The sequence below is a fragment of the Hypanus sabinus genome, chromosome 8 (assembly GCF_030144855.1).
Source record: "Hypanus sabinus isolate sHypSab1 chromosome 8, sHypSab1.hap1, whole genome shotgun sequence".
NCBI classification, from domain to species: domain Eukaryota; kingdom Metazoa; phylum Chordata; class Chondrichthyes; order Myliobatiformes; family Dasyatidae; genus Hypanus; species Hypanus sabinus.
In genome coordinates this window covers 107,412,405-107,689,801 of record NC_082713.1, presented here as the reverse complement: position 1 = coordinate 107,689,801, position 277,397 = coordinate 107,412,405, and the positions used below count along the sequence as shown (strand labels likewise).

The following is a 277,397-nucleotide window of genomic DNA, read 5'->3' as shown; positions in this document are numbered from 1 at the left end:
CTTCCCCTCCCTTCCCCACTCCTCCATTTCCCTCTCCACTCACCCTCCCCTATACCTCCTCTAAACCTCCCCTCCAAACCCCTTCCCCTTTCTCCCTCCCCTCCTCCCCTTCCCCCTCCCCTCCTCTCCTTCCCCCTCCCCTCCTCTCCTTCCCCCTCCCCTCCTCTCCTTCCCCCTCCCCTCCTCTCCTTCCCCCTCCCCTCCTCTCCTTCCCCCTCCCCTCTCCCTCCCCCTCTCCCCTCCCCCTCTACTCTCCCCACCCCAACCCCTTCCCCTCCCCTCGTCCCCTAACCTACTCCCCTCCTCCCCTCATCTCTACCCCAGGTGTCTGTATAAAGCCCTGATTTCTACTGCTGTGCTATGAGTTATTTTTATTTCAGCGGTTCTCTGCACAAACAGAAAACTTTTTCTGTTGGTAAGAGTGTTTTGGTTTCAGTTGAAGAGAAAGTCATGTTGTCCAAGTTTGGAATGTTGCGTCGGCCAATCGGATTGGTCTTGTTGTAACTTTCTGCCCAGTGGGATGCAATGGAAGATTCAAAGGAGGAAGTGCCGATGCTCCTGTGTTAGGCAGTTTGTTTGAAATGGTCTTTGAGGGATGTTCAAACTGTGGCTGGTGTCCTTAATGCGGAACATGAGTTCAGTGTGTGAGTAATCAAAGCAAAGCACCCCAACTGCTTCAGAAATAAGCTCCAATGTTTAGGTGTACATTTGAAGTGGTTCACTGTAATGGGCCCTTTTTCTTTTCATTTAAAATATTGGTAAATATATTTGTAATTTTATGCCAGTGTACGATCTGTTATTTTTCTGGTAACTTTGCATGGAGCAGTATTTAAACAATTCTCACCACAATCAATGTTCCTAAATCGGAACATTCCAACTTTCCTGTTTGTTTGAAATCATTCTGACCCTCGACATGTGTTGTTTTCTCACCATTGAGTCACGTGTCTGTTAACAAAGGTAGCTAACAAGCCCTGGTGAAAGGGTTACACCGATTTTTCTTATTTCTGGTTCAGTTTAAAAATATCAAGGAATAAGCATCTTGCTGCTTCTGAAATAAAGGTTAATTGGAGGTTACAGCTCCTGAGCAACTGTTTTCTGTTCTGTTTCATGTACAATTCAAATGATGCAGAACCATGGAGAGAGATGTGGGACCTGAAGGTGAAGACAGATCTGCATGTCAATCTTTGTATTTCCCCTGAAAAATTCTCATTGCAATTCTGGTCATGATGAGAAACCTCAAGACTCAGTGCCTGAGGAAGTTAGATATCACCATAAGAGTAATAGATACTGATGGCAGAGGTGAGAATGGAAAATATCGCAGATGGGTGGGGTCTTTTATTACGCTGGCTGCTTCACTGAGTCAGAAGTCCAGACAGAGTCCACAGAGTGGAGGCTGGTTTCTGTTCTGTACTTAACTGTGTTCACAACTCTACTGTTTCTTGCAGTCCATAAGACATAGTAGCAGAATTAGGTCATTCAGCCCATCGAGTCTGTTCTGCCATTGCATTATGGCTGATCCCAGATCCCATTCAACCCCATACACCTGCCCTCTCACCATACCCTTTCATGCCCCGACTAATCAGGAAGCTATCAACTTCTGCTTGGGTTTTGGCCTACTTGGGGAAAGGCTGTTTTAGATTAGTTGTTGTGTAATAACCCAGATTTTATTAGTCAGCTTAGCGTAAAGGAACCCTTAGGAGGCAGTGACACAATATGATTGAATTCATACTGCAGTTTGAGAGGGAGAAGCACGAGTCACATGTATCATGGTGACACTTACAGGTTGCCCGCAGCACGCCTTGTGTGTGCTGGTTGTTAACATCAACAATGTGTTTCACTGTGATCAATACATGTGGAAACTCACGAAAGCAGAGTGATCGCCAGGCATCCTCAACCCTGAAGTGTGACATACGCTTTTAAATTTAAGTCTGCAGTCCAGAAAAAAAAAGTAAACAACTTTTGTGCTCCTTTTCAAATACTTTGTGATCACTAAGGTTAGCTGAAGATGACAGCGTTCTGAACCAAGTACTTTCTGTTCTTTTTCCTGCACAGTACAGATATGTTTATTCTTTTTTAAAAAAAGTAACACTACATACATAGAGAGGGTGTGGGGCCTGTATGCCAGTCCTCTGTAACTTCCCTGAAGAAGTGCCAAAGAGTCATTGTAATACTGGTCAGGAGTGAACTTGGCCTTTTCCTCTTGGAGTGACGGAGGATGAGAGGTGACCTGATAGAGGTTATAAGATGATGAGGGGCATTGATCATGCGGATAGCCAGAGGTTTCTTCCCCAGGGCTGAAGTGGCTAATACAAGGGAGCATAGTTTTAAGGTGCTTGGAAATAGGTACCTAAATGACATCAGGGGTAACTTTTTTTCTCACAGAGTGGTGGGTGCGTGGAATGCACTGCTGACGGCGGTGGTAGAGGTGGATACAACAGGGTCTTTTAAGAGCCTCTTAGATTGGTACATGGAGCTTTGAAAAATAGTGGGCTATGCACTAGGGAAAGTCTAGGCAGTTTCTAGAGTAGGTTACATGGTCAGCATTGTGGGTTGAAGGGCTTGTAATGTGCCATAGATTTCAATGTTCTATGGCTCAGTGCCTTACTGGGGTAGTTAGGTATCACCTTAAGAACAGTAGATACTGGGTGGGAACTTTAATTATGCAAGTTGCTTTATTTCAGCTGTAATTACCAGTTGAAGATGGGGAAGGAGACTGGCAGATATGGTTCAGTGTCAAGCCTTGACAAAAAATCCAGCAAAAATCCAGGACACGCCTCGTTTAAAGTAAACTTGAAGTCAGACCTGCATTTCAGACTCCTGCGTCTAATGTCTTTGAAGTTACAAAATTTAACATTGGTGCAAAGGTATTTTTAAAAGGAATTTGAGATGGCTACTGTTCAAACACAGCAAGTCATTCAATCTAAAACAAAAAACAGTGAGAAATGGTGAGTAAAATACACATTCCAGTATGTGGAGATGATTGAAAAGACAGAAAACAGAAGAATTCACTGGTTCATAGAGAGTAAGGAAAGATTCATGGGGTCATAAGGAATGAGGACTATAATAATCATTTAAAAAATCAGAAGTAGCTGGCTACGTCAGAAAGATTGAGTTTGATTACAGAAGAAGCAATTGGCTCATGTACACTGAACTATTGGAACAGTATTTTGAAGCTAATGAAATAGCCAATGAGAAGCGAGTGCTAATTTTGTTAACCACATTGTGTTTAAAGGCATACAGTTTGCTTCAACGTTTGGCTGCTCCAACTAAACCATCAGAAAAGTATTATTGTAAAAGTAATGCAGGAACATTTGGAACCAAAGCCATTGTTGATTGCAGGACACTTTGAGTTTCATAACTGGAATTAAAAGGAAGGGGTGTCCATTTCATTGTGAGTGGCTGAATTGAAGAGATTGTCTGAGCATTGACATTTCGATAATGGGCTTAATGATCCATGAAGAAATTGTTTAGTTTGTGGAATATTAAAAGAAAACATTCAAAAATGGCTCCTAACTGAAGCACAACTTACATTTAAAAGAGCAATTGAAATTGCTGTTTCAATGGAAACAGCAGTCATACACAATTGAGTTGCAGTCTGGAATGAAAGTGAACATGAATAAAATTGTATCATCTACAGAGAAACCAGCCTTGCCAAAGAAATTGTGTTACTGTTGTGACATTTCTGATTTTTATAAATGATTATTATCACCCAGTACTCAATATGTATTTTACTTGTTGTTCCTCACTTTTTAAAATGTCAAACATACACCAAAGAAATGCAGATTTAAAGGTGAAATTTGCAGAAAATTCAACAATGCAGATCAAACACAAGGAACATGTAGAGAAGACAAAATAAACAGAGGGAAGATAAAATGCTAAAAGTCAAGTTGCAATTTTAAAAGGAGCACGCTAATCTGCATGTGGTTGAAGAAAAACACGAGATTGTGTAGCCTTGAGATTTACAGTGTGAAAATTAGTAATAGACAAGCAATATAGCTATGCCAGAAGTGAACAGCAAATTAATTAGAATGGAATAAGACACTGGTTCAGCTGTTATAGTCATTCCACAAAACGAGTTTGAATGGCATTCCAAAGATACTGAACTGAAGCCTGCAGATATCCAACTAAGAACTTACACTGGAGAAAAGATAACTCCTGTGGGAACAACATCCATAACTGTGAAATACAACAACCAACAAGCCACATTGTGTTTGTATGTGGTAAAGCAAGGAGAACCAGCATTGTGGGGGTGTGATTGGCTGAGACAACTACAACTTGATTGGAGATCCATACAAGGCACATCCCCTGCATAAAAGATTGCCTATCAGAGGGCAAACAGGTGTTGATGCCAACCTCTGTGCCTCTGGTTAGAAAGCATATTGGACCAAGGAACGACCATGCTGCTCAGAAGAAGTGTGAAAGTGATGAAAGGAATAGCCCAACTACAACAGTTTTGTAGGTAACATATCTGAGAAAGTTTATGATATGTTAATCAGGCAGTTATTTGTGAAATATAGTTTGATTTTAAGCTGGAAGAGAGTTCAAGAACTTCACAAAGGTTGCAAGCATTTGGCTTTTGTGAATATAAAGAACCAGAATTTAATCCAGTGCTCTAAGGTTATTACATGAACTTCAAGTGTGAGACAAAAAGTTGCTTGTAAAAGTAGATGCAAAGACCAAAGCCCAGCTGGATGAATGGAAGGCCAAAAAGAGAAGAGTCAATGGTGATACAAAAACAGGATCATCAAATGAAGTTTTGGATGTGGAAATTGAGAGGAGAGATCAGATCGTAAAGGGAGCATGAGAAGTATTAATCAGAGAATACTCTGGTGAACTGAAAGCATCTTCCCAAAATCAAAATGCACAAACCAGAAGCAAGGAGACCGTAGCTGTCAGAACCATTTCATGCTGTCTCTAGATTCAACTCTTACAACCATGACTGAGGAGGCCCCAGAACCTGGGATCGTTTTCACAGCCACAAGTCAAGCAGAGTGATCCCCCTTGTCAGGAAAGATGGAATCACAAAAGGGTAAGAAATCCTACATGGTGATTAATTCTTGAGGACTGATTAGGATATTTTATCATTTACTATGCTGTGGATATTGTAGTTACATTATATAGTATACTGTGTATATAATCAAGATGGTACAAATGATACATGTGCGCCTCACTTAAAGTTAGACCCGTGTTTCGGACTCCTGTGTATTCCTTTGAATTAGTTTAATGTTTTGAAATTACAAAACTTAACAACAATAACTCGGTCATTGTGCCAGTGCTATAAGGAGACAAGGGTCAGTGTCGAGGAAAACAATTGTAACACAAAGGCCTCCCATTCAGTCCAAATGCTGTGAAATCATCATAAACAGAAGGGGTTCTGCAGATGCTGGAAATTCAGAGTAACACACACAAAATGCTGCAGGAACTCAGCATTTATGGAGAGGAGTAAAAGTTGATGTTTCAGTCTGAGACCCTTCATCAGGACTTCCTCCTTCTCCCCACTTCATCCTCCCCCCCCACAAGCCTCCTGCTGTCCCCTCCCCTCCTCTCTTATCAGATTCCTTCTTCAGCCATTTACCTTTTCCATCCACCCTCTCCCACCTTCTCACGCTCTCCACCCACCACCTTCCCCATCATCTGGTCCCACCTATCACCTGCCAGCTTGTACTCCACCCCTTCCTCTCACCTTCTTCCCTCTTCCTTTCCAGTCCTGACGAAGGGTCTCGGCCCAAAACATCGACAGCGCTTCTCCCTATAGTTGCTGCCTGGCCTGCTGCTTTCCTCCAGCATTTTGTATGTGTCGCCCTCTTGTGGCTGGTCTTCCAACTAGAACACGTTAGGATGGTAGTTTACTTTCCCTAAGGGACTGATGGTCAGTGAACTAAAAGCTATTTTTGTGTCAAAATGTTTAAGATTTTGCTTTTCATCCACCCTGTTTCATTGCCTGTGACTTGAGCAAGTTGATCTTAAGGCCGATCACAAACTCTGTGCCCATTTCCCACGTCCATGTCCAAACATTACAACATTTGTTCCATAAACAAATAGACCAAAATACCATTGGCCATTTGTATTATAAAAACAGACTTTTGATGTTGTTATAAGGAGAGTGACAGATTCAAGCTGATCTCAGCAGAAATGCACCTCAGCAGAAATGGATCCTTGACAACTTTGCAGATTTCCTCATGTTTGCAGGGCCTCATATAGTGTTTTATAGATGTGCCAGAGAAAGCATCACAGCTTGGTACAAACACGAGGAAATCTGCAGATGCTGGAAATTCAAACAACACACACAAAATGCTGGTGGAACGCAGCAGGCCAGGCAGCATCTATAGGGAGAAGCACTGTCGACGTTTTGGGCCGAGACCCTTCGTCAGGACTAACTGAAAAATAGTAAGAGATTTGAAAGTACTGGGGGGAGGGGGAAATGCGAAATGATAGGAGAAGACAGGAGGGGAGGGATGAAGCTAAGAGCTGGAAAGGTGATTGGCGAAAGTGATACAGAGCTGGAGAAGGGAAAGGATCATGGGGCGGGAGGCCTCGGGAGAAAGAAAGTGGGGGGGAGAGCACCAGAGGGAGATGGAGAACAGGCAGAGTGATGGACAGCTTGGTACAATAACTGCTCGACCCCAGGCCACATGAATCTGCTGAGAGATGTGGATGCAGCTCAGCACATCGCAGAAACCTTTCTCCCCTCCGTGGATTCTGTCTATACCTCTCACTGCTTCAGTAATGCAGTCAACATAATTGAAGACTCCAGCCATGCTGCACATCCTCTCTTCTTCCCATTCTCATCAGGCAGAAGATACAAAAGCCTAAAAGCACACACCACAGTCAAAATCTTCTGTTTGTATGCCATCCAGTCCAGATCGTTCCAAACATGAAATCATTGAGTGAAAAGGAAAACAGCATGGAGAATGAAATGTCACGCACACAGGTAAACAAACAAAGTGTAAAGGCCACAATGAAGTAGATCTAGAGTTCATCTAACGTATGAGAGGTCCGTTCAGGAACTTGACAACGGTGGGATAGAAATTGTCCTTGAGCCTGGTGGAATGTGCTCCCAGGCTTTTGCACCTTCAGCCCAATGAGAGAGGGTAGAAGAGAGAATGTCTGGGGTGTGTGGGGTCCTTGATTCTGCTGGCTGCTTTACCAAGTCAAAGGGAAGTGAAGACAGAGTGAAAGGAGGGGAGGCTGATTTTAAAATAAACTTTTCAGTGAATCACTGAAGTTTATAGGAGGTGCAGGAACTGAGATTCTGGAGTGTGAGTGGAGGCGGAAACTAAAGCCTTGGTGAGAGGAATCAGAAGCTGGTTTGTTTTCACTGAAATATGTCATCCATGACCTAGGTCAATACATTGATGTTGTGTGGAGGCTTGTATACTTCAACGATTCCATCAGGTGATGCCAACTCTGGGCCGGGCAAGGATTGATCCAACCCAGCTCCCAGACAGACTCATGCCTGTCACACTTCATCATGAATCATTGCCATATGAAACAACAACTGATTTATATATCATGAAATTTGTTGTTTTGTGGTATCAGTTCAGTGCAATACTTATAAAGTTCAAAGTATATTTATGATCAAAGTACATATATTTCACCATTTTCAGTCCTAAAATTCATTTTCTTGTAGGCAATCACAATAAATACAAGAAACACAATAGAATCAGTGAAAGGCCACATCAAGTAAAGTCCAGTGAAGTTGGTCTGAGTACTGACAAATCAGATGTGAGAAGATGGAGTTCACTCAGGTTTTCAGATTGAGTATATAAGGCATCGACTCACAGCAGTTTGGTGTTTTTGAGCAGCAGCCAATCAGCAATTGGGATTGATTTGCAAGAACAAGTTAAAATAAGGTGGGGGCAAGCAGAGCGGCCATTGTTGGAGTGGGCAGTGTTAGAGTGGGGATTTTGAGAGACAAAAAGCTGTACATAGATTTTTTTCCCCCCAGAGTTTATTGTTTTTCCTTCTTTATATTTGCTTGGTTAGAACAATAAGGATGCCAGGCAGTGTAGTGGTATGCTTCCCTTGCAGGATGTGGGAAGACAGGGAGACTTCCAGTGTCCCTGACGATTACACCTGTGAGAAGTGCATAGAGCTGCAGCTTCTGACATTCCACGTTAAGGAGTTGGAGCTGGAACTGGATGAACTCCAGATCATTTGGAGGGGGTGTAGATAGGACATATAGAGACATAGTTACACCTAGGTGCAACCCCCAGGTTCAGTGGGTGCATAAATCTAGGGGAAGGTAGTCGCCGCCCCTGCCAAACTGATGAAATCTCTTTTGTGTGGATTCTGTGTGATGTGTTCCCCTGTTGCAACTCAGTACCATGAAAGATCAGACAGTACATCGTATGCAAATAAACAATTGAGCTTTATTATTCTTAAGTTGATGATAGAGTTAGTACAGAAAACAAAAAGAGCCCATGTTAATTAAACAGTCTATTGTGCACATTGGAGCTCACAGTTTTCCGTCCTTGAATTCCCCATTGATTTCCTCCAAGCGTCATCGATTCCCAGACCCTCACTCCAAGTCCACTCCACCCTGCGGTCTACCAGCTCGCTCCTCTCACTTCTCTCTTCATCTCTTGCTGACAAAAGACCACGAATACCTTCTCTCAGACACACAAGAAAGAAACAACATGCCTCTCATTGGATGGCTCAGATTCCAAAGTGCCCATTATCTCCAGTCACTGCTGCTAAGAGAAACCATTACATTAGCAGTGAAACCTTACAGAGCATTACACAGGGCACTAGGTGACAGTCAGCAAGGGGAAAGGGGATAAACAGCTTGTGCAGTGAATCCCTGCGGTCATCTTCCACAACAATACTTTGGATAATGTTGGGGAGGGATGACCTATCAGAGGAAAGTCACTGCGGTCAAGTCTCTGGCACTTAGTTTGTCTCGGTAACTCAGAAGGCAAGGTGGGAGAAAAGGTGAGCTGTGGATATTGGGGATTCGTTATTTAGGGAAACAGAAAGGAGGTTCTGTGGATGAGAACAAGATTCCTGTCTCCAGGTGCCAGGATCTGGGCCAGCTCAAGTCAAGTCCTCAGCATTCTTAAGTGAGAGGTTGAACAGCTAAGTGAGAGGTTGAACAGCTAGAGGTCATGGTCCATGTATAGTAGGTACCAATGACACAGGTAGGAAGAGTGACGAGGATCTTCAAAGTGAATTCAGGGAGTTAGTTGCTAAGTTAAAAGGCAGGACCTCCTAGGTGACGATCTCAGGATTGCTACCCATGCCACGTGCCAGTGGCACCAGAACTAAGAAAGTTACATGGTTAAGGTGTTGGTGTAGGAGGGAGGGAGGGCATCAGAATTTTGGATCACTGGGCTGTCTTCCAGGGAAGGTGGGATCTGTACAGAAGTGACGGTTTGCACTTGAACTGGAGAGGAGACTAATGTCAGAGCAGAAAGGTTTGCTAGAGCTGCATGTTGGGGGGGTGGGGGGGCATAGTTTAAAGTTGGAGGGTGATGGGAACCAGAGAGCCAGAACAAAGAGTGGAGTGGTCATGGAGACAGATGTTAAGACACAGACAAAGTCAGAAATCAAAAGGAAGAGCATGGTGCGACTGATGTTCTAAAATGCATATATATGAATGCAAGAAATATTGTAGGAAAGGCTGATGAGCTCAGGACATGAATCAACACATGGAATTACAATATTATAGCCATTAGTGAGACTTGGTTGCAGGAGGGGCAGTTCAATATTCTGGGGTTCCTTTGTTTTAGAAGTGACAGGGCGGGAGGAATTAAAGGAAGAGGGGCGGCATTCGTAGTCGGGGAAATGTCATGGCAGTGCTCAGACAGGACAGACTGAAACACTATCTGGAGAGGTGTTATAAATAGACCAAGGTATAAGAAAGGTATGATCATGTTAACAGGGCTATATTATAGCCCATCCAACAGTCTGAAAGACTTAGAGGAACAAGTTTGTAGAGAGATCACAGACTGATGCAAGAAACATAAAGCTGTTACACTAGGTTATTTTAGATTTTCACATATTGACAAGCATCCCATATTGTAAAAGGACTAGATGGGATAGAGTTTATCAAATTAATTCAGGAAAGTTTCCTTCATCAGTACTTATAAGTCCCAATGAGAGAATGTGCAATACTTGATCTCATTTTAGGGAATGAGACAGGGCAGGTGACAGAAGTTTGTGTTGGGAAACACTTTGTATCATCAAAATGCCATTGGTTTCAAAGTAAATATGCAAAAAGATAGGTCTGGTCTGCGGGCTGAGATTCTATATTGGATAAAGGTCAATTTCGATACCATCAGAGAAGCTCTGTCAAGTGTAGATTGGGACAGGCTGTTTTCTGGCAAAGGTATACTTGGTAAGAATACATCTTCAAAGGTGAAATTTTGAAAGTACAAAGCTTGTATGTGCCTGTCAGAATAATTAAAGATAACAGTTTGGGGAACCTTGGTTTACAAGAGATATTGAGAAAAAAGATATTGAGCAGATCTAGGCAGGTAAGAACAAATGAAGTACTTGTGGAGTATAAGAAATGCAGGGGAACACTTAAGAAAGAAATCAATAAAAAAGAAGGAATGAAATTGCCCTAGCAGACAAGGTTCTAGGATTACAAGGGACAAAATAAGTGCTCTGGAAGATCAGAATGGTAATCCATGCATGGAGCCAAAAAATATGGGGGAAATCTTAAATGGATCTTTTGCATTATATTTACTCAGGAGATGGAGGCAGTGTCTATAGAAGTGAGGCAAAGCAGCAGTAAGGTCATGGACCTATACAGATTACAGAGGAGGATGTGTTGCTATCTTGACGCAGATTAGGACAGATAAGTTCCCATGGCCTGACAAGACGTTCCCTTGGTCCTGATGGGAGGCAAGAGCAGAAATTGCCGGGGCTCTGGCAGAGATATTTAAAACATCCCTAGCGATAGGTGAGGCACTGGTGGGTTGGAGGATAGTTCATGTTGTTCCGCTGCTTAAGAAAGGCTGTAAAAATAAATCAGGAAATTATAGGCCGGTGAACCTGACATCAGGAATAGTAGAGTTATTGGAAGGTATTCTAAATATTTGGATAGACATGGACTGATTAGGGATAGCCAGCATGGCTTTGTGTATGGTAGGTCATGTCTAACCAAATAGAGTTTTTCGAAGAAGTTACCAGGAAAGTGGATGAAGGCAAGGCAGTGGATGTTGTCAATGTGGACCTTAGCAAGGCACTTGACAAGATCTCACATGAGAGGTTGGTCAAGAAGGTTCAGTCGCTCAGCATTCAAGACGAGGTAGTAAATTGGATTAGACATTGGCTTTGTGAAAGAAGCCAGAGAGTGGTAGTAGATGGTTGCCTCTTTGTCTGGAGGCTGCGACCAGTGGAGTGCCACAGGGATTTGTGCTGGGTCCTTCGTTGTTTGTCATCTATATCAATGATCTGGATGATAATGTGGTTAACTAGATCAGGTGACACCAAGACTGGGGTATAGTGGACAGTGAGGAAGATAATCAGAGCTTGCAATGCTATCTGGACCAGCTGAAAAAATGGGCTGAAAAATGGCAGATGGAATTTAATGCAAACAAGGATGAGGTGTTGCTCTTCAGTTGGACAGCTAGAGGTCATGGGTTAAGGGTGAAAGGTAAAAAGTTTAATGGGAACATGAGGGGAAACTTCTTCACTCAGAGGGTGCTGAGAGTGTGGAACGAGCTGTCAGTGCAAGTGGTGCAAGCAAGCTCGATTTCAACACTTAAGAGAAGTTTGGATAGGTATGGTACATGGATGGTAGAGTATGGAGGCTTGTTGTACAGGAGCCTGAAGACCCACACTCAACATTTTAAAAACAGTTTCTTCCTCTCCACCATCAGATTTCTGAACAGCTCATGAACTCATCAACATTACCTAATTTTTCATCTTTTGCACTTTATATTTTTTAACTGATCGAAATTGCCACAATTACTATCAGTTACAAAACTGTTGCCAATCATTTGTAAAATTCTCAACTGAAAAAGAGTGAGGAGATTTAAGGTAAAATAACACTTTGGGTAAATGATCATAATATGATCAAATTCACCCTGAAATTTGAGAAGAAAAGCTAAAGTCAGATGTATCAGTATTACCGTGGTGTAAAGGGAATTACAGAGAGAGGAGCTGGCCAGAATTGATTGGAAAAGAACACTGGCAGGGATGATGGCAGAACAGTAATAGTGGAAATTTCTGAAAGCAATTCAGAAGGCACAGGATATAAACATCCCAAAGAGGTAGAAGTATTCTGAAAGCAAGATGACACAACCATGGCTAACAATAGAAGTCAAAACCAAAATAAGAACCAAAGAGGGGGCATATAATAGAGCAAAACTTAGTGGGAAGTTATAGCATTGTGAAGCTTTTAAAAACCAATAGAAGACAACTGAAAAAGTCATTAAGGTAAAGATGGAATACAAAAAGTAAGCTAGCCAATCATACTAAAGAGGATTCTAAAAGTTTCTTCAGATATATAAAGTGTAAAAGGGAGGTGAGAGTGGATATCAGACTGCTGTAAAATGATGCTAGAGAGGGAGTAATGGGGGACAAGGAAATGGTGGATGAACTGAATAAGTACTTTGCATCAGTCATCACTGTGGAAGACACTAGCAGTATGGTAGAAGTTCCAGGTATCAGGGGTCATGAAATATGTGGAGTTATCATTACTAGAGAGAAGGTTCTAGGGAAACTGAAAGGTCTGAAAGTAGATAAGTCATCTGGATCAGATGGTGTACACCCCAGGATTCTGAAAGAGGTGGCTGAAGATGTTGTGGAGGCATTAGTAATGATCTTTCAAGAATTACTAGATTCTGGAATGGTTCTGGAAGACTGCAAAATGGCAATTGTCACTTCACTCTTCAAGAAGGGAGAGAGGCAGAAGAAAGCAAACTATATGCCAGTTAGACTGACCTCAGTGGTTGGGAAAATTTTGGAGTTAATTATTAAGGATGAGGTCTCAATGTACTTGGAGGTACATGATAAAACAGGTCATAGTCAATGGTTTCATCAAGGGAAAATTTTGCCTGACAAATCTGTTGGAATTGTTTAAAGAAATAACAAGCAGGATATACAAAGGAGAAATGGTTGATGTTATGTACTTGGATTTTCAGAAGGCTTTTGACAAGGTGCCACACAAGGCTGCTTAACAAGCTATGAGGCCATGGTATTGCAGGAAAGATTCTAGTATGAATAAAGCAGTGGCTGGTTGGCAGGAGGCAAATAGTGGAAATAAAGGGAGTCTTTTCTGGCTGGCTGCCATGACGAGTGGTGTTCCACAGGAGTCTGTGTTGGGACCGATTCATTTTACGTTATATATCAATGATTTGGATGACGGAATTGATGGCTTTGTTGCAATGTTTGTAAATGATATGAAGATAGGTGGAGGGCAGGTAGTTTTGAGGAAGTAAAGAGGCTACAGAAGGACTGAAACAGATGAGGAGAATGGGCAAAGAAATGGCAGATGGAATACAATGATGGAAAGTGAATAGTCATTGACTTTGGCAGAAGAAATAAAAGGGTTGACTATTTACTAAATGGAGAGAAAATATTAAAAAAACGGAGATGCAAAGGGATTTGGGAGACGTTATGCAGAATTCCCAATGAAATCCTGCACAAGAATGGAGATGAGGCGGAATTTCTTTGGCCAGAGAGTGGTGAATCTACAGAATTCTTTGCCACAGGTAGCCGTGGAGGCCAAGTCTTTATGTATATTTAAGGCAGAGGTTGATTCTTGATTGGTCAGGGCATGAAGGGATACAGGGAAAAGGCAGGAAACTGGGGCTGAGAGGAAAAGTGAATCAGCCATGATAAAATAGCAGAGCAGACTCGATGGGTCAAATGGTCTAATTCTGCTCCTATATCGTGCCTATAAAAAGTGTTCAACTCCTTGGTAGTTTGTGTTTTATTGTTTTGCAACACTGAATCACAGTGGATTTAATTTGGCTTTTTTGACACTGATCAACAGAAAAAGAGTCTGATGGAATGGCAGAGCAGACTTGATGGGCCAAAGGGGCTAGTTCTGCTCCTATGCCTTATGGGCAAACTGGAATCAACTTCTGCTTTTCAGTTTCCTTCCCTTGACACTGCCCGTTTCATGATTTTGCCAATTCTTCAGGAACTGCTGGACCTGCCACAAGGTGGAACCAACCTCACAAACACACAACACCAGTGCCTGGGACTCATCACTGCTTCAGAATCAGGTTTATTATTATTGACATACAATACTGTGCAAAATATAGCGCTAGGGAGCCTAAGACGTTTGTACAGTACTGTGGATTGGGTAGATGCAAGTAGACTTTTTCCACTGAGGTTGGGTGAGACCAGAAGATCATGGGTTAAGAGTGAAAGGTGAAATATTTAAGGTGAATCTGAGGGGGATCTTCTTCACACAGAGGATGGTGAGAGTCTGGAATGAGCTGCCAGTGGATATAGGTTTGATTTCAACATTGGAGAGAAATTTGAATAGGTACATGGATGGGAGGAGTATGGAGGGTTATGGTCCAGGTGTAGATCAAAGGAACTAGGCAGATTAATGGTTCATCACAGATTAGATGGGCTGGACTGTACTGTTCCATGACCCTTCCATGAGTCAGGATTGAAAAGGGAGAGGGAGGGAGCAAAATAAAGGTGGGGTGGGGGATGTTATGTTTTGTAACTTCAAAACATTAAACTAATTAAGTTAAAAAATGCAGGTCTAACTTCAAGTTTACTTTAAGCAAGGTGCATACACATCATGTGGTAGCATGATGACATATGCAATTTATGTATAAAATGCATTACGAATTATTCAAACAAAGAATGGCTAATCTATATATATATTTCCAAGATGGCGGTGCGACACAGCTTGCAGTGGCCACTCCAGAGCTGAATATCTGTTATTTGTGAAGTGGGGTGCTGTGCACAATCATAGTCGATTGAAAAAGGACGTGAGAGCACGGAGGAAAATCGGGAAATCTCCAGGAAGACCTTCTTAGTTGCTGCTGCTGCTGTGAGGTCCGGGACTCTGCTGGGAAGAACAGGCCTCCAGTCCTCTGGGTCACGTTGCCGTTGGCCGTTGGCGGGGGCATCTTAATACGCTCGGCAGAGGATGGTGCTGGGAGAAGCTGTGCCGGAGGGGATGGTCATCGGCTCAGAGGTTCGATGGACTCAGAGTCCACTGCAGTCAGGTCGCTTTCGGTGTGCGCTGCGTCTGTGAGGCTGGGTTCGGCAGAGGTGAGTCGGGCGGCGCCATGGAAGTCCATAGCGGGGGTATTCCCTTCTGCTGCTGGCGTGGAATGGCGAGTCCGTCGGGACCCTGGGGACTTGTGGAAACTGTGTGGTGATTTCTTTTGAACTTATAGTCCTTTAACATCTTTGGACCATTTTTACTGTGCCCATGGTCTGTTTTTTATCAATTATGCTATAGTTTGCACTGTTGTAACTATGTGGTTTTGTGCAGGTCTTGTAGCTTTAGTTTTTGGTCTTGTTTGTCTGGTGGATTTGGAGCTCCTTTCTGGGGAATGCGCTAAGACAGTAGCGTGATATTAATACGCAGCAGCCTCTCCAGACTCTGGATTGGGGATTACCAAACGTTATGTGGATTTTCTGGTGTAGTCTGTTTTGTCATATGCTTTTGTGATATCATTCTGGGGGAACGTTGTCTCATTTTTTAAATGCATTGCATTTGTGGTTTCTAAATGACAATGAACTGATTCTGAATACACACACACACACACACACACGCACACACATATAAAGATTACTCAAATATAACTTAAATATCAATTACACAACACCTTACTCTGCTTAGCTATAAATTCCAACTCAATAGAGAATGCATCTCAACTATATACACAGTGTTCTATATAATACAGCTACTATTTACCAACATCCACAGTGTAGTAAATTTTAAATTGTCCCATTCAGGTCAAAACATTTAATGGCTGTGGAGGATTTCATATTCTTGTGGGATAACGTCTTTCCTAACAGGTAAGACCTGTGGCTGTGAAATAATCTCAGGTTCTGAGACCATTCCCATGTGGTTGTAGGAGTTGACTCGGAGACTGCCAGAGATAGTTCTGACAGTGATAGCCAACTTCCTTCTCCAACATTTGACTCTTCTCTCCCCAACTAATCAATGTATCATCACCAGATGATAACAGACGCAATCCCCACTGTGAAGGAGAGTGGCTCACTTCTGTCCTTAATCTTTCTAGGTGCCCACTTTTCATCACCTCTGTAGTCCCTTGCCAGGACTGCTTGTCCAGGAGTAAAACATTGAAGCTCCTTGTTTGAGGAGCCCTCAAATTATCTCAGCTGTTTGTCATGAATATACCTTCTGAGACTGGGGTTGAACAAATCCATGCGCGAGTGCAACGGACAACCCAGGGACAGCAGAGCTGGTGAATTGCTGGTTGTGAGGTGTGTTGCCTTACGATAAGCAAGGAGGAAATTGACGGGCTTCTAGTTCACTGTTGGTGTAGTGTGTTCTGCTGACATCACTCACAGTGCATTCTTTAGAATCTGGATGAACCATTCAGAAAGCCATTTGTAGCTGAATGGTACGGAGCAGATGTAATATGTCTTATTCTTTTTATTTTTGGGAATTACTGAAACTGTACCACAACAAACTGCAGTCCATTGTCACTGACTAAGTGTTCTGGAACACCAGTCTTTCTGAAGACCGCATCAATAGTGTGAGAGGCTGTGGTGGAGGCTATTGGAAACATTTCTGGCCACTTTGTAGCTGCATCCACCACTATTAAGAAATTTGTACATATGAACAGTCCAGCAAAATCCATACGAATCCTCTACTAGAGAAATGCAGGCTATTCCCAAGGATGGAGAGGCACTGCTCTTGGCATTTTCTGGACACGTTGGCATCCCATACTGTGCATGGCAAGAGCTGGATCTGGTGGTCTATCACAGGCTACCAGACAAAGCTTCGAGCCAACAATTTCATTTTAACCATGCCTAGATGTTCCTCCAACACTTTAGCTCTCAGTTTGGATGGTACCACAGCTCTCAATCCCCACATAAGGCAACCTCCATTCAGGACAAGTTCATCTCAGCACTGGTAAAAATGGGGAAACTGGAATTTCTGTTGCACATTCCAGCCATTTTGGGTGACCATGTAGATCTGAGACAGTGTGGGCTCTTTTCTGATTTCCCCTTGGATCATCTCTGCCATAAATAGGCTTTTGTGTTAGGGAAAATACATCAAAGAAGTGTCTTTTTAAGTATGTTTTTCTGGTACTTCCTTTTCCAAGGGTAAGTAGGACAATCCATCAGCATTTCCATAATTAGTCATCCTCCTGAATTCAATCTTATAATTGTGTCCTCCAAGAGACAGAGCCCATCTCTGTATTTGTGCTGCTGATGTTAATGGAACACCCTTCTGTGGGTTGAAAATGGACACTAGAAGTTAATGATCAGTAATGAGGGTAAACTTTCTCCCATACAAGTACTGGTTGAAACATTTGTTTCCCAAACCAGACTCAAGTCCTGCCAATCTGTGCGTAATTCTGCAACAGGAAGGGAACATGATGCAATAAGTATATAACTTTAGTTGCTACCGGGGGCGGGGGGGGGGGGGGGATAGTGGGGCAGCCCACAGCGAATGATCCTCTGGCGCTGAGTCTGGTGCTGTGGCTCAGAAGATCAGAGAGGTGAAGAAGACTGCAGTGTGGATAGGAGATTCCTCAGTCAGAGGAGCAGAGACGAGATTCCGTGAGTGCAATAGAGACATCCAGATGGTATGTTGCCTCCCTGGTGCCAGGATCAGTGATGTCTCAGAACTGGTCTATGGCATTCTCAAGGGTAAGGGGGAGTATGCCAGATGTCTTGGTGCATATTGGTAATGACAGAGTGAGGAGGTCCTGAAGAGAAATTTTAGGAAGTGAGGTAGAAAGCTGAGAAACAGGACCTCCAAGGTAGTAATCTCTGGATTGCTGCCTGTGCCATGTATCAGTAAGGGTAGGAATATGATGATGGGGGCGGGAATACTGCTGCGGCGGCTGGGTTTCAGATTTATGGATCATAGGGATCTTCTCTGGAAAAGGTATGACCTGTACAAGTGGGACGAGTTACACCTGAACCTGAGTGGGTCCAACATCCTTGTGGGTAGGTTGGCTAGAGTTGCTTGGGTGGTTGTAAACTAATTTGGCAGAGGGGAGGGACCAGGGTAATCGTGCTGAAGAATAGGTAGTTAGTTAACAAAAAAAGGCAATGTGTAGTGAGACTCCCAGCAATGGGTAAACTGACGATAGGAATAGAATGAGGTGGAGTTTAAATGTGTGGCTGAGGCATTGGAGCAAGGGGCAGGGATTCAGATTTCTGGATCATTGGGACCTCTTCTGGGGCAAGTGTGATCTGTACAAAAAAGACAGGTTGCACTTGAATCCCAGGGGAACCAATATCCTAGCAGGAAGGTTTGCTAAGGCTACTAGGGAGAGTTTAAATGTCGGGGTCCGGTCCGGAACCCGTGTTCCGAGTCTTGATCCGGTTTGCGGACTCCGGACTCTGGGTCTTGCAGCTGTCTCTCCTGTCACCCTTGAGTCAGTTAGAATCCTCCTGGCTTAAGGAGGCACACCTGTGGCCAATTCAGCTGCAGGTGTTTATAAAGGGCCTTGGGACTGAGACCAGGTGGGTGGTTGTTTGTTCTGTCTCCTGCTCTCTGCCGGCTCCATACTCTGCTCCGTATCCTGTTTACCCTGCCCAGGTTCCGACCTGCTCTGTATTTGTTCTGTCCAGGTTGGTCTGGTCCCGCTGCTCCGCCCGTTTTGCCGTGCTCACGCTGTCTGCCTGCCTCTCCCAAGTTACCTGGGGATCATGGCTGTCGTGCTGGTCACCCTGGACCTAGTCCCCGTTCTACCCCTTTGCCCCCATTGGGAAGGTCAGGCCGGACTGCCACTGCTTGGCGGGGTGTTCTGCCCCCCCCCCCCCCCCCCGCTTCCGATGGGTTGTGCCCCGCACCCGCCTAGGAGTCCGCATCTTGCCTAGGCCTCTGTGTTTCCGCCTGGGAGGCAGCCCTACCTGGGAGGGGGCTCTCCTCCAGCCAAGTCATGTACCTCAAGACCTGCCTTCTGCCCAAACACTGGGATCCTTCTGCCTCATCTGACTCTGGAAACCTACTCTGCCTGCCTGAACTCCGGGATCCTGCTCTGCCTGCCTGAACTCCGGGATCCTGCTCTGCCTGCCTGAACTCCGGGATCCTGCTCTGCCTGCCTGAACTCCGGGATCCTGCTCTGCCTGCCTGAACTCCGGGATCCTGCTCTGCCTGCCTGAACTCCGGGATCCTGCTCTGCCTGCCTGAACTCCGGGATCCTGCTCTGCCTGCCTGAACTCCGGGATCCTGCTCTGCCTGCCTGAACTCCGGGATCCTGCTCTGCCTGCCTGAACTCCGGGATCCTGCTCTGCCTGCCTGAACTCCGGGATCCTGCTCTGCCTGCCTGAACTCCGGGATCCTGCTCTGCCTGCCTGAACTCCGGGATCCTGCTCTGCCTGCCTGAACTCCGGGATCCTGCTCTGCCTGCCTGAACTCCGGGATCCTGCTCTGCCTGCCTGAACTCCGGGATCCTGCTCTGCCTGCCTGAACTCCGGGATCCTGCTCTGCCTGCCTGAACTCCGGGATCCTGCTCTGCCTGCCTGAACTCCGGGATCCTGCTCTGCCTGCCTGAACTCCGGGATCCTGCTCTGCCTGCCTGAACTCCGGGATCCTGCTCTGCCTGCCTGAACTCCGGGATCCTGCTCTGCCTGCCTGAACTCCGGGATCCTGCTCTGCCTGCCTGAACTCCGGGATCCTGCTCTGCCTGCCTGAACTCCGGGATCCTGCTCTGCCTGTCTGAACTCCGGGATCCTGCTCTGCCTGTCTGAACTCCGGGATCCTGCTCTGCTTGCCCAACTAAGACTCTCTGTCTGCCTGAACCCCAGCATTACCCCTTGCATGCCATGGCATCCCCCTCCTGTCCTACCCCTAGTACTTCAGTGCCTGCGTCCTGCACTTGGGTCCACTCCTGACATTAAACTAGAATAGCTGGGGGGCGGGAATCGAACTGAAGTGACAGAGGAAAGGGAGGTTGGCTCACAAATAGAGAAAGCATGGAGACAGTACAAATGGGAGGATAGGCAGGTGATAGAGAAGGGACGCGCTCAGCCTGATGGTTTGAGATGGGTCTATTTTAATGCAAGGAGTGTTGTGAACAAAGCGGATGAGCTTAGAGCGTGAATCAGTACTTCGAACTATGATGTTGTGGCCATTACAGAGACTTGGATGGCTCAGGGGCAGGAATGGCTATTTCAAGTGCCAGGCTTTAGATTTTTCAGAAAAGACAGGGAGGGAATCAAAAGAGGTGGGGTGTGTGGCACTGTTGATCAAAGATAGTGTCATGGCTGCAGAAAAGGAGGAAGTCGTGGAAGGGTTGTCCACAGAGTCTCTGTGGGTGGAAGTTAGGAATAGGAAGGGGTCAATAACTCTATTGGGTGTTTTTTTATAGATCACCCAATAGTAACAGGGACCTCGAGGAGGAGATAGGGAGACAGATTCTAGAAAGGAGTAATAATAACAGGGTTGGTATGGTGGGAGATTTTAATTTCCCAAATATTGATTGGCAGTTCAGTAGAGTGAGGGGTTTAGATGGGGTAGGTGTGTTCAGGAAGGTTTCTTGACACAATATATAGATAAGCCTACAAGAGGAGAGGCTATACTTGATCTGGTATTGGGAAATGAACCTGGTCAGGTGTCAGGCCTCTCAGTGTGAGAGCATCTTGAAGATGGTGATCATAATTCTATCCCCTTTACCATAGCATTGGAGAGGGATAGGAACAAGCAAGTTAGGGAAACGTTTTATTGGAGTAAGTGGAAATATGAGGCTATCAGGCAGGAACTTGGAAGCATAAATTGGAAGCAGATGTTCTCAGGGAAATGTACGGAAGAAATGTGGCAAATGTTCAGGGGATATTTGCGTGGGGTTCTGAGTAGGTATGTTCCAATGAGACAGGGAAAGGATGGTAGAGTACTGTCACGTACATGCAACCCTGTAAAGTATCAGCAGCGATTGAACACACCTGGGGTCTGGTTCTGCAGTTAACCAAACATTATTTTATTAGTGACTACGTCATATAGTAAACTTAAAACCAGATCATCCAAGGGTTGTGGATACATAGGTGTAAAACAAAAATAAAGTTCCCAAATTTATTCAAGCTCAGGTGGCAAGGAAGGTTCAGTTCAGATGCATGGGATTGAAGTGAGAAAGAGATATTTGTAGTCTGAATAAACAGGTGTCGTCGATCCTCCTCGATGTCCTCCAAATCTTCCAAGTCAACCAAACGTTACCAACTTAAGAGCGCCGTCTTCAAGTGATAATCTACCAACCCAGGCAAGGGTCAGACACACCGGTAGACTCCACAGGGTCGCCCTTTACACGCACTAATAGTCACGGATCAATTCCTCTTAATCGATCCTCAGCCCCACCCTTTGTGGGTACTTAAAAGTTCAGTGGCAATTTCCGCCACCAGCCTTCAAAACTAAGTTCCAAAACTAAGTAATGATAAGAATCTAGAAGATTATAAGATTAGCAGGAAGGAGTTTAAGAATGAAATTAGGTGAGCCAGAAAAGTTCTTGAGAAGGCCTTGGTGAACAAGATTAAGGAAAACCCCAAGGCATTCTACAAGTATGTGAAGAGCAAGAGGATAAGACGTAAGAGAATAGGATCAATCAAGTGTGACAGTGGAAAAGTGTGAATGGAACCGGAGGAGATGGCAGAGGTACTTAATGAATACTTTGCTTCAGTACTCACTACGGAAAAGGATCTTGGCGATTGTAGGGATGACTTGCAGTGGACTGAAAAGCTTGAGCATGTAGATATTAAGAAAGAGAATGTGCTGGAGCTTTTGGAAAGCATCAAGTTGGATAAGTTATCGGAACCGGATAGGATATACCCCTGGCTACTGTGGGAAGTGAGGGAGGAGATTGCTGAGCCTCTGGCAATGATCTTTGCATCATCAGTGAGGACAGGAGAGGTTCCGGAGGATTGGAGGGTTGCAGATGTTGTTCCCTTATTCAAGAAAGGGTGTAGAGATAGACTCACTGGCCTTTAATTTCCTGGGCTTACTTCAGTGGTTGTTAAGTGGATGGAGAAGATCCTGAGAGGCAGGATTTATGAACATTTGGAGAAGCATAATATTATTAGGAATAGTCGGCGTGGCTTTGTCAAAGGCATGTCATGCCTTATGAGCCTGATTGAACTTTTTGAGGATGTGGCTAAACACATTGATGAGGGTGGAGCCCTAGATGTAGTGTATATGGATTTCAGCAAGGCATTTGATACTAGTGAAATTTAAGAGATTACTAGACAGGTATATGGAAGAATTTAAGGTGGAGGGTTATATGTGAGGCAGGGTTTAAGGGTTGGCACAACATTGTGGGCTGAAGGGCCTGTACTGTGCTGTATTGTTCTACAAGGTACCCCATGCAAGGCTTATTGAGAAAGTAAGGAGGCATGGGATCCAAGGGGACCTTGCTTTGTGGATCCAGAACTGGCTTGCCCACAGAAGGCAAAGAGTGGTTGTAGATGGGTCATATTCTGCATGGAGGCCAGTGACCAGTGGTGTGCCTCAGGGATCTGTTCTGGGACCCCTACTCTTTGTGATTTTTGTAAGTGACCTGGATGAGGAAGTGGAGGGATGGGTTAGTAAATTTGCTGATGTCACAAAGGTTGGAAGTGTTGTTGGTAGTGTGGAGGGCTGTCAGAGGTTACAGTGGGACATCGATAGGATGCAAGACTGGGCTGAGTCACGGCAGATGGGGTTCCAGATACGTGTGAGGTGGTTCATTTCAGTAGGTCAAATATGATGGCAGAATATAGCATTAACGGTAAGACTCTTGGCAGTGTGGTGGATCAGAGGGATCTTGGGGTCCGAGTCCATGGGACACTCAAAGCTGCTATGCAGGTTGACTTTGTGGTTAAGAAAGCATACGGTACATTGGCCTTCATCAATCATGGGATTGAGTTTAAGAGCCGAGAGGTAATGTTGCAGCTATATGGGAACCTGGTCAGACCCCACTTGGAGTACTGTGCTCAATTCTGGTCGCCTCACTACAGGAAGGACGTGGAAACCATAGAAAGGGTGCAGAGGAGATTTACAAGGATGTTGCCTGGATTGGGGAGCATGCCTTATGAGAATAGGTTAAGTGAACTCGGCCTTTTCTCCTTGGAACGTTGGAGGATGAGAGGTGACCTGATAGAGGTGTACAAGATCATGAGAGGCATTGATCTTGTGGATAGTCAGAGGCTTTTCTCCAGGGTTGATATGGCTAGCATGAGTGGGTATAGTTTTAAGGTGCTAGGAAGTAGGTACAGAAGAGATGTCAGGAGTAAGGTTTTTTTTATGCAGAGAGTGGAGGGTGTGAGCTGGCGGTGGTGGTGTAGGCAGAAATGATAGGGTCTTTTAAGTGACTTCCGGATGGCTACATGCAGCTTAAGAAAATACAGGGCTATGGATAAAGCCTAGATAGTTCTAAAGTAGGGACATGTATGGCACAGCTTTGTTTGCCAAAGGGCCCGTAGGTTTTCTATGTTTCTATGATAGGGCAAAATTGCAGTCAACAGGATGAGATGCAACATAAAACGTGGTCAGAATCAAAAAGGGTGAATACAGGACTGAAGGTGTTATATCTGAATGCATGCAGTATACGGAATGAGGGAGATGAACTTGTAGCACAGTTACAGATTGGCATGCATGTTGTCGGTATCACTGAATCATGGTTGAAGAAAGATTATAGCTAGGAGCTTAATGTCCAAGGATACAAATGGTATCGAAAGGAAAGGCAGGCAGTCACAGGGGTGGTGTTGCTCTGTAGGTAAAAAAGATTAAATTAAATCATTAGAAAGAGGTGAATCATCAGAAAATGTTGGATCATTGTGGATAGAGCTATGGAACTACAGAAGTAAAAAGACCTCGATGGGACCCCAACAGTAGTAAGGATGTGGTCTACAAATTAGAACGGGAGGTAGAAAATGCATGGCAAAAGGGCAATAGTCAATATTCAGGTGGATTGGGAAAATCCAGTTGGTGCTGGATTCCAAGAGAAGGAATTTCTAGAAAGCCTACGAGATGGCTTTTTAGAGCAGCTCATGGTTGAGCATGAGGAGAGCAGCTATTCTGGTGTTGTGTAATGAACTGGTATTGATTAGACAGCTTAAGGTAAAAGAACCCTTAGGGACAAGTGATCATAGTATGATCAATTTCACCCTGAAATTTCAGAAGGAGAAGCTAAAGTCAGAAGTATCAGTATGAAGCCCCTTCACCAGGTTTCTATGGAAACTTGGCTCCTTGCCAGCCACGGCAAACAGCCACAGGACTCTCCAGTGAGAATTCCACCTTTCATAAACAATAGGCGTCTAGGGTCGGTATGACTTGAGGTTCAACCAAACAGGAGCGTCGTGATGTTCCGATTAAAGAAACCTCGATTTGAGTGAATGCTGTGTAAATATTGCCCATACACAATTGTTGGTCAGCAAGAAATAACAGATCGTACATCACATAAAATTATAAAGCAAGTGTATTTACAAATTTCAGCTTTATCAAACAGTTAGTAGGAAAAAGAAAAAGAAAAAATTAAAAAGGCACATTACAGTTAACCCAGTCCAAATGTGCACATAAAAGTTGGAGCATGTCCTTTTCACCCACATGCTGGACCCACAATCCACGTGAGAGCACACACCACATCCCGAATGTTGCTCAAAATCCATCTTGAACAAACGGGTGCTCTCTTAGGAGTTTTGGCCCTCCCTCCTTGGAGCCATTCATCTGCACAAAGCACCTTGTAAAAAGGGGACGCTCCTTCCCAAGGCATCCTCAGCCATCTGCCCTCCTCTCTACTCTGCAGATCCCACTATAAAAACCACAAACTCCATCAGTATCTGTCATAAATCTGTCTCCTCCCAGATCTCTCCAGAACTTTTTCCCAATTCCACCATCCTAATTGGCTGACACAACATTCCTAAATTTAACATCATAGCCCCTTATCTTTAGCTGAAAACTCTAACATGTTATAGCAGGACACATTGCTTCTATAGAAAACTACTAAATGAAATAACATAGAGCATTAGGAGTAAGAATCTTAACCAGGTGTGTTATATACAAGCCTATCTGGAGGTTTCCTGACTCTCTGAGACCTCCTCATCTCACCTTCAGCTTCTCCAGCTTCAACCACTCCTTGTGACCCTCCCTGTCTTCTAGATGGTGTCTCCCCGGTCTATCAATTCTATCTTCCAGCAACTCAGGCCCCCTGCCTCATGACTGTACTTAGCTTCCTTCAGGTTAAAAATGTGGCAGATACTCCTGGAGCGATCAACATCAGACTAATCAGTAGAAAAGACATCTTCATGTTCCATCATATTCTCAGTTATTCTCCTTTTCCATTTCCTCGGGCAACAGTGAGTCACCAAAGTTGCATGGCTTCGATGTCGACTTCCTCGATCCACTGGACCGTTTCTCTTCTATTTCCCAGAAAAACTAGACACTATCATCACAGGAAACAGAGGGGTAGTCAACACCCCATGTTTGAGAGTAACTTCTCTCACTGTTTGTTATCCTGTTTGCGTAGACAACTTCAGATTTCTGCAGTTCAAGGTGTCACCAGCACTCCTGCAGGTAAGCGTGACTTTTCTTCCGGATCATCAGGAGCTTCCACCTGGATGGCCAAGGCATTGGGTATTCTGGCAAATTTGGGGGTTTGTCTCACTCTAGCTACTCCTCCAGGATGTAAGACGTTGGGTTTGAACTGGGTGTACCACACGGTTCCTCATATTTGCTCATCAGCCTGCTTAGGAGGAAGTTGCTTCTTCTCAAAAGCAGCTCTGAACACCAGGTGAATGGACAAGGTTTTCAGAAAGTTCTCTCCATTTTTCTCCTTGCATGCCTTCTCACAACGGAAATAATTGTTCCCACAAGAATCGAAGCTGCACCCTTTCAACTGGATCTGAGCAATCCAATACAGATGTGTCAATAGTCTCAGTTACTCCAACATCTGCTTCGGAAAACTCCAGTTTCAGTGAAAAGTAAGGGGAGTCATCTCCCGAATCTCAAGGCCACAGAGCAGTGTCAATGGTAAATGCGTCAAATACCAGTTGTAAAAGGATCTATTAAGCAAAGCAACTTGAGGACCTGTGTCAAGTATGGCTCCAGCATAAACACCTTCAATCCACATGGAAACATCAGAGCTTGTCCCACTAAACCAGGGGTGGGCAAACTTTTTGACTTGTGGGCCACAAAGGGTTCTAAAATTTGACAGGGGGGCTGGACCAGGAGCAGATGGACGGAGTGTTTTGGTAATACACCTCATAAGAGAAAATAAAATACCATGCGATATGTAGAAAACATGTGCTTTAATTTCAATTGAAAATGAACAAATGCATTACAACAAAATACCTGTCTTTGAAGTCCCATGGTATTTAGCTATTTATTGAAATGACTTTTAAAACACTGAAAATTAAATGAATAGAATACGGCTTTTTTAATAGTAACAGTTATTACTTTAAAGCACTGAAAATTCTGTTATGCCTCAAGATATTATCATCATCACTCTCCTCCTGACTGTCTTTATTTCAAAAACGGTAGGAGATGCAGGTCTACTTGTCCTGCTCCTTCTTATTCAATTGTCCCCTGTGCCAAAACTCAACAACAACCAGCACAAAGACAGAACAGTGACAGTGCGCCAGTATGCGGACCGCGTTATTTGATCTGGAGCGCATTTTTTATTTTGAGAACTTACGTGCACCTGCGCACTACTCATGTCCATCACTTAACAGAAATGACATGTAACATGTAAGGCTTATTGAAAAAAATATTTTCAAATGCATTTTTTACATAACACAACGAGGAAACATTTTTAATTTCAGTGGGAACAGTGTTGTTGGTCTCCCTTTTTAGCCAGCGCATCAAAGTCTGGATTTAGTTTTGTTGTGGCGATTCTCAGGATGGATCTGAGGTGTTGGTCAGTTAACTTGGATCTGTGGCTGGCTTTGTTGATGTTCATGACACTGAACGCCTGTTCACACAAATAGGTAGAGCCGAACAAAGAGTAAAGCGCAAATGTGGAGAAATACGCTGCACCTCAACAAAGGTCAATGTATATAGAGTGCGTCATCTATTGGGAAAACGCCAGAATTGCGGGGAAAAACGTTAACAAGGTTTATTAATATAATTTCATCAAGTTCTGCGGGCCGGATTAAAAAGCTTAACGGGCCGCAGTTTGCCCATGCCTGCACTAAACCTTCAGGAATATTGTTTTGCACTTTAGTATTTCCCTTGATACACTGATAGGAACATATCTGCTCCTTAACGCCAGCCCGTTCTTTTACTGGCTCTCTCCATAGTTCTGCCTCTTTTCTCTGTTTAACTGCTGAGTTACTTTTAGAAGCTTTCCTGTTCCTCAGTCTCACCTGAAATGTCCATCTTCTACACAGTAGTAACAGAAAATACCGGTTGCCTCTCCAGTTGAGAGACACTTTTCAGCAGCATTCCTCTGCATTGTGAGGCCTACAGATAGGCTGGGTTCCCAATGGTCATGTCACGTTCATCTGAAACATTAGCAGACATCCATCGAGTCAGCTTAGCTCAAAGGTTTTCCACTTGACTCCTGAAGAGCTCCATCAGCAACAGAGGCTACACTGAAGACACTACTTGGCTTTTAGAAATGTCGCACTTCTCAATCATGTTTTCCTCCTCTCTGACTTCTCTGAGTAACTCGGCAAAAGATGAAGGAGGTTTCATCTTGCGGGTCGTTCGAAAGAATAGCGTCATGTGACAGCGCACTTCACAACCTGCTCCATCCTCAAGTAATTTCTCTCAGACAGTTGAATGCCCCCTTCGTGACACAAACAGTGCAAGCATTTTCTCTCCTTCCTCCTGGAATGCGTGCCTAAACTTCATCCTACGATCAGTTCCAAAAGCATTTCCAGAGCTTGAGAACATGGCTAATAGATTTTCTGCCTTTGGGAACCTCACTATATCAGCCACTGGGCCCTTTAAACTCTTTACCAGTCTATGTTTTTTTACATATTATCTGAGCACTGCCATTCATCCAATAACGGAGATGTCTATTCAACCCAAGCCTCCTATTGTTCTTCCCCATCGGGTCATGGTTTAACCCCAGGGAACACTCCTAGCCCACAATAATTTTTGCTCTCTGAAGATACACTTCTGCATTTAACAACCAGCGATGTAATGGCCAAAACCAGCTCAGAATTTAAATCAACCACTGAAGAACCTATTACCTTTCACACCGACAACTCTTTTCCCTCAATTCGCAGAAACAAGAACAACATGTTTTAGAAACCTTCGCCCACAGCTACTTGAGCGCCCTTCTCTAAAAATATGGACTGCCCATGCCCCCGCCTCTCCAGTGTCTCCCAGCCTATCAGGCAGTGTGACCTCAGTTACGTCACTGCTAGTCTGGATTAACCCGACATCCTTATCAGCCGATTGGTCAAAACGTCGTTCAATCAGCATTAACTTTATTAAAAATTTTGAGGATCTAGCACTCAAAGCACCCGTTCATGGAAAACACAAGCAATATTTGTGGTTCATTCCTTTGAACCGCATCAACCTTTAATCCCTGCGGCGTCAGTTACAAAGTACCTTCGTCACTTTCTCCGATACGAGTTTACATAGAAACTGCTTCATCAATTCTTAACAGCAATTGCACAACACTCAGCGCATCGCCGGCCGATAGCCTCCACAATGAAGCCCTCTCACCGGGCTCGTGTGGAGACTTGGCTTGCTGCTGACCCCGCTAACAGCCAGAGGATGAGAAGTCCACTTTTTATAAACAGTAGGCGTCTAGGGTTGCTATGATTTGGGGTTCAACCAAACAGGAACGTCGCGATGTTCCGATTAAATAAACCTCGATTTGAGCGAATGCTGTATAAATACTGCCCATACACAATTGGTCGGCAAGAAATAACAAATCATACATAACGAAATTATAAAGAAAGTAAATTTACAAAATTTAGCTTTATCGAACAATTGGTAGGAAAAAGAAAACAGAAAACATTAAAAAGGCTCCATTACAGTTAACCCAGTCCAAATGTGCACATAAAGTTGGAGCTCCTCTTGAAGTTGTCCTTCTCACCCCCACGCTGGACCCACGATCTGCGTTGGAGCACGCACCACATCCCGAACGTAAATCCATCTCGACAAACGGGCCCTCGGGAGTATTGGCCCTTCCTCCTTGCAGCCATTCATCTGCACTAAGCACCTTGTGCAACGGGGATGCTCCTTCCCAAGGCATCCTTAGCCATCTTCCCTCCTCTCTACTCTGCAGATCCCGCCATAAAAACTACAAACTCCACCAGTGTCCGTCATAAATCTCTCTCTGGCCAGCTCTCTCCAGAACCTTTTCCCAATTCCACCATCCTGATTGGCTGACACAATATTCCTAAATTGAGCATCACAGTCCTTTAACTTTACCTGAAACTCAAACATGCTATAGCAGAACACATTGCTTCTATAGAAAGCTACTAAATGAAACACCCTACAACATTAGTAAAATCTTATGCAGGGCATTTACAATTACTACTGTGGAGTAATGACAATTACAGAGGCATGAGAGAAGAGTTGGCCGGAATTGATTGGAAAAGAACACTGGCAAGGAGGATGGCAGAGCTGTAATGGCTGGAATTTCCAGGAGCAATTCTGAAGGCACAAGATATATACATCACAGAGAGGAAACAGTATTCTAAAGGCAAGATAACACAACCATGGCTAACAAGAGAAGTCAAAGTCAGCATGAAAGCCAAAGAGAGGGCATATAGTAGAGCAAAAATTAGAGGATTGTGAAGCTTTTAAGAACCATCAGAAGGCAACTAAAAAGTCATTAAGAAGGTAAAGGTGGAATACAAAAGTAAGCTAGCCAAAAATATTAAAGGAGATACCAAAAGCTTCTTCAGATACGTAAAGTGTAAAAGAGAGGTGAGAGTGGATATCAGACAGCTGGAAAATGATGCCAGAGATGTAGTAATGGGGGATAAAGAAATATCAAATGAACTGAATAAGTATTTTGCATCAGCCTTCTCTATGGAAGACACTAGTGGTGAAATTCCTGGGTGTCAGGGGTCATGAAATGTGCAAAGTTACCATTATTAGTGGAAGATTTTGGGAAACTGGAAAGTCTGAAGGTGGATAAGTAACCTGAACCAGACAGTGTACACCCCAGGGTTCTGAAAGAGGTGGCTGAAGAGATTGTGGAGGCATTAGAAATGATCTTTTACTAGACCCTGGAATGGTCCCAGAAGACTGGAAAATTGCAAGTGTCACTCCACTCTTCAAGAAGGGAGAGAGGCAGAAGAAAGGAAATTATAGGCCAGTTAGTCTGACCTGAGTGTTTGGGAAGATGTTAGAGTCGATTGTTAAGGATGTGGTTTTGGGGTACTTGGATGTACATGATAAAATAGGTTAACGTCAATGGTTTCCTCAAGGGAAAATATTACCTGACAAATCTGTTGGAATTGTTTGAAGAAGTAACAAGCAGGATATACAAAGGAGAAAGGGTTGATGTTGTGTACTTGGATTTTCAGAAGGCCTTTGACAAGGTGCCACACATGAGGCTGCTTAACAAACTACGAGGCCATGGTATTGCAGGAAAGATTCTAAAATGGATAAATCAGTGACTGATTGGCAGGAGGCAAAGACTAAGAATAAAGGGGGCCTTTTCTGGTTGGTTGTCAGTGACTAGTGGTTTTCCACAGGGGTCTGTGTTGAGGCCGATTCTTTTTACGTTATATGTCAATGATTTGGATGATGGCTTTGTTGCAAAGTTTGCAGACAATCCAAAGATAGGTGGAGTAGCAGGCAGTTTTGAGGAATTAGAGAGGCTACAGAAGGACTTAATCATATTTTCATAAAAATTGTGCATAATTTATGTTTTACATTTTCATTTATATTTTATAATTATATTTTCTTGGAAACTGTGGTTATTTGACATGATGCTGTGTACTGGTGACTCAAGTAACTTTTTCATTACACCTGTTCAGACATGTACTTGTACTTGAAAAGGGGAAACTTCACTCAGAGGGTCGTGAGAGTGTGAAATGAGCTGGCAGCACAAGTGGTTTCAATGTTTAAGAGAAGTTTGGATAGGTACATGGATGGTAGGGATAGGGAAGGCTATGGTCCCAGTTCAGGTCGATGGGAATAGGCAGTTGAAATAGTTCAGCATGGACTAAATGGGCCAAAAGGCAGACATAAACTTGTACATGTAACAGTAAACACTTGCTGTTATTTTACGGCTGTTTCTCTAACTATACTCTGTTATGAAGGCTGTTTGCTGAAGATAGATGAATGGTGTTTCACTCAGAATAGAAAGATATTGGGGAAATTAGATGGGAAGGGATCCAATTTACAGCAGGAATATCAGATTGCACACCATCAATTGCGTGGCAGACTGAGAAAGAGAAGCAATTACACACAGTGTCAGAATGCAGTCACCCCAGCCTGAATGGGGACTGAATACAAAAGAGCTGGGCCTATCCAATGGCTGGGCCAGCTACCGACTGGACAGTCCAGAAGAGGAGAGGTCCTTGCAGAAATCAAACAGAGATCACCCAACTCCTCCAGTACATCAATGAAAGGGTCTGAGAGACTAGTTGCCACTCCATGGCGAGCCTGATGGTTACCTTGCTCATGTCCCTGACTAGAGAATAACCACTGATAGCCACTGCTGAATTTTAACTATCAGAGAATGAAAGGGTGAAGATAAAGAATGTGATTAAACTTGCTATCAGCCAGCAGGGAAAGGAGGCAACAGGCATACAAATGACAAAGCTGCATTTTAAAGACAAATTTCTGGAAGAAGCTCTGCTTAGAATCTTGTACGTAGCCATTAGGGATGAAAGCGTAGCTGTAGATGCACATAGGGATATGATAGGTAATTGTGGAAAAGGTCCAAAGTACAAGGCATTTTTGCTGCCCCATTTGATAGATCCTCCTTAAAGTTTCACCTTTCCTGGAACAAATTTATTTTTTTCTAGGAGGGGGCAGGAGGAGGTTCTGTTCGGATGTATTCTGGGGTTATGGAATACAGCAAATATTAATTTGAAGAGCACCCAGTCTTTGTGTTTGAATGTTGATTGCAGATTGAATTTAAAGTGCTGCTCAGAACAAGGATCTTCCTGGAGTTGGAGACTGGGATTGATTGCAAAGCAGGAAATAACTCATTGACCTGAGATGTTTGCATATACATGAATGCAATCCAAAGACAGCAGTGATTAACATTCATTTTGGATGTCTGGAGTGTTGATGTGAAGGTTGAATTGTTTGAAAATTATATGTAATTCAAAGGAAGTATTGTAGATACATTGTAACTGTACAATTGTCCTGTGTTACCTTTGATCTTTAGCATATAAAAATGTGATGTGATGTTGGACCAGAGTGACTCCAAATGCTGTCAGCTTGTGTAAGCCAAGTAAAGACTTTTATACCACCACTTCTGTGTCTCTCTGGCTTTTATTGACAGTCACACATTTGGGCACCATAGTAGTGTAGCAGTTAGCACAATACTGTTACAGCTCAGGCTATAATTCTACTGTCCTCTGTAAGAAAGTCTGTACGTTCTTCCCATGTGTGCACAGGTTTCCTCCAGGTGCTCTGGTTTCCTCTCACAGTCCAAAGACATATCAGTTAGTAGGTTAATTGGTCATTGTAAATTGTTTTGTGATTAGACTGTGGTTAAATTGGGGGGAGGGGTTGCTGTGTGGTGGCTTGTTGAGTTCGAAAAACCTGATCTACGCAGTATCTAAACGAAGTAAATATATAAATGCAAGTCAAATGCTCTCCACGATACTGAAACGGAAAAAGACTATAAGGAAGCAGACTATATGTATGGCTCTGTTAAAGAGAAGCTGTGGAGAAATGTGAGGGAATGATCACAGCAGGGGGCAGTGGCGAGTTGCGATTATTATAGTGTGAGGGGGTGGAAAGGAGGGAGAGAGAGAGGGAGAGGGGGAAAGAGAGATAAAGTTCAAAGTAAGTTTATTATCAAAGCATGTGATAGTCGCCACATACACCCTATTCACTTTCTCACAGTTACTTATAGCAGAATAGAATTAATGAAAAACTGCAAACAAATAAAGTCTGACAACCAAACAATGTACAAAAGATGACAAAGTGCAAATAAATAAATAAACAAAAGGTAGGTAGGAAAATAAACAAATAATACTGAGAACACGAGTTGTCGAGTCCTTGAGAGTGAGTCCATAGGTTGTGCAATCAGTTCAGTGTTGAGGTGAGTGAAGTTATCCACACTGGTTCAGAGCCTCATGGTTGAAGGGTAATAGCTGTTCGTGAACCTGGTGGTGCGGGACACAAGGCTCCTGTACCTCCTCCCCAATGTCAGCAGCGAGAAGAGAGAATGGCCTGGATGGTAAGGGTCTTTGATGACGGATACTGCTTTCTTGTGGTAACTCTCCTTGTAGGTGTGCTCAGTGGTGGGGAGGATTTTTCTGCTAATTAATCAGGAGAACAGCCCAGAAAATCTGAGACTGTTCTATCAAAGCACAGTTTCCCCTTATTTATATACATTTAATTTACTTACAGGATCAAGCAAAACAGAAAGCTTTTGTTTATTCAGTCATTTCCTCATGCCTGTAGTCTGACTGTTAATTTAATCAATGTCTCTGCTATTCTTCTCTTTAATTGGCCCGGCCCTTACTTCTCTTGCCTTTGGTATTAGTTTTAATTGGATTAATTTTATGGTACTTTATCAAATATCCACAATAGTTTTCAGATATAATTAACATAGTTCTTGCAAGCCCCACTTTCTTTCCCCACACAATATGTGCAGCTATTCTCAAGGACAAATATCATTTGCTTCTGTTTTCACTCTGAACCCTTGTGCTTAACTGTTAGTTTTGCCAATCCCAACTTCTCCTAGTTCCCTCCTGTACGATTGTAAGGCATCAAAACAGAATAAGGCCATTTGGCCCATCAGATAACTTTACTCATAACCTATAGACACACTTTCAAGGACTCTAGATTAAGGATTCAAGATTCAACTCATGTCCTTAGTATTATTTATTTTTTATTATTATTTATTTGCATGATTTGTTGTCTTTTGCACACAGGTTGTATGTCTGTCTGTTTGGGTACAGTTTTTCATAAATTCTATTGTATTTCTTTAATTTCCTATAAATGCCTGCAAGAAAATGAATCTCAAGGTAGGATACGGTGACATATATATATAGTTTGATAATAACTTTACTTTGAACTTTGATTCAATCATTTGATTCAGCTATTCAATCATGGCTGATTTATTATTTCCCCCTCAACCTCATTCTCCTGCCTCTTTCCCGTAACCTTTTATAATGAAGAACCTATCAATCTCTGCTTTAAATATACCCAATGACATGGTCTCTGTGGCCTTCTGTGGCAATAAATTCCATAGATTCACCACTCTCTGGCTAAATAAAATTTCTTCTCATCTCAGTTATAAAGAGATATCCTTTTATTCTGAGGCCCTTTGGTATTGACTCTCCCATGACTAGAAACAGCCTCCCTCTGTCCATATTATACAGGCCTGTCAATATTTGGTAGGGACAAACATGTGTCCAGACCACCACCAAGAATATATCAACAAAGGCTGAGCCTAAAGAAGGTGTCATCCATCACTAAGGACCCTCACCATCCAGGACATGCCTTCTTCTCATACTACCATTGCACGTGAAGACACACGTGCAATGATTCAGGAACAGCTTCTTCCCCTCCACCCTCAGATTTCTGAATGGACGATGAATCCATGTGCACTACCTCACTATTTTCTTTTTTTTTGCTCTCCTTTTGCACTACGTATTTAATTTTAGCCCCCGCTCTGCTCACTTTCCACCCATGACAGTGTGGCTGAGTACAAGTCCAACACCATATTCAAGTTTGTTGACAACATCACTGTTGTGGGCTGTTTCAAAGGTGGTGATGAATCAGCATACTGGTACAGGAGGGAGACTGAAAACTTGGCTCAGTGGTGCAATAACAACAACCTCTCACTCAATGTCAGTAAGACCAAGGAACTGATTACAGACTTCAGGAGAGGGAAACCAGAGGTCCATGAGCCAGTCCTCATTGGAGGATCAGAGATGGAGAGAGTCAGTAACTTTAGATATCTGGGTGTCACTATCTCAAGAGGATCTGTCCTGGACCCATCATACAAATATAACTGCAAAGAAAGCACAACATCACCTTTACTTCCTCGGGAGTCTGCGGAGATTCGGCATGTCATTAAAAACCTTGGTAAACTTCTATAGATGTGTGGTGGAAAGTGTGCTGACTAGCTGCATTATGGCCTGGTCTGGGAACAGCAATGCCTTTAAACAGAAAATCCTACAACAGGTAGTCAATTTGGCCCAGTACATCATAGGTAAAACACTCCCAACCATTGAGCACATCTACATGAAACACTGCTGTAGAAAAGCAGCATCCATCATCAAAGATCCACACCACCCAGGCCATGCTCTTTTCTCTCTGCTGCTGTCAGGTAGAAGGCACAGGAGCTTCAAGACTCCACCGCCAGATTTAAGAGAAGTTACTACCCCTCAACCATCAGGCTCTTGGACAGAAAGAGGGTAACTACACTCATTTAAGGACTCTGTTATACAGTTATTTCATGCTCATTATTTATTATCTGCAGTTGTTTACACCTTACAGATCCTTTTTACAGTTACTATTCCATAGGTTTGTTAACATTCCTGCAGAAAAAAGAATCTCAGGATTGTATGTGGTAACATGTATATACTCTGATAATGAATTCTACTTTGATACCTTGAACTTTTTAACTTTAAAAAATATATATATTTCTTATTGTAATTGATAGTTTTTTATTATTGCTCTGTACTGCTGGCACAAAACAACACATTTCATGACATATACCTGTGATATTACCCTGATTCTGATTTTGCCCTTCTGGTGAAGAAACTCCCACAATATTGTTAGGGACGGAGTTCATAGATTTTGACTCAGTGATAATGAAGGTGTGATAATAACTTTTAATTAAGTTGTGACCGGGGAGGTAGAGTGAAAAACAGGGAGGATGTTTTAAAGATTAAAGATAAGCTTTATTTGTTTATTTAATGAAACAGCACAGAATAGGCCCTTCGAGTCAGGGCCTCCAGCAACCTTCAACCCTGAATAATCCTAACCTAACCATGGGACAATTTACAAAGACTAATTAACCTACCCTATATGTCTTTGGACTGTGGGAGAAAAGCGTATCAGCCCGGGAAAAGCCACGCATTCCACGGGGAGATCGTGCAGAGACTCCTTGAGAAATGCACCAAATTGAACTCCAAATACCCCGAGCTGTAAAGTGTTGTGCTAACCGCTATGTGACTGCGGCGTCCGAAAAATTGTCACGTGTACATCAAAACACAGAGTGAAATGCTGCAGAGGGAAGTAGTCTCAGCCAGCTCCAACACAGGCTCAACCCTCCCCACCATCGAAGACATTTTCAAAAGGTGATGCCTCAAGAAGGCAGCATTCATCATGAAGGACCCTCACCACCCAGGACCTGCTCTCTTCTCATTGCTACCATCAGGGAGAAGGTAACAGGAGTCTGAAGGCACACACTGAACATTTTATGAAGAGCTTCTTTCCCTCTGCCATCGGATTTCTGAACAGTCTATAAACTCTTGAACACTACCTCACTATTCCCCTTTTGCATTATTTATTTATTTTGAAACCTATCATAAATGTTTATGTCAAACACGAGGAAATCTGCAGATGCTGGAAATTCAAGCAACACACTCAAAATGCTGGTGGAACGCAGCAGGCCAGGCAGCATCTATAGGGAGAAGCGCTGTCGACGTTTTGTGTGTGTTGCATAAAGGTTTATGTGCTGTGCTGCTGCTGCAAAACAACAAATTTCACATCAAATTTACTTAGAGATACAGCTTGGTAGCAGGCCCGTATGGCCCAACAAGCCCGCACTGTCCAAGTACACCCGTGTAACAAATTACTCTACTAACCAGTATGTTTTTGGAATGGTGACAGGGAGAACATCTGTAATTGTGAACTGCCCTGTGATTGGGCTCGGGTTAAACTGGTGGGTTGCCAGGCAGCGTGGATCAAAAGGCCAGAAGGGCCTTGTCTGTGCTGCATCTCTAAATAAAATTTAAAAAATCAGACGGTAATGGAACGAGTCAGAATGCTCTCAACTGTACAGTTGAAATTTGGAAGAGTCTTTGGTGACATTCCAAATTTCTTCAGACTCCTTATGAAATATAGACACTGGTATGCCTTCTTTGAACTCAGCCAGCTCCTTCACGGGCACAGCCATCCTTGAGGCCATCTGCAGATGTCTCAAGATGTGGCATCCATCATTGAAGTTCCTCACCACCCAGGACATGCCCTCTTCTCATTGCTACCATCAGAGCAGGTACAGGAGCCTGAAGACAGACAAGACTCACACACACACACACGATGTATTCCCTTAGAGTACAGTTAAGCAATCATCAAGAAATGGAAAGAATATGCCACAGCTGTAAATCTGCCTCGAGCAGGTCATCCTCAAAAACTGAGTGACCGTGCAAGAAGCGGACTAGTGAGGGAGGCCACCAAGAGACCTATGACAACTCTGGATGAGTTATAAGTGGCTGAGATGGGAGATGGGAGAGACTGCACATACAACAATGTTGCCCAGATGCTTCACCAATCACAGCTTTATGCGAGAGTGGCAAAGAGAAAGCTACTATTGAAAAAAGCTCGCATGGAATCTCGGCTAGATTTCCAGAAGGCATGTGGAGACTCTGAAGTCAGCTGGAAGAAGGTTTTATGGTCTGATGAAACCAAAAACAAGCTTTTTAGCCATCAGACTAAACACTACATTTGGTGTAAGCCAAACACCGCACATAATCAAAAACACACCATCTCTACTGTGAAGGATGGTGGTGGCTGCATCATGCTGTGGGGATGCTTCATTGCAACAGGCCCTGGAAGGTTTGTGAAGGTAGAGGGTAAAATGAATGCAGAAAATACAGGGAAATCCTGGAGCAAAACCCGATGCAGTCTGCAAGAGAACTGAGACTTCAGAGAAGATTTGTTTTCCAGCAAGACAATGACCTAAGCATAATGCCAAAGCTGCACAGGAATGGCTTAAACACAACAAAGTTAATGTCCTGGTGCAGCCAAGACAGATAATTTGTGGCTGGATGTGAAAAGGTCTGTTCATTCATGATCCCCATGCAATCTGACAGAGCTTGAGCAGTTTTGTAAAAAGAATGGGGAAAAATTGCAGTGTGGACATATCCACACAGACTCAAGGCTGTAATTGCTGCCAAAGGTGCATCTACTAAATACCGACTAGAGGGGGTGAATACTTAGGTAATCAATTATTTTGTGTTTAATAATTGTAGTAAGTTTGACCAATTTGTAGAAATTTGTATTCACTTTGACAGACAGGAATCTCTTCTGTTTATCAGTATCAAAAACACCAAATTAAATCCACCATGATTCAATGTTATAAAATAATAAAACATGAAAAATTACAGGGGGGTGTTATAGGCACTGTACAATCTTGAAACTCATTTTCTTGTAGGCATATGTACTAAATCCTCATGAGAATAACTATAATAGAATCAATGAAAGGCCACACCAATCTGAGCGTTCAATCAGTGTGCAAAAGTCAAACTGTGCTAATACAAAAGGAAGAAATAATAATAAACAAATAAACGACAAATATCGAGAACGAGATGAAATGTCGTTGAGTGAGTCCATAGGTTGTGGGAACAGTTTAGTGATGAGCAAGTGAAATTATCCCCGCTGGTTCAAGGGCTTGATAGCTGGGGTGAAATAACTGTTCCTGAACTTGGTGGTGTGAGTCCTGACGCTCCTGTACCTTCCCTATGGCAGCAATATCCTGTATAGATGCACTCAGTGGCGGGGAAGGCTTTACCCTTGATGGACTGGGCCATATCCACTACTTTTTGTAGGATTTTCCGGTCAAGGGCATTGGTGTTTCCATACCAGTATGTGATGCAGCCAATCGATATACTCTCCACCACACATCTGCAAACCATTTTGCTGAATCTTTACAAATTTCCAAGGAAGTAGAGGCGACGCTGCATTTTCTTCGTAATTGTACTTACGTGCTGGGCCCAGGACAGGTCTTCTTAAATGATAACATCGAGGAATTTAAAGTTACTGACTCTCTACTTGTATTGTTTTACCTTGTTCTACCTCGATGACAGTTATACAAGACATTGGGCCGTGCACCGTGCAATGTTTGGATCGACATGCGGTAATCAGTCATTGACAAAGAACTTCACACGCACCGGGGAGACAACTCGGTCCATCGCCCTGGTGGAGATCGATTAGTCGGCCTCCAGCGATCAAGCCGCTCTTTGCAATCGATAGGTAGAGCCTGGCGTGGGGCAGCGGTGACTGCGTTTCCCAGAATGCAGCAGGACGCCTGAGGATGGCGGACCGTCACCTGGAGGAGTTGGAGAAGGAGGCGGCCTGTGGCCCGCTGCTGCACCCTGAGGTGAGAGAGCATGTGATGCGCCGGCCCTTAGCTCCGTCCGAGAGATCCATGCGTTGGGGGTGAGAGGGAGGTCCTCAACCCCGATGTCTTCCCCGCCCTTCCCGCGCTCTCTCCGTCCCGTTATTGGGCAACCCCAGCTTCCTGGCCTGAGTGAGGCGAAGCGGAGTCTCAACCTCGGCGCCCGGGGAGCGTGTCGCCGATCCGTCAGTCGCTATGGATGGTCTAGGGGTAGCGGGCCCCTCCCCTTGCTATTGAGCCTCTTGTTGGAGTTCCTTTCCCTCCCCCCGTACCTCAATTCTATTCCCTGCAGTCTCGTTAACCTTTTTCTCCCTCCCCTGCAAACCCATTAACCAACCCCCTCCCTCCCTTGCAATCATGTTAACCCCTACCCCTTCCTCCCAAATCCCTCACCTCCCAGTCTTCTCAGTTCCCTCCTCTCTCCTCCAATCCCTTACTTTCTCCGCCTCCAATCTCCTACCCTCCCACCATTCTCTCTCCTCAATCCCTATCTCCATCAACCCCTTCACCTCCCCAATTACCATCCTCTCATTCCCCCACCTTTTACCCCCTCTTTCCCTTGAACCCCTCCCACAATTCTCTCTCCCCAGGCCCCTACCTCCCTTACACTCTCCCTCCCCACAACCACAACCACAAACTTCCCTGGGTGATTTTTTCCTGAGTCTATCCCCATAACTTCCCTCTCTTGCCGTCCTAATCTTCCTTTTGTGCTTCCCATGGAACATTTGGACCTGGATGACCCGTGTTGCTGAGTCTGTACATTATTTTGAGATAGCATTTTACTTTGTGCGCCTCAACAGCTGCCAGGTCCTCTTCACCAGATCTGCAACATAATTTTTAAAATCTTGGTTGTATATTTCACATTGTCCATTCAAAGTTTCAGTTGCTATGAGCCAGTTGCTGACTTTCACTACCAGTTGTGTGTAGAAGTGATTCCTGTCACCTTCTCACTTCTGAACAGTCCCTGCTCTGCATACTTTGTAGACAAAATTGTTCTTGAATGATATTAATTCCTTTACAACATGAGATGACATGTGTTTAACAGTGTTTATAAATTGTACATGCTATTTGCTAATGGGTTAAACTGTTTTGAAGCTGAGAGTCTTATGATGTTTTAAGTCATTCTGGTTTTGACAGAATATCATGAATAGAAATTCCAATGATAGATCGACTATTTATTTCACTTTTTTTTGAAGTATGGAGAATAGAAATTTATGTTCTTTGTGTCTCTTGCTATATTGCAAACTTTACAAAAAGAAAATTTGAAATTAGTGATGAAAATGCTGTTTGGTTGTCCTTTGAAATTTGTGTTAATATTGTAAATTTCAAATGTGCAGAGAATATATTGTGAAAATAGTAGCACAATTCAGTCTGACTAATAAGCTGTTGTGCAATTCCTGTGGGACTGTTCAAACTGTTAATTCTTGGTTTTAGTCAGCTTAATTTTGTATACTTCGTAGATGATGTAGGGTACCAATGATGTAATGCAAAATTAGCATAATTTCCAGTGATAACATTCAGGTGCAAAGAGTTTATTTCTCCCCCTCACCTCCACCTTGGTCTTACATACTGGATGTGGGTGTCATTGAGAGTTTTTAAGCCATCCTTCATTCCAGAAGAGACAGTGCTGTTCAGCCACCATTGAGCACTGCTGTCATTCTGGTGTAAGTACTCCAGTGGTAGAGTCATAGAGCACTACTGCACAGAAGCAAGCCTTTTGGCCCATCTAATCTGTGCTGAACCATTATTCTGCCTATTCCCCATCAGATGAGTTGGGGTGGGTCTTCCCCATGAGCTGTTGGGCATGTTGGTGGTTTATTGAGTGGGCATTCGCCTTATCCATTTAGTAGCAGTGAATCTGAGCTGAATTGACCTTGCAGTAGCCAGGCTGTTGGTAAATAGGATTAGTACAGGTGGGTACATGATGGTCAGAATGGCAAAAAAGGCTGTTTCTGTGCCTGGTGATGCAGTGACTAATGAAGCAACAATTTTACAATTCAAACTTTTCTTCATTTGGGAGATGTTGGAATAGCCTCAAAGCATCTGCAGGGCACTTAAAAGGGATGACACATTGCAGGCAAAATTATTGAGCACTACAACCCAGAAAAATACTCTTCAGTCCTCACCTAATCTGTGCTGAACTATTCTGCCATGTCCCATTGACAGTAATCCCTGAACTATATGCCTCAATACCCTTCCTATCCATGTACATGTGCGAACTTCTTTTATGTATTGAAATCAAACCTACTTTTGCTGGCAGCTCATTCCACACTTGCATTACCTGCTGAGTGAAGAAGTTTCCCCTTGGGTAAATATTTCACCTTTCACTCTTAACCCATGACCTCTAGTTGTAGTCTCACTCAACCTCAGTGGAAAAAATTTGCTTGTAATTAACCCATCTCTCCCCTTCATAATTTTATATACCACTATCATTTTTCTATAAATCCTAACCTATTCAACCTTTCCGGAAAATCTAGGTCTTCAAATCACAGCAACATCCTTGTAAATTTTCCCTGTATTCTTTCAAGCTTATGTACGTCCTTCCAGTAGGTCCTTGACCAGAACTGCACACAATACTCCAAATTAGGTCTCACCAATATGTTGTACAACTTCAAATTTCAAAGTAAATTTATTATCAAAGTACATGTAAGTCATCATATAAAACCTGAGATTCATTTTCGGGCATTCACAGTAGAACAAAGAAATACAATAGAATCAATAAAAAAAAACTGTCATGTTTCAACTTCAACACAACTTCCCAACTCCTGTACTGAATACTCGATTTATGAAAGTCAATATCTGAAAAGTTCTCGTTGTGACCCTGTGACGCCTCTTGTAAGGAATTATGTATTTTATTTCCAGATCCCTCTGTTTTACCACACTCCTCAGTGTCCTACTGATATGTGAACAGTATGAAGTTAGACTGTTTAAGTATTTTCTTTGACTAGTCATGCCGCACAGAAGTGGACTGGTCTTGCTGACTATTGTGTAGTGATCGGTTAAGTACCCTATTTACCAAAACTGTGGATGTGTGTGTTGGACAGGAGTCTAGACAAGGTCAATTTCAGTTCAGAGTAACTTGACATTTACAAGTTCATTGCTTGTGAGTTTTATTCTTATTTTAACAATAGAAACAATGGGATATCTTGGTGAGCCAATTGATCCATATTGTTGTGGGTCTAGAATCACATATGGCCAGACTGGGGAGGAAAATGCTATTTTTATGACCATTGATACTCAGATTCCAAGTTGATTCAAATTTAAATTATCCATAAACACAAGATTCTGCAGAAACTGGAAATCCAGTGAAACACACACAGAATACTGGGGAAACTCAGCAGGTCTTGGCAGCAGCTTTGGAGAGGAATAAGTAGTCGATGCTTTGGACCAAGTCCTGAAAAAGGGTCACGGACTGAAACATCGACTATTTATTCCCCTCCATAGATGCTGCTGAGTTTCCCCAGCATTTTGTGTGTGTTGCTCTGGATTTCTAGCATGTGCAAAACCTCTTGAGTTTAAATTGTCCTGTTGCCAGGGTGGAATTCTGAAATTATATCTCTGCATTGTTCGTCTAAATCTCAGAATGGTGTGGGCACGTGGTTTAGTTGCTCATCGCTGATTAATTCTAGTTAGAAGTTGAAGGGAAATCAGTCAAGGTGATGATTCTGTCACTGTCTGCTGGAATCTTGTTTATCCTAGCATTGAAGTCAAGGTACTTATGGTTATTGGTTTAGAGTTAGTAGTTGATTATTGTAAGGATGAGCTTTCACACACCTGCCACCCATGTGCAGTCAAACAAAAGTCACTGGAAAAGGATTAATGCACTAGCACTCGAGGATGCAGGCTTGCAGTCTGGTTCATTGTCAGCATTCTAGTTTTTAAAGCAGGTAATTTGGCAAATCTTCTCTTGGTTTTTCAGTATATAGTGCAGTACAGATGATTACTTGCAGATAGAAGTATATATTCTGGAGATATATTTCATTCTGATCCGTGAATTTCCTGACTGAGGTGAATGACTGATAGTTTCAGTTCCATGTATGGTGTACATGTCATTTTAAGAAATTGACTCAATCTGTCTCATCATCTTGCACTTTAGTGTCTGCACTGTACTTTTATGCTTTATTCTGCATTGTTATTGTTTTTCTTTATTCTAGCTAAATACACTGTAATGATCTGATCTGTGTGAACAGTAGACTAGACAAGACAAGCTTCTCACTGTATCTTGGTACATGTGACAGTTACAAACCAATACTAGTGATGATTGAGCAAACACAAGGAAATTTGCAGATACTGGAAATTCAAACAATACACACAAAATGCTGGTGGAACACAGCAGGCCAGGCAGCATCTATAGGGAGAAGCACTGTCGATGTTTCGGGCCGAGACCCTTCGTCAGGAATAACTGAAAGGAAAGATAGTAAGAGATTTGAAAGTAGTGGGGGGAGGGGGAAATGTGAAATGATAGGAGAAGACCGGAGGGGGTGGGATGAAGCTAAGAGCTGGAAAGGTGATTGGTGAAAGTGATACAGAGCTGGAGAAGGGAAAGGATCATGGGGCGGGAGGCCTCAGGAGAAAGAAAGGTGGGGGGGGGGAAGCACCAGAGGGAGATGGAGAACAGACAAACAACTAAATATGTCAGGGATGGGGTAAGAAGGGGAGGAGGGGCATTAACGGAAGTTAGAGAAGTCAAACACCTGGTGTCTACATAGTAGAGTGATATGGGAAATGCTGGTGAAGTAGCTTTGGTAAGGTACACTAGTATGAGTAAGTTTGTCAACAGCATACACTGACCTGTAATGTAATGGTGATTGTGGAAAGGAACACTTGGACTGTTATTTAGGATCCCCTGTGCTTTGCCATTGGATCATTTCCTCCAGCTCACAGGACAAAATATGGCAAAAATTGATGACTACTTTGTACCGATTCTACACTGAGAAGCCACGATGCTTAAGAAGGGCAGTCACCTGATATTATCACAGCAATGCAAGAGTTTAAACTCACTTTTCACTCTCTGAATTATGTTGTACTTTGCTGGGAAGGTTTCACGTTTGCCCACAATATCTGAAATTGGAAGTTTAGGGAGCACCTTCGGTTACGTAAATCCATTTTAACGCAACTTCTCCCATGCATTTTCAAGTATTTTTTCTGGTGATAAAATATTTCATGGTATTTGTGGATGACTTGATATGGTATATATTCCATTAGTTTAATTATGAGTATCATTTGGGTAAATATTTGATGCACAGTCTATAGAGCTGTACAATATAGGTACAGTGCTGAAAAAAGTATTCACCCCCCTTGGATGTTTTCATATTTTATTATTTTACAACATTGATTTATGGTGAATTTAATTTGTTTTTTTTAACACTGATCAGAAAAAGATTCTTTTGTGTCAAATTGAAAACAGATCTCTATCAAGTGATCTAAATTACAAATATCAAACACAAGATAATTGATTGCGTAAGTATTCACCCCCTCAACTCAGTATTTATTAGATGCATCTTTGGCAGCAATCACAGCATTGAGTCTGTGTGAATAGTCACTATCAGCTTTGCACATCTGGAGACTGCAAATTTTCCCCATTCTTCTTTACAAAACTGCTCAAGCTCTGTCAGATTGCATGGGGGTCATAAGTGAATAGTCATGTCCAGCCACAAATTCTCAATTGGATTGAGGTCTGGACTCTGACTTGGCCACTCCAGAACATTAAATTTGTTGTTTTTAAGCTATTCCTGTGTAGCTTTGGGTCATTGTCTTGCTGGAAAACAAATCTCCCAAGTTGCAGTTCTCCTGCAGACTACATCAGGTTTTGATCCAGGATTTCCAGGACCTGCTGCAGTGAAACATGGCCACAGCATGATGCAGCCACCACTATGCTTCATGGTAGGGATGGTGTATTTTTGAATAAATGTGGTGTTTGGTTTATGCCAAACATAGTGTTTGGTGTAATGGCCAAAAACTCAATTTTGGTTTCATCAGACCATAGAGCCTTCTTCCACATGCCTTCTGGCAAACTCTAGCTGAGATTTCATGTGAGTTTTTTTTTAAAACAGTGGCTTTCTTTCTGCTGTTCTCCCATAAAGCCGTGATTGATGAATTACCTGGGCAACAGTTGTATGTGCAGTCTTTCACATCTCAGCCACTGAAGCTTGTAACTCCTCCAGAGTTGTTGTAGGTCTCTTGTGGCCTTCCTCACCAGTCCTCTTCTTGCATAGTCAGTCAGTCTTTGAGGACAGCTTGGTCTTGGCAGATTTACAGCTGTGCCATATTTCTATTTCTTCATGATTGACTTAACTATAATCCAAGTGATTGGGAATTTTCTTGTATCTATCTCCTGACTTGTGCTTTTCTATAACCTTTTTGCAGAGTTGCTTGGAGTGTTCTTTTGTCTTCATGGTATAATTTTTGCCAGGATACTGACATGTCAGCAGTTGGACCTTCCAGATACAGGTGTATTGTACTACAATCAATTAAAACACCTTGACTGCACACAGGTCCCCAAAAGTAGATCTCCATTTAACTAATTATATGACTTCTAAAACTAATTGGCTGCACCAGTGATTTGGTGTGTCACATTAAAGGGGGGTGAATACTTAATCAATTAATTTGTGTTTTACATTTGTAATTACTTTAGATATCTTAGAGATCTGTTTTCACTTCGACACGAAAGAGTCTTTTTTGTTGGTCAGTGTCAAAAAAGCCAAATTAAATCCACTGTGATTCAATGTTGTAAAACAATAAAACTTGAAAACTTCCGAGGCGGGGTGAATACTTTTTATAGGCACTGTAGCTATGTAAACAGACATTTCTGACAGCGAAATAGACTTACAAACAGTTCAGAGGAACAAAACCCTTGCATAACCTGGGGACTGTTTGAACCTCCATTCCCTAATCTACATATAAGCATATATGTTGGAGTAGTAGACCAAATCTAAGTAAGTAGTGCAAATGATGAAAAATATTTTGAAGTTAATTTAATGTAAAAAGCAATTTATTGCTGAAATTAGCCAGATCCCTACAGAGAGTTATAAACAAAATAGCTGTGAGTCATTCTGCCTGTGTGTTGTTGCTGTCACGTAGCTTCCTGCAGTTAAATGTTGAATTGCAGATAACCTGGGAGGAAGTCATCTTTGTAAAAATTGTAATAATGTCAAGGAGAAGAGAAGAAATGGGTAGCATGGTATCATAGTGGTTGGTGTAAGGCTATTACAGCACCAGTGACCCAGGTTCAATTCCTGCCACTGTCTCTAAAGAGTTTGTACATTTTCCTCCACGTGCTCTAAATTTCCTTTGCGCATTCCAAAAATGTAGGGGTTAGGATTAGTGAGTTGTGGGTGTGCTGTATGAGCACTGGGAATCTGGCAGTACTTGTGGGCTGCCCCCAGCACATCCTGGGAATGTGTTCGTATTGGCACAATGGATACACTTCACTGCATGTTTCAGTTTAAATGGTGTCACTTCTCCTTAAAAAAAGGAATACATTTAAAGCACTGAATTATTTGATTGTACACTCTATCCAGTATTTATGGTTTAACAACTGGAAAGTGAGCTAATAGATTTTCAAGCAACACACACAAAATGCTGGTGGAATGCAGCAGGTCAGGTGGCATCTATAGGGAGAAGTGCTGTCGACATTTTGGGCTGAGACCCTTTGTCAGGGCTCTGCTGGTTCTCTCTCTGGATTTGTTACATTAAAAAAAATTTTCAAATGGTTACAGAAGAAAAAAAAATCAACCCTCCCCCCCTCCCCTCAACATATCCCTTCAGAAAGAGGAAAAAAAGAGAAAAAAAAAGCAAGAAAGAAAGAATAACTGGATATCGGAAGATCCCCACATGCTCCATGGGGTTCATAATAGCTTTAGTATATATATTTATTTCTTTCCCCAAATAACCAATAATTTTATCTTCAGAGCACCTATATATTTAATCCTATCTTTTGTAAATAAGGGCGCCAAATTTTCAGAAATATTTCATATTTATCTCTTAAATTATAAGTAATTGTTTCAAGTGGAATGCAGCTAAAAGCTATATCTATTTTCATTTTCTTAATGTATGTTAAAATTCTTTTTCTTTTCACTGGTCCATTAAGCCCATTAACATTAAAACTTTAAAAATTAAGTGAATTAGTCATTATTTTTAACAGGGTTACTCCAGTCTATAGTAATACCCAACTTTTCAACTTTCGTAGTACCTTGGGGAATCTTTTTAAAATTCTCCGTGTTGCTATGTGTCTCCCCCCCCCCCCCGATTGTCCAGACAAAGAAAGAAAGATTAAAGAAAAATAGATTATAAAGAAAAAAAACAAAATACCCCCCTATTAATGTTGTAAATAAAAGAAAACACAACATTACCCCCTCCGCTCCGATGTACGGGTCATGGCAATCGCCATGATTACACATGTGAATCCCGTAGCAATCGATACGAAGTTCCCCAGCTCCCCCGTAATATTAAAAAAATATATAAGAGAAGAAAAAATATCACTACTCTCGATTAATATTTCTCAAATTTTTACCTTTCTCCCCCTTTACCATATAATTAAGAATATATTTAAATATTCTTCTGTCCTTAAACATCCATCAACTCCATTCACTGTCCCTGTCTTCATCTTTAATCCGTTTCACTTTTAAATCTTTGGCTGTGGTTACCGAATATTTGGGGGTTCTTGTGCAAATTCTTCCGCATCCCGATAATCAGTAAAAGATCTTTTTTTTTCTGTCATCCAAAAAAATTATCAGGGTTGCCGGGTGGCGCAATATAAATTTATAACCCTTTTCTCATAAAACTTTTTTGCTGGGTTAAATTCCTTCTTTCTCTTCAAATGGTCATAACTTATATCAGGATAGAAAAGAACTGTGTTCCCTGCTATCATCAATGGCCCGTTTCTCTTTCTGGCACGTTGAGCAGCGGCCTTCAGGATCTTTCCTTTATCTTGGTATCTTAAGCATTTTATCAAGATTGATCGTGGGTTTTGATCAACTTGAGGTCTTGATCTTAAGGCTCTGTGAGCCCTTTCAATTTCAATTAACTGGGTTCCTTCTTCCATTTCCAAAATTTCCGGAATCCAATTTTGAAAAAACTTCTATACCTCCCTCTATACCTTCTTTTAAGTCCAACAATCTTAATATTATTTCGTCTGCTAAAATTTTCAAGTACATCCACTTTTTCCAACAACTGTTTTCTTTCTGATGTCCAGGCAGAAATATTATCTTCCATTTTATCCACTCTATCAATGGTGTCTCCCGTTATTTCTTCCAAGTTTTTAATTTTCTTAACCATTTTGTCCTGTCTTTTCATCATTTTATCAAACATAATCTTCATATTTTTAATATCTTTTTTATTGCTTTTAATTCATGCATTATTTGCACCAAAATTTTTTTTTATGTCTCCAATATCACCACCAACCTCTTCCTGTTGCTCTTCTTTGTCTCTTCATCTTCGTCTGATTTATCCAGAGAGTCTGATTCCACCTCGTATTCACTTTCACTTTCAGTTCCGATCATAGCTGGGATTTGTAGTTTGGGTTGCTCGTGTTTGCGCATGTCCCTTCCTTCACGCATGCGCAATTCCTGTTGCTCTTTTTTTTTTGGAAACGGTTGATGTTGCCGCAGTTTCCTGTTCTGTATTGCCGGAAGTAAAATGCACTTGAGCCCGAGGCTCTTTCATGGTGGCCGGCCATGATTCTTTTCCAACTTGTGTTGTCTTCAAAGTAGTAGTTTTCTTCTGCTTCTGTTTAGGAGATGTATCTTAAGACAGTCCTGAGTGGTTTATAAGTAATTTTTAAAAAGTATTTACTAACTTTTCTTCATTTAAACATTATTTTACTGGTTTTTTACGGGAGAGCTGGATTTCCACGTCTCGATCCTACTCAATCACGTGACGTCGCCCCAAAATTTGTTACATTCTTGATTGGAAATAGGGGATCTGCTATGAGTTTGTACTCACTTATTTAAAAAAAAACTTTTGCGTATACGTCTGTTTGTTTAGCTTAAGCCTTAAAACCTAGTGCTAATCATTTCACAAAACTTCCAAATTGGATAAAACAGGGTTCCCCGAGAAAACTGTTTATGAATGCCACCTTTGACAATAAAGTCATGTAGTAACTTGTTGCAAACACATTTATTTCATAGCAACACACACAAAGTGCTGGAGGAACTCAGCAGGTCAGGCAGGATCCATGGACATTAATTAACAGTTGACATTTTGAGCCGAGACTTCTCAACTGACTGAATTTATGCAGTAGTAACATGGCTGCCTCTCTGGGACAAACCAAAAGTGTCTTTGCCGTTTTTATGATTGCAAGATACTGCTGGACATTAAGAATGACAAGAACTGTAGATCTATCCCCATCAGCAAGTTACTTTATTTTGGAGGAGCTGGACTTGGTGCAACCATGTTGCTGCCTGCTACAGAAAGGCATCAGAGTTGGTGTGCAGTCTAACAGCGAGTGAATATTTTTGACGTTTTTCTTCTGATTTGCAAGACCCTGTTGGACATTGGCATTGTAGAATACTGCAAGTCCAATTCATTGGTTTATTAGCGAGGCTGATGGTGGGGTAGCTGAGTGGCCTTGTTTGTTGCTTTGACTAGGCCCACCTGTTGCAGCTGCCCAGAAGAGAAGATGCTGGAGGCAGTGTGCTGCGGCATCCATGCTGGACTGGGGCAGGCCCCTTCCGTCAGTGTTGCCCTCCAGTGTTTGCTCAGTGGAAGACAAGTTTGATTTGGCTGCTTTCATGGGTATTCACGTATGGTTGAATGATCATTGAATTTGAACTTGAAAACATGCACATGGGACAAGTCAGTGTTTCCAGAGCAAAATGTAGGCGATTTATTTTGCTGAAATGTATTTCTCCAGCCCTTCCCTTTTATTGGCATTGATTCCCTCACATTGTTTCTGTTGTTTATTCTTTTTATTACTTTCCTCTGTCGTATTGTCATCTGAGGAAAATAGTAGCTGTGGTTTAGCTCTACTGTTGTCTTGGTTCTTGCGCACTTTGCCCATGTGTCTCAGTTGTGGACTCTGGTAGGACACCTGACCGCAGGAGGTACCATAGTGAAAATGCATCCTGCCTTAGCCTGTTTACACTGATATAATTGCCGTTTGAGTTAACTGAAGCTAAATGAGAGATTGCCTTCCTACACCCACAAATACCATGTTGAAAGCAATTTCATGCAACATTCTAGTTTCTGATTATCAGTGACAATGGGATTAGGTCATGGATTGTCACTTCCATACTGTGAAAATGGACTGGTCTGAAAATGGAGATTGCTGACTTTTGGAAAGTAGGAAGGGAAGATTGGGAAGAGTGGGAGCATTTTGGTGTACCCCCTTCATTATGCAAGCTGAAACCCCCTGGTTTCCTTGGCTGCACAAGTCCAGGAAAAATACCCTCCGGTCCTGCCAAGCTCATAAGACTGAGACGGCTCTACCGCCCCAAACCCTGGTTTGTGTGTATGCTGTGTAATTTGCTACCCTGTTACAAATTAGATTCCCTTCCCTCCCTCTCCCTTCCCCCATTCCACCTTCACTGTCTCCTCTTCCAGCTGCCTATCACCTCTCTCATGATTCTGCCTTCTTCTACTACCCATAGTGCTTTCCCCTTACATTTCTTCTTCACCTCTCCTGCCTATCCCCACCCTGCTTCCCCTCCCCCACCCCTTGATCTTTCCTCTGATTGGTTTTCCACCCTCCCCCCCCCCCCCACCTTCTTTATAGGACCCCTGCCCCCTCCTTCTTCAGTCCTGACGAAGGGTCTCGGCCCCAAATGTTGACTGCTTCTTTCAACAGATGCTGCCCGACCTGCTGAGTTCATTCAGCTTTTTTGTACGTCTTGATTTGACCACAGCATCTGCAGTGTACTTTGTGTCCAGTGATGTCAATTCTGTGGGCAAAAAGTGGAGTACGGCCTGGTTGGTTTAAGTTGACAGAAAGGTAGCAGTAACTGAAATAACCATGTGTTACAGCAATGGTGTGCAGAAGAGCATCTCTGAAAGCTCAGCATGTTGAAATTTGAGGTGGATGGGCTATAGCAGCAGAGTACCATGAACATACATGCACTCAGTGGCCACTTTATTGGGTGCAGAGGTACCTAATTAAATGGCCGCTGGTTGCAAATGCTACCTTGAGATTCATTTTCTATCAGGAATTTACAGGAAAATGAACAACTATCATAGAATTACAAAAAAATACATAAGAACTTGGAAATAACCAAAATACAAAAGAAGATAAATTGTGCAAACAAACAAAAGAAATACTGAGAACAAGAATTTAGGATTCAAGATTCATGATTGTTCAGTGTTATTTCCAGTGCACAGGTGTAAAGAAGAAGAAAATAAATGTTACTCAAAAAATGTTACACAAAAACACCAATAAAATTTTAAAAATTAAAAAAGCAATAAATATAAATATATCGTTTAGGTTATATACATATATGTCCATACGGTGATGTTTGGCACGGGAATGTCTGTACATAAGGTGACTGACAGGAAATGATAAAGTAGTGGTGGTTGGGGATGTGGAGGGGTGGGGAAAGTAACTTTTTTTAAATTTGGTGGTCCTGGCATGGATGTAATATAGCCTCCATCCTGATGTGAGTGGGACGTAGTCCATGAGTAGGTAACATGATGTTATTGGCCCTTTTCTGGCACCTTTCTGTATATATGTCCTTGATGGTGGGTAGACTGGGGCCGGTAATGTATTTGGCAATTTTGAGTACCCACTATAAAGAGTTTCACTATACGGGGCTGACCTTTCACATGACCATTGAGAATTTGTATCTTTGGAATTCTTTATCTAAGATGGCAGTGGATGGGCTTTGAAGGCTGAGAATTTGAGGAAGTGGAAATTGAGCAGGAAAGTGAAACTGAGGCACAAGATCTTTTTGAGGTGCTTCACTCAAGGCACTGCATGGCATGCTCTAAGGATCAGCTGACAGATGGCATGCAAGAGGGAAGAAATGGTCCAAATCTGATCCAGTGAAAAGAGCTAATTTCTGTATACTGATTTCATCAAAGTTTTGACATATATGCATATGGACATAAATTAAAGTAAAATTTATTATCAAAGTATGTATATGTCACTACATAATACCTCGAGATTCATTTACCAGAAAATAAAGAAATGCAATAGAATTTACAAAAATGTTACTAAGACTAACAAAAAAAAAGTGTACATGAAGGGAAATTGTGCAAATAAAACAAAATAATATTGAGAACATGATTTGTAGAAAGTTATTAAAAATCAGTCTATAAGTTGTAGAGTCAGTTCTGTGTTGGGGTTCTGGAGCCTAATGGTTGTAGGGTAATAACTTTTCCCAAACCTGGTGATGTGGGACCTAACACGAGGAAATCTGCAGATGCTGGAAATTCAAACAACACACACAAAATGCTGGTGGAACACATCAGGCCAGGCAACATCTATAGGGAGAAGTGCTGTCGATGTTTTGGGCTGAGAGTCTTCATCAGGACTAACCGAAGGGAAAGATAATAAGAGATTTGAAAGTAGTGGGGAGAGGGGGAAATGCGAAATGATAGGAGAAGACTGGAGGGGGTGGGATGAAGCTAAGAGCTGGAAAGGTGATTGGTGAAAGTGATACAGAGCTGGAGAAGGGAAAGGATCATGTGGGACCTAAACCTTTTGTCACTTGGTATTTTCTGTGTTGTCCTCCCAAGCATGATGAACATCCTTTGGTGACGGAATGTATGGCGACACTTGTGAGCTAACCCCAGCACATTCTTGTGTGTGTTGCTTGTTAGTGCCAACGATGCATTTCACTGTCTGTTTTGATGTACTTGTGATTTATTGGTTCTATCATACCTGCTGCCTGATGGTAGTAGCGAGAAGTGATCATGGCCTGTATGGTCAAAGTTCTTAATTATATAAAAGTGCTACACCGGTAAAGTCAGAGATACAGTGCCATGCAAAAGTTTGGGCAGCCCAGTCAAAATTTCTGTTACTGTGAATAGCTAAGTGAGTAAAAGATGACCTGATTTCCAAAAGGCATAAAGTTAAAGATGATGCATTTCTTTAATATTTTAAGCAAGATTACTTTTTTATTTTCATCTTTTACAGTTTCAAAATAACAAAAAAGGAAAAGGGCCTGAAGCAAAAGCTTGGGCACCCTGCATGGTCGGTACTTAGAAACACCCCCTTTGGCAAGTACAGGCTTCCCCCGCAATCCAAAGGTAGAGCGGTCTTATGAAAGCGTTTGTAAACCGAAATGTTGTAAAGTGAAGAAGCAATTACCATTAGTTTATGTGGGAAAAATTTTTGAGCATTCCCAGACCCAGAAAATAACCTACCAAATAACACATAAAACCTAAAATAACACTAACATATAGTAAAAGCAGGAATGATATGATAAATATACATCCTATATAAAGTAGAAATATTGTATGTATGGTGTAGTTTCACTTATCAAAATCGAGAAGACAGCGAGCCAAAATTGATTTGGAGAAAAAAAATTGGCACGTACACACATGCGCAAACAACTGCCTGCACGAGGTTTCATGGTCATTGTAGTCTTTCTCGGGGTAAACACACGTATAAAGCGAGCGTCTTTTTTTCGTAAAAGCAAAATCCACTTTGGTTAGCGAAAACAGGTACTAATGTAGGTCTTCTGAAACAGCAAACGTTTGAAAAACAGGGGACACTTGTATCACAGTTTGTAAACGCTTTCTGTAGACAGCTAAGAGTCTTTCAATTCTTGTTTGGGGGATTTTTGCCCATTCTTCCTTGCAAAAGGCTTCTAGTTCTGTGAGATTCTTGGGCCGACTTGCATGCACTGCTCTTCTGAGGTCTATCCACAGACTTGAGGACCATGGTAAAACCTTCAGCTTGCGCCTCTTGAGGTAGTCCATGTGGATTTTGAGGTGTGTTTAGGATCATTATCCTGTTGTAGAAGCCATCCTCTTTTTATGTTCAGCTTTTTTACAGAGGGTGTGATGTTTGCTTCCAGAATTTACTAGTATTTAATTAAATTCATTCTTCCCTCTACCAGTGAAATGTTCCCCGTGCCACTGGCTGCAACACAAGCCCAAAACATGATTGATCCACCCCTGTGTTTAACAATTGGAGAGGTGTTCTTTTTATGAAATTCTGCACCCTTTTTTCTCCAAACATACTTTGCTTATTGCCGCCAAGAAGTTTTATTTGAACTTCATCAGTCCACAGGACTTGTTTCCAAAATGCATCAGGCTTGTTTCGATGTTCCTTTGCAAACTTCTGATGCTGAATTTTGTGGTGAGGACGCAGGAAAGGTTTTCTTCTGATGACTCTTCCATGAAGGTCATATTTGTGCAGGTGTCGCCGCACAGTAGAACAGTGCACCACCACTCCAGTGTCTGCTAAATATTCCTGAAGGTCTTATGCAGTCAGACAGGGGATTTGATTTGCCTTTCTAACAATCCTACAATCTCAGAAAGTTTTCTTGGTTTTCCAGACCTCAACTTGACCTCCACCATTCCTGTTAACAGCTATTTCTTAATTCATTACGAATTGAGGAAACAGCTACCTGAAAACGCTTTGCTATCTTCTTATAGCCTTCTCTTGCTTTGTGGGCATCATTTATTTTAATTTTCAGAGTGCTAGGCAGCTGCTTAGAGGAGCCCATGGCTACTGATTGTTGGGACAAAGTTTGAGGAGTCAGGATATTTATAAAACTTTGAAATTTGCATCATCTGGCCTTTCCTAACGATGACTGTGAACAAGCCATAGCCCTAACAAGCTAATTAAGGTCTAAGACCTTGGTAAAAGTTATCTGAGAGCTGAAATCTCTTGGGGTGCCCAAACTTTTGCATGGTGCTCCTTTCCTTTTTTCCCCACTCTAAAATTGTACAAAACAAAAATAATATACTAATCTCGCTTAAAATGTTGATAAGAATGTTTCATCTTTATGACTTTTGGTGATCAGTTCATCTTCTACTCAGTTAACTATTCACGGTAATAGAAATTTTGATTAGGGTGCCCAAACTGTTGCATGCCGCTGTATCTGTGAGACCCAATATTTTAAATTGAAGTATTTAAGTGTATCTCTGTTCCAATTAAGTAGCAAAATATTTCAATAATTTTGTTGAAGACTGGTTCAATCCTTGTCTTGGTAGTAGTGTATTTGAAGCTGAGAGATACCTGAATCCAGTGATGTGACAGCAGTGTTATTGTTTAAAGTTCTCTGGAGTAAAGGAAACTGGAATAAATCACTTATTTTTCCTTACACTTTTGATTGCAATTACAAACTGTTTTGCGTGTCTACCACAGAATGGGGTGCAATGGAGTATTCATCTACTCTGTTGCAAGAATTACTATAGGTATGAGCTTACTGTTTGATCAGGAAGACCTGGCGTGTTGCAGTTATGTTTGGAATTATGAGAACTAAAGTTGAGTTTGAGAGTAAAAAAATGCTTTTCAAAGAAAAACCTATTATATTTCAGAGCTGAACAGAATTAGTAGAATTAGTGAAGATACAATTCAAAGTTCAAAGTAAATTTATTACCAAACTGCATACATGTCACCATTTACAACACTGAGATTTATTTTCTTGTGGGAATACTCATTAATCCAAGATAGACAATAGAATCAATGAAAGACTACACTCAACAGGGTGGGCAAACAACCAATGTGCAAAAACAACAAATTCTGCATATATAAAAGAGATAAATATTGAGAATATAAGTTGAAGAGATCTTGAAAGTGAGTTCGCAGGTGTGGGAACAGTTCAGTGATGGGAAAAATTGAGTGTCTGATTCAAGATCATGATGGTTGAGGGGTAATAACTGTTCCTGAACCTGGTCATGTAGATGGATGCTGCTTTCCTGTGACTGCACACTCTGTAGATGTGGTAGAGAGGGCTTTACCTGTGATGGATTGGGCCATATTCACTGTTTTTTTTGGTAGGATTTTCTATTTAAGGGCATTGGTGTTTCCAAATCAGGCTGCGATACAGCCAGTCGATATACTTTACCCCATACATCTATAAAAGTTTGTCAATGTCCTAGATGTCATGCCAAATCTTTACAAACTTTTAAGGAAGTAGAGGTACTACTGCTGTACTTTCTTCATAATACACATACATGCTGGACCGCTCAGTTAGAGGTTGAAAAGGAAATGAGCTCCTCAGTCTGGGGCCAAGAAGGCTGAAGGATCCACCATACTGGTAACTGATTTTTGGATCCTGATTTATTAGCCCTTACTTTGAAATTTCTCATTTATTTCCATTGCCCTCTGGCCTTGCCTTATTTCTAGGAGCTCCATCAGCTCTACAATTTAGTCTGCACCCTCAATTCTAGAGATCATGATTTAAGGTTGTTTGATGTCATCTCCAGAACGCAATTGTAAAAGAAAACAAAATAATTGTTACTCTGGTATTTCTGGTATTTATTGCTCCAACACTCCCTAAGTGTGTCTATTATCAACCCCCCCCCCCCCCCCCCAGCTTTTCAGTTGCTCTTTAAAGCCTCGGGCATTGAGTTAGCTTTTGTTCACCCTGGGTTGGCTGTTGTCAAATTCTGTCTGATTTTGCTCCTGGGATGTCTTAAATGTTTGCTGAAGGAACATCATTTCCTGTGTGTATTTAAGGTAAGTGCCATTAGAAGGTGTCTGAGTGGAGGGCAAGGAGATACCAGAGGTGTTACAATGGAAAACAAAGGAATGATTATCAACAGGAAAATTGTTGCTAAAGTAGGGTGTGGTAAGGCCAAGGAGGGATTTACAGATGTGAATGGGTATTTTCAAGTCTCTGCAGTAGAAGGTGGGGTTTGCTTTGTGCTGGAGATGATAACAGAATTACGTGCAGTAGGATATGAGCAGTTGAGTTCTGGTCAGATTTGTGTTCAGGAAGTGAGCCTGCAGGACCTGACATACCACATCTTTCATATTTCTGTTATAGTATGAACAGTGTCAATACATTTTTAAAAAAATTGTTGAATGTTTTCAGTTTTGAGGTACAAAACTGTAATAATCCATGCCAGACTATTACTCTGCTTAGTATAGTTCTGCCTAAATGGTTTATAATCTATTAATTCCAATTGCTGCCTAATTTCATTGGCCATTGTTGATACTGATTCTTGTGTCTTTTGGGAGAGTTATTTACTGGCCACAATATCAAAGAATCTGTCAAAGGACAGAGTTCCTGTTACAGTAGGTAATTATGCTCACTGAAGGTCTCTGATAATGACATCTGATGCTGAGCTCCAAAGAGAAAAGCCCTAGCTTGTTCAACCTTTCTGCATAAAATATGCTCTCTAATCCAAGTAACATTTTGGTAAATCTCCCCTGCACCTTCCCGAAAGCTTCTCCATTCTTCCTATAATAAGGCAACTACAATTGAACAAATTACTTCAAGTGTGGTCTAACTAGAGTGCTGCAGAACTAACAGTTGTGGTGTTGCTTTTTTGAATGTGCTTCAGAAAAAGTTCATTAAAATTTCACAAGTTTACAAAGTGGTTTGTAGTACCAGCTCAGTCTGTGCAGTTTATGAACTCCATGAGGGCAGTCAAGTTAGTTTTAGTCCTCTGCTGTTTCCCCCATTGTTCTGAATACTCTTTCCTTCTGGGCAATCTCACAGCTCCCTTTTGAATGCAACAATTGAATCTGCCATCATTATTACATCTGCTCATTTATTCTTGACTGTAAGTACTTGCTGAACCAGAAGAAATGTTTCTCACTTCAGTCACCTACCTTTAATTTCCCCTTGTGTTTGACCCTTCCAGTTGGTACATTTCTTTCAGTCAATTATCTCTACCTTCTCATGATCTTTAAACATTTTTTACATCATTCTATAAACCCCATACTAGACCCTGTACTCCAGCAGTGGCCAAGTCAATGTTTCAAGTTCATCATGACTCCCATGTTCTTGTTTTCAACAAGACCATAAGACAGAAACAGAATGATGCTAATCAGCCGGTTGAGTCTGCTCTGCCATTTGAACACAGTTGATTTATGTGTATCTTACATTCTGCAGATTTGGAGGAGTAACAAGACATCCTTGACCCTCAGGGGCTACCTGAGGAAAAACATGGCTTAAATAGCAGTCAGGTTCTCCTAAGATTTGCCACAAAATGCAGTATTAATGTTGGTTAGGCAGAGACCCAGTGCGTGCACGTGCCCTCACTCTGTCTGTGTCTGTCTCTCTCACTTAGAACATTGCACTAGAATCTTTTATACTTGCCCAAAGGGCCCAGTGAGATTTGGTTTATCCACCTCATCTGAAAGATTATACCCTTGAATGTTAAGCTCAATAATGAAATCAAAACATTCCAAATCACTTGGAAACCTGGAGAGATATGGTAGTGTAGCAGTTCACATAAAACTTCCACTGCCAGTGATTGGGGTTCAATTCCCACCACTGTCTGGAAGGAGTTTGTACGTTCTCCCCATGACTTCGTATGTTTCCTCTGGGTGCTTTGGTTTCCTCCCACTTTCCAAAGACCTACGGGTTAGGATTAGTGAGTTCTGGGCATGGTATGTGGGTGCCAGAAGCACTGCGATGCTAGCGCACTTACAAAAACGCTGCATTTCACTGTACATGTGACAAATAAAGTTAATCCTTAGCAAGTGAGTAACACAAGCTTAATGGAGCAATTAATAGCTTGCACATATCTTGATGACACACTGATTAACATTTATACTCAATGACAGAGACTTTAAAGATTAGTTTTATTTGTCACATGCATATTAAAACATAGAGTGAAATGTGTTGTGTGTGTCAGATCATATCATCGAGGATTGTGCTGGGCAGCCTGCAAGTGTGGCCACACTAACTATGTATTTGGAATGCGTGAGGTGCGGGAAACCAGAGCACCCAGAGGAAACCCATGCTGTCACGTGGAGAATGTACAAATTGCTTAGACAGCAGTGCGAATTGTACTCTGATCTGGTGCTGTAAAATAGCTGCACTACCTAGAAGCAAATAGCAAGATCTTGAATTACTCTGTAGTTCCATAAACTTAAATTGATTAATAGTATGTAGTGAGTGAAAGATGCGTGCCTTCCTCATCCTCCAGCCATGCTATTCACACTGGACGTCAGGATCAAGTTAATCCTCAAACAACATGGCTTTGAAATGAATGGAATTAATAAAACTAAACATTTGGATCAAGAATTTCTTGTTGCACAAAACACAAAATGCTGGAGGAACTCGGCAAGTCAGGCAGCATCTATGTAGGGAATTAAAACAGTAGATGTTTTGGCCTGAGACCCTACATCAGGACTGGAAAGGAAGGGGCCAGAAGCTGGGGGTTACTGCCTCTTCTCATCTGCCAGTCATCACTCTCTAGCTCCCTTCCTCCTTCCCCTTCTTCCATGGTCCACTCTCCTTTTCTTCTTAATCCCTTTATCACTTCCACTTATCACCTCCCAGCTTTTTACCTCATCCCCCTCACTCCCATCCACCTACCTTCCCTCTCACGTGGTCTCACCTATCACCTGCCAACTTGTACTACTTCTACTTCTGCCCCCCCCCGCCCCCCCCCCCCCCCCACCACCACCTTCTTATTCCGGCTTCTGCCTCCTTCCTTTCCAGTTCTCTTGAAGGATCTTGCCCTGAAACTTTGACGGTTAATTCCCCTCCGTAGATGCCATATGACCTATATTTAGTGTGTGTTGCTCAAGATTTCCAGCATCTGTGGAATCTCTTATGTTTATTTCTTGAGTTTTTTCCCCCAATTGTTGCAAGAATAATGTTTAAAACTTAATTAACAATTGATGAATGTCAAATGGGCATCACCTAACTTAATGGATCTTCTGGAGCACAGTTTTAGCAGATGGTGCTTAGATTAATTCAGAACTTTCAATTAATGTAGCTGAAATGTTTGGTTAATGTTAAACAACATTGCATTATGTAATTGAGAAATTCCTGGCATTTCTGTATTTCCTATTCTCTTTCTGTTGGATTTTGTAATTTAAAGTTGTTTTCTATGTATTATATGAAGCAATAACTTCATTATTTAGATTTTTTGGCACGTTTTATCCTTATTTCCATTAATTGACAAGGACAAGATTTTCAAGTGTATTTGAAGTTGAAAAGTTGGATATTGTCCGCAGAACACATCTAAAGGAAGGGACCATTACCAATTCCAGAGATGAGAGAAATTAGCTTTACCTGTCACATGTAAGAGGGGTGACTGATAAGTTTGTGGCCTAAGGTAGAAGGAGTCAATTTTAGAAAACCTAGCACATTTTTTCACCCTCCCATAGTGTTGCCACCATGTCCCCATGGACCTGCTTGGGTGATAAGCCCTTGAGATCGAGGTAGCAGATGACTGCACGAAGGCTGATGTCCATTTTCTCAGACAGTGCTTACTTGCAATTTTCAATTATCTGAAACAGAAATATCACAAAAGTTATTAACTTCAAACTTTCTGCATAATCACTCAAAGAGTGCACGTGCATGTAATGAGAGCTGTATAACTCATCTTCTATCTTAGGCCACAAACTTATCAATCACCCCTGCCGTGGACCACTTTCTGGAGGTCCAAGAAGCCGACTTCGACAAAGAAGGGATCCATATGTTCCACGACCGCTGGACTAAGTGTGTAAATGTAGGAGGGGACTATGTTGAAAAATAAATGTGCTAGGTTTTCTAAAATTGACTCCTTCTACCCTGGGTCACGAACTTATCAATCACCCCTTGTACATTGAAATGTAGAGTGAAATGCATTGTTTGCGTCAACAATCAACAGAGTCCGAGGACGTACTGGGACAGCCTACAAGAGTCACTACACTTCCAGCATCAACATAGCATGCCCATAACTTACTAACCCTAACCTGTATGGCTTTGGAATGTGGGAGGAAAGCCATTCAGTCATGGGAGAATGTATCAATTCCTTACAGACGGGTAGGAATTGAACTCTGATCAGTGATAGCTGTTGCTGTAAAGCAGTGCGCTATTACCTATTTGCAATGCAAAGTTAGAGTGGTGAAATTTGTATTACCAAATTTACAAAGAATATGCACTCAGTGGCCACTTTATTAGGCACAGCAGTGGATCCGGTGTGGTCTGCTGCTGTAGCCTATCCACTTCAAGGTTTGAAATGTTGTTCATTCAGAGATCCTCTTCTGCACACCAGAAGGTTTTCTGAGTTACTTTTGTCTTCCTGTCAGCTTGAACCAGACTAGCCATTCTCCTGACCTCTCTCATTAACAAGGCATTTTTGTCCACAGAACTGCCGCTCACTGGATGTTTTATTGCACCGTTCTCTGTAAACTGTTCTTCGTGGAAATCCCAGGAGATCAGTTTCTGAGATACTGAAACCACCTGATCAGGCACCAACAATCATTCTACAGTCTCTTACTTGGATCATATTTTTTCCTCTTTCTGATGTTTGGTGTGAACCACAGCTAAACCTCTTGCTTTTACACATCGTTGGATACTTATATTAACGAGCAGGTGTACCTAATAAAGTGGCCCCTGAGTGCATATTATCATTGTAAGAAATATAATCCTAACAGGTGGATAATGAGGAAAATTAGAGATATTTATAGATTAAAGAAAAAGATTTATAATGTTGACAAAAATAGGAATAAATCCAGTGATTAGGAAGATGTTTGCATTCAGTGAAAGGTAACCAAGAAATTAGTGGAGGATGAGTACACACATTCAGGTTGTAAAAACAGATGCTATTGTTTTTTAAGAAGTTTGGATCACTTCAGGCACTGCTTGTCTCTGTGGTACAATATAAATATCTCCTGTAATTATGGAGAACAAAGGATCTGCTGAGTGTAAGGATCATGAGGTGCTGAGAAAGAACCAAAACTATAAATAGTAATGGGAATAAAATCTAGCAAGTCCCCTGACATAGATGCACACACTATGCTTTAGAAGTGGCTGAAATTATGGTTGTGATAGCTATGAATTTTCAGATTTCCCTTGATTTTAGAATTGGTTTTGCTGTTAAAGCAGGGAGAGAGAATAAAATGAGATGTCCTGACATCACCAGGAAAGATGCTAGAATCTATTATTAGTACCCTGGTAACAGGACACTTGGGGGAACAAGCAAAATGTGATTAGGCAGAGTCAACACAGTTTTATCTAAGGAAATCATATTTTACAAAGCTAGTTTTTCCAAAGTATGCTAGCTAGTAAGGCAGTTAAGAGGAACCCAGTGGAATTTGTGCAGTAAGCAACAATTCAAAGTAACTTTGTTATCAAAGTATGTTTATGTCACCACATACCACCTAGAGATTCATTTCCTTGTGGGCATTCACTTTAGAACAGAGAAATATAAATTAGCACAAAAGCTAATTGAACAAAATAGTGGCTGATATGATTGGGGCCAATCTACGAGCATGGGTGAGGATTAATTAATAAACCAGAATGTTTGTGCTCTCTTCCCATTCCCCTCAATTCTTTTGTGGTTTAAATGTCTGTTAGTGTCCATCTCGAATAATTTCAGTGCCTCTAACGCCATAGATAGAGATAGATAGTGCGATAGAGAACTCCAAATATTTATGACTGAGAGCAAAAATTCCTCCACATCTGTCTTAAGTGTATGATCCCTTATTCAAAAACCAAGACCCCTAATTTTAAACAAAAAATATAAAGTAAATTCATTATCAAAATACATGAATGTCACCATGTACTGACCTGAGATTCATTTACTTGTGGGCATTCACAAAAGAACAAGGAAATACAATAGAATCATTGAAAAACTACACACAAAAACTGACAAACAAACAATGTGGAAAAGAAGACAAACCACGCAATTACAATCATTCAATCAATAAACAAATCAGTGAATAAATGATACTGAGAACATGAATTTGTAGAGTTCTTGAAAGTGAGTCTGAAGGTTGTGGAATCAGTTTGGAGTTGAGGTGAGTGAAGTTATCCAAACTGGTTCAGGTTAATAACTGTTCCTGAACCCAGTGGTGTGGATTCTAAGGCCCCTGTTACCTGATGGCAGCAGAAAGAAGATAGCATGACCTGGGTGGTGGGGTCCTTGATGATGGGTGCTGCTTTCTTGTGGCACTGCTCCTTGTAAATGTTGCAGTTCTCTGGGACTGCTCCAAAATCAAGAGAACTTTCAAAGTTCAAAATAACTTTGATACCAAAGTACATATAGCGCACCATATACAAACTTGTGATTTATTTTCTTGCAGGCATTTACAGGAAAATAAAGAAATACAAATAATTTGAGGAATCTATAAGTAACAAAGACTGGCAAGCAACAAATTTTGTGTAAATCACAAACAACACATCCACTTTCTCTGTAGCTACTTCTTTTAAGATGAGAGATGGCAAGCAATTTGTTAGCCTTGAACCCTGTAAAGCCAATCACTTTTGCTTTAGTGATCATGATGAGGTGAGATAGAACAACCTTGCAATCAGTGTTGGTTAGACCAAGAAATTGATTGTGGTCTTCAGAAAGGGGAAATCGGGAGAACACACCTCAATTCTTTTCAAAGGGTGTGCAACTTCAAGTTACTGGGTGTCAACATCTCAGTGTGGCTATCTTGGGCCCAACATATTGATGTAACTGTCGAGAAGGCACTCCAGTGGCTATTTTTCTTTAGGAGTTTGAGGAGATTTATTATGTCACCGAAGACCTGCAAGCTTCTGAAGATATACTGTGGAGAACATTCTGATGGGTGCATCTTCATCTGATATGGAGGTACCAATGCACAGGATCAGAAAAGGCTGCAGTTTTACAGTAACACACTTAAAATGCTGTGGGGGGTGGGGTGGAGCTCAGCAGTTCAGGCTGTGTCTATGGAGAGGTAGATGTTATTGACATTTTGGCCTGAAACCTTTCATCAGGACTTGGTTGTAAACTTAACCAGCTCCATCATAGGCTCTAGCCTTCCCACCATCTTCAAAAAGTGATGACTCAAGAAGATAGCATTCATTATGAAGGACCTTCACCATTCAGGATGTGACCTCTTGTCATTACTGTCTCTGGGGAGAAGGTACAGGAGCCTAAAGGCAGACACGCAACAGTTTTTTTTTCTCCACTGCCATCAGTTCATGAACACTACCTCACTACTTTGTTTTCCTTTTGCACTATTTTTAAAAACCTACTCTTATTAAAATTTATAGTAATTTTAATATCTTGCATTAAACCAATGCCAAAAAGCAGTAAATTTCACAACATTTCTTAGTGATAAAGATTCTGCTTCTGAGATCCAGTTCCTTGCTTCCAAGATTACCAATATGTTTTTTTGTGCCTTCAACTATTGAGAGCAATCCAAAATATGATAAAATATGTCCAAAATTCAATCATAATATAATTGAATTCTCCATGAAATTTGAGGAGAAGCTAAAGTCAGAAGTATCAGAATAAGGAGTGACCTCGTTGAAACCTGCTGAATGGTGAAAGACCTTGTTAGAGTGGATGTGGAGAGGATGTCTCATATGGTGGGAGAGCCTAAGATCAGAGGACACAGCTTTAGAATGGGGGTGTCCTTTTAGAACAGAGATGTTGGGGAATTTCTTTAACCAGAGAGTGGTGAATTTGTGGAATTCTTTGTCACAGGCTGCTGTGGTGGCCAAGACATTGGGTATGTTTAAGGTAAAGGTTGATAGCTTCTTGATTAGTGAGGACATGAAGGGATATGGGGAGAAGGCAGGAGATTGGGACTGAGAGGAAAGTTGGATCAACCATGATGAAATGGTGGAGACTCAATGGGCCAAGTGGCCTTATTCTGTTCCTACATCTTATGGTCTTACAGTATTGAATGCTGTGATTAGCAAACATAAAATTAGCCTTCCCCAACACGTTTCAAATCATAGTCGGAGACTTAGATCAGGTTTGTTAAAGAAATCTCTACCCAGTTGTCATCAACACATCTCCTGAAGCACCAGGGAGACTTATGGTTTAAAATAATTATTTAGCATCTCTGCCATTTCTCTATTTCTCAACATTAATTGCCCAATATTGTCTTCTAAGAGACCAATGTAAACTTTGGCTATCTTTAAGTGTCTGCAGAAACTTTTTTTTTGTTTTTATACTGTTAGCTTCTTTATTGTTATGCTTAATCTTTTCAGTTTTTATAACATTTTTAGTCATCCAATTCTCTCACCTACCATTATTTCTTGCAAAATTATATGCACTTTTTCCCCAATTTGATGCCATCTTTAACTTTCTTTGTTAGGAACAGGTAATGCAACTTTTTTTCTGAAATCCTTTCTCATCAAAATATATCTTTGCTAAGATTTATAATTTGTGAAAGTCTGGCAAGGCTATTCTACCATCTTACCATTATTTTTTTTCTCTGTTTGCCTTAACCAACTCTGTCATACTTTGTTAATGCTTTTATTTAAACTGAGGACACGGGTTCAGACCCAATTTTTTCCACAAACTGAATGTGAAATTCTGATGTACTAGAATTACTCTTTCCTAGGGGATCCTCTGCTATGAGATCATTAATCAATCCAGTCTCGTTACACAATATGACATCTAAAATAACTTGCTCCCTGGTTGCTTCCTCAACATACTGCTCTAAGAAGCCACTTTGCCGCCAAGCTACTAAGAAGCCCTAATTTCTGCAGATGTACTATGGAGAGCATTCTAACTGGTTGCATCACCATCTGGTATGGACCAGCCACTGCAAAGGATTGGAAAAAGCTGCAGAAAGTTGTAAGCTCAGCCAGCTCCATCATGGGCACTAATTCCCCAATATCAAGGACATGTTCAAAAGGTGATGCTTCACTAAGCTGGCATTTATTTTCAAGTACCCTCATCAGCCGGGCATGCCCTCTTCTCATTGCTACCATTAAGGAAGAGGTGCAAGAGCCTGAAAACACGTATTCAACATTTCCAGAACAGCTTCTTCTCCTCTGCCATCAGATTTCTGAATGAACAATGAACTCATGAACACTACCTCACTATTTTTTTCTTTTTGCATTACTTATTTAATCTTTAAAATATATATACCTAATTTGCACTTTATAGTTTTAATTATGTATTGTAATGCAGCATTGCTGCAAAACAGCAAATTTCACAATGTACGCCAGTGATATTAGACCTGTTTTTGAACCTTGTCAAGACTACTCTTGTCAAATTGATTTGGCCAGTCAAACCATTGGCTAGGCCATATTTGGAGTATTGTATTCAGTTCTGGTTGCTATACTTGAAGGCTGTGGTGACACTGGAGAGAATGCAGAAGAAATTCACCAGTGTGTTGCCTTGCTCTGGAGTACTTTATTTGTAGGAAGAGATTAGGTTGGCTGGGCATGTTTTTCTGGGAGTGAAGGAGGCTGAGGAGAGATTTGAAAGAAATATCTTCTCATTACTGCCATCAGGCAAGAAGCACAAGAGCTTGAAGACACATATTTAACTTTTCAGGAAATGTTTCTTCCCTTGTGCCATCATATTTCTGAATGGACAATGAACCCATGTACACTACCTCACTTTTTTTCTTTGTTCTCTCTTTTTGCACTAATTTATTTTTCATATGCATTTCTTATTGTAATTTATAGTTTTTATTATACATTGCAATGTATTGTTGCTGCAAAACAGTAAATTTCTCGACATATACCAGTGATATTAAACCTGATTTTGATTCTGAAATTATCAGAGACACAAATGAGTAGATCTGTTTCCAATGGTGGGGCATCAAAAACAAAAGGGCATGGGTATAAGAGGTGAGAGGGAGGTATTGTGGATGGAACTGAGGGATAGGTATTTTTCAGAAAGTAATTGCTACCTGAATTGTCCTGCCAGAGCAAGTAGTGAGATTTTTAGATGAAAAGAATTCACATGGAGTCCAGCGTTCAAATCAAATGGTTCAAGTGGTTCCCTTTATTATCAGAGAATGTGCAACCTAAAATAGTTGAATTTGCAGACATGCATGAAGAACCCAATAAGAATGAATGACAGAAAAATGCTAGAACTCTGAAGCCTCCTCCCCCCCCATGCAAGCAGCAGCAAGCATCAACACATCAACCCCTTCCCCTGCCTGATTCAGCACAAAGCATCAGTGCCAACCACCTAACAAGCAACAGTAAAACACCTGCAGTCAACAAACACTATCATTTACTTGACAGTTCAACATGCCACAGGCCCTCTCTCTAACAAGGGTCAGAGAGATATCACTCATTTTCATACTGAAAGGGGAGATGGGCAGTTGCTGTTGCACTATTAAAGTCTGCCACATTGCTTTTTATTCTGAGATTCTCTGACTCAAGAAACTGTAGCAAACTTTTCCAGCATCGAGAGAAAAAGAGGGTGCAACTGCTTGACTACAGAGTCCTCCATCCATATATCCGCTGCAGTGAAATCCTGAAGTTCCATCTCCCACAACGCAACACCGGCTTGGAATTGGTCATCCAGAGGGCTGCACCCCAGAGACATCTGGAGAATGTTGGAAAACGGTCCATGGCGAGCTCCAGGAACAGGAACTTATCTGATTGAGAGCCTTCGTCCTGGCGAAGGGTCTTGGCCCAAAAGGTTGACTGCTCATTTCAACGGATGCTGCCCGACCTGCTGAGTTCATCCAGCTTTTGTACGTGTTGATTTGACCACAGCATCTGCAGTATACTTTGAGTTTACAGGAACTTATCTGCTATGAAGAAAAAAATGTAGTTTAAATGCCACTTGCAGATCAGGACCTTGATGGAACCCCAACCACTTTGAAAAGGAAAAAAGAGGTATTAAAGAGAGGAAGTTATGGTGTTTCTGCAGATGAGCTTGAAGAGGTACCCACTTGGTGCCATCACCTACAGAACAAAATTTCTCTTTATTACAAACTGACATTAACAGGGGTGTCACTCATCCTAGAATGAATGTTCCCCAATTGAAAGTTTTCATTATTCTTATCCTATTTTTATCTCTCTCTTTCCTCCACAATCTCTACCTGTATTAACTGCGTATGCATAGAGTGAGGTAAGCCATTTGCAGTGTTAAGTTTGGGAACCCATGTTCTATGTGTGCTTGTTTGCAGTTCTATTTTTATCTTGTGTGTACAATGGCAAGCTTGTGTCCTAGTATCCAGGTATGAGTTTACTACAGTTCACCTTGACTCTTGGTTGGTGACTTGGACCAATTGAACCTGTTAAAGACTTTTACTGGCTAGTACCAATCCTGCAGAAACCCCCTTTATCTCAATGCTAAAGAGAGATAAGCTTCATTTGTCACATGTACATCAAAACATTCAGTGCAATGTGTTGTTTTGTGTCAGCCATCAACCCAGTCTGAGGATTGTGCAGGGGCATCTCACAAGTGTTGCCAAGATAACATGCCACAACTCACCAACCCTAACTGTATGTGTTTGGAATGTGGGAAGAAACCAGAGAACCTGGAGGAAACTCATGTGTTCATGGGGGAAACATATACAAACTCCTTACAGACAGCAACAGGATTTGAATCACAGTAGTTATTTGAGGTGCTGTAAAGTGATTGCACTAACTGCTATGTTACTGTGCCGCACACCATCCATCCCTCTGTTGTGGTGCAGAACTAAATATGAATTGGGTACAATTACTCTGTTTAAAAGGCATTTAAATAGTCTCTTAAATACGCAAGACATAGAGGGATACAGACCTAATGAGGGCTAAAAGTTCAGCATGGTGAGCAAAAAGGCCTCCTCTGGACTCTCCAGAAGGATTCTATGATCATTAAAACTGCTCACTGCCTTCCTTACAAGGCCTATTATTTCTTGATTTATACTCTGTACTACAGAATAGCTGGTAGAGGACTCTCTATGTACATCTCCCACCAGTAACTTATCTTCTACCGATGAGTCACGGAATCGCAGAATACTACAGCATGGAAGCAGTGGTTGTTGTTTCGCCCCAATTAGTTCATACTGGCCACTGTATTCTCCCTGCTAGTCCTAGTTGCCTACATCGGGCTATAACCGTCTAAGCCAGGCATGGGCAAACTACGGCCCGCGGGCCATATGCGGCCCGTTAAGCTTTTTAATCCGGCCCGCAGAACTTGATGAAATTATATTAATAAACCTTGTTAACGTTTTTTCCCCGCAATTCTGGTGTTTTCCCAATAGATGACGCACTCTATATACATTTGTGGCGACCCATTTCCTGGCACATCCGAACCGGCTCACAATTAGCCAGCGTTCCGGCTAAGAGAGATAGCCTGCGGGGATTTGCGAGCACAGAGCTTTGGAGCCTCTGCGCCACGGGGGGCAGGTGGAGGGAGGCTTAAAAGTGAGGCTGGGGATTTCGAATAAAGTTTTTTTTTCGACTGCAGTTACCGACTCCGTGTCGTAATATTAGCGCTGCATGTAGCACACCGCTACACATTGACCTTTGTTGAGGTGCAGCGTATTACTCCACATTTGCGCTTTACTCTTTGTTTGGCTCGACCTATTTGTGTGAACAGGCGTTCAGCGTCATGAACATCAACAAAGCCAGCCACAGATCCAAGTTAACTGACCAACACCTCAGATCCATCCTGAATTCGCCACAACAAAACTAAATCCAGACTTTGATGCGCTGGCTAAAAAGGGAGACCAACAACACTGTTCCCACTGAAATTAAAAATAAGTTTCTTCATTGTGGTATGTAAAAAATGCATTTGAAAATATTTTTTTCAATAAGCCTTACATGTTACATGTCATTTCTGTTAAGTGATGGACATGAGTAGCGCGCAGGTGCACGTACGTTCTCAAAATAAAAAATACGCTCCAGATCAAATAACGCGGTCCGCATACTGGCGTGCTGTCACTGTTCTGTCTTTGTGCTGGTCGTTGTTGAGTTTTGGCACAGGGGACAATTGAATAAGAAGGAGCAGGACAAGTAGACCTGCATCTCCTACCGTTTTTGAAATAAAGACAGTCAGGAGGAGAGTGATGATGATAATATCTTGAAGGATAACAGAATTGTCAGTGCTTTAAAATAATAACTGTCACTATTTAAAAAAGCTGTATTTTATTCATTTAATTTTCAGTGTTTTAAAAGTCATTTCAATAAATAGCTAAATACCATGGGACTTCAAAGACAGATATTTTGTTGTAATGCATTTGTTCATTTTCAATTGAAATTAAAGCACATGTTTTCTACATATCGCATGATATTTTATTTTCTCTTATGAGGTGTATTACCAAAACACTCCGTCCATCTGCTCCTGGTCCGGCCCCCCTGTCAAATTTTAGAACCCTTTGTGGCCCACAAGTCAAAAAGTTTGCCCACCCCTGGTCTAAGCCCTTCTTCCTCATGTACCTATCTAAACCCCTCTTACATGTTGCAGCTGTTGAAGATACTCCCTACTGTGTGTAAAGAAGTTACTTCTCAGATCTTTTACACCTCTTCCCTTTTATCTTATAACTGTGCCCTTTAGTTTTGGAAATTACAACCCTGGTGAAAAGACTGTGACCATCCACCTTATCCATACTCCTCATAATTTAATAAACTTCAGTGTTGCCTCCTCTAATTTTCCTACACTCCAAGGAATAAGGATCCAGGGTGGCCAATCCCTCCTTATAACTCAGGCTCTCTAGTCCAGGCTACCTCCTCATAAATCACTCTGCACACTCTCCAGTTTGACAATGCAAACTCTATTTCAATGTTTAGGAGAAGTTTGGATGTTGAAAGGCATGGACAGAGTGGATGTGGCAAGGTTGTTTCCCATGGTGGGGGAGTCTAGTACGAGAGGACATGACTTGAGGATTTCAGGGCGCCCATTCAGAACAGAGATGCAAAAAAATTTTTTTAGCCAGAGGGTGGTGAATCTATGGAATTTGTTGCCACAGACAGCTGTGGAGGCCAAGTCATTGGGTGTATTTAAGGCAGATATTGATAGGTATCTGAGTAGTCAGGGCATCAAAGGTTATGGTGAGAAGGCGGGGGAATGGGACTAAAGGGGAGATTGGATTAGATCATGATGAAATGGCAGAGCAGACTCGATGGGCTGAATGGCCGACTTCTGCTCCTTATGGTCTTATGGATAGATACATGGATAGGAGGGGTATGGAGGGCAGGTCAATGGGAGTAGGCAGTTTAAATGGTTTTGGCATGGACTAGATGGGCTGAAGGGCCTGTTTCTATGCTGTACTTTTATATGACTAAAACTGTATAGAGCAAGGCAAGTACACAGTCGTAAAGCAAGGGAGCAGGTCCTTTCCTCTGTAACAATGGATTCTACATCTTTAGCTACTGAGTTAATATCATTCCTCAACATTGCAGTGATATCATCCTTTATTAGCAGACCTACTCTCTATTTCCTCTGAAATGTCAAATTCAGCTGTTTACCTTGGCTATCATGCAACCTCATGCCAGTAAGGATTATCAGATAAGAATCTGTATTGGCACAAATTAAAACAGAGTAATTGTGCTGCTGTCTGCTACACTTGATTGGCTTTAAATAAGTAAACTTACTGTTTTCTGTTTAGGATATCAAAAACTTATTTAAAAGCTTATTCTACTTCCTGGAGTGTAGGGGAATGAGGGGAGATGTGGTAGAGGTACACAGAATTATTCAGTGTGTAGAAAAGCTAAATGGAAGTGGGCTTTTTCCAGTGAAGTTGGGTGAGACTAGAACTAGCGGTCAGGTTAAGAGTGGAAGGTGAAATATTTAAGGAATCTGAGTTTTTCACTCAGGGTGGTGCAACTGTGGAGTGAGCTGCAATTGAAAGTGGTGGATGCAGAATACAGTTCCAACATTTAATAGAAATTTGTGTGAGTACATTGATGGGAAGAGTTATGGAGGTCTATGGTCCAGGTGTGGGTAGATTGGACTAGGCAGAATATAATTTTGGCACAGATTAGATGGGCTGAAGGGATCGCTGTGCTGTAGTGTTCTATGACTCCAATAAGGTGGACTCTTGATCTCCCAATCTACATTGTTATGATACTACACTGAACTTTCTCTATAACACTATTCTGCATTTTGTTATTGTTTTACCTTATGCTATCTTAATGCACTATGTAATACATTGATCTATATGAACTATGCAAGGCAAGCTTTTCACTGTATCTTATTACATGTGACAATACTAAACCGATTCCAACACAACAATTTTATATATGTCCTGTTGATTTGTGGCAGTTTCACACAATGCATCCAGATTTCAGTTGTACTCTGTAGTATGTGAGGATTGTTATTTCCTTTAAGACTTCATTGATGCAGTGCTTTCAATATAGATAAACTTTCCAAGATGCATCCCCCAGGCATAAGGAAAACAGATGCTGTGCCACAGAGGGAGCAATTAGTAAGAGGCACTGAAATCTCAGCCAGTGAGGGAGTCCTAATAAATACATTTTAAATTTATCTTTATAAATTCCACATTTGTGAATGCACTTTTTGAAAAATAACAGGTGATATAGACTGCTGAATAAAATAAATAGATATTAAAGCTTTCTTTCCTGCAGAAGACGATTATTAAGGCAGCTATCGTAAAGTTATAGAGCTCTGCAGAAATAGGCCTTTTGGCCAATCTAATCCATTCCAAAGTATTATTCAGGCTAGTCTGCACCTGGATCAAAGCCCTCCATACCCCTCCCATCTACCTGCTTATCTGAACTTCCCTTAAATGTTGAAATCAAACCCACGTCTCCCACTTCCGCTGACAGCTTGTCCCAGACTCTCACTACTCTGAATGAGGAGGTCCTCCATCTTTCAGCTATAACCAATGACCTGTGGTTCTAGTCTTACCAAAACTCAGTGGCAAAAAACCCTGCTTGCATTTACCTTAAAAGAAATCTGACGTAATGCTTATCAGGAAAGGCTGAACAGACTGAAGACATACTTTTTTTCTGGGAAAATGAAGCTGGGAAATGATGATCCTTTAAAATTCAAAGTACATTTGTTATTAAAGTATGTGTACCAAATACAACCTTGAGATTTGTTTCCTTATAGGCAGACACAGAACAAAGAAACCCAGTAGAGCTTATTGTTTTAAAAAAAGACCATTAAACATCCAATGTGCTGGGGGAAAAAAACAACCTTGCAAACAGTAAAAGCAAGCAAAAGTGAGTGCACAGCCATGGAGCCACTCATCACTGCAGCCAATGCAGGAGCCCATTAGTTGCAGGCCACAATCTCAGATCAGTGCAGAGATGAGTAAACTTCACTGAGCAGCAAGCTGAACCTGCTCATCCCTCGCCTCTGGCCCTGACCTTTTCAAGGTGGCCCAGCACATAAATCGTCCAAACCTTGGGTCAAACCCGGACCCTTCTGCTCCAATACACTTTCATGCCTGGGCAAGCTGCCTCAGTTCAACCATGCCACAACTGTCACGCACCTTTGAAACTCAGTTCACATTGCAAAAATGCCAGGTCATACAAGCTGTTTATAAGTTCAACTCTGAAAGGGAAATTATGGGCTATAGGGTGCAGTGATTGTGTGATTAATACAATAATTTTTTGCTTTGTTTGCCATCCAGAAGTCATTGCGGGGCTTTGCCAGCGCCATCCTAAATCGCTGCTGAAATAAAATCTTGTTTCTGCATGTAGGTATCAGGCATATTATCGCAGGAAAGTTGGGAATGGATTTGCAAAGTGACAGAAGTATTCAAAGCTTTTGTAGTGAAAAGGAATGGCATTTAAAAAAAGAGCTTTATGAAGACTAAGGGGGAGAGTCCAACATTTTTTCTCTCTGAAGTGAAAATTCATGTCAGCAAATTGTGGAAGTAACTGGAATGCTACTTAAACAAAATTCTCAATAGTATCAGTGAGGTGGGGCAACTGCCTGCTTGATAGCACCTTGAGAGAACCTTAAGCACAAAGAACAGTTCAAGATGCTGGGCCAATATTGTATCTAAATCCTCATGATGTATGGAAAGTACTGCCAACTTTGCCAGACATATTCATACATATTGGAGGCCATAGCCCATCACAGATGAAACCTCCCCCCCCCCCCCCAAACATTGAGCACAACTACAAGGAGAGCTGCCACAAGAAAGTAGCATCCGTCATCAAAGACCCCCACCATTCAGGCCATGCTCTGTCCTCGCTCCTACTGTTGGGATTGTGGTACAGGAGCCTTAGGTCTCCTGATGAGGTTTGGGAACAGTTATTACCTTACAGTCATCAGGCTCCAGAATCAGAGCGGATAACTTCATTCACTTCAACACTGAACTGATTCCACAACCTGTGGACTCACTTTCAAGGACTCTACAACTCATGTTCTCTGTATCATTTATTTATTATTTTGTTTGCACAATTTATCTTCTTTTGCTCAATGGGTTGTTTGTCATGTACAGTTTAAAAAAAATTAATTCTATTGTATTTATTTTTTCCCTGTAAATGTTTACAAGAAAATGAATCTCAAGATAGTATATGGTAACAGATATGTACTTTGATAAGTTATTTTGACTTTTAACTTTGAAACCACTGAATTAAAAATAGATAATTTCACCATTTCAATGAGTGAACTAGAACTACAATGGTATTAAACTGGTTTACTTTCTAAAGGATTCATCTTAAGTTCTGTTTCTAACTTAAGCACAATTGAAGAACTTGTAGCTAATATCAGAAAGAACACTTTTACCAGCATTTACAATTGGACACTTACCTCTCACAGAAGTGACACAAGAAATTTAACTGCACTTCATGAAATTTTAGCAAATGCACTGTGATAGAAGTATTACCTGATGCCTTTTGTGTATCCTGAAAGTTAAAAGTCTCCAGATGACAATGATGTAGTCTGAGAGCAGATGAAAGTCTGGGTTGAATTTTCTTTCCACTGGTTCTTGTACTGACAGAGATGGAAAATGTTAGTGTGGGTAAATGAGTTATTTTGTGGGCTTTGTATGGTGAATCGCAGTCAGAGGTCCTATAGGCAATCTTAATGTTGCTGTTGCAATTGAGTTTTATGCATCATAAGTTAGTGATGTGTCTTAATATTAAAGTTTCTAATGCACAAGGAGCCGTTTTAAGCATTTAGACTCATTTGAATGAAAGAAGATAAACTAGTGAGGAATGCACGGATGGCATGGTGTGCTGTTCTGTCACTCCTGCACCACTGTGTACTGTTGAAAGTGGACTGCATTGATGCTGTAAACAGGATCTTGCACTTTAATTTCCCTTTGATAATTATTCAGCTCCACCCTATTATCCCCAGTCCCCATCACTGGCAAGTTGAATTTCTTCTTCTGGCAGCTTATAATTAAATACGGTAACTGAAATTCAATAAGACTTTTGCTCTGTACAGCTATTCCAAATGTCCATGTGAGGTTTTAATTTGTGAGATTCTGCAACGTTTATAGATGCTGGATTTTCAGTATCTGTAGAATCTCTTGTATTTGTGTTAACAAATTTGTTTTAACAATTTTGTTTTCTCCAATATAGGAAATTGCCATATTTCTGTTTGAGGGCTTCAGTCAGATTAACAGTAAACATGAACCACAATGTCAGGGCACATTAGCAACTGTGGTCATCTGTGTTGATCAACTAATAATTAATGAAAATTGCATTTGTCTTGTACACATTGTCCATTTGAAAATTGTATTATGGTAAATTGGACAAATCAGTTGGTGACTGTCAAGCTTGTGTCTTATTTGTTATAGCAGACTGATACAGCACAGAAGTCTTTTCAGTGCATTATTGGCTCTTTAAGAGCTATCCATTTGGTCTACCTCATTTGTTCCTTGCTTTATGAGCAATCATTTTGATGCAACTCAATTCCCACCTCCAAGATGAAATTTAACTTGCTAGTGATGCTTGTGAAGGGATGGATAGGTAGAGAATAGTACTCTATAGAGAAGGCATTTCAGGAGTGAGATAGATCAGCTGGTCAAGTGATGTAACAACAACTTTACACTCAACGTCAGTAAAACCAGGGAATAGATTGTAGATTTCAGGTAGGGGAAATCGAGAGAGCACGCACCTGTCCCATTCGAGGGGTCAGTAGTGGTAAGGTGTCAATATCTCTGAAGATCTATTCTGGGTTGAATATGTAAAGAAGGCATGCTAGTAGGTATATTTCATTAGGAGTTGAGGAGATTTGGCATGTCCCCAAAGACTCAAACAGGTTTCTATAGATGTACCATGGAGAGTGTTCTGACAGGTTACATTACCATCTGGTATGAAGATGCCAATGCATGGGATTGGAAAAAGCGGTAGAAGGTTGTAAACTCAGCCTCCTCCATCATGGACTCTAGGCTCCCCATCATTGAGGACGTCATCAATAGGTGATGCCTCAAGAAGGTGGCATCTGTCATGAAGGACCTTCACCATCTGGGGCATGCTCTCTTCTCATTACTACCATCAAAGAGAATGTACAAAAGCCTGAAAACACACACTCAACATTTTAAGGACAACTTCTTCCCCTCCATCAACAGATTTCTGAATGGATCATGAACACTACCTCACACTTATGCACTATTGTTTTTTTAAAATATATTTCTTATTGTAACTTATTCCTTAAGGTTATCATAGCCGAGGGCGGGGAGGGGGGGTATGGTGGGCATGTTTCCACTGCCTATTAAATATTCCCAATGGCATCCATCTCAAATACCTTCTGACAACCAAGTCCAGCTCATGTGGTTTAGCTCCTAAGCCTGGTGGAACTGTTTCTACTGAATCTGAATAATTTCTCCAAACCTGGCCTTATGAACACAGTGAAAACTATTACCACTTTGAGATTATTTGATCCACCAAGTATCAATGACATGCTGCAGTAGAGTAGCTGTTAGTGTGACACTAATACAGCTCGGGACATTGGAGTTCAGAATTCAATTTTGCATCCTCTGTAAGTAAGTTTGTATGTTTCTTCCCATGTGTGTGGGTTTCCTCCCACAGTCCAAAGATGTACTGGCTATTTGGTTAATTGGTCATTGTAAATTGTCCTGTGATTAGGCTAGGTTAAGTAGGGGTGTTTAGCTGGGCAGCGCTGCTTGATGGACTGCAAGGGCAATTGAATCCAATGTTATTATCCATTGTATCTCTAAATAAGTCAATAAAATAAGTCCGGCAAGCTGTTGGATAAACAGACTTTAATTTCTATTGAGGTTTTACCTTCCCTTTAAACCTCCACCATTATACTCTCCTTTTGAGTGTAGTGGAGATAGGCTATAGAGGTAATTTTTTTTCAGATTTCATCCCTTCAAGACATTCCAAAGTGCTTTAAAGCTAATGAAGTGCTTTGGAAGCGCTATACATGGTGTACACATTTCACCCATTATTAGTTTTCTTCCAAATTTATAAAGGAGCAACTCACTGCATCTACAGTAACTAGTAATTACTTCAGTGAGTCACAGCACTAGAACCAGTATGGTGTATGCAGCCTTAAGTTGTATTTTTAGTTACCTTTTAGCTGTGCATTGTTCCTACTCATAACTTGGTGGATAGATTTGCAATGGGCAGATGGAGTTCGTCAGCTGTGGTTGGCAGCTCAGCTAGGAGGGGGAAAACTGATCACAAACCTCCACTACTTTGTGGCTGTACCTACTTGTGGGGAAGGCTTTGAGAGTAAACCCCGAGAAGAAATCCAGAACTAGAGTCCTGAAGGTAGTCCTAACTGACTGTCTTGACTGTCAATTCCTGCTGGTGCCAAACTGTATCACTCTCTGCTGTTCCTTTGGATTCATCAGGGTGTGGAGAGGGAGTGCCTGCTGCTTTGGCAGCAGCTTGCTCTCCATATTGTACTGCTCTGGCTTGTGTATACAGCAAAGATCCAATGACCAGCGGAGGGCATCAAAGATTTGTAACATCACAGACAATGAACATCTGAATTAGGATTGAGGAATTCAAACTTGTACTAGGTAGAACATGAAAATATTTTGTCCCGATGCAATGTTAGTTACTCTTACTAAGATGAGATTCTACAGATACTGGAAGTCCAGAGTAGCATATACAAAAGGCTTACTCAGCAAGTCAGGCAGCATCTATGGAAGGGAAAAAGCTGTTGATGTTTTGGGCCAAGACCCTTCATCCAGACTCCTTTTATTCATTTTCCTTTTATGTTATTAAGCCTGTGTTATTACTGTGGCACATCTAGTAGAAGCTACTGCTTCACAGCGTCAGCGACCCACGTACAACTGTGACATCGTGTGGCATCTACACCTACTCCCTGTGACTACACGTATTCTGGATTCTCTGGTTTACTCCACATCTCAGAAGCGTGTAATTTGAAAGATTGGTTGACCATTTTGAACTGTCTATTTTGTAAGTGAATGATAAAACATGAAGTTGGGAGGGGAGGGGAATTGATGGGAATGTAGGGACAATATAAATTTGTGAGCTGCCCCCAGCGCACCCTTGGTTGTGTTGGTTGCTAATGAAAGCGACATATGTTTCAATGTATATGTAATAAATCTAAATCTCTGCAGAGTCCTGTGATTGAGGGAAGTACAGTCCCATACCAGGCAGTGATGCAGCCAGTCAAGATGCTTTCAGTTGTGCCCCTGTGGAAAGTTCTTAGGATTTGGGGGCCCATACCAAACTTCTTCAACCGTCTGAGGCGAAAGAGGTGCTGTGGGCCTTTTCCACCACAGCCGGTATATACAGACCTTGTGAGATCCTCAGTGTTGTGTATGCTGAGGAACTTGAAGCTGTTCACCCTCTCAGCCCCAGATCCATTGATGTCAACAGGGGCTAGATTGTCTCCGTTCCTCCTAACATACTCCTTTGTTAGAGTGATGTGGACAGTTCAGCGCATCTGCAGATGTGAACTTCCCACAATTCAGGACATTAACAAGGGTGGGTGTGTTTAAAAAAAAAAGAAAAAAAGGACCCAAAGGATCAATGAGGACTCGAGTCACCCCAATCACAAACTGTTCCAGCTGCTGCCATCCAGGAAACGGTACCGCAGCATAAAAGCCAGGACCGGCAAGCTCCGGGACAGTTTCTTCCACCAGGCCATCACTGATTAGTTCATGCTGATACAATTGTATTTCTATGTTATATAGACTGTTTTGTTGTGCATACTATTTATTATAAATTACTATAATTTGCACATTGATCATTTAGACAGAGATACAATGTAAAGATTTTTACTGCTCATGTTTATGAAGGATGTAAGAAATAAAGTCAATTCAATTCAATAAAGTGGGTTAGAGTCAGATTCATGGTAAAAATAGATTATTGATGGTTGGTTTGGATTTAGTGGGCTGAAAACTTGTACCGTATCTTATGACCAATTAAGCTGCATTGTTAGAGGTTTTGTGTGAGTTTTTCCTCAGACTGCCTGTTTTAAACATCCACTGAAATCACTGAATCTCAGAAAATGATGTTACAAGAGGAGGTCATTTGACCCATTGTGTATGCCAGCTGATAATGGATGTTAGGCTAATTCCAACTTTTGCCCATAGCTTGTAAGTTCCAGCCATTCAGGTTGTGATCTAGGTACTTTTCAATACTTCCTCTACTTTGAGTGAAATGATATTTCCTTAACAACCTCTAGTTATTCTTAATTAATTTATATCTGTTCCCTTGTTGATGCTGTCCTTCCTAGGTGAGAAATCCGGCTCAACCTGTCTGAGACTTCTGTAATGTTATACATTGAGTCACAGAGCACTATAGCACAGAAACAGGCACTTTGGCCCATCTAGTCTGAGTCGAACTATTATTTTCCCTTTGATCTGCACCTGGACAATAGCCCTCCCTAACCTTCCTTCCATGTACTTATCCAAATTGTTCTTAAATGTTGAAATTGAACCCACATTCACTACTTCTGCTGGTAGCTTCCACACACTCACCACCCTCTGAGTGAAGAAGTTCCCCCTCAGGTTTCCCTCAAATATTTCACCTTTCACCCTTAACCTATGATCTCTAGTCTCACTCATCCTCAGTGGAAAAAGCCTGCTTACATTTACCATATCTATAACCCTCATAATGTTGTACATCTCTATCAAATCTCCCTTCATTCTCCTATGTTCCAGAGGGTAAAGTCCTAACCTATTCAACCTTTCCCTATAACTTAGCAAGTCCTGGCAAAATCCTTGTAATTTAACTCAAAAAATCTTCCTAAGGTATCCTTTATTCTAAATAAAGTAATCCCAGCTACGCCAATCTACCTTTCTTTATAATACTACGCCCTTGGCAACAAATGTGCAACACTCCAAGTGTAATCACATCCCTCCTGTTTGAAGGTGACCAAAGTACCTGAAGTGACAAATCAGATGAAAGAACCTAGTTCGCAAAACTAATAATTCTGGCAGAAATCTTGGAGATAGAAAATCCAAAGCAGAAAGAGGATGGCACTGAGCAACATAGTTGGAAATTAATTTTGCATTACAATGCTAGTTAAAAATTCAACTTCTGTGCTACAAGCCTTGATTATTCAAAGTGATCCACAATTAGAAACTATTTTGACTCGGTGGTCAGAATTTTTGTTGAAGCAATTAGCAAACTGAAAGGCCGTATAAGTCTTCCAAATTATTTTCCAGCAGGATCATTACACAGAATCCTTGACCCTGAACCTGAATTATTTGAAGTATCAGTGCACAAACTTGTAGATGACCTTGGAATTGCTTTCTTTTTGGGTCAATTAATTTGACAAACCTTCATTGTTTTTCCAGACAATGTGTGTATTGGTGGGGGAAGAAGCAAAATAAAGGCAAGCTAGTGGTGTCTGTAAGGATTTGTGTTAGTGCTATAACTCTTCTCCTTAGTTCTGAATGACATGGATGATGCAAAACACAGCCACAGGTACAGGTTTTCCATGAACAGCAAGCAGCATTGATAACAGTGGATATGGACATTACAGTAAGAGTGCAATCACTTGAGTTGCGTATGATCTCCTCAGGGGTTGTCTATTGGTAGGTGCCCGGGTGGCTGTAGAGCCTGATCAGGGATCCACATACACTGGTGCAGCATGGGACAACAGTAAGTGGTGGCTGTGGTTAGTTGTTGGGTCTTTTGGTTGTTCAGTCTCTCCTTTCACAGCTGCTGCTTGTTCTCTTTGATACTGGAGTGCAGTTCCTTTTGAAAGGATTTTCTCCAGGTCGATATAATCCCCGTTTGTAGATGTAATGATGAATTTCTTCAGGCTGAATTTGATTACCTCTTTGATAAGGATATTTAAATTACAAAAATCACTTTCAGGCTGCCCTGTGCACATCCTCAGACAGTGCTGGTATTCAATGCATTTCACTGTATGTTTCACAATTTCAATGTACGTGTCATAAATAAAGCTAATTTTGTTTGATTCTGAAAAGAATTTTGTGCTTCAGTCTTCACTACAGAAAAGGATCTTGGCAATTGAAGGGATGACTTACAGCAGACTGAAAAGCTTGAGCATGCACAGTGGCATGCAAAAGTTTGGGCACCCCTGGTCAAAATTTCTGTTTCTGTGGGTAGTGGGGAGACGATGAACTAATCTCCAAAAGTCATAAAGTTAAAGATGAAACATTTTTTTCATGATTTCAAGCAAGATTAGTGTATTATTTTTGTTTTGTACAGTTTCAGAGTGAAAAAAAGGTAAGAAGCACCATGCAAAAGTTTGGGCACCCCAAGAGATTTGAGCTCTCAGATAACTTTTACCAAGGTCTCAGATCTTAACTAGCTTGTTAGGGCTATGGCTTGTTCTAGTCATCGTTAGGAAAGGCCAGGTGATGCAAATTTCAAAGCTTTATAAATACCCAGACTCCTCAAACCTTGTCCCAACAATCAGCAGCCATGGGCTCCTCTAAGCAGCTGCCCAGCACTCTGAAAATTAAAATAAATGATGCCCACAAAGCAGGAGAAGGCTATAAGAAGATAGCAAAGCGTTTTCAGATAGCTGTTTCCTCAGTTCGTAATGTAATTAAGAAATAGCAGTTAACAGGAACAGTGGAGGTCAAGTTGAGGTCTGGAAGACCAAGAAAAATTTCTGAGAGAACTGCTCGTAGGATTGCTAGAAAGGCAAATCAAAACCCCTGTTTGACTGCAAAAGACCTTCAGGAAGATTTAGCAGACTCTGGAGTGGTGGTGCACTGTTCTACTGTGCAGTGACACCTGCAGAAATATGACCTTCATGGAAGAGTCATCAGAAGAAAACCTTTCCTGCGTCCTCACCACAAAATTCAGCGTCAGAAGTTTGCAAAGGAACATCTAAACAAGCCTAATGCATTTTGGAAACAAGTCCTGTGGACTGAAGAAGTTCAAATAGAACTTCTTAGCTGCAATGAGCAAAGGTATGTCTGGAGAAAATAGGGTGCAGAATTTCATGAAAAGAGCACCTGTCAAGCACGGTGGTGGATCGATCATGTTTTGGGCTTGTGTTGCAGCCCATGGCACGGGGAATATTTCACTTGCAGAGGGAAGAATAAATATAATTAAATACCAGCAAATTCTGGAAGCAAACATCACACCGTCTGTAAAAAAGCTGAAGATAAAAAGAGGATGGCTTCTACACAGGATAATGATCGTGAACACATCTCAAAATCCACAATGGACTACCTCAAGAGGTGCAAGCTGAAGGTTTTACCATGATCCTCACAGTTCCCCCGACCTAAACATCATCGAAAATCTGTGGATAGACCTCAAAAGAGCAGTGCATGCAAGACGGCCCAAGAATCTCACAGAACTAGAAGCCATTTGCAAGGAAGAATGGGTGAAAATCCCCCAAACAAGAATCGAAAGACTCTTAGCTGGCTACAGAAAGCATTTACAAGTTGTGATGCTTGCCAAGGGGGGTGTTACTAAGTACTGACCTTGCAGGTGGCCCAAACTTTTGCTTCAGGCCCTTTTCCTTTTTTGTTATTTTGAAACTGTAAAAGATAGAAATAGAAAAGTAATCTTGCTTAAATATTAAAGAAATGTGTCATCTTTAACTTTATGCCTTTTGGAAATCAGGTCATCTTTTACTCGCTTAGCTATTCACAGTAACAGAAATTTTGACCAGGGGTGTCCAAACTTTTGCATTCCATTGTAGATATTAAGAAAGAGGATGTGCAGGAGCTTTTTGAAAGCATCAAGTTGGATTAGTCACCGGATCCCAACGAGATATACCCCAGGCTATGGTGGGAGGCGAGGGTGGAGATTTCTGAGCCTCTGGCGATGATCTTTGCATCATCAATGGAGACAGGAGAGGTTCCGGAGGATTGGAGAGTTGTGGATGTTGTTCCATTATTCAAGAAAGGGAGTGGAGATAGCCCAGGAAATTATGGACCAGTGAGTCTTACTTCAGTGGTTGGTAAGTTGATGGAGAAGATCCTGAGAGGCAGGATTTAGGAACATTTGGAGAGACATAATATAATTAGGAGTAGTCAGCATGGCTTTGTCAAAGGCATGTCATGCCTTATGAGCCTGATTGAATTTTTTGAGGATGTGACTAAATATATTGATGATGGTAGAGCAGTAAATGTAGTGTATATGGATTTCAGCAAGGCATTTTACGAAGTACCCTATGCAAGGCTTATTAAGAAAGTAAGGAGGCATGGGATCCAAGGGGAACTTGCTTTGTCGATCCAGAACTGGCTTACCCACAGAAGGCAAAGAGTGGTTATAGACGGGTCATATTCTGCATGGAGGTCAATGACCAGTGGTGTGCCTCGGATCTGTTTTGGGACCCCTACTCATTTTTATAAATGACCTGGATGAAGAAGTGGAGGGGTGGGTGAGTAAATTTGCTGATGACACAAAGGTTGGGGCTGTTGTGGATAGTGTGGAGGGCTGTCAGAGGTTACAGCGGGACATTGATAGGATACAAAACTGGGCTGAGAAGTGGCAGATGGAGTTCAACCCAGACAACTGTGAGGTGGTTCATTTTGGTAGGTTAACTATGATGACAGAATATAGTATTAATGGTAAGACTCTTGACAGTGTGGAGGATCAGAGGGATCTTAGGTTCCGAGTTCATAAGACACTGAAAGCTGCTACACAGGTTGACTGCAGTTAAGCAAGCATACAATGCATTGGCCTTCATCAATTGTTGGTTTCAGTTTAGGAGCTGAGAGGTAATGTTGCAGCTATATAGGACCCTGGTCAGACCCCACTTGGAATACTGTGCTCAGTTCTGGTCGCCACACTACAGGAAGGGTGTGGAAACCATAGAAAGGGTGTAGAGGAGATTTACAAGGATTTTGCCTGGATTGGGGAGCATGCGTTATGAGAATAGGTTGAGTGAACTTGGCCTTTTCTCCTTGGAGTGACGGAGGATGGGAGGTGACCTGATAGAGGTGTATAAGATGATGAGAGGCATTGATCATGTGGGTGGGCAGAGGCTTCCTCCCAGGGCTGAAATGACTAACACAAGAGGGCACAGTTTTAAGGTGCTTGGAAGTAGGTAGAGAGGAGATGTCAGGGTAAGTTTTTTATGCAGAGAGTGGTGAGTGCGTAGAATGGGCTGCCAGTGACAGTGGTGGAGGCAGATACGATAGGGTCTTTTAAGAAACTCCTGGTCAGGTATATTGTGCTCAGAAAAATAGAAGGCTGTGGGTAAGCCTAGTTTATTGCTCAGGTAAAGACATGTTCGGCACAGATTTGTGGGCCGAAGGGCCTGTATTGTGCTGTAGGTTTTTAATGTTTCTTAGCACTATTTTGTGACCTTTCTTTTCTTATGTGAAATAGGATGTCAAAATTCAAAGTCACTACGGTCATAGCTACAGTGACTCGCTGGCAAGGAAGAGTCACATTGATGACTACAGCACTTGGGACATCGTCAAAGCCACGCAGTAAGTGCAAGATCTTTTCAGACACCCCTTGATCTCTGTTGTATTTGATTCACCCTTGGTTACTAAATGCAAGAGATTTTACAGATGCTAGAAATCTTGAACAAAGCACACAGAATGGTGGAACTTCGCAAGTCAGGCAGTATATTTGTGGATGTGGATGAGTGGTCAGTGTTTTGGGTGGACATCCTTCATCGGGATTGGAAAGGAAGGGGGCAGAAGCCAGAATAAGAAGGTAGGAAGAGGGGAAGTACAAGTTGGTAGGTGATAGATGAGACCAGGTGAGGAGGAAAGCTGGTGGGTGGGGATGATATGAGAAGCTGGAAGGTGATAGGTGCTAAAGGGCTGAAGAAGCAATCTGATAGGAGAGGACATTGGGCCATGGAAGAAAAGGAATGAGGAGGGACACCAGGGAAGATGATTGGCAGTTGAGGAGAAGTGAAGAGGTGAGAGAGAAGGTGGGAGGGAGAAATCACTATAGAAGTTTGAAAACTTTAGTGACTAAAGATTGTTTTCTCTAACCAAAAACAGCTGAAAGATGTAGCAGAACAAATAATTTAATTTAAATCTAGCTGACTTCCATCTTTCAACTGCAAAGAGATAATCATAGTTTGCTTCAAGACCATCAAAATGCCAATTGTATTATCGAGTGGCTTTAACAAAGATGCTTTGCAAGTTTAATCAGACAGAAATAAATGCTGAGGCATAACAGAGTTACTGGTAGAGGTGCCTAAAATCCTGATTGAAGAGGTCACTTTTAGGGAAGTTCTTAATGGAATGGGGGAAATGCAGAATGAGATGGAGGTCAGTTCAGCTGAATCAATGATGGAGAGCAATGAGAGATGTAGGGCAAGACTGTGTTTCTATGGAGAGGCCCTTTAATGATTTGCGTGTGAGGGCAGGAATTTCAAATTAGAGACGATGAGCACATGGAAATGAGATGTGTCTGTGCGAGACAGAATGGTTGAGTGAAGTTTTGTATGTGATTGGATTTTTTTTAAGAATTTGAGAAATTTGTGAATCCTGTAGCTTTAAGGCTGTTTTAGAGAAGACTAGAAGAATGTAGTCTGAAGGTAAGGAAGATGTGGAGGAGTTTCACTGACTTAATTTAGCTGAGCCAGGAACATAAGATTAATACAACCAAAACAAAATAAAAGTTTGAATGTTCCTTTAATGGAAAGTGGACTGTTCCTTGTATGAACACTGACACACCATGCAGATTTACTGTTTGCCAGGAAGCAATAATTTAAATGGAAATTGTATTGACAAAATATTTTATACTATAACACACAATAATACTATATAATACAAAGTAAAGAAAATGGCCCAGCATATATCTAATATAAATATTAGTCTAGAAGGTGCACATAATCATTGGAGCTCATTGTTGTGTAATCATGGTACTGAAATGGTTTTGCAATGAAGAACCTGTCCCAGGGGAAAATAATATTCACGCAACTTCCAAGGAAAAGGTAATGAACTTTCTCCAAGGTCGTGTGCTAACTAGTTACCTAAAAGTTACCTGCACATTCTCCATGAGACCATTGTGTGCATAAGGATTTTCCAACAGCAGTATCTATCCTTCCAAATGGGTTCTGTTAGCATTTCACCATGTTCTTCTGCTATGTTCATTGTCCATTGCCATTTTCCACCTTTGTCCTTCTTCGATCGCTCTCTCCTCTCTCCTCCCTCCTCTATCCTCCCTCCACTCTCCCACCCTCCTCTCTCCTCTCGCCCCTCCTCCCTCCTCTCCCCCACCCTCCACTCTCCCACCCTCCCTCCTCTCTCCTCGCCCTCTCCTCTCCCTCTTTCCCCTTCCTTTCTCTCTCCCCCTCCTCCCTCCCTCCACTCTCCTCTCTCCCCCTCCTCCCCCCTCCTCTCTCTCTCCCTCCCTCCTCTCCCCCTCCTCTCTCTCCCTCCCTCCTCTCCCCCTCCTCCCCTCTCCTTCCCCTCCTCCTCTCCTCTCTCCTCCCTCCTCTCTCCCACCCTCCTCCCACCCTCCCTCCTCTCTCCTCTCCCTCTCTCCCATCTCTCTCGCTCCTCTCTCTCCCCTTCCTTTCTCTCTCCCCCTCCTCTCTCTCTCCCCTTCCTTTCTCTCCCCCTCACTCCTCTCCCCTTCCCCTCCTCTCTCCCTCCTCTCCCTCCTCTCTCCCTCCTCTCCCTCCTCTCTCCCTCCTCTCCCTCCTCTCTCCCTCCTCTCCCTCCTCTCCCTCCTCTCCCTCCTCTCCCCCTCCTCTCCCTCCTCTCCCCTCCTCTCCCTCCTCTCCCTCCTCTCCCTCCTCTCCCCCTCCTCTCCCTCCTCTCCCCCTCCTCTCCCCCTCCTCTCCCCCTCCTCTCCCCCTCCTCTCCCCCTCCTCTCCCCCTCCTCTCCCCTCCTCTCCCCTCCTCTCCCCTCCTCTCCCCTCCTCTCCCCCTCCTCTCCCCCTCCTCTCCCCCTCCTCTCCCCCTCCTCTCCCCCTCCTCTCCCCCTCCTCTCCCCCTCCTCTCCCCCTCCTCTCCCCCTCCTCTCCCCCTCCCTCTCCTCTCCCTGCCTCCTCTTTCTCCCTCCCCCTCACTCTCCTCTCTCTCCCTCCCCTCTCCCTCTCTCCTCTCTCCCTCCCCTCTCCCTCTCTCCTCTCTCTCCCTCCTTTCTCTCTATCTCCCCCTCCTTTCTCTCTATCTCCCCCTCCTTTCTCTCTATCTCCCCCTCCTTTCTCTCTATCTCCCCCTCCTTTCTCTCTATCTCCCCCTCCTTTCTCTCTATCTCCCCCTCCTTTCTCTCTCTCTCACCTCCTTTCTCTCTCTCTCACCTTTCTCTCTCTCTCACCTCCTTTCTCTCTCTCTCACCTCCTTTCTCTCTCTCCCCCCCTTTCTCTCTCTCCCCCTCCTTTCTCTCTCTCCCCCTCCTTTCTCTCTCTCCCCCTCCTTTCTCTCTCTCCCCCTCCTTTCTCTCTCTCCCCCTCCTTTCTCTCTCTCCCCCTCCTTTCTCTCTCTCCCCCTCCTTTCTCTCTCTCCCCCTCCTTTCTCTCTCTCCCCCTCCTTTCTCTCTCTCCCCCTCCTTTCTCTCTCTCCCCCTCCTTTCTCTCTCTCCCCCTCCTTTCTCTCTCTCCCCCTCCTTTCTCTCTCTCCCCCCTTCTCTCTCTCTCCCCCTTCTCTCTCTCTCCCCCTTCTCTCTCTCTCCCCCTTCTCTCTCTCTCCCCCTTCTCTCTCTCTCCCCCCTTCTCTCTCTCTCCCCCCTCTCTCTCCCCCCTTTCTCTCTCTCCCCCCTTTCTCTCTCTCCCCCCTTCTCTCTCTCTCCCCCCTTCTCTCTCTCTCCCCCCTTCTCTCTCTCTCCCCCTTCTCTCTCTCTCTCCCTTCTCTCTCTCTCCCCCCTCTCTCTCCCCCCTTTCTCTCTCTCTCCCCCCTTTCTCTCTCTCTCCCCCTCCTTTCTCCCTCTCTCTCCTGCTCCTCTCTCTCTCTCCCCCTCCTCTCTCTCTCTCCCCCTTCTCTCTCCTCCTCTTTTTCCCATTTGCTCCAGAATCTTCACAAGTCAAAACCTATTGGTTAATTCAACAAACCTAACTTATCAATCAACTGAATTTTTATATTAAATGACAAAAATGAAATATTTTATTGTATAATGTTATTAAAGAAACACTGACTGCATTTTGAGAAAATCTGCAGAAAATAAAATACCCAACATCATAACTATATTGATAAAAATAAAGCATGATCTTAAATCAGGATATTACATTTAAGAGAATTTTAGATGAGTACATAGATGGGAGGGGTATGGACCACTATGGTCCAGGTGCATTTCAATGGACTAAATCAGCATGGACTAAATCAGGGGTAACCAACCTTTTTTGCACCACGGACCGCCGATGGGGAGGGGTATTAATCACTACCGGAATATAGGTGATAAGTCAACTATAAGCCACTTATAAGTGGCCAATACACTCAATTTCTTATCTAAAAGGGGTTGTCTAACAAATTTAATATTAAACACTGCATATTTTCCTTGCATGAACATAGTGATAAGTCAATTATAACTCACTTATAAGTCAATAACATCATAACATTTTAAGTAACATTTGGATATTAAACACTGTGCATATTTTCCTCGCATGAACATATAAAATCATTGCAACACACCAGTGAGAGGACCAGGTAAGGGCCAGAGGTCCCTGTACCAGGGCCGTGGCGGTCGCAGTCAGGAGAGAGCGACCGACCAAGCGAGGAGTGCGACAGGGCACGTGCCGGCCCCCCTTGTAGGTAGGTAGGATCTATTGGCCAACAAAAGTTTGTCTCGAGGGATGACTTTCAGTAGATCGCAGTGCAGTAGCTGCTCTGCTACTTACGAAACCCTGAACCCGAATTAGGTCATCTGCGAATATTTTAGCACCAGTTTCTCCACGAACATTCGGTGTGTTAAACAGGTTTAGAGGTGGTGCCCATCTGTCTGCGCTCCAGGCCAGTAGCAACAGTGCTTCTTGCCAGCCGTGTGAGGCGGCCGGTTACCCGAGGTCAACCAGTGATCCCTGGCGCTAGGGTATCACTGCATTTAGGCGACTGATTACCTTGCGTGCGTTCAAGTTCAACAGTGGGCGTGACGGAATGAGGAAACGTGCAGCTGACTCACATCATTTCATATCGCCAAATTATGTTGTTTCCTTGTGGCCCGGTGGTTGGGGACCACTGGACTAGATCGGCCAAAGAGCCTATTTCTGCATTGTAGTGCTCACCACATCTGACGAGGCATTTGTGTTATAATTTAAACATTTGAAGGTAAAATCACTTGCTAGAGTGCTTGTGATAGAACTGGCTGAGTTTACAACTTTCTGCAGCCTTTTTTGATCCTGAGCTTTAGTGCTGCCATATCAGACAGTGGGGCAACCGGTTAGGATACTCTCACATCTGTAAAAATTTGCTGGAGTCTTCTGTGACATACCAATTCTTAACAACTTCTAATGAAATATAGCCACTGTTGTGTCTTTTTTGTAATTGCATCAATATGCTGGGTCCAGGATAGATCTTCTGAGATGTTGACATCCAGAACTTGAAACTGCTCACTTTTTCCATTTCTGATCCCTCAATAAAGGTTGGTGTTTGTTCTCCTGATTTTTCCTTCTTAAAGATCACCGTCAATTCTTTGGTCTTACTGATGTCGAGATGTCATCCTCTTTATCTATTGAGATGTTCCCACAGCCAATGATCTCACTTTAAAAACTCTTTGTCATTATTTCATGCTCTTGTTATTTATTGCTATTTCTTTATATTTGCATTTGCACAGTTGTCTTCAATGCTCTCGCTCTTTCGTTGATCCTGTTTACAGACATTATTCAATAGATTTGTAGAGTATACCTGCAGAAAAAAGAATCTCAGGGTTGTATATGGTGACATGTATATACTCTGATAATAAATTTTTCTTTGAATTTTGAACAAATTTTTGTGGTCTAACTGCAACTTGAACTAGATTTTGATCTTGTTGGCCAGTTATTTCACAAAGTGGTTTGTTTGTCCAGTAAAGGAAGCGCTAAATGTTCACTCCTACCTTTTCATACAAAGTCATGTAAAAATGCCTTTTATAGACCTGGCATTTACAATGACCTGTGCTCAGTACTGCCAGCATTTGAAGAAGTATGTGTCCTTTTAGGGAAGGGATTTTGTTCCATTTGACTGGTCTCAGTCAGAAAAAAGACAAGCTTTTTATCAGTGAAAGTTGCTGGATCACCATCTCCTAGACTGATCATACAAGGTTTCTTAGGCTTCTCAACTTTAATGCAGTTTCTGCAGTCTGATTACTTGTAAAACTGAACAACAGCTGATTTTCTTTGGCTTTAATACCTCAGACATGGAAAATTATAAACTGAGATTTGCAAGTTGGTTGCAATTGTTTACTTAATCAAGTGGAGAATTATTAGAACATTACAGCACAGTACAGTTTCTTTGGCCCACAATGTTGTTCAGCCTTTTATCCTACTTTAAGATCAATCTGATTCTTCCCTCCCACGTATCATCCACGTGCTATATAGAATGTTAGTGATTCAACAAAGTTTTGACATGACCTTTGTTAAATAGCTTAAAAAATACTCAGCGGGTCAAGCAGCATCTGTGAAGGAGGAGGAATAGTCGACATTTCCACCCAGTCGATCTGTTTTTGATTAGTTAATCTTGATTGTATATTTGTAGCAGCTATTTTGTTTCTATTGCATCCTGTGAGCTCTGTCTTTGCAAAAACGAATGTATATTTTATTAAATCAATTTGTCTTAGTCTTTTCAAAGGATCCATCATCCCCTGCTCAAGAAGCTGCTGTCAGAATCCCAGTAATTCATGTAGAAATGAAAGTTATATGCTTTCTCAGTTTTTATTCTTCAGTGGAAGCAAGATCACTAGCATCTAGTTCTGCTCCTATGCCTTATAGGTTCTTGATTAGTAAGATATCAAAAATTATGGGGAGAAAGCAAGAGAATAGGGTCAAGAGGGATAATAAATCAGCCGTGATAGAATGGAGGAGACTTGATGGTCTGAATGGCCTAATTCTACTCCAATGTGTTATGGTCCATTATTCTCTTTTACATCACATCATTATCACTACCCTATATATACTGTATAAAATGGTTTGCTTCCAGTGGAGAAAATAATAATTTAGCTTGGGAATTTGTTGAGAAAGTCAGTCCTGTTGGGTGCAGCTGAATGTGCTATGCACTGTTTCGGTCCATTAGACACCACCTCTGGAATACTCATAACAGTGCCTACCAGGAATGATTTCCTAGGCGATGTTTCCATGTAGGAAGGAGTGCAGATGAAAGACCAATGACCGCTAACCCAGAGAGTAGTTTAAATGTGGACTTTAATATCAAAGGTAGTCATAGAATCAAGTAGTGCAATCACTCGAGTTGAGTATGATGATCTCCTAAGAGGTTGTCTATTGGTGGGTTTTCAGGTGGCAGTGGGGGCCAAATCGGATCTGCTATAATCCAGGATGTTCGGGTGGATTCCCTGAATAGGGAATGCTTGTATGTAACTTGGTTTAATGTGGGGAGGCTGATGGAGAGGCAACCAACACACACTCCTTGACGGATCAGGGTCAGGGACCAGTGGCATGAATGCAAGATGGCTAGGACCCTTCACTACTGCATTCTTCCTCTGCCTTCACTGCTATTGTGAGGTGTCATCGTCTTACACCAACCCCAGTATTGAGGCCTTGGTTGGATCACTCTCTGTCTGGAACATCCCTCTTGAGCTTACCGCCATGGGTGACCCTACCAGGAGCTAAGCTTCAGATGGCATCACTCTTGGAATCTCAGGAACTCGTAATTTTCTCCTCTGCAACAAGTTGGCGATCCTCAGAGAAGATTCATGCAGCATAGTCATAGAGTGTGGAAGCAGACCCTTCGGCCCGACTGGTCCATACCAATGAGGATGCTCATCCTATTTTCCTATGCTTGGCTTATATCTCTTTACACCTTTCCTCTCCCTTTAACTGTCCAAATGTCTTTTTTTAATGTTACTAGTAGAAAATTCCATATGTATATCACACCTTCTGTATAAAACAAAAAGTCTCCCTTAAGTTCCTATTAAATCTTACCCCTCTCAACTTAAACCTATGCCCTTGAGTTCGCAGTTCCCCAAACCTTGGGAAAAGACTGTGTGCATTCACACTGTCTATGCCCTTCGTGATTTTTTACATCTAGTCATTGAAGCTAATAGTGTTCAGAACATTTAAGTGAAGTTGGTTAACTGCCTGTTGGAGAAATTTGTGAAGGATCGGTTTACATTGAGAACTGGTGAGAGTTGCTGGCATAAAAACATAATTCCTGGCATGGAGTACTTCATCTAGGATGAGTGATGTGTTTCTTTGTTATTCCTATGCTGTTTTCTATATGGTCATGTGTACATGTAATGAGGTTAATAATGTCCTTTTATGAAAAAAATTCTGTTTCTCATTCTGTGTGGAATGATCCTTAAGAGCAGTATTATGGGTTGCATAACCTCATAATACTTAGCAAAAGTGTCTGTGAGCTGAAGCTGTGAGTGTTGGTGGAATGAGTAAGAGTAGGCTTGGAATATTAGAGCAAAGGCAAGCTCTGACCACCTGTATGCAGTTTATAGTATCTGGCAATGGATAACAAATTGGAGGCAGGAATCCCTGATCAAGGATCACCTTTATTCACTGTATAGATTTACAAGTATTAGAAAATGCTCTGGTGTATTGGTGCGACATGAAACAAAATACAACATTCAACAGTTATAAAGAAAAAATATTTTTAAAAAAGGTTATTGATGAATACAGAATAAATTGTGCATAATACATGGATACCAGCAATGTAAACAGCATTGTAACAAATGGTTTATAATGTTTACTGTGCAGTACAGAGGTAATAGAGAATTGGGGGGAGGGGGTAACAAATGGTTGTTCAGATTAACTCCCTGGGGGAACAAACTTTTATGATGGCATGAATCTTTTGTTTTAATAGCCCTATAGTGCTTTCCAGAAGGGAGCTTTTGCAAAAGGCAGTTTGCTGGGTGGGTAGTGTCTGCAGTTATTTTTCTTGCCTACTTCTTTGTCCTGGACACATGCAAGTCCTGCAGTGATGGTAGACTGCAGCCAATGACCTTTTCTGCTGACCTGACAGTTCTCTGTAGATTTCTTATATTGTGTAAGGATGCTGCACCAAACCAGACAGTAACGTGTGGATGCTGTCAATAATGACAGTGTCCCACGTTCATCCATCCTTTAGCCTTTTTCTGCAATGTACGCTAACCCAAGTATTAAGATGCCAGTTATAACCTACCCCTCGCCCATGAAGAGGATCACCTCAATATTTTTGAGTGATTGAGCTCAGAAATTTCGTGGTCTAACTGACTCAGATTTTAAACTGTACGTTTGAAAATATGTAATCTTCACAGTAATTTGTGCAAAGGTGCAGAGAAGTAAGAAGGAAATTAATTATGCTTCAGGATTTACAGAAAGCTTACAAAAAGCACAATGAATAGACTTGCAGAGCAATGTTATTTTCCTTCCTTCGTAGGTATGGAATATTTGACCGCTGTCGAGAGCTTGTGGAGGCAGGTTATGATGTACGGCAACCTGATAAAGAAAATGTAACGCTTCTTCACTGGGCTGCTATCAATAATAGAATTGATCTGAGCAGGTAGGTCTTTAAGGTCCTAAATTTTACTTGAAACTGTCATTGCATAATTGTTAAAAATACATTAAATAGTTATTAAACAACAGTGTGTCCATTAGCAAATCTAGGCTTGATCATGGTCTGGTTTACTTGGAACCTATAGACCCACTTTCAAAGACTACAACTGAGTATTATTTATTCACTTTTTTATTGCTTGCACGATTTATCTTCTTTTGAACAATCATTGTTTGTCAATCTTTGTTTTTCATAAATTCTGTTGCATTTCTATATTTTCCTTTAAATTTCTGCAAGAAAATGAACCTCAAGGTCATAGGTGATGATGTTTGCATACTTTGGTAGTAAATTTACTTTCAACTTTGAATGTCTCATCCAAGATCATGGTTCACTGTTACTGAATCTGGTGTGTTTAAGTAAAACCTGCTTTCTGTCCATTTCTGCCGCATTATAAATTGCAATCTCGGGTTCACAGATTATATAATATCTCTAATATAATATGTAATATTGGCCAGATGGAGCGCATGGTTGAAACCAGCATCAAGGAGCATAGGAAGTGTATCTATATGAGTTACTTGGAGCAACTGATGGCAGCAGAACGTTGCATTTGCAATGACCACGGGATTGATTTCGGTACAAAACTATGGTTTTTGGGACTGCCTGGTGAAGCAAGCCATTGAAATAAGAGTAGAGAATAATAATTTCAACAGAGATGAAGGTCTCACTCTAAGTAAGAACTGGAATATGATTTTAAACAAGGCAGGACAGCAGAAACCTGATTGATTGAGAACTAGCCAATCAGGAGGGATGGACATCGAAAGTCGAGTATATATACCACTGGACTAGACAGGCCTAAGCATCATCCCTGATGAATATGGTGGAGTTCGTCATTGAAACGTTAGTTAAAATCGTCATATACTCCGAGAAAGCACTAGATCCTTTTTTTAAGCATTAAATCCTTTTTTATATAATATCTGGTAATAAAAAAACGGAATCAAAAATTATCCAGAAACATGACATAGAATATGGACAATGGTGTAGGTTTACAAGTCACACCAGAAGTTAAAATCATAGTTATACAAAATGGAAACAGGCCATTGACCTAACATGTTCAAAGCATCTTCCTCAGCTAGTCCCATTTGCCTGCTTTTGGTCTATAGACCCCTAAACCTTTCCTTTCTGTGAAAATGTCCAAAAATCTTTTAAATGTTGTAATTGTATCTACCTCTACAACTTCCTCTGGCAGCTCATTCCATATCAGAGCCCCATTCATTCAATTCTTTTGACTTTTATATCAGGCTGGGATACATTTCATCGGGCCTGGGGATTTATCCACATTTAAGGGTAGCTAAAATATCTTGATGTTCCAAAAATGTTACTGGTTAGGGTTAGTGAGTTGTGAGCATGCTATGTTTGTGCAAGAATCCTAGCACATTCTCAGACTGTATTGTTGTTGACTCAAACAATGCATTTCACTGCATGTTTTGATGTACGTTTGACAAATAAATGTAACACTTACCCGCAGGCTGGTATATGTCTAGGGGAAAAAGGAGATCCAGCCACTCTCCAACCCACCTCCCGTACACGCAAGTGCTGTGAGAATTGAGTTAATGCCTCGCGCCCGCCAACAGTATCAAACCCACAACAAATACCGTTATGACATACACTTTATGGGGTTTACTAAAATTAAAAAAATAGTAGGCAATACAATATATATATATATATATATACAAGGAAAAAACAAAAGGTGCCAACTTATCAAAGTTCAGTCTGTTTAGTGCACTCGTTGGAGCTCAATCAACGAACCAATCGACCCATCCGGCCGTCGCACCTGGGACCACCCCGGTGGTCTTACGAGCAGTCCAGCACACGTCCACCTTCCTCGGCGTCTTCCTCGGCCTCCCCCAAAAAACCCGCGAAAACCCCTCCCCCAAGTTCCCAGCATCACAAGACACAATGACATTCCCCATTGATTAACAAGTGAATACAATTACCATATCAGCCATTCTAAAGTGAAACAACGGCGAGAGAAACACTTATCCGACAAAGAAACATTCCTACTTGTAACAAACCAAAGAGGCCATTTTGAGTAACATACCCAGGACATTGTACATTCTCTCCCCACCAGCATATGTCATGCCCTCATGGCATTACTAGAGGTCCCCAAAGCTTCTTGCAACACACAAAACCCAACCCAGGTGCAGAAAGCAGTGACATAACTACCCAGAGCAGTAGAAATCACACTCGGTTCTCCCGGTACCACATATGTCAACCGCTCCGGGGGGCGCCTAATCCTCTAAGATCTCCATACCCCTTCTGCCCCACTGGGCTCCCTCATCACCTGCGAACCCACTGTCTCGGACACCCCAGGTCTACCTGACAGACCCGCACCCCTTTCCTCACAGGGGTCCTCCCTCACCCGAGATCTCTCCGGCTCACCCTCTCTCCCACCAATGTAGACTGCCTCTCCATCTGACCCTCAAGACCTTCCCTCCTCTCACCCAATTCAGTATGGGAAGGGCCAGGAGCCTCCTCTCCTGGTACTGGAGCACCAGCGAATGGGAACAGGACCCACTCATCTGAGTCGTCCTCCTCTGAATCGGTAGCCATTCCCAGGTGAGGGACCCGTCCCCGCTCCTCAGCAGCGGGCTCTTCCCGTTCTCCGCGCCCTCGCAGAGTCCTTGTACTGGGCGTAACCTCCCACTCGGGCTCCTTATCCACCTGCACCGCTTGACTCAGTGGCAGCAGGTGATTCCTATGGAGTACCTTGATAGGCCCTTTTCCATCCTCGGGTTTCACCCGGTAAACTGGCAGGTTCGGCATCTGGCTGTCTATTACATAGGGGCTGGCCGCCCATCGATCTGCCAACTTGTGCTTACCAGGGAGTCCCAAATTCCGTAAAAGGACCCGGTCGCCCGGTAATAATTGTACAAACTTCACCTTTCGATCATACCACATCTTATTCCTCTGATTTTGTTTGGTAGCCGCCGCCTCGGCCAACTCGTATGCCCGCTGTAACTCCCTCTTCATGTCGGACACGTACTTTAGATGGGACTTCCCGGGAAATTCACCCACTCCTCGTCCCTCTCCTCCTCCCCCGGCTCCTGACGAGACAATGCATCCGCATCGACATTCTTGCTTCTGGGGCGGTACCTCAGGCTGAAATCATATACCGACAATGCCGCCAGCCACCGATGTCCTGTGGCATCCAGCTTCGCCGAAGTCAAAATATAAGTGAGAGGATTGTTATCCGTTCTCACCTCAAACTTGGCTCCGTACAGGTAATCGCCCAGCTTGTCCACCACCGCCCACTTCAGCGCCAGGAACTCCAACTTGTGAGTGGGATAGTTTCTCTCCGATGGCGACAAGCTTCGGCTGACAAAGGCTACCGGCCTCAATGCTTTGCCATGCTCCTGGTACAGAACAGCCCCGAGACCCTCTCGGCTGGCATCCGTGTGCAGCACATATGGCTTCTGGGGATCGGCAAAAGCCAACACCGGGGCCTGGGTCAGTGCCCTTTTCAAAGATCGGAACGCCTCTTCACATTGATCATCCCATCTCGAGCCAAAAGGTTCCGCCGGGTTCCAGTATCCTCCAGCATCCTGCCTCTGGTTCCCCGTCCTCTCCTTTCCCACCGGGGGATAGCCACACAACAGCTGAGTCAATGGGTGACACACTTTGGCATATCCTTTCACAAATCGCCGGTAATACCCACAGAACCCCAAAAATGAGCGCAGAGCACCCACTTTCTGGGGTCTCGGCCAGGTGGTCACGGCCTCTATCTTGGTTGGATCAGTAGCCACTCCCTCTCGCGAAATGATATGGCCAATGTAGTTAACCGACGACTTGCAGAACCGGCATTTGTCCAGGGAAAGCTTCAACCCTTCTTCATTAAGCCGGCCCAACACCTTCAACAGCCTCTCCTCATGTTCCTTCAAAGTCGATCCAAACACTATCAAATCGTCCAGGTACACCAGCACCTCCAACAGATTCATATCCCCCACAGTTCTCTCCATGAGCCTCTGGAAGGTGGCTGGAGCTCCGGATATGCCTTGGGGCATTTGTTCGAACTGAAAGAACCCCAGCGGGCAGATAAAAGCAGTCTTCTCTTTATCGGCCGCACTCATCGGGATCTGGTAATACCCACTTCTTAAATCCAGCACACTGAACCACTTTGCACCGCTCAGGCAGGCCAACGCATCCTCGACTCTTGGGACAGTATATTGATCAGGGACAGTTCGCCGATTCAACGTCCTGTAGTCAACACACATGCGCACTCGCCCATTCTTCTTCCGTCCCACCACTATTGGGGACGCATAAGGACTTCGAGACTCAGCTATGATTCCGGCCTCCTTCAACTTGCACAAGTGCTGTCGCACGTCCTCAACATCTGCCGGAGCCAGCCGCCGGGATCTCTCTCGGAACGGGGTGTCCTCCGTCACCCGGATGGTGTGGTGAGTGCTTTTGGAGCAGCCAACATCAAACTCGCCCCGAGAAAAAACAGCTTCCATCTTCAGCATCTTCTCCACTAGCCTGCGTTTCCACTCCGGCGACACTGGGGAATCCCCAAAGTTAAAGGCTTCAGCGGTCAGCTCCCTTCAATGCTCCGATCCCTCCCCGTTAGGGGTCCGCACTGGTGCGCTGGACATTACCGTCACCGGGAACAGATGTGCCAGCGGCATTCCCCTCTTAAAGGTGATTTCTCTTGCTGTGGTGTTCCTGACACTTATAGCTATACGCCTCGCATGTACCACCCCTGGTCTCTGCACTTCGGGCCTCACCAGCGCCCCCGCCGGAAATCGTGTCTCCCCTTCAAGATCGTCTGGGGCGTCTACTAACAGAGCTTCTCCCGTCGGCACTCCTGGGAATCTGGGGGTCCCCATCACTAGGGCTACCTCCCCGAGTCGGATCACCTTGGGCCTCGCCTGCGTACACCACACCGTCCCTCGTTTACACTCCGGGTCCAGCCCTTGGGAGGCAACCCCTTCTGCGAACACTGCTCGAAACACTGGATGCACCGAGAGGGTCTCCAGAAAGTCTTCTCCCCCTTTCTCCTTACAAGCTCCCAGGAGCCGTCGCACAACTGGGGAGTTAGTCCCCACCAGGAGGGCAGCACCACCGGTTTCCACCGGGTCAGGACACACCAACACCAACGTCTCAATAGCTTCCGACACTCCCACATCGCCCTCCGAGAACTCCAATCTCACCGATAGGTACCCATCGTACGGGTAGTCACCCTCGCTCACACCCCAAATCTGCAGGGCGTCAAATGGTGTTAAGGGCAAATGCTTTAGATATTGATTGTAGAAAGACCAGTACAATAAGGTCACCTGCGATCCCGTATCAAGAACGGCTTTTGCGTAAATTCCCTCTATCCGTAGACCCACACTGGCACGGGGTCCTACCAGCCCATCCGGAACAGAGGCGTGGGCACCCGGTGGTCTTCCGGCTGATCTCTAGGAACGTGTTCCTCCAGAGGCTCCAGTCCGTTCCCTCACTGAGCCTCTCCTAAGTTTCCCGACACCTCTCCCTTTTTAGTCATAGGGGGGCTTGTCCTCCGCGGGAGTCCTTGTCTCTCACAATCCCACCTAAAGTGACCCTCCTCTCCACAGCTATAGCACACCCTCGGCCGCCCACAGTCCCACCTGAAATGCCCCTCTTTCCCACAGTTAAAGCACACACTGCCGGCCGCCCCTCCTCTCCCAGGACGGCTCCTGCTCCCAATCCACTGCACTGATCGCCCCTGAGAGTAGGTATCTCCCCTGTCCCTCCCCTCCAAAGGGGGTTCCCTACTCCCCGGGGGATTGTCATTCCTCCACTCAGCCACCACTTCCTGTATCGCTGAGGATCGCTCCCGTAGGCCCGTGCCCCTTTTCCGCCCCAACGCTCTCTCTTCCTCTCGCACCTCTCTAATCAGTTGGAAGGATGGGGGGGAGCTTTCCTATAAGCCTGCCGGATAGTCCACGCCACCTTGTCCTCCTCCAGAGAGCCACTGAATAGCTGACTCATCCTCACGCTAGCCACGTCAGTCGCCTTCACTACCCCCCGGCGCCGCAGCCCCGAGAGCATCCCCTCCATCCTAAATATGTACTTGGAGAGCTTTTCCCCTCTCCATTGTTCCAGGCGTTGAAACTCTGCTAAAAGCAGCCAGGGTTCCCCTGACAACCCAAACGTTCCCTCCAAAACTTCTAGGCAGTCCTCCACTGAGGCCCCAGGCTTCTCAGCTTTCAACTCCCAAACAGTTTTGGCTGCTAAACCCCTCAAACTTCCCACCAATCGCTGCCTCTTCTCCTCCTCCGAGCCTGGCCACTCCTCTAACATCAAAGACATATGCTCGATCCAGGTCTCATAGTCCACCTCCCCATCCGGAGTAGGCTTGGCTCCGGAGAACACCCCCAGCTTCAGCCGTGGCCTCTCGGCCACCCCCACCAGGGAATTAAGTGCAGCTGCCAGCTCCGAGGCTTCCACCCTACCTGGGGAGCGGGGCTTAGTCACGACTCCCTCCTCCCACCTCCCTTTACTAGTGCCGGGCACCTCTCTGGGGTCCACCTCTAGCTCTAACTCCTCCTCCGATGTCTCCTCAGCCTCATCCTGGTAGGAGTGGAGCCCCCACGGCCCTTCCTCCCCTGGTACACTGACCGTCGCCGGCAGTTCCACCGTCCTGACTTCAGCACTCGTACGAACCAACACCCAGCTAGCCTCCACCTCTTTACCACACCGTCTAGCTACCAATTCTACCTGCCCAATACCCTTCACCGAACTTAAACCCCGCACTATCGCGTCTCCCGAAACTCGAACATCCACTCCGCTCACTACGCATGCGTACTGTACTGGTACACCTTCAAACTGGCACCAACAAACAAACTTATCTCTGTCCATCTCCGCTCTGCTGCCTGCGTGATTCCACAGCCCCTGACAATCCAATCCCGGACGAGCCCCCACAAATGTAACACTTACCCACAGGCTGGTATATGTCTAGGAGAAAAAGGAGATCCAGCCACTCTCCAACCCACCTCCCGTACACGCAGGTGCTGTGAGAATCGAGTTAATGCCTCGCGCCCGCCAACAGTATCAAACCCACAACAAATACCGTTATGACATACACTTTATGGGGTTTACTAAAATAAAAAAAATAGTAGGCAATACAATATATATATATACAAGGAAAAAACAAAAAGCGCCAACTTATCAAAGTTCAGTCTGTTTAGTGCACTCGTTGGAGCTCAATCAACGAACCAATCGACCCATCCGGCCGTCGCACCTGGGACCACCCCGGTGGTCTTACGAGCAGTCCAGCACACGTCCACCTTCCTCGGCGTCTTCCTCGGCCTCCCCCAAAAAACCCGCGAAAACCCCTCCCCCAAGTTCCCAGCATCACAAGACACAATGACATTCCCCATTGATTAACAAGTGAATACAATTACCATATCAGCCATTCTAAAGTGAAACAACGGCGAGAGAAACACTTATCCGACAAAGAAACATTCCTACTTGTAACAAACCAAAGAGGCCATTTTGAGTAACATACCCAGGACATTGTACATAAAATTAATCTTTAAATATCAGGGAGAATTAATCATTATGGTTAAAATCCTAATTTAAGGAACTCCTTCCTTAACAACTCTGTGGGTACCCACACCTCAGGGACTGCAGCGGTTCAAGAAGGCAGCTCACCACCATCTTCTCAAGGGCAATTAAAGAGATTGAGACAAACTGAAATTTAACAAAATGCAAATAAACAGAAACTGTACTTCAAATGTGGCATAACTAATGTTTTATACTTAACACCTTCTATAATTAATGTTTTGACTAATGAAAGCAAGCACAGCATTTGCGGCCTTTGCCACCCTGTCCACTTATGGTGCCACTTTCAGGAGCTATGCACTTGCACCCCAAGATTCCTATGTACATTCTTGCTCTCAAGGGCATTTTACTGAATACCTCTCTTCAATTTGACTTCTCAAAATGCATCACCTCACACTTGCTGGATTAAACTCCAACTGTCACAGTCTGCTCGTATTTCCAACTGGTCTTTCTCCAAAAGATCATAAAGACATGAGGCACAGAAGCAGAATTAGGCTATGTGGCCCATTGATCTTGCTCCACCATTTGATCATGGCTGATTTATTAGTTCCTCTCAACCCTATTCTCCAATCAACTTCTACTTTAAATACATCCAATGATTTGTCCTCCACACCCATCTGTGCCAATGATTTCCATATATTCACTGGCCTCTGGCTAAATAAATTCCTGCTCATCTCTGTTTGGAAGGGACATCCTTGTATTCTGAGGCTGTGCCTTTTAGTCCTGGACTCCACTACTACTGAAACAACATCTCCACATCCACTCGATCAAGTGTTTCTCATATGTTAATCCTTTGATTCCCAGAATCATTCTTGTAAACCTACTCTGGATCCTTTCCAATGTCTGCACATCCTTTCTTACAAAAGGGACCGAAAACAGCTCAAAACAGGGTAATGAATCATGTAATTCGTTGCCACTGACAACTGTAGAGACCAAGTCATTAGATCTATTCAAATCTTAGGCTGATACCTTCTTAAGGATGTCAAAATTTATGGGAAGAAGGTAGGAGAATAGGGTTGTAAGGAAATATAACTCTACCATGATCAAATGGGGAAGCAGACTGGATGGGCCAACTGACCTAATTCTGTTCCTCTGTCTTATGGTTGGACTTCTGAATCCCAAATCATGTCAGTAGTGCCAGGTTCACTATTTGTCTGGGTTATTTGCATAAGCAAAGTTAAGAGCGCTTCATCTCATACAGTCTTTGACACGCCAAACCACAAGGCACCATGAACTACAGCAGCGAGGTTACTCTTAGGGAGGGGTTGTTTTTAGATTTTCCAGTTTATTTTATATTAAGGTTGTTAATTTTAAAATACTCTTCTTTCCTGCCTTTAATTTTTCAGTGTACAATGTTTTCCGTCTAGTAATAGACTGATTTTATGTCTATCCAGAATATTTATTTTCATCAGAATTTTATCACAATCTTCTTGTACTGTACTTTTTTTTTAAACAGATATTTTGTATCCAGGATTGAGCATATTAGCACAGTGGATAAAATGACTATCCCTTTTTCTTTGGGACCTGAAATTTGATCGTCCAAACTCCTTGGACTGCAGTCTTGTTTGTTCATTGGTTTGTTGTGAGCCTGTACTGTAACTGAGCCTGTTCACTATCACCCAGTGTTTGATCGTCGTCCCAGAAGTGAACATACCAGCCAGTTTACATACATTTAAGTCACAGAGTAATCTCATGGAAACAGGCCTTTTGGTCCAATTTGTCCATGCTGACTACAGTCCCTTTCAGGCAATTCCTTATTGTTCCGTGTTTGGCCCATATCACTCAGAAACCTTCCTATCCATGTACTTATCCAAATATCTTGGAAATGTTGTTAATGTACCTATCTCATCCACTCTCTCTAGCAGCTATTCCATACACGCACCATCTTCTATTTAGTCTCTTTAGGTCCCTTTTGAATATTTCATATTAAGACCATAAGACTTAGGAACAGAATTAGACCATCTGGCCCACCAAGTCTGCTCTGCCGTTCAGTCATGGCTGATCAATTTTCCTCCCTTCTTAGCCCCACTCTCTGGCCTTCTCCCCGTAACCGTTGATGCTGTACCTAATCAAGAACCTATCAAGCTCAAGCTCTGCCTTAAATACACCCGATGACCCAGATTCCACAGCTGCCCGTGGTAATAAATTCCACATTTTTCACCTTAATCCTGTAGTATTTAGCTCCCCAACAAATGGTAAAAATCTATAGGTGTTCATAGTTTCTGTGCCCCGCGTAATTTTATATACATCCAACAAATAAATTATTAACGTTCTTGCAAGGAGGGATAGTGTCCATGGTGTGCTGGGACATTTTATTTCCAGTAGTATAATGCTTCATTACTCATAGTCTTTAAAAGAGTATGTCGTGAAATATTCTAATATTTCTCCTTGAGAGCAATTTTTAAAAATTTGTTTATAGATATAACATAGTAACAGGGTCTGCCAGCCCATTTGCACCCAGTTAACCTATTAAACCGTGCATTTTTGTAACGTGAGAGGAAATTGGAGCCCCCAATGGAAAATCGTGCAGTCATGGACGGAACATACTGATAATGGCAGAATTAAACCCAGGTCACTGGCTCTAACCTCTATTAATCTTTGAAAATTGCAGTGACAGTTCTGCTTCTAAGATCCATGTGAAAGTTTTTTTTCTTGGTCTTGTTTGTCGGGATAATGTGTGGTTAAAGACGTATACACATTAAATCCTGAATGGCATCAAGGACAAAATGCATCAACTGATTCCATAGCAACTTAACCTATTTTTAATGTCTTGCAGCTTGAAACGTCCTGTGAATTAGTTGAGTCAAAGATGTTTGGATGAGTGTTTCTTTAGTGCAGCCCAGTCCTGCTGATGCAATCATTATTTAATCTTTTTCAGATATTACATTTCTAAAGGTGCGATTGTGGATCAGCTGGGAGGAGACCTGAATTCCACCCCTCTGCACTGGGCAACAAGGTAAAGGTTCATGTGCTCTTGTTCTTCCTCAGAGAACTAATCCTGGGCTTTTGGTAGTGATAAGCCACATTATGGAACCCATGCATCAAAATCGTGGAAACAGCCTGGATTGCTTTGAGATGTATATTTTAATTGAGGTACAGCACAGTAACAGACTCTCAGGCCCAGTGAAGTCTGTGCAACTTAGTTCACCCATGACCAACTAACCTACTAACCTGTACATCTTTAAAATGTGGGAGGAAACCAGAGCACCCAGAGAAAACCCACATGGTCATGGGAGGAATGTGCAAACGCTTTACAGAGAACGGTGGAATTGAACCCAGGTTGCTGGCGCTGTAATACATATATCCAAAATTAAAAACAGAACCTGGCCTTAAACAATCTATACCTGACCCGTCTGTTTTGACCCTCGCTAGAAACATATGTTTTGTGCAAGTCTTCAAATGTTTTTTTTACAATGGTAAAAATTTCACCAAATTGTTTATCAGTTTGAAACATTTGATGGCTTGCATACCATACATTACTCAGAAATAAGGCCATTTTGTTAAGCCAGCCTAATCCATTGAAGTATCCTACCATGCTTCCACTTCTTTCATGTTCTATTTGCTCTGACTTTGAGTTTCACTTTCTGATCACTTTGGGTAGATTGGGATAATTCCTTTCTATTATTGGATTTAATCCATTTTTTAAGGAATAGAAATAATTGTACCCCCATAGAGGAATTCTTTGTGATCTAGAAAGGCTCTTGGCAACTTAACAAGTGAGACCTTTTTTAGCAGTTGACTTATAAGCTTCTGCCTGATATGGGAAGTTATAAAAAGGATCTCAGTTTATTAACCCTTGATACAAATCTGTGTATGGCCTTGATAAGCTATGGTCTGGCTGTAATAGTTCAAAGTAAAATTTATTATCAGGGTACATACATGTCACCACATACAACTCTGAGATTCTTTTTCCTGTGGGCATACTCAGCAGATCTATAGAATAGTAACTGTAAACTGGATCAATGAGAGGGAGGATAGGCAGGTGATGGAGAAGGGATGCACTCAGACCGAAGGCTTGAGATGTATCTGATTTAGCGCAAGGAGTGTTGTGAACAAAGCAAATGAGCTTAGAGCTTGGATCAGTACATGGAGATATGATGTGATGGCCATTACAGAGACTCAGGGCAGGATTGGTTACTTCAAGTGCCGGGTTTTAGATGTTTCAGGAAGGACAGGGAGGGAGGCAGAAGAGGTGGGGGCATGGCACTGTAGATCAGAGATAGTGTCACAGCTGCAGAAAAGGTGGATGCCATGGAGGGATTGTCTACAGAGCTTCTGTGGGTGGAGGTTAGGAACAGAAAAGGGTCAATAATTTTACTGGGTGTTTTTTTATAGGCCGCCCAATAGTATTGGGGATATTGAAGAGCAGATAGGGAAACAGATCCTGGAAAGGTGTAATAATAACAGAGTTGTCATGATGGGAGATTTTAATTTCCCAAATATCGATTGGTATCTCCCGAGAGCAAGGAGTTTAGATGAGATGGAGTTTGTTAGGTGTGTTCAAGAAGGTTTCTTGACACAGTATATAGATAAGCCTACAAGAAGAGAGGCTGTACTTGATTTGGTATTGGGAAACAAACCTGGTCAGGTGTCAGATCTCAGTGGGAGAGCATTTTGGAGATGGTGATCATAATCCTATCTCCTTTTCTATAGCATTGGAGAGAGATAGGAACAGACAAGTTAGGAAAGCGTTTAATTGGAGTAAAGGGAATTATGAGGCTGTCAGGCAGGAAATTGGAGGCTTAAATTGGAAACAGATGTCCTCAGGGAAAAGTACAGAAGAAATGTGGCAATGGGATATTTGTGTAGAGTTCTGTATAGGTACGTTCCAATGAGACAGGGAAGTTATGGTAGGGTACAGAAACCGTGGTGTACAAAGGCTGTAATAAATCTAGTCAAGAAGAAAAGAAAAGTTTACAAAAGGTTCAGAGAGCTAGGTAATGTTAAAGATCTAGAAGATTATAAGGCTACAGGAAGAAGCTTAAGAAGGAAATTAGGAGAGCCAGAAGGGGCCATGAGAAGGCCTTGGCGGGCAGAATTAAGGAAAACCCAAAGGCATTCTACAAGTATGTGAAGAGCAAGAGGTTAAGATGTGAAAGAATAGGACCTATCAAGTGTGACAGTGGGAAAGTGTGTATGGAACCAGAAGAAATAGCAGAGGTACTTAATGGATACTTTACTTCAGTATTCACTATGGAAAAGGATCTTGGTGATTGTAGTGATGACTTTCAGTAGACTGAAAAGCTTGAGCAAGTAGATATAAAGAAAGAGGATGTGCTGGAGCTTTTGGAAAGCATCAAGTTGGATAAGTCGCCATTACCGGTCAGAAAGCACCCTAAGCTACTGTGGGAGGCGAGGGAGGAGATTGCTGAGCCTCTGGAGATGATCTTTGAATCATCAATGGGGACGGGAGAGGTTCTGGAGGATTGGAGGGTTGCAGATGATGTTCCTTTATTCCAGGAAATAGTCCAGGAAATTATAGACCAGTGAGTCTTACTTCAGTGGATGGAGGAGGTCCTGAGAGGCAGGATTTATGAACATTTACAGAAGTATAATATAATTAGGAGTAGTCAGCATGGCTTTGTCAAGGGCAGGTCATGCCTTACAAGCATGATTGAATTTTTTGAGGATGTGACTAAGCACATTGATGAAGGAAGAACAGTAGATGTAGTCTATATGGATTTCAGCAAGGTACCATGCAAGGTTTATTGAGAAAGTAAGAAGGCATGGGATCCAAGGAGGCATTGCTTTGTAGATCCAGAACTGGCTTGCCCACAGAAGGCAAAAAGTGGTTGTAGATGGGTCATATTCTGCATGGAGGTCGATGACCAGTGGTGTGGCTCAGGGATCTCTTCTGGGACCCTTACTCTTCATGATTTTTATAAGTGACCTGGATGAGGAAGTGGAGGGATGGGTTAGTAAGTTTGCTGATGACACAAAGGTTGGAGGTGTTGTCGATAGTGTGGAGGGCTGTCAGAGGTTACAGCGGGACATTGATAGGATGCAAAACTGGGCTGAGAAGTGGCAGATGGAGTTCAATCCAGATAAGTGTGAGGTGGTTCATTTTGGTAGGTCAAATATGATGGCAGAATATAATATTAATGGTAAGCCTCTTGGCAGTGTGGAGGATCAGAGGGATCTTGGGGTCCGAGTCCATAGGATGCTCAAAGCAGCTGTGCAGGTTGACTCTGTGGTTAAGAAGGCGTATAGTATATTGGCCTTCATCAATCGTGGAATTGAATTTAAGAGCTGAGAGGTAATGTTGCAGCTATATAGGACCCTGGTCAGACACCACTTGGAGTACTGTGCTCAGTTCTGGTCGCCTCACTCCAGGAAGGATGTGGAAGCCATAGAAAGATTGCAGAGGAGATTTACAAGGATGTTGCCTGGATTGGGGAGCATGCGTTACGAGAATAGGTTAAGTGATCTCAGCCTTTTCTCCTTGGAGCGAAGGAGGATGAGAGGTGACCTGATAGAGATGTATAAGATGATGAGAGGCATTGATCGTGTGGATAGTCAGAGGCTTTTTCCCAGGTCTGAAATGGTTGCCACAAGAGGACACAGGTTTAAGGTGCTGGGAAGTAGGGACAGAGGAGATGTCGGGGTTAAATTTTTTACTCAGCGTGGTGAGTGCCTGGAATGGGCTGCTGGCAACGGTGGTGAAGGTGGACATGATAGGATCTTTTAAGAGGCTTTTAGATAGGTACATGGAGCTTAGGGCTATAGGTAAGCGTAGTAATTTCTGAGGTAGAGACTTCTAAGTTTGGCGCAACTTAGTGGGCTGATGGGCCTGTATTGTGCTGCAGGTTTTCTATGTTTATAACAGCATAGAAGACAACAAACTGTGCAAATGCAAATATAAATAAATGGCAATAAATAATGAGAGCATGAAATAACTAGCTAACGAGTCCTTAAAGTGAGATCGTTGGTTGTGGGAACATCGCAATAGATTAATGTAGTTATCGTCAAGAGCCTGATGGTATTTATTGTTCTTGAACCTGGTGGTGCAAGTCCCGAGGCACTAATACCTTCTGATGGCAACAGTGAGAAAAGAGCATGACCTGGGTGGTGAGAATCTCTGTTGATGGATGCTGCTTTTTTATATGACAGTGTTTCATGTAGATGTGCTCAATGATTGGGAGGTGTTTACCTGTAGTGTACTGGGCTGAATTCACTGCCTTTTGTAGGATTTTGCACTCAAATGTTTCCCTGCCAAGCTGTGATACAGCCAGTCAATACACTTTCCACTACACATATATAGAAGTTTGTTATGGTTTTTCATGTCATGCTGAAATTTCCGCAGACTCCTGAGGAAGTAGAGGCACTGTTATGCTTTCTTCTCAATTATATTTTTATGATGGGTCCAGGACAGATCCTTGGAGGTAGCCACACCCAGGAATTTACAGTTACTGATCCTCTCCACCTGTGATCCTCTGATGAGTACTGGCTCATGGACCTCTGATTTTCCTCTCCTGAGGTCTGCAATCATTTTCTTGATCTTGCTGATATTGTGTGAGAGATTGTTGTTATAACTCAGCCAACTTTCAATTTCTCTCCTGTATGCAGATTCATCACCACCTTTGATACGGCCCACAGCAGTGGTGTCATCAGTAAACTTGAATATGGTGTTGGAGCAGTGTTAACCGCACAGTCATATGTGTAAAGTGAGTAGAGCAGGAGGCTAAGCACACAGTGCTGTGGTGATCTGTGCTGATGAAGATTGTGGAGGAGTTGTTTTTGCCAATTAAAAGTGACTGAGTCTGCAAGTGAGGAAATCCAGGATCCAATTGTATAAGGGAGTATTGAGGCCCAGGTCTCAGAGTTTATTAGTTTTGGGGGTGATGGTATTAAATACTGAGCTGTAATCAATAGAGAGCATCTTGATGTATGCATCTTTACTGTACAAATGTTCCAGGATTATGTGAAAAGCTAATGAGATGGCATTTGCTGAGGACCTGTTGCTTTGGTAGGCAAATTAGAGGGGATCCAAATTGCGACTCAGACAAGAGCTGATATGTTTCAACACCAATCTCTCATTACGCTTCATACAACACTGAGTCATGTCATCTGCAGAAATTCTTTGATGACTCAGCAGTGGTTATATGTGTAAAAGAAGGACGGGAGGATGGATACAGGGCCCTTGTGGAGGACTTTGTCAAAAGGTGCAAGCTGAATCATATGCAGCTCAGCATTAGTAAGACAAAGGAGATGGTGATGGACTCATGGAAGACTCAGCCTGCACTATTCCCTGTTAGTATTGATGGTGAAGACGTAGATGTGGTGAGGACCTGCAAGTACCTGGGGTGCACTTGGGTGACAGACTTGAGTGGAGCACCAACACAGGCTGTGTACAAGAAGGGCCAGAGTCGCCTCTTCTCCCTGAGGAGACTGAGCTCCTTTGGAGTTTGCAGGCCTCTCCTTCATGTGTTCTACCCAGTCTGTTGTTGCCAGTACAGTCACTTGTAATGTTACTGTGATACTTTAACTTCCCTTGGGATCAGTAAAGTATCTATCCATCTATCACTTTGAATGTAAGTGTCACTGGCAGGTTGCAATGCTCTTGGGCACCTGTACGATTGAAGCTTGCTTGAAGCAGGTGGGTATTACACACTGCTGAAGCAATAGGTAGAAGATATCCTTGAACACACCAGCTAATTGGTCAGCACAGGTTTTAGTATTCGGCCAGGTACTCCGCTCGGACCGATGCTTTCCTTAGATTCACCCTCTTGAAGGCAGCCCGCACATCATCTTCAGATACTGAGACCAAAGGATCATTGGGAGACATGGGGGTGCATGATGGTTCCTCTTTATTCTGGTGGTCTAAGTGAGCATAGAAGGCATTGATTTCATCTGGAAGTGAAGGTGTGCTGTCCCCCATGTTGCTAGATTTAACTTTGTAGGAAGTTATAGCATTCAAACCCTGTCACAGCTCTCAGGTATCCCTAGTTAATTCCAGTCTAGTCCGGAATCTCCACCTCACCCATGAGATGGCTTTCCGGAGATCATACCTACACCTCTTGTAGTATTCTTGGTCTCCAGACTTGATCTGGCCCTCAGCAAATTCCAGATTTCATGGTTCATTCAGAGTTTCTGATTGGTTTTGTGAATTGGGGTAGATCCTGAATGATTTTGTGGGGACATACACATCTACAATTTTTTTAAAAATATAATCTGTTACAACTCTGGTGTAGTTATTCAGATTCTCAGATGAGTGCTTGAACACTGCCCAGTCCACTGATTAAAGGCAATCCTGTAACCATTCCTCTGCCTCCCATGACCACTTCTTAGTTGCTTTTTAGGCTCTGTCAGTATGCAGGTAGTAGGAGTGCAGCTAGATGGTTCAATTTGCCAAAATACGGTGTGGGAAAGGAACAATAGGCATTCCTTATCACAGTGTAGCATTTTTGTGTGTTGGAACCTCTGGTGTAACAGGTTACATGCTGGTGATAATACAACCAGCCTGGTTGAAGTCACCAACTGTAATTTGAAATGTGTCGGGATGGGCTGATCTTGTCTGCAGACAACATCGTGCAGTGTTTGAGTGCTTACTTATAGTTGGCCACTGGTGATATATAAACTGCCATCAGGATCACGGACGAGAACTCCCGAACAAATAGAATTGTCTACATTTGATTGTTAGGTGTTTGAAGTCAGGAGAACAAGAGGTCGACGTAATTCCTGTGTCAGAGCACCAAAGAGAATAGACCAAAAAGCACAGGCTTCTATCTTTTTCCTTACCAGAGTTCGGGGTTCAATCCAGTTTGAAAATTGGAAAACCTTCTGGTCTGACTGCCGCACCTGTTGTGTCCGCTGTTACATACCCGTGGGTATCTTGTGACTGTCACATGACCATGATGTAATTGAGGCTCTGCTGAGCATGATGTAATGGTCTTGTGTTGGTGGAGTGATTTAATTTTCCCGCCAGTGAGAGGTCATGTGATAGCATGTTTCAACAGGGTATAAAAGGAGAACCCCTCCCTGTGACGCAGGTCAGTTCGTGGTTTAATTCATCAGTGACTCCGTTCTGCTGCGTATTTGATTTTATGACGCAGTTTTGTTTTAAAAGTGTTTTAATTTCTACTGTAAGAATTGTTGTGCCGGCAGTTCTGAAAGTCGCTGCCAGTTAAAGTCCAGTCCAGGAGAGTGAAGATTTATTGAAGTTCAGGAAGCCGAAAAATCGAGGAAAGTTGGTGTTGTCGGCAGTGAAACAGGTTAGACCTTACTTGATCCTCTTTCGGAAGGAATTAGTAGCCTGCAATCTAAGATAGCTCCTGCTAAAAGAGCAGAAAGAGCTGGATGCAGGGTTTCGCCAAGGAAACGTCAGTGCCTTTAAGCAGTTTTATTTCCTTCATCATAAATCCTTCGGGCAAGGTGTACTTCGGCTGGGATCAGCAGTAACGTCACGTAAGAAAATTTATTGCTTCAAGAAAAGTCTCTCCTAACAGACTGTGTAGTCATTTGGACTTTTGCATCCACTACTTTAAAGAACTGAATTCGTATTTCTCGTTTTAAGAACTGTTCGAGTTGCCGTATTGCAGTACATTTCCGGTTAAGTTAGTCGTTTGTTTATTTTTGGGGGTTTTTTTGAGCAGTGTTTAATAAGTGTTTTATTTGCTATAAAAAAAAACTGTCTCAATTATATATTCATTGTTGCTGGATCGTAACACCACTAATAGACAAGTCTCGGTGCAGCAAACAATTGAGATTTGCCTTCGACACAGCAGCCTTACCCTGAGTTTGTCAGTCTTATTTTCCAGTGATTGCACATACACCAACAAGATGCTGGGTAGAGGAGGTCTTGCCTCTCTGCGCTTCAGCTTGACTTGAATCCTACCTTTCCTGCTGCATTTCTGGCCATGGTGATAACCCTTAAAGTCGCTGCACTTAACTGCTCCACTGGAGCTCATGGTTACTGCTCCACATTCAGTCATTGAAATTACATCACTGACCATATCTCACAATCAAAGTCCATTGTTAAGAGGAAATTTACAAGCTGGAGATTGCAGCAAAAGTAATTCAAAAGAAACATATTTAAGAGGATAACCGGAACAATTTTCAACTGCCTGCAGAAAGTCACAGAAGAACGTGGCGTCTTTAATAACATGAGTTGCTTTTCAAGTTTTCATCTCAGTCTTAGGATATCTTAAAAAAAAATTCCTCAGGGTGCTGTCCTCACCCAAATCTTCAGTTTCTTCATCACTGATTGTCCTTCAGTCATAAGGCCAGAAGTAGAGGTGTTCACTGACGATTTCACAATGTTCAGCATCACTTGTGATCACTGAAATGAAACAGTCCATATCCAAAAGCAGCAAGACCTGGATAATATCCAAGCCAATGTTCTCTCTAAGGTGTGTGTGCACACACTTCTTTTTCTACTAGTGCATAAAGGAATGTAAACTGCATGTTACCCTCTACCTCGTTGGCATGTTAAATATATTTAATGATCATACACAATCATATTTCCTTTCCGGTTTCTGAAGCAGACAGTGTTAACAACGTGGAGTTTGCGATGATTTGTCTGCAGATTTTAGAAATGGCTTATTTATACTGTTTTAATTGAAGAAATTATTGATTCACTATGTCAAATTCCAAAGATGAAGTGCAAAAGAACTGCTTGTTCATTTAAAGCAAAATTGCTAAATGGAATAGTAGAAACTGCTACACTGAAAACTTATGAGGTCTGGAACGTGCAGCTTTGAGAAATATTTATGTACAATACAGAAACTGCTGTTACCTTTGTGTATTGTGGTGATGCAAAAGTTGCTGGAGAATTTGCAAGTGGGAAGAAATGGAGTGATATTTGGAAAAATATTCACAATAATATTGAAGGAACGCAGCAGGCCAGGCAGCGTCTATGTAAAGAAGTACGGTTAACTTTTTGGGTTCCCCCAGCATTTTGTGTGTGTTGCTCCGATGTCCAGCATCTGCAGATTTTTTCTTGTTTGTCATATTAGGAAAAGTGACTTTTTAAAGTGTTGTTTAGCAAGCAAATCACATGGATGGTGTGCAAAAGCTCTGGCAAGAAAATCCTTCATTACCTGCTAGAGGCCTGCTACGTATGTTTTGTGAGAGTGCAGATGAACAAGAACAAAAATGATCAAACCCAGAGGAGATCAAAGTTCTTATTCAGCTGGAAAGGCATAATGCTGTACTCTATTTCTAAAGAAAAATAAAATAACTGAAGAAGCTCAATACCAAGCAGGATGCAGCAGCCCACTTGATAGACATTCCACTCAGAACCTTTCACTCACTCCACTAGCAATACACATTAACGGCAGTTTGCTCCCTCTACATGATGCACTGCAGCAACTCTCCAAGATGGATTAAAGATTAGATTTATTTGTCACGTGTACATCAAAAAATACAGCGAAATGTATCTTTTGTGTCAACAACCAACACAATCAGAAGATGTGCTGGGGGGCAGCCCACATGTGTTGCCTTGTTTTTGGCACCAACATAGCATGCCTACAACGTATTAAACCTAACCCATCTTTGGAATGTGGAAGGAAACTGGTTGAGCCAGAGGGAACTAATGCAGTCATGGGAGAATGTGCAAACTCCTTACAGATGTTGGTGGGAATTGCACCCCAACTGATGATCGATGGGTCTGTCAATTGTTGCGCTTACCGTTACACTGTTGTGGAACCCAAACTCATCACTTCTGCCAGCTAGGTCAAGTCATGTAGCAGCCTAACTTGGAAATATATCACTGTTCCTTCACTATCACTGGGTCAATATCCTGGAACTTTCTCCCTGACAGTACTGTGGGTTCAAAGACTGCAGTGGTTCAAGAAGAGAATTCACCACCATCCTTTCAAGTGTAACTAAGGATGAACACTTAAATGCTGGCTCAGCCTGTAATGCCTACATCTCCTGAATGAATAAAATTAAGTATTTTCATGCAATGAGAAGCCTGTTTAAGATCTGTCAAGTTTGTATTGCTGAACTGCAGAATTATTTTGACTACGGATAATCTACTTTCCACAGCTGTGTAGTTATTTAGAGTCTTTTATTATCTTCCATGTTTTATTTCTTGAATGGAACTGCAATTGGCAACATGAATCCTTAAGTCCACCCCTAGAGTTCTTGTGGAGTCATTGCATAGTAGCGCAGTTGCTTTGCAATGCCAGTGATCACCAATCAGGGTTTGATTCCCACTCTGTGTGTAAGGTGTTTGTATGTTCTCTCCATGGCTGCATGGCTTCCCTCTGGGTGTTCTGGTTTGTTCCCGCTTCCAAAGGCTTACTGGTTAGGGTTATCATTGAGTTGTGCTCTGGAAACATAATGACACTTGCCCCAACATAATCCTCACTGATTTAATTTGATGCAAATAACACATTTCACTTGTTGTTTTGAAGTACATGTGACAAATTTTTAGAAAAGAAAATATTGTATGTGGGCAACTCCTTGATGAAGCTTCTTCATGTTTGATATAAAATATTCTATTGTGCTCTTTGCAGGCAGGGCCATTTGTCCATGGTTGTACATCTAATGAAGTATGGAGCGGAACCCTCACTGATTGATGGCGAAGGTTGTAGCTGTATCCACCTGGCTGCTCAGTTTGGCCATACATCCATTGTTGCCTACTTGATCGCAAAAGGGCAGGTAATTTTTCAGCCTACCATTATTCATTGCCCTGAGCTGCTTCACACATAGGATTTCAGGAGAAAATGACATTTTAACTGCCATCTTAAATGTTCATGTTAAGTTGAGTTTGTTGACACATGCAACAAATACATTTATGCACAGGTGTCACTGCATCACTGGCACATAGCGTCAGAGATCCAAGAAAAGCAAATTAAATGTGAATTCTACAAAATTATGTATGGAAGAAGAAAACACAATTAGAACAAAACAGAACAAAGTGTGTTGCAGTGTGTAGTGGTCACGTTTTGCTGTACATTGCTAATGATCACAGTTTTGCCTGTTGGTGCAAGAACCAACGTGTTGAAGAGACGCAGCTATTCCTGAACCTGCCAATGTGACCTTAAGACATAGGAGCAGAATTAGGCTGTTTAGCTCATTGAATGTACTCCATCGTTCCATTATGGCTGCTTTATTATCCCTCTTAATCCCATTCTGCTGCGTTCTCTCCATAACCTTTGACAAGCTTACTAATTACGAACCTATCAAGCTCCACTTTAAATATACCCAGGGACTTGGCTTCCATGGCCATCTGTACAACTAATTCCACAAGTACCGGCTGGTTGAAGAAATTCCTTCTTATTTCTATTCTGAAGGGACATCCTTGTATTGTGAAGCTATTTCCTCTGGTCCTAGACTCTCCCAATAATGGTTACATCCTCTCGACGTCCACTTTATTTAGGCCATTCAATATTTGATAAGTGTAGGTGTGTGACTTCGGGCTTCTGTACCTCCTGCCCAATGGTAACTGCGAGAAGGTGGTATAGCCCAGGTGGTGGGGATCTTCGATAACAGTTGTTGCCTTCTTGAGGCAGTGCCTTGGAGCACAAAAAGTGCAGAATCTGGAAATCTGGCACAAAAGTAAGCTGCTGAAAGCAAGTAAACTGTCAAGCAGTACCTATTGGGTGACAAATGTTCTGTGTGTCAGGTCAAGGATTATTCATCAGAACTGGGAAAAAGGAAACAATTATATGCTTTTAGAGTTGTAAAGTAAGAGGGGTGGAGAGAGCAGAGGGGATATCTGTAGTGTCTGCCTCCTCTCTCTTGCACTTCTTTCCCCCCCCCCCCCCCTCACTCTTGCACTTCTTCCCTCCCCTCACTCTTGCACAGGTGAAGAAATTCAGCAGGTCACGGGCAACATCATTGAAGGGAAATAAATAGATGATGTTTCAGGTAGAGACCCTTCATCAGTTGGGGAGTGGAAGGGTTCCAAGCTGGTAGATAACCAGATGAGGGAGAGGTGGATGGGGAGGGAGGGTATGAGGTAAGATACTGGGTGGTGATAGGTGGAAGAGGTAAAAGTTCAAAGGTTTATTTTATTGTCAAAGTATGCATGTATAATACAACTTTGATATTTCTACTTCAGATAGCAATTAAGTACAGAAAGTCCATGGTAAAGGGCTGAAGAAAAAGGAATCTGATAGGAGAGGACAATGGTCCATGTGAGAAAGGGAATATCTGTCATAAGGCAGGAATTCTTCAGAAACATCACCACTGATAGGTTCCTCTCCAACTTGCATTTAGCTGAAGGGTCTCAACCCAAAGCATCAACTGTCCATTTTCCTCCACTGATGCTATTCAACCCTCTGAGTTCTTCTTGCTTTTTGTATGGCACAAGATATGGCTGAAAAATCCATTCTGGTGCTCTACATCTGGTATTTGTAAGCTAAGCGAGACCTATAATGACATTAATGTAATGCAAAGAGTTTGGGATTATTTCTATCACAATGAGCTTAGTGTGGTTTGAGTCAGTGTTTCACTGTTGTATAGGTACTCCACTCCTCAACAGTTGCCTGATCGAGTAAAAGCCTGATAGCATTATTTCAGCCAGGCTTTAGCGGAGCAGACTGAATTAACAGCGTTTTTGGAGTCACTTTTGGCTGCGGGCATAACATTAGGATTACACAATGCAAATTTGTGGGATCAAAGGGAGAATGGAGCAAAGCAATTTCAGAAGTTCCTTTTCCAAGAAACTAATCAGTGAGAAGTTAAGTATTAGCAAATTGAAATAGAAATCGTACACTGACTCCACTGGAAGGCTATGTTGTACTTCACTTTCAGTGGAGTAGTTTTCATACCTAACAGTAAACCATTTTGATAGTGGTGTATAAGATGATAAAGGGCATAAGTTGAATGGACAGCAGTGACTTTTTATTTAATTTTTTACTTTATTTAGAGATAAAGTGCAGACCAGGCCTTTCCAGCCGAACAAGCTATGCCAGCTAGCAACCCAGCTATTTATTTAACCATAGCCTAACTGCAAGACAATTTACAATGACCAATTAAACTGCTTTCTCCCAGGGTGGAAATGACTAATATGAAGGGACATAATTTTAAGGTGATTGGTTAGGGGATGTCAGAGATATTTTTGGGTTTTTTTTTTACAGACTGTTGAGCGTGTGGATTGCACTGCCAGTAGTGTTGGTAGAGGCAGATACATTAGGGGCATTTAAGAAACCCTTGAGCATATAGAGGTTAGAAAGATGGAGGGCTATGTAGGAGGGAAGGATTAGATTGGTCATAGAATAGGTTAAAAGTTCCTCAGATCATCGAGGACTGAAAGGCCTGTACCATGTTGTGATGTTCTGTGGGGGGGTTTCAGAGGTAGGGTTTCTCACACTTAGAATGGTGAGTGTGTGGAACATGCCGCCAGGGATGGTGGTAGAGGCAAATACGTTAGGGGCATCTTAGTAACATGGATGATAGAAGGTTGGAAGGCTTTAGAGGAAGGAAGTGTTTGATTGATCTTTGAGTAAGTTAAAAGGTCAGCACAGTATCCTAGTCTGAAGGGCTGTACTGTGCTTCATTTTCTATATTCTGTCAGGGTCGTTACTTGAACTGTGAACATTTCCACTGTATGTACCGCTATGAGGTACAGTGTAAAATATTTTTGTTATGCTAGTGGAATTTTTAAAAAATAAATCATGCACAGGTAATTCCAACATCTCTGCTACACTGTATCCAATCCTTTCCTACCCTGCAGTCTGAGCATTAAATCAAAGATCAACTTTACTTGCCTCGTACATGACTTAGGAATCGTACATTAGGAATTTGTTGTGCTGAGTTGGTTAGGGTGCGACTTGCAGCAAAAAGCAACATTCAATAAAGAATAAAAGGAATATGAAAATAAAGTTAGTAGTTAAAGTATGGGTATGGAATAAAATGTACATAAGTACCGGTATATACTGAAAATGTAAACAGCATTATAAAAAGTAGTTTAAAGTGTTTACAGTGCAGTGACGGGGTGGGGTGAGTGCTAACTAGAATGATGAGTCAGATTAACTGCCTGCCAAAAGAAACTTTCAGTTGGCATTAAGTTACTGTTTTAATAGCCCTGTAGTGCTTCCCAGAAGGGAGCTTTTGGAAAAGGCATTTTGAAGGGTGGGTTGTGTGTGCAATCACGCTTCCTGCCCGCTTCTTTGTCCTGGACACATACAAGTCCTGCAGTGATGATAGACTGCATCCAGTGAGGTTTTCTACTGACCTGACAGTTCACTGTATTTTTCTTGTACTATGAGAAAATGCTGCACCAAACCAGACAGTAATGGGTGACGTGAGGATGCTCTCTATAATGGCAGTGTAGAATTGCACCAGTATGTTTTGGGAAAGCTGGAGTTGTTGATGATGAGTGTGTGGTAGTGGGTTATTTTCAGGGATGATAAGTGAGAGCTAAATTCATGTCTCGTTTATGGGTCAAAGCAGTAAGATCATACTGCCCCATCATTGAAGCATCTCTCCTTACATTATGGCATTGACCCCTCTCCTCATGTAGATCTTGGCAACTTCCTTGCAGCTCAAGTTGATTAACATGACTCTTCAATGTACCCTGTCTTTTTGATGAGATTTCGAGACCCTTTCATCTTTTCGTAGATGTGCCTCATGGGATGTAATCCCCAATATCCTAGCCTGTGATTACTCTTCAGTCAGTCACATTTACAATTTCTATGATTGCTTGCTGTGCACAGACTGGTTCCAATGTTTTTGGTATAACAAGTGCAACAAGAGTGTATTTCAAAAGTGCTTAATTGGCTTTAAAAATTATATATACAATCGGCCCTCCTTATCCGCGAATTCCGCATGCACGAATTCAACCAACTGCGAGTCACGAAAACCGGGAAGTGCTCTTCCAGCTCTTGTTGTTTGAGCATGTACAGACTTTTTTTTCTCATCATTATTCCCTAAACAATGCAGTATAGCAACTATTTTGCATAGCATTTACATTGTATTAGGTATTATAAGTAATCTAGAGATGATTTAAAGTATACGGGAGGATAAGTGTGGGTTATCATGGATAATAAAAATTGGAAGTTCTTTTACTCAGTAAGTCAGAACAGGTACATCCGGTATTATTTAGCGTAAGATAGTCAAACGTTTGTCTTAGTATATAGTATATATTTTACCTATAAAACATATAAAACACTTAAGAACATATGTTTCAACGCCAGGCTCGGGAACTTCTTCCTGAGTTTGATCCAGTGACAGACCGCTATCGAGTGCTCTCTCCACTGTGCCGGGTTGATGTGAGGATCAAAAACCCAAAACCCAATAAGGCTACAATTATTGCTTAGTAATAATTGTAGCTTTCATCGGGGCACAGCCTTTCTCACTTTATCCATTAAAATTGTTCCGATCTTAGACTGAATGTAGCGTAATGACCGATGGTGTTTCACCTCTTTTCAATCGCGATCGTGATTGTTTTCGTGAACAGAAACACTGCAGATTCAGATCTCTGCTGCTGGGTCCTAACATCCACTGCACTGAGACTGGTTAAATAAGGTCTGGGGTTCTGCTGGGTCCTAAGATTCACCGCACTTAGGTTGAATAAGGGACTTGAGCATCCACGAATTTTGGTATCCGCGAGGGGTCCCAGAACCAATCCCTTGCGGATAAGGAGGGCAGACTGTATTCATATTTAACTTAAGACATTATGAACTTGACTGATTCGAGATTATTTATCATGTGTATAGGTACATCAAAACATAAAGTGAAATGCACCGTTTTAGCAACCAACACACCCAATGGTACATTAGAATCAGCCTGCAAGTGTCACACATTTCTAGGCTAGTATACAACAGCATGCCCACAGTGTTCAGCAGAATAACACAGAACACAAGCAACAAAACAACAACAGAAACTAGGGTTTCTTCGCTGCATTTTAATATTTTGGTCATGTTGGCACTCAAACCCTTTAACAATACTCTGCACACTGCAGATAAATCTCCTCTGTATAACTGAATGCCATCTGCCAAACATCTTTGTGATGCCACATGGCCAGTAACCTCTCTTAAGAAGTTATAATACCCCATATATTTCCTGTGCAACAACATGACCTTAACTAAAAGGTTAAAAAAGATATAAAGATGTATAAGTTCTGAAGATCCTGAAGCCATAACACACAGAAGCAGAATTAAGCCATTCAGTTTATCAAGTCTACACAATCACACATGAGTGATTTATTTTCCTTCTCAACCCCATTCTCCCACCACCACCCTTTAACCTCTGATGCCAAGAATCTATCAAGCTCCACTTTAAATATATCCAATGACATGCTTCCAGCCATCCATTGCAATGAATTCCACAGATTTACCACCCTCTGGCTAAAGAAATTCCTCCTCATCTTTGTTCTAAAGGGACATCATTCCATCTTGAGGCACTGCCCTCTAGTCCTAGACTCTGCCACTGTCAGTAACATCCTCTCCATGTCTGCTCTATATAGGCTAGGGGTTCCCAGCCTATTATGCCATGAACCCCATTAACCAAGGGGTTCATGCACCCCAGATTGAGAACCTTTGATCTAGACCTTTCAATATTCGGTAATTTGGGTGCCACTGTAGCGTGACGCTATTACAGCTTGGGTGTTCCGGAGTTTGGAGTTCAATTCCAGATCCATCTGTAAGGAGGCTCTGTACATGCTCCCCGTGGAATGTGTGGGTTTTCCCTGGGTGCTCTGGTTTCCTCCCAGAGTCCAAGGACATACTGGGAAGGTTAATCAGTTATTGTAAATTGTCCTGTGATCAGGTTCGGGTTAATTGGGGTTGTGGGGTTGCTGGGGTGACGTGGCTCGAAGGGCTGAAAGATACTTGATGTTGGTCAAAATAAATAAATGAATGAAGGAATAATTGACTAAAAGTACCAAAGATAAAATAATGGTTTAAATGGATTGCACCATCAATATAAAAGAAGGCTAGAAAAGAGAGCAGAGATACTATTAACTGTAGCAGAAAATTTTGCTTTATTGTATGTAAAAAGAATCACAAGTGCTTCATGGTATTGTGAAGCATAAAACTCAATTTGAAAGTTGTCTAAGACTGTCAAGTTGTAGTTGTGCTTCCTTGATTTAGAAAGAGAGCATGTCCACTGAACTATGCTTAACAACAATAGTGGGTAAATTAAAAAGAAAACTTCTTTGAAGCATTCAATAGCATTAGATATTGAGAAATGAAATAGTTAAATCCAGAGCACTTAAAAAATAGATCTTTTGACCAACCTATCTGAATCCCATACAGAAACTGCAAAGAGTAGGAGGGGAGGGCGAATATACAGAGACTATTGCATAATGGAAGTATGGTACAGATTGAAACATGACGTTAAGGTTGGTAGCCGAAGGCAGATCAAGTAACTACAATACAGCTTCGAGGGTGAAGAGAGCAGCATCAAATAAGGAGCAATGCCGTGGGCAGCACTGTTCACAACTTAGATAAGTGGTGTGGAGTTGGAAGTAGAGATGTAAGTAATGCAGAGGAAGACTTGTACAAAGTACAGATAACATCAATAAATATGTCGGTTAGGTATATAACTGAGAAGTTATTCCTGTGCTATGAAATTCGGTGTTCTTCTGCTTGAGTCATACAAACTTAAACCAGAGAGAAGAGTCAACCTGAAATTATTAACCTGCTCAGTTGAGGAAAAACACCAGAGACACAAAATTATCTCTGAAACAGTTTTTATTCAGTGAGGAGTTCGCAGCCCCACGCACTTCGGGCGTAAGGTAGCCAACTCCCAATTTGTCGGTTTACAAAGGTCATACTTATACCCAAAAGCAGGGTACTACATTTACAAATATGGTTACCAATTCAAATCCATCAATTGATTGGCTATTGCATAGCTAAGCATGCGAAATACTCGGAATAAGCATAGACGCAAGCTTAATACTTGGAATGGGTATGGACGCAAGCAAAACACTCGAAATAGGTATATAGCTCAAAGTACTTTGCGGAACACATTGTCTTGTGGTCGCAGGGTTCCTCCTCTTTGTGGTGGCCACATGCTGTCTGGCACCTTAATTTAGCTACCTCTTCCCTGTTCTCCTACATTTCCCCAATGGCATATCCTCTCCCTGGTCCTGTCTACATAGTTTCCTACACTTACCCCTCACCCACCCCTTCTACACGTACCCCTTACCCTCTTCATATTCTCAGAAGAGCAACAGAATCTTCGAGTCAGGCATCCACTACTGTTACCATGTTTCTCTGCTTGTGATCAGCTTGAGGGGAACACAAATTACCTAAGACACGGTTCAAATTGAGAAACCTTTCTGAGGGTTTCAGGATGTTAGTGGAAATTCTGAACACTGAAATTTGAGAGATTGGCAACAATGATCCAGTGTTTAGATTTAACCTTTTCTGACCACCTGTTTCAGGATGTCGACATGATGGACCAGAATGGGATGACACCGTTGATGTGGGCTGCTTATAGAACACACAGGTTAGAATGTTTTCATCTCTCAACTATCTTGCCATTTATTGTCGAAGTGGCTTCTCCTTTGCTGCAGAATGCTTAATGTTGTGGCCATCTTGAAGAATATTCAGCATTGTTCCACTGTCTTCACATTTGGATGTATGGTGGGAGTAGATTGAGTGGTGGGTGGCTTTTAAAGGAGAACAGTTTAACTGTGACACTATTGGGGTCTCTTAAAAAACCCATCGATGTCACCAGTGTCTTTTCAGGAAAGGAATTCCATCATCCTTTCCCCCGTGTAACCTACACTTGGAGGCCACTTTATAAGGTATCTCCTGTACCTAATAAAGTGACCTCTGAATGTATGCTAGTGGCCTTCTGCTACCGTGGCCCACTAACTTCAAGGTTTCAAAGTATTGTGCATTCGGCGATTCTCTTCTGCACACCACTGTTATAACGTGTGGTTATTAGAGTTAATGTCACCTTCCTGTCAGCTTGAACCACTCTAACTTTCCCTTTCTCTCTCTTTCTGCTTTCCCTTCCCCCCCCTTCTGCTTTCCACAGGGATTGCTCCCTACACGATTCCCTTGTCCATCCCTTCCCACCGATCTCCCTCCCGACACTTATCCTTGTAATTAGAACAAGTGCTACACCTGCTCTTACACTTCGTCCCTCACCACCATTCAGAGCCCTAGAAAGTCCTTCCAGGTGAGGCAACACTTCACCTGTGAGTCAACTGGTGTGATATACTGTGTCCGGTGCTCCCGGTGTGGCCTTCTATAGGTGAGACGCAACGCAGACTGTGAGACAGTTTCGCTGAACACCTACGCTCTGTCCGCCAGAGAAAGCAGGATCTCCCAGGGGCCACATATTTTAATTCCATGTCCCATTCCCATTCCGATATATCAATCCATGACCTCCTCTACCGTCAAGATGAAGCCACACTCAGGTTGGAAGAACAACACCTTATATACCGGCTGGGTAGCCTCCAACATGATGGCATGAACACTGACTTCTCTAACTTCCGTTAATGCCCCTCCTCCCCTTCTTACCCCATCACTTAATAATTAATTATTTTTTCCCTTTTCTCTCTCTCTGTCCCTCTCACAATCACTCCTTACCTGCTCTCCATCTTCCTCTGGTGCTCCCCTCCCCCTTTCTTTCTCCCTAGGCCACCTGCCCCATGGTCCTGTACCTTTTTGCCAGTCAACTTTCCAGCTCTTAGCTTCATCCCTCCCCCTCCTGTCTTCTCCTATCATTTCGGATCTGCTTCTCCCCCTCCCACTTTCAAATCTCTTACTGTCTCTTCTTTTTGATAGTCCTAGCAAAGGGTCTTGGCCCAAAATGTTGACTGTACTTCTTCCTATAGATGCTGCCTGGCTTGCTGAGTTCTGCCAGCATTTTGTGTGTGTTGCTTGGATTTCCAGCATCTGCAGATTTCCTCGTGTTTGCACTTTAGCTATTAGTTTTTTTTTGTTTTTTGCGCAATTCTCTGTAAAGTTTAGAGACTTGTATATGAAGATCCCAGGAGATCAGCAGTTTCCGAGATACTGGCACCAACGATTATTCCATGATCAAAATAACTTAGATCACATTTCTTCCCAATTCTGATGTTTGGTCTGAACAACAATTGAACCTCTTGACTATGTCTGCATGCTTTTATGCATTGAGTTTTGCTGCCACATAATTGGCTCATTATGTATTTACATCAACAAAGCTGGTGTACAGGTGTACTTAATAAAATGGTTGCTGAGTGTATGAGTGACTTCAGATCCACTAATGTGATGACTCTTGACAGCCTCCTTGGTTTAGGGGCACTAATGATGGACAACAAATACCAGCAACATCATAAACAAGAATCGAATTATAAAATAAAATTCTGGAATAAAAGTAAAAAAGATGCAATGAATGAAATAGAAACTAAGTCATGACACAAATAATGAGCTAAATGGCCTTTGTACAATTGAATTTTATGCAGATCTCTACACTCTATCCAGCTGCTAGGGAACATTAAATAAGATCTGGATCTGTTTTGCTCTCTGTAAATTACTTGTTAGCACCTACAGTGTGTTTGCATATGAAGAACAACCACTTACAGAGCGGTTGAAGTGGCACAGTAGCATTGCAGTTTGCATGATGTTTTACAGCACCAGTGATCAGGGTTTAATTCCTGCCACTGTCTGTAAGGAGGTTGTATGTTCTCTCTGCAGCTGTGTGGGTTTTCTCTGGGTGTCAGTTTCCTTCACTTTCCAGCAGCCAATATACAATATCCTGTGTCAAAAGTGGGCTTTGGCATTTTTTTTTTGAAGTGTTTTACACTATCAGTATGTTTATAAGGCTTCCATAATTTGTGAGCACTTGAATAGAACTGACTCTAAAGTCTTACGAGAAATTATGAATATGCATATTTCAGAGACTGATTTGCCTCATTTTATGTTGCTGAACTGAAAATGGGACTGTATGAACCAGTGACACTATTGTTGCTTCTGCATTTCAGCGTGGACCCGACAAGGCTGCTGCTCACATTTAATGTGTCGGTGAATCTTGGGGACAAGTACCACAAGAACACGGCATTACACTGGGCTGTGCTGGCAGGTAACACCACTGTGATCAGTTTGCTGCTAGAAGCTGGAGCTAATGTGGACTCTCAGAATATCAAGGTATGATTCTTTAGTGTTCATTATTAAAATAGTTCACTGCAGCTTCTTGGGTTGCATGCATTTCCCAGTCAATGGGAATTCATAAATCAGGGCACTGAGTACAGGAGTTAGGATGTTATGTTGAAGATGTTGGTGATGCCGAATTTAGAGCATTGTGTGCATTTCTGATCACCTACCTACAGACAAGATGTCAATAAGATTGAAAGAGTATAGAGAAAAATTACAAGGATGTTGCTGGGACTTGAGGATCTTGAGGAAATTTGAAAAGGTAAAGACTTTATTCCCCGGAGCGTAGGAGAATAAGAGAGATTTGATAGGGGTATACAAAATTCTGTGGGTGGCAGGGTGGAGATAAGTCTCTACCAAAGGAGGTAGAAGGCCTTCCCTCTGCCAGCCTGCAGATCACCCTTGGGCAAGGTGTAGCACCTGCTTAGCCCCACGTTCAGGATCACGTGAAGCCATGGGAGCAGGTTATGGATGGTTTTATGAGCTGCTAGTGCATATCACAAGTCCCAGTTATGCAACCATTGATGCCAGGTAGACAATCTCTGAAGAGAATTGATAATGACTGGGGTCACCCATCTTGTAAAAACACTGCCCAGAAGAAGACAATGGCAAACTACTTAAGTAGAAAAATTTGCCAAGAACAGTCATGGTTATGAAAAGACCATATGTCTTGGCACATATGAATGAAAGAATGATATGAAATTATGAGGGGTAGTGACAGGATAAACACAAGCAGCCTTTTTCCACTGAAGTTGGGTGAGACTAGAGCTAGGGGTCATGGGTTAAGGGTGAAAGGTGAAACATTTAAGGAGCACCCGAGGAGAAACTTCTTCACTCGGGGTGATGCGAATGTGGAATGAGCTGCCGGCAGAAGTGGTAGTTACATGTTTGCTTGCAACATTTAAGAGAAGTTTGAATAAGTACATGGATAGGAGGGATATGGAGAACTATGGATCAGGTGTAGGCCAATGTAACGAAGCAGAATAATCGTTCAGCTGGACTAGATGGGATGGAGGGTTTGTTTTTCTATGACTCTAAAGTGAACACTAACAAGGTTTGCCATAAATGATTTTGGAGTTCAGTAGTGTTAAAATGACACACCTCATACTTAAATGGCATATGTTGTGTTCAGAAAGGATTTGCACATAACTAGTGCCTTTTTCACCCTGAGGATGGCCCAGTTATTTATTGCTAATCCAATATTTTTGCTTTGAAACCCATTGAATGGCCTGGATAGAGTGGAATGTGAAAAGGACATTACCAGTAGGGGGAGAGGCTTAAGACCAGAGGCATAGCCTCCAGTACAAGGACGTCCCTTTAGAACAGAAATGAGGAGGAATTTCTTTACCCAGAGGGTGGTGAATTGCTGGAATTTAATGCCAAAGATGGCAGTTGATGCCAAGTCATTTGGTATATCTAAAGTGAGGTTGATGGGTTCTTGACTAGTAAGGATGTCAAAAGTTACGGGGAGAAGACAGAATGGAGTTCTTTTAAGGACTCCAGAACTCCAGTTCTCGGTATTACTTATTTATTTTGTATTTGCACAGTTCGTCTTCTTTTACACCTTGGTTGTTTGACAGTCTTTGTGTAGTTTTTCACTGATTCTGTTGTATTTATTTGTTCTACTGTGAATGCCTCCAAGTAATTGAATCGGAGAGTACGCATATGGTGACATGTATATACTTTGATAATTTACTTAGAACTTTGGATGGAGCTGCAAGTGAAAATAAATTGGCCATGATCGAATGATGGAGCAAGCTCAGTGGGCCAAAAGGCATAATTCCACACCTATATCTCATGGTCTTACATGGCCACCTTTCTTATGCTGTGTTGTGTCGAAGATCAGTGCAGATAGAGGGATTAAGGTACTGGTGAAGACTCCACTAGCATCTTAGGTTCACTTGAGAGCCAACAGGACTTTATTTATTAACACTGACACATATCATGAAATTTGTTGTTTTTGCAACAGCAATACAGTGTAATACATTAAAAGAAATGTAGGTTACAATAAGTAATATAAAAAAATATGAAAAATAAATAAGTAGTGCCAAAAAAGAGAATGGCATGGTGGTATTCATGGACCATTCATGATGGCGAAGGAGAAGAAAGTGTTCCTAAAATGTTGTGTGTGAGTCTTCAGGCTCCTGTATGTCCTCCTTGATGGTAGTAATGAACAGAGGGCTTGTCCTGGGTTATGATGGATGCCATCTCCTTGAAGCATTTTCTTTTGATTATGTCTTCAATGATGGGAAGGGGTGTGCCCATGATGGAGCTGGCTGAGTTAACCCTCTGCAGCCATTTCTGATCCTATGCATTGGCACCTCCATACTAGACGTTATGAATGCTCTCCGTTGATAGAAATTTGCTCGAGTCTTTGATGTCATACCAAAAGAAGATAGTGCCAGAGTGTAGCAATTCTGTGTGCCCCTCTGAAGGGAACCAAATATTCTCTTTTTGGACTACTACAGCTGACAGTTAATTGTGGTTAATATAGTTCATATTATTTAATGCAAATGTTTTAAAAGAAATCAAGTTTAAATGGAAGCCTTCATATTTGCCACTGCATTAATTTTCTGTCTCCATAGGGTGAAAGTCCATTAGATCTCGCTAAACAACGGAAGAATGTTTGGATGATTAGTCATTTACAAGAAGCCAGGCAGGCAAGGGGCTTTGACAGCCCTTCATTCCTAAAGAGGCTGAAAGCAGACAAGGTGAGTCACTCATGGGCCTGGTAAAGTAAGGACTTTGCCACAAGGAAGTGCAACAACATATTAATTTGCTTTCAGAGACTTACTTGATGCATGACTGGTTAGAGTACCGGGGTGGTTTTAGTTGGTGCAGTGTTTCTCTACATAGATGTTGTACTAGAAACATAATTATAAGTAGGAGATTCAAGAGAGAGCGGTTGGCTTCATTTGTAGCATGTACACTGAAATATACAGTAAAGTGTGTTGTTTGTGTTAACCACTAGCACAGTCTGAGGATGTGCTGGGGCAGCCTGCAAGTATCGTCACAATTCTGGTGTCAGTACAGCAACCCATGGCTTCCTAACCCTAACCCATACGTCTTTGGAATGTGGGAGGAAACCAGAACATGTAGCAGAAACCCACGTGGTCACACAGAGAATGTACAAACTCCTTACAACCAACAGTAGAAATTATTCAGCTGGTGCTGTAAGGCATTGCTCTAACGCTGCCCGAAAGAAACTGTCCATAAGGCAATTGTGCATTCTTCCTTTGCATAGCCTTTCCTTGTGTGTTCCAATATTCCTCTTGCATTCCAAAGATGAGTGGGGTAGTTAGGTGAATAGGTTGCTGTAAAGTACCTAGATGAATTGGGGTAGAGTTAGTTCATGGTGATATGAGAGAGAAAAGGTTACAGTGAAATAGGTGAAGGAGTGGAAATGTTCTGAAGTTAGCATTGTCTTAATGGGCCAGATGTTTTCTTTCTGTGTTGTAAGGAAATGCATTCTACCAGTGTCCCAAATGTTTGTTTGTATGGGTTATGCCCAAGTCAGGCCAGTACCTTGGGGATGTACTGTGTTTGAGAATTACAATCAGGTTTATTGTCACTACTTACAAGATATCGATTTTATTTTGGGGAAGGCATAGAAATTGCTGTAAATTATCAAATAAGTAATGCATAAACAAAAGGAATAATGGGATAATGTTCAATGGTTCAGAAATCTGACGGTGGAGGAGGAAGAACCTCTTCCTAAATTGTTGAGGACCCTATAACTGCTCCCTGATGGTACTTAGGAGAATAATGTCCCAGATAGTACTTAGGAGAATAATGTCCCAGATGGTAAGTGCCATCTTGTTGAGGCACAGTCTCTTGAAGACATCTTCAATGGTGGGAAGGGTTGTGTCAGTGGTGAAGCTGGAGGAGGAAGACCAATTATTGAATTCCTGCCACAGTTCAGGCTAAGCTCAACTAAAGACTGGAGAAACTATGCGACAACTTTCTGGAAATATTTAAAACAAGTATGATAATTATATTTAAAAAATAAGCATGTATGTTGTAAAAATGCTCTTTATTTCATGCTAATAAACATTCAGAAAATCAAGTGATTAGAATAAACTTGAGTGGTTCAAAATAACCTTGGTGTAATCTAGAAAAGTGTGGAAGTTATATTTACACCATACTGTAATACAATTATCCTCAAGACTAGTTAGCTTCCAGTACAAGGCTAGACATTTTTCAGATGAGTTCTTAGTTGTAGAAAAGTACAACACAGCAAATGTCCCATCAGCCCATCCAGTCATGTTGAACTAATTAAGCTACCTACTCCCATCAACCTGCACCCAGACCATTACCCACCATACCCCTGCCATCTATGTACCTATCCAGACTGCTCTTAAACATTAAAATCGATGTTGCTTTTTGCACTTGTGCTGGCAGCTCATTTCACACTCTCATGACTCTCTGAGTGAAGAAGCTTCTCCTCATGTTCCCCTTACACTTTTCACCTATCACCCTTAACCTATGCCCTCTAGTTACAGACCCACCCAGCCTATGAAAAAAGCCTGCTTACATTTACCCTAACTATACCCTTCATAAATTTGTATACATCTGTCAAATCCTCAATCTTCTATGTTCTAAGGAATAAAGTCTTAACCTATTCAATCATTCTATATAACTCAGGTCCATCCTTGTAAATTTTCTTTGCATTTACATCTTTCCAGTAGTTAGGTTATGAAAGTTGCACGCAATGCTCCAGATTAGACTTCACCAATGTTTCGTACAACTTCAACATAACATCCCATCTTCTGTACTCAGTACTTTGACTTGTGGAGGCCAAAGTGCCAGAAGCTTTCTTTACAGACCTATCTGCCTGTGCTGCCACTTTCAACAGCTTATGGACCTTTATTCCCAGATCCCTTTGTTCTACCACATTGTTGGTCCTACTGAAGTGCAACAACTTGCACTTGTTTGCATTAAATTCTGTTCCTCGCAGTCGACTACACCCCAACTCTTGGTGTCATCTGCATATCTGCTGATCTAGTTAACCACATTATCATCCACATCATTGATAAAGTTGACAAACAACAATGGACCCAGCACCGATCCCTGCGGCACACCACTGGTCACAGGCCTCCAGTCACAGAGGTAGCCATCTACTACCACTCTCTGGCTTCTCCCAGAAAGTCTAGGTCTAATCCAATTTACTACCTCATCCTGAACTAAACCTTCTTGACCAGCCTCCCATAATGCCTTACTGAGGTCCACATCTATTGTCTTGCCTTCATCAACTTTCCTAGTAACTTCCTCAAAAAACTCCATAAGATTGGTTAGACGTGACCTGTAATGCTGACTATCCCTGATCAGTCCATGTCTATTCAATCACTCCTATATCCAGTCCCTTAGAATAACTTTCCTGCTGTGGATGCCAGGCTTATCAGTCCATAATTTCCTGGTTTATTCTTAGAGCCTTTTTTAAACAGTGGAACAACATTGGCTATTCTCCAATCCTCTGGTACCCCTCCTGTTGCTAAGGATGTTTTAAATATCTCTGCTAGGGCCCTGGCAATTTCTGCTCTTGCCTCTCACAGGATCCGAGGGGCCACCCTGTCAAGCTCTGGGTGGGTTTATCCACCCTAATTTGCCTCAAGACAGCAAACACCTCCTCCTCTGTAATCTGTACAGAGTCATGACCTTACTACTGTTTTGCCTCATTTCTATAGACACTGTGCCTGTCTCTTGATTAAACACAGCTGCAAAAAATCATTTAAGATCTCCCCATCTCTTTTAGTCCCTTGCAATCCTTTTGCTCTTAACATATCTGTAAAATACCTTAGGCTTCTCCTTTATCTTGTCTACTAGAGCAACTTCATGCCTTCTGTTAACTCTCCTGATTTCTTAAGTGTTCCCTTGCATTTCTGATACTCCATAAATACCTCATTTGTTCTTACCTGCCTATAGCTGCTATGCACTTTTTTTCTTAACCATGGCCTCAATATTTCTTGAAAACTAAGGTTCCCTAAACCTGCTATCATTACCTTTTGTTCTGACAGGCACATACAAGCTTTATACTCAGGTGATTTCACTTTTGAAGGCCTCCCATTTACCAAATACACTTGCCAGTAAGCAGCCTGTCCCAATCCACATTTGCCAGATCCTTTCTGACACTATCAAAATTGGCCTTCGTTCAATTTAGAATCTCAACCTGTGGATCAGACCTATCTTTTTCTGTATTTACTTTGAAACTAATGCCATTGTGATCACAAGGTGCAAAGTGTTCCACTGCGGAAACTTCTGTCACTGCCCTCTCTCATTCTGTAATAGTGGATCTAGCATTGTACTGTCTCTCATTGGGACTTCTATGTACCGATGAGGGAAACTTTCCTGAATATATTTAACAAACTCTATCCCATCTAGACCTTTTACAGAATGGGAGTCCCAATCAATATGTGGAAAGTTTAAAAACACCTACTATAATAACCTCAAGCACGAGGAAATCTGCAGATGCTGGAAATTCAAACAACAACACACACAAAATGCTGGTGGAACACAGCAGGACAGGCAGCATCTATAAGGAGAAGCACTGTCGACGTTTCGGGCTGAGACCCTTCGCCAGGACTAACTGAAAGGAAAGATAGTAAAAGATTTGAAAGCAGTGGGAGGAGGGGGAAATGCGAAATGATAGGAGAAGACCGGAGGGGGTGGGATGAAGCTAAGAGCTGGAAAGGTGATTGGCGAAAGTGATACCGAGCTGGAGAAGGGGAAGGATCATGGGACGGGAAGCCTCGGGAGAAAGAAAGGAGGGGGTGGAACACCAGAGGGAGATGGAGAACAGGCAAACAACTAAATATGTCAGGGATGGGGTAAGAAGGGGAGGATGGGCATTAACGGAAGTTAGAAAAGTCAATGTTCATGCCATCAGGTTGGAGGCTACCCATCCGGTATATAAGTTGTTGTTCCTCCAACCTGAGTTTGGATTCATTTTGACAGTATAGGAGGCCATGGATAGACATATCAGAATGGGAATGGGATGTGGAATTAAAATGTGTGGCCACTGGGAGATCCTGCTTTTTCTGGTGGACCGAGCGTAGGTGTTCAGCGAAACGGTCTCCCAGTTTGCGTCGGGTCTCACCAATATATAGAAGGCCACACCGGGAGCACCTGATGCAGTATACCACACCAGCCGACTCACAGGTGAAGTGTCGCCTCACCTGGAAGGACTGTCTGGGGCCCTGAATGGTGGTGAGGGAGAAAGTGTAAGGGCAGGTGTAGCACTTGTTCCGTTTAGAAGGATAAGTGCCAGGAGGGAGATTGGTGGGAAGGGATTGGGGGGGTGGGGGGCCGAGTGGACAAGGGAGTCGCGTAGGGAGCAATCCCTGCGGAAAGCAGAAAGTGGGGGAGGGAAAGATGTGCTTGGTAGTGGGATCCCGTTGAAGGTGGCGGAAGTTACAGAGAATTATACGTTGGACCTGGAGGCTGGTGGGGTGGTAGGTGAGGACAAGGGGAACCCTATCCCGAGTGGGGTGGTGGGCAGGTGGGGTGAGGGCAGATGTGCAGGAAATGGGAGAGATGCGTTTGAGAGCAGAGTTGATGGTAGAAGAAGGGAAGTCCCTTTGTTTAAAAAAGGAAGGCATCTCCTTCATCCTGGAATGAAAAGCCTCATCCTGAGAGCAGATGCGGCGGAGACGGAGGAATTGTGAGAAGGGGATAGCATTTTTGCAAGAGACAGGGTGGGAAGAGGAATAGTCCAGGTAGCTGTGAGAGTCTGTAGGCTTATAGTAGATATCAGTAGATAAGCCATCTCCAGAGATGGAGACAGAAAGATCAAGAAAGGGGAGGGAGGTGTCGGAAATGGACCAGGTAAATTTGAGGGCAGGGTGAAAGTCGGAGGCAAAGTTAATGAAGTCGACGATCTCAGCATGTGTGCAGGAGACAGTACCAATGCAGTCGTCGATGTAGCGAAGGAAAAGAGGGGGATGGATACCCATATAGACTTGGAACATAGACTGTTCCACAAAGCCAACAAAAAGGCAGGCATAACTGGGACTCATACGGGTGCCCATGGCTACACCCTTGGTTTGGAGGAAGTGGGAGGAGCCAAAGGAGAAATTATTGAGAGTAAGAACTAATTCTGCTAGACTGAGGAGAGTGGTGATAGAGGGGAATTGGTTAGGTCTGGAATCCAAAAAGAAGTGAAGAGTTTTGAGACCATCTCGGTGGGGGATGGAGGTATATAGGGACTGGACGTCCATGGTGAAAATAAGGTGGTGGGAGCCAGGGAACTTAAAATCATTGAAAAAATTCAAAGCATGAAAAGTGTCATGAACATAGGTGGGAAGAGATTGAACAAGGGATAAGACAGTGTCAAGGTATGCCGAAATGAGTTCAGTGGGGCAGGAGCAAGCTGAGACAGTAGGTCTACCTGGACAGGCAGGTTTGTGGATCTTGGGTAGGAAGTAGAAACGAGAAGTGCGGGGTGTGGGAACTATGAGGTTGGTGGCAGTGGATGGGAGATCCCCAGAGTTGATAAGGTTGGTGATGGTATGGGAGACAATGGCCTGGTGCCCTTAGTGGGGTCATGATCAAGGGGTAAATAAGAGGAGGTATCAGAGAGTTGTCGCTGTGCCCCGGCCAGGTAGAGGTCAGTATGCCAGACAACAACAGCTCCCCCCTTATCAGCAGGTTTTATAGTGAGGTTGGGATTGGTGCGGAGGGAGAAGAGAACAGAGCATTTAGAAGGAGTTAGGTTGGAATTGGAACAGCGTGCAGTGAGATAATGATACTATCGAGACTATAATAACCTTTATGTTTCCTGCAACAGTCTGCAATCTCTCTACAAATTTGTTCCTCTAAATCTTGCTGACTGTTGGGTGGTCTGTAATATAGCCCCATTAATGTGGTCATTACCTTTCTTATTCCTTAGTTCCACCCATAAGCCTTACTAGATGAGTTCTCCAGTCTGTCCTGATTGAGCACTGCCATGATGTTTCCCCTGACGAGTAATGCCACACCTCCCCCTTTAATTCTTCCTGCTCTGTCGCTTCTAAAACATTGGAACCCTGGAATATTGAGCTGCCAGTCCTGCCCGTCCTGCAACCAAGTCTCACTAATGGCTACAATATCATAATTCCATATGTTGATCCATGGCCTTTCCGACAGTACTTCTTGAACATCTTAGAACATTAGTGGCACCATGCTCAACCTTTTGATTCCTATGTCTGAGGTCTTAACAACATGTCTTCACAACCTCTCCACTATCTGTTCTGACGCTCTGGTTCCCATCCCCCTACAACTCTAGTTTAACCCCACCCCATCACATGTAGCACTAGCAAACTTCCCACTAAGATATTAGTCCCTCTCCAGTTCAAGTGCAGATGTTCTCTTCTGTACAGGTCCCACCTTCCCTGGTAGAGAGCTCTATGATCCAAAACTCTAATGCCCTCTCTCGTACAACAATTCCTTAGCCAAACTGTATGATTTTCCTAATTCTGGCCTCACTCGCACATGGCACAAGAAGCAGTTCTGAGATCACAAACCTGGAGATCCTGTTCATTTCACAGTACCCCTGTGGCCATCCCCCTCAACGACAGGAGCAGAGGAAAGTCACAGCGGTCAGGTGTCTGGTACTGATTCTGGTGCCGTGACTCAGAAGGGAAGGGGGAAGGGGAGCAAAGAGGTGAGCTGTGGTGATAATGGATAATGTATAATAGTTTGGGGAACAGAAAGCAGGTTCTGTATATCCGTGAACTCATTTTGCAGAACCTTGTCACTCATCCTACATAGGTCATTGGTACTTACCCTGGACCACGACCTCTGGCTGCTCACCCTTTTACTTAAAGAATACTGAGGGCTTGAACCGAGCTATCCCAGACCTGGCACCCAAAAAGCAACATAGAATCCAGGAATCTCGTTCTCTTCACCAGAGCCACCTTTCTGCTCCCCAAACTAACAAATCCTCTATCACCCCAGCTCACCTCTTCTCCCCCCTTCTCTTCTGAGTCACGGAGCCAGATTCAGTGCCAAAGACGTCATCCACCCGACACTATCCTGTTGTTGAAGGGATGGCCACAGGGTTAGTCTGCACTAACTGTTTAACCCTTTTTTCCTTCCTGTCACCCAGTTTCCTTTGTTCTGCACCATGGGTGTAACTACTTCTCTATATGTTATATGTATCATCCCTTCAGCTTCCTGAATGATCCAGAGTTCATTTAGTTCCTGCTCCAACTCCTTAAGGCGATGATGTTTTTATTGGCTAATACCAGAATTGTGAAGACATTTTCACCCTCTGGTTTAAATTCAATATCCTTAGAACACTTTACATCTCAGTGTGAATTCTTTCAGTGCGAGTCTTGAATTCTCTCATTCAATGTGAATAGCTGTGCTGAAAATAGGCAAAAAAATTGGTTTTCTTAAATTTGGAACTCTTCTTAGAACATAGACCACCACAGCACAGGAAGAGGCCCACAACGAAGTGACTTGATAGAATATATAAGGTAAGAGTCAGAGTGGATAGCCAGACTTTTATCCCAGTGTGGAAATGGCTGTATGAGGGAGCATAATTTTAAGATGATTGAAGGAAAGCATAGGGGAGATGTCAGAGGTAGGTTTTTTATTGAGTGGAGGTAAAGGCAGATACATTAAGGACTAATGTATCTATCTACTAACTCTTAGATAGGCACATGGATGAAAGATAAATGGAGTATGTGGGAGGGAAGGGTTAGATTGAACTTGTAAGTCAGCATAACTGTGGGCCAAAAGGCCTGTGCTGTTCTGTGTTCTCCTAATGCCTAATTACATTCATTCTTTCTGCCTGTGCATGGTCCACATTCCTTCATATACTGAATATTCATGTGTTCATCTGAGAACTTTAATGCTACTTTCGTTTCTGCTTCCACCACCACTTCCCCTGGTCATGCATTCCAAGTACCCACCACTCTCTGTGTAAAAAATGAAGCCTGCTTCGTACATCTGCTTTGAACTTTTCCTTTCTCATGTTAAATATATATCTGCTGATATGAGACATTTTAACTTTGGGGGAGAAAGATACCGGCTGTATCAACCTCTGTCGGGTCTCCCCACAGCTTCTGTCTGTTCCATGTTTGGAGAGTTGTGCAATCAAGTTGAGTTTATTGTCATGTGCACAAATACAGTGAGGTACAGTTACAGAGGAAAACTCACTCACAGTGGCATCACAGACACATTGGTACATTGTACATTAATTATACAAGACAGTGAAAACAGAGATTGCAAAGCAAGACATTAGTGCAAAAACACAATTAGAAACCAGCCCACTGTAGTGCAAGAAGTGTTCTGTTGCTGGGTAATGTTAAGATTGTGCAGATCAGAGGGATAATTAATCAGTGGCAGAGCAGACTCAATGGCCAAATGTCCTAATTCTGGTCCTATGTCTTATGGTTAGTTCAACAACCTGATTGGTGTAGAAAAGTAGCTGTCTCTGAACTTGAGGCTTTTCTCCTTGGAGCGAAGGAGGATGAGAGGTGACTTGTTAAAGGACTACAAAATGATAAAATGCATAGGTCGAGTGGACAGCTAGAGGCTTTTTCCCAGGCCAGAAATGGCTAATACGAGGGGGCATAACTTTTAAGTTGTTTGGAGGAAAGTCAGGAAGGCGAATGTCAGAGATAGGTTTTTTTACACAGAGTAGCGAGTTTTAGAATGCCCTGCCACGAGTTGTACTAGAGACAGATACATTAAGGATTTTTAAGGGACTCTTAGGTAGGTACACAGATGAAGGAAAAATGGAGGGCTAAGTGGGAGGGAAGGGTTGAATGGTGAAGCAGACTCGATGGGTGAAATGGCCTACTGCTTCTATATCTTATGGTCTAATGGCTAGATTGATTTGGAGTCAGCACAACATTGTGAGCTGAAGGGCCTGTACTGTGTTGTACTATTCCGTGTTCTGTGTTATGAACCTAGATTTGGGACTTCAGGCTTTTGGACCTCCTGCCTGACTGCAACAGTGAGAAGCTGGCATGGCCTGGTTGATGGGGATCCTTGATGATAGATGCTTCTTTCTTGAGGCATTGCTTCCTGTAAATGCTTTCTGTGGTGGAATTATAATTTGTTTCTTTTCTTTAATAGGAATTTCGACAGAAGGTGATGCTGGGCACTCCGTTTTTAGTGATTTGGTTGGTGGGATTCATAGCTGACCTTGATATTGACTCCTGGCTAATAAAAGGATTAATGTACGGTGGAGTCTGGGCACTGGTTCAGTTCCTTTCAAAGTAAGTGACTTACAGAAAACCTGGCTTCTTTGTGAGTTTCTTTATTCTGCCTGCCCCAGTTCCTTCCCATTTCTCAGCAAGTATAAAAGATTTTGACCTCAGAATCAGAATTAGGTTTACTACCATGACATATGTCACAAAATTTGTTTTGTGGCTGCAGTGCAGTGCAATACATAAAATATGATATAACTCACATTAAGAAATGTAAACTCAATGGTCTCTGTATCTGATAAAGTGGCCATTGAGTATATGTTCATGGTCTTCTGTTGCTGTAGCCCATCTACTCTATTGTGCCTAACTCTTGAAACGCTTGGTTACCTTCCTGTCAGCTTGAACCAGTCTGGCCTTTCTTCTCTGACCTCCTCTCATTAACAAGGTGTTTTCACCCATAGAAATGCCACTCACTGGATTTTATTTTTTCACTCCATTCTCTGTAGAATTTAGAGACTTGTGCATTAAAATCCCAGGAGATCAGCAGTTTCTGAGATACTCAAACCACACCATCTGGCACCAATGATCATTCCACAGTCAAAGTCACTTACATCATATTTATTCCTTATTCTGATGTTTGGTTTGAACAACAACTGAACTTCTTGACTATGCATGCTTTTATGCATTAACAAGCAGGTGTACTAAGTGTATACAAAAACAATCTGAATGATATTGTGACATCGACTGTCGTACTCCTTCTCCTATTCCTTGTGTTCCTTAAAGAGCAAGAGGCAGTTATTTATTGTTCAAGTCTGTTATGCCTCAAATGAAGGCTAATTCATATGTCAGGTCAAATCTTCTGCTTGTTCCCAGTATCTTCTGATGTTCACGTTTCCCAAAAGTCTGTCAGTATTTTTTTTAATATACTCAGCAATTGCCCCCTGAGGTAGATTCCAAACATAACACAACCCTGGTTTAAAGAAGCTTCTTTTCATTCAGTCCAATGTAACTGATACTCTTTGATTATAATCCCAGGCCCAAACTCCAGAGCCTGTAAGCAAAGCCTCTCAGCATCTACCTTGTTGTTCCCCCTCAGCATTACTTTTGTCTCATCATCTCTGATGTAGACCATTCTTTTTCAAAGAATAGAAACAGATAATGTTGGAATTGCTCAGCATGTAAGGCAGCACCTGTGGAGAGAGAGACAGTGTTTTAAATTGATGGTATAGGATCCTGAAGCTTAGGCAATCAAAAGGTTCTTACTGAGTCAGGAATGAGGCATAAAATGTATTGCTTATGATTGTTTTATCAATTGATACAAGAGCAAAGAAGAACAAGCATTGACAGGACAAAGGAAAGAGCAGACTGACCTTGTGGCGGTCTCCTACTCAGACTAGAGATAACGAGATTTCAGTGATAACGATTAACCTACAAAATAGCCAGATTCAAGTAGTGTGACACCTGTTATTGAAAACTATAAAGTTTCTAAAAGAAATACAGAAGCATCTGTACTGTAATTACTAGAAATTTCACTGAGCAGTTCCATGTGTATAGGTGATTTTAAATACAAGCAAGTATAGGAAAATTGAGCTACAAGAAAAATAACATTTCTACACCCCAATCCAACAATGACCTTTCATCAGAACTGAAGAAAGACAGCAATTAATCATGTGATTGGGGAGGGGTAGAGAAAATATAGAGTGTTTATAATAAGTTGAAGGTCAAGGGAGACTGGATTACACAAGTGGTGGTGGTGAAGGCTTCTTCTGTCTATTGGAGATGTTGATAAATGAATAAAAAAGGAACAAGAGAAAAACAAACCATAAGGTGTAAGAGCAGAATTATGCCATTTGGCCCATTGAAGGTAGAAATGGAATACAAAACATCGCAAATTCTGAAAACCTGGAATAAAACAGCATACTGGAAATATTCAGTAGATCAGGGAACAACCATGGAGAGAAAAACTAAGTTAATGTTACATGTGATTAATCTTAAATCAGAACTGGTCATAAAATGCAAAGGCACGCTATCTGAAGTTATTGAATTCAATCTAATCTGCCTCATCAGAAGATGGGGTACTGTTGTTTGTATTTCTTTGGAACCGTATAAGAAGCCAAGGACAGACGACAGAGACGGATGGAGAATTAAACTGACAAGAAATGACAGGCTCAGTGTTTGAATGGGGGTCTTCTGCAAAGTGGTCACTCGGTCTGCCTTTATTTGCACCGATGTAGACCGCATTTGTAAGTGTTAGGTACTGTGCAATAGATTGGAAATCTATTTCCAATGGCTACTTTATGTAAAGGGAGCTTTGGGTCTCTGAATGTGGAAAAGGAAGATGTTAAAGTGATGTAACTTTTTCCCCATTGCACTGTTCCAGTGAAGCCCAATGTAAAACAGTGTCTCACCTTCCATGTGGACACATTGCAGCCCTTAGAATTCAACAGTCAATTCAATAATTTCAGAGCAAGCTCATTTCCTATTTGTATTAGAACTGGCCAGTTCCAATTTAAGATTAACCTGCAGTAATGTTAACTCTGTTTTTCTGTTTTCACAGATGCTGCCTGAACTGCTGAGTATTTTCAGCATTCTGTTTTATCTCAGATTTCCAGGATCTGCAAGGTTTTGCATCTCACAATTCCAGCATTGTTACTTTCTCTCTCCTTCCTTTTTCAGTCATCTGTGTCCTGTTTAGATCTCCAAAAAGGTGAGCCCATGAAAAACAGCACCTTTCTCAGCCAGCACCACTACCATATATATATTTCAGCCTCATTTCATCTCAAAGTACAAATACCCTTTGTCCTTTCCCCTTCTCTGCAGCTTATACAAATCTTTCCCTTCTTAAGCTTTGTCAGTCCCAATGAAAGTTTATTAACCTGGACCATTAACACTGTTTCTCTCCCCACAGATGCTGTCTGACTACCTAACCACTTCCAGCAATTTTTTAAAAATTTTAGATTTCTGCAATCCACAGTTTTTTTTCCCCAGTGTTATTCAATCCTTTCTCATTTGACATCACCTTTCCCTTTTCCCCCTTCCTCACAGTGATAGTGTAATGCACTCATTCTGAGGCCATATATCACAGTTTTTTGGTAATGGTTTGTAAATTCCCTAGAGAAAATATTGGTTACCTGAACTGCTGTAACACAGAGGTACACTGTATATCATCGTGACCAAATCAACTCATTCACAGCAATACATGCTGACACCCAGTCATATAACGTAACAATTATGGAAGCACTTGGTCCATAACATCCTTGGCAGCCAAAAGAGATTATGAGAATCCCAAATCGCCAGCCCTCAGTCCATTGCCTTGTGTGCTTGAACTTCTCAAGCATTTAATTAACTACTTTTTAACTTGAAGAATATTCCTTCTTTCTTCATTGTTTTGGGTGATGAGTTCTGGCTCCCACTACTCATCAAAACAATAGTAATCCTTCCAATTTATGTTTATCAGTTCTAATTATTGTCCTCTTCAGGAAGGAGATAGGTTTTGCCTTTTTGCCTCACCTTGTAATTTTACATGTTTAAATCATTTTCTCATATCTTTTCCCTAAGACAGTAAGATGTTTGAGCAGAATTAGGCTATTTGGCCCATCGAGTCTGCTTTGCCATTTCATCATGATTGATCCATTTCCTTCTCAGCCCCAGTCTCCTGCCATCTGCTTAAATATATCCAATGACTTGACCTCCACAGCTGCCATTGGCCACAAATTACACAGATTCACCATTCTCTGGCTAAAGAAATACTTCCTCATCTCTGTTCTAAATGGACATCCCTTTATTCTGAGGCCGTCCTCTCTGGTCTTAGACTCTCCTGCCATAGGGGACATCTTCTCCACATCCACTGTATAGAATCCTTTCAATATTTGATAGGTTTAAATGAGATGTCCCCCAACCCCACATTCTTCTGAATTCCAGTGAGTACAGGCTCAGAGCCATCAAATGCTCCTCATATGATACGCCTTTCAATCATTTTTGTGAACCTCCTTTGAACTCTCTCCAATATCAGCACATCTGTTCTTAGATAGGGGGCCCAAAATTGTTCGTAATACTGCAAAAGTGAGGCATCACCAATGAAGTTTAAACATTTTATCCTTGCTTTTATATTCTAGTCCTCTTGAAATGAATGCTAACATTGCATTTGCCTTCCTCACCACCTACTGAACCTGCAAGTTAACATTCGGGGAATCCTGCATGAGGACTCCCAAGTCCTTTTGCACCTTATATTTTTTAATATTCTCTCCATTTAGAAAATGCATGACCATACATTATATTCTATCTGCCACTTTGTCCATTCTTCTAATCTGTCTAAGTCCTTCTGAAGCCACTCTGCTATCTTCATACCATCCGCAAGCGTTGCCACAAAGCTATCAATTCTGTCATCCATATCAATGACAACGAAAACATGAGTGGTCCCAGTGCAAACCCATTGGAACACAAGTAATCACTGGCAGCCAACCAGAAAAGGCTCCTCTTTATTCCTACTCTTTGCCTCCTGCAAATCAGCCACTGCTTTATCCATGCTATTATCTTTCCTGTAATATTTGGCTTTTAACTTGTTAAGTAGCCTAAAGTGTGGCACCTTGTCAAAGGCCTTCTGAAAATCCAAATACACAACATCCACCAATTCTCCTTTGTCTATCCTGCTTGCTATTTCCTCAAGGAATTCCAACAGATTTGTCTGGCAAGATATTAAGGAAACTATGCTGACTTTGGGTTGTTTTATCATGTGCCTCCAAGTACCCCCAAACCACATCCTTAACATCTTCCCACCACTGAGGTCAGACTAACTGGCCTATAATTTCCTTTCTTCTGCTTCTCTACCTTCTTGAAGAGTGGAGTGACATTTGCAATTTTCCATTCCTCTGGAACCATGCTAAAATCTATTGATTCTTGAAAGATCATTATTAATGTTTCTACCATCTCTTCAGCCACCTCTTTCAGAACTCTGCTTGTAGACTATCAGGTCCAGGTGATTTATCTTACTTCAGACCTTTCATTTTCCCAAGAACTTCACTAGCTTTTTCCTACTGACGCTCTCGAATATCTGGCATATTACTGGTGTCTTCCAGTGAAGACTGATGCAAAGGACTTATTCAGTTTGTCCACTGTTTCCTTGTCCCCCATTACTGCCTCTCCAGCATAATTATCCATTGGTCTGATATGTACTCTTGCCTCTCTTTTACACTTACTATATCCAAAGAAACTTTTGTATCCTTTTTCAATATTATTGGCTAGTTTACCTTCATGTTCTATCTTTTCCTTCTTTATGACTTTTTTGTTGCCTTCTGTTGGTCTTTAAAAGCTTCCTAATCCTCTAATTTTACACTAATTTTTGCTCTATTATGTCTTTGGCTTTTATGTTGGCTTTGACTTCTCTTATCAGCCACAGTTGCATCATCCTGCCTTTAAAATACTTCTTTAGGATGCATCTATCCTGTGCCTTCTGAATTGCTCCCAGAAACTCTAGCCCTTGTTACTCTGCCATCATCCCTGCTAGTGCTCCCTTCCAGTTAACTTGGCCAACTTCTCTCTTATGCCTTTGTAATTCCCTTTACATCTGACTTTAACTTCTTGACAAATCGCAGTGTGAATTTGATCATATTATCGTCACTTTCCCATAAGTGTTCTCTTTTCAATTCCAATTCATTGCACAACATCCAATCCAGAATAGCTGATCCCCTAGTGAGATCAACCAAGAGCTGCTCTAAAAAGCCATCTCCTAGGCATTCTACAAATTCCCCCTCTTGGGATCCAGCACCACCTGATTTTCCCAATCTACCTGCATATTGAAATACCTCAATACTATTATAACATTGCCCTTTTGAGATGAGTCCCTTTTGCTACTGTTCGGAGGTCTAAGCGTAACTCCCACCAGGGTCTTTTTACCTTTGCAGTTTCTGCACCATCCAATCCTATGTCACCTCTTTCTACTGATTTGATTTCCAAAGGGAATTTCTGAAAGTTTGGAAGTTTCAAATACACATGTATCACCCTATACTACCTTGAGATTCATTTTCTTGTGGGTATTCACAGTCAATACAAAGAAACACAGTATAATAATTGAAAAACAGCATACAAGACAGACAATCAAAAGACTGCAAATACAAAAAAAAACAAAATATGTGAAATAAATAAGTAATAAATATCAAGAACTTGAGATGAAGAGTCACCCAACCCCTTTCTCAATTTGATATAACCCTTGCTGAATGTCACATGGCAAATGCAATATATGCTATATAGATTTTCTCTGAAAGAGGGACCAAATTATATTTATATTATAAGACCATAATAGCATAATGCACAGGATATGGTTTCTTATGTAATTTATTCCTTAATAAGCTCATTCCAAAATATTGTAAAGACAACTTAAGATATCACTTAAGCAACTTGCATACAGCAATTTACACTGTGGTACCAAAACCTGTGGTTGAAGGCAGCTGTGAAAGCTTAAACTGTGCAGTCACAGTAAAAGGAGAATGGAGACTGCCCCAGAGTGAGTCATGAGGTCAGTCCCTAGAAATTGTGCCACAATTCCTTTAGCTGCCTTGCCTAAGATAATCTCACAGAGACGCCCAAAATGGGGTGAAAAATGGTAATATGGAGATACAATGCCAGAGTAATGCAAAGAGTTAAAAGCAGCTAAACATGAAAGTATTTTTTTTTGCCTTTGCCATCAAACATGAAGCCCTGCTGATAACAGTGTAAAAGCAAGAATATCAGGGACTGTTTTGTCTGTGCCATCTCTTTCAGGTCCTTCTTTGATCACTCCATGCACAGTGCACTTCCTCTTGGGATCTATTTGGCAACCAAATTCTGGATGTATGCTACTTGGTTCTTCTGGCTATGGACTGATATCTTTTACGATGCCTGATTATCGCCATGGGAGAGGGGATGTTGGTGGTGGGGGATAATTGTGTAAATTTTAACTTCACAGTGCCAGCATTTATTGTTCCTCCCCATTCATTCCCCTAAACTGGGCTATTTCAGGGGGAGGGTGGCAAAGGTGCAAGTAAAAATCAACAACTTTGGGTTTGGAGTTCAAAGTTCAAAGTAAATGTTATTATCAAGGTGCATATATGTCGCCATATACAACCCTGGGAATCATTTTCTTGTGGGCATACTCAACAATTCTATAGAAAAGTAAATATATTAGAATCAATAAAAGACTGCTCCAACTTGGGAGTTCAACCAGTGTTGAAAAGGCAACAAGCTGTGCAAATACAAAAAGAAGAAACAATAATAATACATAAACAATAAATATTGAGAATTTGAGATGCAGAGTCCTTGAAAGTGAGTCCATTGGTTGTGGGAACATTTCAATGATGGGAGATGTGTTCATTGTTTGGGAGGGCTTTACCCATGATGGACTAGGCCATATCCACTACTTTTTATAGGGTTTTCTATTTCTGCTCAAAAACATTGGTGTTTTCATACCAGACTGTGATAGAGTCAGTCAGTATACTCTCCACTATACATCTGTGGAAGTTCTAGATGCAATGCTGAATCTCTGTGAACTCCTAATGAGGTAGAGGCACTCCTGTACTTTCTTTTGTAATTGCACTTCCATACTGAGCCCAGGACAGGTCCTTCGAAAAATAACACCGAGTTAAATCCAGGTAGGGGCTGTAGATTTCCTTCTCTGTAGGGTGTGAGTGAACCAGGTAGTGATCTAATTGTTAAATGGTTACAATGGCTAAATTTTTCTTTTAATTAACTTCATCTTCTGGGTTACCATAGTCCAGTCTGATATCTTACCGTAAGTTTAATAATCCAGGCTGCTATTCCCTGGTCCAGTAACTTGCTCTGGCTGCCAGATGGGCTCATCAGCCAGGGTTGGCATCTCATTTCAGAGAAGAAAAACTCTGATCTCAAACCCCCCACTGCCTAGTGGCTATACGCACTCATGGGAGTAAACCCTGAGGAAAAATCCGGAGCTGGAGTTCTTAAGGGAGTCCCACGTTGAGTTCAACGTTGACTGGCAACTCCTGCGATGCAGCTGGTGCCAAACTGTTTCGGTCTCTGCCGTTCCTTTGGATTCATCAGCTGCTTGAGAGGGGAAGCCTGCTACATGGGCAACAGCCTTCTCTCTCCATTTTGTTCTGCCCTGGCTTGCATATCATGTAGACAGCTAGGATGCAACATCCATAGTCGACCTCAATCAACAGATACCTTAATACTGTCATTGCATTCTTCCTGCTAGCTTGTTGAGTTAGTTATCCAGAGACTGGATTTGTGTCTATCCAGTGGTAAGATTTCCAAGATTGAAGATTCAAGATTTATTGTCATTCTTCACTACGTGAGTGTAAAGGAGAGCAAGGTAATTGTTAAACTGGATCCAGTGCAACATAACAAAACACAATAAGCATAAAGAACTGAAGAGAAAAAACAATAGAAAAGCAATTCTTTCAAGCACAATCTGCGAGTAACTGTTATTTGCATAGGGTGATTACATGTGCATAAAGTGGCGCTAGGTGATATGTATGTCGTGGTGGTCTGGAGTTTGGAGGAATGGGTTAATAAGTGGAGGTGTTGATCAACCTGATGGTTTGGGGGAAGTATCCGTTTTTGAGTGTAGTGAGTATTGGTGTGGATACTACGTAGACTCCTCCCCGATGGGAGTTGGACAAGCATTCCATGAGCTGGGCTGGGATGCTTAGGATATTCCTGAGCCTTTTCCAGTATCTTTCTGTATGTATGTACCTAATGGCAGGTGGGCTTGTGCCGGTGATGTGTTGGCCGTTTTAACTGCCCATTGTAGAGCCCACTTGTCCACTGCCACACAGTGATGCAGCATGTTCGGATGCTTTCCACTGCTCAACTGTAGAAGGTCTTAAATATTAGTATGGATAGACCAGCTCTCTTCAGCCTTCTCTGAAAGAAGACACCTTGGTGAACTTACCAACTATACTTATTTTCTTTTCTATTGACATAAAGAGGAGAGACTTTTGGACCATTCCATGTAGCAGAAGTGACAAGGAGGGTATTGTGCTCATGGGCATTATGGAACTACACTAAAGCTGTAAGCTGATGTAAAAATAATCCTTCCAGCCTTTAATTCCTTAACACCATAACACATCTTCCAGTTCTGTCAGTCCACCTCCCATTCCTTGTCAACAGTGTAGGGCTCTTCTATAACTTTGGTAAGTCTTGGAAGTCAGACCCTGGAGTAATTAAAGCCACAGAAGAGCAGAAGAAAAAGGTAAGACAGTGTCCAAGCTATGAATCTATGCACCATGTAGACTCTGTCACAGTCTACGCTGGAGAATAGTAAATATGCCCCTTGAGTTGGCACTGATCAGAGATGAAGGATGTCAAAGTCATGGATTTTCATTTGCTGCAATTGTGGCCATTGAAGTTTTGAGTGTATTCTTGCCTTAGGTCTGGTAGTCCAGACTGCTGTCCTCTGTCCCGTATGCTACTGCATCCTCCTATACTGGCATGTTGAGGTACAATTAACCAGTTCAGTAGCAGAATCAGGTTTAATATCACTGACGTGTTGTGAAATTTATTGTTTTGTAGCAGTACCACAGTGCAATACTTAAACTATAAATTACACTAAGAAATGCGCACATTTTGCACTAAAGAGAGCAAAAATAGTGAGTATTGATGGGTTGGAATTGTTTATTGAGAAATCTATTGGAGGAGAGGAGGAAGCTGTTCCTGAAACATGTTCCCGATGTTGGGGGAGTCCAGAACCAGAGGCCACAGTTTAAGAATAAGGGGTAGGCCATTTAGAACAGAGTTGAGGAAAACTTTTTTCACCCAGAGAGTTGTGGATCTATGGAATACTCTGTTTCAGAAGGCAGTGGAGGCCAATTCTCTGGATGCTTTCAAGAAAGAGTTAGAGCTCTTAAAGATAGCGGAGTCAAAGGATATAGGGAGAAGGCAGGAATGGATTACTGATGGTGGATGATCAGCCATGATCACATTGAATGGCGGTGCTGGCTTGAAGGGCCAGTTGGCCTACTCCTGTACTTATTGTCTATTGAAACATTCAGTTTGTGTCATCAGGCTCCTCTACCCTCCTCTCTTGATGGTAGCAATGAGAAGAGGGCATGTCCTGGATGATGGAGGTCTTTATTGATGGATGCCACCTTTTTGAGGCATTGTGTTTTGAAGATGTCCTTGATGTTGGAGAGGCTAGTGCCCATGATGAAGCTGGCTGAGTTTGCGACCCTCTGCAGCTATTTCCAATCCTGTGCAGTGGCATCTCCATATCCGATGCAACTAGCAAGAAAGCTCTCCATGGTAAATGTATAGACATTTGCTAGTCTACCAAATGTCCTCAAGCTACTAAGCAAAAATTTAGCTGCTGATGTGCCTTCATTGTAATGGCATCAATATGTTGGGCTCAGGGTAGGTCCTCAGAGATGAATTAACTTTCATATGGAATTAAATTCAATGTAACTTGCAAGTGCATCATACTTGAAAGGAAGCTTGTATGTATTGCTGAGTTACAGTAATATCAATGCTGTTGCTTGCCTAGTTTCCTTTGTGTATTTGGCTACATAGAACATGGAACACTACAGCACAGTACAAGCCCTTTGGTCCTCAATATGCCAACCTTATAACGTACTCTTAAGATCAATCTAATCCTTCCCTCCCCTAAAGCCCTCGTGTTTTTATTATCCATGTACCTATCTTAAGAGTTTCTTAAGTGCCCCTAATGTATCTGCCTTTACCACCATCCCTGGTAGTGCATTCCACGCACCCACCAATCTCAAAAAAAAACCTGTCTCTGACATCACCCCTATACTTTCTTCCAAACACCTGAAAATTGTGCCCCTCATTTCCACCCTAGGAATAAGACTGGTTACCACTCTATCTATGCCTTTTATTATCTTCTAAGTTGTTACTAAATGGACAGATTTGTATCTATTTCTTCTAAGCATATAGTTTCAATATTGAGCTTACAGAATGGTGCCTAACTTGCTTTGCAAATACTCCAGCATTCATCCTGTATCCATTTCAGTTGTTGGATATTGTTTTTCTTAAAACTTTTGAACTACGTTTATTGATATGGCCATTTCGATACTTTCCTGATCAATATTCCTCATTCTGCTGCCATATCCTGTATTTTTTTAATCTGTTTAAGAAAGAGTTTGATTTTAAAATTCAAGTCCCAGCATTGTTTTCCCTCTTCCTACATTTTGTTATCTCCTTTATGCTTCAGGATTTCTCATTTGTTCTCTCAAACCTGATTTTAATTGCTCCATTATGGCAACCCCAAGGTCTGGAATTTGAGCTCATGACCGTGTGGGTTCCAAAGGCATAAGGAATAATAGGTTAATTGGTCACATGGGTGTAATTGGGTAGAGCGGGCTCGTTGAGGTGGAGGGTCTGTTACGGTGTCTCTAAATAAAAATTAACTTGCTCAGAAAAATAATCTTCAAGCTCCTCCTGCTGGCCATGTCAGGTACTGTACCAGTCAGTGCTGCTGACACACCTTCTCATTATATTTTAAATCCATATCTATAGGGCCTGGTGTGTGAGTTTTTGCGTGTTTTGAGGAGCAATATGAGATCTACAGGCAAAATTGGCAGACAGACGGCAGAGAGATTCCAGGTTAAATGTTTTAAAATTTGACCCTGTCTCCCCCTCTAATCTCTCCAGCTTTCAAACCCTTGAGGAACTCTGGCCTCTTCTGCTTCCGTCATTCCAATTTTGGTGGTCACACTTACAGCCAATTCTTTCCTGAGCTCAAGAATTCCTGCCCCAACCTTCTTTGTTGTACTATGTTTCTTATTAACTGGTCACCCAATGAGAACTGAAGGGTGGCATGGTAGTGTAGTGGTTAGCACAATGCTTTATGGTACCCGGGTTCAAATACTGCCGCTGATTGTAAGGAGTTTGTACGTTCTCCCTATGACTGTATGGATTTCCTCTGGGTACTCTGGTTTCCACCCACAGTCTAAAGATATACAAGTTGGTAGGTTAATTGGTCATTGTAAATTGTCCCATGATTAGGCTAGGGTGGAGTGGCTCATTGGGCTAGAAGGGCCTATTCCATGCTGTATCTCAATAAATTTCAAAAAACGAGAATGCTTTTGACCAGGAGTTTGTACCCAAGCCTCAAGATATCCATGACTTTGTTTCAGTTATGCTCTGATTGCATTCAGTGACGATTTACTATTTAAAGGTGTGATATAAATCTTAAACAGAAGAGATTCTGCTGATGCTGAAAATACACACACAATGCTGGAGAAACTCAGCAGGTCATCCAGCATCAATGGAAAGGAATAAACTGTTGACATTCGAGCCTACACCCTTCATCAGGACTGGTGAAGGATTTCGGCCTGAAACATCAAATATTTATGATGCTGCCTGACCTGCTGAGTTCCTCTTGCACTTTGTGTATGGTGTAAATTTTGTTTGATTTGACTACAGCAATATACGTTACCATGTGATTGAGCTGACATCTACTCTTTCTTCCCAGACAATAGTGGAATTGGCTGAATCAGGCCATCTGGACCTTAGCATCTTCTGCAGCACTTGCTTGGTAAGACATGGCTTTCCTTCCCATTGTAGTTTTGATTCTGATTCCTGATTCATCTGGTAAGACCGACGGGCTTTGCACATAAGGTGAAACCAGTTCTGGGTACATTAGAAAAATACATTACAACATAGAACATAAAATAGTACAGCACAGTACAGGCCCTTCGACACACAATGTTGTGCCGACCCTTAAACCCTGCCTCCCCATCTTAAATTCCTCCATATACCTGTCTAGTAGTCTCTTAAACTTCACTAGTGTATCTGTCTCCATCATTGACTCAGGCAGTGCATTCCACGCACCAACCACTCTCTGAGTGGAAAACCTTCTCTAATATCCCCCTTAAACTTCCCTCCCATTACCTTAAAGCCATGTCCTCTTGTACTGAGCAGTAGTGCCCTGGGGAAGAGGCGCTGGCTATCCACTGTATCTATTCTTCTTAATATCTTATACACCTCTATCATGTCTCCTCTTATCCTCCTTCTCTTCAAAGAGTAGAGGCCTAACTCCCTTAATCTCTGATCATAATCCATATTCTCTAAACCAGGCAGCATCCTGGTAAATCTCCTCTATACCTTTTCCAATGCTTCCACATCCTTCCTATAGTGAGGCGACCAGAACTGGACACAGTGCTGCAAGTGCGGCCTAACCAGAGTTTTATAGAGCTGCATCTCTTAAACTCTGTCCCCCGACTTATTAAAGCTAACACCCCATAAGCTTTCCTAACTACCCTATCTACCTGTGAGACAACTCATATTACAGCATGTGTTGTGAAATGTGTTGCTTTGTAGCAGTAGTACAATGCAACACAAGAGAATAGAGAAAATATGAATTACAATTATAAAATAGTTATATAATAGTTTATAGTTAAAATAGAAATAAAAAGGTAGTGAGATAGTGTTCATGGGTTCAATGTCCATTCAGAACTCAGAAGAAGGGGAAGAAGCTGTTCCTGAACTATTGAGTGTGCCTCTTCAGGCTTCTGTACCTCCTTCCTGGTAGTAGCAATGAGATTAAGACATGACCTGGGTGATGGGAGTCCATAAAGATGGATGCTGCCTTTTTGAGGCATCGTTCCTTGAAGACATCCTGGATACTGCAGAGGCTTTTGCTCTTTACAGAACTAACTGAGGTTACTTCTCTCTGCAGCTTAGTTCAATCCTGTGCAGTAGACCCACAAACATACCAGTTAGAATGCTCCACAGTAAGTCTGCAGAAATTTGCAAACAACTTTGCTGACGTATCAAATCTCCTCAAACAATGTTGCTGTTGTGCCTTTTCTGTAGCTGCATTGATAGGTTGAGTCCAGGATAGATCTTTGACAATATTGACACCCAGGAACTTGAAATTACTCACCCTTTCCATTTCTGATCCCTCTAAGAGGACTGGTGAGTGTTCCCTCGTCTTACCCTTGCTGAAGTCCACAATCAGTTCTCTGATCTAACTGACGTAGAGAGGAAGGTGGTTGCTGCAACACCACTCTGCCAGCTGGTATATCTCGCTCCTGTATGCCTTCTCATCATCATCTGAAATTCTCCTAACAATGGTTGTATCATCAGCAAATTTCTACAAATGTACCATGGAGAGCATTCTAACTGGCTGCACCATCGCCTGGCATGGGGAGGGGGGCTACTGTACAGGATCAAAATAAGGTGCAAAGTGTTGTAAACCTAGTCAGCTCCATCATGGGCATTAGCCTCTGTAGTATCCAGGACATCTTACATGAGTGATGCCTCAAGAAGGCGGATCCATCATCAAGGACCCCCATCATCCAGGACATGCCTTGTTCTCATTGCTACAATCAGGAAGGAGGTATAGAAGCCTAAGGGCACAAACTCAATAAATTAGGATCAGCGTCTTCCCCTCTGAATGGACATTGACCTCATGAATACCACCTCGTGTGTATATATACACATACTTGCTGTAATTCACAGGGTTTTTTCTACTATTATGTATTGCATTGTACTGCTGTTTCAAAGACAACAAATTCCATTGCATATTGCCGGTGATATTAAACATGATTCTGATTCCCACATCCCATAAGAGTAGCATTCAGCTAACCTGCCTGGTATCTCTGCTGTTATAATGAAGCAAGTATAAAGAAGGAAAAGCAAAAATTAAACTGTGGGAAAAAAAAATCACCTACAGTTTTTTCACCTCCCTCCTTTCTCTCAAGCTTCAAAGAACTGAAGCCTCAAAATCCCACTCTAACCCTGTCCACTCCAACAATGGCCACTCCGCCTGCCCCGGCCAATTCCGATTGCAGACTGGCCATTGTTCAAAACACCAAACTGCCTCAAGTCGATGCTTAATGTACTCAATTGGTGAACCCGATATCTGAATGGCTACTGCTCCGGAGACTTCATACATCGCCAAAAACAGAAAATTTCCACAGATATACCATGAAAGGCACTCGACTGGTTGCATCACTGCCTGGTATGTGCCGGACTGTAAGAGGCTACAGAGGGTTGCAGACAACAGCCAGCTCCATCATAAGACCATTAAACATAGGAGAATAATTAGGCCATTCAGCCCATCAAATCTGCTTTGCCATTTCATCATGGCTGATCCCGGACCCCATAACAGCCATAAGACCTAGGAATAGAATTGGGCCATCGTGGGCACAACCATCCCGCCATCGAGGACATCTTATAAGGCTATGCCTCAAGAAGGCAGCATCCATCATTAATACCCACCCCCACCACTCAGGACATGCTCTCCTCTGTACCCTTTCCAATGCTTCCACATCCTTCCTATAGTGAGGCGACCAGAACAGGACACAGTACTCCAAGTGTGGCCCAACTAGAGTTTTATAGAGCTGCATCATTACATCGCGTTGCTTAAACTCTATCCCTCGACTTCTGAAAGCTAACGCGCCATAAGCTTTCTTAACTACCCTATCTACCTATGAGGCAACTTTCAGGGATCTGTGGACATGTACCCCCAGATCCCTCTGCTCCTCCACACTACCAAGTATCCTGCCATTTACTTTGTACTCTGCCTTGGAGTTTGTCCTTCCAAAGTGTACCACCTCACACTTCTCCCGGTTGAACTCCATCTGTCACTTCTCAGCCCACTTCTGCAATCTTCGATAATCCTCTACACTATCTACAATACCACCAACCTTTGTGTCGTCTGCAAACTTGCCAACCCACCCTTCTACCCCCACATCCAGGTCGTTAATAAAAATCACGAAAAGTAGGGGTCCCAGAACAGAGCCTTGTGGGACACCTCTAGTCACAACCCTCCAACCTGTATACTCGCTCCACTACAACCCTCTGCCTTCTGCAGGCAAGCCAATTCTGAATCCACCTTGCCAAACTTCCCTGGATCCTATGCCTTCTGACTTTCTGAATAAGCCTACCGTGTGGAACCTTGTCAAATGCCTTACTAAAATCCATGTAGATCACATCCGCTGCACTACCCTCATCTATATGCCTGGTCACCTCCTCAAAGAACTCTTATCAGGCTTATTAGGCATGATCTGCCCTTCACAAAGCCATGCTGACTGTCCCTGATCAGGCCATGATACTTTAAATGCCCATAGATCCTATCTCTAAGAATCTTTTTCAACGGCTTTCCCACCACAGACGTAAGGCTCACTGGTCTATAATTACCTGGACTATCCCTACTACCTTTTTTGAACAAGGGGACAACATTCGCCTCCCTCCAATCCTCTGGTACCATTCCCGTGGACAACGAGGACATAAAGATCCTAGCCAGAGGCTCAGCAATCTCTTCCCTCGCTTCGTGGAGCAGCCTGGGGAATATTCCATCAGGCCCCGGGGACTTATCAATCCTAATGTATTTTAACAACTCCAACACCACCTTTCCCTTAATATCAACATGCTCCAGAACATCGACCTCACTCATATTGTCTTCACTGTCATCAAGTTCCTTCTCATTGGTGAATACCGAAGAGAGGTATTCATTGAGGACCTCGCTCACTTCCACAGCCTCCAGGCACATCTTCCCACCTTTATCTCTAACCGATCCTACCTTCACTCCTGTCATCCTTTTGTTCTTCACATAATTGAAGAATGCCTTGGGGTTTTCCTTTACCCTACTCGCCAAGGCCTTCTCATGCCCCCTTCTTACTCTTCTCAGCCCCTTCTTAAGCTCCTTTCTTGCTACCCTATATTCCTCAATAGACCCATCTGATCCTTGCTTCCTAAACCTCATGTATGCTGCCTTCTTCCACCTGACTACATTTTCCACTTCACTTGTCACCCATGGTTCCTTCACCCTACAATTCTTTATCTTCCTCACCGGGACAAATTTATCTCTAACAACCTGCAAAAGATCCATAAACATTGACCACATGTCCATAGTACATTTCCCTGCAAAAACATCATCCCAATTCACACCCGCAAGTTCTAGCCTTATAGCCTCATAATTTGCCCTTCCCCAGTTAAAAATTTTCCTGTTCTCTCTGATTCTATCCTTTTCCATGATAATGCTAAAGGCCAGGGAGCGGTGGTCACTGTCCCCCAGATGCTCACCCACTTACAGATCTGTGAACTGTCCCGGTTCGTTACCTAATACTATATCTAGTATGGCATTCCCCCTAGTCGGTCTGTCAACATGTGACAGGAATCCATCCTGGACCCACTTAACAAACTCTGCCCCATCTAAACCCTTGGAACTAATCAGGTGTCAATCAATATTAGGGAAGTTAAAGTCACCCATAATAACAACCGTTATTTTTGCACTTTTCCAAAATCTGCCTCCCAATCTGCTCCTCGGTATCTCTGCTGCTACCAGGGGGCCTATAGAATACTCCCAGTAGAGTAACTGCTCCCTTCCTGTTCCTGACTTCCACCCAAACTGACTCAAAAGAGGATCCTGCTACATTACCCACCCTTTCTGCAGCTGTAATAGTATCCCTTTTCCCCTTTCCCCCCTCTCTATCCCTTTTAAAGCACTGAAATCCAGGAATATTGAGAATCCATTCCTGCCCTGGTGCCAGCCAAGTCTCCGTTATGGCCACGGCATCATAATTCCATGTGTGTATCCAAGCTCTCAGTTCATCACCTTTGTTCCTGATGCTTCTTGCATTGAAGTACACACATTTTTGCCCTTCTACCTTACTACCTTTACACCCTTTATTCAGCTTCTCTTTCCTCAAAGCCTCTCTACATGTTACATCTGGCTTTACTCCATGCACTTCTTTCACCACTCTATCGCTCCGGGTCCCAACCCCCTTGCAAATTAGTTTAAACCCTCCCGAACCATGCTAGCAAACCTACCAGCAAGGATATTGCTCCCCCTCGAGTTCAGGTGCAACCCATCCAATCTGTACAGGTCCCACCTTCCCCAGAAGAGATCCCAATGATCCAAAAATCTAAAGCCCTGCCCCCTGCACCAACTCCTCAGCCACGCATCCAACTGCCATCTCCTCCAATTCTTACCATCACTATCACGTATGGCATCCAGGAGGCAACAATCCATGCAGGCGTCCTTCTCACATCCACAATATCTCCTGTCTGCTCCCCTAACTATAGAGTCTCCAATGACAACAGCTCTCCTCTTCTCTGTCCCACCCTTCTGCACCACAGGGTCAGACTCTGTGCCAGAGGCCCTGCCACCGTGGCTCACACCTGGTCGCTCGTCCTTGCCAACAGCATCCAGGACGGTAAACTTATTATTCAGGCGAATGGCTTCAGGAGTGCTCTGCACTACCTGTCTACTGACCTTCGCTTTTCCCCCTCATAAGATGTAACAGTTTGTTTTTGGATTGGTTGTTAATCTTGAAATTCTAAAATGGTAATCAGCTGTGCTTTAAATTTCAATTTTTGGATGTTAACTTACTTTTCAAGACCTTAAAACTTAAAGAAAGCAGCTGGTCTTTGACATTCACTGGCATTCATTTGATGTCTCTGCTACTTCCACGCAGTAGTTGACTTATGTAGGAAGGCAAATGCAATGTTAGGACTAGAATATAAAAGCAAGTATGTAACACTGAGGCTTTATAAAGGTTTGGTCAGACCACATTTGGATATTGTGAGCAGTTTGAGCCCCAAAAAGACAGACAGACAGACATACTTTATTGATCCCGAGTGAAATTGGGTTTTGTTACAGTTGCACCAACCAAGAATAGTGTAGAAATATTGCAATATAAAACCACAAATAATTAAATAATAATAAGTAAATAATGCCAAGTGGAAATTAGTCCAGGACCAGCCTATTGGCTCAGGGTGTCTGACATTCCGAGGGAGGAGTTGTAAAGTTTGGTGGCCACAGGCAGGAATGACTTCCTATGACGCTCAGTGTTACATCTCAGTGGAATGAGTCTCTGGTTGAATGTACTCCTGTGCCTATGGAGTGGATGGGAGACATTGTTCAAGATGGCATGCAACTTGGACAGCATCCTCCTTTCAGACACCACCATCAGAGTCCAGTTCCACCCCCACTATATCACTGGCCTTACAAATGAGTTTGTTGATTCTGTTGGTGTCTGCTGCCCCAGCACACAACAACAAACATGATAGCTCTGGCCACCACAGACTCGTAGAACATCCTCTGCATCGTCCGGCAGATGTTAAAGGACCTCAGTCTCCTCAGGAAATAGAGACAGCTCTGACCCTTCTTGTAGACAGCCTCAGTGTTCTTTGACCGGTCCAGTTTATTGTCAATTCGTATCCCAGGTACTTGTAATCCTCCACCATGTCCACATTGACCCTTTGGATGGAAACACGGGTCACCGGTGCCTTAGCCTCCTCAGGTCCACCACCAGCTCCTTAGTCTTTTTCACATTAAGCTGCAGATGATTCTGTTCACACCATGTGACAATGTTTCCCACTGTAGCCCTGTACTCAGCCTCATCTCCCTCGCTAATGCATCCAACTATGGCAGTCATCAGAAAACTTCTGAAGATGGCAAGACTCTGTACAGTAGTTGAAGTCCGAGGTGTAGATGGTGAAGAGAAAGGGAGACAGGACAGTCCCCTGTGGGGCCCCAGTGCTGCTGACCACTCTGTCTGACACACAGTGTTGCAAGCGCACATACTGTGGTCTGCCAGTCAGGTAATCAATAATCCATGACACCAGGGAAGCATCCACCTGCATCACTGTCAGCTTCTCACCCAGCAGAGCAGGGCGGATGGTGTTGAACACACTGGAGAAGTCAAAAAACATGACCCTCACAGTGCTGGCCGGATTGTCCAGGTGGGCGTAGGCTCGGTTTAGCAGGTAGACGATGACATCCTCAACTCCTAGTCGGGGCTGGTAGGCAAACTGGAGGGGGTCTAGGTGTGGCCTAACCATAGGCTGGAGCTGCTCTAGAACAAGTCTCTCAAGGGTCTTCATGATGTGGGAGGTCAATGCCACCGGTCTGTAGTCATTGGAGCCACTGGGGCACAGTGTCTTCGGTACAGGGACAAGGCAGGACGTCTTCCACAGCACAGGAGCCCTCTGGAGACTCAGGCTCAGGTTGAAGACATGGTGAAGTACTCCACCTAGCTGGGAGGCACAGGCTTTGAGCACCCTGAGGCTGACACCATCCGGGCCTGCAGCCTTGCTTGGGTGGAGATGTTTCAGGTGGGGGAGGGGTGTAGTCGTGAGAGTAGGGTGGGGGGCTGAGTGGAGGGGTAGGAGGGGAGAATGGAGTATGTGTTGGTTGGGGGCCGACAACAGATGAATCATGTGGGGGATGGGCAGGGGCCACAGTGTCAAATCTGTTGAAGAACAGGTTAAGTTTGTTGGCCCTGTCCACACTGCCTTCAGCTCCTCTGTTGCTAATTTGCCAGAACCCCGTGATGATCCTCATCCCACTCCAGACCTCTCTCATGTTGTTCTGCTGGAGTTTCCACTCAAGCTTCCTCCTATACCTGTCTTTAGCTTCCCTGATCTTGGTTTTCAGATCCCTCTGTATTGTCCTCAGCTCCTCCCTATTTCCATCTTCAACACCCTCTTTTTAGCATTCAGGATGTCCTTAATGTCCTTTGTTACCCATGGCTTGTTATTTGAATAACAAAGGACAGTTCTTGCCGGAACATTGCAGTCCACTCAGAAGTTGATGTAACCAGTGATGCACTCTGTGAGCCCATTAATGTCCTCTCCATGTGGTTCGCAGAGTGCCTGCCAGTCTGTCACCTCAAAACAACCCTGTAGTGCCTCATGAGCCTCCCTCGACTATTACCTCACTGTCCTCGAGGTTGCAGGTTTACTCTTCACCAGAGGCATGTAGCAGGATTTGAGATGCACCAGGTTGTGATCTGACCTTCCCAGTGGGAGGAGGGGAGAGAAGAAAGGGTATGTAAGCATTGGAGAGGCTCCAGAGGATGTTTGACAGAATTATCTTTGGAAGGAAAAGATTAACGTATGTTAGTGTTTGGAATTTCTTTGGCCAGAAGATGGTGAAACTGTGGAATTCATTGCTTCAGATGGTTATGGAGGCCAGGTAATTGGGTGTTTTTAAAATCACGGTTGATAGCTTTTAAGAGCATCAATGGTTACAGGGAGAAGGCAAGAGAATGGGGGTTGAGAAGGATACTATATCAGCCATGCTAAATGGCAGTGCAGTCTTGATGGACCGAATTGTCTACTTCTGCTTCTGTGCCTTATGGAGAGGATGGTAACCATTTGATGTAGATCAAATAGTGAAGGGGAAATATTATGTGACAAAAAAGCTTTATATTAGGTACTTAAAACAGGAAAATGTCTGTAATATTTTCAAGGGCAATTAGGAGTAGACTAAATGGCCTGCTTCTGCTCCTGTGTGTTATAAGTTGTGCCTCAGAATTCCAAAAGCAACTGCTGATTTTTGAGCTAGGCAGACAATGCCACCATTCAAATCAGTTTTGAGTTTCTTACTGACATACTTTGTGTACTTTATTTCAAATCTATTTTACGTTTCCTTCTCAGATCCAGAAACCTGTTCGATCCAAACATTGTGCCGTGTGTAACAGGTGCATTGCCAAGTTTGATCACCACTGCCCTTGGGTTGGTAACTGCGTGGGTAAGTCATACCGTTCAGATTGCTTTCTAAAGCAAGTGGGGAACATGGGCCAGTAGTCAGTTCAAAAGGCACAAACTGGATAGCTCACACCAGGCATTCTCTCTTCACCCCTCTCCCATTGGGCAAAAAATACACAGAACATAGACTGTTTTAGCATAGTCCAAGCCCTTTGACTCATAATGCAGACCTTTTAACTTGCTCTAAGATTAATCTAACCCTTCCCTCCCACATAGCTTTCCATTTTTCTTTCATCTATGTTCCTTTCGATCTAAGAGTTTCTTAAAGTGTCACTGATGTACCTGCCTCTACCTCCACCCTTAGCAGCATGTTCCACACACTCAGCACTTGCAGTGTGGGGGTAAATATAAACATATCTCTGCCGTCCTCCCCCCCCCCCCCCCCCCGTATTTTCCACTAATCACTTTAAATTATGCTTCCTTATATTAGCCATTTCTGCCTTGGGAAAAACTCTCTGCCTGTTCACTCGATTTCTGCCTCATATTGTCTTATACACCTCTATCAAGTCCTCCTTTGCTACAAAAGCATGTAGCATGTAGACAAGGTTTTTAACCTGCTGTTTTAAGACTTTTGGATGGTTCACTAGTATGATGATCTTGCACCTTATTGTCTACCTGCTCTGCACTTTCTCAAGAGATGTACACTTCATTCTGCATTCTGTTATTATTTCACTTTATCTTGCGTCAGTGCACTGTGTAATAATCTGATCTATATGAACAGTATGCAAGCTGAGCTTTTCACTGTACATTGGAACATGTGACAATAATAAACCAATTCCAATATCACTAAAACCATTAGGGCATTCAGCCTTCTTCTTCAACAGCAAGGGGAGAAAGCCCATGCGTGGGAAGAGACCTTTGAAATGTGCCTCTGATATCATTTACGCCAGAGAAGGCGGGAACGGAACTGCGTAAAAACTAGTGCCGCGAAGTTTGAATAAACCAGTCTGGAGTGCAACTTACAGACTGCGTGTCGTTATTTCTAGCTCTGTGTGTAGCACATCGCTACATTGGTAACCGCAACGGTCCAAACAGGATTTGGACCAAAGATGATCGACTCTTCATCTGTTCACGCAGTTTCGCTAAAACTGCCAACTTTCTGGACGCTGCGAACATGCATGTGGTTTGACCAAGCAGAAGCCCAGTTCCAGATTCGGCAGATATCTTCTGATTCTACGCGTTACTACCACGTGGTGAGCTCCCTTGACCAGGAGAAGGCTGCCCTGGTTGAGGATTTCGTACAGTCACCCCTGGAAGAAGGCAAATATGCAGCATTCAAAGCGCTGTTCATAGGGACCTTTGGCCTCTCACGGCGTGAGCGGGGTGCCTGCTTACCGCACCTGGACGGTTTGGGAGACAGGCTGCCATCAGCATTAATGAACGAGATGCTGGCCTTGGCTGAAGGACACAAGCCCTGCCTCATGTTTGAGCAGGCGTTCCTAGAGCAACTGCCCGAGGACATACATCTGCTGCTGGCCGACACAGATTTCAGTGACCCCCGGAAGGTGGCGGCCTGGGCAGACGTGCTGTAGAAAGCCAAGAGGGAGAGAGAGGTGTCCATCGGACAGATTGCCAGGCCACGCGGCCAACAGTGGACCAGACTAGGCCCAGAAACGGAGCGCGCACAACCCAGAGGCAGGAGTGAGGAGGCCAATGAACGGTGGTGGGGCACAGAAGCCCGCTGTTGCCGCCTGCCCTGCAAGTTCTCAGGAAACGCCAGGGCCAGCGGCCACTAATGGCTATGGCGGCTGGCCACCAGGACAGCCTCTTGTACGTCTGGGATAAACAGTCGGGACGCCGCTTCTTTGTCGACACTGGAGTGGAAATCAGCGTCTTACTCCTGATGGGGTATGGGACGACACCCACAACAGGGAGCTGGGACCCACCCTGAGGGCTGCAAACGGCAGCACAATACGGACCTATGGCACCCATGCAGTGCAGCTGCAGTTCGATGCCAGCTGGGTCATGTGGGATTTCACACTGGCCGTGGCCCAACCACTTCTGGGGGCGGACTTCTTGCGAGCTCACAGCCTGCTGGTCAAGTTACAAGGGAAAAGACTGGTACATGCCAAGACTTTCCAGACGTTCTCCCTGGGAGAAGCCAAGTTGCCGGCCCCACACCTGGACTCCATCACTCTGTCTAACAATTAATTCACCAGAATCCTGGCAGACTTTCCATCAGTTCTGGCACTGCAGTTCACAGCAGCCGTGCCCAGACACAGAGTACAACATCACATTCCAACTCAGGAACCACCACTCCACGCCTGCGCACGGAGGCTCCCCCCCCCCCCCCCCCGGACAACCTCCGCCTGGCGAAGAAGGAGTTCAAGAGGATGGAGGAATTGGGGATCATACGGCAGTCCGACAGCCCATGGGCCTCCCCCTGCACATTGTGCCCAAAGCAGCCGGGGGCTGGAGACCATGTGGTGACTACCGCCTACCGCAGACAGAACGAGGCTACCACTCCAGCCCGCTACCCCATGCCACACAAACAGGACTTTGCAGCAAACCTGCACAGGGCAAGCATCTTTTCCAAAGTAGACCTCGTCCAGGGATACCATCAAATCCCATTACACCCTAAAGACATCCCCAAAACAGCACTCATCACCCTGTTCGGCCTGTTCGAATTCCACCGAATGCCGTTTGGCCTGAGGAATGCCACACAGACGTTCCAGCGGCTAATGGATGCAGTGGGACGCAACCTGGATTTTGCATTCATCTATTTGGACGACGTCCTCATAGCCAGCAGTAGTCGTCAGGAGCATCTGTCCCACCTCTGCCAGCTCTACTCCTGCCTGAGTGATTTGGGCCTCACGATCAACCTGGCCAAATGCTGGTTCAGACTCGACACCATCGACTTCCTGGGCCACAGGATTACCAAAGACGGGGAACACCTCTGCCCGCCAAGGTAGGCGAGATCCGCCACTTTGCCCGGCCCAACACGGTCAAAGGCCTACAGGAGTTCGTTGGTATGGTGAACTTCTACCACTGCTTCCTCCCCTCAGCAGCCCGTATCATGTGCCCTTTGTACACCCTGATGTCGGGTAAAGGCAAGGACATTACTTGGGATGAAGAGGTCGCGGCCGCTTTCATTAAAGCCAAGAAGGCCTTGGCAGACAACCGCGATGCTGGTGCACCCCAGAACGGATGTTCCATCCGCCCTCACAGTGGACACATCCAACACAGCAGTCGGTAAGGTGCTGGAGCAGCTCATCGAGGGCGCTGGCAACCCTTGGCATTCTTCAGCCAGCACCTACGACCACCTGAACTCAAGTACAGTGCCTTCGACCAGGAGCTGTTGGCACTGTATCTGGCAATCCGGCATTTCAGGTATTTCTTAGAAGGCAGGCCGTTCACCGTGTTCACAGACCACAAACCATTGACCTTTGCGTTCACGAAGGTGTCCGATCCCTGTTTGACCCACCAGCAGCGACATCTGTCTTACATCTCTGAGTACACAACGGACATCCAGCATGTCTCGGGAAAGGACAACATCGTGGCGGACTCACTCTCTAGACCAGCTATCCAGGCCCTGTCCCTGGGGGTGGACTATGCAGCACTGACGGAGGCGCAGCAGGCAGATGACGAGATGCCCAGCTACAGGACCGCAGTCTCAGGTTTGCAGCTGCAAGACCTCCTTGTAGGCCCAGGTGAGAGGACCCTCCTATGTGACGTGTCTACCAGCCAACCTCGCCCCATTGTCCCACTTTGTCGGCCAAGCTGGTGTATGGTGCACCCCTGGTCATCACAGGAGAGTTCAAACCAGCCCCAAGGGGGCAAGAGGAAGAACCTGCAGCAGTCCTGGACAGACTACGCGAAAGGCTCGGCAACCTGGCCCCCGTGCCACGGACAGATCCAGACGCGTACCCATAGACCTGTAGAACTGTAAGTTTGTATTTGTACGAATGGGCGCACACTGGGCACTGCTACAGCGGCCGTACAAGGGGCCGTTCAAGGTGATCAGGAACAACGGGTCCACATATGTTCTGGACACTGGGGGGGAAAGAGGAGGTTTTCACAGTGGACCAACTCAAACCAGCCCATGTGGACTTGGCGCAGCCGGTCGAGATTCAGGCACTGTGGCGCAGAGGCAGGCAGCCCAAACAGAGACTGATCCAGACTGTGGACATTGGGGGGTGTATTGCTGGTTCTGGAGGGGTAGGGGTTATGTGGCTACCCACTTTCTGTGCAGGCGAACCAGCTCACAAAATGGCGCGCGCGTCGGCAGAGAGGCCAGCCCCAAAATGGTGCTGGGCCGCTTTCTTCACCAGTAAGGGGAGAAAGCCTGCGCGCAGAAAGAGACTTTTGTAATGCACCTCTGATGTAATTTCCGCCTGGAGAGGGCGGGAACGGAACTGCGTTAAAGCCATTGCCGCGAGGTTTGAATAAACCAGTCTTGAGTGCAACTTACAGACTGCGTGTCGTTATTTCCAGCTCTGTGTGTAGCACATCGCTACAGTAACATCAAAACATACAGTAAAGTCCATTGTTTGCATCACAGACCAACACAATTGAAGATGTGCTGAGTCAGCACGCAAGTTTCGCTATGCTTCCAACATGGCATACCCACAACTTGCTAACCCTATTTTTTAAGAATGTTGAAGGAAACTGGAGGAAAGTCACTTAGTCATAGGGAGAACATAGAAACTGCTTGTAGACAGCAGTGAGAATCGCTGACACTGTAAAACATTACGCTAATTTCTATGCTGCTGTGCTACCATCTCATCTTGGTCACATGTGTCCAAATCTTTGTTCATCTCCAGCTTCCTTATAATTGTTTCTTCACATTGACGTTCCCATCTGAATATTTCCTTGAATGTCCTTTTGGATTTCATGGACTCAAGTGGCACAGCCAGCATTTCATGCAACATTTTCATGCAACATTTCCATGCCAAAAACCAAATTCCATCTACTCTGATCCCATTTACCAACACTTGATCTGCAGCTTACTGTGCCTTGTTGATTCAAATACAAACGTTTGTACTTGTACCGATACTTAAAATGCTGTGACAGTCACCGTCAGGCAGTGTATTCTGATTCTAGTCAAACTCTGGGTGAAAATTCTTCCTCAGATCTCCTTTAAAGCCATGTCCTCTACTTTTATACATTTCTGTTATGGGGAAAGTTTTCTCACTGCAGTACACACAATGTACTAGAGGAGCTCAGCGGGTCAGACAGCATCAATGGATGGGACTAAACAGTTGACATTTTAAACTAAGACTCTTCATCAGGACTACCTTTGTCTCTGGCCCTTGTAACTGTACACTTCAGTCAGATGCTCCCTCGATCTCTTCTGCTCCACAGAAGAAAAACCCAACAGATCCAGTCTGCCCTCATAGCTGATGTGCTCCATCCCAAGTAGTATATTGATGAATTTTATCTGCACTATCTCCAGCGCAGTCACCTTACCCAAGCTGATCCAAACTGCACTTACTCTTCCAATTTGGCCTGACCAGAAGATATAGGAGCAATATTAGGCTATTTGGTCCATCGAATCTGCTCAACCATTATTATCCCTCTCAACCCCATTTGCTTGCCTTCTTCCCATAACCTTTGACCCCATCACTAATCAAGAACCTATCAACCTCTGCTTTAAATATAAATTCCACAGATTTACCACATTTTGGCTAAAGAAATTCCTCCTTATTAGAGATAAGCGAATATCTTCCAAAGCGAAGTCATTGTATTCAGAGTCTGTGCTCTCTGGTCATGGACTTCCCCTCTCGGGGAAACATCCTCTCATGTCTACACTATCTAGGCCTTTCAATATTCAGAAGTTTTCAATGAGATTCTCCCCTCAATCTTCTAAACTCCAACAAGTGCAGGCCCAGAGACACCAAACCGAACTTTATACAGTTGCACCATTACCTTCCTGGTTAATGATGGCAAATATTTGGTAAGCCTTCTTACATTTTATCCACCTGTGCTGCTACCATCATCTTTGGATTTGAGTACTCTTTTCCTTAACACGCCTCCTTTACATTTTATGCACATTAGTTGTTTGTCAGTTTTTATTTACAGATTGTTTTTCACAAACTCTATTGTATTTTCTTTATTTTCCTGTAAATGCCTGTAAGAAAATGAATCTCAAGGTAGTATATGGTAACATATATACAGTACTTTGATAATAAATTTTAATCTGATTTTGAGCATTGCTCATAATATGGTTTGATCATTATAAAAGGCCGGTGTTTCTGTTATCTGGAACATTGTGGATGCCTTTAGAGAGCAAACAATCATCCATAAACAGTACCAACATCCTGGGCAGAGGAATGCTGATGAAAGGTCTCAGTCCAAAACATTGACTGTTTATTGAGTCCTGAGTTCCTACAGCATTTTGTATGTGTTGCTCTGGATTTCCTGTATCTGCATAATCTCTCGTGTTTGCTAACATCCTGGATCAATTGGATTATATCAGAATCAGGTTTATTATTACTGACATACAGTATGTCATGAAATTTCTTGTTTTACAGAAGCACTACAATACAAAATATTAAAAATTACTGTTATATATGTGTGTGTGTGTATGTGTACACACACACACACACACACGCGTCCGCTGACAATAGTGCTGTCTTTAAAATATCTGGGGAGCATTCTCTCTGAGGATAGCAGCATTGACAACAACATCCAGAGCCGCGTTAAATAGACATCAGCTGCCTTTGGGAGACTTTGGCATTGAGTCTTTTAGAACAGGAGCCTTCGTCCCTCCACAAAGGTTGCTGTATACCAAGCGGTCTGTGTCACCACCCTCCTTTATGGCTGTGAAGCTTGGGTAACCTACAGCCGTCATATCAAGTCCTTGGAGCTCTTCCATATAAGCTGCCTTCAGCACATTCTGGGAATTACTTGGCGTGAGTGGGTGCCTCACACTGAAATACTTGTAAAAACCAACTGCAGAAGTATTGAGGCCATGATCACCCAGCGTCAGTTGCAGTGGCTGGGGCACGTGATAAGGATGCCCCCATGTTGGCTACCCCGCAGAGTGTTATACGGCCAGCTACATCATGGTCGACGCTCAGCTGGAGGGCCGAAGAAGCGCTATAAGGATCAGATGAAGAATGCTTTAAGGAAGTGCAAGATCAGACCCGAGGACCTGGAGGATGTTGCTGCTGACCGTAACACTTGGCGACAGCTGTGTAGGGGCAGGGTTCGTATTCTGGAGATGGAAAGAGCAACCAGAAGAGAGCCAGGAGAAATGCAGCCATGGTTGCCATCACTACCACCATCACTACACATATACATGTCCCACCTGAGAAAGAACTTGTGGGTCCAGGATAGGACTGTAGAGTCATTAAAGATCTCACCATTAAAGGAGTGGATGTCATCATTGGATTCCGATGGACAACCGAAGAAGAAGATAGATATATGTATGTATGTAGCGCAAAAAGAAAGCAGAGTAGCAAGGTAGTGTTCATGGGTTCATATTGAGCGGAGTTTTAGGCCCCTTAGGTACTGGAATTGGAGACGTTCCAGAGGAGGTTCACAAGAATGATTTTGGGAATGAAAGAGTTAACATATGAGGAGGTTTTTGATGGCTCTGGGCTTGTACTTAGTGGAACTTAAAACAACAATGGTTTGTCTCATTGAAACCTACTGAATATTGAAAGGCCTAGAGTGAGTGTATGTGGAGAGGATCTTTCCTATAGTGGGGAAGTCTAGGACCAGGGAGCTCAACTTAAAAACAGAGGGACATTTATTTAAAACAGAGATTGAGGAAAAATTTCTTAAGCCAGAGGGTGGTGAATCTGTGGAATCCATTACCAAAGGTGGCTGTGGAGGCCAAGTTATTCGGTATATTTAAGGTGGAGGTTGATCGTTTCTTGATTAATCAAAGATTTCAAAGGTTATAAGGAAAAGGCAGGAGAATGGGGTTGAGACTCAATGAGCCAAATAGCCTAATTCTGCTCGTGTCTTATGGTCTTATGACATGTTTTGGATGGTGAGGGTCCTTAACGATGGATGCCACCTTCTTTAGGGCATCGCCTTTTGAAGATGTCCTCGATGATGGGGAGGGTTGTGCTTATGATGGAGCTGGCTGAGTTTATAACCCTCTGCAGCTTTTTCCAATCCCGTTTATTGGAGCCTCCATACCAGACAATGACTCAGCTGATTGGAATGCTCTTCATGATACGTTCAAGTTAAATTTAATTATCAGTCAACCATACTGGACTACAGCTGAACAAAACAGCAATCCTCCGGGGCCAAGGTACAAAACATACAAATCACAAGGCACACAAAAAAATATATGTAGCCCAATTCCCTATGTGGCATGGTGCATGGGTGCCAAGGGCAATAAAAGGCAGTTCCCAGTAGTCCAGAGATGAATGCATGCACACAATCCAGTTTGTCATACCACCAATTGAACACTGGAGGACAGTACCAATGGGAGAGGCCAGCCCCCCAACCAAGCATAAACACTGAGCTCCACTGCCTCCGGCATCTCCTGGACTGCGGCAAGAGGTAAGCCCACATCTTGAGGCCTAGTCTTTGCCAGAACCGAGGTCACATCAACAAACAAACAGGGAAACGGGCCTGCGGCATCCTACATCATCAATGCCCAACAGGATTTTGCAATCATAAGAGACAGGTCCAAGACTATCACCCACCTTCGCGCACCAATTCTGATGCTTTCCTGTAACAGACAGCAATATAGTCCGCACCAAGTAGAGCTCCTCCACCAAAAATCAGATCACTGATACCTGCAGTACCCAAAGTTCTTAAAGTCCGGCATTGTCTTGTGATTGTAAAACAAGACATTTAAAAAAGACAAAAGCACCCTTGGTTGGCCCCTGAGAGGCCATTGTGTCCAGGTGCATTGTCATCTTACCAGATACATCTGTAGAAATTTCCTGGAGACTCTGGTGACATACCAAATCTCCTGAAATTCCTAATGAAACATTACTGCTGGTGAGCCTTCTTGGTAATTGCATCCTTGTGTTGCCATGTAGTGCTAGAATGGATGTGAAGGTCATTGGATTTGGATGTGCAGGGATATTTGTTGTCATTCAAAAGTTAATTAAGCATTGGATTTTTAACAGGAGATTGTAAAAGAACAAATGTGTTTCCAGTTGGGAACAGACATTTTTGCTTCTCTCTACTGCTTGAATGTACCAACAGGGTCAAATAGTCCATCATAGTACCTTGTATCACAAAGAATAAAATGTGGATGGCAGTTGGAACAGACTATTTGTAGACTTTCATTCCACCACTATGACCTTATCCGATGGAAATGTTTGGTACTCTTTCACGTTGCAAACTGAAAAGCTATTACTTGTTAAACTCAGATTCTTAAAGAACAGAGAGGCCATTCATCCCACCATGCCTATATCAGCAACTTCCAAGAGCGTTCTGGTTTAGTTCTCTCCACCTTCCTCATAGTCCCACAGTTTTCTCCCTTACAGGGAGTGCTTTTGCTGCCCAGTACCTCCCGTTAGTTGATGAATTATTGAAAAATCAGCAATGGTGTCCATGAGGTTATAATACAAATGTGTCAGATTTACTCATACTCTGGAAAAAGTTAGTTACCGGCCTTGCCTGGTCTGATTCCCGATCCTTCCAAGATGGTCAAGCAAGTGTCTTGTTTCCATCTTAACTGCTACAGTGAGGTGACTCCTGACCCTGCCACCACTTTGGGATGGTTGAAGAGGTAGCTCAATCAGAGGGACTTTAGGGATGGCAATTAAAACCCACAGTATATTAAGTGTTTCCGTGAAGTAACTGGCCATATTCTGAAGTTTCAACTACAGAAGATGTTGGAATTCTGAAACAAAAATGGAGTATGTTGGAAATATTCCAAATGGAATATGGTTTCAGTTTCATAATTTTTTTTGGCTTGAATAAATTTATTTTATCAAGTCTCATTATGTCTAATTTTTTTTCAACCCTCTGTCATGGATCAAGCCTTTTTGGTATGGAAAATGAAGGGTATAATATGTTCTCGTGATTTATTTTTGGATAACTGTTTCACGTCTTTTGAACAGTTGTCTAATAAATATAATTTGCCCAGATCCTATTTTTTTTTAGATATTTACAGATCAGAGATTTTTTGAATACGATGTTATCTATTGCCACCCTGAGGACTTGTGGAAACTATGTGGTGGTTTCTTTCAAACTTATAATCTTTTAACATCTTTGGACTATTTTTACTGTGCCCATGGTCTGTTTTTTATTGATTATGGTATTGTTTGCACTATTGTAACTATATGTTGTAACTATGTGGTTTTGTATAGGTCTTGTAGCTTTAGTTTTTGGTTTGTTGGGTGGTAGAGTTCGTCTCCTGACTTGGTGTCTCTGGATAGTCTTGTTTTGTCTGGTGGATTTAGAGCTCCTTTCCGGGGAACATGCTAAGATGGTAATGTGATATTAATATGCAGCAGCCTCTCTGGACTCTGGGAATTTGCCAAACATCATGTGGATTTTCTGGTGTAGTCTGTTTTGTCATGTGCTTTTGTGATATCATTCTGGAGGAACGTTGTTTCATTTTTTAACTGCATTGCAGTTGTGGTTTCTAAATGACAATAGACCGAAATTCAATTCAATTCAATCTACTTTTCTGATTTCATGTCCAGCCGATATCACAGAAAAATTTTTAGGCTTAAACTTTTATCGAAAGGGTTTAATAACAATCATTTATGATATGATTATGAAAATACATTCAGATATATCTGATTTAAAAATGAATGGGAGAAGGAACTTCAACTTTCTTTACCTATAGAGAAATGGGGAAAAATTCTTCAATTAGTTAACTTTTTTTCTATTTGTGCTAAATAGATGTTGATTCAATTTAAAGTGGTGCATAGGGCTCATATGTCTAAAGATAAATTAGCTCGTTTTTACTGTCATATAAATCTGATCTGTGATGTCATTTTGAGGTAGCCTCTTTGACTCATATGTTTTGGGCTTGCCCTCTTTTGGAAAAATATTGGAAAGATATTTTTGATACAATCTCTACAGTTCTGCACATTGATTTACAACCTCACCCTATCACTGCAATTTTTGGTTTACCAGTGATTGATCTGCCCTCTTCAGCTCAGCGGATGATTGCATTTGCTACTTTAATGGCTAGAAAATCTATTTTATTGAATTGGAAAGAGATGAATCCTACATCTCAATGGTTTTCCCAAACCATATCCTGTTTAAACTTAGAAAAAATTAGAAGTGGTGCCTTTGATCCCTCAGTTAAATTTGAAGAAAAATTGGAGGCCATTTATCCAATACTTTCCTCAAATGTAATCTAACCTTTTCCATTTCCTTTATATTATTTATTAATTTGAGTAGAGGAGTGGAATTGACGACATTAACGATTTTATCCGATATAATTGAATAGCCCAGCTTTGTTTAGTTTAGTTTTAGTTCTGCTTAGTTTAGTTTACTTTGTTTTTGATTTTGCAATTTAGGTTTTTTTTCATCTTTTTATTTCTTTGTATCATGCTATATTAAGAGTTTGGGAGGTCAATTATATTGGTGTTACTTATAGTTTCTACTTACATGTGTTAATTGCCAACAATGTAATCCTACTCCCTTTGTACTATTATGACTGCTATGTATTCGTTTTTGAAAAATTCAATAAAAAGGTTGAAAAAGAAAAGGAAATATTCTGCAGGTCAGGCAGCATCTGTGGAGAGAGAAACCATTTATGTTTCAGACTGAAGTTCCTTTGTTAAAGCCGTATAATCACCATCCATATCACTATTAATCTAGCCTCACTCTATCACCTTTGTCCTATCCAGTTCTCTCTCCTCCTCTGCAACTTACAGCTACTTTTTCTCTTTTCCTGTTTGATAAAGGGTCTTCAATCTGAAGTGTTGGCTCTGTTTCTCTTTTCACAGCTGCTGCCTGACCTGCTGAGCATTCCTGTTTCTTTGTTGAGTAACTAGCTTATGTTTTGGTTGTTGCTGTTTCCTGCCATCTCTTTGAACCATGGGTCAGCAGGCTGCAGCTGACACTTCCTTCTATTTTCCAGGGGCGGGCAATCACAGATATTTCATCGGATACCTCTTCTTCTTACTGGGAATGATAATCTGGATGATTTATGGCTGTTTCTTCTGTAAGTAAGAAAAGATGAGATTAGCTTTATTTGTCACATGTACATCAAAACATACAGTGAAATGATTAGTTTGTGGCAACGATCAATACGGTCTGAGGATGTGGTGGGGTTAGCCTACAAGTGTCACCATGCATCCAGTGCCAACATAGCATGCCTGCAATTTACTAACCCTAAACCATACATCTTTGGAATGTGGGAAGAAGCCCATGAAGTCATGAGGAGAATGTACAAGCTCCTTACATTCAGCAGTGGGAATTGAACTGCTTGATGATTGCTCACACTGTAAAGCATTGCGATAACCACTATGATACCACATAGACCAATGACCAAAATATGCTCCCATTCCCTCAGAACTGGGGTGTTTTTATCACCATTACCCTTTCCTCTTCAGACTGGAGCATTCACTGTGAAACCAACTACCCAAAGGAAGGACTGTGGACGTACCTAACCGAGATCGCCAGCTGCTCTCCGTGGGTGTTCTGGATGTTCCTGAACAGTCTCTTTCACTTTTTATGGGTGGCTGTGTTACTCATGTGTCAGATGTATCAGGTAAACAGAGTTGTTTCGGGCCTATTAAACTTGTATCTATTCAAAGTTTATTAGTTTGTGTCTCAAGAGATGTACTGAATTACTGTATTGCCATCTGTGTGATCCTATTCCTGTAAAAGGATTCTTACCTTTATTGTGTCATTAATATTCTATCCTCGCAGTTAGAATCTCAGTGTAAGGTTTACGGTTTTGCTTTAGTGTCACAATGTCAAAATACAAGACCTGCTGTCTTCTCATACTACTATTAGGGAGGAGGTACAGGAGCCTGAAGACCCACAGTCAATGTTTCAGGAACAGCATAGAGCACCACAGCACAGTATAGGCACTTTGGCCCAAAATGTTGTGACAACCTTTTTTAACCTATTCTCAGATTAACATAACCTTGTATTCCTACATAGCCCTCCACTTCTCTATTATCCACATGCTTGTTGAAGAGTTCCTTAAATTTCCCCATTGTACCTGCCCCTACCATAACCTTTGGCTACATGTTCCACACATCCACCACTCTCTGTGTAAAGAACTTGTCTCTGACGTATACCTGTACTTCCCTCCATTTACCATAAAATTATACCCCCTTGTATTAGTCATTTCTGCCCTGGGAAAAAGTCTCCAGCCTCCTGGTCTATGCCTCTTATCGTCTCGTACACCTCCATCAAGTCACCTGTTTCCTCCTTCACTCCAAAGAGAAAAGCCCTAACTTGCTCAACCTATCCTCATGGACTTCATCCCCTCCATCATTAGATTTCTGAACAGTCCATGAGATCTACCTCACTATTCCTCTTTAGGACTATTTGTTTATTATACTTTTTATTGTAACTTGTAGTAATTTTTTATGTATTGTACTCTACTGCTACCGCAAAGCAATAAATTTCATGATATATGTCGGTGATGATAAAACTGATTCTGAGACCCTTGGAACACTCAATCCTATCATCACTGTGCAAGTGTCTTCATGGTTTAACCTGTAGTGGCTGTAGATACTTTTTATTTGAGATGCAGCCCAACAAGCCACACCACCCAGCAACTCACTGACTTAACCCTAGCCTAATCAAAAGACAATTTACAATTACCAATTAACTGACTAACCAGTACATCTTTGTACTGTGGGAGGAAACTGGAGCACCCGAAATAAAACTGAAGAATGTACAGACTTTCTTACCAAGGATAATGGAATTGAACTCTGAACTCCAGCACCCCAAGGTGGAATAGCGTTGAGCTAACTGCTACAGTCTTATAAAATTGTAGGATACTGGTGGTACCTCCCAAGATGACCTGATGGACCAAGGCATTTTGCTTCATAAGGTCTCATGCTGAGTAGAGTCAAGCAGAAAGTCACCATTATACAAAGCCAGCGTTGCTTGTCAATGTTTAATTGCTCTTGACCATGAAAGAGCAAGCTTGCTTTACTTTTGCCACCAATATTTTATCCCACTCCTCTTTCCAATCAGAGCAAGGGAACTGGAGTATCGCGCAGTGAATTTACCATCACTAATTTTGTTTTCTACTGTTTCTGGGCCCAAGCATGGCTAGTGAGAGAATCAACAGCATTGCCCATACAGCACTTAAATAAGCTGTCTGTTAGTCCCACTCTCCAGAGTAATAAAATTAGAGAAGGCTTCTGAGGACAGAGAATACAGATGCCCAAGAGCAGTGTTGTAAGGGCTGACTCTGCACACCATACATGTGAATACAAGCAAAACAAGCAGCGTTCCTCTGGGGCCAAGGTGCAGAACACAGTACCATCAGTCACACACAGCACATAGAACATATAGTTATGATAGCAGAAAAAACATAGTTACAAGTAATATATATACCTAGTCCCTGAGTGGCGTTGCCCGACGATTGATGGTGCATGGGACATTGTCTTAGAGCCACGTTTCTGCAGGAACAAGAATGCAGCATTTGCTAATCACGCACTAGTGCAGTCACTGAGAAACGCAATCCAGCTAGACCATGTTTGATGTGCTAACTGACAATATCAGACTGTTCTGCAAGCTTCCTTAAACCTGGTTGCAATGTTGCAAATACCTTTGCCCATGCTTGCCTAGTTTGATGCAAGCTAGTTAACATAATCCCATTGTCTAGCATCTGGTTGATGCAGTTGAGAATGTCATATGGTCACTTCACTACGCACACCATTGTCACTTGAGCAGCCAGTCCTCTGCTGCAGCCAGCAGCCTATGTTCATTCTGTACACAGTGCAGGTGTTTGTAAAGCTGTCCTCGTAACTTCAGACTGATTACTTACACTGAGAACTGAAGACTGGTTCTTGTTTGAATTAATATCTAATATATTCACTTAATTCCATAACTACTGATCACCCTTAATTAAACCTTACACTTAATTAAAGGCTTGGTTTTAAAATTCACTCTTTTGGCTTTACATCTCTTTGTCCTTGGCTCTTTCTTCAACCTCCTTGAGTTGTCTAGTGCTCCTGCAGTTCTCGCTTCTTGATCATTCCCAATTTTAATCGGTCCATCATTGTCAACATAACTTCATCAGGGCCCCAAACCCTCCAAATTTTCTGCTTAAGCTCTTCTTTCATCTGAATTTTAAAGTTCAAAGTAAATTGAACTTAATTTTCTTGCAAGTATTTACTGGAAAAATAAAGAAATACAATATAATCTACAAAAAAACGTGCTTAAACAAAAATATTGACAACCATAGTACAAAAGGCAAACTGTGCAAATTTTTAAAAAATACAAAGAACGTGAATTGCAGAGTTCCTGGAAGTGAGTCTGTAGTTTGTGGAGTCGGTCAAGAGTTGTGGTGAGTTAAGTTATCCATGCCAGTTTAGGAGCCTGATGGTGTAGGGTAATATCTGGTCCTGAGCCTGGCGATGTGGGACCCAAGGCTCTTGTACCTCCTGCCTGACATTTGTAGTGAGAAGTGAGCATGCCTGGATGGTTTGATGGTGGATGCTGCTTTCTTGTGGCAGCACTCCTTGTAAATGTGCTTGGAAGTGGGAAGGGCTTTGCCTGTGAAGGCTGGGTCCACCACTTTCTGTAGCCTTTCCGTGCCTGGGTATTGGTGTTTCCTCACGAAGTCCTGATGCAACCAGTTAGGTTACTCTCCATGATGCAAACCAAGAGCTGATTATTAGCTACAGGAAGAAGAAGCTGCAGGTCAATCATGCTCAAAAATGGTCACTTGTCCAAAAGACTTGAAATTCAATCTGAGGTTTAATTTGATGTACACAATGATGTGACTCATCAGGGGTAGAGAAATGTTCCTGAAGGTCATCACACTTATCTATTTTTCTGGTCTTGAGAGTCAGTTTCTGATTTAACGATATACACTCTTATATGACTGCATAGAATGTTATAATAATGTCCAAAGATTGTTGCTTTAAGTAAGGTTTGTACACAAACTGGGGAAAGCTAAATTTTCCAGGAGCCTTCATCTCTATTGAAGTGTTAATATGTTTGTTTCTGATTGTTGAAGATCGCTTGTCTTGGGATAACGACAAATGAAAGGATGAATGCAAGACGCTACAAGCACTTTAAGGTTACAACAACCACTATTGAAAGTCCTTTCAAGTGAGTACCTGTGTATAATGATGCTTTAATGTGCTGACCCTGCTTTATGAACTGATACTCAATTATCTGTTCACAAAAAAAATGGTTCAGATAAAGAATAATCCAGTTAGGGAGATACACTCAATGGCTACTTGATTAGGGACATGAGTGGAACCTGGTGTGGTCTTCTGCTTCTGTAACCCATCCATGTCAGGGTTCGACGTGTTGTGCATTCAGAGGTGCTCTTCTGCACACCACTGCTGTGACATGTGGCTATTTCAGTTACTGTCAGCTAGAATCAGTCTGGCCATTCTCCTCTGACCTCTCTTATTAATGAAGTAGTTTTGCCCACAGAACTGCTGCTCACCAAATTTTATTTTCTTGTTTCCTCACCATTCTCTGTAAATTAGAAACTGTCATGCATAAAAATCCCAGGAGATCAGTTTCTGAGTTACTCAAACCACCCCTCCTTGCACCAGCAGTTTATTTCACGGTCAAAGTCACTTAGATCACACTTCTTTCTGCATTCTGATGTTTGGTCTGAGAAACAGTTGAATCTCTTGACCATGTCGGCCTGCTTTTATGCATGGAGTTGCTGCCAGATGTTTAGCTGATATTTGTATCAAAGAGCAGGTTTACATACACTGAGTACAAGTTAAAATCTTCAGAGTTCATTAATGTATGGATTGGACTTCTGTAGTGTCACAAATAATTCATCTTCTTCCCCCCAGAAAAGCTGAATTGGGAGACTGTACAATTTCATAAAGACGGGAGAGATCTTCGCCATAGAGCAGCGGTATCTGAGGGATTACCTAACAGGGTTGTACTTGGGATGGAGGGAGAGGAGATCAGAAACAGGCTCTCCCTGGCTTATGAACGCACAACTAATGGTTATCCCTGACATATAGACAAGTGCCTGAGAGACCACTGGGACAGATTTGCCAGTTCTTCTGCTGGGAGGGAATGGGGCTGTTCTCAGTGATTTCTCTCCCCACCTCCTCCGAGCCATGGTAATCAGGGGCTGTGTGGAGCCATGCAGACTCACTCATTGAGTCAGTGAGGCAGGCTGATTGTCACTCTTCCCATACCCACTCACTCTCCTGCCACCACTACTTCTGTGACTCTCTTCCACACAGTGTTATTCATTTCCAACCAAAAAACTGTTTGGGTTACATTGCGTCTTTGCAGAGAGAAACAATTCATGTCAATGACCTTTCATCAGGAACATCATCAGAGCTTGCACGTAGCTGTGTTTTTCTCTCACCACAGATGCTGTCTGAACTGTTGGCAATTCCACTTCTTTGCTCGATCTCTCTCTGCCCCCATCCTCCCTCTCTCTGCGGCCCGCCCCCCCCCCCATCTCTCTCTCTCTGCGGCCTGCCCCCCCCCCATCTGCCCCACTCTCACTACCCCCATCTCGTTATCCCAACCTGAGAGTGGCCTCATCATGGCAGTAGAGGAAGCCATGGACATGTACGCTGTAATGTAAATGAGAAGTAGATTTAAAATGGGTGGCCACTGAGAAGACCTGCCTTTTTGGCAGAGGAATCGAAGGAGCTCGGCAGAGCAGTCCTCCAATCTACGTTAGGCCTCACTGATGTAGAGGAGGCCGCACCCAGAGCTCCAAATGCAGTGTATGACCCAGAAAGCCGGACAGGTGAAAATGGAATGGATATGTTTAAGGGGAAGAAATTGGTGCTCATGGAGATGAATTCAAATCAATTAGGTTGGGTTGAGATTGGTTTGCTGAAAGGCCTGCTGTGTGTATTCTGTACTCTTTAATATATTCAATCAACTGACCTGCCTTTTTTCTTTCCTTCCCATCTCCAGCCATGGTTGCATTAGAAATATCATAGACTTCTTTGAATTTAGATGTTTTGGTCTCTTTCGCCCTGTAATGGTGGACTGGACTCATCAGTATACAATAGAGTATGACCAGACATCAGGCACTGGTTATCAACTTGTGTAGCAGGAATGGGATCAGCACCCGCAGCAAATCATCTCCACAATCAACCCTTCAAACTGGTGCCTGACAAATCTCCTTCCTGTTTCGTCTCTAATATCAGCAATCCAAATAACATTGCTACGAGGAGCTCCTGTTCCTGTGGTCCCCTTCTGGATCCTTTGCGAATGGAAATTAACAGGGACAGTCTGACTGCCTGTTTCTGCCACCCCTGCCTCTTGCTCTAGCACTCCATTGTGATCAAAATGTGTAATAAGCTGATGGCAGAAAGGAAATCTTTATATATACGTGTATTAAAGAAGAAGACTGCTTTTCGCCAGAATTGGTTTTTAACATAATGTAATGTTTGTTTCTGATTTTTGGAGTGGAAGCCACAATAAGTGCAAACCCTGGAACCTTGATTATGGCCCATTGGCTCAAGAAACAGTTGGCTCTTGACTTGCAACGCACACCAGGAGTGTGTAGAAGTGCATCTTGTTCTATTGTGAGCTTTGGTACTTCAGATTTCATAGAGGAATGTCGAAATACAATATCCACAATCATGTGCAATGGTAAAATTTAAATGCCTTTGCCCAAGGCATCGGTTATTTTAACAACCTTTTCTTTCCCGTTTTAAATCATGGTTTTAAAGATTTGGTTGATCTGTTCTGGCAGCTGAGAATGATTAGGTGTTAGCAGAAACTTGCAGGCTCTCTCTCTCCCCAAGCGCTCACTGTTGGGGGAGTCTGCTGGGCAAAAGGCAGTCCTTGGGACAGTAAGGTTCGGAGGTTCCCCCAGCGCTCTAGGCTGTGCTGACAGTTGGGCGAGTCTACTGAGCTAAAGGTGGTTGTAAGTGAGCAGGGGTTTCGGAGAGGAGGGGATGAGTTTGGGGTGGGCAGTGAGGGGAAGGGAGAGCAGGGAGGTTGCCATCACTCATTTTCCATCACCAGCATCACGTACTCAGCATATCAGTCACGCAGGTGCAAGACTGGCCATGAGCTTTGCTTTACCATCCAGTCTGAACAAACACAGGCTGGTGCGTGACTCACAGTGTGAGATTTATTGAGGAGATACACCACATCCTTTTTTTTCCTTTATTGTGACCCAGCCTGGAGCACTATAATGTTTTCTACAGCCACTTTAGGTTGAGTTAATGAATGCTTGCCTACTGCTCCCTGGAAACTTGCAAGTTTACAAAAACCTGTGCAAAATGATTTTATGATGAAGGGTCTCAGCCCAAAATAACTTTAACCAACTTCCTTGAGCCAGTGTAAAGATTAGTTGTATGTGTACATAAATTATTTATCAACTAGTTTACCAGTGTGTATATTTGTCAGTGTTAGTTTGGAGCTGCAAACTTAATTTTCAACTCCACCAGAAGAAAAAAAGAGTGTAGGAATGTAGTTTGTTTGCTTCTGGTAGTTCATCGACCCACTCGATTCTCTGCATGACTGATGCTTTGCAAAAAACTAATTAAATTTTTTTTAAAAGGGCAGCTCCCTAGACTGTAGGAGTTACAGTATCACGTCGGCTTACAGTGAAGTGTTCTCAGCTTTCTTCCTCCAGCAGGAAGGTCAGTGAATCTGTAAATAGTGAGTGTCCTGTGTTTGCAAAGTGCAAGACTTTTCTGGTCGCTGTTTACTTTGTAGTGGAGACCACGCATAGTTTGTGTACAACATACCATAATATCAAGAATTGCAGTATTGTAATATTAATTAACTTGAATGTCTTATCAGGTTTGGGGGGGGTTTGGAAATGAAGTAACCCCTTTCTCAACACAGATGGTGTGTGCTGTGCTCCATGGGATATGGCATCTCATTGGCAAGACTGTCTGAGTGTAGGAGCCTGCACACACCATTTCAATCTTTGCCTGGTAAACCATGGAGAACAAAGACCAGGTGAAGAGTAAACAGGGCAATGATTACATCACCATTCATTGCCCTTCCTGAGATAAATTGATGTCCTTCTGAGGTTGAACACTGGTATTTATCACGACCACTTTCCTTTTGTACTTTGGAATAACCCGTTACTTCACCACACTTTGAAGTCTGCAATACCTCTCCCGGCTTTTTTTTTTGGTTGTGTGCGTGCGCAATAGAGTTTCATATTCACGAGTAATTGAGTTTCATGTTCCACTAATAATAGGGGAAGCACTACATTTCTGCAGTTGTGAATACTTTTTTGTTTTTGTATGACATTATTTATAACTGTGCCAAGTGTTATTTTGCTACTATTTGGTCCCTTTCTGTACAATGTGGAGAACAAAATATAGGACTGTAATATGCTCAAATTAAAAAAAAAAGACTGTTCATACAATGACTGGTTTAGTTTGTCAAACTTTATAAATTATTGAACCTAATAAACAAGAGTCGTCTTGCTGTTCATCACAATAAAGTTGCTATTTTAGGGTATTTTACTGTCTGCGTTGTTACAGGTTGGAATTTCTACACCAGTTATTAGATGCTATTGGTAATTTTTAATTGTTCTACAACCCTAAGAAAGTTTGGAATAATAGACTGACCATGAGCTGGTGTTTTACGCCCAGTGCTTGATGGCAACCAGAAGAGTTTTGAACCTGTCATCCTGGTGATAACTCGGGTTTCCCCGTCCACAGGCTTCCGTGGTCCTGATTCCTTGCAGGCTGGTCTATAAAAGCACGAGAATCCCTCCTCACCCATTAGCCACCTGACACACCAGCTGTTGTTGACTAGAGTTGGCGATCTCTGTCTCTGGGTTTGTAATTACTCTGGCTGTAGAGCTTGTCTGCTGTTTTAAACTTGGACATGTTAACCAAAATCTACCTGAATAGTCCAAATAAGTGATCATTCCATCATTCAACTAAAAACCCATCAATACGCCAAAGGTGTGGTAATCAATTAGGTAAGTTACTGACTTAACGGCCAGAGTTGTGCAACAATGGGGGATTTAAATTCAAGTAAATATTTTGAATTTAATAGAAAAATTATTAATTGCTGTTATTATTGCTGTAAAAACCCATCTGGTTCAATAATATCCTTCAGGAACGAAGATGTGTTGTCTTACCAGAGCTTGCCTATTTCTGACTCTAATGTGATTGATCCATAGCTGCTCAAGGACAGAGAGATGGACATTTAATTGCCATCAGTTTCTATGCCACCCATGTCCATGAATCAATAAGAGAAAAGTACTGCAACTTCAGGAAAGAAAAATCCTTTGTTCCTCTTCAAAGTGTGCTGATGTTCTCAATCTGCTGGACATTCTATGCAAATACAATGATTCCAGTTGTACAAGTGATTAGTGAGGCTGCACTTGGAGTATTGTGTACAGTTTTGATCACACTGTTATAGTAAAGATGTTACAGCGGCAAGAGTACAGAGATGTACAAGTAGGTTACCAGGACTAGAGGGCCTGAATTATAGGGAGAGTTGGCCAAGCTAAGTCTTTATTCCTAGGAATGTAAAAGAATAAGGGCCATAGATACGTTGAATGGTAGTCTTCCCCAGGGCAGAGGATTCCAGAACTAGGAGGCATAGATTCAGGGTGAAAAGGGAAAGATATAAAAGGGAGCTGATGGACAACTTTCTTCCGCACGGCATATGGTGAGTATATGGAATGAGCTACCAGAGGAAATAGTTGAGGCAGGGTACAATAGTATCATTTAAGAAGAACTTTGGTTGGCCAGGTTAGATCTTTACTCCTTGGGATGTAAGAGAAGGAAGGGCAACCTGACATGTCTTTAAAATTAAGAGGGGCATAGATAAGGTGAGTGGTAACAGTCATTTCCCTAGGGGTAGGGTCATTCAGACTAGATGGCTAGGGTTGAGAGTGAGAAGGAAAAGATTTAAAAGCAATCTAAGGGGCAACGCTTTCACCCAGAGGCGATGAATATATGGAATGAGCTGCCAGAGGAAGTGGTTGATGCAGGTATAAAAGTATAATTTAAGAAGGACTTGTAACGCATAATGGAGGGACAGGGCTTGGAGGGAAATGGGCCAAATGCAGGAGATTGGGTCTAGCTGAGTAGCCACCATGGACTGTTGGGCTGAAGGGCCTTTATACCTGCTGTATTGCTCTATGACACTCTGGTAAACCAAAGGAAGAATTGCATTGAGAACTAACTCTATGCTGGAATATTTCTTGAAGACCATTCTTGTAAGGAGTGAGATGTGAAAGCCAACTCTCAGTCCCAGCACTGAAGGTGGAAAATCTCCTGCTTTGAACTTTGTAAAAGAGGGCCACTCTTGCTTCAGCCGTCACTGCGTGTACAGAACTCCCGGCTCCCAGATCAAATCCGAATCCTTTCAGCTTGAGATCAGGTACAAGTTTAATGTAATTGGCATACACACATAAGGTATAAATACCATGACAAAGCTTTTTGCAGTAGCAACAGGGTACAAGATTAAGACAAACACAAGTTAATCATCTTTACATAAATGCAGCTAATACGTGTGCAAAATAAATGTATTGGCATTAGTGTAAGATAGAGGAATGTAAAAATCTTGTCCAGGATAGTGTCAAAGCTTTTCAGATTTGTTCAAGAACCCAGTATTAGTAGGGTGATGAATTACCCTACTGATACTGTGATGAATCCTGATATATGGGTCTTCAGGCTTGGAGGGTGGAAAAACTGAAGAAATATTAAAACTGGGGGCCTTGAAAAAGGTAAATAGTGATTAAAATTTTCCCCAAGGCAGGGGTGTATGGAAAGTGGAGGGCGTGAGAAAAAGTTTAGATATGTTTTTCATCTAATAAGTGGTTGGAATCTGAAACACAGTACCTGAGGAAGATCTAGAGGCAAAGTCTAGAGTATCCAGGCAAGTACTAGAGTCACCAAGGTATTGAAGTGTGTCAACTAAATTCTGGGAAATGGGATTAGAATAGATGGGAATCCAATGGTTGGCAAGGATATGGCTTTGCTAAAGGGCCTGTCTCCATGACCTATAACAATGTAATTCTAAGGGGGAGCTTAGATCACATAACTTGTTTGTACTAATGTCATTCCCACTGATGACCCATTCTTATCCAAAAATCTGACCGTGTCTCATAAACAAAAGATTGGGTTGCGAGCTCTAGAGGTTGAATACCTTTGTTCTTATCTGAATGGTCATCCCCTCACTTTGACCAACTTGTCCAACGTCACCTTCTCCCACTTGTCCATTTGAGGGACCGAATGGGTCTTTGGAAGACTTGTGGCTGGAGTTAACATCATTATATAAGTCAGTGTGTAAATTAGACAGATCATAGAAATACATTCAAAGATATGATTGTGTAAAACATTTAATAGATATTTGACATTCCCTTGAGTAAATGAAATTGCCACTAGAATATTGCTGTAGCTGTGATTAACTGGAAAACTTAAGAACAATGTTAGATTACTAGAAACAGTGATGCTCAAGAAAATAGGGAATTTTAGAAACTTGCAAAAGATAATGTAATTGCCAAAGAAGGAAAAATGTAAGGTAGTATAAAAAAAATAAAAATGTTAAGTATTTAAAAAGGAGAAGATTTGTGTGGGTCAGAATTAGGAGGAGATACTGTGAAGAAGGAAATGATTTGCACTAACCTTATATTGGAATTCAACTTCAAGGTAATGATTCAGGGCAATAGCCCACTGGCACCTTGAAGGCATTTTGAGATTGGCATTAATTTTGTGTTGTTATTGTCATGTGAACCGAGATACAATGAAGAACATGTGTATGTGCCAACCAGGCTGATCCTGTGTGCATAATACATCAAGGGGGTAAAAAAGAAAACCAGAATATAGTGTAGCAGCCTTAGAAAATACAGCAGTGATAAATGTTGATTTTCCCAAAAAACCTAGAAGAAATCAGAAACTGTACACACTTACGTATCCAAGGTTCAAAGTAACTTTATTATCAAAGTATGTATATGTTACCATACACTACTTGAGATATATTTCCTTGCAAGCTTTGCAGGGAAAAAATACAGTAGAATTTACTTAAAAACTACATATGCAGACTTACAAGCAATGTGATACAGATAAACTGTGTAAATAAAAAATAACAATGAGAACATGAGTTGTAAAGAGTCATTTAAAGTGAGTCTAGTTCATAGAATTGGTTCAGAGTTGTGAGTGAAGTTATCCACGCTCCTTCAGGAGCCTGATAGAAGAAAGGAAATAACTGTTCCTGAACCTGGTGGTGTGGGACACAAGGCTTCTTTCTGTACCTCCTGGCAAATGGTAGCAGTGAGAAGAGATCATGGCCTGGATGTTGGGGAGCCTTCGACAATGTATGCTGCTTTCTTGTGGCAGCACTCCTTGTAAATGTACCCTGTGGTAGGGAGGGCTTTGCCTGTATTGGACTGTCCACCACCTCTAAAGCAGGGGTTCCCAACCTGGGGTCCACAGCCCCCTTGCTTACTGTTATTGGTCCATGGCTTGAAAAGAAATGTTGGGAACCCCTGTTCTAAAGCCTTATCTGTTCCTGGGCACTGATAATAAATTTACTTTGAGTAAGGAAATTAAGAATAATTGTCTTGGATAAAGGCAACAAATCCCTTGCATGCTTACTTTTGAAGTAGATTTCATCCTCCTCTTTCAGAGTGGTCAACTGTAAGCTCTCTCCACACCTGGCACATTGAAAACAAGTTCTATGCCTCAGCTGTGGAGAGAGAAATAAGCTGAAAGATCCAACAAGCAATTCCATTTAGCAAAGGAGTACCAGTGAATGGGGTTCAATTCCTTCCAGTTTTCTATAAGGAGTTTCTACATTTTCCCTGTGAATATGTGTTTGCTTTGGGTGCCCAGTTTCCTCCAACCTTTCAAAGATGTACGGGTAAGGGGCAGTAATTTGCTGGCATATTATGTTGGTGCCGGAAGCATGGCAACATTTACAGGGTTCTGACCCCATCCCCAACACATTCTCAGACTGTCCTGGTTATAGAACAGTACAGCACAGGAACAGGAATCAGCTGAAAAGTAAATTTAAAAAACCCCAAAAGCTACCTTCCTCCCCCCCCCCACCAATAGAATGTCCATATCCCTCTATTTTCCTCATATTCACAGGCCTATCCAAATGTCTCTTAAGAGACTCTTGATGGTTTTGTCTCTACCACCTAAATCATTGATATACAGCATAAAAAGCTGTCCCAACACTGACCCCTGTGGAGCACCACTAGTCACTGGCAACCAACCAGAAAGGGATTGTTTGATTCCCACTCACTGCCCCCTACCAATCAGTCAATGCTCTAACCATGCCAGTGTAATGCCCTGGTTCATAGTTTTACTGTCATGTTGTATGTATTTCATTTTGGCAGTTCTGTAAGAGCTGCTAGTTTTCAGCTTGCTCCTTTTCAGTTTGCTTGGGTTACTGTTGAAGATCAGGGATGATGTGGAATATGTGTCATCCAATTAGCAGGAGGTTTTCTTGGTAAAGGATAATAAGGTTGGTCTTGGAGGATTTTTTTTTGTTCGAGAGGAAATGAAGAGAGAAGACGCTGGGGAGAACTGGCCATAGCATACGATCCGGTGGAACACCCATTTATTCAAGATGGATTACGAGCGACGTTTGGAAGGTGGTGTGGGCGTTCATGCTGATGAGGTCCCAGCTCATGAGTGACAAAAGTTCAAAATGAGCTCAAACTTGCACACATTTGACTGTTTAATTAGAATGAGTCCTTTTTCTTTTTGTATTCTTTACTAACCCTTTAGTTAAGATTCATAAATATAATTCCTTTAATCATATGCAGTGTACTGTCTGTTATTTTGTGGCACTAATTTGTAATGGTAGCAGATTACACAGCATCCACACAAACGGGAGTTTGGGGTGGGAGAGTGCCTCAATCTCACGAGTTTGGTGGGGCTGGAGGTTGTCTTCACTAGACTTACGCTGCCAAGGAAACCGGGGTATTTCACCAGCAACTTACCTGTAATACCATGGGCTCTTTATTTGGTAAGCAGCCTCATGTGTGGCACCTTGTCAAAGGCTTTCTGAAAGTCCAAATAAGCAACATCCATTGCATCCCCTTTATCTATCCTACGTGTTATCTCCTCAAAGAATTGCAAGAAGTTAATCAGGCAAGATTTTCCCTTAAGGAAACCATGCTGACTTTGTCCTATCTTGTCTTATCTTTTCCTATCCATGTACCTGTCCAAGTACCTTTCATTAAACATTTAAAAGGCACTTGGACAGGTGCAGTACATGGACAGGAAAGGTTGAGAGCAGCCTGGGCCAAATGCGGCCTAATCGGGCTAGCATCGATGGAGATATTGATCGGCATAGGATCCAAGGGCCTGTTTTTGTGCTGCATGACTATGTTGAAACTGGACACAGAAGTGTTCCATAAGAGTATGCAAGATCATGAGGTATAATATGGTAGACCACAATGGTTTGGAGAACATGTCTCACAAGGAAAGGTTGAGCACGCTAGAACTTTTCCTTTCGGAACAAAGGAGGATGAAAGGTAAATTGGTAGGGGTGTACAAGATGATAAGAGGCATTGATCAAGTGGAAAGCTAGAGACTTTTTCCCAAGCTAATGCAAGAGGGCATAATTTTAAGGTGACTGGAGAGAAGTATGGCATGGTGAGGGGAGTGATGTTAGAGATGGTTTTTTTGCACAGAGAGTGGTGGGTGTGTGGACTGCGCTGCCAGTGTGGTGGTGGAGGCCGATACATTTGGGACGTTTAAGAGACTCTTAGATAGGATGAAAGAGCAATAGTGGGCTTTGTGGGAGGGAAAGGCTAAATTGATCTTGGAGTAGGTTAAAAGGTCAACACAACATAGTGGGCCAAAGGGCCTGTACTGTGTTGTACTGCTCCATGCCTTACACCATGTTCTATACCTTATACCCTCTGCCCTATGCACTCTACTGTGCTCTATATGCTATACCATGCTCCATACCCTGTACCGTATGCGCTTATCTGTGCTCTGTATTCTATATCCTATATCCCAGTTACTCTAGTTTCATCCTATATTCCAAAGATGAAGGATGTTCAGGTGAATTGGCTGCCCTGGTGTGCAACATTGGGAACATGTTGAGGAAGGAACTGGAGTAACTTTCAGAACAGAACCCATCACACAGCACCTCCTCTGCCTGGTACACCATCTACTGGCAGCCCCTGCACTTAACGCCACTGCCCCACTTTGGCATCTTGTGAGCCACTGAGAAACCGTCGAACAGTTCTATTCCACATCTCAGATCAACTGTCTGTGGGATTCTGCTGTGCACAATTGGCCAACTTTCTCCTACAGGAAAAACAAGGACTACATTCTGATAGGAATTGTCTTTGGTTCATTACAGTCACATGTACTGAGATACAGTGAAAAGCCTCTGTTTGCAAGACAGATCTTTCCATAGGAGAACTCCTCTGTGTGACTGTATAACATGGGGAGGCTGAAGCAGAGGCAGCTACCGTATACATACAGCAAGTGTATCAAGGGAAAAAATGCAGAATAAAGTTACAGTCTGATTAAATTTGTTATCAAAGTTTGTATACATCACCATATGCAATCCTGAGACTCATTTTCTTGCAGAATTTTACAGGAAAATACAGAAATACAATAGAATTTATGAGAAAATGTGTAAGCAAAGACTGACGAATCACCAATGAACAAAAGAAGACAAATTGTGCAATTAACAAGTAAATAAAGTTGAGAACATGAGTTGTAGAATCCTTGAAAGTGAGTCTAGATTATGGAATCAGTTTAGTGTTGAGGTGAGAGAAGTTATCCATGCTGGTTCAGGAGTTTGATGGTTGTAGGGTAATAAGTTCTGATACTGCATAGGTTTGAAATCTCAGCCAGCTCCATCACGGGTGCTAGCCTCCCTTTAGCATACCAACCTGTACGCCTGGAGAAAACCCATACAGTCACAGGGAGAACGCACAACCCCTCACAGACTCGGGCGAGAATTGAACCCAGGCACTCTAATAGCATTACACCACCGGACCGTCCCAAGATTGGTCTTGAAGGCCACTCTTTCACACTACAATCCACTTCCATAGACCACAACAACTCCAGCATCCTCTCTTACATTTAGAACGCAGATCAATACAGCACTAGGTCTATGTCAACCAGTTCCATCTGCCTACACGTGGATCGTTTCCCTCCATTTCCTCCCTGTTGTACCTCTCTAATTGCTTCTTAAACACCACTGTCGTATCTGCTTCCTCCAACACCCCTGCCAGGCACTTACTACTCTCTGTTTAAAATAAAACTTCCCTGCGCATCTCCTTTAAACTTTCCCTCTCTCACCTTAAACCACTGCCCTCCAGTACTGGCCATGGCATGGTGGCATACCAGTTAGTGCATTGCTTAAAGGCACTAGTGATTACCGATCAGGGTTCATTTGTAAGGACTTTGTACATTTGCCTATGATCGCATGTGTTTCCTCCCATACTCCAAGGATTGATGGGTTAGGATGAGTGAATGTAGGAATACTATGTTAACGCTGGAAGCAAGGTGACTCTTGCAGGCTGCCACCAATACATCCTTGGACTGTGTTGGTCACTGACTGCAACGACACAATTCACTGTAAATTTCAATGTGCATGTGGCAAATAAAGCTAATCTTCATCTCTCTCCCTGTATTTGACATTTTCACCCTAGAAAAAAGAATCTAAGGTTAATTTTTTGAAAATAATAGAGTCCAGAAGCTTTGATGTGCCCAAGAGTTTGTGTGTGGGGGTCAAGTAGCAGGATGGGTCTGGTCAGCCATTTGTGCGTTGTCAATTTCCACTCTGGCTAGTCATCCTCAGCAAGTTATACAGTTAACTTTGGGGGTAGTAGTGGGGGTAAGCTCCCACTACCTGCTGAGGGCCACATTGTAGTGTAATGACTAGCACAACACTTTGTGATACAGGTGACCCAGGTTCAATTCTTGCCTGTGTCTGTAAGGAGCTTGTATGTGTGGGTTTCCTCCCACAGTCCAAAGGTGTACTGCTAGTAGGTTAATTAGTCATTGTAAATTGTCCTGTGATTAGGCCAGGGTTAAATCGGGAGATTCCTGGGTGGTGTGGCTAGAAGGGCCAGAAGGACTGTTCCACGCTGTATCTCAATAAAAATAAAAATAAAATAAATGCCCCTAATGATGTATGTCTCAAATATCTTCTAACGTCTAAGTTCAGCTCTTGGACTTCATGTGTGGTTTGGCAGCTAAGCCTGGTGGAACTGTTTCTACTGAGGGGAGAAGGGGATTATTGGCACCTTAAGACCATTCGCTTCAGCAGTTGGGGTGCATCAGCCATGGCTGACAGCTCATCTAGGAGAAGGAAATCTTCAATCTCAAACCCTTGCTGCCTTGTGGCTGTATCCACTCATGGGGCAGGCTTCAGAAGTATACCCACGGAAAAGTCTAGAGCTGTCCTATGTTGAGTTCAGTGCTGACTGGCATCTTCTACGGCACAGCTGATGCCAAACTGCAACGGTCTCTGCTGTTCCTTTGGATTCATCAGCTGTGTGGAGAGGGGGAGCTTGCTACATGAGCTTGCTCTCCATATTGTACTGCCCAGGCTTGCGTAGACAACTGAAATGTAGCAACCATGCCAACCCCCGACCAACAGAGGGCCACCTACTACTGTTAACTGTTGCTCACAGTGATGCCAGTGGCTGTAGGACACAGAGTGGGGCCGGATCAGCAGAAAGCTAAAGTTAATCAACCTCTTTGCTTGGTGGTTAGTGCAATCCTGCTGCTTTTTAATTGCTGCTTGTTCAATTAATCTCCACGGGCAGTAAATGCCAATGAGATTGAGAAGATGAGCAATTTATCCCAGGGTTGAAATGTTTAGTACCAGAGGGCATGTATTTAAGGTGAGAGGGGTGATTTCAGAGGAGATGCGAGGTGCAAGTCTCTTTACACAGAGAGTTGTGGATGTCTGGAATGCGCTGACTGGGGTGGTGGTACAGGCAGATATATTAGGGATAGGCATAAGAATGTGAGGAAAATGGAAGGATATGGACATTGTGTAGGCAGAAGAGATTAGTTGGCTATTTGATTACTAATTTAATTGGTTCAATACAGCATTGCGGGCTGAAGGACGTTTTCCCATGTTGTACTGTTCTATGTTCTATAGAGAGAATGCAGATTTATCAAGCTACAAAGCATTCTGAAACATTCTTTTACCCCAGCAGTGCAAAGCAAAAGTCTTTGTTCCTGTTGATTCTTTTTCCATTTGCTGCCACACAGCAGAAGGATAAACATTAATCAGATGTAATACTGTTACTAGCAGGTTATAAACATTTAATCTGTTAGGAACACAAGAGATGCTGGAAATCCAGAGTGACACACTCTATTGGAGGAATTCAGGCAAAATCTAAGGAGGGGAATAAAAAGTCAATGTTTCAGGCTAACCCTTGAGGTCTCAGATTTAAACTTCAGTTCTTTATTCTTTTCCATAGACCTGCTAAGCTCCTCCAACAATTTGTGCACATCACTAGACCAGCCATTTCAGTAGCATGCACAGTGAAGATCAGAACTGGGATCAGGTTTATTATCACTGACGTACTGTATGTCATGAAATTTGTTGTTTTGTGGCATCACTACAATGCAATACATAAAATATACTATAACTGACAACTATAAGTAGTGCAATAAAAGAGCAAAACTAGTGAGGTAGTAGTGTTTCTGGGTTGGAGGACTACTTAGAATAAGATGGTGACATTGAGGGTTGACTGTGTACAGCTCCAATGGGAATCAGCAAATATTCCTGCTTAGAACAACTACAGCTGAAATTCACAGTCACTGCCACGGTACTTCAGTAAGCAGCAGCGTTTTAAGACGTTTTAAAAAATCTATCAATACTTAAAGTTGACGAACCTCAGACTGCGGGCTTGGGGCACGAGTGCAGTTCCCCTTTAAGGAAAGAGAAGTGGGGACAATGTGCCGGTCTGCAGGTACAATTGAAACACAGAAGCTCAGCCCCCCACTCCCGGCTATCTTGCTGGTGAATGTACAGTCTTTAGAAAATAAAATCGAAGACCTCAGAGCAAGATTGCTGTATATACCAGAGGGACATCAGGGACTGCTTCATGGAAACATGGCTCCTCCACCATTACGGACGCAGCGCCGCAGCTTGATCCTTCACAAAGACTGGACAGCTGAGTCTCTTAAAGGTCGAGGAAGGGGAATGTGTTTTATGATTAATCATGGCACATGGGCTGTTCTGTCTCAGTCTTGCTCACCCATCCTAGAACATCTAGCAGTCAACTGTCGTCCATTTCATTTGCCAAGGGAATTTTCTGCCGTCATCCTGGTAGCGGTGTACATTCCACTGCAGGCACTGGGGGAGCTGAGCACTGTGATCAGCAGTCACAAAACAAAGCACCCTGATGGCTTCCCTAACACTATGGGGGATTTCAACCAGGCCAGCTTGCAGAAGTCTCAGAGCAACTACCAGCAGCATATCACGTATGGCCACCAGGAGAGAGGCATCAATGCCGGTCCACTCCACCGGAGTCAGTGTGGCATCCAGGCCGAAGATGGTGTTGCAAAATCCCCCCAGTGTTCACTTGACAGCAGACAAGCCCTTCTGTGGTCAACAGCAGAATTCTCAGGCCCTCACCCGTTTACAGCCGCCAGGAGAGAGGGGTTGCAGTGGGTGAGCTCCGCCGGCGCGGCATCCAGGCGGGAGTCAGTGCTGCCCCCCAGTGTTCACTCGGCAGAAAACAGGCTCTACTGTGGCTCGAGTCTGGACTTTATTTTGCGTGGCTGTTATCTTATGGATATCTATATGTGTTTGCTATTTTATATATGCCATATGTGCTTTGTGCTGTGTGTGACTGTTAGTACTGTGTTTTACACCTTGGCCCTGTAGTAACACTGTCTCGTTTGGATGTATTCATGGGTATTATGTATGGTTGAATGGCAATTAAACTTGAATGAAATTGAATTGAAACTGCTCACCCTTTCCACTGCCAATCCCATGATGAGTATCCTAAATCCTGCTAAATACTTGAAGATTAACAACGTTGTTGACGGAGTCATAGAGGTGTATTCTTCTTTAAATGTCTTAATACCAAAGGGCATTCATTTAAGTCACAGAGTCTTACAGCACGGAAAAGGGCACTTTGCCCTATCTTCTCCATGCCTTGCTAGTACCATCTGCCTGTGGTTGGCTCACAGCCTTTGAAACCTTTCCTATCCATGTACGTATCCAGATGGCTTTCAAAGATTCAAAATACATTTATTATCAAAGTAGATATAGAGAATAAAACTCTGAGATTCATCCTCCCGCAGGCAGCCACAAAACAAAGAAACACCATGGAACCTGTTCAAAGGAAACATCAAACACCCAAGGCGTGAGAAAAGAAGAGATTGCGTAAACAGCAAAAAGCGAGGGACCAACACTCAGGATATCAGACATCAAACCAGGAGTCTCCAGCTTAGTGGAGGTCAGCTCCATGCTGCTAGCCGACTGCAGAGCCAGTCTTCACCAAAGTGCCCTGATCAAACAGCTCAAACAACAGCAATAAAAAGAGTAAACAAAATCTAGACACACATGCAACATGAACCACAAAGTCCCCCAAAGCAAGTCTACAGCCAAAACACACCATCAAGATGTAAATCGCAGGCTCCAATCACTTGCAGCTTAGTAGCAGAATCATATTTGAAAGAAGAAGTAAAAGAAGTAATTTAGTGAGCTGTATGAAGGACGTCGCCGTTAGTTACGTTGTTTGTTGGCACCATCTTGAACTATCTTTCTAGAAGATTCAGAGAGGGTGCAGAGGATGTCGCCTGGGATAGATAAAGAACTTGTTTTATCAGGATAGGTTCTGTGAGCTACGGCTTTTCTCTTTGGAGCAAAGGAGGATGAGAGGTGACTTGATATTCTTAAATGTCTAATACCAAAGGGCAAGGTGAGAGGGGATAATTTCAAAGGAGGTGTGAAGGGCACGTTCTTTTACACAGAGTGTGCGGATCCTTGGAATGCGCTGCCTGGAATGCAGGCAGAAACATCTTATGCGATGTTTAGAAAGGCACATGAATGCTAATACACAGGGCCCTTTGAATTGTCAGTGTCCCCTCCCATCTGCCCATCTCTTTGACCCCCTACCATCAGGCAGGAGGTACCGTGGCATCAGGACGGGAACTGTTAGGAAGGGAAGCAGATTCCTCCCCAGGACATAAGCCTACCGAACTCCTACCACCAGCCAGGTCTCATCACCTATATTGTTTACTTTTTAACTTGTATCCTACAGTATATGCACCTTATTATTAGTTAATTTGTGGTAATATCACTTTATGTGATGTGCACCCTGGTGATATAGGTGTATGAACTATAAGGTGATAAGAGGCATTGACAGACCTGACAGCCAGCACTTTTATCCCAAGGCGGAAATGGCCAATATGAGGGAGCTTAATTTTAAGCCAGTTGGAGAAAGTACGGAGGGGATGTGAGATAGGTCTTTTTTAAACACAGAGTGGTAAAAGCACTGCCAAGGGTGGTGACAGAGGCAGAAACATGAGACTATAGAACAGCACAGCGCAGGCCCTTCAGCCCACAATGTTGTACCAAACCTTTAATCTACTCCAAGATCAACCTAACCCTTCCCTTCTACATAACCCTTTTTTTTATCATCCAGATGCCGATCTAAGAGATTCTTAAATGTTCCTAATGTATTTGCCTCGACCAGCACTCTGTGCAAAAAAAACTACCTCTGACATGCCCCTCTATCTTAAAATTAGCCATTTCCACCCTGGGAAGAAGTTTCTGGCTGTCCACTCGATCAATATCAATACCAGTACCTCTTAAGGACATTTAAGAGACTCTAAGACAGACACATAGATGAAAGAAATACAAAGAGCTATGTGGGAGGGAAGGATTAGATTGATGTTGGAGAAGATTAAAGGGTCAGCACAATATTGTGGGCTAAAGGGCCTGTACTGTGCTGTACTGCTGTATGTTCACATCGGTGCTGATTACAAAGGACAAGATGGCTGCAGCCCTTTGATTGTTTTCTTCAAAGATCTCTTGCTGTCAGTGGAAAATGAATTTGGAATGTCTAGACGTGAGCAGCTTCCATTCCATCTCCCAGCATCCATTGCTAATCACTAATGACACCAGAGCAGATGATTCAAACAAATGAGACACTTGAGGGCAGGGAAAGCTTCCAAGAGAGGCAAACATTTCAATAACGATGCTGAGGAGTTTTATTTTTAAAATATAACTTGTTCCTGAATTGTTTTAACACATTTGGAGATTTAGTTGGCAGGCAAAGGCTCTCTGAGATCACATTATCAGACATATTCTCGTATTAACCCATCTGGATTTTACCTCAGTTTAAAAATAAGACAAAACACACTGAAAACTCAAGGGAAAAAAACTAAGGAGCTGATTGTTGACTTCAGGAAAGGGAATGAGGGTGACTATACACCAATCTACATTGAGGGAGATAGAGAGAGTCGGAGTCACCTGCTTTAAACTGCTGAGCCTTAACGTATCGGATAACCTGTCCTGGGCTCAGCACAGGAAGGCATGCCTGGAAATTCAGCTTGTCATCAAACACTCTAACAAGCTTCTACAGGCGTACTGTTGAAAGTGTCCTGGCTGGCTGCAGAAATGTAATAAGTTGCAGAGAGTAGTGGACGCACCCAGTCCATTGTGGGCTCACCCCTCCCCACCATCGGTAATATCCACGGGAACCATTGCCTCAAGAAGACAAAGTCCACCATCCAGCCCACACCATCTTCTCATAGCTACCGGTGGGCAGAAGGCACAGAAGCCTGAAGTCCACACCACCAGGTTCAAGAACAGTACTTCCCATTCAAATAATGCAACACAAACCTAATCACTGCAGTTCAGCAACACTACAACCACTTCGATCACTTTGCACAAAAATGGACTTCGTAGTTTTTTATTTTGGACTTCTGCTTGGTCCCTTATCTCCCAGTGGAGCACAGGGCACTGATGACTTCACATCTGAAGTTGATGGTATGGTTGGAGTTCATCCGAAGTTGATGGTACGGTTGGAGTTCATCTGAAGTTGATGGTACGGTTGGTTCATCATTGTTCATCCGAAGTTGATGGTACGGTTGGAGTTCATCCGAAGTTGATGGTATGGTTGGAGTTCATCCGAAGTTGATGGTACGGTTGGTTCATCATTGTTCATCCGGTTGATGGTACGGTTGGAGTTCATCATTGTTCATCCGGTTGATGGTACGGTTGGAGTTCATCATTGTTCATCCGAAGTTGATGGTATGGTTGGAGTTCATCCGAAGTTGATGGTACGGTTGGAGTTCATCATTGTTCATCTGTAGTTGATGGTACGGTTGGAGTTCATCCGAAGTTGATGGTACGGTTGGTTCATCATTGTTCATCCGAAGTTGATGGTACGGTTGGAGTTCATCCGTAGTTGATGGTACGGTTGGAGTTCATCCGAAGTTGATGGTACGGTTGGTTCATCATTGTTCATCCGTAGTTGATGGTACGGTTGGAGTTCATCATTGTTCATCTGTAGTTGATGGTACGGTTGGAGTTCATCCGTAGATGATGGTACGGTTGGAGTTCATCATTGTTCATCTGTAGTTGATGGTACGGTTGGAGTTCATCTGTAGTTGATGGTACGGTTGGAGTTCATCATTGTGTGAGTACGAGTCCGAAGGTTGGAGACGGACCGGAGGAACTCAGCAGGTCGGACTGCATGTGTGGAAGGAAATGAAGAGCCAAATGTTTCAGGTTGAGACCCTTCTTCAGGGCTAAGAGTGCAGAGAGGAGATGGCTGGTAGAAGGGAAATACGAGCATGCATTAGTTCTGTAGCTGGGTCTCTGACCAGAAGCACCAACTGTTTCTTTCCCCACAGACGCTGCCTGACCTGCTGAATCTTTCCAGCGTTTCACTGTTTTTGTTTGGGATTTCCAGCATCTGCAGTTTCTTATTCGCTCTCCATCCAGCCTTTTCCCACCATTTGGCTTTATCGGATTGACCTTTTGAGAGGAAGTAGGCAGGATTGTAAGGGAGACACAAGAAATGGCAGATGCTGGAATCTGGAGCAACAGGGAAACTGGTGGAGGAAGTCAGTGGGTCGAGTTGGGGGAGAAGGAATTGTTAACATTTTGGGTTGACTAGTTCATGCTTTTTTATCTTGGTGGTTCAAAATTAATTTATTAGTGAAGTATGTATCTATATGATAACAAATACTACCTTAAGATTCGTTTTCTTGCAGGCAGAAAGGAGAAAAGATAAATACAAGAGATTCTGCAGATGCTGGAAATTCAGAGTAACACACATAAGATGCTGGAAGAACTCAGCAGATCAGTCAGCATCTATGGAAAAGAGTAAACAGTTGACGTTTTGGGCCGAGATCCTTCATCAGGACCGGAAAGGAAGAGGGGAAGTCAGAGTAAGAAGGTGGGACAGGGGAGGAAGGTGGAAGGTGAAACTGGGAGAGGGAGTGAAGTAAACAGCTGGAAAGTTGATAGGTGAAAGAGATAAAGGGCTGGAGAAGGGGAAGGGGAGGATCACCAGAGGGAGGTGATGGGTGTGGCGGGGGGGGGGGGGAACAGGAATGGGGAATTACTGGAAGTAGAGAAATCAATGTTCAGGCCATCAGCTTGGAGGCTACCCAGACAGAATATAAGGTGTTGCTCCTACAACCTGAGTGTGGCCTCATCGCGGCAGTAGAGGAGACTGTGGACTGGTGTTTCAGAATGGGAATGGGAAATTGAAATGGGTTACCGCCAGGAGATCCTGCTTTCTGTGGCAGATGGAGCAAAGGAGCTCGGCAAAGCAGCTGTCATCGATTTCTCCAACTTCTGGTAATTGCGACCCCTCCTCTCACCATTCCCCATCCCCGTTTCCCTCTCTCTCCTTATCTCCTTACCTGCCCATCACCTCCCCCCGGTGCTCCTCCCCCTTCCCTTTCTTCCATGGTCCTCTACCCTCTGTCAGATTCCCCCTTCTCCAGCCCTTTATCTCTTTCACCAAACAACTTCCCAACTCTCTACTTCACCCCCCCCCCCACCCTTGGTTTCACCTATCACCTTGTGTTTTTCTCTCTCCCCTCCCCCAAACTTCCTACTCCGGCTTCTCATCTTCAGAATCACTTGTGTTCTTGATTTGTGGCTCCTCTGCAAACTCTGCCCAAGGTATGCCTATCCTGAAGAATTTTAAATCTTCTCCTTGACAGTTCAATAAGACAATCTCTTACTGCTCCCCACTCTGATCTCTGTTTATCCCTCTCCGTCGATGCTTCTTGAGTTCCTCCAGTGTTTTGTAGGATGAAAAATACCATCCTTTCTGTAAGTCTTTCCCCTCTCATCTTAAACCTGTACCCTCTAGTTCTTGATTCCCGACTCTGGGAAGAAAACTTAGTTCATCTAGTGTGTCAGGAGCCCAGATTTCAATCTATTTTCCCAAAAGTAATGGGACTTGTGGTTAGTTGGCACCTATAACTTTCCCCTGGTGTGTATGTGGGTAAGTGGTAGAATCTAAAGCGTGGAAACATGGCATTAGACAGATAGATAGGTAGATATTTATTGATCCCAAAGGAAATTACAGTGTCACAGTAACATTACAAGTGCACAGATATACAAATATTAGAACAGAAGTAAAAAAGAATAAAATAAGTGGCCACAAACAATCTAACAGGAGGGGTCATCACTTCCCTGGCACTTGGTTGACTCATTATAGAACCTAATGGCCAAGGGAAAGAATGACCTCATATCACGCTCTTTGGAGCAGTGCAGTTGTCCTAGTCAATTACTAAAAGTTCAGCCAAGGTGGCATGCAGAGGGTGAGGAACATTGTCTAGAATTTCCAGGATTTTCCATAGGGTCCTTTGTTCTACCACAGCCTCCAGTCCATCCAGTTTGACTCCTATAATAGAGCCAGTCTTTCTAGCACTTTATTGAGCCTGTTGGCATCACCTATATTGATGCTATTGCCCCAGCACACCAACACACAGAAGATCGTACTGGCAACAGCAGACTGGTAGAACATATGATGGAGAAGCCTACGTATTCCAAAGGAGCTCAGTCTCCTCAGGAAGTAAAGGCAACTCTGGCCCTTCTTGTACACAGCCTCTGTGTTGGTGCTCCACTCAAGCCTGTCATCCAGGTGCACCCCCAGCTACATGAGTCCTCACCACATCCATGTCCTCACCATCAACAGTGACAGGCTTAGTCTTCCTAAAGTCCATCACCATCCCCTTAGTATTACTGATGTTGAGTTGCAGATGATTCAGTTTGCACCATTTGACAAAGTGCTCACTCAATGTAAGTAGGTGGTTGATAGTCAGTATGGATGATAGGCTGAAGAGCCTGTTTCTGTCCTGTATCTTCAGTGAAGGAGGACCATTCAAAAGGAGGTTGTTATGAACTTTAGCTATATGAGCAGAATTAGGCCATTCAGCCAATGGAGTCTTTGAGGGAGTTCAGTGAGGTTTGGAGTGGAATGAGGAAGCCTGGAACCCATGATTGACGCCATTTCTTGTAGCTCTCACCAATAAAAGCATCAGGCAAGATTGAATTCAACAAGGATGAGAGCGGAAGGTGAGCAGGTGTTCAATGTGTGTTTTCCTGCTCTCTCTCTCTCCCTCTTGCGTGTTGCTCCCAGGGGAAGGTGACTGCTTTTGATTGGTCTCTCCCTCCCTCTCGCTCGATACTGCCAGAGTCTTGGGTAAAATTTAATCGAAGCATTTTGTGGGTTAGTCTCTGCAGTTCATGTTATGATGTGGTTCTGGTTACTCACTTTTTTATTGCTATTTTGTGTGATTTTGATCAGTGCGGACTGACTCTGCAGCCTGCAGTCAATGAATGATGCAATGCTAGATAGAACTGAACTGAACATTCCTGGACTCTGTGGTTTGATGTTTTAAATTCTGTGCTTTTCACTAGTTTCTTTGCCTTTTGCGCGATTTGTTCTTTTTTTTGTATGTTGGGTGTTGGATGGTTTCTTTGAATGGGTTCCATGGTGCTTCTTTGTTTTGTGACTGTCTGTGAGAAGACAGATCTCAGAGTTGTATACCTCCTGCATACTTTGATAACAAATATACTTTGAATATTGAGTCTGCTTCACCATGGCTGATTTATTATCCCTCCCATCCCCATTCCCCTGCACCCCCCCCCATTTGAGGACATTTGATGTCCTCACATGTCAACCTCCACTTTAAATATACTGAGCTATGGCAGTGAATTCCACAGATCCACCACCCTCTGGCTTAATTGCCTTGTAGTTCAAAATAAGGAAAATAAAACTACCAGGTAGAATAGAATAAACTGACATGTGTGTATATAATTTTTCACAAATTGTTTATTTTCTTTAATTTCCTGTAAGTGCCTGCAAGAAAATGAATCCCCAGGGTTGTATATGGTGAAATACACGTACTTCGATAATAAATTGACTTTTATTTTTCAGAATGTTGGTCTAACAGTTTTATGGTAGCATGGACTCATCTTTTTGCATTGAGTACTTTTATCCACATCAAGAAATTTGTCCTTCTTTCCTGGAGAGATTTTGGATTACAGCACATTGTGACCATCAGGCTCCTGAACCAGTGGACAGCTTCATTCAGTAAGACACTGAACTAATTCCACAACCTATAGACTCATTTTCAAGGTCTTGACAACTCATGTTCTCAGTATTATTTATTACTTATTTATTCATTATTATCATTGTTTGTTTATTTTCTGCTTTTGCAGTTTGGCTTCTTTTACACTTTGGTTGTCAGACTTTGTGTGTATTTTTTCATTGATTCTATTGTATTTATTTGTTCTACTATGAATGCCTGCAAGAAAACGAATCTCCAGTTAGTACATATAGGTACTTTGGTAATAATCTTATTATCCCTGCTTCATGTCAGCACCGTGCAATGTATGCATACAATTCAGTAAAGACAAACCACAGCTCAGCACCTTTAGACGTATTCAGACCCACTTTTAACCAATTCCCTCAATGAAGTGGGTCTGAAAACATGTGTAAAGGTGCTGAGCTGCAGTTTGCCTTTACTGAAGTGTATACATACATTGCACTGTGCTGACTTGAAGCAGGGACGGAGGAGGGAGGGAGGGAGGACAAAAAGAAAAGTCCATGAAACAGAGAGAGACTAAGTAGCCTGCGTTATTAATTCTGTTATTCTCATTTCAGCATTTCCTGTTTCCACTACTACACTTTGACATTCATTTCGAGAGAGCTAGAAAATATAAAAGCAAGGATGTAATGCAGAGACTTCATAAAGCATCAGCCAGACTGCTCTTGGAGTATTGTGAACAGTTTTGGGCCCCTTATCTAAGAAAAGGTGTGCTGGCATTGCAGAGGGTGCAAAGGAGGTTTACAAGAATGGTCCCAGGAATGAAGGGGTCTGAGGGGTGATTTATTTCTCCGGGCCTGTACTCACTGGAGTTTAGAAGAATGTGGGGAGGGGTGATCTTGTTGTAATCTATCAAACAGTGAAAGGCCTAGATAGAGTGGATATGGGGATGATGTTTTCTATAGTGGGGAAGTCACGACCTCAGAATAGAGGGATGTCCATTTAGAACAGAGATGAGGAGGAATTTCTTTAGACAGAGGGTGGTGGAATTCATTGCCATGGATGGCTGTGGAGGCCAAGTCACTGGGCATATTTAAGGTGGAGATTAGTAGGTTCTTGATTAGTAAAGGTGTCAAAGGTTATGGGGTGAAAACAGGAAAATGGGGTTGAGATGGGTAATATATCAGCCATGATGAAATGATGGAGGAGACTCAATGGGCCAAATGGCCAAATTTTGCTCTTATGTTTTATAGTCTTCCATTGTTTGGTGCTTCTATCTGTAGTTCTTAATGTCTTTATTATCACCAGCTAGACTGTTTATTCTGAGTACCTACTGAATACTGAAAGGCCTGGTGGAGTAGATATTTCAATTAGTAGGAGAATCTAGGATCCAAGCGCATAGTCTTGGAATAGAGGGATGTCCCTTTAGAACAGAGATGAGGAAGAATTTCTTTAGCCAGAGAGTTGTGACTCTGTGCAATTTATTGCCACAGACAGTCATTGAGTATATTTAAAACAGACATTGATAGGTTCTCGAATGGCAAGAGGGTTAAAGATTACAGGAAGTGGCAGGAAAATGTGATTTAAAAACATTCATGACTGGATGGTGGGTCAGTTGAGATGGGGTGAATGGCCTAATTTTGCTTATTTTCTTATGGTGAGCTTCACATGAGCAAAGAATTTAATTGCACCCCGGTGTATATGACAATAAACAAACATGAATCTGATAAAGCCCAGCAACAAAATTCTAACTTTGTAATTGCAGAACAACTATTGTAAATTTTCTCTCAATTGCAAAGGAGTACTGGAAATCTGAAATAAAAATTCTGGAGTTATCTTAAACCATTAACCCCATCTTGTGAGAATTTGAAGCGGAAATCCTGAAACTCACAGGAGGCTGAGGGCAGCAGTTGTGATGGGGCATTAATGGGATATGACCTTTTATTCTCTTGGCCAAAGGTGGCAAATCCTTGAACCCAAATTGTCAATAATCTTCTAAAAATAATTGTCTCTCATTCCATGGTAACTTTGAGCTGAGATTATTATTGATTAATGAAGCAGTAACAATAATTATGGACTTTTTTTAAGGAAAAAGGATGGGTCTCTGCAAGGGTGAAGCTCAGGATTAATTAGTTTTTTTTAGGTTCATGGGTTTTGCTTGGCTTTGGGACAGAGAGGAGAGTTAGGGACATGGAGGTTAGACCGGAGTCTAAGCCTCCACTCCACGTTTGAAGGCCAGTGATGGTGCTGCCCTGAATTTGAGGACTAGTTTTCAGGGTCCTATTGTTGCGTCTCTACAATTACATATCAAATAAATAAAGGTACGCACTCAGAGAAGAAGTTACATGCTCTTCACTTTGCAGAGAGAGAGCAACAAATTAATGCACATGCATAACTATCAGTCAATAATTAGTGCTAAGGGGAGTCAGTTGTGCTAAAAGATCCATACATTACACTTCCTCCCCCTTTAGATTAATGTAACATAAAACTGTATATGTAACAAAACATTCAATTTCCCTTTAATAGACCATATTCAAACAAACTTGCTTTCACAGTAACAGTCCATAACTAACCACTATACTAAAGGTTCAGTCTTTTGGGTGCTGCTCTGTTTCCTTTGGAGCTGTGGAGTGGCATTAGGTTTGGCCGGTATCTTGTCCACCAAGACATATGAGCAGTATTATGCCATTAAGGCCATCAAGACTACTCCACCATTCCATCATGGCTGACCCCAGGTCCCACTCAACCCCATACACCTGCTTTCTCGCCATAACCTTTGATGCCCTGACCGATCAGGAAACTATCAATTTCTCTTTAAATATACCCATGGTCTTGGCCTCCACAATTGTCTGTGGCAGAGCATGCTGCAGATTCACTACTCTCTGGCTAAATAAAAATCCTCCTTACCTCTGTTCTAAAGGATTGCCCCTCAATTTTGAGGCTGGGCCCTCTAGTTCTGGACACCCCATCATAGGAAGCATCCTCTCCTCATCCACCATATCTAGTTCTTTCAACATTGGGTAGGTTTCAATGAGATCCCCCCACATTCTTCTAAACTCCAGTGAGTACAGTCCCAAAGCTTCCAAATACTCCACATATGTTAACCCCTTCATTCCCAGAATCAGCCTCGTGAACCTCCTCTGGACTCTCTTCAATTACAACACATCCTTTCTGAAACTTGAGGCCCAAAACTGTTGACAATACTCCAAGTGTGGCCTGACCAGCATCTTATAAAGCCTCAGCATCATCTCCTTGTTTTTATATTCTATTCCCCTTGAAATGAATGCCAACATTGTATTTGCCTTCTTTACCATGGATTCAACCTGTAAATTAACCTTCTGGGAATCTTACACAAGGTTTCCTAAATCCTGTTGCACCTCTGATATTTGAATTTTCTCCACATTTAGATAATAGTCTGCACTTTTGTTCCTCTTACCAAGATGCATTATCATAAATTCCCCAACACTGTCTTCCATCTGACGCTTTTTTGCCCATTCTTCCACTTGTCTCAGTCCTTTTGCAATCACATTGCTTTTTCAGCACTACCTACCTCTCTACCTATCTTCATATCATCTGCAAACTTTGCCACAAAGCCAACAATTCCATTATCTAAATCACTGACAGACAAAGTGAAAAGTAACTGTCCTTATATTGACCCCTGAGGAACACCACTAGTCACTGGCAGCCAATCAGAAACAGTCCCTTTTATTCCCACTCACTGCCTCCTGCCTGTCAGCCATTTCTCTACCCATGCCAGTATCTCTCCTGTAATGCCATGGGATTTTATTTTGTTAAGCAGCCTCATGCGTGGTACCTTATTAAGTGCCTTCTGAAAATCCAAGTAGATGACATCCACTGCTTTTCCTTTGTCCACCCTGCTTGCTACTTCCTCGAAGAACTCTAACAGATTTGTCAGGCAAGATTTCCCTTTAGAGAAATCATGCTAACTTTGACTTATTTTATCATTACTCTCCAAGTATCCCAAAACCTCATCCTTAATAATAAACACTTTCCCAACGACTGAGGTTAAACTAACTGGCATATAATTTCCTTTATTTTGCCTTCCAACCCTCTTAAGGAGTGGAGTGACATTTGCAGACTTTCAGTCCTCCAGAACCATGCCAGAATCAAGTGATTCTTGAAAGATCATGATCAATGCGTCTGTTATCTCTTCAGCAACCTCTCTCAGGACTCTGGGATGTAGTCCATCTGGTCCAGGTGACTTATCTACTTTAAGACCTTTCAGTTTACCTAGCACTTTTTCCTTTGTAATAGCAATAGCACCCACTTTTGCTCCCTGACACTCACAACTTGTGGCACAGTGCAAGTGGCTTTCACTGAGCAAAGTGCTTATTAAGTTCATCCGCCATTTCTTTGTTCCCATTACTACCTCACCAGCATCATCTTCCAGTGGTCCAATATCAACTGTCGCCTCCTTTTGACTCTTCATTCAAGATGGCGGCGCGATGCAGTTTGCAGTGGCCTCTCCGGAGTTGATAGCTGTTATTTGTCAAGCTGGGTGCCGTGCACAATCCTAATCTGATGAAAAATGGACGTGGGAGCACGGAGGAACATCTGGAAATCTCCAGGAAGGCTTTCTTCGTTGCTGCTGCTGTTGTGAGGTCCGGGACTCTGCTGGGAAGAACAGGCCCTCAGTCCTCGAGGTCGTGTTGCCGGTGGCCATTGGCGGGGGTGTTGTAGTGCACTCAGCAGAGGATGGTGCTCAGAGAGGCTGTGCCGGAGGGGATGGTCGGAGGCTTGGCGGTGCGACGGACTCAGAGTCTGCTGTGGTCGGGGTGCTTTCACTGAGTGCTGTGTCTGCGAGGCTGAGTCCAGTGCCGTGGACATCCATAGCGGGGGTATTCCCTTCTGCCACCTGCATGGGATGGCGAGTCTATTGGGACCCTGAGGACTTGTGGAAACTGTGTGGTGGTTTCTTTTGAACTTACAGTCTTTTAACAGCTTTGGACTATTTTTACTGTGCCCATGGTCTGTTTTTTTTTTATCAATTATGGTATTGTCTGCACTGCTGTAACTATATGTTAACTATAACTATATGTAACTATGTGGTTTTGAGTATGTCTTGTAGCTTTAGTTTTTGGTTTGTTGGGTGGTAGAGTTGGTCTCCTGACTTGGTGTGTCTGGGTAGTCTTGTTTTGTCTGGTGGGATTGGAGCTCCTTTCCGGGAACGCGCTAAGACGGTAGCGAGATATTAATATGCAGCAGCCTCCCCGGACTGAGGATTTTGGGATTGCCAAACGTTATGTGGATTTTCCAGTGTAGTCTGTTTTGTCGTGTGCTTTTGTGATATCATTCTGGAGGAATGTTGTTTCATTTTTTAACTGCATTGCAGTTGTGGTTTCTAAATGACAATAAACCAAAATTCAATTCAATTTATATAGCTCAAAAAAACTTTAGTATCCTACTTTATATTATTAGCTAGGTTTGCCCTCATATTTCATCTTTTCCCTTCTTATGGCTTTTTTTGGGTTGCCTTTTGTTGAATTTTGAAAGGTTCCCAATCATCCAACTTCCCACTCACTTTTGCTAAATTTTATGCCCTTTCCTTAGCTTTTATGTAGTCCTTAACTGCCCTTGTCTTCTCTTGCAATCCAATACCAACCTGATTTTCTCAAACCTCTTGCATATTGAAATCCCCCATTACAATTGTGACATTACCCTTATTATATGCCCTTTCCAGCTCCCTTTGCAATTTGAACCCCACATCTTGGCTACTATTTGGAGGCCTATGTATGATTCCCATAATGTTTAGCCTTGCAGCTTTTTAACTCTACTCACAAAGATTCAACATTCTCTGACCCTACGTCACCTCTTTCTAAAGATGTAATTCCATCACTTACCAACAGAGCCATACCACCACCTCTGCCTTCCTGCCTGTCCTTTTGATACAAAATCCTGTCCCTTTGATATTAAGCTCCCAACTGTGACCTACAACGTCATACTGACCAATCTTTAATTGCTCCACGGGTTCATCCACCTTATTCTGAATTTAAGTACAGAATAACCTTCAGTTCTGCATTCTTTGCCCTTATGAATTTTGCTTGTCTGGTACAATTTAACTCTTTACTCTGTCTGCATTTGTATCCAATCATTGGCTTGTCCGTCTTTACATTCATGTTACACCCATCATCTTGTAACCTGGCTCATGCTCAGCTCTGTCATACTGGTCCCCACCCCTCTGCCATATTAGTTTAAACCGCTCCCAACAGCTCTAGCAAAGCTGCCCACAAGGATATTGTGGGATTCAAGTGCAACCGGTCCCTTTTGTACAGGTCCCACCTGCCCCAGAAGAGGTCCCCATTATTCAGAAATTGGAATCCCTGACTCCTGCTCCAATTCTTCAGTCACTCATTTATCTGCCACATCATTCTGTCGCGTGACACAGGCAGCAATCCCAAAATTAATATCCTTGATATCCTGCTTCTCAACTTCCTTCCTAACTCCCTGTATTCTTTTTTCAAGGCCTCCTCCCTTTTGCTACCTCTGCCATTGGTACCAATATGTGCCACAACTTCTGGCTGCTCACCCTCCCCTTTCAAGATATTGTGGACGTGTTCGTGGACCCTGGCACCTGGGAGGCAAACTACCATCTGTGTTTTCTTTTTGTGTCCACAGAATCACCTGTTTGTCCCCCTAACTTTAGAGTTCTCTATTACTGCTGCTATCCTCTTCAGTTCCCTACCCTTCCAAGCCACAGGGCCAGACTCAGTGCCAGAGGCATGGCCGCTGTTGCTTCCCCCAGGTTGGTTGTCTCCCCCAACAGTACTCAAAATGGACTATTTATTGTTGAGGGGGATGGCCATAGGGGTGCTCTCCACTATCTGATGTTCCCCCTTTCCTCTCCTGACAGTCAGCCATTTATCTGTCTCCTGTGGCCTTGGGGTGACTACCTCCCTGTAGCTCCTGACACCTCCTCACTTTTCCTAGAAAATCAAAGGTCATGGAGCTGTTGCTTCAGCTCCTTAACATGGTCTCTAAGGAGCTGCATCTCAATGCACCTGGTGCAGATGTGGCCATCGGGGAGGCTGGCAGTCTCCTGGAAATGCCACATCTGATACCCAGAACAGAACACTTCCTGCAGACATACCCCGTATTCTTTCAAGAGTTAAATAAGTAAACTTACCTAATTACCATGCCTCCACCTGTTTTCGCCAAAGCCTGTTAAACCAAAGCCTTACCACTCTGACTCAGACCGCTCCCATGATGACCGCTCTGCTAGATGGTACCTCTCTTTTATGGAGACTGTGTTTTCAAGCTCTGCTCCAGACCTGCATGGGAACACTTCTACTGCATCTGTGCCACCATCCAATCCATCAAAGACAACTTTCTGTGTTGCCGGTGTCACGTTGCTGTTTGTGGCATGATCATCACTGAGAGGTGAGTCCGGTGGCTGTAATGTGTCCGTCTCATTGGATGCAGTCGATTCAGGTGTGTTCTCCAGTATCTGGTCCACGCGACATCTCCATGTATGATCTCCAACATCCACTAGGACTTCCTGTCCAACCTCGAAGCTCCTTGCTGATTTACTTGGTAACTGGCTGAACTATTTATTCTGTACTTCCATCCATAGTTCTGGTTTCAGGAGGTCTATGCAAGATCTCAGATTCCTGTTCATGAACAGCATTGCAGGTGTTTGATTTGTCATCACATGAACAGAGTTCTGATACATGAAAAGGAAGTTACCCACCTGTGCTGAAGAGAAATGACTCCCTTGTCCATCGCTTTAATGGACTTCTTGAAGGTTTGGACAAACCTTTCAGCTAACCCATTCATTACTGGGTGGTGAGGAGCTGACTTGAAATGTTCAATGCCATTTTTCTTCATGAATAGTCTGAATTCTTCTAACATGTATTGCTATCCTGTGTCACTCTCAATTTGTTCAGGTAAGCCATTTCTGGGAAAGATAGTCCTCAGAGCAGAAACAGTCTTTTCTGATGTGGTTGACTTCATTGGTATGACCTCAAGCCCTTCGAATGAGATCAGAAACATGGAGTCCATGAATGGCCCAGCAAAGTCAATCTGTACTCTTTGCCACGGTGAAGACGGCCACCCCCACGGGTGTAAAGGTGCCTGTGGGGATGCGTTTTGAACGTTGTGGCATCCCAAACAGCTTTTGGTCAAGTCTTCAATCTGCTGGCTACCACACGTAGCTCCGGGTGACTCCCTTCATCTTGACTGTGTACAATGTCCTGTGTATGTTACTCAGAATGGCCTCTTTGGTTTGTTACAAGTAGGAATGTTTCTTTGTCGGATAAGTGTTTCTCTCGCCGTTGTTTCACTTTAGAATGGCTGATATGGTAATTGTATTCACTTGTTAATCAATGGGGAATGTCATTGTGTCTTGTGATGCTGGGAACTTGGGGGAGGGGTTTTCGCGGGTTTTTTGGGGGAGGCCGAGGAAGACGCCGAGGAAGGTGGACGTGTGCTGGACTGCTCGTAAGACCACCGGGGTGGTCCCAGGTGCGACGGCCGGATGGGTCGATTGGTTCGTTGATTGAGCTCCAACGAGTGCACTAAACAGACTGAACTTTGATAAGTTGGCGCCTTTTGTTTTTTTCCTTGTATATATATATATATATATATATTGTATTGCCTACTACTTTTTTAATTTTAGTAAACTCTTTAAAGTGTATTTCATAACGGTATTTGTTGTGGGTTTGATACTGTTGGCGGGCGCGAGGCATTAACTCGATTCTCACAGCACCTGCGTGTACGGGAGGTGGGTTGGAGAGTGGCTGGATCTCCTTTTTCCCCTAGACATATACCAGCCTGTTGGGTAAGGGTTACATTTGTGGGGGCTCGTCCCGGATTGGATTGTCAGGGACGGTGTGGTGTACACAGGCGAGGTCCAAGGTGATCCGACCCGGGGAGGAAGCCCTAGTGATGGGGACCCCCAGATTCCCAGGAGTGCCGACGGGAGAAGCCCTGTTAGTAGACGCCCCAGATGATCTTGAAGGGGAGACACGATTTCCGGCAGGGGCGCTGGTGAGGCCCGAAGTGCAGAGACCAAGGGTGGTACATGCGAGGTGTATAGCTAAAAGTGTCAGGAACACCACGGCAAGAGAAATCACCTTTAAGAGGGGAATGCCGCTGGCACATCTGTTCCCAGTGACTGTAATGTCCAGCGCACCAGTGCGGACCCCTAACGAGGAGGGATCGGAGCATCGAAGGGAGCTGACCGCTGAAGCCTTTAACTTCGGGGATTCCCCAGTGTCGCCGGAGTGGAAACGCAGGCTAGTGGAAGCTGTTTTATCTCGGGGCGAGTTTGATGTTGGCTGCTCCAAAAGCACTCACCACACCATCCAGGTGACGGAGGACACCCCGTTCCGAGAGAGATCCCGGCGGCTGGCTCCGGCAGATGTTGTGGACGTGCGACAGCACTTGTGCAAGTTGAAGGAGGCCGGAATCATAGCTGAGTCTCGAAGTCCTTATACGTCCCCAATAGTGGTGGCAAGGAAGAAGAATGGGCGAGTGCGCATGTGTGTTGACTACAGGACGTTGAATCGGCGAACTGTCCCTGATCAATATACTGTCTCAAGAGTCGAGGATGCGTTGGCCTGCCTGAGCGGTGTGAAGTGGTTCAGTGTGCTGGATTTAAGAAGTGGGTATTACCAGATCCCGATGAGTGTGGCCGATAAAGAGAAGACCGCTTTTATCTGCCCGCTGGGGTTCTTTCAGTTCGAATGAATGCCCCAAGGCATATCGGGAGCCCCAGCCACCTTCCAGAGGCTCATGGAGAGAACTGTGGGGGATATGAATCTGTTGGAGGTGCTGGTGTACCTGGACGATTTGATAGTGTTTGGATCGACTTTGGAGGAACATGAGGAGAGGCTGTTGAAGGTGTTGGGCCGGCTTAATGAAGAAGGGTTGAAGCTTTCCCTGGACAAATGCCAGTTCTGCAAGTCATCGGTTAACTACATTGGCCATATCATTTCGCGAGAGGGAGTGGCTACTGATCCAACCAAGATAGAGGCCGTGACCACCTGGTCGAGACCCCAGAAAGTGGGTGCTCTGCGCTCATTTTTGGGGTTCTGTGGGTATTACCGGCGATTTGTGAAAGGATACGCCAAAGTGTGTCACCCGTTGACTCAGCTGTTGTGTGGCTATCCCCCGGTGGGGAAGGAGAGGACGGGGAACCAGAGGCAGGATGCTGGAGGATACTGGAACCCGGCGGAACCTTTTGGCTCAAGATGGGATGATCAATGTGAAGAGGCGTTCCGATCTTTGAAAAGGGCACTGACCCAGGCCCCGGTGTTGGCTTTTGCCGATCCCCAGAAGCCATATGTGCTGCACACGGATGCCAGCCGAGAGGGTCTCGGGGCTGTTCTGTACCAGGAGCATGGCAAAGCATTGAGGCTGGTAGCCTTTGTCAGCCGAAGCTTGTCGCCATCGGAGAGAAACTATCCCACTCACAAGTTGGAGTTCCTGGCGCTGAAGTGGGCGGTGGTGGACAAGCTGGGCGATTACCTGTATGGAGCCAAGTTTGAGGTGAGAACGGATAACAATCCTCTCACTTATATTTTGACTTCGGCGAAGCTGGATGCCACCGGACATCGGTGGCTGGCGGCATTTTCGGTATATGATTTCAGCCTGAGGTACCGCCCCGGAAGCAAGAATGTCAATGCGGATGCATTGTCTCGTCGGGAGCCGGGGGAGGAGGAGAGGGACAAGGAGTGGGAGAATGTCCCTGCCCCTGGAGTGAAGGCGATGTGTCAGTTTGCTATCACTGTGAAGGCCGAGGGAAGAGGGAGGCTGGAACGAGCTGTGGACCATTTGGGGGTTTTTGACGACGCCATACCCCTAGTTTACTGTGACCTGACCGCACTGGGGACTAAACAGTTGCCGGAACTGAGTCCGGGGGAAGTGGCAACTGCTCAGCAAAATGACCCGGGCATTGGCACAGTGTGGAGAGCGGTCGAGAAGGGGGATGTGGCGTTGGCTGAGCAGGCGAAACACCCATGCGTGCCTCTGTTGTTGAAGGAGTGGTCTCGGTTGAAGTTAAAGAACAAAATCTGGTACTGGGTAACGACGCCTCCGGACCAACCCCGCTGTTGGCAACTGGTCCTGCCGGAGGAGTATCGCCAGACTGTACTCCAGGCCTTACATGATGATTCTGGACACTTGGGGGTGGAAAAGACATATGGATTACTCAAAGACCGGTTCTACTGGCCCCGGATGAGGGGGGATGTCGAAGAATACTGTAGGGGATGCAGTCGTTGCATCCAGAGGAAGACCCTGCCAGTGTTGGCGGCTCCACTGTCGCACTTGCAGAGTGCGGGACCTCTGGACCTGGTATGTATGGATTTCCTGTCGATTGAGCCTGACACCAGCAACACCGCGAATGTCTTAGTCATCACCGATCATTACACTCGCTATGCTCAGGCATTTCCCACCAAGGATCAGAAGGTGACGACAGTGGGGAAGGTGTTATGGGAGAAGTATTTTGTTCATTACGGCCTTCCCAGGCGAATCCATAGTGATCAGGGGCGGGACTTTGAGAGCCGCCTTATCCAGGAATTACTGACTATGCTTGGGGTTGAGAAATCCAGGACTACCCCTTACCACCCACAGGGTGATCCTCAGCCAGAGAGATTCAACAGGACCCTGTTGGATATGCTCGGGACGCTGGAGATTGGGCAGAAAAGCAGGTGGAGTCGTCATATTGGACAATTGGTTCACTGTTACAATTGTACTCGCAATGATGCTACAGGGTATTCGCCCTATTATCTGATGTTCGGGCGGGAAGCAAGGTTGCCCATTGACGTGTGTTTTGGAGGTGGAGTGGGTGAATTTCCCGGGAAGTCCCATTTAAAGTACGTGTCCGACATGAAGAGGGAGTTACAGCGGGCGTACGAGTTGGCCGAGGCGGCGGCTACCAAACAAAATCAGAGGAATAAGATGCGGTATGATCGAAAGGTGAAGTTTGTACAATTATTACCAGGTGACCGGGTCCTTTTACGGAATTTGGGACTCCCTGGTAAGCACAAGTTGGCAGATCGATGGGCGGCCAGCCCCTATGTAATAGAGAGCCAGATGCCGAACCTGCCAGTTTACCGGGTGAAACCCGAGGATGGAAAAGGGCCTATCAAGGTACTCCATAGGAATCACCTGCTGCCACTGGGTCAAGCGGTGCAGGTGGATAAGGAGCCCGAGTGGGAGGTTACGCCCAGTACAAGGACTCTGCGAGGGCGCGGAGAACGGGAAGAGCCCGCTGCTGAAGAGCGGGGACGGGTCCCTCACCCGGAAATGGCTACCGATTCAGAGGAGGACGACTCAGATGAGTGGGCCCTGTTCCCATTCGCTGGTGCTCCAGTACCAGGAGAGGAGGCTCCTGGCCCTTCCCATACTGAATTGGGTGAGAGGAGGGAAAGTCTTGAGGGTCAGATGGAGAGGCAGCCTAAATTGGTGGGAGAGAGGGTGGAACCCGAGCGTGAGCCGGAGAGATCTCAGGTGAGGGAGGACCCCTGTGAGGAAGGAGGTGCGGGTCTGTCAGGTAGACCTGGGGTGTCCGAGACAGTGGGTTCGCAGGTGACGAGGGAGCCCAGTGGGGCAGAAGGGGTATGGAGATCTCAGAGGATTAGGCGCCCCCCGGAGAGGTTGACATATGTGGTGCCGGGAGAACCGAGTGTGATTTCTACTGCTCTGGGTAGTTATGTCACTGCGTTCTGCACCTGGGTTGGGTTTTGTGTGTTGCAAGAAGCTTTGGGGAACTCTAGTAATGCCATGAGGGCATGACATTTGCTGGTGGGGAGAGAATGTACAATGTCCTGTGTATGTTACTCAGAATGGCCTCTTTGGTTTGTTACAAGTAGGAATGCTTCTTTGTCGGATAAGTGTTTCTCTCACCGTTGTTTCACTTTAGAATGGCTGATATGGTAATTGTATTCATTTGTTAATCAATGGGGAATGTTATTGTGTCTTGTGATGCTGGGAATTTGGGGGAGGGGTTTCTTTCGCGGGTTTTTTTGGTGGAAGGGAGAGGCCGAGGAATATGCTGAGGAAGGTGGACGTGTGCTGGACTGCTCGTAAGACCACCGGGGTGGTCCCAGGTGCGACGGCCGGATGGGTCGATTGGTTCGTTGATTGAGCTCCAACGAGTGCACTAAACAGACTGAACTTTGATAAGTTGGCGCCTTTTGTTTTTTTCCTTGTATATATATATATATTGTATTGCCTACTACTTTTTTAATTTTAGTAAACTCTTTAAAGTGTATTTCATAACGGTATTTGTTGTGGGTTTGATACTGTTGGCAGGCGCGAGGCATTAACTCGATTCTCACAGCACCTGCGTGTACGGGAGGTGGGTTGGAGAGTGGCTGGATCTCCTTTTTCCCCTAGACATATACCAGCCTGTTGGGTAAGGGTTACAACTGTACTCAGGTGACCTCCATGCAGATACTCTGACACTCTGATGTGCAGTTTAGAGGGAACCACAACACGAGATCCTCACATCACCGTTCTTTGACATACAGCCAGTTGATCCTGTCTCAGTGAGAGCTGTCACTGAGATTACCGTGAGCAGGCCATCCTTGCACGGTGATGTCATAGATTTTTGACAATGTCAGGTCATTCCTTGTTTCTCTTTGTATTTCAGAATTTGTTACTGGTCCACCAATGCTGTGTGGAATACCTCCACTGGGTCACAGAATGAAGACTTTTCTTCTTCGGTTGTCAACAGTGGAAGATGCAACAAACTGTGTTGTTGGCTACCCTTGAACTCATCGCCAAAAGTATGGGCTCTAGGAAAAGTGCCCAACGTTGTAACCGGGTAGCAGTCATCACCGGGATTCCCTTTCTGGGACTGAAAATTAGCACAAGAGGCTGGTGGTCTGTCACTGGAGTAACCTTTTGTCTGTAGAGGTAGTGGTGGAATTTCTTTACTCAACTATGGGCCTCTCGGTCGATCTGTGTGATGTTGCATTCTGAGTTCATCAGTGATCTTGAAGCAAACACAATTGGGCTTTCAGATCCACCTTTCATAATGTGTGACAGAATTGCTCCATTGCCATAAGGGGATGCATCGCACGCCAGTCTGATGAGCAGGGATGGGTCATAATGGGTGAGCTGTTCATCTGATGTTGTTAGTCTCTTTGTTTCCTTGAATGCTCTTTCACATCTTTCTGACCATTCCCACTTTGCTCCTGTCTGTAACAGTGCGTTCAATGCTGGCAACACTGTAGTAAGATTTGGGAGAATCTGGTGGTACTGGTTTATAAGGCCCAAGTTTGACCTGAGTTGTGACCCATTTTCCAGTTCGGGTGTCTGCAGCACAGCTTCAGTCTTCTCTTCTGACATGTAAGCCATGCTTGTCAATGACATGTCCACACTATGAGATTTCATTCTTGAAAAACTCACATTTCTCTCTATTTCCATCCAGACCGTACTCACTCAGCCTGGTAAGCACTTTACCAAGGTTCTGGAGGTGCTCTTCATCATTCTTGCCAGTCACGATGGTGTCACCAGGGTAACATTGTGTCCTGGGATATCTCGGAACACTTGGTCTATTGCTCTTTGCCAAATTGCAGGAGCAGATGTGACACCAAAGGTGGGATGATTATACTGGAACAGTCCCTTGTGAGTGTTGATTGTGTGGAACTTCCCGTTTGACTCCCGAATCCCCATTTGCAGATTGGCTTGTGACAATTCAATCTTTGAAAGCCCCTCCCTGCCTGCCAAAGATGCCAAAATACCTTTTATTCGTCATGGGGGATACCGCACAGTATGCAGAACCGGACTGATGCTCACTTTGAAGTCCTACACATGCAAATGGCTCCGGCCTTCCCTTTCTTGATCACTGGGACAATGGGGTTGGCCCAATCACTCCACTCAACCTTGGAGAAATTCCAGACACCTCCAAGTTCTGACGTTCAGCATTCACTTCAGGACATAGTGCGTAAGACACTCACTTTAGGCCGCATCTGGAAATTCCAGCTGGTGGATGATTTCTCTCCACGCTGCTCTGACATATTGGGAAATCATGTACTCAGCAGGTTGTAGCAGTGATTGGCTTTTGCCTTCTGCTGGGTGAGTTTAAAGAAATCACCACCTCTTGCAGCAGATGACCAGGACGTCTAAGTGCCTTGTCGTGCTCTTAGCGCTCCACAACGCCTGCAGGCCTGCCTTCTTGACCATTGGACCATTAATCAGTCTCCTCCACTCTATCTGCCAGGGGCAGACCACATGCTGGGATAGGCAAACCCCCTACCTCACCGAGGGTTGAAGAGCCGTCAGCTACCCTCACCTGGTTTGGCCCGTCTGCTGAGACGGTTTACCGGGGGGTGTGGCCGCTGTGCGTGCTACAGCTACTTGGAGCCACAGGTGAGAGCTGAGCGCCAGGTGGGGACCAAACGTGGAAGAGCTGCCCTGGAAAAGGGCATGGCAGGTCCCCCACCAGAGGTGCTACCCCTCCCTAGACACCCCATACACCCTGCATAAGGCACTGGACAGGCTTTATGGAATCTTGGTGTTGCTGCTTCATCCAGTTCAATTCTGGTCTTCATGCCTTTGAGTTTACCAATCCCCTTCTCAAACACCTTCTCATTAACCGTCTCTGGTTAGTGCTACCGTTTGGGCTACAGTTGCCTGTTGATGACACATTGACAGCTTTGATTGTGTGCCAGTCTAGTTGGAATTTTCTCAACCATTCACTTCTGAAAAGCGCTGGCCCTCCACTTTCCATCACATAAAGCTCTAACTGCTGTGTTTTGCCTCTGTAAGTCACATTCACTTTCACTTTGCCTTTGAGAGACACTTTTTGCCCGTGTAGATCTTTAGCATCACCGAGATCTTTCCTGACGGTAGTTTAGAAAACAATCTGCTATAGTCAGCCTTTGAAATTACAGACAAAGCTGACCCTGTATCCAGCTCCATTTTCAGTTTTACACCAGACACATCTATTGTGATCTGCTTCAGTAATGCTCTGCATTTCTAGACATGACAGCTCTGTGGTAAACTATGTATACCTGTCTGGACACGCCCCTCTGCTGACTGCTTCTGTGGCCCCTCCCACAGACCCCTGTATAAAGGCGATGGGGGCACTGCTCCTCCCTCAGTCTCCGAGATGTTGTGCTCCCTTTTCGCTGTTAATAAAAGCCTATCGTTCACTTCCAGTCTTCTAGAGTTATTGATGGTGCATCAAGCTCACCTTTGTCAGACTCTGTGTTGTCTGATTCAGTTTCATATTCAGTCACCTTATGCATGTGTTTCGTTTTGTGTTTGAAACTTTGGTTGTGCTTTTTGTCTGACTTACTCTATGTGGCCTTGTCTGTAACACTTCCTGCAAACTTTTTCTTTGAACCAGCTGTCATTGCATCATGGGAGGATTTGCCACGTTGATAACATTTTTGGCTTTTTGCACTATTCAGGCACATTTTGTGCGTTTCACATTCTAAACTCTTTTTCTGTGGTTCTGGTGCATCCTTTGCTGCAGTCCCTAATGGTATTCCAATGGTCAATGCCTGTTCTAAGGCTCGGTCTCTTTCTGACAGTAGCCTTTTTTGAGTGCTTTGACTAAACATGCCGTATACAAGCCTGTCCCTTAATGCATCAGAAAGTCCATCTTCAGTGTCACAGTATTATGAAACTTTGCGTAGTCCTGCAATGTATTCAGAAATGCTTTCATCCTTTGGTTCCTTTTGTGAAATATAAATCTCTCAGCTATTACTAGTGGTTTTGGGCTCAAATGAGTTTGAAAAATTACAACAAATTTCATCAAATGTCTTGCTTGCTGGTTTCCAGAAATTACTAAGTCATGTAAGAGACTATAAAGTCTAGCACCCATTAGCTAAGAAGTGTGGAGACTTTCTTTACCTCATCCACATCATCAGCATTACAATACATTTCAATCCTCTTGATATACAACTCCCGGTCCTCATTAGCACTATCAAATTTGTCAGCTTTCTTGACAAAGGCCATTGTCACTTATTTTTACTTTAGTTTTGCTTGTTGTGCATCTCTCATTGTGTACTGTGCATGGTTACTGATTTGCCCTTTTTCAGCATCTGCGATGGCCTTCCCTGTACTAGTTCACACTTCCTCTCACTGTCTCTCTCCCTTCCTCCGAATTCAGTCATCTCACAAATATAATGGTGCTGTTGGCGATATTCACTAACATTCAGGTTCGTACTCAACGCCAATTTGTTGTGTCTGCACAACTACATATTGAATAAACAAAAGAGAAGGAGTTAACTTGTATATTCACTTTGCACGGAGAGAGAGCAACAAATCAATGTGAATGCATAAGTTATCAGTCAATAATTAGTGCTATGGGGAGTCATTGCGCTAAAAGAAATAGAACTATATCATCAGCGAGTTTGGGATTCGAGGCCTGGAGTGCAGGCCCACATCCTGGAGCCTCATTCATCATTATCTGCGAATCCTAGGTCAATACCGAAGCCCAAAGATCAATTAGAGATCTGGATTAAAGCCTGAAGTTTGATTGAAAGTCCAGTTGAGACCCGATAGCTGAAGTCCCAAGTCTGTGAACGCCTGTGAGTCTGCTGAGAAAGTCAGGGCCCAATGTCTGAAAATCCACACTGGAGGCTACGAATGAGGCTTGTTTTGTTGTGTTGTTGCTTGGGAAGTTTTGTTTTGTCGTGTCCTGTGCTGTTCTGCTGAACATTACGAGCATGCTTTGTTGGTGCCAGAACGTGTGGAGACACTGGCAGAGTGCCCCCCCACACATTGTTGGGTGTATAGGTTGTTAGCGCAAACATCACGTTTCACTGTATGTTTCAAAGTACATGTGATAAATAAATTTGAATTTGTGTCCTGTTGTTTATTGGTGTGATTTCATTGTTTTTACGGTTAATGAAAATATAACAAGCAGACAAATCAGAGGAAAAGGTAAATATTATGGCTGAGTTTGGCAGATGTGCTCTTCCAGGACAGATGTGCCAGCCAAAGTACCTTCAATGGCCGTAAGTCATAAACCCAGATTCTGCAGAGGCTGGAAATCCAAAGTAGCACACAGAAAATGATGCAGGAGCTCAGCAGGTCGGGCAGCATCTACGGAGAGGAATAAAGAGCTGAGCTATCAGACTGAGACCCTTCATCAGGACTGGAAAGGAAGGGCAAAGAAGTCAGATAAGAAGGTGTGGGGAGGGGAAGGGGTACAAGCTGGCAGGTGATAGGTGAGACCAGGTGAGGGGGAAGGTAGGTGGGTGGGGAGGGGGAAAGAAGTGAGAAGCTGGGAGGTGATAGATGGAAGAGGTTAAGGGCTGAAGGAGGAGGAATTTGATAGGAGTGGATAGTGGACCAAGTGTGAAAGGGAAGGGGGAGGGGTACCAGAGGGAGATGAGGGGAAAAGGTGTAAGAGAGGGAGAATAGGGAGTGTGGGGAGAAGGGAGAGGGGAAGTAGGAGAAATCAGTTTGGAGGCTACCCAGATGGAATATGAGGGACTGCTCCTTCAGCGTGGGAGTGGCCTCATTGGGGCAGTCGAGGCAGCGAGGGACAGACACATCGAAATGGGAAACAGCATTGAAATGGGTGGCCACCAGGAGAATGACATCCCTGTGATACAAATACAAATCTTGCTTTTACCTGATCAAAATCCACAGGAAAGAGTTCCAGAGATACAAGAACCACCTACAGATCTGGGAAAAGACTAAAATTCCCCTGCAGCAAATGCTGGAGGAGCTAATCGGGTCAGGCAGCATCGAGCGAGGGAAATGAAGAGTTGATGTATCAGACAGAAATATATTGGTTTATTATTGTCACGTGAACCAAAATACAGTGAAAAGCTTGTCTTGAATACTGTTCATACACAGTGTATACGAGTAGAATTAGGCCATTCAGCCTATCAGTGCACTGAGGTAAGCAAGTTAAAACAATAACAATGGGATAGATCCAACACAAAGAGGTGGGTGGAGCAAGAGCTGGCAGTCGTTTGGTATTTTCCAGATCGGACATCCTGTTAGAACAGAGTTGAGGAGGAAGTGTTTTAGTCAGAGGGTTCGAGGTGCTGAATCTATGGATCTCATTGCCACAGATGGTTGGAGACGCCAAGTCATCGGACATATTTAAAGCGGAAGTTCACAGGTTCTTGATTGGTAAGGGTGTCAAAGGTTATGGGGAGAAGGCAGGAGAATGGTGTCGAGAGGGATCATAAATCAGCTACGATGGAATGATGGCGCAGACTCGATGGGCTGAATGGCCTAATTCTGCTCTACTGCATTATGGTCTTATGGTATTAAACCAAGAGACCAAGTTAATTGCCTAATCTGAGAAGCAGCAGTCAGATCTCCCAACTGTTGATACTTCTCGGAAGTTGGGGAAGTTAGTGACGTGTGTGCCTGTGGCCCCGCACAGATAGACGGGGGTGAAGATTCCGCTCGTTCAGAGGGGGCAGAATGATGTGAAGTTTTAATCATTTTAGACTGTACTTCACACCCTCTGCAGACTCTTGACTTGGCCCCAGTTTATTACCCTCTGTAAACTGAGTCAGAAGGGGGGGAAGAAACATCACCTCCGGAGCTGGACTCTGAACTGTCAGCATGTCTGAACAAAGTACAGCATAGGAACAGCTCCTTCAGCCTACAATGTCCATGCCAACCATAATGCCAAATAAATTAGCTAGGACCAAACGGCAGAGCAGATTTAATGGGCCAAATGGCTTGATTCTGGTCTTATGGTATTAAACAAGTTAATCCCATCTGCCTGTACAATCTTCCATGTTAGAGCGTAGAGCACTACAGCTGACCTTATCCATGCTGAACTGTTATTCTGCTTAGTCTCTCCGACCTTCGCCATTGACCTCCATACCCCTTCCATCCAAATTTCTCTTAAACATTGAAATTGAACCTGCGTCCACCATTTCTGCTGGCAGCTCATCCTACACTCTCACCCACCCTGAGTGAAGAAGTTCCCCCTCAGGCTCCCCTTAAATATTTCACTCTTGACCTATGACCTCAAGTTCTAGTCAAAAGGGCGACAATCATGCCAGTGCCCAAGGAGTGCACTGCGTCAACGACTATCACCAAGTGGCACTCACATCTACTGTGATGAAGTGCTTTGAGAGATTAGTCATGGCTAGAATCAACTCCTGCCCAAAGGACATAAGATAGACCATAAGATATAGGAGCAGAATTAGGCCATTTGGCCCATTGAGTCTGCTTCATGGTTGATCCAATTTTCCTCAACCGGAATCTTCTGCCTTCTCCCCGTATCCCTTCATGCACTGACCAATCAAGAATCTATCAAACACTGCCTTAAATATGCATAAAGGCTTGGCCTCCATAGCAGCCTGTGGAAAGAATTCCACAGATTCACCTCTCTTTGTCTAAAGAAATTCCTTCTAATTTCCTTTCTAAAGAATACCCTTCTATTGCGAAGCCGTGTCCTCTGGTCTCAGACTCTCCCACATCCACTCTATGAAGGGCTTTCCCCATTTGATAGGTTTCAATGGGATCACCCTCAATCTTCTGAATTCTAGTGAATACAGGCCCAGAGCCAAAGATGCTCTTCATATGACAAGCACTTCAATCGCAGAATCAATTTCATGAACGTCTTCTGAATCCTTTCCAGTTTCAGCACATCCTTTCTAAGATAAGGGGACCAAAACTGCTCACAATACTCCAAGTGAGGCCTCACCAGTGCTTTATAAAGTTTCGACATTACATCCTTGCTTTTATATCCTAGTCCTCTTGACATAAATGCGAATATCGCATTTGCCTTCCTCACCACAGACTCAACCTACAAATTAACCTTTAGGGGATCCTACACAAGTACTCCCAAGTCCCTTTGCACTTCAGTCTTTTGTATTTTCTCTCCATTTTGAAAATAGTCAACCCTTTCATTTCTTCCACCAAGGGGCGTGAACATACACTTTGTGACTCTGTATTCCATCCGCCATTTCTTAGCCCATTCTCCTAATCTGCCTAAGTCCTTCTGTAGCTTCTCTACTTCCTCAAAACTGCCTGCCCCTCCACCTATCTTCATATTGTCTGTAAACTTTGCACCAAAGCCATCAACTCCATCACCCAAATCATTGACATATAACGTAAAAAGAATCAGTCCCAACATAGACCCCTCTGGAACACAACTAGTCACTGGCAGCCAACCAGAATAGGCTCCCTTTATTCTCACTCTTTGGCTCCTGCCAATCAGCCACTGCTTTATCCTTGCTAGAATATTTCCTGTAAATACCATGGGCTCATAGTTTGTTAAACAACCTCATATGTGGCACCTTGTTAAAGACCTTCTTAAAATCCAAGTCCATAACATCAATCAAATCTCCTTTGTCTATCCTGCTTGTTACTTCTTCAAAGAATTCAGGCAAAAATTTCCCGTTAGGAAACCATGCTGACTTTGGCCTATCTTATCATGTGCCTCCAAGTACCCCGAGACCTCATCCTTAATAATCAACTCCAACATCTTCCCAACCACTGAGGTCAGACTAACTGGCCTATAGTTTCCTTTCTTCTGCCCCTCTCCCTTCTTGGAGAGTGGAGTGACATTTGCAATTTTCCTGTATTCCGGAACTATTCCAGAATCCAGTGATTCTTGAAATATCATTACTAATGCCTCCACAATCTCTTCAGCCACCACTTTCAGAACTCTGGGGTGTACACCATCTGGTCCAGGTGACTTATCTACTTTTACACCTGTCAGTTTCTCAAGAACCTTCTCTCTAGTTATGATAACTTTACACATTTAATGCCCCCTAACACCTGGAACTTCCATCATTGGCTTACACAGTGAAGACTAATGCAAAATACTTCTTCGGTTCATCCGCCATACCCTGGTCTCCTATTACTACCTCTCCAGCAGTCCGATATCCACTCACTTCTCTTTTACACTTTATGTACCTGAAGAAACTTTTGGTATGCTCTTTACGATTTTTGGCTGGCTTACTTTAATTTTCTATCTTTACCTTCTTAATGACTTTTTAGTTGCCTTCAGTTGGTTTTTAAAAGCCTCCCAATCTTCTAACTTCCCACTAACCTTTGCTCTCTCTTTGGCTTTTTTGTTGGCTTTGATTTTTCTTGTTAGCACAGTTGTGTCATCTTTCCTTAAGAATACTTTTTCCTCTTTGGGATCCAGTGCCTTCGGAACTGCTTCCAGAAATTCCAGCCATTGCTGCTCTGCCGTCATCACTGCCAGTCTTCTTTTCCAATCAAGTCTGGCCAATTCGTCTTTCATGGCTCTGTAATTCCCTCTAATATTGATATGTCTGATTTTATCTTTTTCTTCTCAAATTTCAGGATGAATTTGATCATATTATGATTCCTTATCTGTAAGGGTTCTTTTATCTGAAGCTCATTACTCAATCCTGGTTTGTTGCCCAACACCCAATCTGGCGTAGCTGATCTTCTTGCGGGTTTAACCATGAGCTGCTCTAAAAAGCTGTCTTGCAGGCACTCTAGAAATTCCCCCTTCTGTAATCCTGCATTAACCTGATTTTCCCAACCTACCTGCATATTGAAGTCCCTCAAGACTATTGTATCGTTAGCCTTTGGAATGCATTTTCTATCTCCCATTGTAATTTGTAGGCCACATCCTTATTCCATTTGGGGGTCTGCATACAACTCCCATCAGGGTCTTTTTACCCTTGCAGTTCCTTAGCTCTACCCACAATGATTTTACACCTTCCTACCCTATGTCACATCTTTCTGATTTGATTTCATTTTTTACCAACAGAACAACACTGCCCCCTCTGCCTTCCTGCCTTTCCTTTCGATACGGTGTGTATCCTTGGACGTTAAGCTCCCAGCTATAATCTTTCAGCTATGATTCAGTGATGCCTACAACATCCTACTTGCCAGTCTGCAACTGTGCAGCAAGTTCATCTTCCTTATTCCGTATATTGAGCACATTCAGATACAACAGCTTCAGTCCTGTATTCACCCTTTTTGATTTTGTTGCACCATGCCCAACCTTTTGATTCCTAACTTTGAGATCTTACCAACATCTGCCTCCACAACCTCTCCACTAACTGTTCTGGCACTCTGGTTCCTATCCTCTGCAATCCTAGTTTAAACCCCTCATGCAGCATTACTAAACCTTCTCATTAGGATATTAGATCCCCTCCTGTTCGGGTGCAAACCATCCCTTCTGTACAGGTCCCGCCTTCCCTGGAAGAGAGCCTGATGATCCAAAAAATCTTATGCCCTCCCTTCTACATCAACTCCTTAGCCATGCATTAAACTGTATAATCTTTCTGGTTCTGGCCTTGGGCTCACTAGCACGTGGCACGGATAGCATTCCTGAGATCACAATCCTGGAGGTCCTGCTCTTCAACTTAGCACCTAACTCCCTATGCAGAACTTCATCAGTTGTCCTAGCCATATCATTGGTACCTATACGCAAGGCGACTTCTGGCTGTTCAACTTCCCACTTAAGAATGCTGAGAACTCGATCCGACATATCCTGGACCCTGGCAACCAGGAGGCAACGTGCCATCCAGGCATCTCGTTCTATTCCATTGAACCTTCTGTTCTTTTCCCTAACAAATCCTCTATCACCACAACGTGCCTCTTCTTCCCCTTCCCTTCTGAGTCACAGAGCCAGACATCCGACCACTGTGACCTTCCTCTGTTAGGTCATTTTGCCCGACAGTATCCATAGTGATATACCTGTTGTTGATGGGGATGGCCACAGGAGTACTCTGCACTGGCTCCTTAATCCCTTTCTCCTTCCTGACTGTCACCCAGTTTCCTGTGTCCTGCACCTTTGGGTGTAACTATCCCTATATGTCTTGTCTATCACTCCTTCAGCCTCCCGAATGATCCAGAGTTCATCCAGTTCCAGCTCCAACTCCTTAACGCCGTTTGTTAGAAGCTGCAGTTGGGTGCACTTCTCACAGTTGTAGTTGTCAGGGACACTGGAGATCTCCCTGCTTTCCCCCATCCTGCAAGAGCATTGCACTATCCTGCCTGTCATTTCCAACTAGCTGAGCAGATATAAAGAAGAGATGGGAAAAATGAGTGAAGCCTCTAAAGCCTTGAGATCGCCACTCTGATTACGTCCAGAAAGCAGCGTGACCCTGCTTTCCTTTAACTTGCTCTCACTAAACACTCCCATGATTAGTTGGTCAAAGCTCTACCACGCTGCCGTGAACCACTCCCGACTTTCATCCTCAGCGGTGGACCTGAGTGAAGTCCCCTCCTCTCCAGATTTCCAAGGTCCGGACTGGCCGCTGGTCAAAGCTCTAAACAAGGATGTGGACTCACTGCAATTTGCATATCACCACAATGGGTCCACAGCAGATGCAATCTCACTGGTTTTCCACTTGGCCTTGGATCACCGAGACATTGCACTCCTTGTGTCAGGATGCTGTACTGTATATTGTTTACGGCTCAGCGTTCAACACCATCACACCCTCAGTACTGATCAACAAGCTCCAAAACCTGGGCCGCTGGACCTCCCTCAGCAACTGGATCCTTGAATTCCTCATCGGGAGACCAGTCAGTGCGGATCAGAGATAACCTCTCTGTGCTGACCATCAGCACTGGTACACCTCAAGGACATGTGCTTAGCCCATTGCTCTACTCTCTCTACACCATCACTGTGTGGTTAGGCACAACTCATGTGCCATCCATAAATTTGCCAATGACACTACTGTAGACAGAATTTCAGATGGTGACGAGAAGGGAACAAGAGTGAGCCAGGCCAGCTGGTTGAGTGATATTGCAACAACCTTGCACTCTCAATAAGAGCAAGGACTTCAGAAAGGATAAGGGAACACACACCAATCCTCATGGAGGGATTGACAACATCTCTGAAACTCAGGGCACAGCATATTGATGCAATTACAAATAAGTCACAACAGCAACTATAATCATGAGTTTCTGGACACTTGGTCCAGAATTTCTACAGATGTACTGTGGAGAACATTCTGTCTGCATCACCATCAAGTATGGAGGGGTCACTGCACAGGATCGATAAACAGCTGCAGAAAGTTGCAAATGCAGCCAGCTCTGTCAAGGGCATAGGCCTCCCCAACATTGAAAAGGCAGTACTGATTAAGGATCCCCGTCTCACAGGACATTTCCTGTTCTCATGGCTACAACTGAGGAGGGACAGGAGCTCTTCATGCCCTATTTAATTTTAAAAATATATCTTATTGTAATTTAGTTTATTTTTTATTATGCATTGTACTGTACTGCCATTGCAAGAACAAATTTCACAAAATAGGCCAGTGCTACTAAACCTAATTCTGATTCCTATGCTCCAGGGAATAAACTCTGGCCCTCAAATTCCAGCAACACCCTTGTAAATTTTCTCTGTACTCTTTCAATCTTATTAATATCTTCCCTGTAGATAGGTGATCAGAACTGCACACAATATTCCAAACCTGGCCTCAGCAACATAAACAAATTCAACACACAACAGCCCAAAATCCTGTATTCCATACTCTGAAGATCAACGTACCAAAAGTTCTCTTTACAACCCTATGCACCCGTGACAGGATTTTCACAGAATTGCGGATCTGTATTTCCAGATCTCTCTGTCCTACCGCTCTTTGATGCCCTGTGTAAGACCTACCCTGGTGTATCCTCCCGAAAGTGATGGGTCAGGAAGGCAACATCCATCAGCAGGAATCCCTATGATCCGGGACATGCCCTCTTCCCGATGCTGCCTCTGGCAGGAGATACAGGAATCCAAAAATACACACCTCAAGGTTCAACAATTTCTTCCCTACTGCCAACAGGATCTGGAACTCAACCACAAAACCCTAACACCACCTCAATAGATTTTATTTTCTCTTTCAGCTGTTTATTTTGCCATGTAAGCAACATGTAATTTAATTTTGTTTGCAATGTACTGGCGCTGCAAAAGAAGCAAAATTTTTTCACATTTATGATAGAACAACCGAGACTGAATAGCAGAGCAGACCCAATGGGACCAAATCTGCTCCCACATCTGGTATGTGTCCATGGCAAACTTAAAGCATAACTGTGCCAACAACAAATAAGCAGAATTGACTTGCTCAGTTTTTATTTCATTATTTTACAGAAAATTTACGTAGAAGCAAGAGATTTGAAATTCCAGAGTGCAGGAAAATGGAATTACCCAGGGAAACATTCGAGACAATCCGTGTCCTCACACTTCCCCACCAATCAAGCCTTCCACCATGCATCAGGTGGTCACATGATGTACTATTGGGAACTGTGCTTGAACACCAGTGGGAGGAAGAGAATAAGACAGGATGCACTTCCTATTGGTCGGGTACCATAGCAACAAGCCCTGGTCTTTATCATATTGGTCCTTGCAAATTTGCTGCCCTGTTTCCTGCAGGATAGACTACAGTATTTAATTGGCTGCACAGCAGGGCTGCAGAATCGAGAATAAAGTTGACATTTTGGGCTGAGACCTTTCATCAGGGCCTCCTTTCTCCCTGTTTCCCCCCAACCCCTACATCCCTCTCCCCAGGGAAGGATGCAGGCCTGAAACACCAACTATCCATTTCCTTCCACAGATGCTGCCCGCCCCACTGAGTTCCACCGGCATCTTAAACACGAGAGAGTCTTCAGGTTAATCCAGAGAAACGCAGACAAAATGCTGGAGGAACTCGGCAGAAATAAAGAGTTGACATTTTGGGCTGAGACCCTCCATCAGGACTTGTACCCTTCCCTGGGGCAGGTGGAAGCAGAAGGAGCAGAGGGAAGGGCGACAAGTGTAGAGGGAGGGGGAAGTGGGAGGAGCATTGGGGTGATGTACAGATGAATTGAATGGAGATGAGGGAATAGAAACAGGATTGCAGGAAGAATGTGGTGGATCAGGAGAAAAAGAACAGAAGTGGGAGCAGTTTACCCCAAGTTGGAGAATCAGTGTTTGTAGTTCGTTGTATTTAGAAATACAGCTCGGTAACAGGCCCCTCTGGCCCAATGAGCCCACACCCAAGTGACCAATTAACTTACTAACCTGTGTGCCTTTGGTATGTGGGAGGAACTGGAGCATCCAGAGGAAATCCATGCGGTTATGGGGAGAATGTACAAACTCCTTCCAGAGTGACAGAATTGAACCCAGGCCACTGGCACTCTTAATAGTGTTATGCTAACTGCTACAATGCTGTGAAGCAATGGCTTAATGTCTGGGTAACATCATTAACGATGCAATGAAGACTAGTCATCAGACAGAAAGTACTTACGGTAATGCAAGAACTAATTCAAATAAACCAACCAACCAAGAGTCTCAGTCTGAAACACTGACTGTTTATTCCTCTCCACTGCTTGACCTGCTGAGTTCCTCCAGCATTCTGTGCTCTGGATTTCCAGCATCTACAGAATCTCGTGTCAGGAAACCAGCTGCACAGGTCCACCTGATATATACAGTGCATCCAGGCACCATTGCAAGTTAGAGACTCCAGCATTAAGACGACAAAAATTAGCACCACATTCATAATTATAATGTAAACATACTTTACAAATCGTCAAGTATCATAATTCAGTATTTTCGTTGGCACAACAGCTCAGATTTAATTGTAACACTTTCCACCCCTCCCCAGTTACACGGTAGCTAATATTTAATGGGTAATAGCTAACAGTCGCACTGCAGGGGCAAAGGTCAGATGATGGAAATCTCGGTCAGAGAATGGGGAACGTAGTAAGGTAGGGGGATGAAAAAAGTTGAGGTTGGGAAATACCAGAACTTAGGGCTTCAGTGCTGCCACCAGGGATGGGACAAGTAATTCAGGGGCAAGTAAGAGACAAGAAGATTTGGTATACCATGAGATTTCATTAACTTTTACTTTCATGGCCTTTACCAACTCATACTTGTCCTGTTAGGAACAAAGTAGGTACTGTTTATAATGACTGACTCCTTGTGCTCACACCTCCCACTTCAACCATAAACACATAACCAGTCCTATACCCACAGGGGGTTAGAAGAATGAAGGGGGAGGGCAATCTCACTAAAACCTATTGAAAAGAAACCAAGTGGCAAAAATACTGCCTCTGTGATTAATTCTGTTATTGTCATTTCAGCTTGCGCTACTACAGTTTGACTTACGAGAGTACTAGAATATAAAAAGCAAAGATGCAACGCTGAGGCTTTATAAGGCATGTTTAAACTGGGAGTGTAGCTTTGGGCCCCTTCTAAGAAAAGATGTGCTGCCACTGGAGAGGGTCCATGAGAACTACCCCAGGACTGAAAGGGTTAACATACGAGGAATGATTTTCCTGGGCCTGGAGTTTAGGAGAATGATTGGGGGGAGGGGGGGGGGTGAAATCTCATCGAACCTATCGAATATTAAAAGGCCTAGATAGAGTTTCCTTCTGTGGGGCAGACTCAGGATAAAAGGACCTTCCTTTAGAACAGAGATTGTAAGTTATTTCTTTAGCTAGAGGATGGTGAATCTGTGGTATTCATTGCCACAGATGGCTGTGGAAGTACTTGATTAGTAAAGGTTAAAGGGAGAAGGCAGGATAATGGGGTTGAGAGGGATATTACAGTGGCATGCAAAAGTTTGGGCATCTCTGGTCAAAATTTCTGTTACTGTGAATAGCTAAGCGAGTAGAAGATGACCTGATTTCCAAAAGACATAAAGTTAAAGATGAAACATTTCTTTAATATTTTAAGCAAGATTACTTTTTTAATTTCCATCTTCTACAGTTTCAAAACAACAAAAAAGGAAAAGGGCCTGAAGCAAAAGTTTGGGCACCCTGAATGGTCAGTACTTAGTAACACCCCTTTGGCAAGTATCACAGCTTGTAAATGCTTTCTGTAGACAGCTAAGAGTCTTTCGATTCTTGTTTGGGGGATTTTCGCCCATTCTTCCTTGCAAAAGACTTCTAGTTCTGTGAAATTCTTGGGCTGTCTTGCATGCACTGCTCTTTTGAGGTCTATCCACAGATTTTCGATGATGTTTAGGCTGGGGGACTGTGAGGACCATGGCAAAACCTTCAGCTTGCGCCTCTTGAGGTAGTCCATTGTGGATTCTGAGGTGTGTTTAGGATCATTATCCTGTTGTAGAAGCCATCCTCTTTTCATCTTCAGATTTTTATTTTATTATTATTATTTATTATTATTATTATTATTATTTTTTACAGAGGGTGTGATGTTTGCTTCCAGAATTTGCTGGTATTTAATTGAATTAATTCTTCCCTCTACCAGTGAAATATTCCCCGTGCCACTGGCTCCAACACAAGCCCAAAGAATGATCGATCCACCCCCGTGCTTAACAGTTGGAGAGGTGTTCTTTTCATGAAATTCTGCACCCTTTTTTCTCCAAACATACCTTTGCTCATTGTGGACGAAAAGTTCTATTTTATCTTCATCAGTCCACAGAACTTGTTTTCATAATGCATCAGATGTTCCTTTGCAAACTTCTGACGCTGAATTTTGTGGTGACGACGCAGGAAAGGTTTTCTTCTGATGACTCTTCCATGAAGGTCATATTTCTGCAGGTGTCACTGCACAGTAGAACAGTGCACCACCACTCCAGAGTCTGCTAAATCTTCCTGAAGGTCTTTTGCAGTCAAACAGGGGTTTTGATTTGCCTTTCTAGCAATCCTACGAGCAGTTCTTTCGGAAAGATTTCCTGGTCTTCCAGACCTCAACTTGACCTCCACCGTTCCTGTTACCTGCCATTTCTTAATTACACTACGAACTGAGGAAACGGCTACCTGAAAACGCTTTGCTATCTTCTTGTAACCTTCTCCTGCTGTGTGGGCATCATTTATTTTAATTTTCAGAGTGCTGGGCAGCTGCTTAGAGGTGCCCATGGCTGCTGATTGTTGGGACAAGGTTTGAGGAGTCAGGGTATTTACAAAGCTTTGAAATTTGCATCATCTTGTGAACAAGCCATAGCCCTAACAAGCTAATCAAGGTCTGAGGCCTTGGTAAAAGTTATCTGAGAGCTCAAATCTCTTGGGGTGCCTAAACTTCTATGTGGTGCTCCTTTCCTTTTTTTCCCCCACTCTAAAATTGTACAAAACAAAAATAATACACTTGCTTAAAACGTTGAAAAGAATGTTTCATCTTTAACTTTATGATATTTGGAGATCAGGTCACCCTCTACTTACTTAACTAGTCACAGTAGCAGAAATTTTGACCTGAGTGCCCAACCTTTTGCACTCCATTGTATATCAACCATGATGGAACAGACTTGATGGGCTGAATGGTCTAATTCTGTTCCTATGCCTATGGTCTGAGGGCAAGTTATAATTTAGGAAGGAAATTTTGCTTCATTCCAATAAATGAGAATCCTTGGGACTCTACATCTAAAGGCACCAGATGAATATTTACAGTACAAGGCTCAGATTGATGACTTCCTTTTGGAAATACGAAAATTTACTCCTGCAGTTTATAGATTTATATCTTTGCATTGTACTGTTGCCACAAAACCTGTAAGTTGATGGGAGAGGAAAACGTTAGAGTGATCTTGAAGTAGGTTAAAAGGTCAGCACAATATTGCGGGCTGAAGAGCCTCTACTGTGCTGTGATGTTCTACGAATTATAGAAGTAGAAACCTCTTTCTGATCAAGCACCTCTACATAGCTTCCTGCACTGCCTCCACTCTCCTTGGTCCCCTAGCTAACAATCACCATCAATCCCACTGGCTCATTGACAAGATTTAAGGATCTGAATCCGCGGTGTCTGATCAAGAGGCTCAGAAGGAGCAGGGCGTGCCCACGTCCAACAATTTTCATTGAACTGTTATCACGGCGATGAGGCCAGCGCAACACGACAACTCAGGACATTCCAGAGTTCAATTCCGGCACCGCTTGGTAAGGAGTCTCCGCATCCTCTCCGTGGAATGGGTGGGGTTCACCAGGTGCTCTGTTTTCTCCCCACCACCCAAAAACTGTGCGGTAGGTTAATTGGTCATTGTAAATTGTCCCATGATTAGGTTAGGGTTAGCTGGGGTTGCTTGGCTTGAAGTGCTATCGCTAAATAATAAATAAAAAAGAGGAAATCCCCTCCTTTTGTAGCTGAGGTATCCTTATGATTACATTAATAACACTCAGATCTTCCTATGTGATGTTTTTAGTCAAGAGAGGGGAGACATCTCTCTGAAGACCCAGCATGTCACAGCACTACATTCCTAACCTCCAATGCAAAGGCAAATTTACCTCAGGAGAATCGGTAACACTACACACACTTATAACAGTTGCGGTTGATTGAACATTCCCTGACCTTGGAGCCCTCGACCTTCTGCACTCAAGGGAGGTTTCAAGTTCTTTTTGGTACCCAGAGGGGAAGACGGCTCCAATTTGCCACTGGAAATATTTCCAGCAACCTTCAATATATTAAAATGTAAATCATAGCGTTATGATAAAAGCTCCCTCAATAAACTGCGGGAAGAAAACAATGTTTAAAAATTCTTAGTGACGCCTTCCTTATTTCACAGTTATTCACCGACCAACGCATGCGATCAATGGTTTAGTGTGGAGTCAGCGGACTGGAGAATGGCAGGGCAAACTGAGTAATGCCTGGGGATTTTAATCCCCACACCACAGTGATATACCGTTCCTCCAATGATGAAGCTCCACAAGAGAGAGGTGGCGTATTTGGTGAATTTACTTGGCGAGACTGTTCTCAATTTCCAACTTGCGCTGGGCGGGCGACGCTGTCTTGACTTGCGCTCCTTGCAGCTGTTTGGCCTGTAGCACAGGGACAGGTGTGTGGAAATAGGTCTCCATACACGCCTGCTGAACGTCGCTGGGAGCCACGGCTGCTGGAGACTAGAAGAGAGAGGAACAGTGAGTCCAGTTGTGTTCTCCAAATCATCCCTGCGCACACTGTGAAACCCGAGACTGTTCCAACCCTTCATTCGGCTGACACAGAAAGAGGCCCTACCCCCCAACTGGTCCATACCGACCGAGATAACAATCTCGTTTGCCCGTGTTTGGCCCATCTCCCTCCTATTTAGGGGTTCCCAGCCTTTTTTTAAAGCCATGGAGCCTTACTGAGAGGTTCACAGATCCCAGGTTGGAAAACCCTGCTCTGAACTGTTCCTATCCACATACACGTCCAATTTGGCCTACATCCCTCAAAGTCGTACTTGTCCAAATGCCTTTTAAATATCGTTAATGTACCTGCCTCAAATGCTTTCACCGGCAGCTCGTTCCATATACAGACCATCCTCTGTGTAAAAAGTTGCTCCTCTGAACACTATTAAATTATCTCCTCTCCTCCCACCTAAGCAATTCTCTGTTGTTCTTGATTCCCCAACCCTAGTAAAAAAAGACTGTGTGCATTCACTATATCTAGGCCCCTCACGAACACTAAACAGCTCTAAGATCACCTTTTATTCACTGGAGTATCCCAACCTGTACAATCTCTCTCTATAACTCAGACCCGAGTCCTGGCAACATCCTCGTAAATCTTTTAGAATATTGAAAACTACAGCACAGGAAAAGACCCTTTGACCCACGACTTTGTGTTAAACTACTTAAGACAATAATGCCCAATTAAACTCATCCCTTCTGTTAGCTCTATGTCTGCACATTCATCTACGAATCATCTCTTCATTCTCTCCAGTTTAGGGGCATCTTCCCTGTGGCAGGGTGAATAAAACTGAATGTGGTATTCCAAAACATAAACACAAGAGATTCTGCAGATGCTGGAAATCCAGAGCAACACATATACACAAAATATTGGAAAAGTAACCGATCAATGTTTGGGCTGAGAACTTCCGGCTCTTGAAATGGCCTGTGCAATCCTAACTATCTCAGCAATGGAAGACTACAGATCACCTCTTGCACTGTTATGGAAATATCTCTGATTAAGCAGGGGCCTGGCCTAGCGCAGTCTTTTTCTCTTCACTGTGTTGTATAATTCATGCACAATGTGTGCTGTCTGCAACTACGTGCCTGTGATGGCTTTTCAAATGCTTCCACTGTACTCCTGCAATAGCCGCACCTCGACTCGAGACGGCAGATCATATACCACCACCAACTCCCCCCCAACTCGCTCACCAACCCCGTGTACCTGGTTCTGCAGCTTGAGGACGGTGACAGGTTGGACCGCAGAGGCCTCCGTCTTGGAAGGGGGACTCTCCCTGGAGGATGGAGTGAACGTGGCCGAGTAACCCTGGCGTTCCTGGGTGGGCGACCCGGCAGCAGGGCTGGTTGGCGGTGAAATGGGATCGCCCCCCATCAAGATCTGGGCAGCTGGGAGGAGGCTGAGGCCTGGTAGGAGGGAGCCCCCCGCAGAAGTGGTGGTGGGCAGCAGAACAGGGACCATCACATGGTAAGGGAGGGTGGTGGGCGCTAGGTGCCCGAGGGGAATGGTGAATCCTCCCCGTCCGGGGGCAGCGGAGAGAAGCAGGTTCATGTCGCTCAGTCCTGGAGATTAAAGTGTAGATGGGAGGGGGTGGGGAGAAGAGGATTAAAAAAAATACAGCTTCAGCAACACTCAAACATGGAAGTTTACAACAAACAAACAGGGCCTTTGGGCACAATCCTCCCCATCATCGAGGACATCTTCAAGAGGTGACAGCACCCATCACTAGGGACCCTCACCACCCTCACATGCCTCTTTTTGGTACTACCTTCAGGGAGGAGGAACAGGAGCTTGAAGACACACACACACACTCTACGTTTTACGAACAGCTTCTTCCCCTCATGAATCTACCTCACCATTCCTCCTTTAAAAAATTTAACGGATCGTAATTTTTTAATGTCTTGCACAAAGCATCAAGTTTTACATGTCAGCGACAACACACCTGATTTTGATTCTTTGATCATGTTCCAGTGCAGAACACTCTGACACAGGAGCGATGCATCAAGAAACTCCCCTCCCCAGTTGACTCAATGCTCCAGCTAAGGCGTGTAAAACAGCCACGCCTGGCTCCTGTTGTCTGTGTACCCAACAGAAAAAGCCATGGAATCATCTGGATTGTTCCAGAAACCCAGCAGATTCAGCAATACCCGATAGAACAAAACGGCACAATACAGGCCCTTCAGCCCACAATGGTGTGCCGAGCTGCTAACCTATACCAAGATCGATCAAACCCTCCCCTCCTACGCAGCCCTCCATTTTACTGTCATCCATGTGTCTAAGAGCCTCTTAACTGCCCTTAATGTATTGACCTCTGCCACCAGTACTGGCAGGCTGTAACTCTGTGTACCAATGCCTGCCCCCCATACTTTCTTCTAATCACAAAATCATGCTCACTTGTATCAGCCATTTCTACTCTGGAAAAAGTCTCTGGCTGTCCACTCTATATATGCCTCTTATCATCTTGTACACCTTTATCAAGTCACCTCTCATCCTCCTTCACTCCAAAGAGGAAAAAAAAAACCCTCGCTTGCTCAGCCTCTCTTCATAAAACTGCTCTCTAATCCAGGCAGCATCCTGGTCAATCTCCTCTGCACCCTCTCTAATCCAGGCAGCATCCTGGTCAATCTCCTCTGCGCCCTCTCTAATCCAGGCAGCATCCTGGTCAATCTCCTCTGCACCCTCTCTAATCCAGACAGCATCCTGGTAAATCTCCTCTGCACCCTCTCTAATCCAGACAGCATCCTAGTAAATCTCCTCTGCACCCTCTCTAATCCAGGCAGCATCCTGGTAAATCTCCACTGCACCCTCTCTAATCCAGGCAGCATCCTGGTCAATCTCCTCTGCACCCTCTCTAATCCAGGCAGCATCCTGGTAAATCTCCTCTGCACCCTCTCTAATCCAGGCAGCATCTTGGTAAATCTCCTCTGCACCCTCTCTAATCCAGGCAGCATCCTGGTAAATCTCCTCTGCACCCTCTCTAATCCAGGCAGCATTCTGGTAAATCTCCTCTGCACCCTCTCTAATCCAGGCAGTATCCTGGTAAATCTCCTCTGCACCCTCTCTAATCCAGGCAGCATCCTGGTCAATCTCCTCTGCACCCTCTCTAATCCAGGCAGCATCCTGGTAAATCTCCTTTGCACCCTCTCTAATCTAGGCAGCATCCTGGTAAATCTCCTTTGCACCCTCTCTAATCCAGGCAGCATCCTGGTAAATCTCCTCTGCACCCTCTCTAATCCAGGCAGCATTCTGGTAAATCTCCTCTGCACCCTCTCTAATCCAGGCAGCATCCTGGTAAATCTCCTCTGCACCCTCTCTAATCCAGACAGCATCCTGGTAAATCTCCTCTGCACCCTCTCTAATCCAGGCAGCATCCTGGTAAATCTCTCTGCACTCTCTCTAATCCAGGCAGCATCCTGGTAAATCTCCTCTGCACCCTCTCTAATCCAGGCAGCATCCTGGTAAATCTCCTCTGCACCCTCTCTAATCCAGGCAGCATCCTGGTAAATCTCCTCTGCACCCTCTCTAATCCAGGCAGCATCCTGGTAAATCTCCTCTGCACCCTCTCTAATCCAGGCAGCATCCTGGTAAATCTCCTCTGCACCCTCTCTAATCCAGGCAGCATCCTGGTAAATCTCCTCTGCACCCTCTCTAATCCAGGCAGCATCCTGGTAAATCTCCTCTGCACCCTCTCTATTCCAGGCAGCATCCTGGTAAATCTCCTCTGCACCCTCTCTAATCCAGACAGCATCCTGGTAAATCTCCTCTGCACTCTCTCTAATCCAGGCAGCATCCTGGTAAATCTCCTCTGCACCCTCTCTAATCCAGGCAGTATCCTGGTCAATCTCCTCTGCACCCTCTCTAATCCAGGCAGCATCCTGGTCAATCTCCTCTGCACCCTCTCTAAACCAGGCAGCAACCTGGTCAATCTCCTCTGCACCCTCTCTAATCCAGACAGCATCCTGGTAAATCTCTGTGCACCCTCTCTAATCCAAGCAGCATCCTGGTAAATCTCCTCTGCACCCTCTCTAATCCAGGCAGCATCCTGGTAAAACTTCTCCACGATGCGACAACTAGAACTGCACACAGTGGAGGGAGACAGCCTAAAGGTCACGGAGCTGAAGTGATAGAGCACAAAGCACGCCTTTCGGCCCATCTGCCCCATGCTGCCCATCTGAGCTAGTTCCACTTCCCTGTGTATCCCTCTGTCCTTTATGACTTGTTGCATCTACCTCAGCCACTTCCTTCGGCAGACCCTTTAAATCTTGCCCCGTTCACCGTCAACCCAGACCCTCTTATATTGTCCCCCACCCTGGGGAGAAAGGTGACCACGAAGGTGGCTCTTGCACTCACCAGAGGCAGCGGGCAGGCAGTAGCAGGGGCTGTTTTCGGGTAAACCACTTTGACCGCCGGGGAGAAATGACTTGGGAACGCGGGAGGATGGAGGCTGCTGGGAGGGAAGAGAGAGAGACACGGGAACGTCAGTTTTCCGGCCCAACAGCACAAGCGTTTTATTCCTCATCCCAAAACAATTGCCTCACTGCTAGTGATCAGATTCTGTTTTCCTAGTTATCCAGTGTGAAAAGCTAATCTTGATAGGACAGGCCATTCAGCCCATCATCTTGATTCTAATTTATACTAAATGTCCTCCATATTCACATGTCTAATCAAATTTGAATATGAATCTACTTGTCACGAACCCTGGAGTCTGTCTGCACTTCACTTCCACTGTAACTGCAATAGTTATTGTCTATTCTGCACGGAGCAAGATGGAGGATCTCAGGTCAGGTAGCCTTGGTGGACGGGAATAATCAGTCACCAATTCGAGCATCAGGACTGGAAAGGAAGGGGGAAAGAAGCCAGAATAAGAAGGTGGGAGGAGGGGAAGGTGATAGGTGAGGGACAAGGTAGGTAGGTGGGGAAAGGGATGAAGTGAGAAGCTGGGAGGTGACAGGTGGAAGAGGTCAAGGGCTGAAGGAGGAGCCATAGGAGAGAAGAGTGGACCATGGGAGAAAGTGAAGGAGGAGGGGCACAAGAGGGAGGTGATAGGCGGGTGAGGAGAAGGGAAGGGCCAAGGAGGAGGGGGAAGAAATTACCAGAAGTCGGAAAAAGCAACACGCTGGATGAACTCAGCAGGTCGGGCAGCATCTGTGGAAACGAACAGTCAATGTTTCGGGCCGAGACTCTTCGTCAGGACTGAAGAGGGACGGTCAGGGGCCCTATAAAGAAGGTGGTGGGGGGGGAGGGTGGGAAGGAGAAGGCTGGTAGGTACCAGGTGAACAACCAATCAGAGGAAAGATCAAGGGATGGGGGAGGGGAAGCAGGGAGGGGATAGGCAGGAAAGGTGAAGAAGGAATGTAAGGGAAAGTACTATGGGTAGTAGAAGAAGGCAGAATCATGAAGGAGGTGATAGGCAGCTGAAGGAGGAGGCAGAGTGAAAGTGGGATGGGGGAAGGGAGGGAGAGGGAATTACTGGAAGTTGGAGAATTCAATGTTCACGCCAAGAGGCTGGAGACTACCCAGACGGTATTTTGAGGTGTTGCTCCTCCAACCTGAGTTTGGCGTCATCATGGCAGTAGAGGAGGCCATGTATGGACATATCCAAATGTGAATGTAAAGCAGAGTTGAAGTGGGTGGCAACCGGGAGATCCTGTCTATTGTGACGGACGAAGCGGAGGTGCTCGAAGAAGCGATCCCCCAATCTGCGTCGGGTCTCACCGATGTAGAGGAGGCTGCACCGAGAGCACTGGATGCAATAGATGACCCCAACAGACTCAGTAGTGAAGTGTTGCCTCACCTGGAAGGACTGTTTGGGGACCTGAATGGTGGTAAGAGAGGAGGTGTAGGGACAGGTGTAGCACTTACGCTTGCAGGGATAAATGCTGGGTGGGAGATCTGTGGGGAGGGAAGTGTGGACCAAGGAGTTGATGTTCCTGCCAACAGGTTGGAGGCGAGCCAGACGGAATATGGGCTGTTGCTTCTCCATTTTCCTTTTACTGCTTCAGTGTAGTTGTGTGGAACAATCTGAATCCACATAATAGAAAGCCCTTTCACGGTACATGTGAGAAAATGTCAAGAATACACCGACCGTCAAACACCACGACCACACAAACATGGGTGCATCAGAGGCTGAGGGAAATGGGACAGGGGTTTCTCAAAATCATGAGACCATAGATGGAGCAGATAGCAATGTTCCCACTAAGGTGTATAGTGCACAAAGGAACTTAAACTGCAGAAATGGTTGTCACCCTCCACCTCGCTGGCAAATATATTTCACATCAGACACAATTGCATTTCCGTTTCCGGTTTCTGATGCAAACGGTGTTGACAATGTGGAGTTTGCAATGACTTGTCTACAGATTTTAGAACTGGTTTATTTGTACTGTTTTTATTGAAGAAATTATTGATTCACTATGTCAAATTCCAAAGAGGCAAAGGGCGTGAAGCATTGAAGAACAGCTAGTTCATTTAAAGCAGTAGAAACTGCTGCACTGAGATCAGGAATCGTGCAGCTATGAGAAAAATTCAGTGCGCACATTGTCACTGTGCAAAAAATTGCACAGCATAAGATTTTTGAGCACCTTGGTCATTCAGATTAGAGAGAACATTGGTAGGCAGTCAGAGTCTTTTCCCTATCTGTGCTCTGTGATTCTAATGGGGAGTGGAATTGCCCAGAAAGCTAGCACAGTCTTGATGGATCAAATGTCTGAAGAAAATATGGAAATGTATCACTCATTCATGGAGCCATACTCGATCAGTGTGGTGGGATTGTCTTCAGCAACAGGCCTGCAGCTTTCTGAGCCGGGAACTGAATTGGCTGCTGTGAATTCTCCCTGATGCTCCCCTGGGTAGAAATGTCAAGCACCAGAGGACATGCTTTAAACCTTAATTGAGGGTTGGAAGTTTAAAGAATGTGAGGAGCAAGTTTTTTTTTATAAAAATTGAGAGCAATAGCTCTCTGGAGTGGGTTACCAGGGGAATCAGGCAGTAAGGTGGAGTTTAAGAGGCTTTCAGACAGACACGTGAATAAGAAGGGGATGGAGGGATTATGGGTGATACACAGGAGAACATTTTGTGTAAATTGGCAGAGTTAGCACATCGTATGCCCAATGGCTTGGCCCATGCTGCGTCTGATGATCTATATTCACTTACTGTTACACTCATCCTACGCTGATCTCATTAAAATAAAAAAATACTCCCCACATTCCATCGATTCTTGCTAAATTTCACCCCTCACCTACACAAGGCACAATTTACCGTCGCTAATTAACCCACCAAGCTGCATTTTGGACGTGGGAGGAAACCCGTGCAGACACAGGTAGGATGAGTTGTTCCTCAGGCCCTGCTTTAGATTTCTCTCCTTTCACCTCAAACCCATGCTCTCTAGTTTCAGACTTCATTGGCCAGGGGAGAAAAAAGACCGTGGCCATTCCTTTTCCCTTCTCTGCCCACCCCACCCAGTTGGACACCAACCCCAAGTAAGACCAGGCCCCTGTAAAAGGTATCCCCTAACCCACCTCCTGAATCCTGTTGTTCACTCGAGGCATTGCTGAGGGCAGTTCTGCGGAACCATTCTCCAGCGTCCTCGAGTGATTCGGTTTCTCCTCCTCCTGTGCTCCCATCGAGACTGCCGGTCCACGAGTTGGGGACTGTGTGAAGGTCCCAGTAACCACGATGGAGCACTCCGAACTACCGTCCAGAACTCTGTGCTGGAGTGATGGCTCCTTTGCAGAATAAATACAGAAATGAGTTAAATATACAAAAACAGTATTCAGGTGTCATCACTGATTAAATGGAAGCTTTGAAAACTCTCTTTTGTTTCTCAATCATCCATTTATTTGTACAGAAGTAGAACAGCCGTTCTGAAGTCTGAACAAAGAAGTGCCATTTTTATACAGAAATTCACTATTGTTGTTGACATTAATCACAGATAACAACCTATCGGTAACCTTGAGCATGCTCAAGTTCCTCATCAGGAAATTCTGCAGATGCTGGAAATCCAGAGCAGCGCACACAAACTCAGCAGGACAGGCAGCATTTATGGAAATGAACAGTTGATGTTTTGAGCTGAGACCCTTCTTTAAGCAATGGTAATTGAAATTACAGCAAAAAATAGATATGTGCACCTGAAAGTGTTATTGGGAAAATATGTATGCAGTGAATTCTGGTTCATTGGACCATTGGTTAACTGGGGCAGCTGCTTATTTGGGACAACTCCTAATGAACAAAAAGCGATTGAGAAAATACCTGGCATTCTGAAACGAGAAAAAGCAGGCAGATGCTGGAACTCAGTCCTGGCGAAGGGTCTCGGCCCGAAACATTGACCATACTCTTTTCCATAGGTGCTGCCTGGCCTGCTGAGTTCCTCCTGCGTTCTGAGCATGTTGCTGGGATTTCCTTTATTTATTTGAGACAGGAGACTGTTGCCAAATAGTTTCTCACAAGCTTCAGTCACGCACACTCAAATGGCTGTTAGACAATACGCCCTGCTTCGAGCAAAGTTTTTAAAATCGCAGCAGTTGTGTTTGCGTTCAAAAAGCAGTGATTTTTGTCACAGAGTTGGTGAGAACTCAGGAACAGGACAATTTTGAATTGTTTTGTTCACTGCAGTTTCAAGCAGTCAGGCTTGGAGACATCAGAAACTATTTCACTACTTCAACAAGTTAGGAACTACGAATAATTTAAAGGTGTCAACAACCATCTTGAATGTTACAAATGAAGATTTGTAAGATGCAATTGAAAGAATTTTATGAAGACAGGTCATTAACTATACTGGCGTCTGCTGAGTTTATTCATTTAGTCAAAAGAACACGGCAGCGTACACGGAATTAATTTCTCCATCAATATTAGGAAATATACAGTTTTTCAGTACTGTAGTAGTATTGGTAGTGATCTAATTTGTTTTGTACTTCATTTAAATATATTATGTGCTACTCAGCTTGTCTTTATTATATCTTTTTAACTATTTCCATGAAATTTCAGCAAATTGAGGCAGCCGCTTAATTGAGTCTAAATGCACTGGTTCTGGTGTGACCCAATTAACCAGAATCCACTGTATTAAAGAGCTGCAAATAGAGGATTATTTAATACAATCAATAACTTTCTGTTTCAACTTCGTACCTTGTCTGCAGATTGTACTGAAGCTAAGCTCCCGGCTGATTCACACTCAACGGAACCGAGAGCTTTCTGCCGTTTTGTGTACGGTTCACTGTCTTGCCCTTGCCCGTAAGGGGCTGAGTGCTGTTGTGCAGGACTGCGCTTACGGCAAACTCCAGCCTTCTGCTCCCTGCACCCGAGCGGCGATACCCCTTTTCGTTCAGACGGCCAGGGCTCCGTGCTAGCATCCATGTTGCCGTACATCACGAGGACGGGAGTCGAGGGCAGGCCCTGTAGCAGGACGAAGGGCTGGCCCCTGTGGAAAATGGAGCAGCCTTCGCCCGAGCCAGGTGCAGTGGCCTGGGGCACGGCGGAACCCTTCGCGGGAAGGCGGGAAGCCCACAGTTGGTCAGACAGGGCTGGGAGCTTTGCGAGGGAGGCAACGGAAGAGGCAACCAGCAAGGGAGCGGTCTCTGGTTGGCTAACTCCACCCCTTGGGCGGGACTCAGAGTTCCTGGCAAGTACAGGAGGAGAAAAGGAGAGCTGCTTCAGTAAGAGTAACTCAAAAGTTCAAATTTATCAAAGTACACATAAATTGGCATATACTGCCTCGAGAATATTTTTCTAAATTCGGAGATACAGCATGCTTCTGACTCAAAGAGCCCATGCCACCCCATTGATCAATTAACTTGATGGTGGAGCGGAGATGATAGGGTCTTTAAGAGACTCTTGGACAGATACATGAAGCTTAGAAAAATAGGGTTATGGGTCATTTCTAAAGTACGTACATGTTCGGCACAGCATTGTGGGCCGAAGGGCCTGTATTGTGCTGTAGGTTTTCTATGTTTCTAACTTAGCAACCCACGTTTTTGGAACATGGGAGGAAACCTGAGTGTGCAGGAGAAACCTGGGGAGAGTGCAGACTCTTTACACACAGCGGCAGATTTGAACCTAGGCTGCTGACGCTGGACTAGTGTTATGCAAAGCATTACACTATCGTGCCACCCACTTTTTTTGCAGGTATTTACAGGAAAAAAGTGATGCAATTGATCTTTTATTAAAAGCTATATATAAACAAAGACTGACAAACAACCAATGTACAAAAGACGACAAACTGTATAAATAAAAAGTAATGGGAATATGAGCTGAAAGTGATGTGTTGGCTGTGGGACCAGGTCAGCATTGAGGTGAGTGAGGTTATTTGCACTGGTTCAACAGCCTGATGGTTGTAAGGTGGTGAAACCTGGTGGTGTCAGATGTAAGACTCCTGCCTGATATTAACACAAAACTGTTTTCTTCCACTCGTCCAAAGTTACTTCAGCCCAGGTCCGAAACCTTCACCACCCTCTGCTCCTTCCCAATCTGTCTCTCCCAGTGAGAACCCAGAGGGAACGAACCCTTTCCCGGTGAGAACCCAGAGGGAACGAACCCTTTCCCGGTGAGAACCCAGAGGGAACGAACCCTTTCCCGGTGAGAACCCAGAGGGAACGAACCCTTTCCCGGTGAGAACCCAGAGGGAACGAACCCTTTCCCGGTGAGAACCCAGAGGGAACGAACCCTTTCCCGGTGAGAACCCAGAGGGAACGAACCCTTTCCCGGTGAGAACCCAGAGGGAACGAACCCTTTCCCGGTGAGAACCCAGAGGGAACGAACCCTTTCCCGGTGAGAACCCAGCGGGAACGAACCCTTTCCCAGTGAGAACCCAGAGGCAAAAGGCTATTTGTTTCACCTGACACTCATCTGAACATGGTTGTACGTAATCCCAAGGGCCTCATTCACCCTCTGTGCATTCTTTTGTTATCTGGTAGCACCTCCAGTTGCTGGACGTACGTTTCCTCTCCCTAAACCTTGTCGTCTTCTTTAAACGGCAGTTTACACTAACTCTTTACCCAACATTTCTTCCTACTTCTGGGTTATCAATTTCTTGTCTAATTATGCCCCTTTTATTCTGATGAAATATACCCCGAAGCATTGTTAAAAAGATTAGTTAAATACTATGTTATCAGTTATACTGTACATCTACCATGCGTTTTAATTTCACTCTCACTGCACAATATAAATTAGATTCAAAGAGATATGAGAGACAGGCCCTTCAGCCCATCAACTCCATGAAAACCCATTTATTCTAGTCCAACACTGATCCCATTTTATTTCTCTGACATTTCCATCAACTATCCCTCACCCCCACAGCAGGGCAACCGATGGCAGTCAATTATCCACCAACCCGCACAGCCTTGGGACGGGGCAGGAAACCTGAGCACTGTACAGTCACTGGGAGAGCATGCAGACTCCACACTGACAGCTGAACCAGATTCTCGGACCATGTGAAGCAGCAGCAACTCTATCAGCTGCACTGCGGTGCCGCCCCATCCACAATGAGCCGGATTCCAGTTATAGGCTGCCCCAGTGTGTGTCTGGGTTGGGGAGAGTGGGCAGGGTTCGGGGAAGAACAAACACAGAAACAACTTACTTATTGTCTTCTTCAAACTGCAGCTTACAAGCTGCAACAAGCTGTGCCATTTTACCGGAGGAGTCCACTGCATCCAGCGCTCTTGCTGCAGGAGAAAGCCATGGCAAGGGATTAATTGCAGTCAGAAGTACAGAGTGAGACAGAAGATGGATGAGAGGGGAAGTAGGCCGGCGAACGGAGGAGTGGGGTGAGGGACGGGCGTGCTCTCCGACCCCCCACTCTTGTGCTCTATCCTGCCCCCCCCGCCACTCGTGAGAGGGGGGTCGAGAAAGAAAGGGAGCCCGACACACACAGGAATTCTATAACCTAACCAATACAAATAGAATTTACAAAAAAACCCAACAACTAGATGCTGGCAAACCAAAATAAAATGCTGGATACACTCAGGTGAGAACCAGACAGAGAAAATGAGCCAACAGTTCAGGCTGAATTACTTACAACAATTTCTGGTTTTACCCTTCATAACAATGGTTAAAGAAACACACAGTTCTGTAGACCAGGTGGTTCAGTCAGGCGAGTTCCTTTCCTGTCACTATTGTCTCAAAACAGTCAACTCCTGCTCCTGAGCACTGCCTTTACATGCATGGTGTTCCACTCTGCCCCTCAATCATGCCTGACCATTCAATGCCATCAGCTACGCTGGCCTGATCTCTCTTTGCTCCTCATCTGCAGTACTTACTTAATTTGTTAATAGAATATATTGCAGGTTGTAGTATATTTTATCTACTGCACTGCTGCTGCCACAAAACAAATTTCAGTGTCAGAGATTATAAACCTGAATCTGATTTTTTTAGTCCAGTTCTCCTTGATCTGCACCTTTCTCCATACCTACCAGGTAGAGGGGTTCAGAGATCCCAACCCCAGTGAGACGTTCCTACTCAGTCTCACCATATTCTGTAACTGTGCTCCCTTGATCCACACCCTCCCACTAGCAGAAACATCTAACCTTTCAAACTCCCCCAATATTCTGCATGCTTGAAAAAAAAAATCGCCCCTCATTCATCTAAGCTTGAAAGTATATAGATTGATTTCTTAGGCTGCCTAAGAATCTTCTTATCCCAGGAATGATCCTAACAAATCTTTTCTGGGGACACCTTCCAACACTTGGTATCCATTTATTGCAGACAAGTGTGAGGTGTTGCACTTTGGAAGGACAAACCAGGGTAGGACTTGCACAGTGGAGTGCAGAAGAGGGACACAGGTAGAGATCATAAACTGAGCTTCTGGCACACTGGCCTTCAAAAATTAGACTATTAAGTATAGGGATTGTAATGTTTGTTGAAGTTGTACAAGATATTAGAGGGGCCTAATTTATAGCAGTGTGTGCAGTTCTGGTCACCTACCTACAGGAAAGATATTAATAAGATTAAAAGAGTACTGAAAAAATTATAAGGATGCTGTTGGAACTTGTTATAGGGAAAGGTCAAATAGGTTAGACTTTGGAGTGTAGGAGAATGAGGGGAGATTTGATGGAGGTCTATAAAATTATGAGGGGTAAATGCAAGCAGGCTTTTTCCACTGAGGTTGTGTGAGGCTAGGAAGAGGTTGGAGTTTAAGAGTGAAAGGTTTAAAGGGAACCTCCACTCAGAGGGTGGGGTGACTGTGGAACAAGCTGTGAGCAGATGTGGTGGAGGCAGGTTTGATTTCAGCATTTTAGAGAAACTCAGAGAAGTACATTGATGGAATGGGAATGGAGAGCTGTGGGTCGATAGGATTTTGCAGAGTAACTGTTTGGCATTGATGAGATGGGCCATTCTGAAGGGCCTTGTTCTGTGCTGTCGTGCTCTATGGCACCAAGGAGGACCAAAATTATGCATGTTGTGTCTACTGACACGTGGGATCTCTTGAATGTAGCAAGTTCAGAATTGAAAACGGTGGGAATTCTTGACGAGATAGCAAATAGGCTGGAGCATAGGCAAGTTTGAAGTCCATTGAAGAGGGTGACAGAAAGAGGTTGGTCATGGCCAGGGACAGTCCAGTCCGTATACCGAAGACACACCTTTTCCGTCTCTTTGAGGACCGCAGGGTGGAGACTGAGTTTTCAACTGTTTGGCCAGGGCACTGTTTAGAGAACCAATCGCCCCTTGACTAAACATTCTCCTCCCTCCATTCACAGTGACTGGCGTGGCCATTTCTGTGGCATCGGACACAATGGACAAGACAGCAGAGTGACCTGCCAAACCTGTGTAAAGAATCAAAACAGTGCTTCACTCTAACAATGGTCAAAGTTCAAATAAATTATCAAAGCACATGTATGTCACCATATTCTACCCGAGATCCATTTTATTGCAGGCATTCACAGTAGAAGAAACTACAATAGCATCATGAAGAACTACACAACAGCTAACAACCAAGGTGCAAAAGACAAATTGTGTAAATACTAAAAAAAGTAAATAAGCATTGAGAAGGCGAGTTGTAGAATCCTTGAAACTGAGCCCATATGTTGTGGAATCACTTCAGTGTTGAGGTGACTGAAATTATCCATGCTTGTCCAGGAGCCTGACAGTTAAAGGGTAATAACTGTTCCTGAACCTGCTGGTGTGGGTGCTGAGGCTCCTGTACCTCCTTCCCAATGGCAGCTGTGAGAAGAGAGAACGGCCTGGATGGTGGGGGCCCTTGATGATGGATGACGGCAACACTCCATGTAAATGTGCTGAGTGGTGGGGAGAGCTTTTCCTGTGACGGGCTGGGCTAAATCCACCACTCTTTGGAAGCATTTCCATTTCTACACATCGGTGTTTCTGTACCAGGCTGTGAGCAACCAACCACGATACCGTCCACAAAGCAACCACTGGATTCATCCATGTGACCCAGCTTATCCGGGAATCACAAGAATAGGGCAAGTCCTATCAGGGAGGAGGTGCACACACGCTTGCAAATCAGCTTCACTTGTCACACGTACCTCGAAACACAGTGAAACACGTCATCGAGCAACACAGTCCTGGGGCTGCGCTAGAGGCAGCTCATAAGTAGCTGTCGTGCTTCCACCACCAAAAATTTACTAACCCAAACCTGTACGTCTTTGGAATTTGGGAGCAGCTGGAGGAAACCGACGCAGCCACAGGGAGAATGTATGAACTCCTTACTTATTCCAGAACACAGTGAGAATTGAAACCCAGTCCACGACTGTTGGCACTGTAAGGCAATTGCACTGACTGCTGTGCTATGGTGCAGCTTCTTCCCCTCCGCCAAGAGATCCCCGAACATTACCTTGTTTTTAAACTTTTGTTTCTGCACTAATTGTTAAAAATTTGTGGTTACTGTGTCTTTACACTGTACTGCTGCCACAAAACACTGGCCTTCACTGCATTCGAATCAGCGGTGATACATTTGATTCTGACGTCAGACGGAAGCACTTGAGGTTACTGCCCTGCAGTGACCCGGATCCATGGGTTTGAATCCTGCTGAGGCAGACGGAGAGATTAAATACACATAATTAAATGAATCTGGAAAGTGAAAAGACGGTATCAGTAACTGGATTAGGAAAATCTGAATGGTCTGGTTCACCGATGTCCTTTGGAGAAGACATCTGCGCTGTTTTCAGGATATGTTGGCCAGGCTTGCTAATGCGGTTGGCTCTTAATTGTTTCTTCAGTTGACTGAGCCAGAGTGCTTATGGGGCTAAGCAGCAAGTATACAGGCTCTTCAGTCGCCTTGCAGGAGGTACAGAAGCCTCAGGACCCACACCAACAGGTTCAGGAAGAGTAATTACCCCTCAACTATCAGGCTCCTGAACCGGTGTGGGTAACTTCACTCACCACAACTCTGAATTGATTCTGCAACCTACAGACTCACTTTCAAGAGCACTTTACAACTCATCTTCTCAGTCTTATTTTCATTTGCATGTTATTTTTCACATTGCTTTTGTGTAGCACCTTGTAAAATACCATTGTATTTCTCCTTTCGTGTAAATGCCCGCAAGAAAATGAATCTCAAGGTGACATATACACAATTTGATAATAAATTTACTTTGAACATATCTTGGCTAATTATCGTGCATACATAGAACAGCACAGCACACTTTGGCCCACGATGTTTTACCAACCTAGATAAACTTGCTCCATGATCAATCTAACCCTTTCCTCTCCATAGAGAAAAGCCCTCCAGTTTTCTGTCATCCATTAAGGCCTAAGTGTGCACACCATATTTGCCTCCACCATCAACCCTGGTAGTGACTTCCACACATCTACCACACTCTTAAAAAAAAACAGCTACCATACGATCATAAGACATTGGAGCAGAATTAGGGCACTTGGCCCAGTGTTTGCTCCACTACTCCATCGAAGCTGAGTTATTATTCCTCTCAACCCAATTCTCTTGCCTATTCCCCCACATTTGACACCCTGATTAATTAAGAAACTATCAACTGCTGCTTTAAATATACCCAGTGACTTGCCTCCACAGCTGTCTATGGCAACGATTTCCACAGATTCTCCACCATCTGGCTAAAGAAATCCCCCCATCTCTTTTGTAGAGACATCCCTCTACTCGGTGCCTTCTTGTCCTTGACTCCCCCACTGTCAGAAACATCCTTTCCACATCCACTCTGTCTAGGCCTTTCAATAAAATTCTCCCTCATTCTTCTAAACTCCAGTGAGTACAGACCCAGAGCCACGTCGTATGTTAACCCTTTCATTGCTGCAATCATTCTCATGAACCTACTCTGAATCATCTCCAATGCCAGCACACCTTCTTAGACAAGGGTCCAAAATTGCTCACGATACTCCGTGCAGTCTGATCAATGCCTTATAGAGCCACAGCACGTCATCCTTGCTGAATATACTCTAGTCCTTCTTCCTTACCACCGACTCAACCTGCAAATTAACCTTTAGGGATGTCTGCGTGGGGACCCCTATCTCTGATTTCAGAATTTGTCCCCACTTAGAAAATAGTCTACACCTTTCTTTCCTTCTACCAAAGTGCATGACCAGACTATCCTACACTGTATTCCATTTGTCACTTCTTTACCTATTCTTCGAATTTGTCTAAATCCTTCAGTAGACTCCCTGCTCTTCCACCTATTTTCGTGTTGCCCATAAAGTCATCAATTCCTTCATTCAAATCATCCTAATGGTGCCAACACCAACCCCTGCTGAAAACCACTCGTCACTGGCACCCACCCAGAAAAGGTCACCTTTATACCCACTCTTTGGCTGAGACAATCTTCTATCCATGCAAGTATCTTTCCTGTTATACCACGGGCTCTTATCTTGTTTAAGTGCTTTCAACCTTGTCAAAGGCTTTCTGAAAATCCAAGTAAACAGCATCCACCAACTCTCAAAGATTTATAACAGATTTGTCAGGCAAAATTTTCTCTTAAGGAAACTATGCTGACTTTGGTCTATTTCTCATGTGCCCCAAAACCAATTCCTTAGTAATGGACTCCAACATCTTGCGTACTATTGAGGTCAGGCTAACTGGCCTATAATTTTCTTTCTTCTGCCTCCCTCCGTTCTTGAAGAATGGTGTGACATTTTCAATTTTCCAACCCTCCAGAACCATCCTGGAATCTAGTGACAGATGAGGTACTGAGGGATTGGAGGGTAGCTAATGATGTTTTACGATTTAAGAAAGGCTCTTAAACCCAAAAATTATAGGCCAGTGAGCCCAACATCAGTAGCGGGAAAGTTATTGGAAGGTATTCTGAGGGACGGGATATATGAGTATTTGGATAGACAGGGACTGATTAAGGACAGTCAGCATGGCTTTGTGCATGGTAAGTAGTGTCTAACCAATCTTTTTTTTTTGAGGATGTTACCAGGAAAGATGAAGGCAAGGCAGTGAATGATATCTACGTGGATTTTAGCAAGGCATTTGACAAGGCCCTATGTGGGAAGTCGGTCAAGAAGAGATAGGAAATTGGATGTTGAAGAAGCCAGAGATTGGTATCAGAGGGTTGCCTCAGTGACTGGAGGCCTGTGACTAGTGGAGTGCCGCAGGGATTGGTGCTGGGTCCTTTGTTGTTTGACATCGATATCAATGATCTGGATGATAATGTGGTTTCTGGATCAGCAAATTTGCAGATGACACCAAGGTTGGGGTGCAGTGGACAGCAAGGAAGACTATCAGAGCTCGTAGTGGGATCTGGGTCAGCTGGAAAAATGGCAGATGGAACTTAACGCAGACAAGCGCGAGGTTTTGCCCTTTGGTAGGACCAAGCAGGTAGGTCTTATGCAGTGAATGGTGGGGCACTGAGGAGCACGGTAGCAAAAAAAGTGATCTGCGAACACAGGCCTATAGCTCATTGAAAGTGGCGGCACAGGCTGGGACATAAAGCTTTTGGCTCTATAAATCAATACAGAGTACAGGCGATGGGATGTTGAAGTTTTATAAGATGTTGGTGAGGCCTAATTTGTATTGTGTGCAGTTTTGGTTACTGACCTACAGAAAAGATGGAAATAAAGTTGCAAGAGTACAGAGCAAATTTACAAGAATATAGCTGAGACTGGAGGACCTCAGTTATGAGGAAAGATTGAAGAGTTTAGGACTGTACTATTTAGAACGTAGAAGATTGAGGGGAGATTTGATAGAGGTATATAAAATTATGAAGGGTATAGATACAGTAAAGATTTTGCCAGAACTTGAGGATCTGAGTTATAGGTTAGGACTTTATTCCCTGGAGTGCAAGAAATGAGGGGAACTTCGATAGAGGTATGCAAAATTATGAGGGGTATAGATAGGGTAAATGCAAGCAGGCTTTTCCACTGAGATTGGGTGCGACTGCAACGAGTAGTCATGGGTTAAGGGTGAAAGATGAAAAGTTTAAGGGAAACATGAAGGAAAACTTCTTCACTCAGAGGGTGGTGAAAGTGCGGAACGAGCTGCCAGTGCAGGTGGTCCGTGCAAGCTCAATTTCAATGTTTAAGGGAAGTCTGGATAGGTACATGGATGGCTGGGCTATGATCCTGGAGCAGATTGATGGGACTAGACAGTTTAAATGGTTTGGCAAGGACTAGATGGGATGAAGGGCTTGTGTCTGTGCTGTACTTTTCTCTGACTACTAATGCCTCCACAATCTCTTCAGCTACCACTTTCAAAGCTCCAGCGTGTAGTCCATCTGGCCCAGGTGACTCAGCTACCTTCAGACATTTCAGCTGCCTCCTTTGATACCCCCATCCTAAACTATTCTCCACTCACTTTAAAAAGATGCCCTCTGGCATTAACCATCGCTGCCCTGGGATGAGGGCATCGTCTGTCCACTACCTATGCCTTTTATCATCTTATACACCTCTCAGCCCCCAACACTCCAAAGCTCACTCCACCTTTCCTCATAAGACATGTTCTGTAATTCTGATATCTTCTCCTCTGCACCTTCTACATGCTTCCTATAATGACCTTAAAGTGATTTGCAGTATTTGTCACACGTACATCAAAATAATGAAACATACAGTGAAATCATTGTTTGTGTCACATAAAATCGGCAAAGTCTGCGGTGGGGAAAGCCAGCAAGTGTTGTTACGCTTCCGGATCCAGCCCAACGTTCCCACAACTCACCAACCCTTGTGTCCTTGGGATTTGGGAGGAAACCCACATGGTCAAGGGGAGAACGTACAGCTCTTACAGGTATCGGTAGAGCCGAACCCAGGCTGTTGGCACTGCAACAGCATTACACCATGTAGAGACACAAAACACGTTTACACTAATTCCTATCTTTGGTGTTCTCTAAACCAAATCTTCTCTAATGCAAGTTCATCAAGTTCTTCATCAAGTTCACCGGAGTAGCATCAGTAATGCCCCTCGGCTGTTAGGGAAGGGCAGGGATTTCACAACAGGGAGCCCACACCACCCAGATCAATACATTGCCCACAGCTCTCACCATCAGGCTGGTCTTGGCAGACTGGCCCCACCCACTGGAACACTGGCTTCCGGCCTCGTTCATTCATGTGGACCTTCTTGATGAGTCCCAAACTAGTCAGTACGTTGGCGATGTCGTAGAGCCTGCGGATCTTTGCTGGATGGGTGGCGGGAGAAGAGAAGAGGGGAGAGTGAATGGCTTGGGAAATATCAGTGGGAGGCCTGACAACAATCACCATGCCAGTCTTGAGTGCGAGGTCTCTGAAAATATCAGATGCAGTTCCCACCCCTGCTCCCGTAATCATACAGGAGACTGCTTCAGTCTCCACACCTCCCTCCCTTCCCTGACCTGTCCCCTTCTACACCCACCTCTCACCTCCTGAGAAGTCCCCACAACTCAGAACCGAATCCACCTCTCCTCCCTCGTCCCCAAAACCACCAGAGGCGTGACCTCAATGGAGGCCGCAGCATGGCGCCATCTTGCCCAAACGAAATGCCAACAACTTTCCGTGACGGATCTCAGTATCCATCTCCACAGAACATCGGACTACAGATCAATTGAACTACACAACCTCCAACTTACTCTTGAACTTGCTGCTGTCCACAACCTCCGGCTGACCTTCCTCAATGAGAATCTTGGCGGCTGCGTCGAGGGCGATCGTTCTGGGCTCAGCGACGAGAAAGAGCATCACAAATTTCTCACTCATGATGCGGAGGGACTTGTCCTTCCTGCTGTTCATGGACACTGGAGGGAGAGGGAAGGGTGAGGGAGTTGTAGCTTGGAACGGCAACTGCCGTGCTCAAACTTTGGAGAGTTGTGATTAGAGCCAACACAAACCCACCTCCCTCCCATTAGCTCCATCTTCACATCCCAGTGCCCCAGGATCATCAAAAGATCAGTTTTATTTGTGACATGTACATTGAAACATACAGTGAAATGGGCCGTTTGTGTCAATGCCAAACGCAGTCGGGGGACGTGGTGTGGTGCAGCCTGCAAGTGTCACCAGGCTTCTGCCAAAAAACCTACTAACCATAACCCACACGTCTTCGGACTGTGGGAGGACTCGAGAGTGCCGCGTGAATGCACAAGCTCCAAACAGTCAGAGGTGGGCATTGAACCCTGATTGCTGGCGCTGTGAAACCTTATGCTAACTGTTATGCTACCATGCCCCCCCCACCCCTCGGTGCTTTGAGATCGACAGAAACGCAACAAAATGGCCTCCTTCTCCTGCTGGGCAGGAGATACAAAAGCCAGAGAGCACGAATCACCAGAATGAAGGACGGCTTCTTGAATGCTGTTATCAGACTCCTGAACCGACTTCTCTTAAGAGATAAGAACTCGTAATTTCCCAATCTACATCGCCATGGCCCTTCCACTTGATGTGTTTACTTCCCCCGTAACTGCAACACTATAATCCACAGTTTTCCGATTACTACTTCCGCATATTTACGATCCATTGGGATGGCAGGCTTTTCAGTAGATAATAAACCGGTACAAAGTGAGGGAGAGAAGTTGAAGGAGGGAGGGAAGGGGGTGGGAAATGTGGTGGGGGGTGGAATAAACAGAAAGAGAGATTAATGTGAAGTTGTTTTGGCTTCACGTGGTTTGACTGTTTGAACTAATTTAACTCCCTCCATCACCACTATATCCACATCATCCCCCGCCCTCTCCACAGCCCTCAGCACCGTTCATCCCCCCCCCCCATTGTACCCTTGCACGCCACACCACATACCCACACTGACACTGCCACCGTCCGATCGTATTTCAGCAGACACAAGACATTCTGCAGATGCTGGAACTCATTCAAAATACTGGAGCTACACCGCAGGTCAGGCGGCGTCCATGGAGATGAATAAACAGACAACATCTTGTGCCGAGGCCCTTCCTCAGGAGTGGAAGAAGCCAGAATAAAAAGGCAGGGGAGGGGAAGGAGGACTGGCTAGGAGTTGATAGGCGGAGGGAGCCAGGTGGGTAAGAGGCCGGACTGGAAAGAAATTACCAGGAGGAATCAATGTTTATGCTTTTGTCTACCCTGCTGCTACCAAGAAGAGTTGCTCTTGCCAAGAGCCACCTTGTCACTTATTAATTACTGTCAGAGTCACCTTATATTCAAATACCTCTGCATCCAGAGTCACGCTATGTACAATCAATCGGTCTATGTTTATCAGCTAATCTTGTAAGAATATGGCCAAACTCAACAGCTACTTGTCCAGTGTGTTTTAGAGGATTGTTTTCATACAATGACTGCATTGGATAAAGATTAGCAGTATAATTGTTCTCTTTCACACTTGTGTCCTGAAGACATCTCGTATTGTGAAGAGTTCTCTCCTCTGCCTCACTCAACGGGCAGTAGGGGGCAGCAAACTCCAGTCTAAATCACAACTGATGCCAAGTGGTCTTCCAAATGTACCCCCTCCCCAATCACTGACACATGTGGAATCTGTTCTCAGTGGTGAGGAAGGCAAATGCAATGTTACGAATCATTTAGCGCAAACTAGAGTACATAAGCAAGGATGTAATGTTGAGGCTTTCAAAGGCATTGGTCAGAGTACCCTTGGGAGTAATTTGAGTCTCATACCCAAGGATGTGCTGGCATTTGAGAACGTCCAGAGGAGGTTCATGGGAATGACCTCAGGAATGAAAGGGTTAATATAAGAGGAACATTTGAAGACTCTGGGCCTGGACTCCCTGGAATTTAGGAGGGGAGAGACCTCATTGAAACTTACCAAATACTGAAAGGCAAGGACAGAATGGATGTGGATAGGGTGGTTCCTTTAGTGGGGGAGTCTAGGACCCGAGGGCACAGCCTCAGAATAGAAGGATGTCCCTTTAGAACAGAGGTGAGGAGGAATTTTTTTTTTTAGCCAGAGGGTGGTGAATCTGTGGAATTCTTCGCCACAGATGGCTGTGGAAGCCGTCACTGGGTATCCTTAAAGCAGAGGTCGATAGATTCTGGATTAGTAAGGACGTCAAAGGTTATAGGCAGAAGACAGGAAAATGGGGTTTAGAAGGAATAAATCAGCCACGATCAAATGGGCAGAAAGGCCCAAATTTGCTCCTTTATCTTACGGTTTTGTGGCAGGAGAAGAAGCCTGCCACCCTCAAACAGAATTCTGAATGGCCCATCAACTACCTTCTTACTGGTTACTTTTAAAAATATACAGCATTTCTAATTGCAACCTGCAGCAATCAACACGTGAGTGATAATAAACCCGATTCTGAAACTACAATAAAACATAAATGAATAATGCAAAAGAACACGTTCACGGACCGTTCAGAAATCTGGCAGCAGAGGGGAAGAATTGGTTCCTAAAATGTTGACGTAGGTACGTCTTCGGGCTCCTGTACCTCCTTCCGAAAGTTAGTAATGAGAAGAGGGCATGTCCTGAGGATCCTTAATGACAGACGTCATCTTCTTGAGGCTCTCATCATTAACAGAACTGAGCTGGTATCAAATGTCTTAAACAGCTTTCCCTGACATACAGCAGTCAAAACTGTGCAACCACATTACATTCAGGCCATATATAGACTTCACTTTAATAGCACCTCTCGCCATCCCAGGGATGGAACTTTAAGTGCCACCACTCTTTGTCACGTAACCGTAAGTCACAGGAGCAGAATTAGGCCATTCAGCCCATTGATTCTGCTCCACCATTCTATCATGGATGATTTACTATCCCTCTCATCCCCATGACCTTTGACATCCTTGCTAATCACCAACCTGTCAATCACTGCTTTAAATATACCCAATGACTTGACTGCCACACCCTATGGTAAAGAAATTCTTCCTCATCGTAGTTCCTTAGGGGTCCCTCTGTTCTGAATCTACGCACCCTGATTACTGAGTAACGAGTCCCACATAATACCCCAGGCACTGTAATGAGATTCTCATCAATTAATCTGCTTAGAGCTGGCTGTCCTGATGGAATGTCTGCTGAATAACTCTTGACGTTTTATTGGAGAAATTAATCAGGAATTTCTGGAATTCTCAACCCAGTGAATATACAGTCAGAGAACACGGAGACACAGCAGTTAGTGTGACTCTATTACAGTTCGGAGTTCAATTCCAAAGCTCTCCGCCAGTTTGTTAGTCCTTGTGGGTTTCCTCTGGCTTCCTCCTACAATCCGAAGATGTACCTACCTGTTGGTAGGGTAATTGGTTGTCCTGTGATTAGGCTAGGGTTAGGTCGGTGGGCTGTTGGGCGGTACTACTCGAAGGGCTGTTAAAGCCCCTTCCATGCTACATCTCTAAACACAAAAAGAAATCCAGGGGCAGAGCTGGTAGATTAACTGGCTGACGTGAATTGCCCCTAGTGTGTGGATGAGGGGTAGAATCAGGACGACATTGATGAGAATAAAAACAAGTTTAGTGCAGAAATAGGTGTAAATAGTGGTGCGTGGTCAGCACAGAATTAGTAGGCTGAAGAGCCTTTTACAATGCTGAGCAGCTGCCCCTAATTTTTATTGGCTTATGAAGTTTAAATGCATCTTTTCACGGTCGTACAAATAAAACCTACATTGTTCAAAAGAATATTAATAGTACAATGGATTCTGATTAATTGGGCCATTAATCTCTGACAGCCTCTTCTTTGGGACAATTCTTAAAGAACATTAATCGATAAAATAGCTGAGATTATTTGGGACATCAGGCTGCTTAATCGGGACTGTTGTGTAAGTTTCTAACTAGCGTCCATCATGTGGCTGCTGGACACTGTACTGTGCTTACAGCATCAGTTGCATGTGCTTGTGTTCAGAAAGCAGTGACGTTTGTCACTGATGGTTGGCAAGAAATAAGCAGCAAGACAATTCAGAACTGTTTCGCTGCCTGCGGTTTCAAGCATTCAGGCTTGGAGATGCCAGAAACATCTGGGAGTGAAAAATGGAACGACTTCACTTCCTCAACATGTTAGGAACTGTGAAGAATTTTGAAGGCAGTGACAATTATCTTGAACGTTACAATGAAAATGAAGATTTGGAGGATCCAACTGTCAACAGCATCGTATGAAGCCAGTCCATTGTCTACACTTGGTGTCTGTGCTGATTTTGTTCATTTAGTCAATTGAACACGGCAGCGTACACTGAATAAATCTCTCCATCGATAACTATTAGGAACTGAAACAGTTTTATAGTATTGCAGTAGTATTGATAGTGTTCTAATTCTATGCTTTTTTTCATTTAAATATATAAGCTGTTACTCATTGAAACAGGAGCTTGTCTTCTTTATATCTTTTAACTATTTCCATGAAACTTTAGTTAATTAGGGCAGCTGCTTAATTGGGCCAAGATGTAGTGGATTCAATGTGTCCCAATTAACCAGAATCCACAGTAGCTGTATTTGATTTTCATCATAGCTAAAATCTCGAGAAGCACAGCCCAGGTTGTGTTGACTGTGTGAATACAGCTCTCTATCAGTGTGTTTAACAGAAGTTGGTACCTGACTCCAGTTGCATTAGCTGTACCTGACCTTACCTGATTTACTCTTGGGCTCGGGAGATGGTGAATCCCCAGCCGGTTCCTGGCAGCCTGCCCAGTTCTCCTGGGGAGCATCCCTCCTCTCCTCCCCGTCTGCGTCGAGCTCCAGCTCCAAGTCCCGGTGACGGACGTGAGCCAGCTGCTCCACGTAACCGAGCTGCTCTCCCCTCCGCTTCAGGACGGCCAGTGTCTGCCCGAGTCCCAGGAGTCCATGCCAGGAGTACTGGTTCTTTGCTACGCGGCTGACCAGTTGGAGAGACTCCAAGACGTTCACAATGTCATAGATACGCCTGCGCTCCACACCTTGGAGAAAGAATTACTTATTTACACAGCGCACAGTGAAGTCCTTAGTTCTGTCTCCGCTGTAACATATGATTACTTTGCACATACAAAATGTTGGGAGGAGCTCGGCAGGCCAGGCAGCCTCTATGGAGAGGAGTGAACAATCAACATTTTCTATGAAGAGTCTTGGCCCAAAAGGCTGGCTGTTTAATCTTCTCCATAGATGCTGCCTGAACTGCTGAGTTCCTCCGGCATTTTGTTTGCTCCTCTGGATATTCAGCACCTGCAGAATCTCCTCTGTACTGACTGGTCATATCGTGGTCTGATACAGAAGACAAAAAGCTGCAGGGAGCACTGTGGACTCTGCCCCAATACATCCCTCCCCATCATGGGTATCTACAGGAGGCATCGCCTCCTTGAGGTAACGCCCATCAAAGATCCCCACCATCCGAGCCATGCTACCATCAAGCAGGAATTACAGGAACCTGAAGTCCCACATCACCAGGTGCAAGAACAGCTTCTTCCCTTCAACCATTCAGTTCTTGACCCAATCGGCACGACCCCAATCACTACCTCAGTATAACAACGCTGTGAACACTTTTCACAATACTGCACTTACTTTTTTCTCCTAGTTGTGGTCTTTATTGTAAAGATTGTGTATAATTCATAACATGTTGTGAATGCTGCTTAATGTTCTGTGCCGATGGTGTGACTATAAGCAAGTTTTTCATTGCATCTGTGCACACGTGTACTTGTGCAGACAACAATAAACCTGACTTTGACTTTAAAGTCCTTAGGTCAGCCTCTGCTGTAATGTAGGTTTTTCCATCAGCCAATTTGTGCAGTTAGCCAGCCTCTGCTCCCCTACTAACAGAGTAACACAACACGGAGACAGGTCCTCGCCCCAACTGGCCTATGCCAACCAAGATGCCCATTTGCTGCCAGGCCTGGAGGGCTTGAATAACAAGGAAAGACAGGATATGCTGCAGTTTGAAGGGCGACCATAAAGGTTTACAAAAACTTCAGTCTGTCACTGGACAGCAAAACATGATGGTCTGAATCACTTCCTTGGTTTTTCTCCATCTGCAAAGTCTCCACTTCTCTTACCTAAGAAAGGATGTGCTGGCATTGGAGGAGGTCCCAGGAACATTTCAGAGGACCCTCCAATTCTCCAACACTACCTACACAAGACACACTCTCAACTCATCCACTTCCAGCTCCACAACTCACCAAGCTCAGTGGCCACTTCATCCAGGGAAATTTCTGTTTTCTCAGTGGAAATGGGATAATTGGGATAGCGGGCGAGGAATTTCTGGCACAGAAGCCCCAGACTTTTCTGCTTCCTGCTGGGACGTTGCTGCTCAAATTCATCTGTGGCCCCGTCATCGACAGCTGCAAGCTGAAAATAAAGAATGGATTTGCTGGTCAGGCATAGGTGAGACTGAATGGAAATCTATAAAATCGTGAGTAGCTCACACAAAGTTCTGAGGAACTCAGCTGGTCAGGTAGCATCTATGGAGGGATATGAACAGGCAATGTTTCCCAAGTCCTGGTGAAGGATCTCGGCCTGAAATGCTCAGTTCTGCATGGGTGATCGGCTGGTTAAGAAGGTGTATGGTGGTTTGGTCTTCATTCGTTGAGGGACAATTCAAGAGCCGTGAAATAATGTTGTAGCTCTATAAAGCTCTGGTTAGACTACACTTGGAGTATTGAGTTCTCTTCTGGTGGCCTCAGTATCAGAAGGATATGGAAGCTTTCGAGAGGGTGCAGAGATGCTGCCTGGATTAGAGAGCCCATCTTAAGAGCTTAGGATGACCGAGCTAGGGCTTTTCTCTTTGCAAGAAAGGAGGATGAGGTACCCAAGATGACAGCCAGAGACTTTTTCCCAAGCTAGAAATGGCTAATAGTTATACTTTTAGAGTAATTGAGGAAATGGCCAATACTGTTCGGTAATTGGAGGAAAATGGAGGGAAAACGTCAGATATAGTATTTTAAAAATTTTACAGAGAGCTGGATGCATGGACCTCAAGCTGCCTGTGGCCATCAAAGTTTACAACTCCTCCCTCGGAGTGTCAGACACCATGAGCCAATAGGCTGTCCTGGACATTATTATTTAATTATTTATGGTTTTATATTGCTATATTTCTACACTATTCTTGGTTGGTGCAGCTGTAACGAAACCCAGTTTCCCCTGGGATCAATAAAATATGTCTGTCTGTATCTGAATATGCTATCGGGGTGGTGGTAGACACAGATACATTAGAAACATTTCAGAGACTCTTAGATAGGCACATGGATGAAAGAAAAATGGAGGCCTACGTGAGAGGGAAAGGTTAGATTGATCTTGGAGTAAGGTAAAGGATCAGCACAACATTATGGGCCAAAAGGCCTGTACTGTTGTATGTTCTACGTTCAACTGCTATTAGAAATGAGCTCTAGGTTTCTACAACACTGTGCTCCTTAAAGGTCCAGCTCCCAAATTTTAGACAGGACCACCTGGTCCCAGACACATTATTCCCTCAGGAGAACCCTTATTCCAAGCTGATTGATGTGGAGCCAAACAAGCAGGTGTTTTCTCCTGGACAGTGTCAAGATCCTTGTTCAATCTTTTCCCGATTAGTTTACAAGCAAGCATACTGTCTTCTGGATTGAGGGATCTCCTGAGGTTCAGTAAATAGCTTGATGGAATATAATCCCCAAAAGGGCTCCAGTGACCAGAGACAGAGGAAATGAGAAGACAGTGAAGAGACAAGAATTATAAAAGGGAAATGGACCAACTGTGATCCCATTGAGATCTCCCCAAACCTCTCCACCCATGAAATTTGCAATAAAGAGATGCTTGGATGGGGCAGGAAGTCTCTGGGCCTGTAGTTATTGGAGTTCAGGAGGAAGGGAAAACTCATTTAAACCTACCAGATACTCAAAGGCCTGGATAGATTGGATTGGGAGAGAATATTTCCATTAGTAAGAGAGTTGAAGATCTGAGGGACAACCACAAAATAAAGGGATGTTCCATTCGAACAGAAATGAGGGGGAAATTTCTCCAGCCAGAAGGTAGTGCTTTTGAGGTCAAGTCACTGGGTGCATTTAACACTGAGATTGATTGGATATTAATTGGAAAAGGGATGAAGAATTATAGAGAGAAGGGGAAGAAAGGGGTTGAATTAAAAAAAAATGACTGAATGGTGGAGCAGACTCAAAATGCCTAATAGACTAACTGTTCTTAAATCTCTGGGTAGAGAGGCTGTGGAATTGCCCAGCTGGTCAGGTAGCACCTATGGAGAAAAACGAGCCCTCAGCTTTGTCATAGGATAGGATCAACTTAAAGCTGGAGGCCATACGTGATGGTCATCAGCAGGAGAGGCCATTACCTGATTAACATCGCCAGCACTTTCCACCCTCTCGTTTTCAATCTGCCTGAAGAGTTCCTTCTTCTTCTCCCGGTCACGGATCTCCGGGCTGGCCACACTGATCAGCATCCTCAGGTTCGCCGTGGGCGACCAGGGCTCAGAAGGTGACTTGTCGGGAAGCTTGCTGGGCGTCACCTGGGTCCGATCTGGGGTGCAGCGCTTGCGCCTGGGTGCCAGCTCAGTCTTCACTGGGGTCTTGGGCGAACTTCTGTACCAGTTTTCCTGAACGAGAGGTGAAGAGGAGAAGCTGTGAGATTGTAGAGCGAGGATTTTTGGCCCATCCAGACATTTTGGTTGGGGAAGACTCCATGAACGAACGAGTCGACATCCAAGCGGAGGATGCTGCTTTCGTGTGGCAACGCGCCACGTAAACGTATTCAGAGGTAGTAAGGGCTTTATTTGCAATGGAAACCCATCACAGGCAACGCTCTCCCCACCACTGAACACATCTACAAGGAGGCAAATTCTATTGTCAAGGACCCCCCCCACCATCCAGACCATACTTGCCCGTAAGATTGGGGTTTAACTCCCGTTACTGTATGGAAGGAGCTTGTCTCTTCTCCCCGTGACCGTGTGGGCTTCCTCCAAAACTTTGGTTTCTTCCCACAATTGAAAGACAAATGTTTGTGTGAGTCGTGGGCATGCTATGTCAGTGCCAGAATCATGGGACGCTTGTGGGCTGCCCAGCACAATGCATGTTGATTGGATTTGATGCAATCTAGTGCATTTCACTGTGTTCTTTAAAATTAATTTTTAAAATAAGTTTCTACACTACAACAGAAAAAAAAATCCACCAACAAAATGGAGATTTATACAGTGCTAAACATACGTGTCTAATATACAATTCATAACAATACAGAAAGGCACCCAAAATGGAATCATATAGCTAGTATCCTTCCCACCCTCCCACTACAAAACTCCAAGCCAACCATTACCATGTAAAGAAATGTTAATCAGAGCTTTCATCACCACAGAGCTGTAAATATTAAAACAATAGTATAATGCTTACTAACTAAATTATAATGTATTTCACAACAAAAAAAAACGTAAAACTTTACCAGGAAAAAAGCTGACAGTAAGGGATTGTAGTACAAAAAAAAGGATAAACCTTTAACCTAAAGAGGAATTATGAAAATATTCAAGAAAAGGTCCCCACACCTTATGAAACTTTATTTCTAAATTGAGAAATGAATAATGAATCTTTTCAAGGTTTAAACAGGACATAATGTCTCTGAGCCATTGAGCATGAGTGGGTAGGGCAACTTTCCTGAGATGCCCCAGAAAAATGTGGACTTGCTTCTTTGTATAAGCCTATTGGGCAAAGGTTATTATCTACTATTCATGATAAGTTAGCGACCATGAGGAGTGCCCCCTTTGATAAAATCAGAACTGCCTGGGAGCATGATTTAAATATTTCTCTGTCCGATGAGGTTTGGGATTCAATTCTTAAATCAGTTAACTTAACTTCTTTATGTGCTCACCACTGCCTTTTGCAGTTCAAGGTTGTACATGGGGCTCATATGTCAAAAACTAAATTATCGCGGTTCTATCCTGATTAGTCCCTTTTGTGGTAACTGTATGTTTCAATGTACACTTGACAAATAAAGGTAATCTTTATATCATCAGGCAGGAAGTACAGAAGCCTTACGCCCCACACCAATGGATTCAGGTATATCTATTACCCTGCAACCATCAGGCTCCTGAACCAGCATGGATAACTTCACTCACCTCAACACTGAACTGATTCCACAACTACCGACTCACTTTCAAGGACTCTACAACCCATGCTCTCAGTACTATTTTTTCATTTATATAATTTGTCTTTTTTTGCACCATGCTTGTTTATTAGTCTTTGTTCATGCAATTTTTTGTAGTATTTCTTTAATTTTCTGTAAATGCCTGCAAGGCGAATCTCAGGGTAGTAGCATATACATACTTCGATAATAAATTTTGCTTTAATTTTGATAAATTTTAATTTTAAAAAGTATTTTGATACAGCACAGTAACAGGCCCTTCCAGCTCAAAAAGCCCACGCCACCCAATTACACCCACGTGCTCAATTATCCTGTATTTCTTTGGAATGTGGGAGAAAACTGGAACACCTGGAAGTAATGCACGTGGTTTCAGGGAGAACGTACAAACTCCTTACAGACAATGGCAGGAATCAAAGCCTGGCCTAACAGCCGGCACTTTCCACCTACCGCTATACTACTGTGCACCAACATTCTGATGCAATCCAAAAAAACCCCACAGATGCTCCTCCTCACGTTGAAGGGGTTGGGGTGGGGGTAGAAGGAATCTGTGTTGCACTAGGATATAGGTACAGTTACACAGTGTTTAGCCAGAGGTTTACAGCACAGCCATTCCTCCAGCCATTTGTATTTTTGCTCAATGTTCTCACAACCACATTCTTTTGTGCTTCCATCTACTTTCCCCCAATCACCATGGTAGGATGCCCTCTTGTATTAAACATTAACACCCTAGGGGAAAAGACGCCGGCTCTCCACTCCATGTGTGCCCTTTATCATCTTGTACACCTCTATCGAATCACCTCCCATCCTCCTTCCCTCCAGACAGAAAAGCCTACCTCACTCCACCTCTCCTCATAAGACAGGCTCTCTAATCCAGGCAGCATCCTCTCTAAAGCTTCCACCTTTCCTATAATGAAGCAACCAGAACTGAATAAAACATTAGAACACTACAGCACAGTACAGGTCCTTCAGCCCACAATGTTGTGCTGACCTTTTAACCTACTCCAAGATCAATCTAATGCTTCGCTCCTACATTTTCTTTCATTCGTATGCTTATTGAAGAGTTTCTTAAATGTCCTTAATGTATCTTCCTCTACTACCACCCGTGGTAGTGCTTTACCACTCAGTGAAGAAAAACTTGCCTCCGACACCCCCCAACCCATACTTTCCTCCAATCACATTAAAACTATGCCCTCTTGTATTGGATAGTTCACCTCTCATCCTCCTTCACTCCAAAAAGAAAAGCACTATCCCACTCAACCTTTCTTCATAAGGCATGCTCTCTTATCCAGACAGCATCTGGATACATCTCCTCTGCACCCTCCCAAAAGCTTCCACACTCTTCCTATAATGAGGCAATTGGAATCAAACACAATAGTGCAATATTAACAATGATCTTTTGCTAATAAAGCCATCAGAAAATGCTATAAAGTCAACAACACTTGTGCACACAACTGTAATGTGGGACTTCACAAGCAGTGTGGTGCAGAGTAGGTCCACCCTTGAAAATAACCACGGCTAGATAACTGGCAAAACAGCCCAGGGTCTATCCTGACGACGTGGAGCTGGCATGTCTCTACCCCTGCCCCTGTGGGCTGCCCCAACCCCCCACAGGTGCGCTGATTTGTGGTCACTGTAAACTGCCTCCAGTGAGTGATATGAGCTGGAGGACGTGGGTGGGAACAATGGAAGACAAGCTGGACCAGGGCGATAGGTTTTTGTGACTGTATGCTTTTCTGCTACCAAAACCATATGTGCTCTGTGCTGTTGGTAATGTGTTCTGCACCTTGGAACAGTGTTTTGTTTACCTGTATTCCATGTATGATTGATTGACAATTAAACTTGAACTTGCAATGTGAACAGAATAAAATCAGGACCAGAAAATCTGATATACGAGGGGAGATTGATAAGCTTGTGGCCTCAGGTAGAAGGAGATGAGTTATACAGCTCTCGTTACATGCACGTGCAGTTCAACTCTGAGTGATTATGCAGAAAGTTTGAAGTTAATAACTCATCAGGGATGATTGATGTTTGTGGCCTGAGGTAGAAAGAGATGAGTTATTAACTTCAAACTTTCTGCATTTTCACTCAAAGAGTGGACCTGCATGGGCATGGAACGAGAGCTGTATAACTCATCTCCTTCTACCTTGGGCCACAAGCTTGTCAATCACCCATCTGTGGACACTTCCTGGAGGTCCAAGATCCGTATGCTCCACAACCGCTGGACTAAGTGTGTAAATGTAGGAGGGGACTATGTTGAAAAATAAATGTGCTAGGTTTTCTAAAATTGACTTCTTCTACCTTAGGCCACAGACTTATCAATCACCCCAGTATGTTGTGAAATGTGCTGTTTTGCAGCAGTAGGACTATACAAAACAATAAGTTACACTGAAATTTAAAAAATAAGCAGTGCAAAGAGAGAGTGAAATAGTGAGAGAGTATATCACAGATTATTCAGAAATCAGATGGCGGAGGGGCAGAAGCTGCTCCGAAAACATCGAGTGTGGGTCTTCAGACGCCTGTCCACTACCTCCTCCCTAATGGCAGCAATGAGAAGAGAGCATGCCCTGGATGGTGGGGGTGGAGGAAGAGATTGGTCGAGGTATGTATAGTTGATAAACAAAGGTTGTTATGAGCGCGGAGGATTTCAGATAGTCACCAGCTACCATACTATAAAATGCCATAAAGAACCAGGCGGCCTCTTCTGCCACCTGGTTTGTGAGCTGGTTTCTCCAGAGGCTTTTCCAAATCTGAATCCGGTTGCTTATCACCTGCATGCATCATGAAATTTGTTTTGCAGCAGCACAGTGCAATACATAAAAAGTACGCTAAGTTACAACAAGACATAAGTCGTGCAAGTAGGGAGCAAAATAGCAGGAGAGTGTGTTCCTGGACCGTTCAGAAATCTGACAGCAGAGGGGAACAAGCTGTTCCTAACATGTTGAGGTGGGTCTTCAGGCTCACAATGGTAACAATAGGAAGGGATGTCCCTGCTGGGGAGGATCCTTAATGACAGATGACACCTTCTTGAGGTGTATTGGGATCAGTGTAGGTCTACAGTAAAACATGGGAGTGTACTGGCTGTCTGTGGCATATGACCCAAGTAATTAGGTTCAATGAATAAACATCCACCAGAAAGAATTCTATCACACACTTGGAGAGGAGGAACAGGTTTTGAACCCAAAATGTTAACAGCTTCCATAGCTGGAGATTCAAGGTTGTTTATTCTTCAGTACAGTGTGTAAAGGAGAATGAAATGATTGTTACTGATCCAAAGCAGCATAAAAAACACAATATGCATAACAATACATTAAATACAAAAACAATCCCGCAAAATACAAAGCCAGACTTGCTGCATTGAATAACACTTACAGCAGTTTAACCTCTCAGCTAAAATTTAGCACCCTCACCCGAGATGTACAGGAAGACGACCGGCAGACAATGAGTGGATAACCACTTTTCCCCCCGGGAGAAACGGCTATAGGGGGTAATTCTAAGGCAATTGGAGGAAAGGATGGGGATGCCAGAGGTGAGTGTGTGGATTAGCGGTGCTGGTAGAGAAGGTACGTTAGGGACATTTAAGAGACTCTTAGACAGACAGCCCGATGAATTAGAAAGTCGGAGGGAGGAAAGCATCAGATTGATCTCGGAGCAGGTTAAAAGATCGGCACAACATCGGGGGCTGAAGGGGCCTGTACTGGATGATGTTCCGAGTTCGTGTTCTATGTGAACCCCCCGCCCCCCCACTTTTACAGGCAAGAGTCTTACTCATAAACAGAAGAGATTCAGCAGATGCATGAAATCTCTGAGCAAGGCACAAAGTGCCGGAGAAACTCAGCAAGTCAGGGAGCATCTATGGAGGGGAATCAGTCGGCGTTTCGGCCCGAAACCCCCAGCAGACAGGGTGAAGAGCGTTTCCGTCATTGGCAGACTCCCGTTTGCGAGTAGTCCTTTGTAATTCTACGTGGAATGCTAGCATTCTCGATGATTATTTCTAAAAATAAACTGACTTGTTTAATTTACCTTCTGTGCACTGTGGGCTTCATCGTTGACTGTGTTCGGGGTGACATCGCACTTTCCTATTCGCATTCCCAGGTCCTTCAATTTCAAACACTCCATCTAAAATTAAACAAGCATATTAAAGCAGACTTCTTACAAAAAGTAAATGGGTTCATAACAAACGATTTTCGTTACGAACACAACAGAGTAACCAGTATACTCTCCGCACCTTGTACTACGATGTTGGGATACTTTAACAGGCGCCGTGCGCTGGACTACTTCTGCCTATTGCGAAAGTCAAGAAGTTTCTTAGCGCCAAGTATTGCCTCCAAGTTGGAGACAACTTAAAAAATTCCGTTCGTACAAGCAGAATTTAAGAACGAAAATCGGAGCTAAAGTTCAATGCACATCGACTAGTTGAGGCGTTTGAAAGCTCTGGAAAGAACTGCTCCGTTAATTCATTTTGAAATTTGGCGCAAAAAAAAGGTGGACGTTACAACTTGACATAAACCCCTCCACAGTCAATGGACATTCGTTAAAGGGGAGGAGAGCGATGACTGCAGATGAGATTAGCATGTACAAATGCATATGTATGCAATAGAAAACAAATAAGAAATTCAAACACAAAAGCTACTGAAGCAACAAGTTATAACCCTAGAGTAGACACAAACGGCTGAAGAAAAAAATCCAGGACAATATGTGGAAAGAAAGTAACAAAAGTTACAAGATAAGTTTAACAAAGTTTGTTGTAGTAAAGGGAGGTTTGTTTGTTTGAATGAATGAATGAACGAACGAAACTGACTCACCCTGATCCGGAGTTGGTTTTAATGTATAAGCGCTATAACTCAGCGTTAAGCACAACAGTAGCGGCGAGCGGCTGCATCTGGCGAGGCGCGGAAGCGGTGCACCGTACCCCCTCGTGTCTCGTCTCGTCCCGTCCCCTCCCCTCCCTATGGCTCCGGCTCTACCCACCCTCCCGGGACCCCAGCCGCCACCCAGCGAACCCGCGAAATCTGCGATTCTGGCGCCCTCCAACATTCCGAGAGACGTCAGAGCGCCGCTGGCCAATGGCGAAAGGCTTCGGGGTGGATACTGTGAAGGAGCGGCCAATCGGCCTCCAGCGGCTCGCTTGCTTCCGGGTCGCTTTGGCGCGGTGCTCGGCGCGCTTCGGGGAGAGCTGGAGGAGTGGGAATAGAAGGGGTGAACGCCCCCTTTACCAGCATGTTCCTTGTCCTTCCTCCTCATTCTTTTTGCCTCCTTCCTTGACCCTTTCCCTCCCGACCCTTCTTTATCGACTGTTTCCCTCCGCCAACTCTCCTAACTTGTCTCTTCTTTCTGACCCTTCTATTTCAGATTCTCAGTCCTTCCTCCTGTTCTTGACCTCTCCACGACGTTCCTCACTGGCCCTTTCCCTCCCTTTCTTTGACCGTCCTTAGTTGACCAATTTCCTCCCCTCCTGGTCATCCTTTCCCACTCTGCCTATCATCCTTCTTAATTTATATATTTATGGGATCAGCGTAATAAAAGATATTTTAGATATAGAAAAAAATAGAGGCGAGAGTGGAAATTGGACCATAGGAAAATTACGCTGGAGAGATAGTAATGGGGGAACAAAGAAATGGCGGAAGAACTTAATAATTTTGCGTCAGTCTTCACTGTGGAAGACACCAGCAGTGTGGCAGAAATTCAAGAGTGTAGGTAGCAGAAGTGAGTGTAGTTATTACTAAGGAGAAGGTGCTTGGGAACCTGAAAGGTCTGAGGATAGATCAATCACGTGGGACCAGATGGACTACACTTCGGGGTTCTGAAGGAGGTCGATGGAGAGAACTGTGGAGGTATTAGTAACGAAATTTAAAGAATAATTAGAATCTAGAAAGTTTTCTTAACAGTGCTGATGAGCAGAGGAATCTTGTGGTCCAAGTTCATAACTCCCTAGAAGTGGCCACGCAGGTTGATATAGTGGCCATTGGCCTTTACTAGTTGAGCTCAAAAGGCAGGAAGTTATCCTGTAGCTTTATAAAACTCCAGTTCGGCTGCATTTGGAGTATTGCAAACATTTGTGATTGCCCCATTACAGGAAGGATGTTGTGGTTTTGGAGAGGGTGTGGAAGATGTTTACCAGGATGTTGTCCGGATTAGAGGGCACCTGCTACAACAGGTGGATCATTTTCTCTGGAGCAGCAGAAGCTGAGAGGAGATCTGACAGAGGTTTATAAGATGAGATGCACAGGTAGAGTAGGCAGAGAGCATCTCTTTCTCAGAGTTGAAATGTCTAGTACCAGAGGGCATGCGTTTAAGGTGAGTGGGGGTAATTTCAAAATGAGATGTGAGGGGTAAGATTTTTACCCAGAGAATGGTGGGTGTGTGGAATGTGCTGCCTGGGGTGATGATAGGGGTATTTGCATTAGGGACTTTTAAGAGATGTTTGATAGGCATTTGAATGACAGGAAAATATAAGGATAGAGGGTTAAGATTTGGGAAGCCTTTAAAAAGCAACAGAAGGCAACTAAACCATAGGAGGAAAAAGATGAAACATTAAGGTAAGTTAGCCAATAATATAAGAGGATACAAAAAGTTTTCTCAAATATATAGAGTAAATGAGAAGTGAATGTAAATATCGGACCACTGAAAAAATGACATTGGAATGGTGGTAATGGGGGACTAGGAAACAGACAAACTCAACAAGCATTTTGCATCTGTCTTCACTGTGGAAGTCACTAGCAGTACGCTGGAAGTTTGAGAGTGTCAAGGAAGAAGTGAGTGCAGTTGCTATCGAGAAGCTGAAAGGTCTGAAGTTAGACAAGTCACCTGGACCAGATGAACTGCACCCCAGGATTCTGAAAGAGATTGTGGAGGCATTAGTAATGGTCTTTCAGCAATCATTAGATTCTGGAATGGTTCTGGAAGACTGGAAAATTGCAAATGACACTCCACTTTTTAAGAAGGGAGGGAGGCAGAAAGAAAAGAAATTATAGACCAGTTAGCCTGACCTCTAATGTAGGGAAGATTTATTATTAAGGATGAGGTTTGAAGTTTCTTGGAGGCACATGATAAAATGGGCCTAGGTCAGCATGGTTTCCTTGAGGAGAAACTTTCCTGACAAATCTTGGAATTTGAGGAAATAACAAGCAGGATAGATAAAGGAGAACTGGTGGATGTTATGTACTTGATAAAGTGCCACACATACAAGATAAAGCTAGTGTTATAGGAAAGATCCTAGTGCTCCTTTAGCTCCTCCCACTTCCTCCAAACCAAAGGTGTAGCCATGGGCACTCACATGCTTGCCTTTTTGGCTACATGGAACAGTCTTACGTTCCAAGCCTACACCAGTATCACACCTCAGCTTTTCCTCTGCTACATCAACAACTGCATTGGGGCTGCTCCTGCACCCATACTGAGCTTGTCAATGCCTCGAACTTCCACCCTGCCCTCATTAACCTAGTCCATTTCCGACATCTCCCTCCCCTTTCTCAATCTCTCTGTCTCTATCTCTGGAGAGTGTTTGTCTACTGATATCTTTTACAAACCCACTGATTCTCACAGCTACCTGGACTAAGCCTCTTCCCACCCCGTCACCTGTAAAAATGCCATCCTCCATCTTCACAGCATCTGCACTCAGGATGAGGTTTTTCATTCTAGAACTGAGATGTGTCCCTTCTTCAAAGAAAGGGGCTTTATTTCTTCTACCATCAATGCTGCCCTCATCTGCATCTCTTCCATTTTGTGCATGTCTGCCCTCACCCCTTCCTCCCACCATCCCACCAGGAATAGGATTCCTCTTGTCCTCACCCACCACCCCAGTAGCCTCTGCATCCAGCACATAATTCTCCGTAACCTCCGCCATCTCCAGTGGGATCCCACCACCAGGCACGTATTTCCTTCCCCCCCCCCCCCCCCCCACCACTCTGCTTTCTGCAGGAATCGCTCCCTGCGTGACTCCCTTGTCCATTCTGCTCTCCCCACTGATATCCCTCCTGGTACTTATTCTTGCAAGTGGAACAAGTGCTACACCTGCCCCTACACATCCCTCATTCAGGGCCCCAAACAGTCCTTCCAGGTGAGGTGACTCTTCACCTGTGAGACTGTTGGGGTCATCTACTGTACCTGATGCTCACAGTGTGGCCTCCTATATACATCAGTGAGATCTGACGTAGATTGGGAGACCACATCGCCAAGCACCTGTGTTCCATCTGCTAGAAGAAGCAGAACCTCCCTGTGGCCACCCACTTCAGTTCTACTTCCGATTCCCATTCCAACATGTCAGTTCGTGGCCTTCTCTACCACCACAGTGAGGAGCAACACCTTGTATTCCTTCTGGGTAGCCTCCAGTCTGATGGCATGAACATTGATTTCTTGAGCTTCTGGTAATCCCCCCTCCCCTTCACCATTCCCCATTCCCATTTCCCTCTCTCAACATCTCCTTACCTGCCCATCACCTCTTTTGGTGCTCCTCCCCCTTCCCTTTCTTCCATGGTCATTACCCTCTCCTACCAGAATCAACCTTCTCCAACTCTTTATCTCTTTCACCCATCAGCTTCCCAGCACCTATCCCGGTTTCACCTATCACTGTGGACTTTTCTCTTGACTCCAAATGACGACTGTACTCTTTTCCATAGATACTGCCTGGCCTGCTGAGTTCCTCCAGCATTTTGTGTGTGTTGCTTGGATAGAAGATTGACTGACTGGCAAGAGGCAAAGAGTTGGAATAAAGAGAGCCTTTTCTGGTTGGTTGCCAGTGACTAGTGGTTTACCATAAGTGTTGGTGTTGGGATTGCTTCTTTTCACATTGTAGTTCAATAATTTGGATAAAGGAATTGATGGCTTTGTGGCCAAGTTGTGGACGATACGAAGATAAGTGGAGGGGCAGGTAGTGTTGAGGAAGCAGGGTGTGTGTCGAAGGACCTAGACAGATGAGCGAAGAAGTGGCAGATGGAATATAATGTGGGGAAGTGCATGGTCATGCACTTTGGTAGAAGGAATAAAGGTGAAGACTTTTCTGAATGGCGAGAAAATTCAAAAGTCAGAGGTGCAAAGGGGCTTGAGAGACCTAGTGAAGGACCCCCTAGAGATTAACTTGCAGAGTCAGTCAATGGTGAGGAAGGCATTCATTTTGAGAGGTCTAGAATGAAAAATAAGGATATAATGCTGAGGCTTTATAAGGCATTGGTCAGACCGCGTTGGAGTATCGTAAGCAGTTTTGGGCCCCTAATCCAAGAAAGGACATGCTGGCATTGGAGAGGGTCCAAAGAAGGTTCATGAGGGTGATTTTGGGAATGAAAGGGTTAACATAGGAGTGTTTGATGGTTCTGGGCCGGTACTCACTGGAGTTCAGATGAATTGTGGGGTGGGGGGGGGGAGGAGATCTCATTGAAGCCTATAGAATATTGAAAGCCTAGATAAAGTGGATGTGGAGAGGATGTTTCCTGTAGAGGGAGAGTCCAGGACCAGAGGGTACAGTCTCAGAACAGAAGGATGTCCCTTTAGAACAGAGATGAAGAGGAACTTCTTTAGCCAGAGGGTGGTGAATCTGTGGAATTCATTGCCACAGGTAGCCATGGCCAAGTTATTGGGTATATTTAAAGTCTGAGTGTCAAAGTCTATGGGGAGAAGGCAGGAGAATGTGATTGAGAAGGTTAACTGCCGTAACTGAATGGCAGAGCAGACTCGATGGACTGAATGGCCTAATTCTGCTGCTGTGTCTTATGGTATAGGTTGAGGGTTTTGGTGGGTGCTTTCAGAGTAGACTGGGTGAATAAGTGGGGAGTCCACTATCATATTCCTGACTGGGCAGTTGGGATGTCATGTTACTGTTGTATAAGATATTGGTGAAATTCCACTTGGACTATTGTGTGCATTTCTGTTTGCCTCGGTATAGGAAGGGTTAAACTAGGGTGGGCTCAAAACATACTAGGGTGATAATGTTGCTGAAACTTGGAGCAACTGAGCTGTAAGGAGGGACACATTAGAGTGACAGCATGAACATTAATTCCTCTAACTTCCAGTGGTAATTTCTCCCTCTTTCTCTTTTCTATTTCCCATTCTACCTCCCTTCTTGTCCCTTCCCAGCTTCTTGCCTGCATATTGCCTCCCTCTGGTGCCCTTTCTCCTTTCTCCCATCGTACACTGTCCTCTCCTATCAGATTCCTTCCTCAGACCTTTACCTCTTATGCCTCTCACCTCCCAGCCTTTCACTTCATTTGTGGTCCCCCATCCACCCACCTTCCCCCTCGCCCTTCACGTTCCAGCTTGTACTTTCTCTGCCCTCTCCCCGCCTTTCCAGGTGAAGTCCAGCTGAAGTCCCTTCCTTTCCAGTCCAGGTGAAGGGTCTCAGCCCAAAACATCCACTGTTTATTCCTCTCCATTGATGCTACCTGACCTGCTGAGCTCCTCCAGCATTTTGTGTGCTGGTCATAGTGTGGGATTGTTTTTCTTGAGCGGAGGAGGCTGTGGGGTTTTACAAAATGGTGGGGGGCATCAATAAGGTGGGTGGTTACACTCTTTTCCCCAGGGTAGGGAGTCCAAAACAAAAAGGCATAGGTTTAAAGTGGTGGGGGGGGGGAGATTTAAAGGGAATCTGAGGGGCAAAACAGTGGTTGTAAGGAACTTGTTCACCCAAAGTATATGTAAAATATTAAATTAAATCAAAAATTCAATGGCTGAAGTTAAAAGGCATTTGTACGGGTGCATGGAAAGGAAAGGTTAGGGATATGGGCCCATTGCAGGCAAATGGGACTAGCTCAGGTAGGCACTTTGGTTGGCATGGATGAGTTGGTTCAAAGGACCTGTTTCCATAAGATATAGGAGCTGAAATAGTCCATTCAGTCCGTTGTGTCTTCTCCACCAGTTCATAGCTGATCCTTTTTCCCTCTCAACCCCCATCTCCTGCCTTCTCCTCATATCCCTTTGGTTAGTTAGTTGGTTGGCATCCGTCTGTTTCGAAGGACAGTGGGTGAGGATGATCACCGTCACAAGCCTGGGCAGAAGGTGTGGAGATCCTGAGATGCCCAGTCGTTAAGATCCCCTTCCCGACCTCTCCGGTGTAGTCTAAAAGACAGCTTGTGAAGCAATATGTTTGGCACCAGCTTGGCTGCAGGAGCTGCCAGAAGGATGTTCAATGATGTCCAGCTGCCTTAGGGACTCCACTGGATTTGCTGTCCGAGTTTACTCCCGTAGCCTTCGACTCTCCCGAGGCTGCCCGTAAGACAGTGGGGCTATTTACCCATAGCTTAGAATCTGGTACACGAACACCAGGGTGTGTGTGCTATGTGTGCAGGGACTAGACCTCCTCCCCTTTCTCTATAGTTCAGCCAAGTCCAAAGGAAGTTTAGTTTCCGTGTGTCGCTAGCGAGGAGGCACTACCTGAGGCTTGCTGTTGGAGAGGCTACGTACTGGCAGGGGTAGACGTGCACATTCAGCTCTCCTTTTTCTAAGACTGCTAGCCAGTGGTGGAAGCTGAAAATGAGAGCAACAAGATCTACCCACACTAGACACATCACAACAAATGTATCCCTTTACGCCCTGATTAATCAAGAATCTCTCAACCTTTGCCTTAAATATATCCAATGACTCGGCCTCCTCAGCTATCTTTGGCAACAGATTCCACAGATTCACCACTCTGGCTAAATAGATTCCTCCTTATCTCCATTTTAAAAGGATGGCCCTCTATTCTGAGGCTGCGTCCTCTGGTTGTAGACTCCCACACTAGCAAGGTCTTTAAACATTTGATAGGTTTCAATGAGGTCACCCCTCCCCTTATTCTTCTGAATTCCAGTCCTCTATGATTCTGATTGCCCTTCTCCCTACCCTCCCGGCTCTTGTCTCCCATCTCACTCCATTCCCTGCTTTACCCCACCTCACTCCAGCTCTGCCCTTACCACCCCCTCCTCGCCCTCCCTAATGCAACAGCTCAAAACACCCCAACTGTCCTTCAGAAAGTGGTTAACTCCTATGGCATGGTAGTGTGTCACTGATGGGGCTTTCGTTCCTGCCACAGTCTGTAAGGTATTTGTACGTTCTCCCGGTGACCGTCTGGGTTCCCACTGGCTGCTCTGCTTTCCTCCCACATTCCAAAGACGTTGGGATTCATTAGGTTTCGTAAGCTGTGGGCACCGGAAGCATGGCGATACTTGTGGGCTGCCCCCAGCGCATTCTCCGACTGCATTGGTTATTGACACAAATAACACATTTCATTGTATATTTCGATGTGCATGTGACGAATGAAGCTAATTTTTTAATCTTTATATCATTTAACTGTAGATGTTTCCCCACTTTTAGTGGGGGAATGTCACAAATTTTACAATTTCTTGACAATCTTGATAGTAAACCTGATTCTGAGCAACAGGCACAAAATGGTGGAGAAACTTAGCATTCTAGGAAGTGAATAAACAGTTGATGTTTTGGGTCGATACCTTTCATTGGGACTGGAAAGTAAGGGAAGCTGCCAGAATAAAAAGGTGGTGGGGGGGAGGGGAGGAAGGAAGACCAGGAAGATGATAGGTGAAGTCAGGTGAATGGGAAAGGTAAAGGGCTGGAGAAAAGGAGGAATCTGATAGGAGAGGAGAGTGGACCATGGGAGAAAGGGAAGAAGGAGGAGCACCAGGGGGAGGTGATAAGGAGCCAGAGTGGGGAATAGAAGAAGAGGGAAGGGGGAGGGAAAAAGAAAAAAATACCAGAAGGAGAAATCGATGTTCATGCCATCAGGTTGGAGGCTACCCAGATGGAACACGAGATATCGCTCCTCCACCCTGAGGGTGACCTCATCGTGGCAGAAGAGGGGGCCATGGACCGACATGTTGGAACGGGAATGGGGATAAGGATTAAAATGGCTGGCGACTGGGAAATTCCACTTTTGGCGGATGGAGCAGAGCTGCTCAACAAAACTCTCCCAGTTGACTTCAGGTCTCATCAATATAGGGGAGGCTGCATCAGGAGCTCTGGATACGAGAGAGAACCGTAACAGGCTCACAGGTGAACTGGATCAACTGCTTGGGGCCCTGAATGGAGGTGAGTGGGCATATATATTGTTTCTCTTGCATGCAGGGATATGTGCTAGGAGAGGGAGTAGTGGATAAGGAGGGGCAAATGGGCAAGGTAATCATGGAGGGTGAGATCCCTACAGAAAATGGGGGGGGGGTGGCAAATAGGATCCCACTGAAGATGGTGGTCGTTGCAGAGATTGATGTGTTGGATTCGGAGGCTCGTGCAGTGGTAGGTGAGGACAACAGGGACTCTACCCCTGTTAAGGCCACGGAGGACAGGGTGAGTGCGGATGCCTGGGTAATAGAGGAGATGTGGGTGAGGGCAGCCTCAGTGGTGGAGCAAGGGAAGCCCCCATTCTTTGATGGAAGAGGACATCTTAGTTGTCCTGAAAGGGAAAGCCTCTCTCTGGGAACAGATGTGGAAGCCACAAAGGAACTGAGTGAAGGGATTAGCATTTTTACAGGAGACAGGGTAGGAAGTCAGGATAGCAATGGGAATCAGGTTTATAAAAGATGTTGGTGGACAACTTGTCTTCAGAGGTGGAGACAGATTGAAAAAGGGGAGGGAGGTGTCAGAAATGGATTAAGTGAATTTAAGGGCAGGTTGGAAGTTGGAGGCAAAGTTGATGAAATTGATGAGCTCAGCATGGGTGCAAGAAGCAGCACCAATGCAGTCGTCAATGTTGCTGAACTGGGGAAGGCTTGGAATGTGGACTTCCACACAGTCAGTGAAAAGGCAGGCATAGCGGGGGCCGTGCGCGTGCCCACTGGGTTTGTAGAAAGTGGGAGGAGAAACTGTTGAAGGGAAATTGTTTTGCCAGACAGAGGGAATAGTGGTGGAGGGGAACTTTTTGGTCTGTTGTTGAGAAAGAAGCGGAGAGCTTTAAGCCCTTTATGATGGGGGTAGAATGTGTATAGAGTCTGGGCATCCATGGTGAAAGTGAGTTGGCCAGGGCCAGATTCTGATTCTGCACCAATGAAGAGAGAGGAAAGGTTTACATAGGCAAACAATCTAAAAGATGTTGAGTTTACAGAGCTACACACACAAAATGCTGGAGGAACTCTGCAGGTCAGGCAGGGGTTCCCAACCTTTTTTATGCCATGGACCCCTACTGTTGACCAACGGGCCCGTGAACCCCTGGTTGGGAACTTCTGATCTATGGAATGGAATGAAGAGTTGACATTTTGGGCTGAGACACTTTATAGGGGGAAGAAGGGGGAAGAAGCCCGAATATGAAGGTGGGGTAGGAGGTGGAGGAATACAGGTTGGCAAGTGACAGGTGAAACTAGGTGAGAAGGTGGGTATGGGAGGATGATGTGTGAAGCTGGGAGGTGACAGGTGAAACTAGGTGAGAAGGTGGGTATGGGAGGATGATGTGTGAAGCTGGGAGGTGACAGATGAAACTAGGTGAGAAGGTGGGTATGGGAGGATGATGTGTGAAGCTGACAGGTGACAGGTGAAACTAGGTGAGAAGGTGGGTATGGGAGGATGATGTGTGAAGCTGGGAGGTGACAGATGAAACTAGGTGAGAAGGTGGGTATGGGAGGATGATGTGTGAAGCTGACAGGTGACAGGTGAAACTAGGTGAGAAGGTGGGTATGGGAGGATGATGTGTGAAGCTGACAGGTGACAGGTGAAACTAGGTGAGAAGGTGGGTGTGGGAGGATGATGTGTGAAGCTGGGAGGTGATGGGTGAAAGAGATAAAGGGCTGAAGAAGAAGGAATCTGGAGAGGAGAGTGCACCGTGGGAGGAGAGAGCATACAGAGCTTTGTTTATGATACCACTGTCTTTGTTACAAAAGCCCTACATCAGGATGACAGCAGCTCCCAAGTTGCCCTATGTACAAATGAACTGTTGTCACTTGTGAGAGGAAATGACAGTGGCCCATGAAGAAAGGGAAGCAAGGGCACCCGAGAGAGGCAGGTGAGAAGAGAAGGGGTGAGAGGGGAACCATAACGGGGAGTGGAAAAAGAGGAGAGCAGTGGGGAGAAATTACCAGAAGTTAGAGCACCTTCGCTCTGTAGGCCACAACAGGTGAGATCTCCAACTGGCTTCCCACTTCAGTTCGACTTCCCATTCCTATTCCGACATGTCGGTCTGTGGCCTCGTCTACTGCTAGCATTCTGCTCTCTCACTACTTTCTTAATCAAAGTAAACTATTCATGATCACACACGAGAGAAAATCTGCAGGGAGGTGCAGATATCCCAATGGCCATCTGTAAAAGTGTAGGATTTTCATAACAAAGACAGTGGTATCATAAACAAAGCATTGTATACTCTCTCCTCCAATGGTGCACTCTCCTCTCCAATCAGATTCCTCCTTCTTCAGCCCTTTATCTCTTCCACCTATCACTTCCTAGCTTTGCACTTCATCCCTCCTTGCCCACCCACCACCCACCTTTCCTCTCGCCTAATTTTCACCCGTCACCTGCCAGCTTGAATTCCTTCCCCTCCCCACCTCACCACCTTATTCTGGCTTCTTCCCCCCTTCTTCTCCAGTTGGGCCGAAGGGCCTCAGCCCAAAATGTTGACGTACTCTTTTCCATAGATGCTGCCTGCCTGCTGAGTTCCTCCAGCACTGTGTGTGCGAAACCACTCATAATAAGTACTCACAAGAATAAACCATATGACATCTTTAGGCAATGTGTTTAGTGTTAAATTACATTGTTTAAAAACAGCACTGTGCCCCTGTGGGGTAGTATGATACTATAATGATTGAGGTGCTTCTTCACCCAGCCCGGCCCCTCCCTCTCCAGTAGTCGAAGAACCCTACACTCTGGTCTTCCCCATTGAGCCTCTGTGGTGGTTATACTAAGTTTCAGTGCGTCCCTCAGCACGTACTCCTGCAGTCTGGAATGTGCCAGCCGGCAGCGTTCCTCCACAGACATCTCAATGTGCTGGCAGACCACAGGGTATCTTTAACCGAGCCGGTTATTGTCCAGCAGCACTCGACAGCCATCTCCATGTGCGTGCCTGCAAACAGCCCGTAGATTTGAGAGTCTTCTGTCATGCAGCTGCTTAAGATGAACTGTGCATCTTTTCACAGAAGGTTGAAGAGGCTAAATAAATTCAGCATGTCTCTGCCAACCCTTAACAATTTTTATTGATACACCAGAGGAAACATTGGATTGGATGGCAACTTATCTGCCGTGACTGCAATGAATCCAGCCTCCCCTTCTATCTACTTTTCTTGCTCTCTCAGTAAACAATCAAAGATTCCACACGCCTGGATGTTCTCTCTTCTCCCCTCTCCCATCGGGCAGAAGATACAAAACCCCTACCACCAGGCTCAGGGACGGTTTCTAACCAGCTATTATCAGTCTTGAATAGTCCCCTAGGTGAATAAGATGGACTCTTGACCTCATAATCTATTTTATTATAGTCTTGCACTTTACTATTTACCACAAACAAGAGAAAATCTGCAGAGGCTGGAAATATAGAGCAACACCTACAAAATGCTGGAGGAACAGACAGCATAAACAGATAGTCGATGTTTTGGGCCAAGACCCTTCATCAGGAATTCAGTGTGTTGTTTACACTGTCTTTGTAGCTATTACACTTTATTCTGCATTCTGTTATTGTTTGACCTCATTCTACCTCAATGCAATGTGTAATAATCTGAACTGTATGAGCAGTAGGCAAGACAAACTTTTCTCTGTGTGTGTGTGACAATAAGAAACTGATTCCACTACCCTTGATGGGGCCCATTCCATCATGGCTTTGGGTCCAAGGAGTTCTGGCAATATTTTGGGCAGGCATCCTGTCCTC

General features: G+C 43.7%; 2 protein-coding genes and 1 long non-coding RNA gene across 4 annotated transcripts; 2 read left to right on the top strand and 1 right to left on the bottom strand.

The window, feature by feature from the left end:
• Positions 1-4,965: 4,965 nt before the first annotated feature.
• Positions 4,966-15,922, top strand: LOC132398316 (uncharacterized). The gene is made up of 3 exons (XR_009513614.1): positions 4,966-5,029; positions 14,813-15,198; positions 15,892-15,922. It is a non-coding gene; the product is annotated as an uncharacterized LOC132398316 (long non-coding RNA).
• Positions 15,923-34,066: 18,144 nt separating this feature from the next.
• LOC132398315 (palmitoyltransferase ZDHHC17) lies at positions 34,067-179,597 on the top strand. Of its 2 annotated transcripts, XM_059977550.1 has the most exons (18): positions 34,067-39,491; positions 84,833-84,936; positions 93,928-94,050; positions 104,504-104,581; positions 115,086-115,230; positions 122,909-122,973; positions 125,444-125,606; positions 128,198-128,323; positions 137,676-137,818; positions 144,506-144,608; positions 146,832-146,954; positions 149,234-149,320; positions 150,192-150,254; positions 159,113-159,206; positions 171,189-171,272; positions 171,664-171,821; positions 175,266-175,360; positions 177,170-179,597. In XM_059977550.1, the coding sequence occupies exons 1-18, from the start codon at positions 39,426-39,428 to the stop codon at positions 177,306-177,308; spliced, it is 1,959 nt and encodes a 652-aa protein (XP_059833533.1). In that variant the 5' UTR covers positions 34,067-39,425; the 3' UTR covers positions 177,309-179,597. The 2 variants fall into 2 exon arrangements, with proteins under 2 accessions (XP_059833533.1, XP_059833535.1); XM_059977552.1 differs by lacking the exon at positions 149,234-149,320 and having other exon boundaries at positions 34,069-39,491.
• A 49,764-nt stretch (positions 179,598-229,361) lies between these two features.
• On the bottom strand, positions 229,362-265,572 carry LOC132398314 (transcription factor E2F7-like). The gene is made up of 13 exons (XM_059977549.1): positions 265,456-265,572; positions 264,674-264,769; positions 258,861-259,121; positions 256,720-256,888; positions 255,205-255,510; positions 250,318-250,479; positions 249,757-249,891; positions 241,941-242,025; positions 239,495-239,984; positions 237,892-238,098; positions 234,728-234,824; positions 231,584-231,939; positions 229,362-230,334 (listed from the first exon to the last, which is right to left on the bottom strand). Exons 2-13 carry the CDS (start codon positions 264,767-264,769, stop codon positions 230,170-230,172), a joined length of 2,529 nt encoding a protein of 842 aa, XP_059833532.1. The 5' UTR covers positions 265,456-265,572; the 3' UTR covers positions 229,362-230,169.
• Between the last annotated feature and the right edge of the window lie 11,825 nt (positions 265,573-277,397).

What these genes read in the sequence shown, in the direction of transcription:
- LOC132398314 (XM_059977549.1), bottom strand. Translation starts at nt 264,769, where the DNA reads ATGGAGTGTTTGAAATTGAAGGACCTGGGAATGCGAATAGGAAAGTGC. An exon ending in CGAGCCCAAGAGTAAATCAG is followed by an intron (nt 250,480 to 255,204) that starts GTAAGGTCAGGT and finishes CTCTCCCTCCAG; the next exon opens with TGTCCATGAACAGCAGGAAG. An exon ending in CTGCCTGCCCGCTGCCTCTG is followed by an intron (nt 231,940 to 234,727) that starts GTGAGTGCAAGA and finishes TTTAATCTCCAG; the next exon opens with GACTGAGCGACATGAACCTG.
- LOC132398315 (XM_059977550.1), top strand. Translation starts at nt 39,426, where the DNA reads ATGGCGGACCGTCACCTGGAGGAGTTGGAGAAGGAGGCGGCCTGTGGC. An exon ending in GACATCGTCAAAGCCACGCA is followed by an intron (nt 84,937 to 93,927) that starts GTAAGTGCAAGA and finishes CTTCCTTCGTAG; the next exon opens with GTATGGAATATTTGACCGCT. An exon ending in AGAGGCTGAAAGCAGACAAG is followed by an intron (nt 128,324 to 137,675) that starts GTGAGTCACTCA and finishes TTTCTTTAATAG; the next exon opens with GAATTTCGACAGAAGGTGAT.